The following is a 248,632-nucleotide window of genomic DNA, read 5'->3' as shown; positions in this document are numbered from 1 at the left end:
GCTTGTCTCTGGTCTGGGAGTGAGGCGTCCCCGACCGCGGCTCACCCCAGTGGGGCGCAACCGGGAGAGTGTATTAATCCTAATGAATAGTATCCCTCGTGACCCCACTGTCTCTGGTGTTATAACACCTGGGGACCCCTGAGTAGGAGCGGTCCGGGTACGAGGCTGAGTTGTGTATTGTGCTGGCTGTGGAGAACACAGCTCGTTGTTACTCTGTGATTGAGGCACTGTGTGAAATTTGAGAGCAATCTTTAGTTCTTCACGGTACTGGAATTTAGTTACAATGCACCTATGCGGTGACAGACCTATTAGCGATGAGTGAGTTAAAGAGAAAGGTTTTAGCCTGCAAAAGCTTATGCCCAAGTAAATGTATTAGTCTCTAAGGTGCTACAAGGACTCCTCCTTATTTTTGCTGATACGGACTAACACAGCTACCACTGGTTTCAGAGTAACAGCCGTGTTAGTCTGTATTCGCAAAAAGAAAAGGAGTACTTGTGGCACCTTAGAAACTAACCAATTTATTTGAGCTCAAATAAATTGGTTAGTCTCTAAGGTGCCACAAGTACTCCTTTTCTTTTTACAGCTACCACTCTGAAACCTTAAAGAGGAAACAGACTGCAGCTAGCAGTACAGGGTTTTGCTTTTATAATATAGAACTAGTGGGCAAACATAGAGACCTCAATGTGTTATTTTATTAAAAATCTGATTATTTTAAACAAATCTCATAGAAGGGGGGGGCTAGGGCGTGTGCTTGACTCATGAGTTGTGAACATTTGGAGTTGGGAGTCGTGATCTGGGTTCTGCCATCATCACAAGCCAGCAGAGCCTAGTTATTGGAAACCACTAGCCTCAAAAACAATCAAAAGTGACAGCCTCAGAGAGAGTGTGGAACCAGACTGGATGAGATATTTTGACTGAGTAACTCAAATAGTCACCACCACTGTTTCCTCTGTGGTATTCCCGCCAGTATTTAAAGCTACTTTTCTTTGGCAGAGCAGTAGTACTAAAGACTTTTTCCCTGGGCAAATCCTCCCCAGCTATGCAGCTGCCCCTATGGGTGTAAGGGAGTGCAATCTGTCAATTGGTCATCCAGTATATAATAGTCATGGGAGATGTATGACAGTAATTAAAGATACAATCCTGAATTCCTTGCACACTCAGAATTCCAACTGAGTTTTGCAAGGGAGCATTGCTATGGCAAGCAGCTGATCCCTGGCTCCGTTCCTCCCTGCTCTGGCTCCAAATACCCATGCATGGAGAATAGAGGAGCTTCCATGTAGCTCCAGGGAGGTGGAGAGCATGACCTGGAACTGGCATTTCTCCCTTCTCAGCCCGCTCCCAGTGGATTCTGATTGTCTGTATTCTACTTAGCTTGCATTAGTGGAGGGAAGAATGTGGCCCTTAAGCAGAGACTGCCCATTGTAGAGTAGTTTTGTAATGTTTACAGAGACCTTGCTAGTTACTAAACACTGCAAGTGAAAATTGGACTGTGAGCTCATTTGAAGGCTTTCAAAAACAGCTTAACATTTACTGTGTGTGGAACATTATTTATGCCTCTACTGATGGGATAGTTTATTCAAATGTGTATTGATTCATGGAGGAATGGAGCCAATACAGCAAATACAGTACAGTACTGTGTTAAACATAAACTGCTAAGACGTAAAGGGAAAGCAACTTTTTTATTCTGCACAGTAAAGTTTCAAAGCAGTATTATTAAGTCAATGGTAAATTTTGAAAACAACGTTTTGTTACAAACATTTCAGAGTTACAAACAACCTCCATTCCAGAGGTGTTCGAAACTCTGAGGTTCTACTGTAATTCACTCTGCCATATAAATCCTTTTTAATTTTGTTTCCATCTATTTTTCTTCTTGTTGCTTTTCTTCAGTAAGGATCTTGCTCTGAAAAGAATAAGACAGAAAGTGAAGGAAGCAATCCTCATTAGGGCCCAACATATTTTCTATCACTTCACAGCACATTTCTCAATCACACACAATCACAGCTTTCAGAGTAGCAGCCGTGTTAGTCTGTATTCGCAAAAAGAAAAGGAGTACTTGTGCCCCAAGTACTCCTTTTCTAATCACAGCTTTGTGCACCATGCAGACTCCATGGATTCATTCATGACATACCCTAACATCTCCAATGCCCCTAAAGCAAAATCATACACCTGTCTTAGAACTCAGAGACCGTCATAAGAATTGCCATACTGAATCAGACCAATGGTCCACCTCTCCCAGTATCCCATCTTCCCACAGTGGCCAGAGCCAAATGCCTCAGATGGAATCAACAGAACAGGGCAATTAGCAAGTGATCCTTCCGCTGTCATCCAGTCCCAGCTTCTCCCAGTCAGAGCATACGGTTGCATCCCTGACCAGCTTGACTAATAATCATTGATGAACCTATCCTCCATTAACTTATGTAATTCTTTTTTGAAACCAATTATAGTTTTAGCCTTCACAACATCCCCTGTCAACGAGCTCCATGCGCTGACTGTAGATTATGTGAAGAAGTACTTCCTTCAAATACTTCCAGTTAAATACAAAATCAGCAACATTCTTTCTTTGTTATATATCCCGCTTGCCAAAAAATATTAGTGATTTGTAGTCAAAAATGGGGCATTCCCAGTGTTTAGCTTAATGGTGCCAAAATTGGTCATCACTTGTAAAAACATGGATTAAGGAGGTAGCTACACAAATAAATTCATGGCATCCTGAAGCGGAGATCTACAGATGAATGAGTCCTAAACCTTTTCTTAAAGGTTATGATCAAACCTATATTTTCTTCCAGCTAAGGGGGAATTAAAGGCAATTCAGGAACTGAGCTTGCAAACGCTTATGCATGTGCTTAAGTATAGCCACATGAGTTAGTTGCATTTTATTATTAAAGTTAAGCATGTATGTAAGTGTTTGCAGGATTGAGGCCTACATCTTGGGATCCCATGGAAGCAGACCAGCTGCTTCAGGACCATACTAAGGCCTGGTCTACACTGGAGGTGGGGGTAGGGGGGTTCGATCTAAGTTACACAACTTCAGCTACTTGAACAACGTAGCTGAAGTTGACGTACTTAGACCTACTCATCACGGTGTCTTCATTATGGTGAGTCGACAGCTGCCGCTCCCCCGTCAACTCTGCCTGCATCTCTCATGGCGCTAGAGTACAGGAGTCAATGGGAGAGAGCTCGGGGGTTGATTTATCGCGTCTAGACTAGACACGATAAATCGACACCCTCCCCCCCGCCGCATTGATGGCTGCCTGCCGATCCGTCGGGTAGTATAGACGTACCCTGATTCTAACAAAAGATAGCAGGAGTTGATAGGAAATTTAAGCAGAGCTATTAAGGGCAATAGGGTGAGAAACCTTCACCAACTGGATTTTGAGATTAGGAAAACAATATCTTAATTCTTGTGATTTAAATTTAAAACAGCATTGAGAGGTTTCATTAGGTTTCTATAAATTAGATTAAAAAATAGTTACAGTTTATATCTATATAGGAAAATGTGTTCAATTAATTTGAAATAATTTTACTTGTATCTATTTTAGAGCTATTGGTAACTTTGGCAACTGTAAAATATCTGGTTAAACTTCCTGACAATTTGAAATCACATTTTCAGGTAAAATTATTTCAATATAAAGCTGTGGAGATGAAAGTATGATTTAAGGAAAGGTAAAATGATTCTGCAATTAATAAAACGAAAAATTAAACAGAAAATTATGTGTAATTGTAATTAAAATAGATATTGGCAAGTATTTTTATCATTTGAATTTGATTTTATGTTCATTATTTGCAATTCCTTTTAATAGCTTAAAATTGTTATAAGTTCCTATATAATAGCCTGTCATAAATATAAAGGGAAGGGTAACCACCTTTCTGTGTACAGTGCTGTAAAATCCCTCCTGACCAGAGGCAAAACCCTTTCACCTGTAAAGGATTAAGAAGCTAGTGTAACCTAGCTGGCACCTGACCCAAAATGACCAATGAGCGGACAAGATACTTTCAAATCTGGAGGGAGGGGAACAAAGGGTTGGTCTGTCTGTGTGATGCTTTTGCCGGGAACAGATCAGGAATGCAGCCTTCCAACTCCTGTTAAGTTAGCAAGTAATCTAGCTAGAAATATGTCAGATTTCCTTTTGTTTAATGGCAGGTAAAATAAGCTGTGCTGGATGGAATGTATATTCCTGTTTTTGAGTCTTTTTGTAACTTAAGGTTTTGCCTAGAGGGATTCTCTTTGTTCTGAATCTGATTACCCTGTAAGGTATTTACCATCCTGATTTTACAAAGGTGATTCTTTTACCTTTTCTTTAATTAAAGTCTTCTTTTAAGAACCTGATTGATTTTTTTCATTGTTCTTAAGATTCAAGGGTTTGGGTCTGTGTTCACCTGTACCAATTGGTGAGGATTCTTATCAAACCTTCCCCAGGAAAGGGGGTGTAGGGCTTGGGGGGATATTTTGGGGGAGGAGACGTCTCCAAATGGTCTCTTTCCGTGTTGTTTAAAACGCTTGGTGGTGGCAGCATACTGTTCAAGGACAAGGCAAAGTTTGTACCTTGGGGAAGTTTTTAACCTAAGCTGGTAAGAATAAGCTTAGGGGGTCTTTCATGCAGGTCCCCACATCTGTACCTGAGAGTTCAGAGTGGGGAAGGAACCTTGACATAGGCTCAGTGGTGAGCTGGAGCCAGTTCGCACTAGTTCGCTGGAACCGGTTTTTAAATTTAGAAGCCCGTGCCAAAAATGGTGCGTTAGGCCCCAGCTCACCTCCACTCCACCTCCGTCCCTGAACGCGCCGCCCCGCTCTGCCTCTCTGCCCCCCTGGCTTCCCGCGAATCAGCTGTTCACGTGGAAAGCCGGGGAGGGCTGAGAAGCAGGCGGCGGCTTCGCGCTGAGGCTGAAGGAGGCTAAGCAGAGGTGAGCTGGGGCAGGGGGGTCGCAAGGAGGGCCATCCGCGCCGCAGCAGATAACCCGGGAGATGCGCAGGGGAACCGCTCCCCGCCCCAGCTCGCCTCTGCCTCCCTGGGTCTGAACACGAAGCCACCACCTGCTTCTCAGCCCTCCCCAGCTTCCCGCACGAACAGCTGATTCGCGGGAAGCCGCGGGGGGTGGGCCTTCAGGGGAGGAGGCAGAGCAGAGATGAGCTGGGGCCAGGTGCAGAGTTGCCGGTGGGGGCAGCCACCAAATTTTCCCCTTGGGGGCTCCAGCCCTGGAGCACCCACGGAGTCAGTGCCTAAGGCACCACTTTTGATGTGATCAGTGGGGGGAATGGTCGCTCCCCCTGTTCCCCCCCAGCAGCCAGAGGGACCTGCCAGAAGCTTCCTGGGAGCTGCCCCAGGTAAGCACTGCTGGGACTCCCCACCTCACCCCCCAGCAGGTTCCTCTGGCTCTTAGGGGCGGGGCGGGCTGGGCACCCAGTACTGTGGCCCATGAGACCCTCCTTCCTGGTTCTGAGGGCAGTCAGGGGACAGGGTAGATGGGGCAGGGGTCCCGGGGCAGGCAGGGGGCGTCAAGGAACATGGGGGATTGGATGGGGCAGGATTCCCAGGGGTCGGGGCACGACCCCCTCATGGGATGAGGAGGGAACCGGTTGTTAAGATTTTGGCAACTCATCACTGCATAGGCTGATTTTAAAACATCTTCTAAATCCTGCCAAGTTACAAGTTTTTAAAACTTATTATGAAAAAGTACGTGCTGCCAAAACTGATCATTTTTATATTATTTGATAAAGTTATTATGTAAAAGAATAAAAACCAGAGAAAATTAGAAAGTGAAAAAAAATGTAAAGTACTTTCTTCTCTTTAAACATTACAAAAGGACTAGGCTCAGATAGCTATGCAGCTTAATTTTATTTCAAATCAATGCTGAGTAGTTAACCTCAATTTTATTAAAAGTCTTTAAATATTCTGTAGAGACACTTTCAATTCCATGTACATTGAGTTCTGCATTGATAGCTTTTGGGTCTAATGCTGCAGTTTGTAGCTTAGCCAAAACTCCCGCTGTCATCAATGGAAGTATTGTCTAAAAGATCTACAGGATTGGGTCTTTTTTTTTTTTTTAAGATATATCAAGCATCTTGAAAAACAGAGCTCTCACTGTCCAGCAGGAATCACGTTGCATTTTTTTTTGTTTGTTTGTTTATTGAGGCCCTATACAAACCAACACATTCAGAACCACACCCAGCTCCCTCCTCACCCCCTTTCCGGCTACCTCCCAACTTTCTGCAACCTCATTCCACTCCCCAAAACTGTGAGATTATGTAGGTTTTGGTGTTTGATTTTCAACTACTAGTGCCATAAAAGTTCAGCTTTCCAAATGGAAGACGGAAAGTCACTAAGGAATTCAGTCTCTTCTGTGGGTTGCTGTCACCAGAGTCTTAAAGAACCCATGGATGGGAATCAAGGATAGTGCTCTATCTAGCAGGTTGACTGGAAATCAGGAGTGGGGCCAGTGGTAGAGTAAAAATACAATGGCATACATTCCATAGGCCTAAAGCTGCCACCACCATTTTGTTTTGTTATTAAAAGTATTTGTCAACACAACAACATATAGGCTAAGCTGTAATGAATCTAACACATTTAGCTCAGTTAGTAATAATTTGTATGGCAATAGCACCTAGAGGCCTAAGTCATGAGTCAAGACAATTGTGCTAAACACTATACACATACACACACATCATAAAAACAAGTCCCTGGCCCCAAGGAGTTTGCAGTCTCAGCATATGACAACAGGGAGGAGGAGAAGGAGAGCACAAAGTAACAGTAAAATTACACTCAGGAAAAGCAGTAGTGTCAGCCCACCAAAGGTACATTTAAGTCAATGGGAATTTTTCTATTGATTTCAATGGGCTTTGGATCACATCTCGCCATTTTTGAGTGCTGTGTGGCTTTGCATGCATTGTGCAGTGTGGATTTATCAAAAACAGAGACAGCCAGCAAAAGGCTATGCATCTCTTCTAAATTAATCCTTCCACCAAGTTAGTGTTTGCACTCTTTAACATATTGTTATTATATTTTCTGTGATTATGTTAATAATACTAGCCATACAAAAAGCTTTTGATTGCCTGCAGTGGAAATTACTTTAGAAAATATTAAGAGGAAATTGTTTGATTTATGTTATATTAATTTGTTAAAACAAAATATGACATTTCTACTCTAGTGCAAACCAGGACCTTAAACCTGCAACAATTTGGGGTTAGATCCTAGCCCCATTGAAGTCCATGACCAAACTTCTGTTGACTTCAGTGGGGCCAGATTTCTCCCTTGATGTCTCATTTTATACATTGTGAGTACTGAACTAGTCCCATTGAAGTAAGGGGACTACTCACAGTGCATGTAGATTTGTGTAAAGGATCTAAAATGCAAACACAAATAGTTGCAGGTACAAAAAGTTGATACTCAGCTAAAGTCAATCTGAAGATATATCCCATAGCGTGCATTAACTCTTTTAAAAGTACGCTCAAAAAATGTGGTAAAACTGGCTGTATGCTTATACAGGAAAATTAAGAAAAATTACCACTGATGTGAAATTGCTAGAAATAACAATGACCCTAGCTGTTCCAACTCCCATGGGACCAGATTAATCTCTGTCATAACTCTTTTGCCTTCAGAGGAACTACACTAAACTAGGGAAGAATTTGGCCTACTATGCCAGCAAATAATACAAATTATAAAGCTAATTTGTGCAGTGAAAGGCACTGAGGCAGAGCACTGACATGGGGAAAGAAATTAAAAACAATGTTTTATTATGTTACATTATTTAGACCTTTAAAATGCTATTATAAATCATGAGAAACATATTTTGTTCTCTTGGCTCAACACTGTTTTACAGGGACATTCAGAAGCATACGGAGCATACAGGAAGGAGAGAGATCAGAAAAAGTTTTGGACAAATAACATTCTCATGGATGGGCACACTTTTAAATACAAAGGCAGCACAGACAATTTCACCATATAAAGAGCATGGGGCAAATACTGTGCTTTCCCACTGTGGTCAAGGGAGAGGATAGGGACTGGGAACCTTGGAGTGGGTGTTTGCAGGCTAGGCGCACAGAGAGTGAGAGAACACATCATCCCCCTCCAATCCTAGGAAGGTTATCTGGAAGAGATCATATAACAACTGGCCGTTATCTTTTCCCAGGGTCTCTGAAAGCAGCTGTGGCACTTTCTTGGTAGCATGGCTCCAATGGAATAGCACTGCCAGGAAGCAAGCGACAGAAGGGGTACCAGGAACCAGAGTTGGGGCAGAGGCATGGGAACTTGTTTTAAAGACCCTAACCCATCTTGGATGCCAGAGATCTGCACGGTTTCCTGGGGATCCTGCCAAACTCAGGGGCAGGCCCCTTAGCCTTTTCTACACTCCCCAATGAAACAGCATGTGGAGATTCTTGCCAGGGGATCTCTGTAGAGATTTTGTCCTGCAGGAAGATAATGATACAGGTCAAGGATTTATTTCCTTACTTTTGACCTTAAAGTTTCTTTAAAGAAAACCCCAAACCTCCCTTTCTTAAAAGAGAGAGATAGATAGATATTTTTGTTAATCTTTCAGGTGTCATATAAGATATGAAGTTTTAAAGGGACAATTTCATGTCTGGTATTTATTGAGAATAAGAATATCTTTTTACATAGGTCATTGTATTTCTCTGATTCGATATTCTACATAGACTTTACCTTATTTGCTTTCTGATCTTGCCTCCAACCCAGGCTTCGTGCTTCCTTACAATAAATTGGAAGAGACAGACTGGCTTGAGTGGCATTAGATTACCCAGCAACAACAACAAACAAAACAAAAATCAAGGTTTTTTTGTTTTTTTTTTTTACACACACACACACACACACACACCCCTTCCAAATAAGTCTACATATGGAAATTAACCTATTTGTGAACAGTACTAAGAGGTATTTGATGACAAGGGACACAATTTCCATTAAATTAAAAAGTTATTAACTATTTTATCAGAAAAAGGAAGCATAATAAAAATTAAAAATATCCTGTTACCTCATTCATTACACAGTGCCTAGGTTTACCTTACATGTGTACAAAGTAAAATAAGATGTGTATTAAACAGAAAACCTGGTCCCTATATGTCATTACTTTCACCTTACAAGTCTGTATGTATAAATCTAGACACCTGTTTATCTGGCTCTAAATAGAATCAATTCCTGCTTAAAACTGAAATCTCCTCTTATTTCTTGCAAATTTATATACCAACATTTAAAGGGTGCCTGTTTTAAATCGAGCTGCATCACTCCACCTAAGTAGCCAAAATTGGCCAATCAAAAATTAACCTGACAGGGTTTAGCACTCTCCTCATCTCCCCAAAAATATCATTGCTCACACAGAACCCCCTCAACTGTGTTTTCATATTTTACTGTAATGTTGATTTTTGTTATTTTATTGTACTGCGGGGTGGTTCTCCATGTGGACTGCAAACATGCACATACTTAATTTTACACATTGCAGGCCGTCCCATAGACTTCAATAGTACTACTCACAACGTTAGCACATACGTAAGTCTTTGCAGGATTGGGACCTTTATTGCTGTCAGGGTATCTATAGCTCTTATTTTGTTTGTGAGGTTGGTCTTTTAAAAAGGTTATTTTGGACTAAAGTTAGTGAGCAAGTTCCAAAACCAAACCCAAGCCCCTTACATGGAAAATAGGGGGTCTGACTGGCCCCTGGAGGAGTCAGGCACACAGCCTAACTGACAGGCTCCACTAAGGAGAATGAGCAAACCCAGTGAGACCCAAGAATCCCTTACTGTCAACTGGCAAGAGGGTTACAGTAATATCTTGATTCTAGTACCTACATTCTGGTTCACCAACAATCTCATGTGAGGTCTTAAATAAAAGCTGCAGCCACAGTGTTTGTTAATATTCTTGTGAACTGTATGTATGGGATCCTAGTGAAATATCTTTCCATATGGCAACTTGATTCATTCCCTTAAGGTAAATGTATTAAAAAAAAACACCACTGAAGGAGATTTAAGTTTTTACCTTTATTAAAGATGTTTACAATAATTACTTCTCAATAGCATACTTTATGCTGTTGTTCATCCAGAAAGGCAACTGAAAGGTTTGCTGTTAAAGTTTTACATATGTATCCATGTGTCAAAGGTTACAATGATAATAGGCTTGATGTAGCACAGCACTGGCATGGACTGTGTAAGTGCAAAGTAAAAAAGCAATTTTCAGGCAAGGACACTGCAGTCCCTGACCCTGATAGGTCTCAAAAAGTAACTGTAATAGTAATTGAGCAGATCTGTTTGCACTATGGTCCCACAGGGATCAGTTCTTGGGTCTGTGCTGTTTAACATCTGTATTAATGACCCGGAAGCAGCGCTTAATTTGTAATGAAAGAGGTGCTGGGACTCAAGCAATTAGGTGCCATGGCCAAGGACAGTGAGTTATAGGGGGCTATGGTGCCCGTGCTTCAGCACATTTAGGGCCCGGGGGCCCGGCTCCACCAATGTTCTGGGCCTCACGCCCCATGTGCCTCCCCTGGAGTGTCCCCCGACTGCCGCCCCTGGGCACGTCCCCCGGAGCGTCCCGGCCTGGGCAGCAGGTGGCTGCCCTGCCGCTCTGCGCTGCATTCCCTCGCCAGCAGTTGCCAGCCACAAAAGGGAGCCGTGCCAGAGGCAGGCTGCGGTGGCGGCGCAGCTGCCTGCAGAGGGATGAGGCGCACATGTGATGGCCGCTCCCCCCCGGCTCCCATCACCCACCACGGTTGGGACGAGGGGGCTTCCTGGACCTGAGAGGGGCCTGGCCCCTAGAGGCATGTGCAGTGACGGTGCCGGGTGAGTGTGCTGCTGGGGCCAGAGAGGAGGACTCCCCTGCCTGCACCCCAACCTTCAGCCCAATCCCTGAGCCCCATCCTGCGCTATGAACCCCGCATCCCCTGCCCCATGCTGCAGCCCTCACCCCCCATACCCAAACCCTCTGCCCTAGCCCTGAGCCCCCTCCCAAACCCCTCATCCTCAGCCCCAGCCAGAGCCCTCACCCCCCACACCCCAACCCTCTGCCCTAGCCCTTAGTCCCCTCCCAAACCCCTCATCCTCAGCCCCAGCCAGAGCCCTCACCCCCCACACCCCAACCCTCTGCCCTAGCCCTTAGTCCCCTCCCAAACCCCTCATCCTCAGCCCCAGCCAGAGCCCTCACCCCCCATACCCAAACCCTCTGCCCTAGCCCTGAGCCCCCTCCCAAACCCCTCATCCTCAGCCCCAGCCAGAGCCCTCACCCCTCATACCCAAACCCTCTGCCCTAGCCCTGAGCCCCCTCCCAAACCCCTCATCCTCAGCCCCAGCCAGAGCCCTCACCCCCCACACCCCAACCCTCTGCCCTAGCCCTTAGTCCCCTTCCACACCCCAAACCCCTCATCCCAGCCCCACCCCAGAGCCCTCACCCCAGCCAGAGCCCTCAGCTCCCCACATTGTGCAATATAGGGAAACTGTTAAATGCTTACTGTTTCCAGTCCATTTTTACATTATTTAAATATATATATCAGCTTACAAAGCAGGGGTAGGGGGGGTAGGACTTGGACCCATTCTGGGCACCACCAAAAATTATACAAACCTGCTGCCCCTGGCCATGGCTTTTACTTTCATAACTGATGCAACAAGCCCAGAGGTGCTGGGGCTATGAACTGCTAAGCCAAGGGGTGCTGAGGCTCAGCCCTGGCACATTCTAGCACAAATTAATCCCTGCCTGGAAGAAAAAAAAGTCCTCACTGATAAAGTTTGCAGATGACACAAAAATTGGGGGAGTGTTAGAAAAATGAAGAGGAGAGGTCACTGATTCAGAACAATCTAGATCAGTGGTTCTCAAAGCCGGTCTGCTGTTTGTTTAGGGAAAGCCCCTGGAGTGCCGGACCGGTTTGTTTACCTGCCGCGTTTGCAGGTTCGGCCGATTGCGGCTCCCACTGGCTGCGGTTTGCCGCTCCAGGCCAATGGGGGTTGCAGGAAGGGGGGCCAGCACACTCCTTGGCCCGCGCCACTTCCCGCAGTCCCCATTGGCCTGGAGCAGTGAACCGCAGCCAGTGGGAGCCGCGATTGGCCGAACCTGTGAACGCGGCAGGTAAACAAACTGGTCCGGCGCGCCAGGGGCTGTCCCTGAACAAGCAGCGGACCGGCTTTGGGAACCACTGGACTAGATGCTTGGTAAACTGGGTACAAACAGTGTGTTTTAATAAGGCTAAATGTAAATGTATATATCTGGGAACAAAGAATGTAGGCCCATACTTACAGGATGGGGGGATTCTATCCTGGGAGGTAGTGACGCAGAAAGATATTTGGGGGTCATTGTGGATAATCAGCTGAACATGAGCTACCAATCTGACGCTGTGGCCAAAAGAGCTAATGCAATCCTGGGATACATGATCAGGGGAATCTTGAGGTAAAACAACCTCTCTACTCCTACTCTTTATTTATGTGACCACTGCTGGAATACTGTGTCCAGTTCTGGGGCCCACAATTCAAAGAGGATGTTGATAAACTGGAGAGGGTTCAGAGAAGAGCTAAGAGAATGATTACAGGATTAGAAAATGTGACTTTTGGTGACAGATGCAAGGAGCTCAATCTACTTAGCTTAACAAAGAGAAGGTTAAGGGGTGATTTGATTATAGGTACCTACTTGGGAAAACAAACATTTAATAATGGGTTCTTCAATCTAGGTGAAAAAGGTGTAACATGATCCAATGGCTAGAAGTTGAAGCTAAACAAATTCAGACTGGAAATAAAGGTAAATTGTTTCAATCAATAATTACTCATCAAAACATTTATGCAAGGGTCCCAGCAGATTTGTCATCACTGGCAATTTTAAATCAAGACTAGCTGCTTTTCTAAAATCTTCTCTGGGAATTATTTTGTTGAAGTTTTATGGCCTGTGTTAGACAAGGGTTCAAATTAGATGACCACAATAGTCCCTTCTGGCCTTAGAATCTATGAATCCTGAAATAATGAGAGTATTGCCTTTTAGCAGGAGCATGGGCAAAGAAAGGAGCATGTATCTAATTATTTGCATTGCAGTTGCACCTGGAAGTCCCAGCCCCTTTGTACTAGGCACTGCAGGCATATGTAACAACGATATAGTTCCTGCCCAACAAGCACACATCCAGGCAGTAATTGCACGCTGAGGTTCACACCTTTTCTCTCAGACATGTCCATTCTTTGCCCATAAATTGTCCCTTTTTAATTTGCACTCTTGGAAGCGAGGAGAGGAAATACGAAGAAAGGACATGGGACTGCCATTCGATTCAGGGACCTAATTGTACCCAGTGCTTAGTGTTTGCTCCACCCTGTGTATGCTCCAGTCACACTTGCAATGGAGTGTAACTTTACTTCTAGAAGTAAATATAAAATCTCCAAATCTTAGGCCCGAAAGCAATTTCCAGGCATTGGAATTTTAAGGTCCTATTGCCCAGGTCCTTGTACAGAAGCCTTCAACCTCCACAATCTGTAAAAGGGCCAGCAACAATCACAGTTCCTTCGCTGGAGGGGGTACAAGGACTGCTCCCTCCACACTTCCCTCGCCCTCAGGGATTCAGAGCAGGCTGAGAGCAGCAGGGACACAGACTGCACTATACCAAAGAGCAGTACAGCCAGTGCACCCATGCTGCACACTGGGGACTTTGAAGGGAAGGACTCTGTTAGCTCCACTGGGGCAATGCAGCTGTGCACCACCCCCTACTTTCTCCTAAGGCACATGCTGGTCTTTACTGATCAGGTACTTCTTAGAAGATGATTTAGGGGGTGAATGCGTTATGGGCATAAGCCAGTTGCTGCTGAAGTCAATGGGAGTTTTGCCATTCATTTCAATGTAATCAGGCATTAATGTTTCTTGGGTGAAAACAGGGATGAGGATGAAATATTTATTTCGATTCCCAAGTAAGGTTTCCATCCATGAATAGCAGACTTCAAATTTCCTAATCTGTTATGCAACAGTTGTGTTTAGCTCAGGTTCATTTTCAGTTACACTCTCCTGCTTTCATGATGGAGTCACTCTCTTATTGATTTGCTTGCAGCTAAAGCACATCACCTGGGGAAATGGAAAAGATTTAGCTCTTCATTTATTTCCATCTCTCTGGTGAAAGTCCCATCTCTGCTCTGGTCCCTGTATGCAGGGTAAAAGGACATAAAGTAGAACTAAAAGCCTCATGCAAGGCTATAAGGAAGGTATTGTGGAAGCACTGTGAAAGATAGCCATAAGACTGCCTTTGGTAAATCCTCCCAAGCTCTGACCAACAGGATGTGCCTCTTATGGGCACAGCATAGAATACCCCTGGCATCTAAGGGCCTGATCCTGCAAGGTCTGCGCCTCCGGAGAGGTGCTGAACACTCCAAATTCCCAGTTAATTTAGTGGGAGTTAACAGTAGTCATCCCCTTGCATGAAGCATTCAGCAATTTGCAGGGTCATGTCCAGGTCTATCACTTGATAAGCAGGTGGGGATGTATATTTATTCTGAATGAGTACTTTTGATATTTGGTAGTTTGTTGACTGCATGTCAACATTTGTTTATAACCCACAGAACTCCTGACAGTTTAGATAACAGATTGTGAAGTTTGGAAGGTTCCATAAAGACAGTGAATGGGAAATGTTTGCTCCTGAGTTTTGGATCATTTACAAACATTTAAAATCTATAAGGCAATGTCAATGTAAACAATTAAAGCAATACATTGGGGATTTCAACGAAGTTATGTGCCCAAATCTCACTGAAAATGTCCCATCTTCCATTTTTTAAGAAAAGAAGTATTAATCAGAATCCCAGAGCCTTCCTATCGGAGGGAGTAAAGTTCAACCTACCAGTGTTCTGGGGTGCTATACTTTAGTATACATGGTAATAAAATGTTACATTCTTGTACATAATAGAGCTTAGCTCCAAAATATTGTGTCCTAGCGACACAGATTGGTGATTTGACAGCAAAAATTATATATGAGAAAATGTCTGGTAAACAGAAAAAGCAGTTTAGTATCTTATTTGAATTTAGCAAGATAAAACTAGTAAAAGATCAGGCTCAATGTCATCTAAATCACAGTAATACTGAGAGAACTGAACATATTGGGCTATAAAATAAGTTTTAGTGCCATCACCACACAGATGTTATAATACACCATGCTGACAAACAACTTGCCTTGAGCAATAGACATTTAATAGCAGAGGCTCAAAACAAAGCACTAAAGTAATCTAAATAGAACAGAAACAGCTTTTGAAATTACGTAGGCTGTGCTGAACGTGATGTCTGTCGTGGAAAACTACTGGTTTAGGTTATAACAACAACCCTTCTGAGATTACGTTCAGGTAATGAATGGATTTAGGTGAGGCAGTGATATCTTCTGTGAAGAGTTTTCTCCTGCTATGTTAGTTTTGAAGAATAAACCAAGATTTTTGCCACAGATGCTCAAAAACCTTTAAACACCCTTTCAACAAGTGATGACATGAGCAAGGGATAAGCCAGGGAGAATTTAGACAGACACTGAGATTTAAGAGTAAAGCAAAGTATCCCATTTTTCAGAATGAATTAGAAGAACTGTATATAGTATGTTGGCTTTTTTAAAATGAATTAAAAATCATTGCAAGCATATAACAATTTCCTTACATTTAGTATTCCAGAAACAGTGTATAATTTGAGGCTCAGTTTGATTTTAGATTATGACTAGAGACTTTAAGGGGCGTGATGAGACATAGAAATGAACCTATTCCAGGCTGAGGGATTGTCTAGCTCAGTAAATTTATAAATTAAAAAGAAGGTAAAGAAAATATTGAAATACTGAAGCATAAGTGATAAGCCCGGAATCCCTTAAAAAAAAAAACACCCAATAAATTTAACAAAAATCCTAGAGTCAAACATTGCTTAATAAGAAAAGTACAGAATGAATTGGAAATTAAATGATTAAGAGTTCCATGTTGGCCTATGTACAGAAGAGTGAGAACAAAGATTAAGAATGGGTTTTGGCAGGCAATTCAAAGTTCTTAGTCTTTCATACATTTGTGTGTACAATACCAGACACTTACACAGGAAAACTAGAAAGCAAAATAGCTCAGCTATTAAACAAATAGTAAAAAAAAATTAAATATATTTTATACATTTATAGAGAGATTGTCATTGAGGATCTAAGTGCCATACAATAAAGCTGGTGCAAAATATTAATCTCAAACTAAAGATCCAAGCAGCCTAAACACACAGTCAAGTTGAACCAAAGAATCTGGCACAAAGCCCTCAAGCAAGCCAGCCCAAGGATTAATTCCGAGTCAATATAGGGCCTAATCCAGAAGGTTGCTGAGGCAAAGCTTCCAATGCCGAAGAATAGGGATGTTATTGCTTTGACCGATCATTTTAAAGCATTTATTTTGAGATGCATTCTACTTGTGTTACGAATGGTAAAACAAACTGAAGAGTATTTATACAATGGGGACCTAATCACAGTTAGAGTCTCTGGGCACGACCATAATACAAATAGACAGTGCTCACGTCAAAGTTTTCATTAAATTATCATCCAGCTCTATGTTCAAAATGTTAAACTGTTCAAGATAAAAAGGTGAAAACACTTAATTCCTATACACTGCAGTCACAATCCCAAGAGACATTAAGGGCATGTCTACACTGGCAGAGTTACAGCACCGAGAGTTACAGCGCTGCTCAGAGAGCGCTGAAGGGAAACCGCTGTTGTGTGTTCACACTGTCAGCTGCCTGCGCAATAGCATGTTCACACTTGCAGCGGTATTCGGAGCAGTGCACTCTGGGCAGCGATCCCACAGAGCATCTCTTCCCCTTCTGCTGCTAAGAGTTATGAGAAAACGGGGGGGGAGGGGTCGCAGGGCATTCTGGATCCTGTCCCAAAGCCCCGTGATGCATTGCTTCATATCCCAGCAATCCCTGTGCTTCCGTCCACATTTGGCACCATCTTTCAACCGTTTGCGTACTGCCTCTTCGGTCTGCAGGAATGGATCCCGAACTGTTGACCAGTTTGCTGCTCACTCAGACTAACATGTCACAAGTGGCAGTTAAGGAGTTATTCCTTAAACTACAAAGACAAGAGGAGTGTGACATTGATCTCTCCATGGGTAGCAGCTACGACACAAGATTGCTTGTGGCATTCACGGAGGGGCTGACCACAGTGGAACGCTGCTTTTGGGCTCAGGAAACAAGCACTGAGTTGAGGGATCACATTGTGATGCACATCTGAGATGAGGAGCAGTGGCTGCAGAACTTTTGGATGAGGAAAGCCCCATTCATGGGACTGTGTGATGAGCTCGCCCCAGCCCTGTAGTGCATGGACAGGAGAATGACAGCTGCCCTGTCATTGGAGAAGAACATGGCAATTGCACTGTGGAAGCTGGTCAGTCGCTACTCAGTTTGGAGTGGGAAAGTTGACGGTTGGACTCGTGTTGACAGAAGCCTGCAGGGCCTTTAATCGCATTCTGCTCTGAAAGACCATGACTCTGGTCAATGTGCGTGACATTGTGGATGGTTTTGCACAAATAGGCTTCCCTAACTGCGGGTGGCAATAGATGGCACGCATATTCCAATTCTGGCACCAGACCACCTAGCACATTAATCGGAAGGTGTATTTCTCAATGGTTCTCCAGGCGCTTGTGGATCACCATGGGTATTTCACAGACATTAACGCAGGCTGCTCCAGAAAGGTCCATGATGCACACATCTTTCAGAACACTGGCCTGTTCAAGAAGCTGCAAGCAGGGACTTTCTTCCCAGACCAGAAGATCACCGTAGGGGAAGTCAAAATGCCCCTTGTGATCCTGGGAGACCCCGCCTATCCCTTAACGCCATGGCTTATGAAGCCATACACGGGGCAACTTGAGAGCAGCAAGAAGTGGTTAAACAGGCTGAGCAAGTGCAGAATGACTGCTGAGTATGCTTTTGGCCGCTTAAAAGCCCGCTAGCATTGCCTCTATGGGAAGCTGGACCTGGCCGATGACAATATTCCTACGCTTATAGCTGCGTGCTGTACACTCCATAATATTTGTGAAGGGTGAAAACTTCACTCAGGGCTGGACCACAGAGGCTTAGCACCTAGAGGCTGAGTTTGAACAGCCAGAGACCAAGGCTATTAGAGGAGGTGGGGTCGCCACCGAGTAGCGCATCCAGCTCTTTGTAGAGCCGGCAGCTCGTGGGCGCAGCACCGGAGCAGCAGTTTGCCTCCTGCACTTCGTGGTAGGCATTCTGCAGCTTCTTCACTTTGACCCTGCACTGCAATGTGTCATGGCCCCTTTCTGTCATGCATCGTGAAATCTGTCCATAGGTATCATAATTCCTACTAGCTGGAGTGCAGCTGGGATTGGACAGCCTCCTCTCCCAAAATGCTGATGAGGTCCAGCAGCTTGGCATTGCTCCAAGCGGGGGATCACCTGTTGTGTGGAGCAGGCATGGTCACCTGGAAAGATGCGCTGAGACCACTGCACGCATCACCCAACAAACAGGAAGGGGACTTTCAAAATTCCAAAGGAACGTACGGGGTGGCAATGACAGTTGGTCATCTGAGGTCAGGGCAGTAGAGTTTAAACCAATGACCAGAGAGGTGAGAACAGGCATTGTGGGACACCTCCCAGAGGTCAATCGCAGCGCTGTAATCGAGCACGGTGTCTACACTGGCACTGTAAACCCAGCGCAGAAAGCTCTATACCTCTTGTTGGAGTAGTTTTTTTTAAAAGCGCTGCACTGTGCAGTTTCTGCGCACTAAGTGGCTTGGCAGTGTGTACACCTCGTAAATTACCGCGCAGAAAGCTGCTTTACTGTGCAGAAATTTTCCAGTGTAGACAGGGCCTAAGATCCAATAGTAGGGTAATACATATATGTTATCATTTCTTGGGCCAGGAAGAAAGGACTATGGGCCAAATCCTGCAACTCTTACAATAGTAGTTCCATTGATGTCAATGGGTCTATTTACAAACTAGAGCATGATTGGTCATTTTTTAAACAGGGCCAAATGTCATTTAAATTAAAGGGAAAGTAGCCACTAATGGCTTGATTTCAAAGGGGCTGAGCACCTGTAATTCCCATTGGCTTCAGTACACATGTGAGTGCTTAGAAGAAAACAAAACAAAAACAGACCATAAGTATTGCACCTACAACATTTACATGTTGATTGCACCTGCAGTTGAACTTGGGTATTTACACCTCCAACTACCTTGTTGCAAGGGCAAATTTTAAGAGGTGGAAATACCCAGAATTTCACCCACAATTCAACTAAAAATACACCACTAAGTACTAATTTTTCCTTTCCTATTAAAGTAGCTATTGCTAGGAGTAGGGGGCTCAGAAACACTAGCTTAGTTTAAAACAACTTTATGCTGAAATACACTTAACAATTCATTTTGATTGAAAAGTGCTGCTTTCTATGCAATCTAGCTAGCTAGATGAAGTAGGTGCCCTATAAATGTACCATGAATGAGTGATGCCTAAATCATTTACTCTGCTGAAAGATAAACTCATTTAGTAAACCTTCCCTAAGTTACTTTACGTGAAAGATAAAAAACAAATAAAAATAGGGCAAGTTCTGGAGCCCTTATTCTTGATGTTCCTGTTAAAGTCAATGAGACTACTTATGTAAGTAAGATCAGGAGTTCATTGTGCTTAATTCCGGTGGTGTTGTTCCAATTAGGGAACTGCAATGACCATAACAAATAGGAGAAAAGGTGGGTGAGGTAATATCTTTTATTGGACCAACTTCTGTCAGTGAGAGAGACAAGCTTTTGAGCTTACACAGAGCTCTTCTTCAGGCCTGGAACAAACACAAACACTGCCTAGAAAAATGAATATGCTATTTGAAATTTCAGAAAGAACCATCCATTTGGTTTGTTTTTTTTAAGTGTTCCTAATAACAAAAAGTAATTTACTAGTTCATTCTCTATTTTTGCCTATCCTACATTGAATAAGCTGTACTTCCAACATATAATGGAATTTTTGTATTTTCCATAAGTTATAGAGAGAAACTGACTGGGTTGCTAACTCAGGGCACATGAAATTTACAGTAAATTGATTAGCTAGCTGATGGACTCTCATACATAATTGCTTTAACAAGAACAACTCCTATACTAACAAAGGTACATTTCATAATCTCTTCTATTTATTCTTTAGCATTCATTTTAAATTTTGTTTACCTTATTTTTACAACTAGGTACATTTTGAAACATTTTACATGTAAGCAGGAAGCAAAATGTGTCTTTGAAAAGTTTCAGGATATTCAGTAGATAATCAAAAAGAAAAGGAGTACTTGTAGCACCTTAGAGACTAACCAATTTATTTGAGCATAAGCTTTCGTGAGCTACAGCTCACTTCATCGGATGCATATATGTATATAATCAGTTTAGAAACTTCCAAGATTTTCTTTAATTTCTCATATCTGTATATGTAGTTATTGTGGTGGCTCCCTTTGAGAAATCAGCTCAACATAAGCGTCATTATAAAACCAGTGACATTTATTTTTGTATCGGGTGTTAGAATCCCTGGTGCCTTGGTATTGTTGCACATATAGTACACTTAGGAAAACACTCATAGTTCTGACAGTCTCTGAGCTTTGTGCTACAACAACCCTAAAAAGAACTGGACTGTTAAGGCTGATGCAATAGCCTCAACTCAGCATTTTCTTGATTGTATTGCCCCATATCTCATCTTAGAAAGACACTGTTTCATCACTTAGGACCAAAGTATCACCCATTTAAAAATAGGTTTCAGAGTAGCAGCCGTGTTAGTCTGTATCCGCAAAAAGAAAAGGAGTACCTGTGGCACCTTAGAGACTAACCAATTTATTTGAGCATGAGCTTTCGTGAGCTACAGCTCACTTCATCGGATGCACATCTAAAAATGTTTGCAAAAGGGTCCCAGAATACCTGCTTGTTTTGCAGCTAGCAGGAAGTTAGCTCCCACTTAAACTCTAAACAAAGGATGAAATCCACTCTCCCTACACAAAGCTCAAGTGTTCATGGGCTATGCGGGTGTAATGAAAAGAGACTGGAAGGAGTGAAATCATCCCAGTCTTCCCTCTTTCTGTGGCTGCTGTTTCAATCTATGAACTGAAAGGGCAACCAGAGCCTCTCCACATTTGTTGCTTGGGATGCTGTAATCCTGAATTCCACAATAAGCACCGGAAGAAAACAAAACCAAAAATTAATGTATACCAAAAGCAGAGGACAAAACCAGGAGAGAAAGAAGTGTTCTTTTCTCTTTATTTTCTCCCTGAGGCCTAGTCGACATATAAACCTGTGGTTGACCTAACTATTTCTCTCAGGGATGTCAGAGACACATAGTTAAGCCTTACCTAATCTCCAGTATAGACAGTGCTGGCGCAATGGAAGACTTCTTCCATCAGCCTAGCTACTGCCTCTCGAGGGGGTTGATTTACTACAGTAACAGAAAAACCCCTCCATCGTTGTAGCGAATGTCTACACTGAAGCTGGAGGGTAGATGTCTCCTGGGAGTCCTCTACCAGAGCCTAATGAAGCCCTGTGGGCTAGATCTCCAGTGCAATAGCAGTCCAGAGAAGGCATTCCACAGAGCCTGCTCAGATCAGTGTGGGGGGTGGGAGGCTGTCAGCCCATCCTTCTTGTGTGAAGCCTATTCTGGAGGCAAGGACCTTAATTCCCATTTTATGGGAGCACATGGACTTCTCCTTATGTTTGGCAGGGGTTATCTGGTCCTTGTCCTCGAGGGGTCTGGAACCCCCTTTGTCTGTTGAGGGATAGGTAGGTGAACCCACGTTACCTACTTCCCTGGGTTCCAGCTCAGGGCCCATAAGCCAGCCAGGTAGAATCAGTCCTCAACAATTCTGCTGCTCTACCCTGAGCTCCTTCTTACCTCCATTGGTTCTGTAGGCTTCTGCAGCCTGTCGCTTTGGTCATCCGTGCTTTGGGCTGTTGTCACTCTAGGGCAGCATCTCACCAGCTTACTGGCAGGATCATTTTTCCCTAGCTTGCTTGCTCCTCTGGCAATCATCCCACCATTCTGCTTCTGAGCTCTTTTATTCTCCCATCTGCAATGGGGTCCCAATCAGTGCTGGCCAACAATTGCTGCATTAATTCTTTGGTTGCCAGTTCTACATGGATTCTATACACCCCATGATAGGCCAATTATCCCCCACTTTACAAGCTCCCAAGCCTCTCCACTGCATGTTAGCCCAGAGGACATGGTGCAGAGCTAAAGCTGTGGTGGATTCCAATGGGAAACCAGCTCAACATAAGTGTCATTATAATATCAGTGACACACTCTAAATAATAATGAACCAAATCCCAAAAGGAGAGAGTCACTAAGAAAAAACTCACTGCAAAGTCTGATTCCCGGTGAGAGAGGAAATAGGTAGTAGGTAAGCTGAAACCCAGATTGGATAACTCCCAACAACAGCACGCAAATAAAAATAAACCAGTTTTATTTTTTGTTTACAGATTACTTCAGATATTACAGTAGAACCTCAGAGTTACAAAAGCCTTGGGAATGGAGGTTGTTTGTAACTCTTTCAAAAGTTTACAACTGAATGTTGACTTAATACGGCTTTGAAACTTTACTGTGCAGAAGAAAATGCTGCTTTTAACCATTTTAATTTAAACGAAACAAGTGCAGAAACAGTTTCCTTACTTTGTCAATTTTTTTAAACTTTCCCCCCTTTTTTTTAGTAGTTTACATTTAACACAGTACTGTATTTGCTTCTTTTATTTATTTATTTATTTTGGCCTCTGCTGCTGCCTGATTGCGTACTTCTGGTTCCAAACATGGAAGATATAGGCCCCTTAAAGTTTACATCAAAGAGAAAAAGACTCTCCACAAAACTTTGAAAAATGTGATATTTGTCAAGAAAAAGCAAAAGAATGCAAAAAAAAAAAATGGTCAAAAGTTATCAGTTCTGGACAGAATTCTATGACGCTGGCAGCAGAAGCCAGGAGAAATAAACTGTGCTGGTGGCTACTGGATGAGTTTTGTAATGTAGATGATGTGCCACCAATACTCTATCAGTGGGGTTGCTTTCAGAAATACACAAGCAAATCATATTTGGTACATATCAAATTTGTATTGAACCCAGGAAAGAAAATGAACTCTGAATCTGATCAAAGAACATCACATTCACCTGCTTCTGTAGCACCAGAGCAAGCACAACCTCTCATCCTGGTCCTGTTGCATTGCTTGCTTGAGAAAAAACACACAGGAAAGATAAGAAACTTCATATAATAGAAACGTTTGAGAAAGCAACCAATCTAATAGAGATAGCACTTCAAAGAGCAGATGATGACATGTTGCATAGACTATTAGTGGAAGACTTGATTGCTAAGGATACAGTTTATCGCTCAACATGCCTTTCTACTTGAGAAAAAACAAATCTCTTAAACCAAAACTATCTAGTTACACTGCAACAATACAGTCACCTTAGGATACTGCATTTTATCAGCTGATTGAAGAGACAGAGAATCTTATGTACAACAAGAAGGCTCTTCTGTCAAAACTGTGAAAAAGATATAAAGCCCTACTTCCCCAGACGTAGAAACTGCAAACTATTCCATTAGTAAATTACAGGCAAGATCAGAAACACTATGGTTCTGCAATTTCATTCCATGCACAGCATGGACTAAGCAAGTCTACCTTTGCTCTATGCAGTGCAATAAAAATAGTTGATGCTATCTAAGCTGCTAGTTTCTGAAGCAAGAAGTTAAGTCATCCAAATGTTTTCTGGATTTTCTTCTCACAAATGAGCCTGATGAACAGCTTTCTAATAAATAAGTGTTTTTGTATAATGCCGCTTCAATCCTTGTGTGAAATAGCTAAAACGAAAGCCTCAGAATATTATCCAAAGCCAGGTGATTGTAGTTTAAAAAGGTCAGCTATTTTTATGCCCCATTGGTGCAGGAGTTTGTCCTTTAATTGATAAAGAAGCATGTAATTCAGCCAGCAGTGAGTATCATCCTTCAGGAGACATTCAATGAAGGTGCCTCAGAGTTGCAGAGTGCATAGTATTTAACAGTTCCAAAATGATCACACTACTGCACATAAGCCTTGCTGCACACCTTTGCCATGAGTTTGGGTCTCGCAATTTAACTGACATACCACACCTTCATAGATTCTGCATCAATTATGATGAGCTAAGAGGGTTCATTACTATTGCTGCAAAAACTGAAGTAGAAAGACTCCGGGGAGGAATGTTCATTCCAGTTAGAATTGTACCACTTCAAGCTCATGGAAATCCCATCCATGAAGGAAATGATAATATAGACATCAGTGTACAGACCATTGATGGAAAAAGTACACTTCATTCAATGGCTAGAGTGGTATTTCAAGAAAAGTCTGAAGATATTTCTTTTGATGGTGGACTATTACTGAAGCATGGGAAAGAAAGGTCATTTACTCACCCCAGGCAATCAGAGTCTCTTGCTCAGTGTTCAGCATTTTAAAAACTTAGAACACATCTAGAACCAACTCACCATGAAAAAGTACTTGAGAAAATAAACATCACCACCTACATATGAACACTGTTTGATATCTCCCCTGGTGTCTTAAGACTACTACAACATGAGGTATTACCAATACCAAATGATGTCCACACACCACTTTGGTTGATTTCAACCACAAGCTTGCAACTAAGAACTCCTCCAAAGCAATTGCATATGCATCTATTGTGGATGCCAAATCAGTTGACGTGGCCACAGTCTATACTATCATCCTGAAATGCAAGGAAATGTCAGCAGCTCTAGGAACCCAGCATGCGGTTCAGACCATGGATTGACAGCTGTATAGGGTGGGATCGATGGGTGTGGGGCATGTGGAGTCACATGCCCCCCCATATTGCTCAGTCACATGGTGTGGCTTGGTCCCCTCCCTGCAAAGCAGCTGAGCCGGGGAGCTGCACCAGACACAGAGGCAGAGCTACAGGAGGGATCCCCTCTTTAACTCTTCCAGGAGAGGCAGTGGAACAGCTAGGAGCCGCATGGAAGGGCAGCTGCTTTCCAGGAGGGGAGGGGCTGAAAGGGGGGGGGCATAACTTGAGCTGTTCTGGGGTTGTGCCTCCCCACTCTCAGCAGGCATGGGTTGTCTTTGGGTCACTGTACAGAGAGCTGCACCCCCATCTGCCCAACCCTTGTGCATCCAGACCTCACCCCATATCCAGATGCCCCCACAAGCCTTAACCCCCTACACCTGGAACCCCTTCATGAACCCCTGCACCCAAACTCCCCACCCCATCAAGCCTCACCCCCTGCATCCTGAGCCCCCCTGCACCCCCCCACCAAGGTCCCCCCACATCAAGTCCCCCACCTCTATACTCAGACCATCCCCACCGAGTCCCCCGCACTCAAATCCCCACCCCCAAAGAGCCCCACACTCCCTGCACCTGGACCACCCTGACAAGCCACCCCCCCATACCCAGATCCCCATCCCACTGAGCCCCAACCAGCTTCATCTAAACTCCTACCCCACAAGCCCCACTCCCCCAGCACCCGGACCCCCTTGCCAAGTCCCATCTCCCCCCTGCTAAGTCCAAACTCCCCCGCTGAGCCCCAACCACCTTCACCTGGACCCCTCTACAGAGTCCCATTGCCCCTGCATCTGAAACACCCCAACGAGCCCCTGTGCATCCAGATCCCTCCCACACCTGGATGCCCCAGAGAGCCGCTCATACCCAAATTGCCCCACACAGAACTCTCTCACCCCACACCTGGATTCCCCCCATACTAAGCTCCTCCACAGTTGGATATTGCCAGGCTAAGCCTGCCGGCCCACACCTGGTGCATCTGGTGTGGAGGGGCAGGGCCCCGGGGTGTATCCATAGGTGCCGACTTCTGCTTGTGCCGGTGGATGCTCAACCCCCTTCTGCTCCTGGCCCTGCCCAGACTCCACCCCTGCCCAAATTCCAACCCCTTCTCCAAAGTCTCTGCCCCGTCTCTGCCCCTATTCTGACTCCTTCCCAAAATCCCCACCCCAGCCCCGCCTCTTCGCTGCCTCCTCCCCTGAGCACGCCACGTTCCAGCTCCTCCCTCCTTCCTCCCAGAGCTTGCTATACTGCCAAACAGCTGTTTGGCGGCGGCAAGTGCTGGGAGGTAGGTGGAGGAGTGGGAACGCGGCATGCTCAGGGGAGGAGCTGGAGGCAGTGGAGGAGGTGAGGTGGGGGGGCACGGGGAAGGGAGCTTGGCTGCCAGTGGGTGCAAAGCACCCACTAATTTTTCCTAGTAGGTGCTCCAGCCCGGAAGCACCCATGGAGTCGGCGCCTATGAGTGTATCTGGGGCAGGCCTGGCCCTTGCGCTGTGTCATGGTCAGATGCAGCCTCACCACCAAGTCTGTGTCCCCGGAGAAGGGAGGGGAGGCTGCGGTGTGATTGCCCACCTCCATGCAGTCTCTATTCCCCATTGCCATGTTGGAGTTTCCATGTTTATTTATTGACAAATAAAACTTGCAGAATTTTAAAATATTGTGTGCAGAATTTTTATTTTTTGGGTGCAGAATTCCGTCAGGAACAGAGCAGGGAGGAGGTACTCAGGTAGTTGCAGCATTTGTCTGACAAACATCGGCTGACACTCAAAAGGTGTTTGAGTTTGCAAACATCATTAAAGAGCTTGATGATGCTGTAACTCAGCATATGCTGCCACTACTGGAGAAATTTCAAATATGGGGGTAGGTTTCAGAGTGGTAGCCATGTTAGTCTGTATCAGTAAAAACAACAAGGAGTCCTTGTGGCACCTTAGAGACTAACACATGTATTTGGGCATAAGCTTATTTTATTGGATGCATCTGATGCAGTGGATTATATCCCACAAAAGCTTATGCCCAGATAAATTTGTTAGTCTCTAAGATGCCACAAGGACTCCAAATATGGGGTATGTCCCATCTCCTACATTCAAGTTCTAGGATCATTTTCTCCAGGTTATGTAGATACTACTTCTAAAAGTGAGAGGATGATTGGAAACTTCAGCTATACACACACATGAAGTATGGAAGGCTGGCACACTGTGTTTTACTACAAACGTGACCAACTAAGCCATGTAGATACCAATCTACATTACTGACATGTTAAATCTCCCTGAAAAAGTATACAGTGCCTTTGAATATGGGGAATTTGCAGATGATAATGATGTTGACTAAAAATGTCACCAGCACTATTACATTGCGATGACACCTATATACATTTTATTTCGTTGTACTCTTTAGATTGTTGTTGTGATGTTTTGAGGTCAGAAAAAAACCCCTATTTTATGTTTTGAAATGATACACGAGTCATTACATTAATAGAAAGGAATGCAAATAGTTGAAAGTGGTCATTTTAACATGTTGATGGTGTCATTATCTCTTTTTCTATGGTAATGGCAACACTTTACAACTCTGCATCATATCTCATCTTAAATTAGACATAAGCAGCTTTCAAATGATGTATGACGTGTGTATTTGTAGAGAGGGTACATTAAGTCAACCAAATTGGTTGTGTTTGCCACTCACCTATATGCCAGGTTTCAGAGTTGCAGCCGTGTTACTCCTTTTCTTTTTGCGGATACAGACTATGTCTGGCACCTGAGAGATTAACCAATTTATTTGAGCGTAAGCTTTCGTGAGCTACAGCTCACTTCATTGGATGCATGTAGTGGAAAATACAGTGGGGAGATTTTATATACACAGAGAACGTTCCCTCAAGCATATGCCCCTGAGCAGCACTCATTAGTGTTTGTGCTTTACCCAGGAAGAGTGCAAAGGAGACCTCTCTCAATGGATCACACAGTGGAAGACAGGAGAGCCATTCTCTTCTCCATATGGGAGAGGAGTGCCTGGGCAGCTTTCCTGCATATTGTGGATGGAAAGTGTCCTTTCTGACTGGGGTAGGGGGAATCTGGACAGCCCTCTGTATTGTGGCGTGAAGAGTGTTCTCTCAGGAGAGTCCCTGGGCAGCCCCCCTTGTGGGATGGCTAGCGCTCAGCACCCTCTCAGGTGCTCATGTATTGTGGAATGCACTCTTGGGTTGGGGTAGAAGTCTGGACTTCTGTGTTGTGGGGTGGGGAGCAACCAGCGCCCTCTGGGGATGGGGCAGGGGTCCCAGCGGGCAGCCCCCGCACTGTGGGGTGGGCAGCACCCGGCACCCTCTGGGGATGGGGCAGGGGAGTCCCAGGACAGCCTCCTGTGCTGTGGGATGGGGAGCGCCCAGCACCCTCTGGGGATGGGGGTCCCAAGACACTCCCTGTGTTGTGGGGTGGGGAGCGCCCAGCACGCTCTGGGGCGGAGTGAGGGCAGACCCTGGAGAGGACAGGAGGAGGAGGAGGAAGGCCCCTGGGGGCTGCCCTGGACTCGGCTCTGCGCCGCCTCCTCGCCAGCCTCCCTGGCCGTCTGCGGCTCCAGCTCCGGCTCCGGCTGCCATTGGCTTAGCGGCCCCATCCGGGCACTTGGCGCAGCGCTACTGCTCAGCCCGAGCGGTCCCAATATGGCGGAGGTGAGCGGGGAAAGCGGACTGGGGCGCTGGGGTCCGGCCGGCTCGCTGCGGGGCCCCGCCGCCGGGAGGCCGCTCGCGTTGGTCCCGCCGGCCCGGTAACCTCCCTCCAGAGACGGGAGGCCGGCAGCAGGGCTCCGGGGGCGGCACGGGGGCTGGCTGAGCCGTCCGCACCGGGGCAGCGGGAGCCTGCGCGACTAGGCCGCGGCCGCTCGCTCTGCGGAGCGGAGTGCCGGGTCCCAACCTCGGGGCGGCGGACAGGCCCCGGGCACGGCCGGGGCGGGCTGGTTCCGTGGCCGGGGCGCGCAGAGGGGCCCCAGCGGCTAGCGAGAGGGGCAGGGGGAATTGGCCGGTGGAAGGAGACCCGGGCTGGGGTGCGGGGAGGAGGCGGCGGCCGGTCCGGCTCCCTCCGTCACTCCCTGTCACCTCCTGGCCGGGCTGGGGTGGCTGGACGGGGCTCCTTCTCCGGGGCCTGGCAGGAGACCGGGCCGGGGAGAGAGGAGATGTGGCGGAGGAGAGACAGCAAGCGAGAGACTGGGGCAGTGGGGATTGGGATGGAGGGGCAGGATGGAGGGGACGGGAGAAAAGCGCTGAGGAGGAGAAATGAGGCGTCTACCCTAGGGGGATGGGGAGAGACAGGAGATAGCGGGGAGGAGGAAGAAGAAACCTGGGCGAAGGACAGAGAGACTCCTTCGCAGAGAGCGATGCGAGGAGACAGGGAACTTGAAATGATTGAGAAATCTACCTGTTAACCTGGCTGTAGGATTCCTTCCCCGATTCCTATTTGCAGCGCATCCCTCTAACAGCTCTGCCTCTTTCTCCTTTATATTCCAGGCTTCCTTTGGAAGTTCGAGCCCAGGTTTGTCCTGTTTATTTCCTTCTATGGTCCCAACAGCTGGGTAGCGTTTGGTAGGGGTTGGGTTACAGGTGCTTCTGTCAAAGACCCACCACAAACTTTTTCTACTTCTTTACGAAGTTCCCCCTCCCCCCAGTTAGTTCACTTTAAATGTTTTATTTCCATGTCTCCAGTTTACTGCTGAATAACAGATGGAGTGTACTTTAGAGCAATTCTTTCACCAAATCTGTAGTCTCAACTAATTACCCAATTATTTATCCTTGTGTCACCTGTTTTGTTTTGGTTTTTTTAAACGTTTGGAAGTGAACTTCTTAATAAAAATATGTAGACTTAAGAGAGTGACTACCTTACTGATATCCTTTAACTACAAGATCCTAAAATTCTGATACTTGTTATTAACAAGTTTCAAACACTTTTCAGTTATTACTTACTCTTTTGTCTTAACCTTAATACTAAGTATTATTATTTATCCCCATCTAAGGCTTCAATCCTGAAAAAAATTATACACATTTAACTTTACACATGCAGATATTCCCACTGTCTTCAGTAGGACTGTTCATGTGTAAGATTAATTTCATGCATAAGTGTTTTTAGGATTGGGACCTTATTTTGCTTTTGTTCATGAACAGTTGTCATTCTCCAGATGAGCTCAAAAAGTAATTTATCTTTGATAACAAAAATTAGTCTTTATAATTTAATTGGCTGCATTTTAATTACATTTGTTAAACTTATTAATTTAAAATAAATGTTTACATATCTGAATAAAAATACTTTGTCAGATCCATTATTGAATATTCCAAGTTAGTTAAGTAAATGGTATATTTTTGTTTAAAGACTGTAAATGGAATACACTTCCCACTTTAGTTATACAAACAAATGTAAAACAAGAGAGTGCAGCAATTGGCAAGTGTAGTTTCAGAATATATAATGTACTGCATTTTATATTTGAAATTATTATTTAACAATTATGTATCTGAATACTACTTTAGAAGCTGTGGGAGGGAGCAGTGTCTAAACAATGTAACTAAAAAATTCAACATGTAAATGTAGTTATTGTAATTAAAAGGATATTATCAACTAGTTTTAGGCTCTGTAAATTTTGAGAGTTCTACAAGAACTAATACGAATTGTCAAGTTTTAATGGATGCTTTTTTTAAAATATAAAAGGAACAACTTTTGGTTTGAAATGTTTCCCTGCAGTGTTGTGAACTCAAACAATATTGTTCTAGTGAGAACTGGAAAATGAAACTGAGTGTTTGTTTTATTTCTGGATAATGAAAATAATGTTGAAAAAGAAAGTAGATGTTTAAATCTAGAAAGTGAACAAGAAATTAAATGCTTTAAAAATCTTCAGGTTAGCAATAAAGGGAAGGATCTTTAAAAATTAGTATTATGAGACTTTGCTTTTGAACCCAGAAGTAAGGTGTATGTCTTTATGAAATCTAGGACCAATATGAATGTTTCAATGAAATTTGAAATCAGTTCCTAACAAAAATATTTCTGGGCACTTTCTGCGATCTAAAAATTGCAATATAGTGCTACTGCAAAAGAACCTGAACCTGAAAGTGAAACTGAATGGAAAAGAAAGTGTAACTAGCTAGTCTGTCTTCCCTAGCTGAACAAATGCAATAAGTAAATAGAATAGTGAACAGTTAAATTTTTAAAGTTCTTTGTTTCAGTAATCTGTGATGTGGAATGTAGTCTTGTGGTGTAGAATACTTATTTTTTAAAATGTTTTAAATCTAATGGCATCCTTTCTAATATTGTCATAAAAATGTATTTAAATTAGAAAATGCAAAGCAACAGAATTGTAAAAAGAATAAAAAAGACTGTAGGTAGTCACTTAAATAATGTAGCAATTTCTGTTGGACAAGATAGTTGCCACTTACATTATATTCCAAATAAATTAATAAATGAATGTACTCGGTTTCTTGTTCTGTATCTTTCATGTATTTTATTTGTGAATTAGAACTCCAGTGGAGTTTGTTCCTCCATTCTGAATAAACTACATAGAATGCAATGAATTTTAATGAAACATCTCATTCATGGGACTAAATTCTTCTGACATAGGTGCTCAATTCTTATTTTGCTATTAGAAGAAAGTGGATTCATCAGAACAGCTTTGAAGCTAGGCTGGCTATTCTAACAGTGAAAAGATATGCTCATCTCTGGTCAAAAACAGGCTCCACAAGCAACATTCTGCTTCTAGTTACAGCATCAAATCTAAAACCTTGTGTCAGAACTATATTTTACATTGTAATGCTCATTTTGGACATGTTTTTTAAGAATCTCGTGGTTCTTATCTTATACACAGTAAAATGTGTAGATAGGACTAGACTTTCTGCAATTGACCTAATTTGCTTCACTTTCAACATAATCTCCTTAGATCTCCAAGTGGCTCAAAATGCAGAGCAAAAAATTGTACCTACAGTTTACAGGTACAAAAATGGAGTTCCAGTTAAAGCCACTTGAAAACTTGTTACTCTCTAGATATAGAGTAAGGATTGACCTTTCATTTAAAAGAATGCACACAGTCTTATTTTGATTATAGTATGGCTTTGTATGTTGGTAAAGTGATTCATATTATTTTTCTTGTAGTTGGCTCTTTATCTTCTGAGGATCATGATTTTGACCCTACTGCTGAAATGTTAGTACATGACTATGATGATGAGAGAACTCTTGAAGAGGAGGAAATGATGGAGGAGGGCAAAAACTTCAGCTCTGAAATTGAAGATTTAGAAAAGGTAGGAGAGTGGCTTTTGACCTTCTTTTCCTAATCATACAGCTACACTGTACTTACTTTAGTAAATACAAAGGATGTTCTACCTTCTCTTTCATTTATCTTGTTTAAGGAAATTCCATTGAAACAATCGTAAATGCCTTTGCAGCCAATTTAAAATAGTCAGATTTAGCTATTGGATAAAGTGGGTGGATCTTCAGTTCGAAGTTACAACAGGACTCAGTTGATCAGTTCCAAAGATTTCAGAGCTGTGTTAATTAAAAGTACTTCCCTTCTAATTAATATGACAATAGTGCTTTTGCTTTGGAAGAGAAATTACTTACCCATGGAACAAGTTTGTCTTGTGTTTATAGTATCTGATACCACTGTCTCAGTTCTTGTTTTTATTAAGTGGGAAATGTATTAAAAGCATACACCACAAATAGTATTTAATGAGGACTAGTTTCATGTCAAATCGGAATATTGATAAAGCACGGTATAAACTATTTTATCATGGCCATGATTTCATTCTTACCATCAATTGCTTTATTCCATAGCCTTGTTTAAGTATTATGGGCCAAATAATGGTGGTTCTGAGTCAGAAAATGGGTGTAAGTGAGTTTAGCTTGCATCAATTTGCCATTCTGTAAATGGGCAAAATAATTTGGCCCCTCCTGCTTTATTTTACACTCTTCTGTTAGTAGCTTTTCCTGTTACACCCCATCTTCATCCTTGTCTGCGTGTCACCCATTTTGCAAATCCACTGAATGTCAAATTGATGATAGTTGTACTGTGGATTGCTGAGCTGCTTATAGCACCATTCACATACCTGCAGAAATCTAATCCAGAGATTTCCAAGGAGATGCACGTGGTACCACCAGATCTGAAATTGGCTGTATATGTTTAATAATGCAAGGTTGTATTTGCTGTATGTGGGACAACACTGCACATTGGTAGGCTTCCATACCACCAACTCTCTTTTAGAAATTACCAATTTTTGTTGTAGGTTTCATACATGAAGTTGTAAATCAGAAATAACATGGTTTTAAAAACTACACTGGGTAAACTATTACTCCACAAAATTACCTATTTGCTGCTATTTTGGAAGAGAGAGAGAATCAGTGCCAATAAATTAAAGGATATATTGTTTTAGGTCACAATCCTGCAAAGATTTAAGCATGTGCTTAACTGTACTCACTGTGAGAAGTCTTTGCTGGGGCCTTAGATGACTACAAGAAAAAAATCACTTAATCAGAATGTGAGTTCAACAAGAATTTTAAAACAATATTTTTATATCTCCATTGATATGAATCAGGCAACTGAATAATACCTGGGAATTGCCATTTTGTTAATTGCAATAGGAAATACAGCCTGATGACAAGTAACAAGACAAGATTATCAAAAGCTGCTGGTATGCAGTTGCCCTCCCCAGTTCTTCCTCAGCTCACCTTCTTCGTCAGTCTCCCTATTTTTTTCTCCTCCTCCTTCCTTCCCCAAAACAAAAAAACTGGGAAATCAGTATAAAAAGTATTTTTGGGGGTGGGTAGAAGCAAAAACTAACAATTCCTGTGAAAATCTGTTGCTGGCTGCTTTTTTTTCTCTCTGGCTGCAGCTGTGATTATAACATCTTGCCACATTTTCAGTCTTTAAGTTGATAATATGGTTGCTTCCTGCTTCACTATTTCATATTTTTAAATATACAGCGGACCCTCGCTAGAGCGCGCATCGCTAGAGTGTGGATTCGCATATAGTACGGTGATGGATCCCAAATTTTAAATAGGGATCCATGGTAATGCGGCCCCTGCTATAACGCGGTACCGCACATGGATCCCAAATCCCACGTTCTAGCGAGGGTCCGGTGTATCTGGTATCATAAAGAAATTTTAGTTTAGTTAATCATACTTTACACTGGATCAAGTGATTTATAAACTGTTTTTATATTCAGTTAATATTTACTTCTAAGCCTTTTCTTGTGTGTGTGTGTGTATATATATATCCAGTAAATCATTTTTGGAGAAATTTGAAACAGATTTTGAATGTGCCTCAGTATGTGATTATGAGCTAAATTCAGCCATGTGTTCAAAAAATTTGAAATACTTACCCAATTTTTTTTCTAAAAAGACAGTATTCTTCTTTTTGGAATTGGAGAGTTATAATCCTTTTCAATTCACTATTAAACTATTTCAAAATTAATCTTGTCTCTTTGTGCCTGTACAACAATATGAAGTATTTGACAATGTTAAAATGTTAAATATTTATAACTTTTCTTATATTAGGAAGGAAGCATGCCTTTAGAAGATTTACTGGCTTTCTATGGCTATGAACCTACAATTCCAGTTATAGCAGGTTCCAGTGCAGATAGCTCCCCAAGTGAACTTGCGGATGAACTGCCAGATATGACTCTGGACAAAGTAAGTCAAAAACATTTTTATCTGTATTTAAGTTTAAAACTAGGAACCTGCGTGATCTTTGTCTTTCTCTTGGTAATACAGAAGTTATTGACACCTATTCGTCTGAATGCAAAGTATCCACACTAGTCCTCTTAATGGACATTGAGAATCTGACTCTGATTTTACTTACTTACAGTACGCTTGTAAATGAGGCACAATTTCATTAAAGTTATTGATGCTAAATGAGCATAAAAGAAAGTAGAACCAGTTCTTGAGTCATTTGTAATGTTAAAGACTTATAGTTTTATTTTGTTTAATATCACTTTTTAAAAAGTTTAAATTTGGAACTTTCAGTAATGTGTGTGAAGCTGGGGAGTATTATTTATGGCTTCAAATATATATATATATATATATATATATATACAGCTTATCAAAATTTCTGTGGATACACAATTAATTTGAAAACTTGCTCCTGAATACTTTGGAGCGTTTCTTTCAACTGGATATGAAAAGTATTAGATTTGTGGCAGGTGAGAGAGAAACTTTCAGATATGCAGAGACTGGGTGTATTATGCAATTAGTACAAAACCTGAAACTTTAGTGTTTTAAATTGTGACTCTTGGAGATGGTTTTTCCAGTTCTCCTGAACTTTTAAACTGACTGCTGTGCACTTTAGAGTCCATTAGGATGCACATTTCAGTGTTACCGTATGGTTACAAAAAAACGTGGTCTGGATTGTTACCTGATGCATATCCATATGCAGTTCTTCCTCTTCCACACAGAGAAGTTGGAAAGGGAGGCTCAGATGCATCTACAATCTCTGTAGAAGTTGCTGTTCACTATTAGCAGAAGGAGACTGAGTGGGGCAGGACAACAGGATTCACATAATCCTTTGTGCAGTCCTGCAGAGAACCCTCAGAAAAAGAAATATGGGTCTGGGCTGTATTAATTCTTCCACAGAGTTCTGGGGGCGACGTGGTCAGTGATCAGTTCCTGGTAGTGCAGCTCCAGTGGAGCTGTGATGCTAGGACTAGGGGAAGCTCCAGAGGGGCCAAGTTGATGCACAGCCACAGGGTCTCCAGAGATCCCTGGGCTGCTTCAGGTTTGGGGGCAATCCCCGGTGGGTTTTTTCACTTGGGGCAACTCTCTGTCCCAACCCCCTCTCCCAACCCCACCCCCCCCTCCCCCGGGGTTTTAATGAGGTCAGGATGAAGAACCTCAGAGTCAGCTCTGGAGTGAGTGGTAAAAAACACTTTCACACTGTTTTTGGTTTCTATACTTCAAAAATCTTAGGAATATGATTCTGATTTTTTTGTGTTTAAGTTTTTGGGGAGTGTAGAAGAATAGAATAAATTTTGGTAAAAAGTTAGATAATGTGTTTGCTAATATAACCTCTAACTTGCTAGTGCAAAGGCTACCAACCTATTCTTTGATTTTCTTTCTTTAATGATACAGGAGGAAATAGCTAAAGACCTCTTGTCAGGTGATGATGAAGAAACACAGTCTTCTGCTGATGACTTGACACCATCAGTTACTTCACATGAAGCTACAGACTTCTTTCCTCGACCTTTAAGATGTAAGAAAACTAATGCTATAGTAGTGCTGAAACATTCTAAGCGCTGTATAGATGTATAGAAAGATTGTCCTAATTACAAAATTAGGGCGCAATCCTGTAAGGTGCTGACACCATTGATTTTACTGGAAGTTGAGGTACACTGGCACTTCGCAGGATGTTCTAAGGGTATCATTTTTTTGTTGAGATTACTGATGATGCAACTATAGAATCTGATACTTTTCCATTGAGTTGTGATCACAGAAAAAATATGATGGGTTAATTTCTTGACAAATACCCGGTTATTAATTTGGCTTTTATTTGGAGTGCCCTCTTGTCCTTGTTTACAGGAAAGGGTAAAGAGGAGCACACAATCAACTTTCTTTTAATCTACTATTTGTTATTTTATATCTCTACCATATCTTCTCTCATACTTCTTTCCAAATTGATACATACATGTTTAGCTCAATATTTTAAATGGCCCTGAAACAGCTGGATAACAGAATTTAAAATGGACAATGTAGAGAAAGGTTGCCTTTCAGATTACTTTGCTGTGGTTAACTCCGGGTTAAATTGTAGTACTAGTATCTTTCTGTTGCTGTTTCCCAGACCTATACTTGCAGTGCCTTTGAGACAAATTAACATAGGAAAATTATCTTATTTCCTTTGACAGTCAGCTATCCATTTCTAACACAATCAGTTGCAGTGAAAGTACCTTCTACTGTTTAACTTTTATGCTGCAGTTCCACAGAAAAGCAAATTATTAAGAGCTATTGACCATTGTCTCTAAATGAAAGCAGATGCTCTTGTTTAGTTTTAAAGTAAAGTAAAACAGATGCAGTCATGTAGTTCTATGTGCAAACTGTAAAATAATGCTAAGTAACACTTTTTTGTGTGTGTGTGTGCGTGCATATAAAGCAAACACTACGTATGACGGAGATAAGGAATCGGATGGTGAAGATGTTGAGGCAGACACTTGTAATTCATCTGAAGATTTGAGGAAGGTAACTGAAGTATTAATTACTTACGCATAATAAATCTCAGTGGAATTTTCTTACAGTTTGTTTTTATTTCAGATTCTTTTTTTATGTATCTAAGACAGTGCTTTAATCCTGGAATCAAATGCATCTTGTATTGACATTTTTAATGCTCACATGTCTGAGAGTGTAAAGTTAAAGTGTGTGCATGTGTGATTTTTGTCTGTTTGTTTTGTTTTAAACCTTCAGGAAATAATGGTTGGTTCACAGTATCAGGCTGAAATACCACCTTACCTGGGCAAGTACAGTGATGACGAAAAGGGTAAGTTCTTCTGTTTTACTTCTGCTTGTTTAAATAAAAATATTAAAGTTTACTTAAAAATCATGAGGTAAAAAATTGACTTCAGAAGTTATAACAATAATAGCCAAGACAAAATAGACAAAACAGCGCAACTAAATTATCTCATTGTAATATTTAATCCCAATGAATAACTTTGGGTATAAAATTCTCATTGAAAAGGAGAAATAAGAAAAATCAAATATTAAACCGGAAGGATAATAATACTAGATGGAACCATAAAATGGCTCCAGGAAGAGCTTGTTACCCACAGAAAATTCAAACTGCAATTGATCGTGAGATCCATTATTCAGTGACCTTCAGAAAGAGCATCTTTGCTTGTCTTTTAGAGAGGTCAGGCACTTCAGCCATAATCAAAGAATATTATTGTATTGCCTTTAGACTGGCATAGCTTTGTGGGATACAAAACTGCTGCAGGAAAACATTAAGCAACAAATTCCGTTCTAAATAATTTCCTTTTATTGGCTGAGTAGTTTTGGAAAGAGAGAAATCCTGTGATCATTCTATAAATGTGCTTTTTTTTATACCATTTGTTGCATAATTCTGTCCCTATCTAAAATTGAGGTAAAAATTAGTTTCAGTAGGAAAAAAGTGGATTTATTCAGTTTAGATGAGATTTTTATCTGATTACCATTACCATCCAGAAAGTTGGGGCAGAAACAGCTGTAGGATTCAGAAAAGGTAAGTATTAAAACTGAAACTTCCTCACTTCCAGATACATTAGGAAATCTTGGAACTGATTGTCCAGTGCATCAATAACTGGATGGTATTCATTTTTTTTCTGTATACTTTCAAAATTGTTTTGAATGACCTTTTCTACCTGTAAAATTTTATCGGAAAGCAAATCTAATCAAACACAAGCCTGTGGGTGCTTTTGTTGTTTTCAGATTCCATTATGCCATTTGTCTATAACTCTATTCCTCTGTATCCTTTCTGGAATCACTTTTAATAATTTAAAGTTAAATACAATGATCGGGAAATACGACCGCCTTAAAACAGTTGAATATAGTGCTAAGTAGTTTGGCTATTAAAGAAAAAATGACATCTGGAAAGCCTAAGGATAGGGCGTAGGAGAGAACAGCTGAGAGGTTTATACAGCTGTAATATTACACGAGTCTTGTTATGGGTTTTTTGTTTTTTAATAAAACTCCTGACGTTTCCTAAGACTTCATTTTAGAAATTAGAAGTATATGAAATGTACATCCTTGGTAACAGTGACAAAAGCAGTGGTGATTCTGGTGGCGTGGGCTTTGTGTTCCCTGGGACAGCTCTAAATTCAGTCTTGTAATGTTACTGTTTGTGAAAACATCTTCTATTCTTGGGCAGCAAAAGTATCTTATAAGGTGACGGGGTTTTTTTTGTTTGTTTTTAAATCCCTCCTCATTTTAGGAGGTGCAGATCCTCCTCACTCTCTTGGGCTGTACCAGCCTTTGATTCCTTTGACTGCCTTGAATCAGATAATTTATCTAATTTTGCATTGTTTTCAGACTGTATGAAATGTTAAATGTAATGTCAAAAATGTCTGTTCGTAACATTAAATATTTTAATAGCAGGCAAACTGGGATTTAAATTTGAATGAATGTTTGCTGCTAATGATGATTAACGTTCAAGTCATGTCTCGTTTTTTGTTATACGTAGAAGATATTTATAAAAGCCACTTACTTGCACATTAGATTTTTTCCAATGTGATTTGATATAAGATGTATAAATGCACAACCCAAACTCATTATAGAACTTGTATGTCCCTTATGCTAGTAGTTGATGACTATTTGAGCCAGAAATCCCAATATTAGCGTCAAGACAGCCCTTCTAATAATATATAGCAACAAGCTTTTTTGAAGACAGTGATTGCTTAGTCACCTGCTTTTTTACAGCATGGAAAGTGTTTGAACTGAGTGAGGAATAAATGTAGTGCTAGAATTCATATTTTTTACTGCTCATTTATTGGTTTATTCTTTTTTACTGTTTTCAATGATTGTGTGCAACTCTAAGCAAACAGAGGTGTGACTATATTCACTAGTTTGTAAAACACCCAACTTCATCATGTGTAAATATGCATAAATTTCTTGATTTGAATTCTCTAGTGGCCAGTAGATTTTTTGGTGACAGGTCCTTGTCCTTTGAATTCAGTCCCTTCCCTCCTTGTTCCAAAATAGCCTGAAGCTGTTAACTTTGTGGCACAGTGCAAGGCATATCTCTTCAGTGAAGTATATGGTATTTGTGCATGTGACAAGGTGCTGTCAATGTGTTTGATCTGATTACCTCTAGCTATTTTCTTGTTTTCTATCTTTGGGGAAGCTGCTGATTTCTTAAGTCGTAGTTCTAAAACATTTGTGCCAGAAGCTAATGTATATAAATTCAGTGGGGCCATATAAATTTACATCTGCTGATATTTGGTCTACAATATGAAAAACAGGATAGGTGTGCATGCTTGCTTACACTCACAACCCTTATTTGTATCTCAATGGATTTGCCTCTTAACAGTGTATGAAAATGAAGATCAGTTACTTTGGAGACCTGAGGTGCTTTCAGAGATTAAGGTTAAAGAATACCTTTTTGAGACCTCGTTAAGAACTGGAAATGAAAAAAATATTGGAAGAATTCCTGAAGGAATACACACACGGGACAATGAACAAGTATGTTTTATATCTCCATTTATGACACATTGCCTTCAAACTAGTGTGCGTTCTCTTTGTGCGTATGTGTAACAGGTAAGAAAATAGTCAAACATTTCTTTTTCACAGGAAGTGCAAAGTAAGACTCCGATCCTGCCAGTACTTAAGCATATGCTTAATATTAAGCACGTGAATAAGGATTGGCAGGATTGGGGTCTATAATATCAATGTTTGTGATAAAGCACGTGTATATGATTATGTTCTTAACAAACAGTTCTCGGTATAACTCACATCCAGCTTTTAGATATCCACTTATATTTTCTTGTGAAACCTTATTTTAAGTGGTATGTAACTTTTTGTTTAAATTGTTTTTGTTCATGAAATTTTCATTTTATATAGTTAAAAATTAATTGACTGTTATGTGATTTGATCACTGAAGCTAGACACAGTATCTTAAACTGCTTAGCTACAAACTTTAAATGACTTGTTTTAAACAAAAATATTTCCTTAATTTCATAGGCACTCTATGAACTACTCAAATGTAACCATAATATAAAAGAAGCAATTGAGAGGTATTGCTCAAACGGAAAGGCATCTCAAGGTAAGAGATTTCTGAAATAGTATGGAATACTTTAAGACTCTCTTCAAAGTTATAATGTACAGAAATATGGAGACCAGGTTCTCAGCCTTAGGTCATTACCCTTTTCACTACCTGAATGGGACAAAGTGGATGTAACGTGACTGTAGCTGGCCAGTTGGGAATTTCTACTGGAGGAGTTCACAGCTGGTGTAAAGGTGGCAGAGCCAGTTCCTACACCACCAGCAGTTTCACTCTTCCCTACTCTGGTGGGGTAGGGAGGAAGTGGAGCACAGCAAGATTGTGGCATTTCTCAGCAGTTTATAGTACTTCTGAGATCAGAGCCAGCTATCTTAAGTTAGAGCAGACTACAGGCTGCTCTAACTCATGTCAAGGCTGCTTGAGAATCAAGAAACCATAGCTGGCTCTGTGATGTGGCCCCACCCTTTCCTGTACCGAACCCTGAATGTATTTCATCAGCACAGGATAGCTCCACTTTATGCTTTCCTTAAAAGTTAGTAGAGCTGATCCCTACAAATAACAGAGGGATTGGTCTTTCACTCCCTGTAGTTCCCTTTCACCCTATGCACAGATGAAAGCAAAGGCACACTTGGGGCTTGGTACTGCAGAAACCTCTTCTGTATAGTGCTAATCTCCTTCAACTGCCATAGATCTAAAAAGAAACTTAGGTGCCTAAGGAACTTTAATGGTGGAAACTCTGGCACCTAAGGATTTTATGTGCCTCCGTGGTCAGGCAGCAGCTAAGCAAGGGTTTTGAGGATCTTGGTGGTGCCTAAATCATGGATTTTGCTACTTAAAGTAGCAGTTAGGTGTCCAAGCTCTTTTGTGCATCTGGACCTGGATGACTAAAAATAAATAAACTAAAAAAATTAATAAATGAAACTCTGTAACTATCCTTCATCATTCAGTGAACAAAATAGTGCATCCAGAGTTGATGATTAGCCGATTCAGTCAGTTTTCTAACAGAGTATAATTAGAGGCTTCAGTGTGTTAAGAATAAGACAAAGTCTAAAGAATTTAGCAGTTGCTCTTCAAAGTGCATGTGGATTTTCATGAATCTTACAGTACAAATGTTTGTAACTCAGTATCTGATGGAAATTATCTGAAAATAATTGCTGTTCTTATTTTGGGAATCATCTAGAAGAGATGACAGCTTGGACAGAAGAAGAATGCAGAAACTTTGAACATGCACTTCTGATTTACGGGAAAGATTTTCATCTCATACAGAAAAATAAGGTAAGTGTTATGTATTTAAATTGGATGGAGAGAGGTATTTTAGTCACTTAAAATCTATAAAAGCAACTAATTTATCAGAAGCAGTGCCTAGAGTGAAATAAGCGGCAATGTATTATAGCTGATATGTGATTTGCATGCTCACTTTACCACAAACATCATTCAACAGTCAACATTTTCAAGATCAGTCAACCTATTAGTCTCTGAAATAGTGTTGTATTCACATTGCATTCATTTATGCATTTATAATATAATTTTGTTGTGTTATCCTCTATGCTGCTCTGGCTTTGCACTGCCGTGGATTCATTCTCTGAGTCTAGATCAGGCAAAATAATAAAATATATCCTAATTAGCCTATCCATCTCATAGCCACCAGGCCATAGGGCTCAGCCACTAAGGTGCTGGCAGGAAAGTGGAGTACTGTGCAATTGTCATTCAACAGTAATTCTTTTGGCTAAGGAGTGGCGATGTAAACTGACTCAGCAAGGAGACCCATCTACCCCTCAAATGGAAGGATGGACGCTACTGTAGGGGGATGGAGGGGAAGGAATAATACATGGAATAAGAGCCTAGATAGACTTAAGGATTGGTACTCTCAGAAACTTTTTCTCCTTTGTATAAGGGAAACAAGTATATATGAAACCTCAAATTGCACAGTGCATGTAGATTCATGGATAATAGAGATAAAATGGATCTTCTGGATCATCTAGACCATCTCTGAGGACTACTTCCATTTTAATAGTCTAGTTTTGCACACACCTGGTGTCGGAGACTGGGCAGTCTCCGCTAACTAACCTTACAAAAAGGAGGGTTTCCATTATACCTTACTTATTTTCTCTTTTAGCTTATTACTCTTCATACTGCTCTTAGCTTTCCTCCCTTTTTTTCTTAACAATTTATGAAGAGTCAAAATGTGCAGTTATGAAATGAGATTGAGCCATTAGTCTGCTCAGCTACAGAAAATCCAGTCTTTTTTTAAAAAAAATAAGTTTTACATTGAGACTGAGTGAGTGTCCAGGACAGAAATTAAATTGTCTTATCAAGTGGATATAAAATAAGTACTTTTTCCAAATTTGTATTATTAGAAGACTCTCTTAATCAAAAATGTAACTTGCTCTTGCTATGGGAATAGTCTAACTAAAGAGAATGTACGAGAATGGGAAAGATGGAGAGTACTACAAACCTGCCCCCTTCACCCCTCCCCCCCCCCTTTTTTTTTTATAAACAAGCATGTTAATTCTTCCTGCCCCGTTTTAGGTGAGAACTAGAACAGTTGCTGAATGTGTAGCATTCTACTACATGTGGAAGAAATCAGAACGTTATGATTACTTTGCTCAGCAAACAAGGTTTGGAAAGAAGAGGTACAACCATCATCCAGGGGTAACGTAAGTACAGAGTGCTTGAAATATATCCTTTCTGTTGTCAGTTTTGCATCTAGAGGTTTTTCCAACTTTCATCAGGGTGGTGAAATGCTGCAGTGATGTTGGATAAAAGAAATAAAATCCATCTCCTAGTCACACACCTGTTTCTAATATAAGGATGTCTTTCTAGGGACTATATGGATCGGTTGGTAGATGAAGCAGAAGCCCTTGGTGGAGCAGTACATTCTTCAGCCTTAACTTCTAACAGCAGAACAGAGCCCATTCCTGATCAACAGCTAAGCATTCTGAACTCTATCACTGCCAATGACTTGACAGGTAAATCAAGAAAAATCAATATTGAAGGTTTAAAAGACCGTTTTCTGTTGTAACTGTACCTCAAGAAAGTCTATTTTTATTTAAATTGTGTATTCATTTTTTTTCAGCATTGACCAATAGTGTAGCTACAGTCTGCCACTCTACAGATGTGAACTGCTTGGAAGATGCCTTTTCTCCTCTGGACAGCTTACCCCGAGCACCAGTTAATCATGTGCCTGTTGTAACAGAAGAGTTGCTTACCTTGCCTAATAATGGTGAAAATGATTGTTTTAATTTATTTGAGACTGGATTTTATCACTCGGAGTTAAACCCAATGAACATGTGCAGTGAAGAGTCAGAGAGACCTGCCAAGAGATTAAAAATGGGGATTGCGGTCCCTGAATCCTTTATGAATGATGTTTCTGTAAATAACTTGGGTGTGGACTTTGAGAACCACACACATCATATTACCAGTGCCAAAATGGCTGTCTCAGTGGCTGACTTCAGCAGTCTATCTGCAAATGAGACAAACGGTTTCATTAGTGCCCACACTCTACACCAACATACTGCCCTTCACTCAGAATGATTCCAGTGGTGAACTACAAAAACAGTGGGTACTTAATGCAGCAGCAGACTTGATGAGAACTGTCAGGTTTGCTTAGTCTTTCACTGGAAGTTTGAACTTTATGACATCAGTGATGTCTTTGTATGTATAGAACTATATCTTGATTTATCAAGAATAATTTCATTTTTCAATCCATACGTGTGGAAATGTCAATGATGTTCGGCAGAGTTTGGGATTAAGAGAACTCTGGTGCAGCTTTAAGCTCTGCTTCAATTTTTTTTAAAGCCTGTAGACAGAGGTCACCATCTCAAAACCAGCACAGAAGTTGTGAACTGATTGGAGTGGCTTTTGCCGTAACAGATGCAGTGGAATAACAATGTTTACAGGTACAGATCCTGATTCCTGCTCAATGTAGCATTTTATTTTTTTTATAAGGCAGGGATGGGTTTCTTTAATTTAAACTGCACAAACAAGGATGTTTTTTAATGGAACCTTCTCTCATGTGATACTAAACTAGGGCACTTCGGTTTACAAAACAGCGAGTTCATCTTGGTGGAAGCGAGCACAAGGGACTGTATGAGCAAAGTGTGAAGACATACACTTAGATGCTGTTGCAAAAATATAGGCCATGGCTACCTTACACAGAAGTAGTTAACTGCCAGAAGGTTTCTGTGTACTTAAACTTATTGGCTAAACAAATGCATTTTAGAATATTGTATTCTGATGGGGTTTTGTCCACAACTTTGAAGAATGTAATGTAATAAATAACACCAGTTATTGTGTATCAACTTTTTTCTAAGGCAGCTGATGTATAAAGCCACAGTCTGCACAGTTTAGGATTGACCACTAAATGGTTTCTATTTGGGACACACCTTAAATTGTTTGGAGCACTGCAGTTCATTTGAGAGACTATCTAGATTTTTATATAGTGCAGTACAACCTTGAAGTATACATTTGAAAATTTTCTTTAGCATGGATTACGTTTATTTCTTTTGGCAAGTCATTTGTCTCAAAATGGCATTTCAGTACTTTTCTCAATGGGGATTGACAGAAGTACAAGTGCATCTCATACTCAAAATAATTGTTTATTCCAATCAATTTTTTGGTGAATATTCAGATGAAATTTTGGGTGACCATAAATGATTCCATTTAATACCCTTTTATTTAAGTTGTGTTACAGATTCCGACAAAACATAGTATTGGTATGTGATATGCTTCCAGAGCATACGACTTTCAGGTTTGTGCTTTTTTCATTTTTTGTTTACGAGATTCTGAAGTTTAGCCCAGTACAATTGAATTACAGTAGGCTTTCCCACACGCACCCAGACTTTTCTTTGCACTGTCTGTAATGCAGATTTAATTGCCACTAATTTGCTTGCATTTTTTTTAATGCTTAAGTTTGACTGCATTGGTAATATTTGTAGTAATTGCTTCAAGGTTATGCTGAGTAATATAGTAGTAGAGACTTTGGGTAGTATTTGAAAGGGACGAGGGTATTTATTATATATACTGTGAACTGCATTGACATCCTGAGTTTTGGATGCAGCGTACCCCCGAGTTTTCTTTACAGCATTGTAATGAAGATTGCTTTGAACTGTTTACGCAATAGCACATTTACCATAAAAATTAGTTTAGCACAGTGGACAAAAGTAGTTAGTGATAATTTGTTATCCATTCTTTAACTTAAATCTGAAATATGTAATTCTAGTAAGTACACAGTAAATAACGGGTAGCCTTGGCCCTGTGTTGTACTCTGACATTTGTAGCCAAGTTGTCAGCTTCTTGTTGCTGTGTTTTGTGCTGAACTTTGTACCTTGTTTCTTTTGTTTATGAATCAACACATTTTATGTACTTTTGTAAAATACTAGCCATATTTTTTCATTGTTATACATACAAGTTTAACTATGGGTTTACAGTGGCTGGTCTGTATAAAAATCATTACACAAAGATGACTGAATGCTTATACCAGTTGCACTTAAATGAACATGCCCATTCTCATTAGCTGATGCAGTAATATATTCAGTTTATCTATGCATTGCTGGGATCTTAATATAGACAGAGACTTGTCTAAAGTTTGGATTGTCAGCAAGTTGAATGGACACTTTAGTTATTTAATAAAGACTTTTGACCAAAATTCAGAAAATGATATGAGAGAAAAATGATTTCCAGCTAGTTTAATAGATTTTTAAATTCTAATCTTATTTAGCCTCTTGGCTAGCTAGCTGGTAACATTTACTTTTAATTCCTTGTTAAAATGAGGCAATAATTTGCAAGATTTGTAAATATGTACATTCTGCATATCTTTTTAGATATCTATTTCAGTATTTTCTGACTACTTGTGTATAGTAACATTTTTGTGCATGCTTGATGTGACATTCATAAATTTGTACCACTATGACTTTATCCTTGTAAAATAGCTATTTATTGAATTTTTCTTTTAAAAGCTGGACTTACCTATTTTTCTCTCAGTTTAAACATTTAAATGGAGAACTTGTTACTGTTTATTAAAAGAATTGCGTTTTTAAGGGTCAGCATGAAGATAACTGAATTGCAACCACATGAAGAAATTATATTGCCTTGATTCTTGGATGGTGAAGCACAATTCTTGTAACAAACTGTGATGAATTCTTTGTCCTTTGCCATGTGTTTTTTTTTCTTCATATGAACAAACCAAAAATCCATAATGGGCAATTGCAGTGTTGGTAGATGTATCTTTTCTGTACAGGGAATCTGAAGAGGATAGCTGATTCATTTAGAAGTGTAACTGGTGCTGTGATTATAGCAATACTTTTTCTTTTGTTAGTCATGTCATCTTCTCATGCTAGATTTTTAAATGTTTAGTTTTCCTCTTGTCATGGTCAAACTGCTGAATTTACTTGAAGGATGTACATTACTGTTTGCAGAATACTAAATTGTGTACAATTAGGTCAATGAATTGTGCAATTGTTTCCTGTTTTTAATTTTTAAAACTGAGGGTCAAAAATGTGTGAAAACTTCAGATCCAGTAGAACATAGTATTACTACGTAATTTAACCAAAGTCTCTAGTGAATATTTCAACTTTGAATGTAAACTAATGGATAAACTGACCAACAGGGACACACTTTGCCCAGAGTTACAAGCACATTATCTACAAAGGGGAAACTAAATACAGTAATTTATAAAATGACAAGGTTACTATTTTTTTAATGTTTTTCACTTAAAGAAGGAAATTACCGATTATTGTTTAAAATAGTATAGTTCTGATTATGGCCCATTACGCCACCAGTGATTCCAGCCTTTCCCAGTTTGAAATAAGCACCCTGTGTATAATGACCTAAACCAGTGACAATCGGAACAAGTTTTAATATCAGATGTTCAAGAGGAAGTCGCTATTGTTGCATTGGTTTTAATATTTGTACATAAACACTGATTTTTTTGAGCATTATTTTGTATTTGTTGTACTTTAATACCTGGTGTACAGTTCCAGAAATAAATGTCTGGAAACCTTTTTTTCTTTTGTAAAATTGCTTTCATGCATCTGCAACACTTTATGTATCACTTGAATATCTCCTAATGTGTGAATGTTTTTTGAGATGTGTAGGACACTCACTTTGATAGTATGGCAATATCTGATCTAGTTACTACATAGGCAAGAGAGATTCTTTGGACATCTATTGTAACAGAAAGGCACAAACAGGTTTCACTTTATCTACTCCTCTTGTAAACACCGTGGCGTCAGAACAGCACATTTTGGAGTATTCAATAGTAGTATCAATAAAATAGCACTTCTCAACTGCAGACGATTTTTAAGAAGCCTTACCCCCTCCTTGTGGGGAATGGGAATGTATCCTATCCCCCAATGTATATAGAAACTATGTCCGAGCTAAAGTGACTTGCCCAAAACCATATGAGGAGGGTTAAACCAGATTAGAATGTTTAATTCTTGGCTTCCAGTGCTCAGACCATGCCTCTCTTGAGCAAGTATATTTGAGTCATTAATTTGCAACTGAGTATTTTTAATATCCTTGATGAGATTATCAAATCTAGGAGTAATACTAATGGTGCTTGCTCAGCATTACAGCACGTAACCTCTGGGTAGCCTGCTGCCTGGTGGAATCCTCAAGCCCAAGGCAGAGAGCCAGGCTCCCCACACACTGCATGGGGAGAGCTAAGTGCCTAAGAAAAGGATCCTTAGAAAACAGCAAGCTCAGCAGGAAGCTGCCTACAGTAGCCAGGAGTGAAAAGCTGAGGAAAGGGGTGTGGAGACAACTGGGGAGAGGAGAGTGGCTTAGGCGCCTGACCTGGTGTGCCTCATTGATAGGCCAGAGGGGTGCCTCCCTCCAGTCAGGATGCCCAGGCATCCATCTTCAGCTGGAGTAAGGCACATAAGCCAGGTCACCTGCCTAGGTAGTCCGTGCCCTAGCAGCTGAATACTCCCTTCCCCTTGCTCATATTTAATAACTTTTTTTCTCTCTCCCTATTTTTCCCTGTGCTTCTGACTACCTTTTTGAGAGTGCTGTGTTCTGCTCCCCCTGCCCCAACCTCTTGGTGGCCTGCAGCAGCGTCCAACAGGTATCAGGTCCTAGATTTGCTCAGGGTAAATGTACAGGATCAGGCCTGGCTGGCAAGATAGACCCTGCTTTGTGTGAGAATGTCACTTTGGGACCTCTGGGACTCTGGCATGTGCTAAGGCTCTGAGCAGCTCATTAACTGTGAGATGGCATCAATGTTTAGGCAGCTTTGTGAATGCCAACTGGCAGAAACATGACCTATGGTGTTAGGTAGCAGCTGAGTGGCAGCTTTGAGAATGTCAGTGAGGCTAAACAGTAGATCTAGGTGCCTTAAGAGTTAGGTCACTAGAGTACCTTTGAGGATCTGAGTCTCTGCTTCCCCTCACGGGCATGCTTATAACAGTTTCTCTCAGTGGCAGCTTTCTCTGTCTAATACACACCCACAGCTTGCCAAACCAGCCCCAGTTGCTGCATTTGCAGTCGGGAAGCCATCAGCCCACACAGTTTAGCTTCTGATCAGGCCTTGCCATGCAGCTTATTACCTTAAGGGGTGACTTCTACTGTTTCCAGTTATCTCACTACAGAAAGTGATCCCTCCTTTTAGCCTGAAAGAGATCCATCAGAGGAAATGTAAATGCAGCTGCTGCCTAAACTTACCGTTGTATGGATGAAAAGAGGATCTTTTTGCTTGTTCGCCCATTTTGTCTCTTATGCTGGTCTGGTCTGAAAGAACAGAGGACTTCCTCTTTCAGTTGCTTCCATTCTTTTATGTAAGCTGAATAAATGAGTAGACACTACAAATTCTTTTGTATATTACTATATAATTTGAGACAGTAATTATGAAACTAAGCAATTAGACTACATAACTCCCTACTAAAATGAGTTCTACATTAAAGTGAATTTGAGAAACTACTATTTAGAGTATGCAAGAAAGAGACCCTTTGTTGCTACGAATCAAGCTAATATCTATTTTAACCACAAACTTAAATACTAATCAGGGTGCATACAATTAATTGTTTACAGCTATCAGAAACCAAGCAGGATACACCTAGAAATAAAGGAATTAAGAAAAAGTGAAGTGTTATAAGAAACAATGGTCAAAACTAAAATTATAGCTGCATATGATATGTCCAAAAAGCATCCTATAAGAATCAAAATGGAAGACTTGTAAAGAAATAAAATTGGTTGTAAAGTTTGCCAGTCTCTTTTGCCCTAGGTTACCACCCAATTTTTAATCTATTGCATATCAAATCTTATCACTTCTTAAATCACATCTAAGACAGCAATCACTTCATGTCTGTTTTCAACAGGAAGTACATCTATATGACAAACAATTATGGCAGAGTAGATACATTGTGCTTATTTTTGTATAAGAAATTCTGCTCAAGGTATGGAGAAGATTTGAACTAGTCAAATTAATGTTCCTAATTAAGATTTTGGAATCTCATTGTAAGGTCAATTACTCACACTGCCTTGGAAGTATTAGATCTTTGTATGGGTAATTTGAAACTAATGCTTAAAAAGAACAGGAGTACTTGTGGCACCTTAGAGACCAACAAATTTATTAGAGCATAAGCTTTCGTAGGCTACAGCTCACTTCATCGGATGCATAGAATGGAACATATAGTAAGAAGATATATATACACACACGCATACAGAGAACATGAAAAGGTGGAGTAAGAGGCTAATTAATTAAGATGAGCTATTATCAGCAGGAGAAAAAAACTTTTGTAGTGATAATCAAGATGACCCATTTAGACAGTTGACAAGAAGGTGTGAGGCTACTTAACATGGGGAAATAGACTGAATCTGTGTAATGACCCAGCCACTCCCAGTCTCTATTCAAACCCAAGTTAATGGTATCTAGTTTGCATATTAATTCAAGCTCAGCAGTTTCTCGTTGGGGTCTGTTTTTGAAGCTTTTCTGTTGCAAAATTGCCACCTTTAAGTCTGTTACTGAGTGGCCAGAGAGGTTGGAGTGTTCTCCTACCGGTTTTTGAATGTTATGATTCCTGATGTCAGATTTGTATCTATTTATTCTTTTGCATAGAGACTGTCTGGTTTGGTCAATGTACATAGCAGAGGGGTATTGCTGGTACATGATGGCATATATCACATTGGTAGATGTGCAGGTGAACAAGCCTCTGATAGCATAGCCAATGTGATTAGGTCCTATGATGATGTCACTTGAATAAATATGTGGACAGAGTTGGCATTAGGCTTTGTTGCAAGGATAGGTTCCTGGGTTAGTGTTTTTATTGTGTGGTGTGGTTGCTGGAGAGTATTTGCTTCAGGGTAGGGGGCTGTCTGTAAGTGAGGACTGGTCTGTCTCCCAAGATCTGGTCTGTCACCTTCAGCCCCCAACTAAAACCTCTCCAGCACATCATCAAAGATCTACAACCTATCCTGAAAAATGATCCCTCACTCTCACACATCTTGGGAAAAACCCTAACCCAGGAACCTGCTGATAATAGCTCATTTAAAATCTGGGAAGATGACTGGTTAATTTTAAGTGGAAGTCCCTCAAACATTGATGCATTCTTATGCTAATTAATTCTAATACATCATTTTTACATGGGTGTTAGGAGTTGACTATTAGAATTAATTAGCATAAGAATGCACCAATGTTTGAGGGACTTCCACTTAAAAATTAACCAGTCATCTTCCCAGATTTTAAATCCAACAGAGAAATTGTGTTTATTGTATTATTCATAGAGTCCAAAGCCTGAAGAGAATACTGTGATCATCTAGTCTGGCCTCCTGTGTAACACAGGCCTAAGAACATCCCCAAAATAATTCTTAGAGCAGATCTTTTAGAAAAACATCCCTTCTTTCTTTAAAAATTGTCAGTGATGGAGAATCCTTCAGTGATCCTTGGTGAATAGATTAACCATTGGACCAATCAAAAATGTATACCTTGTGTCCATTCTGAATTTGTATAGCTTCACCTTCCAGCCATTGGATTATGTTCAGTTTAGAAATCTGATTTGTCATCATGCTGGTAATTAAGTTCCTAACAATTCTACATTACCTTCTCCTCTACTCCATTACCCTTTGAACAGCAGCATTTACTGAAACCCATTAAGATTTTATAAAATAAGGTCTTGTATTTCTTTGTGTAGCTAAGTAACAGAAATCTAAAGAATGCACAAGTTTTGTTTATATATAAAACCATTTAATGTCCTCCCACTTTACTGCATTGTTCTTATATCTTTCTCCATCCCCTCATGTCTGCTTAACCTCAATACCACCACCTGCCCAGCTTCCCACCATCTTGATTTACCTCCTGGATGTGTCTGGTAGCTAATAGCTGTATCCTGCTGCTGGTTCTGCTCTCCTAAAGGTAGTTTTTGGTTCTCTCTTGCTACCAGCAGGGAGATAGTGGCTGCAACTGCCAGATCTAATCCAGGTTCTTGTGAGGACTCTTAGAATCATAGAATATCAGGGTTGGAAGGGACCCCAGAAGGTCATCTAGTCCAACCCCCTGCTCGAAGCAGGACCAATTCCCAGTTAAATCATCCCAGCCAGGGCTTTGTCAAGTCTGACCTTAAAAACCTCTAAGGAAGGAGATTCTACCACCTCCCTAGGTAACGCATTCCAGTGTTTCACCACCCTCTTAGTGAAAAAGTTTTTCCTAATATCCAATCTAAACCTCCCCCACTGCAACTTGAGACCATTACTCCTCGTTCTGTCATCTGCTACCATTGAGAACAGTCTAGAGCCATCCTCTTTGGAACCCCCTTTCAGGTAGTTGAAAGCAGCTATCAAATCCCCCCTCATTCTTCTCTTCTGCAGGCTAAACAATCCCAGCTCCCTCAGCCTCTCCTCATAACTCATGTGTTCTAGACCCCTAATCATTTTTGTTGCCCTTCGCTGGACTCTCTCCAATTTATCCACATCCTTCTTGAAGTGTGGGGCCCAAAACTGGACACAGTACTCCAGATGAGGCCTCACCAATGTCGAATAGAGGGGAACGATCACGTCCCTCGATCTGCTCGCTATGCCCCTACTTATACATCCCAAAATGCCATTGGCCTTCTTGGCAACAAGGGCACACTGCTGACTCATATCCAGCTTCTCGTCCACTGTCACCCCTAGGTCCTTTTCCACAGAACTGCTGCCTAGCCATTCGGTCCCTAGTCTGTAGCGGTGCATTGGGTTCTTCCGTCCTAAGTGCAGGACCCTGCACTTATCCTTATTGAACCTCATCAGATTTCTTTTGGCCCAATCCTCCAATTTGTCTAGGTCCTTCTGTATCCTATCCCTCCCCTCCAGCGTATCTACCACTCCTCCCAGTTTAGTATCATCCTCAAATTTGCTGAGAGTGCAATCCACACCATCCTCCAGATCATTTATGAAGATATTGAACAAAACCGGCCCCAGGACCGACCCTTGGGGCACTCCACTTGATACCGGCTGCCAACTAGACATGGAGCCATTGATCACTACCCGTTGAGCCCGACAATCTAGCCAGCTTTCTACCCACCTTATAGTGCATTCATCCAGCCCATACTTCCTTAACTTGCTGACAAGAATACTGTGGGAGACCGTGTCAAAAGCTTTGCTAAAGTCAAGAAACAATACATCCACTGCTTTCCCTTCATCCACAGAACCAGTAGTCTCATCATAAAAGGCGATTAGATTAGTCAGGCATGACCTTCCCTTGGTGAATCCATGCTGGCTGTTCCTGATCACCTTCCTCTCATGCAAGTGCTTCAGGATTGATTCTTTGAGGACCTGCTCCATGATTTTTCCAGGGACTGAGGTGAGGCTGACTGGCCTGTAGTTTCCCAGATCATCCTCCTTCCCTTTCTTAAAGATTGGCACTACATTAGCCTTTTTCCAGTCATCCGGGACTTCCCCCGTTCGCCACGAGTTTTCAAAGATAATGGCCAATGGCTCTGCAATCACAGCCGCCAATTCCTTCAGCACTCTCGGATGCAACTCGTCCGGCCCCATGGACTTGTGCACATCCAGCTTTTCTAAATAGTCCCTAACCACCTCTATCTCCACAGAGGGCTGGCCATCTCTTCCCCATTTTGTGATGCCCAGCGCAGCAGTCTGGGAGCTGACCTTGTTAGTGAAGACAGAGGCAAAAAAAGCATTGAGTACATTAGCTTTTTCCACATCCTCTGTCACTAGGTTGCCTCCCTCATTCAGTAAGGGGCCCACACTTTCCTTGGCTTTCTTCTTGTTGCCAACATACCTGAAGAAACTCTTCTTGTTACTCTTGACATCTCTTGCTAGCTGCAGCTCCAGGTGAGATTTGGCCCTCCTGATTTCATTCCTACATGCCCAAGCAATATTTTTATACTCTTCCCTGGTCATATGTCCAACCTTACACTTCTTGTAAGCTTCTTTTTTATGTTTAAGATCCGCTAGGATTTCACTATTAAGCCAAGCTGGCTTCCTCTTACATAGGAGCAGGCCCTAAGGAAGGCTGTTTAGCTGGTTTCTCATTTTCAGCAGCATTAACAAGGAGGAGCCAGCCCCCCGTGGTCTGCTCACACTCTGCCGAATGCAGCTGAAGGCCTGCAGTCCTGGATTACCTTAAAAAACATTCCAAGCTAGTAGTGCTGGAATAAGGAAGCCGTTCTGAGTAAAACGGCAGTAAACGTGACCTCCCTAGTTTTAAGATGAGTATACTTTAAATGATAATTTCTTAAAGCTATTAACATACAAGTAGGATGATGACAATTAATGGCTTTGGGTTGCATTGCTGCTTGGAGATTAAACATAGTTAACACCCGTTTCTTCTAAAATGCCAAGACTAGTAATTTCCATATGGCTGTAAACTTCACTTTGTGCCAAACACACAAGAAGATACAATAGCCCCAGAGTCTGAGTGCTGCACTGGTCTTCTTATGGGTGAGAGAGAAAGAAAAGGCACTGGTTACTGTCCTTGTCATCCAGGCTCTTCTTCAGAGGTCCACCAGCTCTGCTGCTTGCTCTGATTTCTTGATGGGGTGGCCTTGCACTTAGCAATCTTCTGCTAAGGCTAGGCCCCTCTAAAGCAATTCATGATTCAGTCTCAGATGAGGTGAGAAGATCAAATGGCAAAGAAGGGAAGTGGGTTCCCAGGTTGGCCTTTGAAGAGGACACTGGTGAGAATAGCAGACCACCCTGCTTCCTGTTTAGCATTAGCACTGTGAAAGGAAATAGCATGTACTGGAACCAGTGCTGTGTCCTGACCCTACCCTCAAAACAAAATGTGAGGTTTGCTTGCAGCTTTCGGACAAAGGCTGGGGGAATTATACTTTGCTTCACCAGACCTAAAGGCTGAAACGTTCTCTACAGTTTATGAAAATAAAATTTTCAAATAGTGCTTCAAAGAATTTGTGTTGGGGAATGATCACGTTAGCAAAAATATTAGACACTTGCTTTCAAAAAGACAACACTTCACTGGCATAAGTTCAGTTAAATTGTAGTTGAAAATAGTCTCTCAAAACACCATGTGAAATGTCACAACTCAGAAATGTATAGGGAAAGCTACTGATGTTAAAAAAAACAAAAGGGCAGAAAGAGTGGAACTTATTTTCCAAAATGTAATGCTCCATTAATATGATCTAATTGCACCAGCAATTATGAAAAATTGTGGTGTGCAGAGGATCCCATTAGAAACACAACTGTAGCAGACACACTTTACTCAAAGGAGATGTTTTGTATAAATTATCTCCATTATAGCAAGAACAGCAGAATGGGTTAGAGGTTTAAAAATGGATCACAGTGATGTGCATATAGACAAAACAGAAGATGAAATAGCATATTCAGAAGCTAGATTTTAATTTCATGAGCTATTGTGCAGTTAGCTGAAAACCAATTAAACTTGCAGTAGCATTAGCATCTGTAAACTTAATGATGTAAACAGCTGCAAACCTCCACAACTGTATCTAAATTGAAATAATATTTACATGAAAATATAGCTTTGTAGCCCATTTTTAATTGGAAAGCACAGCTCTCCATTACACAGAGATGCACAGGAGGTGCCAAGTGTACACACAGTAAATATCTTAATGGCAAAGAATTCTTTAATCCATGGTTTCATTGATTCAGTTGACAATGGTGTAGTAATTAGAAAAAAGCTCTTCTCCTTGCTTAATCTCTCTCAGAGTGACAAGAACCACACACCTCAAGGGGCTGCAAAACAAGAGAAGTAAAAAGGGGCATTTCACCAATTTATTAAACTGATCATGGTAAGATGCTAAGACTGGTTATGGCTATATTAATTCTCGTTCACCCAGAAAAACTGGAAATCCTTTGATACTGTACAAATATAGCTGAAATATACATGTCAAATTATAGGCTATACTCATGTCCAATTTCAATCTTTAACAATAGAAAAGCACAGAAAACATTTATATGTAAATATTGTTACAAAGTAGACAGGCTGTATACACAAACAAAAAAGACTTTGCTATGATGTGAGGAAAAGATACTAAAGTAGACAAGGCAGGGGCTATGGCAAGGATGTTCAAGCACAAGGACATTGTTCTACACACACCTACCACCAACTGCAGATAAACCTACACTCAGGCAAGCCACATCTGGAGAGGAGACCAGTCAGCTAAAGTCCTTGTCCTACCAGGACATATGATGAGAGTTGTAGCTTTTCCACAAGCCTTAGTTTATGGATCAAAAGCTGCTGTTGTGTTTAACATCATGTCAGCTGGACATGGTGAACCCTAAACTGAATCACAACTAGCTGGCACAATATTAAATGTAAGAGTCCTGTCTAAGCTAAGTGCCAAATAGTATTACTATCATGTAAGATATCTCAGCTCTTCAAGAGCATGTTCTAATATGATGTATGATGAGATTTTAAAAGTCACAGAAGGAATCTGGATTTAAAATTAATGGGAACAGGGCAGTCAAATCTCTGCTGTAATTTCCAACTGTAGACGAGCCCTAAGCAGGTAAATTTAAGGTAGGTTGGGTCTGTTTATGCTGAATTTCCAAACTTGTCAAGTATTTGGGTTTCTTGTATGTGTATCTTAACTTTGGGGACAAGAAGTCAAGAAATTCAATTACATTCTTTATTTACCCTTAAATTACCGATACATATTCTCAGCTTTAACTTTGCCTTAACTAAGTCTTTTGTCTGAGATTAGTGATAGTCTCTTCCGTGACATTGCCAACCACGCTCTCCACCCAAAAACTAATAGCTCCAGAACCACACGAAAAGTTTTAGCTGATCCACTACAACTTTGCATTGTAGAATATATTGAAGTCTGAAGAAGGTGATAGGTTCTCCAATCTCTAAGATCAAGAAGCACTCAAGCCACTTGGCCAGATCAGCAGTTCATTGCATTCAAAAACAGAACTGATGCTGGAATCTGTTCAAAGTTTTTCATTCTGCTGTGAATTTTCTCAGATTTCAAAAAAATGAATGTTTCCAGAGTCTTTGCAAAGAATAAATTTACAAGATCCCAGGTCATAACCAGGATTTTGTGACTATCCAGCTACAGATCAATTGCCCTTTGTATCACACAGTCTATTTTGCCAGAATTTGTAACTCTAGTAGTTTCAAATTGCATCTGCCTGAATATAAAGATACTGTGGATTTCCTCTAGCAAACTCATCCGCTTGCTCTCTTATCTAGAGAAAACTGGAAGAGAGGGATATTAAGAGGATGATGCTAATCAGTTCAGACACCAAATATCACCTACTTTAAAAGGGATATAATCTGATAAGGAATATTGCCCACATTTTAAATTTACATTTGAATTAAAGTTAAAGGCACTCCTGTGATTGGCTACAATGCAAGCAAAAATATAATACCGTTTCAGTGGAATTCACAAATTGTTCCTTGGCAGCTCTAGTAGTAGCTTAACAAAATTCATCCCCAGAGCTCTGCTGATAAGTGCAGGTATAAAACAGGTTCCCTTATAAAAGCTAACCCTTTCTTAACAGGGTTGTGTTTTTGTGTAGCTCACCTCAGCAGGGATGAACTTTGTTCACTTACTAATTTGGCTTTTTGAATGCTATAAAAACGTGTAAGCGTACTTACATAGGTATGTCATGGCTGTAGGTGATGTTTGGAAGATACTGTTTCAGTTCTATTGGAAAATATTCAGGCACATCAAACTCCTGATAACAGACGTTGGCTGCCTTGTCTTGGGGGGGGTGGAGGGACGGGAGACAAAAAGCAAAATTCTTATGCACGCCTGAGAAATTCGTAAGCAGTTTATATATGTAAATGCAAAGAATTCTTCTGAAAACAAGTACTAGCTGTGCTTATTATGAGTGAAATTCCCCCCCTGTGGTGAGAGCCAGCACAAGACCTATGCACTGCATAAGCCCCATTTAAGCCCTAGTTTGAGAGCTTAAGTGGTGCATAGGCCTTGTGTTGGCCCCCTGAGCAGGGGTCAAGTTCATCCTAATTTAACTAAATAGTAGTTCTTGTTATCCATTGGATCACCAGGGTGCCCAGCTTGCATAGCTCAGAATGGAGCTTACAGCATCAATAATACCTAGCTCTGTCTTTATGACCATTCACGCCTTAGCCTCTCTGGTCAGGATGCCTACATTGATGGCACTTGTGCAGTGGTTTATTTATGATGTGGACACCTATTCCTGGGCAATGCACTGAGATCCACACTCATTTCACAGGCAGAGTCTCTGGGGACCATGAAACACTTCGTATCTCACAACCAATCCCACGAGCCACCCACTCTCTCAGCATTTTATAGTTATATACTTTGTATTGAGGAAGGGCATGAGGGTAAGTTGCCCCACTCTCTGTATCCCACAGTGTAGTCATATTAATTAACAAAGAGGTTGCTGGACTCATCTATTGCATATAGATTTCTGAGACTTCCTTAATCAAAAAAATCCTTTTATAGTCAGTGAGTGAACTGTGATGTAAAAAAGCTTTCATTCAAAAATGTTTACCATGTATTAGGATTGCCAAATAAATTTTCAGAAGAATTACGTATTAACAACATTATGCAATATAAGAGGTTCTCCAACTATTCGTAAGAGGGACCAGTCCATGGATTTCCTTTCCCCTACAGTCCAAGTTTACTGCTTTTGTTTTCAAAATGTTGAATTCTGCAGACCAGCAGGACAGGACCACTAGGCATTAGCAGACTATACAAACGTGAGATTTTCAAAGCTGCCCTTGCAGATTTGGATACCCAATTCCCATGAATGACTGGAAATTTCAGCCTGAGAACCTCTGCTACACCATCAAGTGTGCTCAGGCCTCTTTGAAAAGGTCACTTCTGGATGGAGTGCCATTCTTTATCAATTACAGAGCTCCATCCCAACAAAAGTCATTTCCACATTTAAAGTCAGCTTGGAGACTAGGAAATCTACATTCCAACTTACTGTGTGAACAGTTGTTAACATACTGCCCTACCGCCAGAGGATTTTGCACAACAGGTGTGAGCCAAGTAATGTCGCTCATTTGAAGAGGACCAACTTGATCTCTCTTGCTGCATGATCTGAAAGGAGTTACAATATTAGCTAGAAATATAGGTTTCTTTTCTTGATGCTTGTTTTGACCATTATTTCAACTTCTGGAAATACACAAAAGTTAGCTTCAGTTACATTTCCCCAACAGCATTTGACTGATTCATTAGAGTATAAAACTGGCATTCAGGCAATAGATTATTCAAAAGACAGGCTGATCCTTTAAAAATAGAATATTAAACAGTTTAGCTGTGTTATGCAGGAGGTCAGACTAGATGATCACAGTGGTACCTTCTGGCTTTGGAATCTATGGCTTTTATCAAAACCCCAAGGACTAAATAAAACAGAATCTACAAGAGAAGCTGAAATGAGGGAATTCTTACAATAAGCAAAAACTATCCCCAAACTCACCATCTTTAAAGAAATATCATTACTTTCAATTTCCCTTTTGGGCTGTGTGGAGAAGGGTCACTACAAGGTCACCCTCAGTCTTGTTCCCAGAACCCAAACTAGATACAAGGGGGCTGTCCTTTCAGGTTGTTTCCTAGTTATTGTTAATTCTATTTTGGATGTGTGATGTTTACATTCTGCACAGGTGTTGCTATAAATTGAATTTCCCTGGAAACTAAAATTTGGTAAAGTGCATGTTAGCCCCTAGGCTACTCAAAGTACAGACCTACTCTTCTGCATTTATTCAAAGTCCTGCTTTATTAAAAGCTTTTTAAAGGCAAGTAAGGGCTAGATAATATGCCCTTTGGTACCAGAGTTCATGCTCTGTGACATGCAAAGATTTTCTTTTCTAATCCATCAACCAGATTTAATTAGAAACCCGAAAATATGCTTTAAAAACTTTATACTCAATCACCACATTTAAGCATATTTTCCTCATTAAAAATTCACAGCTATTTAAGCATCAGTTTTCAACAAATTGCATCTTGTCAAATTTACAGATTGGTACACGACGTGATATTAATATATCACGTCCATTAGCTTCCAGCCTCATTACAAGAAAATAGACTGACCACACTGCATCTTATATTACAGTACATAATATTATTTTATTTTTCCCCATATGGTAAATCGGATAAACCCAATTACTTTTGGTTTCAGATAACAGTGTGATTAGATAACCATAATACCTTTCAATACGTGAATTGATTTTTGTTCTCCTATTTCTTTTGATTGCTTACCTGTACACCGCTTTTGATATTCCTTTATCATTCCCATCAATAAGTACACCATCTATGCATCTAAAAATAAATGGATTGCCAATGGACTGGAAAAAGATGGGCTCATACTTTTGATATACTGTACCTGTTGTAAGACAGACATGGATATTTTAGAAGGCAATAGATAAAAGTGTCAAAATGGGGTTAGTAGTCATGATCCAGTCTCCCAGAGAGAGGCCAAAAGTGGCAGAGGGATAAGAAGATTATTCTTTCCTCAGTTCATGAACTGCCATTAATAATTTTGAAAGAACAGACAGAACTGCACTGATCTGATGTTTCCCCAGTCCAGCAGTTGCCCTCTCATGGTATATCTGTGCCACCATCTTAGAACTTAGAAGCTGCTCTAACTTAAGCTAACTTGCTATGGTCTCCTAGGTCAGGGCCATAAACCAACTGAGACACAGAATAGGTGTAGCCCATGCATACTCCACTCTGCCCTGCTCCCCTTCCCTGTATCTCCACTAGGGGGAGCAGTTGGCTACAGAACTGGCTATACCACTTTATACCAGATGAGAACTCCCCTACAAGCAGGGTAATTCTCAGCTACCCAGTTAAGTCCAGATTCCACCGTCAGAGAAGCACAAATGGTCACAACAACAGATGAAAATTTAGGCTGATGTTCCTAAATGCCAACTCATACTCATCCTGGGATTTGATAATCCATTTCTGCCTCTTACATCACCAATCACAATAAATATTCTGCAATAAGAATTTAACTGGTGATTGTGTTGTTCACAGCAGAACAGAATTCAGCTTGCTCTCTGACAGCTGTCCTGACTCTGAAGTGCTAACAGAACTAAAAATGTTGTTAAACAAAGTAAGCTAATGTCACTCCAAGAGACAAGGAGTTGGAGCAAAGTAAGAAGTGACATTTTTTCATATTCACTTTTTGGAGCATAGTGTCACTAGGTAGGAATTTTACTCATTGTTCCCCTATTCTGGTCTTCTACATCCTTTTCCTGTACATTCTCCTTTCATTCTTAATTTTATAAATATATCTTTGTGCTGTGAAATTTTCTATATTCTGCCCACTGATATCGAGAGAGAGATTAATAGACTCAATCCTGCAAACACTTATGCATATGAACAACTTTATGAACATGAGTTGGTTCACTGAGTTACATGGGATTGCTCACATGCATAAAATTACTCATGTGCATTAGTGTTTACAGAAATCAGGGACAAATCTTCTACCAGTTCAAACCAGATCTTGGGTACTCAGAGAACATGAAATATAATCTTTTTTCTTATCACCAAAAGATTTCCAAATCAGTTTACACATGGAAATACCTTTACAAATATTAACCTGTGATTTTAGCAAGGTATCAAAGTTAAAATGCTAAAAAAGTTAAAAATGAGATACCAATTCAGTCATGCAGTCAGTAACCGCACAGGTAGAAATCATGTTTAACTTATTTGGAAAAATGACAAAGTATTTCATTACCAGGATACATAGATACAACTGCCCCTTTTGGCACAAAACCTTTGGTAACAAAGACTCCTGTTCCAGCAGAAATCAGTGAACTCCGATCACGAGTAATACTGAACCCTAATGTATTAAACAGAACTTCTTCTGGATTAAAGATGTTTTGACTTTGATGGTTGTAACCAGTTGTTTTTGATCTCTTAAACTCAATAGTCAGTAATTCCAGATATTTGGATTTAACTTCTGGAAGTAAGGCAAAGAAGTCCATTTGTCTACCAAAGTCATTTATGAACAGAGCTTTAAAGATTTTCAGCAGTGTTTCAAGGACATCTTCATCAGAGATAATTTTGTCTTTGCACTTTTCTGGTACGTATCGGATGGTCCTGTGGCAGAAGAAAAAAAATATTCTAGCATCAAGTTTGCCTATAAGAACAAGCAGTCAGAAATGTTATTGCAACAAAAAGCACTTGATTGCTTTTATGTTACATGGCTGAAACAAGCAATACAAAAGGATAGTCTTTCATGCATATGCACCCTTGAATTTTTGAAAATGCAGGTCGATGGCCTATGCAAGCTTTGAACCTTAATGATACCTCATTAAAATACATTGCTCATGTGCTAAGTAGTGAAGAAAGTAACAATTCCTGTGTAGATTAAACAGTATGCCGATTAGTGTGGCTCTAATATATATATTTCTTAGAACAACGTTCAATTAGTTAATATCAAGTAATTTTACTATTAAAAAGAGGCCTGATATGATCTTGTTGGGTAATATTTCTTTTTAAATTCATCTGGCTACTCTTGTGCATTGGCTATAGCATTATTAAAAAGACTGGTTTAAAAATTTTTGATGCAAACGACAGGTAAAATTTTCAAAAATACCTAAATTACAAAGGAACCTAAGTCCCATTTTCTAAAGAGACGTAGGTGCTTAGGAGCCTTAATCTCATTGAAAGTCAGTGAGAGAGTTAGGTTCCTAAGGGTGATATTCAAAAGAAGGACTTAGGCTGAGCATTTGCAGTACTTAGTGGCCCCAGCTGCCAAGTGAGATTCATAGCCCTGAGCTGGGTGGCTCCCTTGGCACCTAAAAAGAATTAACAGAAACCACTGTGCTAAATGGGGAGTCACTTAAAGGAGCCAGTAAGAAAAGCTCTGGGGAGAGGTGTGGCCTACACCCAGCCCCTCAAAGGGAGTTAGATGTCTAAGGCTATGTCTACACTACACAGCTTTTTGCGACAGGGCTGTCTCACCACAGCCGTGCCACTAAAAGTCGTGTAGTGTAGCCGCTGTTTGTCGGCTCTCCTGCCGACAATGTGCCCTTCACACTGGCACTTGTTGCGGCAAAACTTTTGTCTTTCGGGGACGGAGGGGGGGTTAACACCTCTGAAAGACAAAAGTTTTGTCATTCAATTGCCAGTATCATCCAATAGCCTAACTCCAGGCTAGAGGGAAGCTCTTCTCTCCACTCAGGATTCACAGCCATGAACCCTCTCCTAGAGTTGGGTGTCTAAACCTGATAAGCCGTTTGTCGCAAAAAACCATGGAAACTTCAGTGCCTACAGGGTTAGGCCACAGCTGAGGGTGGTTGTGAGGATCTAAATTTTGGATTTAGGAGCCTAAAGTGGCAGGGGACACTAAAGTCCACCTTGTGAATCTCAGCTTAGGTGCCTAAGTCACTTTTGAAAATGGGACTTACCTGTCTAAGTCACTTGGGCACTTCTGAAAATTTTTGATGTCTCATTCTGATCTAGTCCCACCTGAACTGGCTGTTAAGAAAGAATTTTAGAGCATAAATAAAACTAAAGAACAATAATCCTAAACTTTTTCAACTATTATCCTAGGCTAGCTTGAACACTTAAAACTGATGACAGGAAAACTCTAGATGCATCCGATGAAGTGAGCTGTAGCTCACGAAAGCTTATGCTCAAATAAATTTATTAGTCTCTAAGATGCCACAAGTACTCCTTTTCTTTTTGCGAATACAGACTAACACGGCTGCTACTCTGAAACCTAAATTTCATAGTTACTTTTTGACTTTTCTTTTACAAAGGTGTCAAAACAGCAAGATTAGAGCCTACATTCTTAAGCTTCTAGTTTCCGACTTTATTCAGAATTGGATTCTGTAATATGGTAAGAACAGTAAGACATTGTTATAAAGCTACATTTTCTGCTAACTTAAGACACCCTGCATAATCATAGAATCATAGAATATCAGGATTGGAAGGGACCTCAGGAGGTCATCTAGTCCAACCCCCTGCTCAAAGCAGGACCAATCCCCAATTTATGCCACAAATCCCTAAATGGCCCCCTCAAGGCTTGAACTCACAACCCTGGGTTTAGCAGGCCAATGCTCAAACCACTGAGCTATCCCTCAGCATACAATAATATAGTGGTTTTCAAACTTTTTTCCTCAGGACCCAGCTGAAGAAAATTGTTGATGCCCGTGACCCAATGAAGCTGGGGATGAGGGGTTTGGGGTGTGTGAGGGGCTCAGGGCTGGGGCAGAGAGTTAGGGTGTGGGGGTGAGGGCTGTGGCCAGGAATGAGGGGTTCAGCGTGTGGGAGGGGGCTCTGGGCTGGGGTTGAAGGCTCTGGGGTGGGGCCAGGGATGAGGGGTTTGGGGTGCAGGAAGGGGCTCCGGGTTTGGGAGGGGGCTCAGGGCTGGGGACGGGGACATGGCACCACGGACCGTGCTGCGCCCCAGAAGCAGCCAGCAGCCGGTCCAGCTCCTAGGCAGAGGCATCCAAGCAGCTGCATGAAGCTCTCGCCCCCAAGCACCCCCCCCCCCCAGCTCCCACTGGCCAGTGTTCGGGGCGGAAGCAGCGCATGGAGCCCCATGGCCCCCCCGCCTAGGAGCCAGACCTGCTGCTGGCCACTTACGGGGCCCAGCACAGTGTCAGAACAGGTAGGGACTAGCCTGCCTTAGCCGGGCAGCACCGTGGACAGAACTTTTAACGTCCCAGTCAGTGGTGCTGAGCAGAGGCACTGCGACCCAGTGCCTTCCATTCCACAACCCACTACTGGGTCACGACCCGCAGTTTGGAAACCACTACAATAACAGACAGCCCAGGAGCGATTGTAAGGCCGTGATTCATTAGAAGAGCTCTGTTGAGATCATTAAATGACAAGAACTTGACTTGAGATACTTATTAGTTCCACCAGATAATCAATTTAATGTTGTATTCAATCCAGGGCTTCTGTTGTTTATTACAAAAATTAGAAGTAACAAAGACCTATTTGACCATCTAATCCAAACTCCCGCCAATGCAGAATTGTTCCCTACAGTACATTCTCAAATGCTTTCTTCGCTCTAGATTTAATGGCTCAAACAAAGCAGCTACCATTTCCCTTGGAAGATTATTCCAGTTTGATAATGTACCTCTTTGAAAGTATATTCCTTGATCTGTAAAATGTAAAGGGGACACAAGTGTAGGATCTCAGAGCAGCAGACTGAGGAAAATAGCATAGGGCAATATCATCAGTAAACAATGTGACCAAGCAGACAGAAGAAAGGAAAAAGAACATAACTTCTTCGTGCACTGAACGTATGAATCAGGGGACAGATAATTTAGCTCTCAGGATAATCCTGTCACGCTCACTATACAAAAAATTAAGACAAGAATCTTTTCAAAACCACCTAAGTGGCTTTGAAGGCCCAAATCTCATTTTAAAAAATGGACTTAGGCACCTAAGAACCTAAGTCACATTGGAAAGGAGACTGGAGGTCCTGAATCACTTAGATACTTCTGAAAATGGTTTCAGAGCAGCAGCCCCTGCTAGTCTGTAGCAACAAAAAAAAAAAAACCGAGTACTACTAAGGTGCCCAAAGTCAATACACGTGTTAGTCTCTAAGGGTGCCACAAGCATTCATCCTCCTTTTTACTTTTGAAAATGTTACTCTCAGCTTCCATTTAGATCGTCTGGCAGGCACCAAGACCTGGGTCTTGTATAGTCCTTAAAACGCAGCCCTACCCTAAAAAGCTAATGTGGAAAAAGAAACTTACTAGTTTAGCGTGGTGCTCGGTGTATGAAATCTTGCTCCTATTAAAATCAAAGGAAATGTTGCCAATGATTTCAATGGGGGCAGGATTTCGGCCTCTGTATTCAGCTTTATAGGTGTTAGGTACAGAGTAAAATACACCCTTCCTACGCTGGAGTCCCGCCACCACTGCAGAGCCAAGAAAGCTATGGGAGGGGGAGCTGGAAACTCCGATGCTGCCGCATGCAGCCACCTAGGAACTGAGCTCCCGTTGCCTTGTCCGCCCGCTTACTATGGGCGACGCTGCCTCGGGAGCAATGAATCCAGCTCCTGTGCAGATACCGCAGCGCGTCTGCTGGGATGACAAACCAGACGGCATCTGAAAATAGCCGAGGCATAACCTCGGAGCTGAGCCGCACGTTTAGGGCGCCGGTGTGGGGGAGGCAAGAGAGAAGCCGACCCCCAGGTTTACCTCCACACAGCCCGGGCTGGGAATGGGCTCTGATGCGTCACCCCCCCCGGCTCAGGCAGGTGGCGGTGAGCCGCAGCGGAGAGGAGCAAGGGCGCTCCAGCCCCGCCGCACGCTCCCTGCCCCGCGCCGGTTCAGGCGGGCCGCTCCGGGCAGGCGCCGGCGGCGGCTGCGTTTGGGTGGCGCGCTCTGCAGCCCGGGGGGGCGGGTCTGTTTCCACCGCGGGCGGTTTCCCGGGGACAGGCTCCCCGCCACGCCCGGGGCGCTGGGCCCGGCAGGGTGCGCCCGCGGCCCCGGCCCGCTCACCTGCGCTTGCGGCGGAGGTGGAGCGCGATCCAGGGCACGAAGCGGTACCTGTAGGACGCCCAGCGCCGCAGCAGGGCCCGCAGCATGGCGAGAGAGCCCAGGGCCGCCCCTTTCCCCCTCAGCGGGGCCGGGCCTGGGGTCCCGCGGGAGCCGCGTCGCCGGCGAGGTCTCGCGGCACTGCCCCCGCTGGCGCCCAGCCCGGCGCCCGGGCCGCACTTCTACCCCCACCCCCGCTCCGGAGTCCCCGTGGCTGGCGGCCTGGTGCGCAGGCGCAGCAGAGACATCATCGACCGTCATTGAGCTCAACGCGGACTCGCGCTGAGTCTATAGTTACTTATAGCCCCGGTCGGCTCAGGTCACTTTAGTGGAGCCCCCGTGATGACGTCAGAGGTAACGCAGCCAATCCCCCCACCATTGCTGTGCTGCTTATTTGCATGAGGGAGTTCGATTGGTTGGAATGGCTCAGGGGTCTGAGTTTGATCGGACTCATGCATGAACAGTTCCTTCCTATCCCTACCTCACTTGGTCCAACTGTTAGGGCTGCCTGCTAGTTTGTGCATGGAGCCAGCACTGCTGGGGAAACTGAGGTATGAATGCAGATGGAGTCCTTAAAACACAGGCAGTGTGATGAGAGTGACCAGATAGCAAGTGTGAAAAATCAGGACTTTTTTGAGGGGAAGGGGTATAGTTGGGTATGTAAGAGAAAGACCCTAATATCTGGACAGGGATGGATTGATTAATAGACTAAAGTAGAAAGTAATACAGAGATACAAAAATTATTATGGGAGATTAATAAAACTGGGACTTTGCTGCTTGGAAAAGAGATGACTAAGTGGTGGATACGATAGAGGTCTATAAAATCATGAGTGGTGTAGAGAAAGTAAATAAGGAAGTGTTGTTTACTCCTCATAACACAAGAACTAGGGATCACCAGATAAAATTAATAGGCAGCACGTTTAAAACAACCAAAAGGAAGTATTTTTTCACACAACACACAGTCAACCTGTGGAACTCCTTGCCAGAGGGTGTTGTGAAGGCCAAGACTACAATAGGGTTCAAAAAAGAAGAGGAGGTTACTCACCCTGTGCAGTAACTGACGTTCTTTGAGATGAGTGTCCCTGGGGGTGCTCTACTGCAGGTGTTGGTGCGTCCCTGCTCCTTCGCTCAGAGATTTTTACAGCAGTACTCATACCAGTCGTGCATGTGGAGAGCCTGCCCCCCTCGCTCTGAGTGTACCTTAATAGTATGTGTGCGTGACCAGTCTCCTCAGTTCCTTCTCTACAATGGAGGCTACCCCAACTCCGAAGTAGAGGGGAGGAGGGTGGGTAGTGGAGCACCCACAGGAACACTCATCTCGAAGAACATCAGTTACTGCACAGGGTGAGTAACTCCTCTTCTTCTTCGAGAGATGTCCCTGGGGGTGCTCCACTCCAGGTGACTGAAAAGCAGTGTATGTCAAGGAGGTAGGGACTTCGGATTTAGTAGGAATGCAGTAGATAATACAGCTCTGCCTAATCATGTATCAGAGAGAGGTCCTTCAGTAAAGGCATAGTGCTTAACAAATATGTGTTCAGAAGACCAAGTGGCTGATTTACAGATGTCAGCCAGGGGAACTTTGTGTAGAAAAGCCACGGAGGTAGCTACAGATCTAGTGGAGTGAGTTCTGATGCTGGCTGGAGGTGTCACTTTCTTTATCTGATAGCACAATCGGATACACTCAGAAATCTAATTTGAAAGTCTCTGGGTAGAAATAGGTGTTCCTTTGGAACGTTCCGCGATGGAGACAGAGTCTAGAAGGGTTCCCAAAGGGCTTGGTTCTATCCAAATATAAGGACAAAGCCCTTCATACATCAAACTTATGCATGGTGGATTCAAAAGAGTTTGCATGTGGTTTAGGAAAGAAAGTGGGTAGGTGTATCGGCTCATTGATGTGGAATGACGAATGCACCTTTAGAAGGAATTTGGGGTGTAATCGGAGGGTAACCTTGTCCTTAAAAAATAGCGTATACGGTGGGTCTGCCATGAGAGCTGATATTTCTCCTGCCCGTCTGGCAGAGGTGATTGCCACTAAGAATGCTGTTTTCATAGATGTGTAAGAGGGATCAAGTGGCTAGGGGCTCGAATGGTTGTTGAGTTAAGTAGGATAAAACTAAGTGAAGGTCCCACGGAGGGGTAGGAGGTCCCACGGAGGTGTAGGATGATTGTTTAGTTTATCTTCCATTCGTGATCCCAGGGAAAGCGTCTGCTTAATTTGTCTGCTGTGGTATTCATAGCTCCGGGAAGATAGGCGGCTGATATCTGAATGTTGTTCGCAAGGCACCAATTCCAGAGTTTCATGGCTTCTGTGCAAAGTGAGTGAGAGCAAGCCCCTCCTTGCCTATTTACATAGAACACGCAGGCAATGTTCTATGGCTCATTGTCATTGTCAGTACACGTTGGTTCTGGATTAATGGGAGGAAGTGACGGCAGGCTTTGCATATGGGTTGAAGCTCCAGGACGTTTATGTGTAGGGAGGTTTCTGTTGAAGACCGTAGCCCCTGGGCTGTGTGGTGGGACATGTGTGCACCACTCCCTGTGAGGGATGCATCATAGAATCATAGAATATCAGGGTTGGAAGGGACCTCAGGAGGTCATCTAGTCCAACCCCCTGCTCAAAGCAGGACCAATCCCCAATTAAATCATCCCAGCCAGGGCTTTGTCAAGCCTGACCTTAAAAACTTCTAAGGAAGGAGATTCTACCACCTCCCTAGGTAACGCATTCCAGTGATTCACCACCCTCCTAGTGAAAAAGTTTTTCCTAATATCCAACCTAAACCTCCCCCACTGCAACTTGAGACCATTACTCCTTGTCCTGTCCTCTTCTACCACGGAGAATAGTCTAGAACCATCCTCTCTGGAACCACCTTTCAGGTAGTTGAAAGCAGCTATCAAATCGCCCCTCATTCTTCTCTTCTGCAGACTAAACAATCCCAGTTCCCTCAGCCTCTCCTCATAAGTCATGTGTTCCAGACTCCTAATCATTTTTGTTGCCCTTCGCTGGACTCTCTCCAATTTTTCCACATCCTTCTTGTAGTGTGGGGCCCAAAACTGGGCACAGTACTCCAGATGAGGCCTCACCAATGTCGAATAGAGGGGGACGATCACGTCCCTCAATCTGCTCGCTATGCCCCTACTTATACATCCCAAAATGCCATTGGCCTTCTTGGCAACAAAGGCACACTGCTGACTCATATCCAGCTTCTCGTCCACTGTCACCCCTAGGTCCTTTTCCGCAGAACTGCTGCCTAGCCATTCAGTCCCTAGTCTGTAGCTGTGCATTGGGTTCTTCCCTGCACTTATCCTTATTGAACCTCATCAGATTTCTTTTGGCTCAATCCTCCAATTTGTCTAGGTCCCTCTGTATCCTATCCCTGCCTTCCAGCGTATCTACCACTCCTCCCAGTTTAGTATCATCCGCAAATTTGCTGAGAGTGCAATCCACACCATCCTCCAGATCATTTATGAAGATATTGAACAAAACCGGCCCCAGGACCGACCCCTGGGGCACTCCACTTGACACCGGCTGCCAACTAGACATGGAGCCATTGATCACTACCCGTTGAGCCCGACAATCTAGCCAACTTTCTACCCACCGTATAGTGCATTCATCCAGCCCATACTTCTTTAACTTGCTGACAAGAATACTGTGGGAGACCGTGTCAAAAGCTTTGCTAAAGTCAAGAAACAATACATCCACTGCTTTCCCTTCATCCACAGAACCAGTAATCTCATCATAAAAGGCGATTAGATTAGTCAGGCATGACCTTCCCTTGGTAAATCCATGCTGACTGTTCCTGATCACTTTCCTCTCATGTAAGTGCTTCAGGATTGATTCTTTGAGGACCTGCATCAGTAGTCATTACGAGGGATGGAGCATCCTGAAGAAAGGAGACTCCAGAGCAGAGGTTGGAGGGAACGGTCCACCATAGGAGAGAGTCTTTGACTCTGAAAGGTATGGATAGAGGCTTGTTTAAAGCGTGCACATTCGGTCTGTAAACTGTGGCCAACCAAGCCTGGAAGCACCTCATGTATAGTCGTGCGTTTTGGACCACGAAAGGGCACGAGGCCATGTGACCTAGTAGTTGTAGACAGTCTCGAGCGGTGACCTGAGGACTGTTGTGAAGTCTCGTTGCCAATAGTTTTGTGATGTTGAAGCGATCGGGTGGGAGAGATGCTATTCCCGTTTGGGAATCGAGGTGTGCTCCTATAAACTCCAGGTGCTGGGTAGGAGATAATGTGGATTTGTTTTTGTTTATGTAGGCCAAGGGATAGGAAACAATAGACGTAAGCTGCGTGAATCAAAGCGCTTCATCTAGCGTTGAGGCTTTGAGGAGGCAATTGTCGAGGTAAGGAAATATTATGAGCCCTTGTTCCCTGAGGTAGGCAGTGACTATGGCTAGGAGCTTGGAAAAAACACAAGGGGTGGTGGATAGGCTGAAGGGTAGCACCCTGTATTGAAAATGTGTTGAGTCAAGGGTAAAATGAAGGAAACGTCTTTGGGCCGGATGTATAGTCACGTGAAAATAGGCGTCCTGTAGATCGAGGGCTGAAAACCAATTGCCCTGCTCCAGCACTGGGATTATGTGGTGAGGGTAACCATTTTGAACTTTTGCTTTTTGATAAATTTGTTAAGCCGCCTGAAGTCGAGGTTAGGTTGCCATCCCCCAGTTTTCTTTTCTGTTAAGAAATAATGGGAATAAAACCCCTTCCCACTGTGTCGTTCGGGCACAAGTTCCACTGCTCCCAATAGAAGATGATGTTGTACCTCTTGGAGGAGCAGTTGGTCATGAGAGGGGTCCCTGAAGAGGGACAGGGAGGGTGGGTGGGTAGGAGGCAAGGCTAGGAAAGGGATCAAATACCCAATTGTGACGACCTCTATAACCCACTTGTCGGTGGTAATGTTCTGCCATTGATGGGAGAATGGTTGTAGGCGGTGTCCAAAAATAGGGACATGCAGTGTAAGCGCTGAAGTGGGAACTTTGTTTTCTAAACCCTCGACCAAGGCTTCAAATCTGCTTATTAGTTGGAGGGGATTGAGACGCTGCCGAGGAACTGGGACAGCAACGCTGGTATCTGGGTCTCTGGTGTTGCTGTTGCTCATGTGATCTATGGGATTGCTGGGTATATGTGGGGCAGCGTGGACGCTGGTAAGGTTGATATCTGTATTGTCGCCTTCTGGTTGTAGGGGTTTGAATTCCTAGAGACCGGAGAGTTGCCCTTGAGTCTTTCATTGAATGAAGTACGTCGTTCATCGTGGAGGCAAAGAGTTTGTCACTGTCGAAGGGAAGATCTTCAATGGTATTCTGGACCTCTCGAGGAAAGGAAGAGGAGGAGAGCCATGAACCTCGGCGCATGACCACTGCTGTAGCAGTGGATCTTGCTGCAATGTTGGCTGCATCGAGGACGGCTTGAAGAGCAGTACGTGAGATGATCTGTCCCTCAGAAACTAGAGCCGTGAATTGTTTTTTCTTCTGGAATGTCATCAATAAAGTCCATGAATTTGTTGTAATTTTTGTGGTCATATTTTGCCAGAATGGCAGTATAATTAGCAATGCGAAATTGTAACGTGGAAGATGCGTATACTTTATGTCCAAGCAGATCTAATTGCTTACTGTCCTTGTCAGATGGCATGGAGCAGTGAAACTGGGGTTTGGTCTTTTGGTTGACTGCCAATGAGTTTGGCCCTGGATGAGTGAAAAGGAATTCAGAACCCTTGGAAAGGATGAAGTACTTGTGATCTGCTCATTTACAGGTAGGTAGGCTTACAGAGGAAGTCTGCCAGATGGCCTTAGCAGGTTCCAAAAGGGCTGCGTTGATCGGTAATGCAATCCTAGAAGAAGAAGAGGGCTGCAGGATGTCCATTAACTCAAGCTGCTGTTCAGGAACCTCCTCCAAGTTAATTCTTAACTCGCTGGCAACTCTTTAGAAAAGATCTTGAAATTTTGAGAAACCATCCGAAGATGTGGGGGGAGGAGGAAGTAAGGCTTCATCGGGCGTAACAACTGGGTCTACTGGGTTTGAGGCAGGTCATGACTGATCCTGCAGTTGTGACGGTGCTGCCTGGTCTCCTACGTCAGTGGCAGGTTTGTCAGCTGGGGATGCCGGGCAGGTGTCGTGCCTGGTTGAGGTGGCATAGCGAGTGTGGTCTCGAGGAGAAGATGCCCATGGGGCCCAATATTGCCACTGAGGTGGGAAGGGCATAGGTGGTGCCATCCAGGGGTTTACGCACCACGGGGCAGGATCCTGAGAGTAGGACAAAGTAATTTTTCTCTGACCTCTATTGATTGGGGTCTGAGGATGGGAGATTGGATAGGGTGAAAATTCCCCCTGCAGTCCAGCTTCCTCATCACTGGAGGAAGGCTGTCCGGACCCTGACTGAGCATTTGGAGAGAGTAGGCATTGAGTAGGGGTGACTGCAGGATAGGTGACACCAGCAGGTCCCTTGACTGTGTAAATTGTGGTGCTGGAGCTCCTCTGTGAGGTGAGGGCTGTGCAAGAGGAATCTGCTTGGAAGAAAAGTTCCTCTGCACCGGTGTCCTGAGCATTGTTTCACTGCCGGCCAGCTCAGCGGGTGTCGGTGCCGGGAGAGCAATAACAGCCTGCGGGGGGTCAGGCATGTCAGCATGTGTCGGCACCGCTTCCGTCGCGGTGCCTAACGGTGCCAGATGAGAGGCAGGGAACTGGAAGCCTGAAGCCTCGGGAGTAGAGCTGCAGCTGCAGGCGGGCTTCGCGTGGCACCGGAGGAGCCCAGCGTGTCAAAAGTGCTCAGCCGGGGAAGCGCCGGGAGGGAGGCTGTAGACCTCCCCGGGGCAGTCTTCTCCTGCAAAGTTCCCTTTGCGGGTGAGAGAAGATGCTGGTTTTTTGAAGTTTTTTTGTCCTTCTTTGAGGCGTGCAGGGAAGAGAGGGGGTGCTGTGGCGTGCAGTGGAGCTGGAATCGGCGCCCGGGTCTGCAGCTGACCCTAAAGATTTTTGAAGGAGCAGCAGTTTTAGCCTCAGCTCCCTGTCCTCCCGTGCCCTAGATTTAAGCTTGCTGCAGTGGGCACATTTTTGCGGGATGTGGGACTCCCCCAAACATTTAATGCATTTTGAATGGCCATCGGACAGAGGGATGGCGTCATTGCAGGTAGAGCAGCGCTTAAAGCCTGGGGAGCCAGGCATGTCGGAAGCGGCTGCTTCCGAGGAATTTTTTTTTTTTTAAGAGAGAAAAAGATAGAAAAATGGTAACTAAGTGTTACTGGTAACAAACTAACTAACTAGAAAGGTAATTGTAACAAAGGGAGAGAAAGTGTCTAACGAGTCTGCTGAGCTCCGTCTCAGGCCGGGGACGGTAGAGAAGGAACTGAGGAGACCGGTCGCGCACGCATACTATTAAGGTACACTCAGAGCGGGAGCGGGCAGGCTCTGCGCATGCGCGACTGGCCCCAGTACTGCTGTAAAAATCTCTGAGCGAAGGTGCAGGACGCACCAACACGTGGAGTGGAGCACCCACAGGGACATCCCTTGAAGAAGAACTAGATAAATTAATGGAGGATAGGTCCATCAATGGCTATTAGCCAGGATGGGTAGGGATGGTGTCCCTAGCCTCTGTTTGCCAGAAGCTGGGAATGGGCGGCAAGGGATGAATCACTTGATGATTAGCTGTTCTGTTCATTCCCTCTGGGGCACCTGGCATTGGCCACTATTGGAAGACAGGATACTGGGCTGGATGGACCTTTGGTCTGACCCACTATGGCCATTCTTATGTTCTTATGATTTCCAATGTCCTCCTCTGCTAGAGTCACATACTTTTAAGGGCTTTGGATCTTTAAAAAATATACAACAAATAAATAAGAGGTTTAATGGCCAAGTGGTAGCATCATGCACTGCTGTGGTGAGATCTGAGTTCCTGAGCCAAGCTCAGTCACTTTACTTTGTTGTAAGTAATACTGATCGTACCTCTCAGCCACGGAGACTGAAGTACTCCATTCGTCTACTGAATGGTAAAAAGAAAAGGAGTACTTGTGGCACCTTAGAGACTAACCAATTTATTTGAGCATAAGCTTTCGTGAGCTACAGCTCACTTCATCGGATGCATTAGCTGTAGCTCACGAAAGCTTATGCTCAAATAAATTGGTTAGTCTCTAAGGTGCCACAAGTACTCCTTTTCTTTTTGCGAATACAGACGAACATGGCTGTTACTCTGAATACTGAATGGTAGGTACCCCTACCCCACAACACCAAAATGGCTCTAACCCTCAGCAGTGAGAGGAGACTGTAGTCTCCATTGCTATGAATCCATTGGCCAATCCATAAGCTTGCTAACCAAGTTCTCTGGCAGGTTTTGTGAAGTGGAGAGTCATAAACAGAGGATAGTCTGGAGGTTACCTGGTTCATTTACCATTGGCTGCCAAAGAACCATCAGATGGTGGTAGGTTACCAACCAGATCTTGGTTTCAATCAGTGATCTAGAGGGGAGAGAGACAATATCCCATTTTCATTATTTCTCCCACAAAGCCCTCTCCCACTTCCCACTTTTGTCAGATCCAAGACTGTCCATCTAACAATATGACAACAAATAATAAAACCATACATTTAATAGGCCTTTGCTGCAGGTATAGATGGAGGGTGAGACAAACATGAGTTTAGAACTACATCTCCCTTTTGGGACTGCTTGATGATACTGGCTTTTGACTTCTACTCAGATCAAAGAACTAGTGCATAGTGCTATAACACAATTCAAACTACTCTGAGAAATACCTTAAAAATCATCTTCAATTGCCATTCAAAGATGGAAAAATAATAATAGGCTGGTAGTAACACAGAACTAACAACCCTAAAAATGTGAACACCAAATAGTGCCTCAAACACACCAATGTGTGTTTCAGGTTTGTCCCAGCAGAGATCGATAGTGTCAATGTCATGAAATATGTTTCCAGGTTTTGAACACAAACAAAAACAACCTATGCTCCAAATCTGGCTGCACCAGATATAGGGCAAGAATGATCTCATCTGGAATGGGTGAAGCATGTTGACAGTTCAAGCCTCCCTGCAGAGAAGTTAGAATGTTACTGCTGGGTATTTATACGGAGTAATTTTTAGAAGTTTTAAAATAAACCTATTAAACTGTAGAAAAAATGACAGTTATGAAAGATACTCCAAGTATGAAAACATCCCTTACCTCCCTTTTTTTTCTTTAACATTCTATTCTTTATTATTCTAGCTACTAAATGTAACTTTTTTTTCCCAAGAACCGGCTGACATCCCTGTCTAAAAGTTGGGGATGATGCCATTACTTCACTCTTCTGGCTCTATCCAAACACATTTGACATCTGTTATATACTAATACAATTTTTCTCTTCAAAATGGAGTTGCGCTTGGTTTTTAAAGAGATTTACTTGTAGGGGGAATTCAGGGAAATTCCCCCCCCCCCCACTTCGAACCTCACTAAACTGTTTGCTGGCAGCCTGGCACTAACGATCCAGCACTTCAGGGGAACCAGTTACAAAGCAGCTAAAGTCTGTCATGTGGATGGGACCATCAAGAGTTTTGGAACTTGGTTGTCTCTGGTCAGGGAACAACCATATTGTAACTGGGTACCCCAAAACCCAACAAAGTTATCCTTGTAGTGTAGCCAGAGCATAAATGTTAAATAACTTTCCTGTCCCTTAAAACAGATTCTTCTGTATTTCTCTCTCGTGTATAGATTTTTCAATGGATTTGCAAAATATGTTCTTGATCCTGCACTATTAAGTGGGAGTTTTTCAATCAACTTGAGTGGGAGAAGGATCAAGCCTTGTATACTGTGACTATGACACAATTTTTGGTCCACAGCTTCAAAATCTTCATGACAGGTTTCAGAGTAACAGCCGTGTTAGTCTGTATTCGCAAAAAGAAAAGGAGTACTTGTGGCACCTTAGAGACTAACCAATTTATTTGAGCATAAGCTTTCGAAGTGAGCTGTAGCTCACGAAAGCTTAAAATCTTCATGTGGATTCTCCCATATGCTTCTCAGGAATTTTCTAAATAAATCATTGGTTTTAATTGACTATTTTTCCTTGACACAGATATTTGATTTGAGCATAATTTTATATATATTACAAATCTGCAATAGCTTCCATCCACGTACTGACCCACTCTAATGCGGCTTAACTCGTGAGGTATGGGAAGAGCACAGGACACAACAGTACAGCTGCAGACCAGGGTCCTAAAACCATATTAGCACCTTTATAGTCATTTCATATTTAACTGCAGCTCACAGTGTCACATTTTAAAGGCCAGTACTCCACATTTGGGCCTTTGCAGGTGAACTTAATGACTACAGACTCAATTCTACATTCACTCTATTTAAAAGGATCACACTTTACCAAAGGGATAGGGTGGGGGGTCCAATGATGGAAGTTGGTGTATGCATCTGTGCATATTAGTATTATGCTAGCCCTCAAAGGCCCCTCTTTGAATTAAGTGCTGTACAAACAGACAACAGGAAAACATCAAGTACTTTGGACAAATTCTGTAGTTTCTGGAATTACACCCCCAACAAAAGGGAACACCTTCGAGAATGAGATGAAATTAGATTAAGGATAAACTGGGGAAAGTTCTCATAAATGAGAAGTTAACTGATTTGCCAATGATCTCAGAAGTCTGTTCATAGTAAACTTAGATTGGTGCTGTGGACGGTAAAAAGAATGGTAGCGAACCTGAATGTGTGCTCATATTGTTGAATTTTAATATTGATTTTAACTGACTTCTAATCTTGCCTTGAAAGCATCAGAGACAGATTAGAGTGGTTTCTTAGTGTTTCCTACTAGAATATGAAAATAGTAACACGAAACTATCCCTACATTAAGATGTAACATTTTGCTTCGTGTTTACCCTTTTAGTGATTAGCTGTGCCCAGGGGGACACAATAAAGTGTAAATAAAGTGATCATAAAGCAGAATTGGCTGGTCTTATGCCTTCTGATCACACCTTTATCCTGGCTGTCCTTTGCTATTGTCTCTTCCACAGCAAATGACTACTGTTCCATTCTAATCAGGATACTGATGATTAGTGTGGCTGAAGCAAGGTGCACCCTGCAACCTCCCTTACCCAGAAATGGTGAGCGTCATACCCATGGATGTCCCTTGGCAGAGAGTCTTTTCAAGTGTAAATGTTAAAAAAATGGACACAAAGAGCTGGTGTAAGAGCGCTGGTCTTAGGATGTATAGAGGGAAAAAGTAACCTTAGAGCACAGGTGAAGGTAATAGGAATAGGTGGGCCTGAGCCACAAAGTTTCGATCTGGATCTGAATTTCCCTAAGGTCTGCATTGTTTCAATCCAGGATATTTAAAGCAATAGGACCAGGAGAAAAATTTGACTCCAGATTCAGTTCTGAATGTCCTCAAAGTGCTTATAAAATGCCTCTGCCCACCTCTATATCACACGGATGCTCTCCTCAGTCTTGCATGTCTTTCCTGAGAAAGGGGGATTAACCCAGACTGGCTGGAGGAAAGTATTATTTTGCTGCCATCTTCTGGCCTTTCTATGTAATAACACCCAATCTCCCAGTCTTTAAGCTTTCACAATTATCAAACTTAAAAGCTGAACTCCTAAGCTTTAATATACAAATAAAAGTATATTTAAGATACCAAATCAGTAACAAAATATCAGCCTGGACTTACGTCATAGGACATTAAGCCCCCATCACAGTCTGCTGGCCCTGCAGAGGAGGCCTGTGTGAGATTCCTGACTTAACTGCACCAGGAACAGAGAAACTCAGCAATGACAGAATGTAGCTGGCTTTATTAGGGAAATACTTCTACTTGGTAGGAAACTGAGCTAAGGGAAATTAACTACTCCATTGGGCTAAGCAATTAGATATGCAAGTTAAAAACAATTTGAGAGCTGTGTTCTTCCATGGAGCTCTGATACCAAGAACTGATATCCAATGAGCATAAAAAGATGTAATTAAAAATCATTGTTTGCTAAATTATAATCCATGAGGATCTTTTATCATGAGCGTCAGCCTGGCTTGACATGAATAACTGGACATTCATTTCTGGGGAGCATTAGGGAGGTAAATGGATCAGCAGGCTGGAAACACAATGTCTGGGCTAAGAAGGGTGAATTTATACTGCGCTGCTGTAGCACATCTGGTGAAGATGCTCTGTGCTGCCAGGAGACAGCTCTCCTGTTGGCATAATGAAGCCATCTCTCCGAGAGGCAGTAGCTATGTCAGCGGGAGACGCTCTACCACTGAGATAGCGCAGTGGAAACCAGTGCTTCGGTTGCTGTAACTTGTGTTGCTCAGGAAGGTAGCTTATTCTCACTCCATGGCAACAGACATTATACCAACCTTCAAGTGGTAGTGTGTACAAGCCCTAAGATAGGTAAATGGGTCAGTAGGCTTGGAGACAGGATGTCTGTATTAGCTAAGGTCAGGAGGGAACACCTAGGGAATCCATTTACAATGGACAAGATAACTGAGAGGTAAGCCCTGAATGTAAGATGAGGAAAAGAGTAAGTTGTGCATGGAGACTGCATGCGGTACAGGAATTGGTTCCTACAAAGTGAGCAAGCCAATCCCAAAACATGTGATGCAATGCATAGTAAACATAATGTAAGGGGTAAATGTATATTAAAGAGTTTGCTATGTAACTTTAGATGTGCGGTACACCCTGTACTTACCCCCCACCCCATGCTTGAATCTGACAACTCAGTACAACTTTTGTATGTTAAACAAAGGAACCTGAGTGCCAAACTGAGTTCTCGAGGACCCAAGTGGAAAAGGTCTTGGGGGAGCCCCAACAATGAGGAATACTTTAGGGCAACATCTTTTGCTTAACTAACCCATCACAAGGAAAAGTAAAACTACTGTTTGCTCATTCACATAGAGCAGAATATAGGTGAATTTTAGACGAGTATTTCTTTAGCAAATGGAGAAATTTAATCATTCATATTGTGTATTGTACATTTATACTTTAAAACAGAGCCTGCAAAATTCTCCCAGTCCTGTGGATTTTAATAGTGCATGTAATAAATCAAATGAGGGAGATAAGATCTCTTTGAATTTCACTATTTAATTCTTGTCTTGTGTAGTTTTTTTTCTATTCAGACTCCAGTCTATTTTTTCAGCTTGTTTTTCCCATTAATATTGGGGTTTTTCTGGTTGAATGGAGGATGGCTGTTGACAAGTTCTGTCAGCGAGACAAGTTCTGTCTGCCAGTGTTCCCATGACATCCCTGTGGGGAATGTAAATAAATGAATATTTGTACATTCAAAATATGGTTTAGGATATCCCCATCAAATGTATTTCAGACAGGTTTAAACTTAAATATTGTATTTGATTTTACTTTAATTTTCACTTTTAAAAGAATGAGTTGTTTCCAAGGAAGTAACTAAAACAAGCCTTAAGGATACTTTTCAGATTTTCAGATTACTTGAGTATGAAGAGAAGTTTGACATGATTACTTCTTTAATGCAGAAACAAATTTCACCGTAGCTCTAGTAAGCAGAGCTGATTAATTTTCCTTTCACCAGAGACACACCATAATAGCCCAGAACTGATTTACTAATTTCTACTCACCTGATTTGACAATGAAGAGATTTTTTGTAGTAATACAAACTCATACAAGCACTTTTTAAAGAATTGCTGCCACTCCGTTTACATGTACCAGTACAACACCTTAAATGTATCAATATGTAAAATAGTAGCTCAAATTTAGGAGAGTAATTTTATATTTAAAAAAACAAAAAACAAAGGAAAAGGGAAAGAAATAATGGAAGAACCTAAATATTTCCCAGTATAAGACCCATAATACAGGCCTCGTTTCATCAAAGCACTTAAGCCTATGTATATGATATTACCGTAAGTAACTCTGCTGAACAGAGACAGATAAACACATGGCAAGTGCTTTCATGGATCAGGGTCATGATGAGCAGAGCAGTATTTCAATGATTTTTTTTTAAATGATCGGTATAGTCATTGAATCAGATTGAAAAACTTCCTATGTTCGGATATTTTTGAAAATGTAAAGAGTTAACACAGTCATGGAAAGGTGAGATAAGTGAAAAAGATCAAAGTGATGCTGATTAGCTGGACTGTTCAATTCTTTGTCAAATAGCTGGGCAAAGTATAAGACCCTTACCTGAGGAGTCTGAAGTCTCTGTGTGCCTCAGAGCGGCAGCAAGTGCTGTGTACAAAATGCCTCTGTGTATAAACAATGAAAGTGTGCCAGAAGTGTTTGATTCAAAACAGATACATTATGATAAAGAACAACAACATTTGTTCAAAATCTTTTATTTACTATAAAGACAAAACCACCAAAATAGGTACAAATTATACTATAAAATTGGTTCAACGGGGTAAAAACTTTTAATTAAAATATTTTGTATATTTAAAATAACAAAGGATACAACGAAGCCAAATTTTCTTAACCCAGAGATTTCTGTAAAATTTGCTTGCACAGTAAGGTGCTAATAGAAGTTAGCCCTTGAGCCCTGGAAGTCTTAGGAATCAGTCACATAGCAAATATAATTTCATTGTGAAAGTGAACTTTGGTAGAAGAAAATCTATAGGACACCTGAGGTAGTAGAAATTGGAATAAACAGCAGTAGACGTTATTTACAACTTAAGTACCAAATAACATTAAGAACACAAAAATAATTACACAATACAATTTTCAGTCCAGCTTTGATCCAAAGAAAATAAGAATATTACATCACATCTGCATTTTAAAAACACCACAATTACCAGCAAGCCGAGGGAAATGCAAACAAACTCAAACAATATGCATTTGGACATCTAGAGGCAGTCTGAGTTTGAAATGTGGTAGGCATGGTGATCTACAAAGTAATACTGATTAGCTGAGGTTCATCAGTGTATACAGTTTACATTTCTGCCAGAAAAAGTACTAATCTGACAATTGATCTTCCAGTACATGAATTGGCAAGAGTGCATCCTTTAAAGCTTGCACATAAGAAAGACTTGGAAACAATCTTATTAGAATAATGAAGAATTCTAAGCGGTTAAAAAAATGACAGAAAAAGTCAAGTACAATACAGTTAGAGCTACCAAACTTCACATTTCGGTATTTTTTTTTTTTTTTAACTCTTCAAAGTTTGCCAATCTTCCAAAACAAAGGAATGTAAAATTTCAAAAAGAAATACACATTCACATCTAATGAAACTGTTTTATTAGCATGAGCACTATCATTCCTGTAAACTTATCTTAAACTTGTTTTACTTCCAATTTATGTTTTGTGTACATTTTTAATGTACTATAGCTTATTTAGTTTGTCCTGAGTCTTTGAAAATAACCAATTCGATTTAGGTCCAGCAATTCTACTGGCTTCTGAAGAGTTAAAACTTGAACAGTTATTTTAAAAAAATGGATTAAACACAATCAGTACTTGATTTAAAAAGACCCCCCCCATCCCCATTAAAAAGCAAAAGAACAGCTGCCATTTTCCTTCAGAATTACATGCATCAGAATCTAAAAACCTGTCTTTAAAACCATTAAAAGACCACTTAAAAAAACAAACAAACACACACCTGTTTAAAAAACCCAAGTTTTGTACTACAGGTGAAGCTTTACATCAAATTTTGTCTTAACTTGCTTTCAAATCCAAGTTTATTTCTTGTTAAAAAATCAAGACTTTTTATTAGGGTAAGGTCATATTTTTAACAGATTTTCAAATTACATAATCAGTTGCTATTGTAAATAGATGACGTATTGCAGAAGGAAAACAGCAGGTAAAACTTAATATCAGAGGTGAACATGAATACAGTTTTGTTACACAGTAAGAGACTTGAATCCAGAGCCTGGTCCTGGCTCACAATTAAGTCAAAGGCAAAACTCCCACAGACTTTAAAGGGAGCTACAGGCAGGGGTCTTCACATGAAACTTGTCTACACAGTTTACCAAAACAAATGGTTACATGAAAATAGGCTCAAAAACTAACATTTAACATGATCTGGGGTTACAAGTTGTTTTTCTGCACAGAAATCTTCCTTTTTTTAAAAAAAATACCTGCACTGTGAGAGCCTGAAACTATCAGTATTTTATTCCAGATTTCAAATAAACCTGTATTTCAATCAGCAAGATATCCAGTGATACCTAGTTTGCACCTGGTTCTGAAGATGGTTTGTTTTAAAGATCACCTTTCCCTGAATGTAAAATAAAATGAAAGTCTAGAACCATAACTTCAAACAGGAAATTACAGGGCCAGCAGTAAATGCACAGTGAACCACAGCTGCCTAGTTACATTTTTAAAGAAGGCAGAATATGGTTTTAAAAGTATTCATCCATGTTTGTTTTTAATACTCCACTAGGAGAACATACTTTGTGAAATAAAAGGAACATACACAGAATTTCCTTTTTAGCCAGTGATGAAAAACTGAATGGAATTGCAGAACCCTCTGCTTATGACCACAATGTGAAATGGAACAGTGACTGCAATATTAAAGTAGATCCTGAGCCCCTCAGCTGCTAAGATTGCTGAAAAAGTGCCCCAAAAGAAAAGAAAATCACTTATCTGCTAAATAATCATGCAGATTTAAAGAAAAATGTTCTCTTGTTCACCTTGAGCCAGATCTTTGAAAAGGCACAGTTCACATATTTCTTCACAAGTTATGAAAGGTTGCATACTGAGCTTAGGTAAAGATCTCGATTTGTCAATCACATACTTAGGTAAGGATCCTCCACTGGCCTTCAATCCTTGATGTATAATTAAGACCAGTAGAATAATACATGCTGCGGTGCTCAACTGCACTGCAAGATGGGCATTGTTCTATATTCAGTAGCATCTTCATAATTTTTACATAATTAGCTACCAGGAAGTACGGAAGACTGGGTGTTTCAGCAGTTCCCGTGATGGGGGTCTGTCCTGAGGTTGAAGTTCTAAACACCGAAGGGTCACGTCTCTTAAACCAGGAGACAGATGCGAGGGAATTGATGGAGCAGTAGTTGCGCTAGCAATCTACAGACAGAAGTAAAAATGTGTTTAGAAGTTATCAACAGCTTTACTTTTTCTTTTTTTACTTCACTAGATGCTGGCTGACTGGACTCCTCATTTCCAAAACCAGTTTCTCTACAGATTATGCAAGTGATTACATTATAGAAAATGACAGGTTTCAGAGTAACAGCCGTGTTAGTCTGTCTTCGCAAAAAGAAAAGGAGTACTTGTGGCACCTTAGAGACTAACCAATTTATTTGAGCATGAGCTTTCGTGAGCTACAGCTCACTTCATCTGATGCATACTGTGGAAACTGCAGAAGACATTATATACACAGAGACCATGAAACAATACCTCCTCCCACCCCACTCTCCTGCTGGTAATATCACTTTAGATAAGCTATTACCAGCAAGAGAGTGGGGTGGGAGGAGGTATTGTTTCATGGTCTCTGTGTATATAATGTCTTCTGCAGTTTCCACAGTATGCATCCGATGAAGTGAGCTGTAGCTCACGAAAGCTTATGCTCAAATAAATTGGTTAGTCTCTAAGGTGCCACAAGTCCTCCTTTTCTTATTATAGAAAATAATGCTTTGGCCCTGACCTCATTTGAGATTTTCCTGACCTCAGTTTGCTGTGATGTCAATATTCATTGCTGCTACTCTTAGTCTCAGTTCTCTCCTTGAATCCTCTTATAATTCTGTTTCTAGGACAAGACTCCTTTGTACCCATCAACTCAAATAACTGGGAAATTCTCCTGCCATGCTTATACCTTATACGCATTATTCTGGCACACCACTTATCTGTGTTTAACTGGCATAATGCAAGGAGGTATATGGATCTGGTGAGGGTTGGGTATCTATAGTATACCCTCCCTCACAGTGCCTTGCCAGTGCATTTCAACTGTAACTTTGAAGCAGAACCACTAAATCTGAAGTGTAGTTCACTCTGTTCATACAATCCATAACCTCTCTATATGAATGCCAATTAGGGTTAACGAGGATGATGGTTGTGGTGATGTAGACCCATAGCTATTATTAACTAGACTGAGACCACCAACCAATTCATGTATGCCACTGAACAAGAGAGGTAATATTTGATTACTATTTACCAGGGCTTGATTAGAATCTGTGCATGATTACTGTTGTACTGGCTCATATTTTATAGAAGTATTTTATTCTTTCATTCATTCATGTTATTTCTATTAAGATTTTTAGAGTTTTTTTTTAATTGAATAAGAATTCTGATTGCCAAAAAAACGTGGTTAATATCCTTAATCAATGCTCTGAGATTGCCAGTCCATCAAAATGATGCCTATTTTATTCTAGTCCTCTGGGGCTGGACACCTGAATGCTAAAGATCAATTTTTAGTTAAGGATATTCTTCCCCAAATTATAAAATATGAATGTACCTCAATTTTATAATTTGTACTATAGTGATATAACAAACAGTAAAATAGGAACCAATGATATATGTCAGTGACATCACTCCTGCTTTGCTCCCCCAACTTATATCTTAGTATAGTGCTCCTCTCTAGAGCAGAGGTGGGCAAACTACAGCCCACGGGCCACATCTGGCCCGCAAGACCCTCCTGCCTGGCCCCTGAGCTCCTGACCTGGGAGGCTAGCCCCCGGCCTCTCCCCCACTGTCTCCCCTCCCCCACAGCCTCAGCGCGCTGCGCCACCAGTGTAATGCTCTGGGCGGCCAGGCAGCGCCGTTGCGGAGCCATGGCCTGACCCGGTGCTCTGGGCAGCCCGGTTGTAGCACCACCAGTGCTCCAGGCAGCACGGTAAGGGGGCAGGGAGCGTTGGACAGAGGGCAGGGGAGTTGGGGGTGGTGGTTGGGTCCGGGGGTGGTCAGGGGACAGGGGTGGTTGGACGGAGCAGGAGTCGTTAGATGGGGCAAGGGTCCCAGGGGGAAGTCAGGAATGAGAGGGGGGGTTGGATGGGGCAGCAGGGGGCACTCAGGGGTGGGGATGGTGGTCAGGGGACAGGGAGCAGGGTGTGATGGATGGGGTAGGGAATCCCAGGGGGGTTCTCGGGGGGGGGGGATTGGAGGGGCAGAAGTCCTGGGGGAGCCGTCAGGGGGTGAGAAGCGGGAGAGGTTGGATAGGAGGCGGGGACTGGGCCATGCCTGGCTCTTTGGGGAGACACAGCCTCCCCTAACCAGCCCTCCACACAATTTTGGAAACCCGATGTGGCCCTCAGACCAAAACGTTTGCCCGCCCCTGCTCTAGAGGCTATTCTTGGGTGTGAATCATTTTTCAAAAAAACCCAGAGGAAATTGTAGCTAGAATGTAGCAGTTTTACATTACTGTAGCATTTGTAATAAAAAGCCTTATATAAAAAGGAAGCATTGTAATTATTCTTCACTGTATACCTTATTTCTTCCTAAAATCTACACTGTTATACATGAAATCAAGCACTGAAGTGCCAACATTTGCTTAACTTATTTACAATACAACAAGGTATCTCACCTTAAATATCAAAGCAAGGTGATTGGAGTGCTTCTCAGCATTCCAAGGTGGTTTAGCACAAGCCATTTCTATAATAGCACAGCCAACGCTCCATACATCACAGCTCCTTCCATATTGCTGGCCCCGCAGTACCTACAAAAGGAAGATATATCAGGGCTTAATCTAATTAATTCCATGCCACTAACACTACACATGCATTGTTCTATACACACAGAAGCCAAATCAAGAGCATATTAAATACAATTTTGGGTTAAGTGAGTTAACAAGGGTGTAAATATTGACAAGTTTTATCCATGTGTCAAGTACAAGAACAACAATTAAAGGGCCTGGTCAAACAAACAATTAATGTGCTGTAATTAAGAATGCTCAGTGGCCATTTGCATGAAGGAACAATGTGTCAAGATGTGGTCCATGTCAGAGTAACTGGAACAACCATCTGGGAAGGGAAAACACCAAGATAGCAACAAAACATATAATTCCAATTTTTTATGACAATGAGGTTATATGAAGCTCTGCTTCACTTATGGATACTGTTACCATTTGGCTCAATTAATTATTTGCACAAAGCTCTAACACACATCCCCCCCAAAAATTTTTCAAAGTGGCTTCTTACCTCTGGTGCCATAAATGCAATAGTTCCCAACAACTGTCCCTGAAACTCTCCAGCACCAGTTCCCTTGGACGCCAACCTGGCTGCAGCTCCAAAATCAGCAATTCTTAATCTATGACCTGTGCTGTCAATTAGCAAATTGGCACCTGTCAACAGCATAACAAAAACACTGCTAGTTGGCTTTCTGTCAAAAACACAATGAGATACTTATCTGTATTAAAAAAGTACTAAGGGTCTGACGAACCCATGAAAGCAAGGAGATGAGGAGCTAAGAACAGAATACTGCCCAGAACTGTCTAATAGTGGGTGATCTGTCTCCATTATGCTTAGATAACATTACACAGTGGCCTGAGAATATGAGAGAAAAGATTTTGAGAAGCAGTATGAAGCCTCAGAACTGGGGCAAATGTAAGAGTAGGAAGCAGAGTACAGCCCTGGAAGAGGGTGGTGACTAGAACTTAGTGAAGGTATTATACAACTACCTATATAAGATCTCCTATAAACCTTACATCCTTCTATCTGAATGCAAGTGGCTCACATCCGCTTGAAAATAACTCCAGAAAGAGGGGGCCAAAGAAAGCATTCCCTTGAAATTTGTTCTCATATCTTACGTGTGAATATAAACTGCCACAGTAAGCCTGAAATCAGAGACTTCGGTGTTCCTACTGGATCTTTACTGGATAGTTACAGCAACATTAGTTGTAAGCAAAATTCCACAGGTTTGGAGGTTTTCCTTATCATAAGAACCAAAATTTTGGATGTTCATCTGAATCCCTTACACCCACAAAATTAAGCTGAGACCAAGAGCTCAAATACTAAGATACCCCGGGGCCAAATAAATATCTAGAAAACCAACTGGTGACCAATAATGAAAAATTAAGAGAAAAGCTATCTGAACATTTCCGAACCTTCAAAAAGATTTGAGTTTGGTTTGATTTGCTTATGTTTGTTGAACCAGTTTGCTCATCCCTAAATCAACCTTTTGCATCAGCACCTGTCTCCAGTATGTAAGGAGTTATATGTCTCTAAGCACTACATGAATGTTTGGATGCAGTTTAGTAGCTTCAAGGTTCCTAAATGCAACTGGGCAAATCAAGCATAGATCTCATCTCCAATAAGAGTGAGACAGATAACAACTGCCCCCAAACAAAGAAGCTTTCTGAATTCTTATTAGACAACAATCAAGAGTTCTTACCTTTGACATCCCTGTGGATAATCTGATTCTCATGGAGGTAAGAAAGGCCACGCAGCAGTTGTTCTGTGTAATTAACAACAACTGATTCTTTGAAGGCTCCATATTTACTTAGCAAATGAGCAACTGATCCCCCTGGAAGATAAATTGTTTATATTTTTTCTCCAATATTTATACTCATGATTAGCATTAGGTAGCTTTGGCTGCCATAATTGGACTAATTTTTTCTATGATTTTATTGGACACTAGTAACTCAATTTTTCAAAAATGTGTGATGCATTATATAAGCAAAGAAATCTACCATGAGCACAACCGTGGAGTTTCCAACTGCTGCTCAGCACACATTTTAAAACTATTTGCCTTAAATATCCCTTTAAAAAGAAAAACTGAAAAGCCTTATAAAAGTTATTGAGTTCTGTTGCTGATGGAAAGTAACCTACAGATATTCATTCAATTTACTGTACCAAGTTTCTCAAGAAGAGCAACAGTTTTAAAATATTGTTATTGTAAATGGAGACGTTAGAACACAAACAAGCCTAGACCGTAACTTTCTCTTTTTCTTACCATTTATATATCTGTATTTAAATATTTAATATGCAACAATTACATTTTTTTTAATTTAACAGGAAAAAAAAACAAAAAAGCAATTTTTCTATAATTTTTGTTTTCTAAAGACAATATTTGCGTGTCTCAAGTGTTCCTCTATCTACTCTTGATAACTACTACTCCTGGGGAAATTCTGCACCACTGTGAATGTGCAGAATTTGTGTGTCCCGCAGAATTTAATTTTTTTCTGCAGAAAATATTGTGCCCCAGAAGCATTACAGTTCTACCTTTTGCCCACCAGAGGCCACTGTGGCGCCAGAGCAGACAACAGCATGATGCAACAGGCTGTTCCGGTGCCACAGCAGCCGCTGGTGGGCAAAAGGTGGAACTACAGCACTCACAGGGCAGAATGTATTTTCTGTGGGGGAAAAAATTGTATGTGTGTGCAGTGGCAAAGAATTTCCCCAGAAGTAGAAGTTCATCATAGCACCTGGCCCGTGGAGCAAGTTAGCACAGAGTGGGGCACCTGGGACTGCTTCTGACGGGTGCAGGAAATACAGTTACGTATTGTAACTTAAATGAGTTATTCAAAGTTCTGTATTAAAATATGCCTAGTAAGGAATCCATTTGCCAAAAAAATTACCAGAATCTTTTTTTGGTCTGTATTGTTACAGATATACTTGCTGACAGATTACCAAAATAATTGAAACTGGCATGATTATATTGTGTTATTTTAACAAATAAACTATGCAGAATTTTAAAATATTGTGCACAGAATTTTTAATTTTTTGGCGCAGAATTCCCCCAGGAGTATAATATTACCTGTTCATAAGTAAAATGTGAGGACCATTCCTGACATTATCTATACTGTACATTACTTTTTCATGAAAATCAGACTTTTTAAGATTTGAGAGCTCTTCTTCTCTTGCATTTTTTTCACTCTGCTGGTGTTTCAGGAAAGTGTTTTCTGCGCCATTACATTCAGTGATACCCACTTGAGGTTTGCACGTTAGATGGCTGATAATACTGAGTAGTCTACCAGGATACATAATTGTTGAAGAAGATACAATGCTCTCTTTCATGGTCTCCTTACTTGTCATTAAGATACCACTCCATAAGTGTTTGGATTTTGAATAACTACAAGACACGTTTCTACTGAACTATACTGGTAAACCCCTATTTTAGAAAACTCACTTTAATCTAAACTGTCTTTGGGGACCTCTCCAGCCTGGTAGTGGGTTACTGTATTTTTCCTAAAGGAAACATAGTTTTATAAAAATATTGAGCATCCTAAGTAGCTCTAGCAAAGATTTTTTTTTTTAAATAAGTCTCACTGAATTTGATACTATGCAGTTGAGAACAAAATATCTTAAAACTGCATCAACTGAGGTCTGCATTCCTGGAGCACAGAACTTCTCCCCAGACTGAGCAGCTGAATAACAGGTCTTTTCTTGATATAGCCATTTCATGATTTTTTTGAGATGTGATGTGCAGTGTTTAAGGATTAATACAACTTTTTTTGTATGCAATTTCCCAGTCTAATTTTTTTTGGGGGGGGGGGGGGGGAAAGCGGAGAGGGAGGAGAGAGTACATGGAGATTAAAAAAAGAAAATCTGAAACTATTCAGCCCACAGAATTTATAAATCTCTTGAACTAACAACTGTGCTCTTAAACTGTGCACACGTGTTGAAATGCTCACCTGTGAGCATCAAGACATTTTCTATTGCACATTCTTACTATGGAATTTTCAAATGTATACTTGTTAAATCAGCAGTTCTCAAACTGTGCATTGGGACCCCAAAGTGGGTCATGACCCCATTTTAATGGGGTTGCCAGGGCTGGCGTTAGATTGCTGGGGTACAGGGCTGAAGCCAAAGCACAAGGGCTTCAGCTGTGGCCCCCCTATCCAGCCCCTGGGCAGCAGGGCTCAGGTGAGCTCAGGCTTCCGTTCCCTCTCCTGGGGTTGAGTTGTAATTTTTGTTTTCAGAAGGGGGTTGCAGTGCAATAAAGTTTGAGAACCGCTCTGTTAAAATCAAACCCACTCTTTCCCTTAAATGAAAACAGAATAGTTGTCCCTCAATAAGGACTATGTCACTACTAACTTACGAACTTCATCTGCTTTAGCCCCATTCATAAAGTGTGGGTAGAATTTTTTCAAAAGAAATCCCTCCCCACTACACATAATTCAGGAGCAGGTGAAAGGATTTTTGCTTGAATTTCCCAAATAAAATTCACCTTAAGGATGGAAAACTTCAGGTAAAAAAAAAAAAAAAAGTGAGTATTTTGGAAAGATACCAGTACGATCATTTGAAGACACAAGAGTTATACTATTTTGCAACCTAAAATACTGCTGGCTACTGGTGCTTACAAGTATACTAATAAATGTGCAAAGTGCAGTCATTCATTAAAATATATTAGTGTGGAAAGTCACAAATCGTAAAGCTCAAGTAACACAGTGAAAACCCTGGAAAATTACTGTCTTCCTATAAGAGGAACAGATGTGCATTTGCTTTTTATTCCAGCAGTTTGGTTACCCCTATGCTATGTACAGAATGCTGTTTACCTGCCATCCATTCTATAAAGAGATTATAGTTGCTCTTTTCACATGTAGCACCCAACATTCGAATGATATTAGGATGGTTCAGATGACTCATCATCCTTATCTCTTCTCTCAGTGCTTCGACTACCTCTTCCTGCTCAGATGATGTGTTCCTGACATATGTCACCTATTTCACAAAAACATTTAAATTTTACCTTAGATAATAGTTTTGAATTTAATGTCATACTTTCATAGAATCAAAGAAGATTAGGGTTGGAAGAGACTGCAGGAGGTCATCTATAGTCCAACCCCCTGCTCAAAGCAGGACCCAACCCCCAACGAAATCATCTCAGCCAGGGTTTTGTCAAGCCAGGCCTTAAAAGGCTAGAGATTCCACCACCTCCCTAGGTAACCCATTCCAGTGCTTCAGCACCCTCCTAGTGAAATAGTTTTTTCTAATATCCAACCTAGACCTCCCCAACTGCAACTTGAGACCACTGCTCCTTATTCTGTCATCTGCCACCACTGAGAACAGCTGAGCTCCATCCTCTTTGGAACCTCCCTTCAGGTAGTTGAAGGCTGCTATGAAATCCCCCCTCACTCTTCTCTTCTGTAGACTAAATAAGCCCAGGTTCCCTCAGGCTCTACTCGTAGTCATGTGTCCCAGCCCCCTAATAATTTCCGTTGCCCTCTCGCTGGACTCTCTCCAATCTGTCCACATCTTTTCTGTAGTGGGGGGCGGGGGGAAAACTGGACGCAATACTCCAGATGTGGCCTCACCAGTGCCCGATAGAGGGGAATAATCACTTCCCTCGGTCTGCTGGCAATGCTCCTACTAATGCAGCCCAATATGCCATTAGCCTTCTTGGCAATAAGGGCACACTGTTGACTCATATCCAGCTTCTTGCCCACTGTAATCCCCAAATTCTTTTCTGCAGAACTGCCACTTAGCCAGTCTGACCTGAGCCTGTAGCAGTGCTCGGGATTCTTCCGTCCTAAGTGCAGGACTCTGCACTTGTTCTTGTTGAACCTCATCAGATTTCTTTTGTCCCAATCCTCCAATTTACGTAGGTCACTCTGGACGCTATCCCTACCCTCCAGCATATCTACCTCTCCCCCCAGCTTAGGGTCATCTGTGAACTTGCGGGGGGTGCAATCTGTCCCATCATCCAGATCATTAATGAAGATGTTGTACAAAACCAGCCCCAGGACTGACCCCGGGGCACTCCGCTTGATTCCGTTTGCATTTCCTTAACGGTTAATTTGGTTTTGGTCACCAGATTAATGGGGCTGCATGCCTCATTCTGTAGAGCCTCAAATATTGATGCCTTTCTGCTTCTACTCACTGTCCAAAACTGCAAGTGTCTTAAATCTTTTGAGTCCCTTTTGCTGGCAAGATCTGTAAGGATGTAACTCCCAAGGCTGCTTCCAACAATCATTCTCCTGGTATCTTTGCACATTAAACTCATTTAAACTATTCTGACTATAAATATAAGCCCAGACCATTCCAAATTCTTGGGAATCACAAAGCAACATTACAGACCTTTACCTCACTCTGCGTGGACAGAAAAAATGCTGCTATAGTAAAAAGAAAATAAAGAGAGACTGCTCAAAAGTCTCCTCTTTTTTTCTCTCTACAGTAACATGAAGAAAATTGAAAAACGGGGTTTGTGAGGGTCTGAGTCTACTTTTAGTGTGAAGATTCCTTTCAAAACAGATAAAATTAGGGTGTCATTTACGGGCAGCACTTCCCTCTCCAGCCACATTCAGGTGGGAAAAGGCCAGTAAAAGGAGTTCTCCAAAAGCAGAACCCTTGTGATAGAGTAGTCATGCAGCATGCCTTGTGAATTCTCACCAATTTGGAGCAGTAAATAATAGTTGGGGCCACATAATCTCCCTGACAACATATACTATTCTATTCAAGGTTATCAAGAAAGGAACCTTCTGATCTCTTTCAGCGAATTCTCTCTACAGAGTCCCACGATAAGGGATTCACCAATAGCGGTAATTCCTAGGAGGACTGCTCTTCAGTACCAAGAGAATAACGCTGTGTAAGAGTGTGAACTGAACACCATACTACAGCTTTATGCTTCTCCAATATAGATAAATTAGAGGTGGTTGCCATAAAGGTAGCCACAATTCTAGGAGGATGAGCCCAAGTCCTTCTTGCTCTAGAAATCTTGCTTGTTCATAGCAGGTTTGAATACCCTAACAAATTCATTTAGACAATGTCTTATAATTTTCCTCTATTAATTACTACTTTGGTTTCCCCTCACATCTTTTGCATACTGTGTCAGTTTCATGTCCTCATTGTCAAAGCTTTACATAACTCCTCTCCTAAAAAGTCTTTGTTCTACATAAGCAGTAGCAAATAGCATTTTTTGGCATTCAGTTATGTAGCATATGCCTCATGAGGCCAACCTATCATGAGACTTCAGGAAGAAGACCACAAGGATGATAGACAGATTTCTAACTCTACCAGTGTTCATTTTATTTTTTACTCCCCCCACACTCTTCCAAAAAAAGTCAAGTGACATCAAGAATAATCAAGAAAGGAACAAGTCATAAGAACATAGGTCTGCAAGTGACCTCCTGGAACACTGAGTCCAGGCAATCCCATCATATAATTCCTTTTTAATCTTGCCGAGCTCTATTTTAAAACCAGTTAGGTTTCTTGCCTCCACAACTCCAGAACCTCAGTCCCTGATGGTTAGAACTCTTCTACACATTTCTATCCTAAATTTACTCATGGCTAGTTTATACCCATTTATTCATGTGCCAACATTACCTTTCCCTCCTTTATATTTATCCCCAGAGCTATCTATATAGAGCAATCGTACCCCCACCCAGCCTTTGCTTTTCTGGTTAAACAAGCTCTCATAAGATAGGCCCTCCATTCTCCTGATCATCCTAGTAGTCATTGTCCGCACCTGTTCCAGTATGAATTCATCTTTCTTGAACATGGTTGGCCAGAATTGTGTATCGTATTCCACATGAGGTCTTACCAGTGCCTTGGACTGTACATTGGTATTAACACTTCCCTATCTCTACTGGAACACCTCCCCTAATGAATCGTAGGATCGCATCTGCCTTTTTCATGGTGACTCAGTCATCCTGAGATTCATTAATATAACCAGGTCTTTCTCCTCTCTTGTTTCAAACTGATGAGACCCCATCTTACAGCAGAGATTCCTGTTCATTAGTCCTGAAGGATCACATTTTCAAAGGCACCTAAAGATGCCGATACGTGCTTTTGAAAATCCCAGTGGTTGCCAGTCATTTATTTCAATGGGAGTTAGGCACCTAACCTACTTAGGCGCTTTCAAACATCCCATTAGGTGCCTATCTGCAGCTCTAGGTGCCTAAATACCTTTCAAAATTTGGCCCTAAGTGCATGATCTTGCACTTTGGACTATATTTCATCCCATTTCTATTACTCCAGTCCTCAAGGTCATTCAAGTCTTCCTGTATCATATTCTGCTCATCCTCTGGGTTGATGCTTTCTAACTTTATGAGCCAATGCTGAGGCACAAAGAGGGGAATCTATAAGCAGTTGGGAACATGAAACATAATTTTAAGTACAATGCTTGGAGCTGTGGTTGCTGGACACAGAGTGTCTCAAAAATTAACTGCTTTAAAGTACTTACAGGACTCAGGAGTCTCAGAATGTAAATGTTACAAAGTGAAGAACTGCAGAGACCACAGCGAATTAAGTATCTTTATAACAGAGGCATTGTAGTCTATTTGGTTGACCACTGGACTAGGATATTGGGAGAGATGGGTTTTAGCCTTGTCTCTGTCACTAACTGTGTGACCTTGTGCACGTCGCTTGTGACATGGGCTTCAGAAGTGCTGAGCATTTCAGCTCCAATTGAAGTAATCTCTGCAGATTAGCCCTAAAACTCTATTAGTCTCTCCTCCTCTGTGAAATGGTACACTTAGCTACCATCTTTCCACATCAGTCTATCGTACAGATTAATTAATGTTTGCAATGTGCCTTACAGGAAACTATTCAAATTTTCAGTATTAGTACTATTGACTATAGAAAAGGGCAAGAATCAGAGGGAATCATTTGGTTTTGATAGAATCTGGAAGTGGTCTGGATTTAGAAAGCGGGTTCTTTAAAGATATAAATCGAGAAACAAGATGAGAAAACCAGAAGAGGACTTCCTGGGTTCTCCCTGAATGGATTCTGAGTAATGAAAGGGTTACTTACCAGTAATTGTTTAAATATATTGTGTCTGCAGATCCACAATACAGGAGTCTTAGAACCCTTTCAAAGGAGTAAACTTTTGAGGACACATGTGAATGCTCCTTGAATCCACAACTCTGGAAGGGAGGGTATGAAAGCCTCCATCTCCTCATCCTCCTCTATTTTCTCCAATTCCAGAAACATCTTTTTAATCTCTGAAGAAGTAGGAGGAGGGAGGGCTTAAGGCTCTGAAGACTATGCTAGTATTTAATTCCTGACTGCTGCAGTAAAAGTAACCTGCTATTTCAGATCCATGGAGAGGCTCTATTGCCCTAGGACACTCTGGAATCAGAGTAGGCCACACGTGCTGGGACATAACTGAAACTGATCCTCGGTTCTCAATCCTTACTAGATTTGAAAGGACAGTATCTTGCAAGGAAGTCTCCCTAAGACTTTGCTTCCTCTTTGTTCTCTAAGAAGAGTGCACTTAGAGCTCTTCACAGACCTGACATCCACTCAGAAGAGACAGATCTGAGGACACTGGATCTGAAGATTTGAAAGTCCTTGAACCTGTATGTCTTATATTATTCTCTGACTGATCTCAGAACTTAAGAGTCAGAGTTTATGGCCAAAAGGGATGACCAGATCATCTTGTCTGACCTTCCGTATATCACAGACCACTAAACACCACCTAACCACCTTCATATCAAGCTCGACACCCAGACTTTGAAGTCTCGCAGACCTGAAACACCTTAAGCAGACGATCTCTGCTGAGGTCAAGCAGATCCTAAATCCTTCTCTATAAAGGAGCTCTTGCATTTGTGGCTCCTCTCTCATGCAGACTGTCATCCAAGCATTTTCCATATTGAGGATGCTGGTCCAACCCAGATAACTCTGTGGGGTACAAGAATCACCTCTTAAACAAGATCATCTTCTCCACTTTATGGGCAAAATCCTAACTGCTAGAGAAAGAATAGTTCAACAATTATACTAAACAACTATCCAGTGAATACAGCCCGGATGGGGAGTCGAGATCTGGGTTCCACTCTCAATTCTGTCACTGACTTGCTGAGTGAACTTGGTAGAGGCACAAAAGTATTTAAAGATCTACAGAAGAAAAGAGCTATATAAATTCAAACTATTAATTTTTCTTTTAAGGGTGGAAGAACCCATCTAAATGTAACACTCACACCATACAGAGAAAGGGGTGGGTTCTGTGACCACACCCAAAGATAAGGAGGATTTGGAAACGTGGGCAACTTTTAATTTTCAGGATTCTAGAACAAAGCAACAGAAGAGCAAGCAATGGCTCACAATGCAGGGCATTGTGGATCTGCAGAGAATGTCAAACGGCAAACATTATTACAAGTAAATACATCTTTATTCAATTTCTTTCCCTCTGTTTATTCAGTCATTAAACTTCTAGAAAATACTCACTGAAGTAGAGCATATACCTGTTTCACCGCCATTAATGTCCCAGTTCCTACATCTTGAGCTTGATAACAGGATGAAAATGCTCCAAGGCCTATTTGCTGACCTTTGAGCCATTCCGCATCTTCTCTGTAATGGTGTTTTGCTTTGGTATGTCCAGGCAGTGTTTCCGGTGTCTGCAAATTGAATTAAGATTCACTATCTAAAAACTTCAAGTGCCTATATGAAAACTACGACTTTTAAAGTTAATTAGGGACAACAGTCTGATCCTTTGTCAGTCGATGCATTTTCCTAAAATCAGCCTTAAGCTTGAGATCACTAAACCATGGGATTACTAATGCTAAACATGGGAATGGCCCTTGTTTAGGAATAGAATCTCTCAACAGCAAATAGAAAAAACACATTCTTAAGTATTCAGAAAACTAGTTAGCTTATACAAAGATGGTAGCTGACTATAACACTACAAACTGCAAGAACCAATTCCAGTATATTCCAGTAAGAGTCTTTTTGAAAAGCAACTTAAATTATGTATTTTTAAATATTAATTTGTTTTCAAACCAATTCGGTGTTTAATAAAATGCATCTTAAATCTAGACACAAGCTGAGAGAAAGGGCCTGAAATGCTCAAATTCATACACTACTCTTCTCTCATTATTATTACATAGCACTTAGAAGCACCATTTGAGATTGTTGGTATGGAACCTGGCATAATGGCATCCACAGAGTAAGAGTTCCTGCCACAAAGACCTTACAATCTAAATATACAAGACAGAGTAGGAGGGAAAACAGGGGCACAGAAAGTGGAAGTGATCTTTCCCTCTATATTTTAATCTTTATCTGACCTCACCTGCTCTCAAAGTTTCAATTAACTTGAGGAGACCTAAATCTACCTCTCTACCCTAACCTCTGCTTATTTTGTATTTCTGACATCTTATACTGGATTTCTGGCATACGTATATCTCTGACATCTTATACTGGATGTGTCACCAATTCCCATTCAACCCCTCACCCCTTTGTCACCTCCAACAATTCAATTATCCCTGCCGCTAAGGCTTCAGAACCGTGTTAAACTCCTCTTTTCCTTTCCATATATAGGCTCTCATCAAATCATGTCAGCTCTTCCTTTAAAATATCTATTAAAATATGCTTTTCCCCTCCATTCCTATTTCTAAAGCTCTTATCTATTGCTTGAGTAATTGCGTGAGTATTCTTCTCAACTCTGCCCTCCGTATATCTCACCTAGCTCCTCTCCCCACATATACTGCTGTTAAAATTCTTTTTCACTCCTGCTGCCTGCTTGTGTCACTGAATTCCCCCCTCAACTTCTGCATCAAGTTCAATCTCATTGTCAAATACCTGGCACAACTCTGTTCCTCCTTAAATCTCTGTTCTCACTTCTGCTTACTCTACCTTTCTTTCCCTTTGTTCTCCTCTAATTGCTTTGTACCCTTCTCCCACTCTTGTCTTCAAACTTTCTTCTGTCACATTATGCCTGGAAATCTCCTTGGTGCAGCAGATTATGTCTTTCCTCCAAAAAACCTTATTAAAACATTTGAACAATGACCTCCACAAGATTCTATCAGTACTTCAAACTCACACTGGCAGCTGCTTGTCTGTATCTGTATTTGATTTGAATTCCTAGGAACTGTGTCCTCCTTATGTCTGTGCACTGTTGAGAACACACTAGATGTTCATTAAATAATGGCAGTGAACTGAAACAACCCCTCCCCCACACCCAACCACAGTATACTCACATCCTGCTGAATAATTATTATATCTTCCCCATTTTCAACCTGTAGTTGGGGAACTATTGGTAGGGCATCTTGAGACGCTGACATTGCCATGGCAATAGCTAAAGCCTCCTCTTCTTCGGCTTCCATCTTTTCCTTGCATTTTTGATTATGATTTACATCATCTTTGTAAGTGTCATCGTTTTCCACCCGTTCAGGAGAAAGAACCGCAACTTCCGACTTGAATGTAACCGTGCCATCGCTTGTAGGCATAGAGGCCTCAAGTAAGTCCTCAATACTGGAATTGAGCTCTGCATTGACATCCAGTTGACTAGTCTTCTCCTCTACTGGTGTGAACACGGTCTCTTCACTTGGTATAACTGCATTACTACAACTGCTACTGCTGTCACACTGTAAAATATCATTCAGATCAAGTGTCATATTGGTTTTTGAGGCTTCTCCTTGCCTGCTCACATCACCTGGAGTAGGTCGAGATGGCTTTGGCCTGTGTATATGACTGGATGGCATAGCCCTGGCCTGGGTAAAAACTGGGGAAAGTTTCTCTGGTTCTTTATTTTCAAAACAGTTTCTTTCAATGTGTAGAGAAAGTTTCCGTTGTGTTTGAGGAGAAGCTGAGGGTATTTTGCAGGGAATGAATCCCTGAGGTCTGACTTTAGACATATCTATTACAGGGCCAACTGGTACAGATGGGGTTGAGGGAGAAGGCAGTATTGGGAATAATGACTGGGAATGACTGGATGAGGGAGAAAAGTTCAAACACTGACTATGGGGTCTGCCTTTTGTTTGAATGGCTGGCTTTGGTTGCTCAGTGGTTACTAATGAAACAGGAAGTCCTAAAGAAATGCCAGCCAGTGTCTCAGAAATGTCCTCTGGACCAGCACTCAATTTTTTATCACCCAATCCTCTTCCATTTTTCCCTGATAACTGGACAGTATTGTTAGGAGAATTACTTTGTGTTGTTTCTGGAGAATTATCTGGGGCAGATAGCTGCATAAAGTCATCACATCTGCATTCCACAGAATGCACCCCTTCCATGCCTAGCTGGATGGCTTCTGCAATCTCCATTTCATCTGCTATTGCCAACAATCGTCGACGCATCCTTGTGTAATGAGTTGAGCTGGTCACACTCAACATTTCTAATAGTTTTAGGAACACATGGGGTACTCTTGCAACCATTCTTGCAGCACTCAAAAATACCCTCCGGGACAATTTACCCACCATTGAGTGGGAATTATCAATTGACTGCAAGGCAAAATTCAAGAGGGACAGCAGCTTCTTATACCTAAAAATAAATACATAAATTATATTATATATGTGTGTGTATTTTTTATATATATTATAAAATATAAATAATACTGTTAAAGCTCATATGTACTAATTACTATTATAGAAGCAATCTACACAATACATATCAACAATAGATCAGTACATTGACAGCTAAAATATTAATTACCTATGAGTGTTTCAGTATATGTTTTTAGTAGGAAAGGCAAATTTTCAAAGCTGGCAATTAGCTGTCTAAATTGTGCATGAAGAACTTCTGTAGTCATTTGTGTATGCTAAAGTCAACCTTTACCTTGGATAACTTAGGCAGCCATTTTTGAAGACCTGGCCAACAATTCAGTTACAGAGAAGAAGAAATGAAATAATTAAGAAGTACCTGTCTACTACAGTGTCAGCCTGTAAAACCTCCCCACTGACAATGTGAGGATAAAATTCATCAGGGAATTCCAATAAAAGTCTGTCTATAAGACAAAGACGTCCAAGTAGGGCTTGCCAGTTGTTCGATTCAGTCTGGGTTCCAAGAATACAATTTAAGATGTAATCAACACCACCAATACCAATGGACCCTATGAAAAAATAATTTGTAAGATCAGAGTTAAACCTATGCCCAACCGAGATTCTATGAAATTCTGGCAGATCAAAACCTAGCTTATTGAAAGGTAAAGACAGCATGGTTATAAAGTACATAGAAACAGAACCAATTTGTCAGAAAATTGAATAAAAAGTAGAAAGTTCTCAAAGCAACACAGTTCCCTTTGCAATACTGGCTTTTGATACGTTCTTCAATATAGTTAAAATGATTCATGATGTTTGCTTACAGACAAAACATGATGATAATTGCTTATGTATAATAAAGCTGTTATTACCAGATTTAAGTATTTCTCTACCAACTGCCAGCTCTCCTGCTTGGCCTTTACACATCTCCAACAGCGTTGAAACTGAAAGTTGACTTGTGCGGCTATGTGAAATGAAAACCAAAAGTAAATCCCACATCTTATATTTTTAATGAACAACATTTTCATCATTAACATTTCTGGAACTGATATATCAATAGACTGGAAATTATTTGATATTCTTTATTAATGAGTTATGATACACTCCAATTATTCTGACTGATTTCACATCATTTTCTTCCTCTATATCTTAAAAATGTTTTGGCATTGTTCACCTAGAATCATGCATTGCCTAAAAAATCTACTGTAAAATCTAATACCAGCCATTCTCTTGCCTTCATCATTAAAATCTAACAGTTTCTGCACTTTTATGTCTTCTTGAGAGAATCCTTTTAGTGTAGAAAAAACAATCTTATACAACCTCACCCACCTACATGAGTGGCCAAATCTAGGAAGTGTACAGTGCTCACTTTATATTATTTTTGATCATTTCTACAGTGTAAATATTTGTAATCAAGAGAACAGTATTTTTCAATTCACCTCATAAAAGTACTGTAGTAAAATCTCTATCGTGAAAGTGTAACTTATAAATGTAGATTTTTTTGTTACATAATTGCACTAAAAAAATAAAACAATATAAAACTTTAGAGCCTACACGTCCACTCAGTCCTATTTCTTGTTCAGCCAATTGCTAAGGCTAACAAGTTTGTTTACATTTATGGGAGATACTGCTGCCTGCTTCTTATTTACAATATCACCTGAAAGTGAGAACAGGCATTCACATGGCACTTTTGTAGCCCGCGTTGCAAGATATTTACGTGCCAGATATGCTACACATTCGTATGCCCCTTCATGCTTCAGCCACCATTCTGGAGGACATGCTTCCATGCTGATGATGTTCATTAAAAAAAAACAGCGCGTTCATTAAATTTGTGACTGAACTCCTTGTGGGAGAACTGTATGTCCCCTGCTCTGTTTTACCCACATTCTGCCATATATTTCATGTTATAGCAGTCCCGGATGATGACCCAGCACATATTGTTTGATTTACGAACACTGTCACTGTAAATTTGACAAAATGCAAAGAAGGTACCAATGTGAGATTTCTAACAACAGCTACAGCAATCGACCCAAGATTTAAGAATCTGAAGTGCCATCCAAAATCTGAGAGGGACTACATGTGGAGCATGCGTTCAGAAATCTTAAAAGATCAACACTCAGAGGCAGAAACTACAGAACCCGAACCACCAAAAAAGAAAATCAACCTTCTGCTGGTGGCATCTGACTCAGATAGATGAAAATGAACATGCATTGGTCCACTCTGCTTTGGATTGTTATCGAGCAGAGCCCGACATCAGCATGGATGCATATCCTCTGGAATGGTGGTTGAAGCATGAAGGGACATATGAATATTTAGCGCATCTGGCACGTAAATATCTTGTGACGCCAGTTACAACAGTACCATGCGAACACCTGTTCTCACTTTCCGGTGACATTGTAAACAAAAAGTGGGCAGCATTATCTCCTGCAAATGTAACCAAACTTGTTTATCTGAGCGATTGGCTGAAGTAGGACTGAGTCAACTTGTAGGCCCTAAGTTTTACATTGTTTTATTTTTGAATGCAATTATTTTTTCGTACATAATTTGACATTTGTAAGTTTAACTTTCAGGATAAAGAGACTGCATTACAGTACTTATATTACGTGAACTGAAAATACCATTTATTTTGTTTTTTACAGTGCAAATATTTGTAATTAAAAATAAATATAAAGTAAGCACTGTACACTTTGTATTCTGTGTTGTAACTGAAATCCATATATTTGAAAATGTAAAAAATATCCAAAAATAAATGGTAATCTATTATTATTTAACAGCGCGATTAATGGCACAATTAATTTTTTTAATCGCTTGACAGCCCTAGTTATTTTGTATTACAGCAATGCCTGGAGGTCCCAATCAAGAACCAGTTCCCAACTTTACTATACACTGTACAAACAGATAAAACAGTCCATGCTCCTGAGGCCAAAATCTAGAATTATTACAATACTGAGTCCTGAAAGAATGGTGCATAATACTACAGAGGAGTAAATAGAGAGGAATAATACTGGAAGAATATTAAGAACCAGACTGATAAAAGAGACTCAATGGGAATCCCAAGCACTAGGTCAGGGCAATACAAGATAACCAACAGGATAAAGGAGGATGGTGATAACGTACATAGCATTTCAAGTCAACATTTGTTGAGAAAGAAAAGATAGGCCCCATAAAGTCAATAAAAAAAGAACGCTGCATTAGTTAACTATTGCACATACTGAAAAAATATTATGAGGTGCCTCCAAAACACACCTAGAGCTCTGTCAAGGTAATTTGATTACTACAAAATAATCTCTCCAAAGACTTCCATGATGTATAACAACATATATTTATAGCCCTACTTGTGATCCACACATCTTAATCTATAGCCACCAAGAGTCTGCATACTCTCTACATTCAGAACTTCCATTTCACGTAGAAGCAGTTTTAAGAGATTATTGAAGACCTCTTGAATCAACCACCATACCTGTTGGCATCTGCACATTTAACTAATATAGTCTCTACAACTGGCTTGAGAAGTCGCTGTAGTTTTGTCCTTTCTGCCAAAGTATGACAAGGAGTATAAACCAGCATGGCTCTTAATGTTTTCTAAGAAAGGGAAAAAAAATATGAAGTCAGGTCAACTACACTTCAGCTCATTATAAAAATGTTTTTAAATAGGTTTATATAATGGACATGAAACTGAGTGCTTATCAGTTTGACAAAGGGTTAATACCTTACTATTGTATACACTTAGTGTTAGAATTCCTCAATCTGAAATCTGTTTGCATGAACATTGTAAGCATGATCAATACCCTAACTCACTGTACCAGGCATCTGAAAATATTTGGCCAGAGCCTCAGCTGGTGAAGTCAGGGAAGCCATGCCAATTTACGTCTGCTAAAGATCTCATCTATTCCCTTCTCAGACAATGCTTAAGAGCTAAATAGGGTCTGACTTTCAGCTGTGATGAGCTCCCACAATTCCCACTGACTTTTCTGGGAGTTGAGTGCGCCTAGTCATTCTAAAAATCATTCTCCAAGCTACTTCACAAAAATGTCAAAATATGGTAAGTAAACAACTACTTACTAAAGCAGCAACATATACTTTGTAGACAGGGTCAGCACAGACCATGGACAGCACACTGCAGCAGGATTCCACGACAACGTCTCCTGAGATACCGGTCTGAGATGATCCACTAGCTGCTCCCAGAGCTCCAGCACTTGTATTGTTTCCACTGCTGCTTCCAGAATTTCCAGTGCTTTCACCATTAGCCAGTAACAGAGCACCACTAACATCATGGGAAAGACGTCTAAGTGCCATCTCCCGTATATTCCAGTTTCGAGAAAACAAGCAGCCAACTAACTCCATTCCAAATACCTAATAAAATTGAACATATTCCATTTGACTTGGTTGCAAAACACAACATTTCAAGCTTAAGTATTTAAGTACTGTATTTCAGGAAATGTCAAAAAAGGTTTAAAGGGAAAATCTTGTCTTAATCTTTTATGACAGAAAATATACCAGCAGTATCAGTTTTAAATATGCAGCCTGTCATATAAAATGAAATACTATGAATGGTAATGCATAGATCCTTCAAAGACTTAGCTATATTTTTGAAAATTATCATCTTCCCCAAAACATTTTTTTAAAAATTCATTACAATTCTGAAGCCAATTACAAACTGCTAGTGAGCTTTACAGGGACTAGTTCCCTTGGCTTCCTTCCTGTGTTCAGTAGGAAAATCCTTTTGGCATGAAAAGTCAGACTGGTAGCTCTGCTGACAAAAACCATCTGTCCACAGAATAGGTACAGACAGGGGCACTGGAACACAGACGCTGACTCCGTGGATGCTCCAGGGCTGGAGCACCCACGGGGAAAAATTGGTGGGTGCTTTGCACTCACTGGCTGCTCCCCGCCCCGCCTCCCGCCCTCCCAGGTCACCTCCGCTCCACCTCTCCCCTGAGAGTGCTGCTGTGTCCTGCTTCTCCCACATCCCTCACAGCGCTTGCAACACGAAACAGCTGTTTTGTGCGGCAAGTGCTGGGAGGGAGGGGGAAAGGAGGAATGCAGCACACTCAGGGAAGAGGCAGGGCTGGGATTTGGGAAGGGGTCCAATGGGGCGGGGGGGGGGCCCGAGCACCCACCAGCGCCAAGGAAAGTTGGTGCCTGTGCACTGGAAGTTCCCACACACAGCCTTCCTAAAGTGCCCTATCCAGGTTCAGACGGTCCCCTCTTTAGCGGTAAGGGAGTAGTTCATCTTCCATGGCATTCAGTACTTGGCATCTCAGTTATTGTTACCAACAAGAGTGTCTATTAGCGCTCATCATGTTTGTGATGTGACACGGGTCCACTAGGAATTAGGACCAAAAACACCAACTCTTTCACTGAACAGGGTGATCTACTCCAACCTGAAAAATCCCAAAGGAAAATCAAGACTGGGGATGGAAAAAGTTTCCTGATTTTTATTTATTTTTTAAACACAATCAACCAACTATGAAGCCAATGTGGTTCAGAATAATGTTTTGGAGTACCACAATGTGCTTTAGGATTGTGTCAAGAACTCCAAACACCCATATATTTCAAGTTTATAATGAGTGCACTTCAGAATTTTTTCATCTTTTTCACATTATTTTCATTGCATGAGCATAAGACCTCTGTCATACTTTTCTTAGTATTCTTGGGTAGCCTGTGGTATTTTTTCAGATAGACTCAACAGAATTATGCAGGAACTCACTTTTTGCTGTATGGATGCTTGTAGCCATTATCAGGTGATTTCTCATATTATATTTAAAAAATGAGCAAGCAGGAGGTGCATAACAAAATGGAGCTTTGAAAGAATTTGGAACAGGAAAAACAGAGCTCCGTTGTTGAGCTTGCATTAAAATCAAACGAGGGGTAATACATTTCCAAAGCATCTGCTTGCTGGCCAATATGCACAATAACAGTGGCTTCTTTGGAGGAAGAAACAAGACCTGGCACAAGTAGTTTTACACAGGCAGCTACTGGGATGACCTTACCTTAAAAAAACAGGGAAAATCCCACCTCAAAGTGACAAATTGTTTTAATTTGAAATTCACTTTATAAGTTAAACCGTTACCTGAATCCATGGCTCAGCTAAATCTTTATAGGTGGAAGGGATCTGCTGAACCCCATAATGAGTAAGGTTAAAATTATTATCTTGTGTTCTCCTTTGCGATCCACCTGTAGGCTGCTGCTGATTCTGCTGTTGAACCACTCTGAGAACTGAAGGAGAATCCACAGGGCTTGGCAATTCATGACTACAAGTAAACAAATATTTAATGTGGATGAAAATTAAACATTTACACACTTTAAAGCTCGATACTTTAACTACAGATCCAGAAATGAGAGATTCAATCTGTTCAGAAAACCGAATGCTTACCTATAGAAATCATGAGATCGCCACTTAGATCTACAAAGAGGGCATATAAGTGGCTCTCTGTTTCTTCTACATTCTTCTGCCCCTGAAATGCAGTAATCACAAAACAACATGATGCCTAAAGTATATTATAGACTTATGGGAATGTAGAAACAAATGTATGGTTATAAAAATCAACAATATTTAAATAGTAAATTTTACTTTAAATTAGAATATATCCTTTTCCTGATAAGGATAAATGTAGTTCCGAATTCAGCTGTCTGAATATTGGACCAACTTCTGTTGGTGAAAGAGACAAGCTTTCAAGGGCACGGCTACACCTGCAGATGTACAGCGCTGTGAGTTAAACCCACCTTTGTAAAGCGCAGTAGGGAAAGCGCTGCAGTCTGTCCACACTGACAGCTGCAAGCGCAGTGGCGTGGCCACATTTGCGGCACTTGCAGCGGCATTGGGAGCGGTGCATTATGGGCAGCTATCCCAAAGAGCACCTCTTCCCATTCTGGCACTGTGGCTTATAGGAAGGGGGCGGGGAGTGCGGGGAATTCTAGGTCCTGTCCCAACGCCCTGTGATGCATCGGTTCGAATCCCAGCATTCCCTTTGCTTCTGTCCACATTTGGCGCCATCTTTCAACGTTTTTTGTACTGTGCGCTCTGTCTTCCCTTTTGGTCTGTGGGAATGGAGCCTGAACTGCTGAGGAGTATGCTGATGACTGCCAAACGTGACGTGCTGGCAAGACTCAAGTTATTCCTTATGATCCAAAGTGACAGTGAGGGCTCCGACGACGATATCGACTCAAGTAACCCATATGACACAAGTTCGCTTGAGGCATTCACGGACATGCTCGCCACCATGGAATGCCGCTTTTGGGCTTGGGAAACAAGCACAGAGTGGTGGGATCACATCGTCATGCAAGTCTGGGATGACGAGCAGTGGCTGCAGAACTTTCAGATGAGAAAAGCCACTTTCATGGGACTGTAAGAGGAGCTCACCCCCACCCTGCAATGCAAGGACATGAGATTGAGAGCTGCCCTGACGGTGGAGAAGCAGGTGGCTATTGCAGTCTGGAAGCTGGCAACTCCAGACAGCTACCGATCAGTTGCTAACCAGTTTGGAGTGGGGAAGTCAACCGTTGGAATCGTGTTGATGCAAGTTTGCAGGCCATTAATCGCATCCTGCTCAGAAGAACCATGATTCTGGGTAACGTGCATGACTTTGTGGCTGGCTTTGCACAAATGGGTTTCCCTAACTGCAGAAGGGCAATAGATGGGATGCATATTCCAATTCTGGCACCAACCCACCCAGCCTCCGAGTACATTAATTGGAAGGGTATTTCTCTATGGTTCTCCAGGTGCTTGTGGATCACTGTGGGCGTTTCACTGACATTAACGCAGGCTGGCCTGGAAAGGTGCATGACGCACACATCTTTCGGAACACTGGCCTGTTGAGGGAGCTGCAAGCCGGGACTTTTTTCCCAGACCAGAAGATCACTGTAGGGGAAGTCGAAATGCCCATTGTGATCCTTGGAGATCCCGCTTACCCTTTAATGCCGTGGCTCATGAAACCCTATAGAGGGAGCCTTCACAGCAGCAAGGAGCGGTTCAACAACAGGCTGAGCCGGTGCAGAATGACTGTGGAGTGTGTTTTTGGTCGTTTAAAGGGCAGCTGGCACTCTCTGTATAGGAAGCTGGACCTGGCCCATGACAGCATCCCCGTGGTTATATCCATGTGCTGTACCCTCCATAACATTTGTGAAAGGAAGGGTGAAAGATTCACGCAGGCATGGAACTCGGAGGTTCAACACCTGGAGGCTGAATCTGAACAGCCAGAGAGCAGAGCTACTAGCGGGGCCCAGCATGGGGCTGCAAGGATTAGGGATGCCTTGAGGGAGCAATTTGAGGCTGAAAGCCACCAGTAATGTCTGGTGCCCTGCACGGGAGTGAAGTGCAATGGTTCCAATGTTAGTAGGAATCTGTGTTTGCTACACTGACTTGCAGTGCCTGTTTCTTTCCTAAGCTATCTTTTACTTTATGCAATAATAAAGAACGTTTCCAAAGCCAAAAAAAAATCATTTATTGAAAAGAGACAACTGTTTGAGAAACAGAAAGGGCAAGGGGGTGGGGAATGGTACAATCACAGATTTGCATATGTCCTGTCTGGAGTGCTGTGTAATGAGTGCTGCACTTCAGGATGGCTATACTGCATGGTGATGGGAGTTGAGTGCAGTGGGTAAGGGTTGTAGTTTTCAGGGCTGGGTGGTGAAGCTACAGGTGTTGGAGGCAGCTGGTGGCGGTAAGAACCCAGATGTTGGGGAAAGTGGGTTGGTGGTGATATGTGGGCACAAGGGAAAGAGTTTTGGGACAAGGGCTGCAGGGGCGGGCAGGCGGGCATGGTAGTGCTCCACTTGCATTGCTACGAGAGCCTGTATCGAGTCCACTTGGCGCTCCATGATGCTTATCAGCCGCTCTGTACTTTGGTGCCGGCGATCCGCGTTCTGCTGGCGGACCCTCCTTTCACTCTCCCACCACTCCTGCACTTTTTGATTTTCATTACTTGAATGCTGCATTACTTCATGCAACATGTCTTCCTTGCTTCTATGTGGCCTCTGATTTTTTGGAGTCCTTCGGCCGGTGATAACATGGACGGCTGAGATCTCAAGGTTGCATCTGTAAAGGCAAAATGCAACACTTAACAGAGGCAGCATTGTTCATACCAAACACAGCAATGATTCCCCCGTACCTAAGGACAAGCAGTCTACACAATAGCATAATTTGCCCATCCCAAAGCAAGCGCACATAACCCATGGGAGCCCCAAAATGGTGAGTAAGCACAGGGTCAAGGGGGACCGATTGTTTCATGGCTGTATTGTACTCTGGGTTTCTATGCCTTGGGGAGAGCCAACAGCGGTAGGGGGCCCCTATACTGAACACTCTCCCCACATTTTCCCACAGGAGTTCGTCCTGGAAGATATCTCGCTGCTGAGGGTGTCCTGGGAAACAAGGGAGGGTCTTCTACTGCAATGCGGCTTCCGCCCTGGCCCATATGCAGCTTGTCTGTGGGCAGCAATGGTCCCCCCGCCCCTCACGGCACAGTGGTGCGGATAAGTTAGCCTGACTGGGAAAAGGACCATAGTGGCTCTCCCGAGAAACCTGAGCAAGCGCATTGCCCAACTTCTGGATGAGACCTTTGAAGAGCTCACTGAGGCCGATTACCATGATGTGAGAGAGCACATCAATGCCCTATTCCACATCTAGGCATGCATGCAGCCCTAACTCTCCTCACCCCAAGAGCTTGCACGAATAACTTCCTTCCCAAAATAAAAGCTGCTTACCAGGAGCCTCCTCTGGTGTTTGTCCTTCCCCAAGCACAGGCTGCCGCGACTGGTTTGAGAACAGCTCCTGGCTGCATGCATCTAGGGATTCCAGGGTGACTTCCTCCTCCTCAGCACCCTTGCTCCCGCTTTGCTGCTCCTCCTTCTCCTGCCTTGTTGCACTGGGCTCTGAAGTGTCCATGGTGGTCCCTGGAGTGGAGGTAGGATCACCCCCAAGTATCGCGTCCAGCTCTTTATAGAAACAGCAGGTAGCAGGGCAGCACCGGAGCAGCGGTTTGCCTTGCAGGCTTTGCGGTAGGTATTCCGCAGCTCCTTCACTTTAATCCTGCACTGCAGTGCGTCCCGGTCATGGCCCCTTTCCATCATGTCCCTTGAAATCTGCCCAAAAGGTATCTAATTCCTACAGCTGGAGCGCAGCTGGGACTGGACAGCTTCATCTCCCCAAATACTGATGAGGTCCAGGAACTCACTATTGCTCCATACTGGGGCTCGCCTGGCGTGTGGAGACATGGTCACCTGGAAAGATTTGCTGACAGCATGCCTGGCTGAGCAAACAGGAAGGGATTTTTCAAAATTCCCAGAGAATTTAAAGGGTGGGTCTGATTGTTGGTCACCTGAGGGCAGGGTAGTAGAGTTCAAAGTGATGACGACCAGAGTGGATAGCAGAGGCATTGTTGGACACTTCTGGAGGCCGATCAGACCACTCTATAGGACCAGGGTGTGCACACTGGCGCCACGGCACTCCAGTGGGGGTGCAGCAAACATTATTCCACTTGCCGAGGTGGAGTACCAGCAGCGCTGTAGCTGCGGAGTCAGAGCACTCTACGTGCCTTGCCAGTGTGGACGCATCGTGAGCTAGTGCGCTTGGGGTTCCTTTATTGCGCTGTAACTCGCAAGTGTAGCCAAGGCCCAAGCTTACACAGAGCTCTTCCTCAGGTCTGGGAATGGTACTCAAATTGTCACAGCTAAATACAACGTGGAACAGATTGTTAAGCATAAGGAGTTAACATATGTTGCAAAAGACCATTCAAGGTGAAGTGGGCAGTTAACATGACCGCAGTCATAGGACAAATGAGTGTTAAGTGGCTTACAGATTGTTGTAATAAGCCAAACCCACACAGTGTATCATTAGACAATCACAACCCATACTCGATGAGGATCACATCCTGAAGGAAATCTTTCCAGAGCCCCCTCTTCTGCCTTCAAACACCCCCCACCCACCTTGCCAAAGTCATAATCAGAAGCAAGCTCCCCATATACCAGAACACACCAACTCAAAGCAATACCTGATCCAGCCATAACAGATGCAAAACCTGCAGCCATATCTACCCTGGTCCAATGAGCAATTACTCCACCCCCAACACACCTACATATGCTTATCACAACATATGGTTACCTCATCCTGTGCACGAAATGCTCCAACCACCACTATATGTGGGTAAAACCAGACAATCACCATGCTCCTAAATGAACTCGCACAGAAAAGTGATAAAAGACAAAAACACCCTATCAGTCATGGGCAAACACTTTTCACAAAACAATCACCCTGTATCTGACCTCTCAGTCCTTGTCCTCAAGAAAACTCCTTCAAAAGACAAGCCTCGGGGCTAAAATTCATAACTTTTCTGAACACTAAAAATCATGGACTCAAAGATACTGGATTTATGGCTCATTATAACAATCTGTAACCCGCTAAGTCTCCTTTGTCCTACCACTGTATAGGTGTTAACTGCCCACTTCACCTTAAACGGTCTCTTGCAACTTGTCAACTCCTTATGCTTAACAAATTTGTTCCACCTTATATTTAGCGGTGACACTTTGAGTACCATTCCCAGACCTGAAAAAGTGTTCTATGTAAGCTTGAAAGCTTGTCTCTTTCACCAACAGAAGTTGGTCCAATAAAAGATATTATCTCACCCACCTTGTCTTTTTAATATCCTGGGACCAATACGGCTACAACTACACTGTAAATTTTAACCACACTTTAATTGCGCTGCTTCTCCTCAGGCAACATTCTTCATTTACATTAACCACAATATTCCACATTAATATCCACTAGTTGATAGACTTTCAGTAAGTTCTCCACAAGCAACACAATGAAATACAGAGCTTCACATTCATCTTTCAGGTCTGTACACTTTTAATATAAAGTCTGTTAAGCTTCAATGCATTCTTGTTTCATTAACTTGCATTTCAAAGAATGGGTATCATTCTACACTACAGTTTATGTATTTAAAGTCACCAGCAATAAATGTAAATAAAAAATGACATACAAATTGACATGCAGTGATGATGTAACTTATTCCTGCAGCCATCTTCACACACAGTCAGGCTCTCTTCATCCAGCATGCCTAACAAACAAATGGGGCACATCTGTTCTTCTTCATCCTTCATACTATAAAAAACAGATATTAGCAATATGAAAAATTGCATAGATCAGATTCTAATATAGGTATTAAGTCAAATATTGATTAATGATCAATGCTAGTTGTCATAATACTCTATAACCACCATATCACATCTAAAACCAAGAGGTAGGAGCCTCAGTGAGTGGCGTGATTTTCAGAAGTGCTGAGCATTCAGCAGCTTCTGTTGCAATCAATGGGATCCGCATGGCATTTGACACTCAGTGCTCAAGAAAATCAGGCCAGGCAGCTAAAAATTGACTTTGGAGCATAACTTTAGGGAAAGACACAATTTTGAAAATCTTGTCCTAAAGAAATCTACTTTGCTGTTTACTCAATATTTATGATCGGAACGATTAAGGAATTGTTAGTAACTTATACATTGAAACAAAACATCTTTCTTCTTTGTCACACTTCATCTACAACTCGTGTTCAAAAGTTGCTTTTTAGACCATCACAGCAGTTCTTGAATACTATTTTATAAACATGTGTAAAATTCAAAAAGCAAATGTAAAATAAATACAGTTGCTTTATATCTTTGCTGCAAGCAGGTGTAAATATTTATAGCATTCTCATATGCAACATACTAATCAGAACTATTTTATTCAGATCAAAACACCAAATTTTTATCAGCTAAATTTTAGATGTACTTTCCTTTTGTTTTCTACCATTAAGAATTATCTTAATTTCAAACTAATAATCTGAGACTACAGAGAGTTTATGACTGTATTTAAAATTACACTGACAATGTATAATGAAAACAGCAGAAATTTACCCATCCATAGCACAATTTTGCAAATGGACACAAAGATACATTTTAATTATAACCATTAAACGACAGAACTGGAAAGTACGTGCTTGCAACAAAATGGAATGGTGTGGTGTCGATTTGCATTCGTGGAGGGACGGACGAGGACAAGCCGGACAAAGGTGATTAAAAGACAGCTTATCAATTATGCCATTGTATACACATACATAACTTGAAAAAAAAAAAAACAACCCCTACATTTGTCTGGAAGCAGTGAATTAAGTTATGACTGTAGAATTGTATATATTTATGTTTTATTTGTACATTCATTGTGCCTTACACAATCATCTTTATTTTCTAAAAAGTTTTTAAATAATTGAGATTTTTTGCAGATCTGGAAAATCCATAGAAGTAAATTTACAGTGAAAATGTTCAGTTCTACAGTATCCTAAAAATACAAATTTCAGTGTGGTCATAACTGTATTATACTTTTTACTTTCAAGAATTAGTAGTAAACCATAAATTTAAATGAAGTACAACAGAAACATCAAGACTGTGTAAGCTTATCTCTAATGAAATGAAATACAGTAATACAGTGACTGTTATATATATTATACCATGCCAGAATGGCTTCACTGTAAAACGATTGCAATATATTTTGCTACATCAACAGCTGCGTGGGTTTTCTTCAGGTGTACCCTAATAATCAGTAATGAAAAATAATGCAACAATATAATGTAATAAATCAGAAAGTTATCTAATTAAGTTATTCCTATAACAAGTCTTCCCAAACATATATCTAACTAAAGGAATTAATCTGTCAGAAGAATAATTTCAGGGAAACAATTGTAGGCATTTAACAGGTCTGTGTGTGTTTATACATAAATATGTATTTACAATGAAATAGTCTGACAGTTAGAAAAATGCATAAACACAAGGCAACAGGAAACCATGTTCATGATCTAGAATCCCAAACTGAAAACATGCCTAAATATATTAATTTTGCCAGATGGAGACTGTCGTCTAAAGTAATGTACCAAGATTATTTGTTAACATAAGATTCCATTTTATGTTAAGGTAAGAAAGTGTCATTTTTTGTTTTCTTCTAAGCATCCTCTGGGGAGCATCCACCTTACTTTATTCAACCAAAGTATATAAATTCACAGAAAACATTTTAAAAAAATTAAGAACATGAGACTAATAAAATGAATGTTATTCATTTTAGCCCCTAACAAATTTACAAGACCCATTAAGCAAAAACACTGAAGTAAAAATAAAAATTTGAAACAGCTTTTCAAAGAATCATTAACTTTACTAAGCTTAAGTATTGGAAAAATCATAAATATGCTTCTAATATGGTATGTGCCAGAATGAGCCAGATTGAAGAAGAATACAAAAATCCCTACATACATACATACATACACACACACACACGTGGAGTATACTTACCTGGAACTTGCAAGCATATGTTCATAAGCATATGACTGTTGCTTCTAAGTGATACAGCTTGCTTTCAAAAATTATTTGCACAGGAAAAAATGAGATATTTCTACATTTGTGAACATTTTCCTGCATGCTGCATATGAACACATGCACACACACAAACACGTCAGTTTTGGGAGCTAAATGTGTACTCCAGTCTTAAAAATAACTGCACACTTTTTAAAAAAAAAATTTAACTTTGAACAAGGAACAAAGGAATAGATTCTCTGCAAAACATCAATATCTAACACATTTTTCAAATAGGTCTTGTAAATTCAATATGTCCGTGTTGGTATCAAGATGACTGATGTAAACTTGATTGATTTTTTTTTGCATACACAAAATTATTTTATTTGACTTAAAATGGAAGTAGCTTTAATTAGATTAAAATAAAATGTAAGTGTATCTAAACCTCCAAAATTGGGGGGGGAGGGAAGGCTACAGAACAAAGCTTTTTAATTCCTTTAGAAAAATACTAACCTGTTTTCTGAACTAGATGTAGAAGTACTAGATGATGACAATGTATGAGAATTTGACATGCGTGAGACAAACTTCTGGATGGTGTTACGAGATGGAGCTTTGATCCTTGAGCTACGCCTACTGTGATATTTCTGGAACAAACTCTCAACCTAACATTGGGAAAAGATAGCAACAGTAGTATTTATGATATAAATACCTCACACAAAGAGATGTTCTTGAGATTTCAATATTGACAATGAAATATATTTGTCTATGTTTATAACACATTATTATTATTAAATTGTAATTGCAGCTGCAACAGCAGGAATTTCACTATTGTCTTGAGAATAAAATGGCTTGCAAGGAACAAACTACTTTACATAAAAATCATCAGCTCCATTTTTCTTTACTTTGTACAAAGATTGTGTGGCAGAAACTTGCTCAGCTTAATAATTTACTATTGAGACAACAGATAAATGATACACTACAGATGCTGATGAAAATACAAATTTAAAGTAAGTGGAAAAGAAAGTTTTATAGCATATTCACTGAACCAAAGATTTCTACTTTTCAGTTGCTCCTTTTATTGCAAAGGATATTTTTCTAATATTTACATAGTTTTTGAAACCAATACTCAAACACTGGCTAAATTAAAAACTTGTAACTCTATTCCTTCAAAACTTGGTACAGTCTTCAGTTGTTTTAAAAACATGCTCTAAAAATGCTGTAACTTTGTGTGTGTACTCACATCTGCTATTAAATACATCTGGAATTCATTACCTCAAAGTTCTTCAAGGTCTTTCTCCAAAGCATTGGGTCTGAGGGTTCTAACTGGAACACTCGAAGCATGACAAACAGCAAATGAATACAAAATGTTCCACGCCCGCAACTGCATGTCTACAAAGAAACGTACAGCAGGTTAGGGCCCTACTGCGGCTTGATACTTACACATGTGCACATTTTTCATTAAGCACCTACACTGTCTAGTGCTTTGCCCAGACAGTGAAAATACAAGACCATGAATGGCTGTAGAGTGAATTTAAACTTCTGAAATGTGATTTATGTTTCTGTTCTTCATCGAGAAAGAGAGAAAGAAAGAAAGAAATGGGAAACAGCAAATTATGCTACTTTTCTCCTGATATTTTTCCTCTCAGAGGTTGTAGTTACCATTCATATCAAAGGATCTTATGCACCTGATCCTCATATCACCCAGTATGAAGGCAATCAAGAAATTTTCTTCTGCCAATTATAGGCCTCTGCACCCTGTTCCAAGAACACAAGTCTAGTTGTTCCCTATTGAATAGTCACACCATCATTAGGAGGGTCTATTTGGAGAAGTTCCCATAGCAGGTATTAATACTACAGTACTATGAGACTGTTCAGAAAGATTTCATATGCATTTGTTCTACATTTACCAGTATAGAACCAAGTTTTATATTTATATATCCAGGAAGTGTAGACCATAAGACACAGATATAAGAAATTAAAAGTGCCTCTTCTAGTGGAAGGTGGGGCAAAACAGAAAGTGGCAAAATTTCAGTCAAAATACTAGTTAGAAATTAATATCACATCCATGGAGGGAGTGTAAAATGGGTGAAAAATAAATGTGAAACACTAAATTTGCACATTATCAATGATTCCTCAGCTAAATTAAATGGATTTTAAAAGAAAAGTGTTTGCTACAGACAACCTAATGTTTGAAGTATAGTTGGCACAAAATCATAATATGTACACAAGACACCTTTTAAATGCTATTTCATAGGATAGCTAAATATCTAACTTTGGTTTATGAATTTATAACTTCATCTGACATGGTTCTATACAATTTCCAAATCCTGTAAGTAAAAAATATTGTAGGCATGCTAGGTGATTCCTACCTGAGGCCCAATGAACACCCTATACTTGTTATCAGGGCTGTCTCCTCCGATTAAGAAAGAATTAGGTCCTATCTGCTGCAACAGGTACAATCTGGCTCGCATAACTTTGTTGACACGACGATTTGTTTCCTCGGGGCTATATGGTGAGAAGCCATCTGGAGATGGAGCTCTACGAGGTGGTGTTATTCTCCCACTTTGAAACTGCAACAAAATTGTTTCCAATATCAACCATTTCTCTCTTCACTAAGAAATTCTTACACAAGACAATTATTTGTTTGTTAAGAGACAACAATAAGCTCAACAATGCTCTCAGCACTGATGAGAATTCAAAATGAGAAAAAGTCCCTATCTTAAAGGGACTACAAGGATTATCAAGGTACATTTATTTTCTTCCATGCTCAAATCCAGCAGACATCAGATGCAGCCAACATGAAGTTTTAAACAAGTTTGTTGAAATATTAACATAGGAAGTAAAAATCCAGTAGCTGGCTTTTATTTTTCTTGAAATTTTTGTTCATTGATTTTATTGCACTACTTTACCCAAGTAATTAGAATTGAGAGACTATTGTGGACTTGTGAAGGGCAACACTGAATACTGGTGCTGTGAGATGAAATTTCTTCATTTATAAAGTATATTAGCACCTTTAAATTCTAGCCATTGAGGAATAAGAGTTTATAGGACATTTTTCAAAGGAAGATATCAGATAAAAAATGAAATTCCTTCCTCTTGTCTTAACTATGAAAACAGATTTCTCACTTAGGCCTCTATATTTTTTATTCTAAAAGAAATGACCCAAATCTAGTATCAAAGTATCTAGTCTTCAGTTAATTTCTCTAACATGTTAAGATTTTTTAAAATATTTTTTTCTGATATTAAACTTAATATTGCCACTGAATGGTTGGAATCCAATTGGAATTTCAAATAGTGAAGTAGAAGATTGTAAGTGAACCATTCTTGTCAGTTATTAATTTGAACATGGACTAAACCAGGGGTTCTCAATCTTTTTCTTGCTGAGGCCTCCCTTCAACATGCTACAAAAATGACAGGGCCCAGTGGGGGCAGAAGACAGGAAGTCAGGGCTCCAGGCCGGGGGGACACACCCTTGGGCATAGGCATAGTTTGACTTCTATTTGGGGGAGCAAGGGCTGGCAGGGCTCGAGCCAGCTCCGCACAGCGAGGTCCAGGGAGGGAGCACCACCTCCACCCCAACTCACTCACGAGGCCACTAAGCATGTCTGGGCGGTGGGGGGAAACAACCAAAAAATATAAACTAAGTGGAGGACTCAGTTCAAAAAGTTTGAAAACTGCTCAGGGTGCAGGGAGGAGATAGCTAGGGGCTGTGTGAAGTGAGGGGTGTAGCTAAGGGTCAGCAGGATGAAGCTAGGGGCTGTGTGCAGGAAGGGGAGTAGCTCAGCCTCAGGGTGCAAGCAGGGGGTAGCTAGGGGCTGTGTATGGGCGCAGTGGGAGGGGGCTCCCAGTGTGGCTCCCAGCTTCAGTGGGGCAGTGGCTGGGGCTCCTGGCTTCAGTGCTGGGGCTCGGGTTACCAGGTTTCAGCTGCAGGGCTCCGCAGCCCCCCCTGAAAGGGCTCATGGACCCCCAGGGGGCTGCAGACCCCCAGTTGAGAACCACTGTACTAAACTTTACTTTTAAATTAACTTTATTTTCAGTGACAAGAAATTACAAAAATTCATTCAATGGAAAGAAGTCCATTAGCGACAAATGGAGGAAAGGCAAAATTGAGTTTCTTAATTGTAATCTTGGTCTCTCCTAGCATGGTGCCACTGTTCTCAACGGAAGTTACAACTCATGGTATTTCTGACCAATCAGTAGAAAGGAAGCAGAGCGCTCCTCTTGGAAACTGAAAGTCTACAACAGTAGAGCTATCACAGGAGAAAGAAAAGTAAACTGCCTGCACTCTACCCTGTGCTAAGATATATTGCTGTTTTCTGCAGCAAAGCCATGTGCTTCGGCCAAGATTTTCAGAAGTGGAAACCTACAGTCAGATTTTTTAATAAGTCAGGCCTCTTATTTAGGAGCCTAAATTGGGATCCACGAGCTTAACTTAGGTACAATTGCTCTTTTTGCCAAGTGGTAGCAGATGTCCAGGGGCCTGTGCAGGTTGGCTTTCCAGTGAAGGAGAAATCAGTGAAATGGAGTCTAAGTATTCTATACTTATTCTAAGTAAAGCTTGTTTTATTTGTACATGTACACCAGTTCTGGAACAGAGGTGCTCACAAACAACATGGAGGTAATTGCTTCTTTTAGAAATCTCAACCCAAAAACCAAGACCTGGTTCCCAGGGAGCATCTCTGCTTCAAGAATGGACTCCACTCAAAGATCCATGAAGAGAGCAAACTCTGCCACCAGAACTTTACATAAGCAAACTAACACAAAGCATGTGTCTTTCCAACACTGGACATTTTCTCATGTGCTAAGAAAAAGAACTTGGAAGACTGTGGGTAACAGCACCATCTGGTGACACCTGCCATAACAGATTCTATTTTTGAAAATCTTGATCCAGGTTTATTTGCTACAAAAACAACAGATCAAATCAAGCATGGAGTTGCATCCTTCACATTTAATTTCCTAACAACTACGAATGTAATATTTATGAGGCATACCACACGTTTCATTATCCTAAGTAAAATCACAAGTGGGAAACCCCTTTGACCATGCATCTTCTCTCCAAAACCAGTAGTTAGAGATAGCTTCTGTTGACAGTTCAGAAGTACCAAATTTTGATACGTGTATAGCAATACCCCCTCTTCCATAAATGGTGACATCTCAAAATAAAGTCAAAACCATAATTACATTACATTCTCCAACTTACAGGTACTGGAGATACCCTTTTTCTTCTAACACCTGGTGATTCTGATTTAACAGTTCTAGAGGATGAGGAGCTACTAGGAGAAGGGCTACGTCTTCCTTTCTGAGTTGCAGACGCATTGCTTTGCCCTTCAACTTGAGGTTCTATTGATAGTTTGTTGATTTCAGAGCCATCACCTTTCACTGGGATTGGTTTTACCACCTTGTAGGAAATAAGTCACAGAGTTTGTGGTTAGTAAAATGATCATCTTCTAAATAAAGCAACAGAACACACTAACTTGAAGTCTGTTTTGGAAACATATGTACAGTGTTTATATTTCTTCGTTTCGCAGCTGATATATTCCCTTTATACTGAGATATCAGCTATTCCCCAATTATGTTAGTGATCAGTGTTTGAGAGTCACATTGGCATTTCAAATGTGTGTGTTATTAGATTATAAGATTAATTCCCATTCTGTTTTTCTCAGCAATCATATGTCCAAAATTAACATTCATTCATGTCTATAATGTTAACAGTTTCTGCACAAATTATTTGCCACCTTTGGTTCTTCTAGGTTATAGCTGAAACTGCTTCTTGACTTCAGATTGCTAAATAAAAAGTGGCCAAGTTCTTTATTGTAAATAATTATGCTTTTGATCTTGCTCTTTTGCATACATCTTTCAATGTTACTCGGACAAAACCGATCACAAGCCATCTTGCAGAAGAGGAGCAACATGAACTCGCATTTTGATTTATGTCAAGAAACATGGAAAATGTTTTTTCTGATGGTAATCACTTGTGCTAGACAAATGGGGGATTAATACATACGTTTTAAGAAGGTAAATTTTTTAAAATTTAGAAACAAAATTTTGGGGGGGGGGGGGGTTTGACTGAGAAAATGGTTTAAAGTTCTATTCTGTAAACACAGCTACTTTGGATGTCAACAGAGGGCAGTGTTGTCACAATAATATTTTTAAGCAAAACAATATCAGTTGAGCTATTTGACTTTCTAAGCACCAAACACACTACAGATCTGTAAGGCATACAGAATTAGCAACAATTCTTCAAACAGCCAATAAAAGTGAACAAAGGGATCATAACTAAGTGTCAGCAATCATAACTAAGATACAGGGTAGCGGGGTTCTAAGAACAAATATTTATTAAGCCATCTTGGCACTTTTCACAATTGTAAATAATTAGTAAAAAAAATTCAAATTATTATAACCGTTTTTTGAACACTACTTACCACAGGGCCTCTCCTGCTTCTCCTTTCCAGCCATTCATGCTTCCAGGCTGGCATACATGTTGCCTTGAGTTTCTCCCTGATCATGCGCTCTTCTGGGCGGTCATCCATTTTCTGCAACCCCCTGAGGGTTTCTTTAGTCTCCATGTCACGACTAAAATAAAGAAAAAAAGAAAAAAAATCATAAATATGATTGTCTTTAATTAAAATTAAAGACATAACACTGTGGTATTCTTAAACCTTGTACCATCATAAATTTCTCTCTCTCTCTCTCTCCTTACAATATAATTACCAAAACATTAATTCCAACTGGCTGGAGCAAGCCACTTAAGCTTTACTGTGAACAATTTGCTATCCTGCTATTTGGAGCATAACTGCTTTGAGGCATATTTATTTGAAATGTGTACTAGTCTGGGTATTAGACATCCAATAAGAAAAGTTTCTTTATGAAATACTAATTTGAACCAAAACAAAACCCCCCACAACAACCAATCCCCCGCCTCCACAACCTCCCATAAAAAGCTCAGAAGTTTAAGGTTGCTCATATACCTATAGACACATGAAGGCTTGCAGTGTCTCATGTATTTTAAGACAATTTATAACGAATAGTGTAGAAGATTTAGAAAGAGGAAGGTATAGTATAAAAATATGTCACGCCACAAGTCATTTGTGTAAAAAAAAAGCTTAGTGAAAGCAATTAACACTTAATTTGTTTAAATTAGAAAGGGAAGTCATAAAAGCAAGGATTACGTAGTTAAGAGCTGCTTTCTGGACTACTTTTGAGTCAAAAGGATTCCCAGTCAGCTACCATAACAAAATATCTAGTCCGCTAATATCACTAAAATGAATGTGTAACCCATCTGGCTTATATGATTTTGACCTACAGTAAAGTAGTTGCTGTGTTTACAGGCAACAACAAAAATACTCAAATACTTAAGTACACACGAGAACAGTCCGAAGGATTACCTGATTCTATTGAGCTATCTGCTAAATCACCAAGAAAACTACATTCCTAGCCACAACACATGATCCCTTGCCATGTTCTAGAAGTTAGTTCATTTAAAAGAAAATAAATTGTATTTTTTCAAAAATCAAATCTATCACCTAAACCCAATTAGACTGTCAATCTGAATGGATGCCTATATATTTAAAATAAATAAATCACAAATGTGGAAAAAATAGGGCTTTTAATAATTTGTCTACACAGAACAAATAATTTGTATATTTGCCACTTTTTCATATATATATACATAATCCCATCTTAACCTTCTGAAATGTTTATCTTAGTTATGCAGATAGAACTTCACTACTATACATTGTCTTACATGAGTTTTTTGTAAGTAGTATTACTATTAGACAATCTGCAATACATACATTATCTTTCCTGTGATAAAAATAAATTAAAAATGTCTCTTCTGTGCAACAATCCATATCTAATGGTGAAAAAGTGATTGTAAAGAATGAAAAAAAAATACTTTGATCAAACGTTTTTGTTGGCCAAAACAGCATTGATCAATGTTACAAGACAATTTTTCTCTCATTGTAGAGACTAGGGAAACAAACTATCTAGAGACAGGAAATATCTTTTTCCTGTTCAGTGCAGAAGTGTCATACACAGATGGACACCAGAAAACAAAATATTTTCTTTTTTTTCAAGCAACATCCTCTAAACATACTGCTAATATGAGTTTGATTTTAGGTGTTTTATTGAAAGTGGCCGATTAATCCTAAATTTCTAAATACAATAAAAATTCCATCCAAATAAGCAAACCATTTTAACCTCTGAAAAAGTCAGGCCCATTCTGAGTCATCAAGGAGATTAAATTTATATTTAAACAAACTCCAAATTGGGATATTCGTATCCCTGCTGCATGAAAAAAAGTGTCTGAATCCTAATATAAATGACAAATTCTTCGATATAGTGAAAGACAGAATTTTACTTGTGTTTCTGTAGTAGTCAGAGTTCCAATCAAGAATGGGGCTCCACTGGGCTGAGGGCTACACAAGAATATACAAAATCACTCCCTAGATTATATAGGGCCATACTTATATTCCTTCCTTATTCAGCCAAAACACCCCAGATGACTATGGGAGCTTTACCTGAATAAGAACTGGGCCTATATAATGGTACAGCCACAAAAATCTAGGTGAGAATTTACCTCAGATATTTTAAATTACTTAAACATCTAAAATATACTGTTGCTGTAATTTCATGATACTAGCCATTTCAAATGCGTGAATACTTTGTATACAAGACAAAAAAAACTATGCAAGCAATAAGAGAATGAAGCATACTATTTCATCTGTTCACATAACCATGATTAACTTCCCAACTGATATACAAAAGTCTTAGGGACCCTTGAATTTGAATTAATGAACAATGTAATACAACAGTCTTACAATCTATACTTGTTCTCTGAAAAGCAGAAGCAACTATCTTGTTCTCTCATGTGACAGTACAACAAATATACTCTTACTTACAAAGAACTGTTGTTTTTAAATATTGGTGGGATAGACTAGCTGAGTCTGAAAGTGTTCTCTCTAGTAATCGAAGATAAGTTCTGCAATTAAGTATCATACATTACCACAGAACGCTGTTTTGGGAAAAAAAAAAGATTTTATGTCACTGAACTCAAAGTATAGTTTTAAGTGAAGTACATTATTAAGATTTCTTGTACTGAGCATTTAAGAAAATTCCCACCCCCTCATCTCCCATCTGTGCATGGAATATCCTTGTGTCTTACATCCTTGTGTCTTGGAATATCCTTGTGTTTTATAAACTGAGTTTATCCACAGTTGGGCCTGATCTTCATAACTAAGGCAAGACTCCTACTGACTAAGATGGGCAATGGTAATTTTGAGTCATGTTAGCAGGACTGGTTCCTATATTACTCCACTTTAAAATCCTCAGAACAATAAAAATAGCTTTTGATGGATGTTGTGGACTGCACCACTCCAACAAATCACCAAGCGCCCGATCTTGCAAGGTGCTGAAGACTAACACTGATCCAGAAAAGTTTTTAGGCACGAACTCAACTTAAGCATGGGAGTACTCCCAATTGAAGATTAACACTAAGCATGTGCTTAAGTGCTTTGCTAGAGCAAATGGAGAGCACTTTGCTGAATTTTAACATTAGATCTCTGCAAATAAAACTACTGCAAAATTGCTAGCTGAATATAATAATCAGTAATATTGTGTGTACACACACACACACACACACACTTCAGTTCACTTTTAACCAAATATTCTTATAAAAGCCACACTTTTGCCACGGGTCATTTTGAGGACTATTACATAAGAGTATTCATATAATGAAAGATACAAATACAAGCTTAGGCAGTTTCTTAATATTTGGAAGCTCACAGATAATTGGGAAGAATTATTTCTGATGCACATATTATGACCAACCGCTACAAAGACATGAACTACTATTGGATCTACTTCTCATATTAAATGTTCGAGATTCAAATACCAGAATATATAAATCTTTTATATTCTAAAATTAATTAGCAAATCTTCAAAAACAAAATGGAAATTAGTTTCCAGTTGCTGTTCCTGAATAACTTCACTACCGCCACCTGAAGAATGTCATATTATTAAACTATGCATCTATTCAATACACATTTTATAATCTGTCATTATAGCTCATTCTTTCACTGCATCAGGTGGCCATGTATTCAAGTCACAAACTAGATTCAGATTTATACTTAATGCAGATGGCAGGACTCAGAGAAAAAAAGATTACATTCCGTTGTCTGATGGGTTAAACTGATGTTCCCTATCCGCACATGCAGTTAGAAATTAGATAACATCTCAGCACTATAAAAGTACAGTGCTATGTAAGTAAATTACATACAAAAGTCTATGTTAAAATAACATTAATTTAGGTTGCAAAGTCAAGCACTGGAAAAACATGAAATATCAGAATTAAGGTTGCCATTGCAACTGTATCATCTGAGCATCTCACAAACGCAGATTGCATTTCAAACCAGAGAGTATTATCCTCATTTTACAGATGGGCTAATGGAGACAAAAACTTTCCTGAGGCCTCACAGTGAATTATTGGCAGAACCTCATGACTTTCCACATTGAGCTCATTCCTTCAGATCAAACTGCTTTACTGTGAGAAGTGTTGCGCATCCACAGCTCCTACTCACTTCAGTTGTAGTTGTGAGTGCTTAGTACTTCTGCAAATCAGACCCCAGGGACTCAAGCTGGGCACACAGAACTGAAGGACAGACAATTAGTGGTCACCTGCCAAAATTTGTGTTTAAGTGACTTGCTCAGCATCACACAGGAAGTCTGAGGCAGATGCATGAATAGTACTGAGTTTTGCTGCCTTAAACACCAGAGTATTTTCTCTTCCTGAAACACACTGCCTATCTCATTCTCTACACCCTGTAACTTCTACAGCAAGAAAGGAACGATTCCTAAAAACAACAGCCACATTTAGTACACTGCCCCGATTCATTCCTTGAGCCCCATCCATCCGGTGCAATGAATGTGGCCGGAGTCTTTTGGAAAAATGGTATGTGATCACAATTACATATGCTAGCACAATGCATATACACAAGAGGGAAGAATTAGGGTCGCATGAGCAGGCAACACAGCTTTCAAGAGCCATGACCTACAAACTAAATGACTTGCTTTTAACATTTTTTACATATAATTTCCTAAATTTATTTTCAAAGGTAAAAATAAATTATATTATGCAATTGTAACAACCCCCACATAATGCACCATCAGGCACTGAGAGACTAAGGGTAGGTCTATGCTGCAATTAAACTCCTGTGGCTGGCCCACATCAGCTGACCTGGCTCACAGGGCTCACGCTGCAGGGCTGTAAAATTTCAGCATAGACATTCAGGCTTGGGCTTGAGCCTGAGCTCTGGGACGCTGTGAGGGCAGAGTGTCCCAGAGCCTGGACTCCAGCCCAAGTCCAAAACAATTTTACAGCTCCGCAGATCCCTGCGAGCCCTAGTCAGCTGGGTGTTTAACGGCAGTGTAGACATACCCTAAGTGACTTGTACTGGGTGTGTGGGCTGCACAGAACAAGCCCGACACTTCCCCCATCCAACGAAAGGTGCTCTGGCAGGAGCTGGTATGCCTCCAAAAACACCCAGGCAGCAGTGTGCCTCTGTTACACTGACAGCAAGAGACTTGGCTCTTCAGAATATTGGCTTGCTGCCAAAATCATTATGAGAAATGCAAACCAAAAATGAGAAGTGTTGATTTTCACCTTCCTATAGCTCAGCGAAACCTGAGTGGAATTTCATGGAGCAAGCCAAAGGCACTTTCTTAGCCCCAAGGCTTTCTCCCTGATGAATTTCAAAAGTCTTCTCCAAACAATGCAGGTAGTAGAACTTCTCAAAAAGTTTACACGAATCTTGTATTATAGGAAATTTTAGGCAACCTAAATACAGAGGATGTTGCCAGCTCCTCATATAATAATGAAGTGAAAGATTCCATAGAAGTGTCCTAAAAAGTAGGGTTCTGAATTGGTGTTCATAACAGTGCAACAGAGAGAATGTCCACAGTTTTGTGAAAACTATTACTTTTCACATGACTGTCTCACTCACCTAGTAGGAGCATTGTATTACCAATTTGGATCGGGTTTGTGAATAACTATTTTACCTCAAATATATAAAAGTTCAATAGGACCAATGCATTATATTAATAGTCTACGCTCAAGACAAGTTTTATATAACATTGTGGAATGCACATGCTTTTTTAAAATATTTTTCAAAAAATTCTTTTTTAAATTTGAAGGTTTGTTATGTATCTATTTTGTACTGCTTTGTAAGGCCGGGTTTTCTAAGACACAGCATTACCCTTCAATGACAATTTTAACATAAGCACAGGGTACATAAACTACATTATTTCTATTTAACAAAATAACATTGCCTATTTTAAATGGCATGTAAGCAGTCCAAAGCAAATTTTATTTTTTGAAAGTTCAATGTACTTAATCCTGATTTTCTAGTAGTAAAGTACTGTTTTTCATTAGACCAAGTGTAGCTCTAATCCATTTGTCTGGCTCTCTCAATTGCAAACTATTAAGAAAGAAAACAAGGCAAAACTAGCTTCTTCAGATAAGTAGTTTTACTTAGTATACAGGTAAACTGACTTTTCCTATTAGTAGTAGAAAAACTACGGGGAAAAAGACTGAAAACAGGTAAGAGCAAATTCACTAGTAGAAGAAAAGCTCTGACTGCCATACCCATAAATACATAGTTGTAAGGAAACAAAAATCTAATTAGTAACTGTCCTAGTAACTTCTGTTTACATTTATGTGTCCACCTCAAGAAAGTTAGCATGTTTGACACGTGGGATCCTTAAAAGCAAACAATCTATTCTTTAGATCCTATCTTCTGGTCGCTAACATTTCAATAATACTTTCAATGCTTTTTCTCTTTTGTGTCTAAAATATTATTCTTTATTACCACCAGGATTTTTTTAAAAAGGAAAATAGCTTACTCAGAGTATGAAAATATGGAAGAAAGGAGGATTGCCCAGGATTTGTCCCTAAATCCTTAACCTAGATCTACTGTCTTCTCTACATTGGTAATGCTTATGCTGCATCTGGAAAGCATTTTATCCTGTGAGAGAACCTTAAAGGTTTATACGTATCACAGTAAGCAAATTTTATGAAGCAGATACAAGTGTTTTTAAAAAAGAAGTAAAACTATCAATTCTTTCAGAATATGAGACTCTCTGGGCACAGATTCAAAGGGCTATAGATAGGTGAAGTCTGGGGAAAACCCAGTATTCTCTGTCTATACAGCCCAACTTTTAGGCAAGAACTTCTTCCTTTATTAAGGAGAGTGCTGAAATCCTAGACAACAGTAGTGTCATGGAAAGTATACACCAGAGTCCCCCGAACTATGGGGTGCACGGAGGAACATTCGGGGGGAGAAAGCTGGGGCCCAGGCCAGCCCCCATGTGGCATTAGCCACTGACTGAAGACAGGATACTGGGCTAGATGGACCATTGGTCTGACCCAGTGTGGCCATTCTTATGTTCTTATCTATATATGTACACATCTAGATATAATAATTATTCTAAAATATTGGCAACAAGAAGTTTATCAAACAATTCACACAAAAATTCAATATGTTTATTACTGGAAGGTAACCTTCACATAATCTAGGATGTACACAACTAAATCTATGTCTGATCTAAGAAACTGGAACCTACTTTTTCATCTCAATTCAATGAAGGCCTTTGACTGGGCTGAGAGGTTATTGTTGGTTACTAACTTTTAAAAACAGTATCAATGGTATAACTTATTTTCTTACACAGGTATCAAGAGAGAAAGGTAATTACAAATTTAAACACCAAGTGCATGTCTTATAAGAGCAGAGTTCAGGTAAATGACTCCCTCCCAGAAATAATGCCACTAAAAAGGGGAATGAGATAAGGATGCGTTATTCTATTTGTTTGAACAGAACTGAACTGTTTGGGGGGGGGTGGGGAGGAGGGAGAAGAGAACTAATGCGAATGTTACAAGACCCAAAACTGAAACCACAGAAAAAAAATACCCCTTTGTGTAGATAACATAAGAACAGCAATACTGGATCAGACCAATGGTCCATCTAGCCCAGTATCCTGTCCTCTGACAGTGGCCAATGCCAAATGCTTCAGACGGAATGAACAGACCAGGCAATCATTGAGTGATCCATCCAACCTTCTGGCTAACAGAGGGTAGACACACTCAGAGCATGGGGTTGCATCCCGAACCATCTTGGCTAATTGCTATTGACACCCCTATTCTCTAGGAACTTATCTAGTTCTTTTTGAATCCTGTTCTAGTTTTTGGCCTTCACAACATCTCCTGGCAACGACTTCCACAGGTTGACTATGCACTGCGTGAAGTACTTCCTCCTTTTGTTTTAATCCTGTTGCCTATTAATTTCATTGGGTGATCCCTGATTCTTGCGTTATGTGAAAAATAAATAACACTTCCTTACTGACTGCTGAGGAGAAAGTGCAGATTTTAGAGACCTCTATCATATCCCCACCATTAGTTTTCACTTTTCCAAGCTGAAGAGTCCCCGTCTTTTTAATCTTTCTCATGTGGAAGTTGTTCCATACCCCTAATAATTTTTATTGTCCTTCTCTGTACCTTTTCCAATTCTAATACATCTGTTCTGGGTGACCAGAAACGCATGCAGTATTCAAGGCATTGGCATACCCTGGATTTATATGTAGGGGCATTATGACATATTATTGCATCTTATTCAATCCTCATCTTTTGTGCCTGCCGTTCTCCAAAAGCTAAATAGCTTTAGCCAAGTCTTGGGCTAGAAAGTAAATATTTTAAAAAGTTGGTGTATACACTAATGAAACAAGAAAATATAGTAAAGCCCAAAATTTCATGTTTTCTCTAATGGGTCTCTTAACTAAAAAAAAAAAATAAATCTTGAACATATATGCAACAATCTCATTTTATAAAACTAACTTCCCTCATCTTCTGCAAAAATTACAAAGGAAGCCAAAGCCTGAAATAAACTATACAAGTAGATTAGGTAGATCAGGGGTTCTCAAACTTCATTGCACCATGACCCCCTTCTGACAAAAAAAATTACTTCACGACCCCAGGAGGAGGGACCGAAGCCTGAGCCTGCCCAAGCTCCACTTCCCTGGGGGCGGAGGGGGAGTTTGCGCCAAAGCCCGAGCCTCACCACTCTGGGAGAGGAGGGGCCAAACCTGAAGCTCAAGTGCTTCAGCCCTAGGCAGGGGGCTTGTAACCTGAACCTGCCGCCCAGGGCTGAAGTCACTTAACCTTTCCATACTCTCTCCTTATAAAACAGAAGTTACTTTTCTTTTTTACTACCAATTATAAAGGGGCACCGAGGCCTTAATTAGTAGTTGTAAAGTTCTTTGCAATCTTTGGATAGAATCCAGTGAAAAGTTTGTGGTTCTTTTTAGGATTCCCAATCAGGTATAAATTACAACTGCTTTCAAGAAAAAATCCAATGAACAAGAAGTAGCCATGTCATTAAGGGGGACTGCTCAAAGACGGGAGTCTTCTTTTTAATATCCAAAGGGTTTTTTATTCAAATCATTAAACCATGAAATGTTTTTTGCAATATTTCTGCAAAATTTCTTCAGACATTGCTTTTCCTGTAATCTGTATTGAACTCTCTGGAAAGAATTTGTAGGTAAAGATGCCTTTATTGAGTATTACTGCTTCTTTAGCAACTATTTAGAGTATGTCTATGCATACAGTGCTGCAGTGCATCTGGTGAAGACACTATGCTGGTGGGGAGAGAGAGCTCTCCCGTGGACATAAAAAAAACCTACCTCCATGAGTGGCATAAGCTATGTCGGCAGGTGCACACAAACACTTGTGTCAGTGTAACTTATGTTGTTCAGGGTGTGTGCAATAATTCACACCCCTGGATGACATAAGTTTTGCTGACATAAGCTGTAGCGTAGACTTAGATGTCACACTTTTGTGTTTCACAGGTACCCTGACTTTTCCAGGAGCCTGAATTTGGTAGAGCATGCTGTGCCTCAAAAGATAAGAAAGGAAAATGATTCTGCCTATTTATTTCTCTAAACTATTTTGAAAGGAAAAGCTGCTATCCGTATGACCCTTGGCTTTAATTGTTCACAATCTACCCTCAAATACTGTAGAAATTAGTCTGTTTAATACACTTTGCATTTCAGCTGCCTCTGAGCAATATGCTTTGATGGTAACTAAATATAATCAAGCTATTTTTTTGTGTGTAAGATTGGTGTGTGTTTCATATATGCTAAATTGGCATAGTTTGCCAGATAAATGTAGTTTTATTTGAACCTTTTATGGGTAGATGGCTATTGTTGGTAAACTGTCACATTTCCTGGTTACTCGTTAAAGATAAATGAGACTAGACAGGGTCTAAGATGTCAGGATCCCTGGAGGGAATGAATACTGAAACTGACTGCAAGGCCTTTTGTTATCAAATTCTATTTACATGGAATTTGCTGTCTGCAACTCCTAAACATTGGAGTTGCAAAGTCAGAACTTTCGTAGAGTGGGATTTCCTTGGTATTCTGCTCACATATTTCTCTTGTATTAATTTGTGGTTTTGCAATTTATTTTAGATTAATGTTTCTGAAAATACTGATTATGTCCCTCTCTTCTCTCCCACCAGAGCCTCCTTTTAAAAGAGGTAGAAAGTTAGTGGGTTTTCACAAACTATAAAAATAATGAATTAGGTTAATCAAGTCACCATATCCCAAAGTACATTGCATTTGAGGATTATACTGCAGGGACAGTACACATATTGACAGGTTTCAGAGTAACAGCCGTGTTAGTCTGTATTCGCAAAAAGAAAAGAAATACTTGTGGCACCTTAGAGACTCACCAATTTATTTGAGCATAAGCTTTCGTGAGCTACAGCTCACTTCATCGGATGCATACTGTGGAAAGTATAGAAGATCTTTTTATACACACAAAGCATGAAAAAATGAGTGTTTACCACTACAAAAGGTTTTCTCTCCCCCCCCCACCCCACTCTCCTGCTGGTAATAGCTTATCTAAAGTGATCACTCTCCTTACAATGTGTATGATGATCAAGTTGGGCCATTTCCAGCACAAATCCAGGTTTTCTCCCCCCCCCCGACCCACAGGAGAGTGGATTTGTGCTGGAAATGGCCCAACTTGATCATCATACACATTGTAAGGAAAGTGATCACTTTAGATAAGCTATTACCAGCAGGAGAGTGGGGTGGGGGGGGGAGAGAAAACCTTTTGTAGTGGTAAACACTCATTTTTTCATGCTTTGTGTGTATAAAAAGATCTTCTATACTTTCCACAGTATGCATCCGATGAAGTGAGCTGTAGCTCACGAAAGCTTATGCTCAAATAAATTGGTTAGTCTCTAAGGTGCCACAAGTACTCCTTTTCTTTTTAGTACACATATTGTATACTGGAAGTTGTAAAGTACATAGAAGTATAAGCAGGATAGGAGTACAACAAAGTGTATTTTTATTTCAGGGCCAGGAACACATGTAGGAGGCACAGGAGAATTAACACCCTGAATCATTAGTAATCTATATGCTCAACAGACTAATTCATCTGCATACTCTGTTTTGGTTGCTTGGGCTTTTTAGAACTATTTTGATTTTAGGTTGCCTCACTAAAGAGTCAGTCTTTATCAGGCAGTATTTTGGGGCCATTCACCTTCTCAACACACTCTGGATAAAATTAGCTCTCCGACTTAGGAGTCAGCTGATCAACTGAAACAATAATTATCATTTTTAGCCATGCACTCTTGAAATTCTTGATGGCATTCACTTTTTTTCTGACCTCTCTCTTCAGAGAGTGTATGTTCTCCTCCCTGCCCCCCAACCGCCACCCCTAGTCCCCCCTGCAAACAAATCAGCTCTATTAGCCCAGAAATTGAGCTATATTTACCTTGCCTCCAACATGTATCTAGATTAAATTTACTCAGCAGCAACTTGCTTTGTTGGAGTATAGCTTTTGCAAAATAAGATTCTTCTTTGTTTCACTGGGTATCTTTTGTGTTTTGTACAGCACTGAGTACACTGTGTTTAGCAAATAATGGAAGTCTGTATTCTTGGAAATGAAGATCCTCGATTCTATTCTTAATGGAGGTGTGTGGGGTTTACCTGGCAGCAGTTGCTTGTGCCTATGCTTCATTTTGATAGTGTACTGTAGATAGGGTGCATGCTCCATTCATAGTAGAGTATGCACTATCAATGAAACATCTACCATCCTTTTGTCCTGGCCCCACCACAAGTGTGTGGCCACAATTAGTGGCTCTAGGGGGCTGTCTCTGCCCTCCCGAATTAGATGTTTGCTCAGTAAAGGTTTGGTTTATTTTTATATCCATGCCCTGGAAGCTTTGAGCTCACTAAGGCACTGATCCCGTATAGTCTTACGCACATGCTTAACTTTATGGCTGTGGGTATTCCCATTGACCCATAGTGCATAAAATTAAGAATGTGCCTGTCTGCACAGGCAATGGTAAAGCACCGCCTTAATGGGCCTTGTGTGCTCACGGCGCAGTGCAGCACTCCCAGCGCTCTATAGAAAACCACCTCCATGAGGGGCATAGCTCCCATTGGCGCTTCGCAGCACTGCCCCTTGCTGTCAGGGGGTGTTCTTTCACACCCCCGAGCGAGAAAGCTGCAGCACTGTAAATTGCCAGTGTAGACAAGCCCTAAGTCTTTAAGGAATAGGGCTGAACATAGCCGGTCTCTGCAGCTCTAAATTTAGAAACGATTTGGTCTTGAAGGCAAGGTATATAAAAGTGTGCATGTACACAAGCAACTTGCTTATTTAATGTAACTTAATTAAATTCATATCCATAAAGCTCTACAAATCAGACTGATACCCATTCCCAATGTACATTCAACTTGTGCACAAATCAGACTGATACCCATTCCCAATGTACATTCAACTTGTGCACTAATCTTGAGCTTCTTGTTTTCCTCGTCATAATAACCCGACTCTATCCTTGTCAAATGGAGCATCAATTAAAAAAAACTGCATATCAGATAATGAAACACCCGAGATAAAATATGTAAAGTAACAAATCCTATTGTTTGTACAATGCCTAGTATAATGAAGAAAAATCTCCACTTGATTCTGTGAACACTTGCCACTGAGAAATTAATTATCTTTTTAAAATATTAAAATAAAATTTGTTCTATTTGTCTACTGTCCTGTGGGGCCTGTGATTGGTGTTTTGCATAACTTAAGAAAGCAGTCCACACAGATTTAAAGATTTCCAATTTGTTTTGAAAAGAGTAAGTCCAGAACTCCATTTCCACTAGATGCCATTTATTGCATAATCAATTGACTTCCATGCTTTTTTACCATTCCAAGTTTCCTTTTTAGAAATAACATTTTACAAGCCTTTGTGGTTTTGCATGTGCTATTTGTGTATGGTTTGTTTCAAAGACTCTCTCATGTGGAGAGGACTTAAAATTCTCATTCCATTGGTGTTTTGGGTATGTTTATTTTCTGCCAATAATTCTTTATTTAACAACTCCAAACGGTGTTCTAAATTGCTTTCCCCCTTGTGATTTCTCCAGCACTGCTTGTTGCAGTAATTTAATGGGCCACAATATTGCATGGGAACTTCTAGTTTAAAAGATATTCCCTATATATAATATGGGAATACCTTCAGAACTGGTAAAACTATGAGAAGTGTAGTTCATCTATTGTTTTAATCAGAATTTGAAAACACCCTAGTCACTTATCATGGAAATACCAAGACATGTGGATGGGGCAGACAAGCCCCATGGTAGCCTGGAATGGATTACTAAGATGCAGTGATCCCAACCAGTCTCTCCCTTCTACACCTGTGCTAGGTGTCAGATCTGGAAGGAGATAAAAAGGTGGGAGCGCGTCTTAGCTGGGGGATGATAGAGAAGGAGAGCAGATTAGAAACTTCCACGTTGTACGCGAAGCTTGGCTGAGGCCAAGAATTAACTGAACACTACAGTCTGCCAGAGCCTCCCTGAGGGAGGATAGCCCTGACACAAACAGTGAACTTGATTGATAACCAGACTCCATTGCCCATGTGCTAAAATTTCAAACAAACACCTTCATGCTATCTCCCCTGCTGCACTATGTCCCTGGGAGTCTCATTATAAGTTACCTCATCATCCACCCTCAAACTCCTCCTCAAAACTCTCCTTTGCTGCTACATCTACATAAAACTCCACAGCAAGACTGTTCGTGTGCTAAGACCACTGCCTATCACACTGACCAATACTGTCTCATTGTTTCCTTGTACTCCCCCATCGGTCTGTATCCATCTGTTGTATTATACTTACACTGTAAGCCACTTGAGCTAGGGAGTCATCAATATTTCAATTTAAACTCACACAGCATCATTCCACCACACAATGGATTATTGAAAAGGCATCTTTGAGACCTCAAATTTTAATTATAAAATACTAATTGTGAATATTAGAAGTTACTAATTCAAGTGAGAACCTCAACCATGACTGTTGGTGAAGTCACACAGGTCAATTTTCCACTGTTCATTGTTATACCATTATTGCCATCCTCTCCATTCTTAACTTCTCATATCCAGCTATTACTTCCTTCTGTCTTCTTTGAACTCCAACCTAACATTCTTCTTCCCCAACGGTCTCCATCTCTTTTGTAGATAGTCAAAATATTCCAGCTGCCTCTTCTTGATTTTCCCATCTTGTCTCTTCATAGAATGTCACACTGTTCATGGTAGTGACATGAGACTTCCAAAGAATATCTACTTGTCTTCATACTCAGATAATCAGACCAAAGACAGATAATCAGACAAGTCTGAATTACATTGTCACTACTCTTCTTCCCTCTCCAAATGTTTTCAATTTCAGATCACACAGTAGTAGAAAGTGGAGATATTCATAAGCACTTCATGTTGGTGGTTCTAGTCCACTGGGGCAAAGGAGTTAGGAAGTCAAATACTAAATCAGTCATTGCCCCTTACTTAGTTTCACCCAATGGAAACACCTGGGATTTTGTAATAGGACAATAAACCCTGACTGATAGAGTAAAGGGTAAAAATTCTGTTTGGTTAGCCAGTGTTTTTCAAATCACTGTGTGTACCGTTTTAACTTATTTCCAAAGTATAAATCCTTTCTCCGGAGTACAATGCTTCTTGACTTTGCAATACCAAGTCTGACATTTATTGGGTTCATTATGCCCTAGACATTATACCAAATCCTTGTAGTTCATTAGCTCCCTCCTAGGATATGCACTCTTTAAACATTTAATTGAAACAAAGATCTATTAATAGAGATGTATTCTTGATCCATATTCAACTTGATGGTAATTAGAAGTGTTTTACTTGATCATTTGCATTTTGAGATTTGGATTTTCAACATCCATATTGAGGGTTCCTGACATCCCTGTGTGCAGCTAATCAGGCAGAGACATCAGACACAATTTAAGAATTCTGGTGCCAATTTTTATTTCAATCATACCTGACCCACTCATTCTCAATTCTGAAGCTCCAAGAGCACATTTAAAAGACTTTGAAAACAGAAGCATTCCCACAATCCCTTCATACTGTACATAATCATGGGCGGGTCTTTGAAATAGCAGCTCAAAATCAGACAGCCTGAATTACCAGGTAAAGTTTACTTCCAAGAAATGGAATGCAGCCAATCCAGACTATTAGAGCCCATACATTTAGAGATAGGAAACGAAATCATTAACTACTCCTGTAATGTCCCTGAAGACTAAGCTTAGTTCAGGTGGATGCATCTACTGAGGTCTGCAGATCCAAAGAGAATAGTGGAAAATCTAGATATGTTTTCAGGTCATTGCTTCAGAGTTTTAGAAATTTGACCCTTTTTAGTCCAAGAGGTAGTGCTGTATGCTTGCTTCTGCTGACTAACTACATAATCTCATTTTCCAACCTCCCTCTGTCCACTCTTTTGTTGCCCACTCTATACATCAAGTCTGAAATTTAATTGGAAGCTCCGAGGGGTTGGGACATTATCATCTTATTTGAACTGAGAGGTGCCTCACACACTTTTCAGTGTTGTGAAATAAAATAAAACAAACAAACAACACTCCCTCTCTACTTGAATATTCTCTTACCTCCAAGAAGAATATGAGCTATTCCAATCTTCGGGCTCCCTAACACACAAGCATTCAGATACAAAATACATCAAGAGGCATCCTAGCTTCTGAGGTTTCTTTAAAAAAAAGTGAATTACATTTTCTTAAGGCTCACATCCAATCAAAATATTTATGTACTCTGCACATTCAAGTCATACCTGGCCAATCTAAGGGAGAGGAAAAACTAGACAAAGAAAATCTAACACCACTTTAAGCCCCAAACTGTTCTAATTTATCTTTGAAAACTCTGAGTTGCCTTTTACAGAATTTTATAAAAACAAAATGAAAGTACTGTGCATTATACCAAAAAAGTGTTCAAATATTGAAACATTAAGTCCACTAACAAGATCAAGTTATATGTTAAGATTAATTCTATCTAAAGTCAGAGTGGTCAAATAGGACAAAAACTGAAATCCATTCAAAACAAAAATTGTGTCTCAAGTCATCATTCATACAGTTTTGTGCATATGCAAGGTGGAAACAAGAGGATCACACAAATAATTATTCACAAAACAGATTTAAGAGATAAGATATTTATATAAACTATTACATACTTTAAAAGAATATAAATTTGCCCACCCTCAGGATAACATTGTTCTACAGTTCTATGCAAAGGGTAATTCTGCTTTTTCAGTGCATTGAAATAAGTTACTCAAAGCTACCTACATTTTTAAAAGGTTTCTTTTTTCCCATTGATATAGAGTAATAAGATAATTAGTATTCAAATATCAGTATCTACCTTTCTGTTTATGATGCTTTCTAGCACAGTTCGTTCTTTAGAAATGAACTAGCTGACTGGCTACTGTGGCTGCATTTTGTTCATATCTACTTAAGCATTTTTAAACCTCATTGAACAGGAAAAGGTCTATTGCCAAAAGATCCAACTGACAGTACTCTGGTTGTACAGACTTTCTTTTCTCCACAGTTTCAACTGTGAACATATATGCCCAACTGCCATTGTCCTGAACACAAGAGATGTTCCCATATTAGAGCTATTCCTCCACTGTGGCAAGAAATACACAATACCTCCACCTCAGCTGTGCCTCTTAATACTTCTCAATTTTGACTCATTTCCCTGAAGTGAAAAAATGAAATAAAAAAAATGGCTAAAAATGTATGATGAAAAGCAAAGAAATGGGCTGAGCAATATTGGGAAGCTAGCACCTAGACTGATCTAAATAGGCAAAGCTATAATGATAGATTAACAGGCCACAGATTGAGAACACATTAGTCTACACTGGTGACAGTCTGAATTAGAGGAAAGATAGATTTAAGAGTAAATGTTATCAATTTAAACACGTAACATGCCTGACAGAATTTTTGGAGGTGGGAGGGGGAGGTGTCTTGAAAAGTATCAATTTTACCTCTGATTATTCCTGTACTTTAAAAAATACATACAAAATTAAATAAAAATCCTGTTGCTTTGAATCAGAGTTTCATATTTGTTACCTTGGTTTATTAAATGAAATGTATACCGAAATTATCTTAACTCGCAAAGGGAAAATTAATATGAACCACAAAAAGTCCAGTTTGTCCTCAGAGGTCATGGTAAAGAAAAAGTATATATAAGCATTCTTTCATCATCAATACATTAAATTTCAGATACTTCACAACATTTAAAAAACAATTATACTGCATCTTTCTGCCCATGTATGTGGTATCGTCTTCTTACTTCTACCAAGTTCCACAAGCCAGATGGGCAAGCCTGAGATCCTGCCTTTGGCTGAAAGGTACTGGATGTTATACCATGTCCATAGTCAGAATGGATGCTGCTTAATGTATATATTTGACTATTAAGCCTTCCCTGGATACACACAGGTCAACCAATGTCAATCTTACCAAATTTAAATCATCATTTGAAAGGAAGAAAGATTTCTCAAATCTCAAATTACATCCAAATACGTTACTTATTCATGATCAATATTGTCATTCATGTTGTGTGTATAGCTGGACTAAAGATAGGTAGGCATATTCTGTTCTACAATGTCACCTTTCTACTTTAAGGCTTGTATGGAAATTGTTCAATTTGCTGTGCGTGAGGAAAACAAGGAAAAAGAAAAAGTAATGGATCATTTACTCCTAAGTGTGTATCCAACAGCCACTTCTTGTTAAACACAATTTTCTTTCCATCTGGACCCTTAATTTATTTAACAGTGCATTAAAGATTGCCCACTATGAGTAGTTCAGCCTAAAGTAAACATATTTTGCATTAACACTTCTGAAGAGAATGTTCAAATTAAACAAACAATGAAATAAGTCTGCATGGATATTAACTAAAAGGCCCTGCATATACTTCTGAAAAAATTCTTAATATAAAAACATTGTTAGCCTGATTTATGCCCAAGATACAGAATTTTACCTTTTTAGTTTATTTTTTAAAAAGAAAACCCTACATTCAATTGAATTTCCATTTGTCTTTTCAATTCCAAAAAAAGTGAAACTGAAAAGTCTGTTTTCAATGCTCAAGCTAATGGAAGTGGAAACAGCATAAAAAAAGGTGAAGTAAATTAGATAATTAACTTATTGTTTTAATAAGGTATGGTGTTAAAAAAAGCCTTACTTAGGTTAAGTATGATTTTTTTTAAATTGGATCAATCTGTCTTCTATGTATCACAGTTAGGTTCACTCATCCAACAAATTCGCATTTGAATTTTATCAATACAGTCAATAGGAAATAATAGTATTAGACTTTTGCAATGGTTAGCATAAGGAAAACTAAAACCAGGCCTCTCTTTAAAAAAAACACAACTACGTTCAGATCTAACTTCATCAAATTTATCTGATATCTATGCAGATAAGAAAAACATCAATACAGATAGCCCCCATCATGGGGGCTGAATTCACCAGGGGCCAGCTTCAGTCCTGGAGTAAAAAGGTACAACTCCTATATACACCAATAGTAACGCACCTGTTTACACCTAATTTGATTCTAAAGCAACGAATCAGAAAAGCAGTCTTCCTTTGCACACAAGTTAGCTCACAGATTACTACAGGCTGCAAGAAAGTTCTAAAAGTTTTCAAACTACTTGCAGTATGTGACAGAGGTGTCCAATTACTGTAACACTATAATGTGGTCTTTAAAATAAGCTGAATTGAATCCCAGGGTGAAATTCCTTGCAGAGTTTGGAGTTTCTCTTACTAAAATAGGTTTTTACAAGATGCTGTCAAACTGAAGGTTGTATACTGCACTGGCAAACATGGAAGTCCAATTCAAAGATCATCTCTAAAAAGTAGCTATGGGAATGATACAAAAATTAAACTTTAAAATTAAATTGCAAGTTTATTTTTAGTTTGCTAGATTGATTTTTGTAGTTTATGTGATAAAGTGAAATTAAGGACTAACCCCATAAGGCTAAGAAGAAACCCTGAAGCCATCTTTCCAAGGTTGTGAATTAAATGCAAGTAACTATATTAAATGTTATGGTGGAGATTTTACATATAAGCCAGCCATTCAAAGCCATAGGTCTCACAGCTGTTATAATTTGGTCCCTGGCATATTTAAATTTTGAAATATTCCATATACTGTCAAGGCATTAAAGTTAACACCATATTTAGTAATATAAATAGTGCCAAATTGTGGCTGCTGTGGGAACTTTAAATTTCCTGCCTTGTTCACGTGTGGACAATCTCCATTATAAACACTGCATTAACAACTTTAAGCATTTAAGTTTTGTGATTAAAAGAAAAAATGCGATACAAGTACTGTGTGTTTATATGAATGTTTTCAAATATAAATGGAATGACTCACTGGGTGATTTTAGTTCAGTGAGTAGATATCATGAATGCAATGCGTATATGCAATATCTGTTTTAGTGTGTGAATGTCCACCTATAAACTCTGATCACCTGAGTCAGCTACAACATGGCAATGAATGTTTAAATTCTGTCAGTCCTCAAGTCTTTGCTCTCCTAGCAGCAGAATTTACTCTACCTAAAGGTAGAAAAAAAATATGAAGGCATTGCTTTTTAAGGTGTGGAGGTACAGGGGTGTTTACGAAGTGTACAGCCAATTCACACCTCACCTAGCCACTCCTGATGGGCTAATTTCTTGTTGGTATGCCAGAAGTGAGCCTTAAGAAGCTATATGAATGAGCAGAGGGTAGTAGCTTTGCAAATCAGTATTTTAACATTTTTATTTTATTTTTTCTTCCTATAATTTATATGAACTAAATGAAGGTAGTTTATCACTAACTTTATATTTAAATTATTTATTCCAAGCTACATAGTCTAGAGGGGCCTGGGACAAGCCCAACCCTCCCAGCAGAAGGCTCTGTATGTGTTTGGGAATCCCTGCCAGTCTCTGATACAGTGGCAGGAAAACATGCCTTACCCTCACACAGAGTCCACTTGTTGGTGGAGTGGAGTTGAGTTGGTGTAGGCCTCACATACAAGAGCCATCCACTGGGGAGGCAGGCAGGGAGACTGCCACCACTGGTGGTCTTTTATATAATCAGAGCCTTCCCTGCTCCTCAAGCCACAGTCTGGTTTACGATGAAGGAAATCTCAGCTGCCCCACCCTCCCTGCAGAGGACTGTGCACATGCCAACAGAGTGATTTATTGTGGGGACAGCAGGCATATTCTTTCGTTTTTGTGTTACACAGAAGGAAACATTGACACATTTGTTGAGTGTGTGGAGGGAGCAGTATTAATTGGGATGCAGAGAGCAGGTAGTCAGAGACAGGGTGACAGCATGCAGGTTGAGACACTGGCCAATTTCAGTCTAGTAAGCAGGCTTAGTCACTGAGTTAGTAGATTTTGGGAAGGTCCTGCAGGTCCATATAGAATGTAATGGTACCCATGGTAAAGAATTTAAAACACAGTCCAGGTTAAGTTTTGCAAGTCAGAAAATAAGTATTTGTTTCACAGAAGAAAGAATTTTACCACAAATTAATTATTTCATGTATTTCAGAAATGCATGACCACGGAAGACTGAAATTCTTTAAATCATTAGTTTACTTTGCAAAATCATATATGAATATAATGCAAAAGCTGTTTAAAAACAGGTCACTGTGCAAATGGAACATACAGCTCTGCAGAGGTATATAACACGGTTTGTATTTTAAGACCACCAATATACAAAATCCTTCTCAAATGAAGAGTTACATAGTGAATTATTCCTAGCCAGGTATTTTATAGACAGTCTCACAAGCAACAAGAGTCATATTCCAATTCCATTTGCACCAACGAAAATAATAGAAGTTGAAAGGTAAAAAGTGTCTCAAACAGAACATGTTCACTGTATGCTCTATTAACGGTTTTGGAAGAGACTGTGATTTTTTGGTACACACAAGGAGTCCTTAGTTTTCCCCTTCCCCATACTGAAGGGTGCAGGGACATCACTTGCTTCTGTTGGACTGGAGGATTGGGTATGTGGCGGGCAGGCTAGCCCACGGGGGCAATTAATATTGCTTTCTCATTGCTCTCTCCAGCAGAGATCCTCTCAGAAATGAATTACATTTCCACTACTTCCCACCCCTGGTGGGAAAACACCCTTCTTTAAGCCAAAGGCTCCTTTGGGGACAGCTGTGGCCAAAAATTCCAACAGCGTGGCTCCACTGAAACCCTGCCAGGAGGGAGCAGTCGGAGCAGAGTCAGAGCAGCAGGGAACTTCAGCTCCTGTGGATTCACAGAGCTTCCACATGGATGGTTCTATGACCCTGCAGGATCTTGGGGTATCTGCTGGGTTTGTGTGCAGACCCCACACCTGACCACAGAATATACAGGAAACTCCACAGGACAGGAAACTCCACTGGGTGCCTCAGTGTGCCATTTAGCCCTTAGCTACATGAAAGGCTTCAAAATATAAAGTTAGAAAATAATCCATGCTGCTCTCGTGATGGAAATATGTCAGTTATCTTGTATATCGCATTGCTGAACAAAGACAGAGCTAAACAAACAGAAGATTTTATAAAAAAAGAGGATTTTTAAAGTCAGAGCTGAGATTATTAATTTATTTTGCACCCCAAAAATATGCTAAACACTTCATAGAAACAAGTAAATGAACAGTCCTTTCCTTGAAACAGTTTATGATCTAAGTTCATACAGGGCAACAAATGAGATCAGGGACACAAAAATAAACAAATAAAATCAAAAACAGGAGGGGAGAGAAGAGGAAAGGCAAAGGATACAATAAGATCAAAATGTTATTCAGCAATGCACAGACATGTCTTGATGGTTCCATTACAATTTTTAATAAAATTGCAGTGAGCTGTAGCTCACGAAAGCTTATGCTCAAATAAATTGGTTAGTCTCTAAGGTGCCACAAGTACTCCTTTTCTTTTTGCGAATACAGACTAACACGGCTGTTACTCTGAAACCCGTTTTTTTTCCATTGTAATTATTAACACTGCTAATAAAAGACATGGCAGAAATGAGTTTTTAGGAGGATGCCTGGTGAAAAAGTACATTTCTTGGACTGTTTATGCCTTATAGCTGCTATTCTTCAAGTACACCTGAGTACAGAAAGATTTTTGAACTGTACATTTTATATATTTCAATAGTACTACAGAGAAATTTGTGGCAGCCATTAAGTAGAGAGCTTCAATTGCTCTGCCTTCCTAGTCAAATGCTATACATAATTTTGGTATAAAAATCATTGTCAATGTCACATCAAATAAATCACGTCCTTCTTGATTACATGCTAACACTGCCATGCTGGGAGACTGCTACAACAGTTAAATAGAGTAATGGTTTAATAAGAAAACCAAGTATCAATTTTGTACACTCAGATAATCTTGGGCTAAAGAGTCCAACAAAACTGTACTCAAACTACATAAGGAGAACATCCTTCCCACATCCACACATTGAAAACTCCAGTTAAGATTACTAGGAGTGCTGCATATCTAGTGATCTAAAAACAGATCCCTTAAATTTGTAAACTTTTAAATGTAATGATAGGATATTTTTTAAAGCTGTAGAAGAGCCATTTAGCCACGAAAGCCTCATTCCCTGAATGATACTTTATTGTCACATAACATTTTATTTTTGACTATTATCTTCATATTATAGTGTATCTTTAGCAATGCTATGTTTTGGATGGAGATGATCTTTTGAGGAGTCATGTTTTGAGACATAACATTCTGAAAAAGTTGCCAACTGAACTGAAGTTTTTCTGGCTTTATTTTTATCCCAAAGATTAGTGTGTGAGGGAGAGTAAGATATGGTACAGTTGCATTTGATCATTTTTTATATGAGAGTAAGAAACATCAGACTTTTCCACAATGGTAACTCATTAGTCATTAATGTGAACAGGTCCCTTTATCACATTTGAAGAAGCTTGGGTTTAGAAATGGTTAAGTGTTGTGAAAACTGAGTACTATGCATGTATAATACTTTATTTTCCTTAACACACTTTCAGCCACCAACAGGGCAAAGCATACTCCTGGGGCAATTATGCACCAAAAAAAAAAAAAAAAAAATTCTGCACACAATATTTTAAAACTCTGCAAAAATTCAAATATTTTATTTGTTAAAATAACATAATATAATCATGCCAGTTTCAATTATTTTGGTAAATTTCAAAATATCTGTCAGCAAGTATATCTGTAACAATACAGACCAAAAAAAGATTCTGGTAATTTTTTTTTTTTTAAAAACAAATAGATTCCTTACTAGGCATATTAATACAGAACTCTGAATAGTTCATTTAAATTACAATACACAACTGTATTTCCTGCACCCATCAGAAGCTGTGCAAAGGCTTGGGAGTGTCAGGGATAACGGAGGAGCTGAAGGAGAGGGAAGGAGACAGGAGTGAACCTGGAAGGTTTTAGGGCATGGGTGGGAGAAGTATGGAACAGGGGGTTTATTTTGGGCGGGGGGGGGATTGTTAGGGAGTTGGGGAGCCTCCCCAATGCAGACCCTGGATGATCCCAAGCCTCTCCCATTCAGTCAGGCACTTCTACCCCTGCACTCCCCCATCCCAATGGGTCCCTGCAGCCTCCGCCCTCGTCTCCATGTAGCCATGCACCCACACTCTCATTCAGTCTCTGGCTCAATACTGTCCCCCAACTAACTCCTGAGCCCATGCCCCAGCCTTTTCCCTCCACTAACCATTCTAAACCCCAGTCTGTGACCCCCCTCCCCCCAGCAGCCCGATGTTCCCCACTCTGTCCTAACTTGGCTCCACAGGCCAGGTGTTGTGATGAACTTCCACTCCTGAGGGAATTCTGTACTACTGTGCACACAGAATTTTTCCCCCCATTGAAAATACATTCTGCCCCAGAAGTGCTGCAGTTCGGTCTTTTGCCCACCAGAGGCTGCTGTGGCACCAGAACAGCCTGTTGCATTCATGCTGTTGTATGTTCTGGCGCCACAGTGGCCCCTGGTGGGTAAAGGAGGAACTGCAGCACTTCTGGGCAGAATGTATTTTCTGCGGAAAAATATAAAATTCTGCATGACACATGAATTCTGAACATGCACAATGGTGCAGATTTACCCCAGGAGTAAAAGCATACGGCATATGCATTCCAGTGAATATACACTGATAACACATTCAAATGCAGTGCTCAAATTATGGGTGTGATTGTGAGCCGCCTTACTACTTTGGCATCTTCAGTGCAAATTCTGTTGCACTTTCTTATAAGAGGAAAATAAAATCAACTCAATCAGAAAACAAGTTTTAAATTCTCAACTGTAACACTGCATTCATTTTGGGGGGCTGAATTCTATATTTTTGGTTTGCCTTAAAAATTCCAACCTAAAGTGCATTCAAATTGGATATTCAACTGTAGTGCAGACTTGCGCAAGTCTCACCACTTACACAAATACACCTGCCAGGTCACAAGTGGCAAAGACCTAAGTCTTTTCTACACCAAAGTTTTTTCACTTGTGTAGCTACACTAGCGTAGCTGCACTGATGCAAAGCCCTGCTGTAAGTGAACTGCACTGATAAGAAACATGTCTTGCACTTGTGTGGCTTATAAATGATACAACTCTGGTGTAAATGGAATTAAGTGTGGCACAAACACTTGTGTGAACAATTGAACTAACGTGGTTTAAAATCACAGTTTTAATTAAACCCATGGAACTTTGAATACTGGCAAGGCTTTTGACATTGCTGCTCCTGTCCAAAAGGTGTTTTCACCATGAGTTTGTAGCTATCTTTCATTTTGCCAGGATCACACCAGTTTCTGTCTACTGTTGCTCATATGTTGCAACTATTCCATTAGGACAAATTCCTCTCCATTTTCCCATCATAGTTCAGTCAGTATTCTGTTACACTACTACAGCAACTTTTCTTGTTCAGTTCAGAACACACGGTAATCTAGCACAACCACAGGGAGTTAAAGGAAAAGTAAGGGAATACTAAGAGAATCAAATAGGTCAAAAAGCAACAAGGCTGCAAATATTAAAAGAATTGGATAGCACAGTTGATCTCATCAAAAATTCCCTAGAGGCCTGGCTTAATAGAGGAAACAAAAGGAAAACCTCTTACTGACCTAAATACATTACTTAAAAACAGAAGGAAGAATGGAAAGAGTGAACTGCTTGAAATGGATAAAGGTCTAGTCAAGTCTACTACTGTACAGGAGAGATTATGGAAGAGTCATGTTATAATATGCTACACGGGCTATAAACTGCCAAATTCTTTGAAGATCAATAAAATAGTTTCTTCACAAAGAACAGAACCTAAAACAGAAGCTAAAAATAATAATAATGAGATACTGTTTTGGAATACATTATTAGGAATCTTAACAATTCTTCCTGCTTTAAGCATCACATTTTCTGACTCAGCCCAAGCAAGAGAGCCTGCAATTTACTGACTTGCAAGGTCACCAAAAAGAGTCTTAAATTAGTGAACATTTGGACACTGAACAGGTGGACTGAAATGGATGAAAGTATCAGTATGTTTGAGTACCAAGATGAAAATGGTGCTTCATCCACATCTGAAGGGAAACTCACGCCTTGTCAAAATTAGTGGAAGATACTAAAATCTCCTCAACCTATTAAGAACAATAAAAGATTCTTTCCCCCTAGGCCTCAACAGAACACAGCCAGCTATTCATTAAGAAGCCTCACAGTTCTTTCCCAACAATCATAACACAGGAATAGCAAATAATATGAGAGTTGTAACAATTTATTTTAAGAGTAATACAATTACAATGAAGCTACAAACATTTACTACTAGAGGTTAAAGACAGCTTCATGGCTCAGGAGTGGAATCCTTTCCATACTCAAGATACTGAAAACAGAAAGTCACTCTGCAAAGAGACGCAGCTGCCATTTTCAAAGACAACGTAACAGTACAGTATTCATACAGCCATCCTAAACTGGCTAAGAGAAGTAAAACCTCTCCTTCCCATGGAACAAATAGATAAAATTACCTCTTGAAAATAATTTTACAAGCAGCCAGTAAAATTGTAATGTTTTTGTGTTATTTTAACCATGTACTATTCTGATGGTTACATATACTTTTTTTTATTTAAGTGAAGTGATGACTTTCATATTGACCATTACTTTTTAAAATTATGTTAGGGCAATAAAGAGGGTAACTGCAGTTTGTTACGTGAACGGTATACATTATTTTTATAAAGGAAAAGAAGTAAACTCTATTAGAGCCCATTCTATGCTCTGAATACTCATTATGTAGATTACCATGCAACAATTATATAATCTAGTAAAATAAAAAGGATTGCTCTTCCCACAGCATATATATGGTATGTTTAATTTATTTTATGCATCCATGTGCCATGGTGATAGACACAGATATGCAGCACTCTAATATGCCTATACATAATAAACTGCTCGCACTACTCCATGCAGCACTCCAGTTGCTCTTTAGAGGATTCATCTAAATATTAAACCATCTTAGTTTGACACAGGTCTCAAGATGACAGCTTGAGGTGCCATGGTTGAAGATCAACACCTCTTCTCTCTGTACCATATAAATTCGTAGAGTGAAAGAAATTTTTGTAACAAGCACTATAAAACCAGGATGAGAGAGACAGTGAACACACAATACCTGGGGTTAACCAAAGATTCCTTCTTACTGCCAGAAGTAACTTCTCAAGTTTGAGACTACTCATGTATTGCCTGTAGTATGTCAACAGCATGGCATTTGATTGGGTGATACAGTTTGGGTGCACAGTAATTTTTGAAGAAATCAGTATTCCAGTTTTGCAAGCTGTACAATATTTTTCTCTGAAAAGCTAATTCAATGGAAGAGAATTTAGGTGTCATTCTGTTGTGATATGCAATGTATAGCTGGAGTGGAAAATGATATGAAGGTAATAGGAAAGAGCATTACATATATAGTAAAAACCTACTAACTTATACAGCAACAGGCTGATTGAAGTTGCACAACAAATGCTATTTGAGTTCCCATACAGTAATTTATTAAATATTTATGTTTGTGTATATAGCAGCATGCATTCTGCCTCAACATGCAATAACCTGGTAACTCAGAATAGAAGTGTCCTCATATGAATTTACTGTAAACTTAAAAACATTCTGACTAAAAAGAAAGCACAGCACGTAACCTATCTCATGCATGAAGGATCTGCCAACAAAAATTAAATCATGATGCTAGTTAGTTATCTAGAAATCTTATTAGAACTTCTCAAACAAAAATATTTGTAGTCTGTTTCTTCGTTTTAAAGGACAATACAGTATAATTGTATGTGGTGGTTATTAAGACATCCAAAGGTATGTATTGTGTGTATGAATATATATATACAACAATGAGGGCAACTGAAAAATCTTCAGACACAATCCTTTTTTCTTTGATGGATATTTTGATCATTATAGTAACAGCAGAGAGGGTTATACTTCATTATACACATTTGCCCAGGTTCACAAATTGTGGTCAAAGCACTTCATGTTTCTAGCATAAAAACAGCAGCGCTAACTTTATGCCCAAAATTTGGAAGTGTCACAAGAGAGTCCAATGCTATATTGGGTATTAACAGTAATCTCACAAGTGAGATGAGTAAATTAATTCTGTTTGAACGCAGAACTGTTTAGGCCTAAACTGAAGCAGTGTATTTATTACTGGACACCACTACCGAAAATGCAGAGAAAGGCAACAAAAATAAGGTTTGGAAAATAATACATATGAAGAAACATCAAAGGGAGACTGGCCATTTATAAATCAGGGTTTTCCCAAAAGACAAAAGGCTGCAGATACCTCCATGCATTTTCTGTCCTGAAATCACTCACTCTCTCAACCTAAAGTAATATAAAAAACAATTTAAACTGCTTGTTAAAAGTATTCAAACCTCATAAATGTCACTTGTACTATATAAGTATATGCCTGCGTTTGACTGTAAACTCCCTGACTACTAAGAAGCAATGGAACAAGTTGCCATAAGAGACTACAGCACTGCCTTCACGTGAGCTATGCAAGGCTAGACATGACAACCATCTGTCCGTATTGTTCAGGATAATGCTGAACTAGAAGTCTCAATGCAAGTATACGATACAATTTCTGATACATAATGATAGTTTGTTTTACAATTCCCTGCACTCCCATTAGTTGTGGATGTCTGATTTACATAATTACTGTTAGTTCTTTTTGACCTATACTGTGAGTATGCAAAGTTTCCCTACTTTGATTGGTTACAAGATTCTCTCTACTGTGACTGGCTCATGTACTAAGAATTCTCAAGCTGTTTGCAAGACAAAAAATGACTGTCTCAGCTTTTTTCTCCCTTCAGTTGAAGCAGAAAATTTCAAAAATACATTAAAACAAAAAACAAAAACAAACAAACAAAAAAAGAAAATGAGGCTGCCAAACTGTTGTAAAGTATGTAAGATAAACCTCCCTGACTTGTTTCCCACATTTCTTTATCTCTTTCTCCTTTGAGGCCAGCAAAGCTCTTATCCCCAGAATAACCAGTGTGTTTGTGTTTACATTGATAATTCCAGGACATCCTCCCAATTCAATTTGGGAAGACAATGTAAACAATTAAAGCTATTCTGTGGAAAACTGATTTGGGCTGTAACTCGTGCAATCTCAAGCTTCAGGTGCTTGAATTCAGTTTTTGTTGTTTTATCCTTTTTAATACTAATAATCTCTCAGATACACTATCAGTTTTTGAACAGTAAGCACCCTCGAGTTAAAATGAAATCACTCTTCCCTTTACGAATAATCAAATCCTCTGTCTATTGGTTGATTTCATTATCCATTTGAGGTCCACTCCAGTTCCTTCAATTCTATGGTTTTAAGAAAATATTCCAGAAAAATCACAGAACAGTACTTGGCAGTGCCTCCTCTTTAGCAATCATCGTTAAAAAAATTCTATTCATCAATTTTTTTTTAAGTTTGTGTTTGGCTTAAACAAAAAACAACTTCAGAGTTAAAGCTGAAATCTTGTACGTAATATACCCAAATGTGCATCTATCTACACTTGACATCCATCTGTACATTTTTAGGTCTATTAATCTCAAGTCACTGATTCCAGTAGAAATTATTTTCACTGCTTTGAATTACATTTAAGTACGAAGAAAATAATTTTAGTTAATCATTAGTCTTGCAAAAGTTGATTACGTAACTGTCTTTCATAGGCTGGTTCTTAGACTGTAAGCTCTTTTGGGTAGGGACTGTGTCTTAGTGTTTTTTTTACCACACCTTGCACTGATCCTGACTGGAGGCCTTTGGGTGCACCAATAATCTAAATATTAAATAATGTTTCTGGGCACCTCATTCTTAACTGCAATACCAGGTCTGATGATGGATCTAGCCGAGAACAATTAGAAAAAGCCAGCAAATATGTTTAATCAATTACAACCTAAAGAAGCTGAGTTTATAAATGACAAGCTTGACTCAGTTCAGAAGTTCAATGGAACCCAGACCACTTGTTTTGCTCTTCGCAATCTCAATCTTCGCAAATCGCAATGCAATTTGACATCGCAATCTCAGATGCATCCTTAAGAGTCCGTTAAATCTTGAATATGAGTATCCACTCTGTTCCTTTAAAACAAACAAGGAAATTAAATGGTCCTGTGCTTTCAAAAATGTTGGGTTCAATGTCTGAAAACAAAAACATTTTAATTCACCAGTTTATGGGATTTTAATGAGGTATTAAACCCACTAGTATTGGTTGAATTGTACTTCTATTCAAAATCATGTCATGCTTGCTTAATGCAATAATAAACACAGGTTTTTGTAAGACGTACTGCTATGCAAAGTTAGAGGGGCAGGTCACAAGCCCTCTGTTGGTACCTGAAAGGTCTAATGCCCTGTGTACTAACAAAACTAACATTTACATGCTTTATTAGGAAACAGACCAAATGTTTGAAAAGTTTTGGGAACCACAGAAGGTTCGTAGCTACCACATGTTGATATCACACAGAAACGTCATGTCATGCACAGTAATCCATTCAAAGAACAGTGCAAGCTGCACCCTGATAGAGCACTGACTGATAATCACCGTCCCTCCCACTGCAAAAACACAGGAGAAGTACAACAAGCTTGATGCAGACAGCAGCAAAATGAGGGCAGACACATGGATAGATTTGAAGTGACAGGCCACAACTTTTATTTAAATGTAAACACAGGAGGCGCACTCTCCATCCATCACCATACACTCCTATAGTAGGCATGTATGTGGTTCTGGTGTGTGTGCACACGGAGGGGTGGGCTAAAGGGCTCCTACCACATACCCTGGAAGATAGGTTAGGCTCCCTTCAGCCTATCCCCAGGACCCCAGCTTGCTCTGAACTCTCCCACCCCCATCAAGGAGGGGCACAGTGGGTGCAGAAAAGTGTAAACCTTGGTCCATGAGCGTCACAAAGTCTGACCCTATCCCATGAGCCCAAGACCCATCAACAAAATCCTAGGTCTTTTTCCTCTGGGAACCGTTCATATTATCCTTTTAACTGCACTAGAAAACGTAGGTGCCTAAAAATAGACTTAGGAGCCAAACTCTAGGTACCTCTGTTTGAAATCTGGTCTTAAGCTTTTTGATTTATTGAAAATAGTAATTTAAAAAAAATAAGCAGGAAAAGAATGATAAGTTCTCACATCTTCAGGAAACCTTCAACGACTACAGTTAAGTATTACTAGAAGGAAAATGTGCCAACTATCAATTTAAATTATTTAAAAAGCAGGTTTAAGCATTTTCCACTTTATTATGTGCTTTATAAAAGTTTGAAAGTTTGGCCACAATGATCTATTTCTTTGTTTTCTATGATCTGGTGTCTAAGAACTGTGGTTTTCTTTTAAACTCCAATATTCTAAATATTGTACAAGACAGATAACCAAAGAATTAAGTTAAAAAACAGGAACACTAAAAAGTGAAATACAGTGAATGTGAATCAAAATGAAAATTAAATATTGTATGCAGGAGCCACCTGGTTCATCAAAAAAATGCAGCAAAACAAGCTATTAAGAGTTAGAATGCCTGTATGATACAAAAATGTTCAGTTCTTAATGGTTGCACCCTGTGTGAGGTGGAGAGGAAAGATTACCACCAGTCTGCAGTGATAGGAAAAACATCACAGAAAGGAAGTTTACCTTCTGATACTAGTGCTGAGGAGAGGCATTGTCTGGTGCTTATAACAAAGGCCTTGGAGTCAGGATTTCAAGATCTAATCCTGGTTCTGATGCTTACATGCTCAGTGGCCTCAGCCATGTCACCGCCTCTGCCTCAGTTTCCCATTCTGTAAGACAAAGCTCATTCACTCTTCAATGGGGTGTTCATGCAGTTAAAGTTGGCAAAGCACTCTGAAGATGAAGAGGATTATTAGTCTCCATATTGGTTATTTTAAATTATTTTCCATTGATTAAATTCTCTCCTCCCTCTGAAGTTGCTGCATCAATTTTGTAGAAAACAGAGTATTTGGCTCACCACAAGGTTCTCTTCGGTATGGTTTCTGTTGCTATATACATATTGGCATATTGATAACATTTGGGTGAGGCCTGTATCGCTTATTCCCTTTTATCTACATGTTATGGATTTGATGATTCCCAATTTATTTGCTTATGCTATCAATGATGCCTTTGCTTTTGTATGCACTCCAATTATGCAATAGCAACTTCAGCAAGTTGCAAATCTAATCTTGCACAACATGATATGAACCTACTGTTTTGGAGTCCCATCCCCCTTACCAAACCTTCCGCCCCCAAGTTACTGCTTCTAAGCCTTATGAAAGTGGCCATTTTAAAAGCACAAATGTTTTGTTAGACATCTTACTCCATAAAACCAAAATCAACAGCCAATCTTGAATCAGCTTTCAGTAGTTTAAAAATGTAGAGTTAATGACTTCTGTCTTCACATGAAAAGCTCGTTCCTATTTGGAAAGAATCTGAAATACAGGACCAAAATTTTCAGTCCGGCCTTAACTAAACCTCCGTCTTTGGGCTCAAAAATTTCACTGCTACCTTAGCATACAATTTCTTCTGCATACGAGATATATCAATGACTAAGATATATAGACAGATATATTGTCCATATTTTGAGGGTGCAAAAATGGAAGCCAGCTGAAAAAATCTGTCCCACTCAAAACTAAACAATCACAAACTCAGCATGAAGGAAATTGTGAAGGGAAGAAATGTGTAGCAATAACAAGCAAGAGTTGTGGACATATATACATGTAGACAATATGGAAGAGGGTTGCTGACAAGTCTCTTTATGCTCTAAAACTTGGATTTCTAAAACTTCCATCAACATTAAGAGAAAACAGGATGATGAAAAAATTGTTGAAATAAAAACTATTCAACCACTACACTTGAATATAGTACTATATAACAAAACTACATTAACAGTATTCAATTAGAGCATGGAGCAGAGAAGAGCAAATGTTGGCTACTGTTCATCTTTCCATAAGCAGCGAATTGAGCTGTAGTTTAAGAATAAACTTCCTTTACAGAAAAACAGAGATATTCAAACATCTTATTTTTGATTAGACAATTACTATATCTAAATTTTTTAAAATGCCTAAAAGCCCAGACATTGACTTGCTTAAAATAAAACCAATGAAGCACAGCAGGAAGGATTCAATACCATGTCATGCCTTTTGGAAAATAAAGGGAAGGAACAAGATATTTCACTTTTTTCTACCTTAAAGATAACATAAAAACAACACTAAATCAGATTTCTGCTACAAAAAACAACTGGAAAGAGAGGCAAACAAGACACCTGACAACAGCAACCCCAAAGTAGAAAAGACCACAAGACCGACACTAGGATAGGTGAGAACTGCATAGTACCAAAAAAGAATTGTATTTAAATACCATTCATGCACTCAGTCTACCACAGGAACTTATAGATCATTACCTTTTTATGGACAAATGACTTCCTAAGAAAACTCTTACAAAATGCATTTTTATTTTTTTTCCTGTGCAAAGTTAAGATCTGCTATCAAGGCCATTCTTTCTTGTCTGGAGGATGCAGACACATTTTTGAAGGCAGATATCCGACAGCAGACTCAAGGTTAAGTGGAACAACTACAGTTTGTTTGTAACAGTGGGACCCACGCAGATTGTCTTAACATCTTGATTTTCCATTAGGGTAGAAAACAAAAGAAGTGTTGGGATCCCCCAAACTATTTTTTATTCAAAACTTACATTGACACGTGCCTAGTTAACATGCTAAATCAGCAAATCATATGGTTCTCACACCGTTTTTGGGGCTGTGATGGTTTGTAGGCTTTCCTTGTGGGCACCTTGAACAGCTGCGATTCTCCTGTAGATGGACTTTTCAACCTCAGCATAAATCCAGCCCCCTGGCTTTTGTGTTAATGTCTGTTGCAACAAGAAATACCTCACATATTTTCTAAGATTTCCCCTAACTGTTATAAATTCATTCTCTGATTTCTTCTTGCCTCTGTTTCAAGATCTGATGAAAATTGAATATAAAATAGAAAAAGAATAGGTCTCTTGTAAGTTTATGGAATTTAAGCATTTTCCATTTACTTAACACACTGCAGCAGCTCCTTTTGCACTCTCTCCATATGCCCTAGCAAGGTATGTTTAGAAGCTTTCTAAACCATTTTTCCCCCAGGTGAGTTTAGAGCCCCTGAAAAGAGCCAAACAGCCAGCCTCAAGGGTTCAGAGACTTCCAGACATGTACTTGTTATCCACCAGATTGTACAAAAACAGTACTTTGTAACCTTCAGGTTTTGGAAACAATAGTATGATATAACCCCTTCCAAAAATAATTTTTTTTTTTTAAAAGGAACTCGAGGTCTAGACTGTCAGTGGTAAGAACTCTAAAAAAGATATTTATTGTAACTTCTGCAGATGGACAACTCATCTTGCTCAACTTTTTTGTGTAACATTCTAAAAAATGTACTGAGCAAACGTTTCTAAGCAAAAGATGAACTGATTTTTCCATCTTTTTCTCAAAAAAAAAACCAACCAACCAAACAAACAAAAAACCACACAAAGTCTGACATTTTCAAACTGTATTTCAAACATCTGCCTTCCTGTTTGACAGTTGCAGTTGCTTCCCAATAATAAGGATGTCCAAAGTGATTTTGCCAGAAGAGACTAGAGACCCTTCCATTGTGACATTAAGGGCATGTTTCAAAAACACAGACCTGATAGAGGACTTTGTGAAACCTTGAGGAGTGTTCTGGTACAAATCTAAAGCAAGATGATGGTTTTGATTGATTTGGTAATTTTAAGTGACAAGGAGAACTTAAGTTAAAAATGTTGACCTCACCCTAAGCAAATTTGTATTGTGGACCACCTCTTCCCAATTCATGATTGTGCAGACCACCTCCGCACCCATTCACAATCACATATCCCTTCCTCTTTCCATTCACTATCACAACATCTCTAGTAATTGCTTACATGGGAAAGGAACAGTAGGGAAGTATTTAATGTATTCCTAGCCGTTTTTAGGACACTTGACTGCAAGAGATAATGAAGAAAGTCAACAGAATGTGACCAACCAACTCTCTATGGATCACCAGCAGTCCATGGAAAACAGTTTTAAAACCTCTGTACAGCATTTGCAAACTTCCAGTAAGCAACAGTCTTTCACAGACAACTTATTTCATCTACAGTGCTCACTACTGTATCATTTAAGTGTCCAAGATTAAAGCTGCATCATTTATCTATACAAAGCAGAAAAAGGTTATTTACCGGTAACTGTAGTTTAAGCAATAAACTGGGATGCTCAGGTACAAGTCCCAACCTGCTGAGAATTTTATAACAGGGTTGTTTAGGAAAATGCTTGTTTGAACAGGTGCAGCTTGTAGCATGCAGGGTGGATAAAAATCTATTATTTTTTTAAAAAATCTGATCTTTTATTTAAATGGGATTTTTTTTGATAAAATGCTTTTTGAGAAAAAAAATCTACATTATAGCTCAAAGATATCTCATCATGGAATAGGGATTATAAAGTCTAATTCTATAGTATGAGACAATATATTCATGTAATGCTTAAGAAAAGTTTTGTAAATGAGTTCCAATAGTTCATGGATTAGGGACCCAATTTTATGGGGTTCTAAGGGCTTCCGTATAGATTATTTAGGTTAATCTTTCTATTTACCCAACGGGACTCAGTGCTCAGTCTAGAAGACACCATCAGAGATGCTTAGTTTTGCAGTTTTCAAACTGTGCATTTGTGTCTCTGGAGATAACATCCTTGTTAACAGCAAAAATGTTTTTAAATAAATAAATAAGTAAATAAACAAACAAATAAATAGAGAGAGAGGTGAGAAATAACAGATCTCAAACTTATTATCCCTCTGCAAATTTGTGTACACAGAGTCAATCCCTTACCTCTCTCTAAAAGCTCAAAGTTTCAAAAAGTTCAATTAATAGAAGATAGTTGTGGGTGGAATAGATCTGACAAGGAGAAGAAGTCTGGAGATAAATGTGAAAAGGGAGGGACAGGCAGTAGAAACTAAAGTGAAACTGTTTGAGCAGCATATTCCACAAGTCTTGAGGTCTTTCTGAGTGTAGCCTTCATTGATTGGAGATCTACTATACCATTCTCTCACTAGAAGGGAAAACCTATAATGGCAGCAGGCCATAAAAGAGACCATGTCTGGGTCTCATCTATCTCTGAGTTGTGAAGAATATGTATTAAGGTCACAACAACCAACAAGAATGCACTTTTATGTAGAAATCCATGATTAAATTGAGTCTTCCTGACTAGTGATTTAAATCAAATCCACCCTGGCAGCATGCCCTAATCAGTAGCTGAAAACTGACCATCAATAGAATCACCATCTCCCTGAGCTTAGAGGCAGCAGGGAGCAAAGACTGTTACTGTGGTAATTGGGCCCTACGCATATCCAGAGATAGGAACATGAGGACCTTGACATGGACCCTGAGTAGGATTGACAGCTGATGCAGAGTCCAGTCTGAAGGTGGCAAACGCATAGAACTCTGTCACGAAATCTGCACTAGAAAGCAAAGGACAGTTATTGTGCCAGGTGAAGATGACAGAAAACGGAGGTACCTACAAATACCATCCAGATGCTGAGGAGCAGACTGAGACAGTGTATCACTTTAATCAACAAAGAAAGGACAAGCACCTTCAATGAGTGGTAGCCTTTTCAGCTACTTCCTCACCAGCTTAAATATTAACTAGTTCATCTACTACATAACTAGAGGAAATTGGAGTCTGCATTTGTTGAAATGGTGATATAAAGATACTGTAAAACTGGAATGGCACAGTCCTCCAATATTAATACAGTGACTGCTGGTTTGGGACAGCTGTAGTACTAAATGCTGGCTAAACAACAGGATTATTCATAAAGGCCATGCACTAAAATCATCTAAAATGAAGTATAAAATAACCTAATAGGTCCCTGCATTCACTCACCAGAAGTGGTTATGGTGTTGCTGTGCCGAAAGGGAGACAAGAGCCATGCTGGATGCTTCCTCTATGCATAACCACCTTTTCTCTTTCTTAAAAAAAAACATGCCTTATAACTGAACATGGGAAGGGAGTAACAAGGTTATGACCCATATTGTGTCATTCCCCATTTCCTTTTAGGTAACAAAATATAAACCAGCCTGTGCAAGGCTCAGGAAGGTAGTGAAGCAGACACAGGGTCTTCAAAGGAAAATCTCTGAGCTGCTGAATCCCCAGAAAGTGCTTGGGAATGCAGAGGAAACCAGTATGAGTCTGGCTGTGGAGCAGCCTGAGAAAAAATTGCTGGCTGCAGCCCTGTAGTGGCTGGTCAGGGACACGTTGAGTGAGTTAAGGGGAAGACTCTCACAGGCAAAGAGGTTACTGAACTGAGGACCTGACTCCTGCAGGCTCCAGAAGCAGCCTGGACTAATAGCTATCATGGCTGTACTCAAAATACTGGTTCTGCGTCTTTTCTTGCTGCATTATTAAATTCTTTGTGGTTGTAAACAAAAGATCTTGACTTCAAGATCCATGAACCTGTTACATACCTCCACAAAATAATATCCATGTATGTCACCACATAAGCTGCAAAGAAAAACGAACAAATAAACTGGCCATCAACAAGTTTAGGCTTGATATTAGACAATGGTGTCTAACCATCAGAGGAGTGACATTTTGGGACAGCCTCCTAAGGGGAGCAGTGGGGGTGAAAACTGCTTTAATGACTGAGCTAGATAAGTTTATGGAGGGGACGGTATGAAGAGACTGCCTACAATAAGAGCAGGTGTCCCATCTGCAACCACTAGTAGCAAATATTCCCAAAGGTAGGAGATGGGGCACTAGATGAGGAAGGCTCCAAGTTACTACAGCAAATTCTTTCCCAGGTATCTAGCTGACAGATCCTGAGCAGGTTGGTGAGACCTAACAGATCGCAATGTTTGGAGCTGGGAAGGAATTTTCCCCCAGGTTCCCCTGGGGGTTCTCTGCCTTCCTTTGCAGCATGGGGGATGGGTCACTTTTTGGTTTGAACTAGAGTAAATGGTGGATTCCCTGTAACTTGAAGTCTTTAAATAATGATCTGAGAACTTCATTAGCTCAGGCCATTCTTTCTGTATAGGCTCCTCTGTTCCCTAGTTCCTAAATAACCTAAATCCCTCCTCCCAATGCCATCATTTCATCCACACATTGAGACTCTCCAATTCTGCCTAACTGGCCTGTGCATGGAACCAGAAGAATTTCAGAGAACGCTACCCTAGAGGTCCTGGACTTCAATGTGCAGACAACCTGGATCAAAGATAAAAGTTTGATTTAACTCGGTTTTGGATGGATTTAACTCCACATATATTTCGGAACAGAAGGAATTTGTTAACTAGTCTCAAGGTTATGAACAAACACTGAAATAAATTTGAATAGATTTCACAAATAAGTTAAAAGGAAAAGTGAAAACTTGTTATTAATCAGAATCCTACAGCCAAGATTTTTTTAAACTTTGTTTTACTAGTGTAAGAGGTCTTAAACACACTATTGGATGAGAAGAGTAGATATAGGTTTACACTTCGAATTTAATTTTTGACATTTCCCATGATTCAGCTAGATCACAGGGTGTTAGTACATTAAATCCTTTCACATTCTGAAACTAGGGTTTTAATCCAGATGAATCACTAATGAAAATCTAAAATTCTGTCCATTTCACAAATCACCATATAACTCAGCACAACTAGCAATCTCTGTACAAGAGAAGCCCAGGAATGTTAAAGATCAGGATCAACATGCACTGGCATACACATGGAGAATCTTTACAGAGACTGTTAGTACTAGGGAGTCAGACACTTTGCAGCTTCTGTAGGCAGAGAATATTGCACCCACAAGGCGCTTCTTGCATTCTTCCCTTCCCTCCACAAACTCCCTGTGTTACTTCAGGGGCTCCCTGAAACTCACTCTCATCCACCCCCCGCTATATTTAGGGTCCCACATTTGCACCCGCATGGTACGGTCTCTTTGTGTGCCCTGTCATTATCCCTTATTCCCCACACCACTCTGTGGTCTCCATTTCCTGCTCCCCTACCCAAGTCCCACTCATCTAGTTTCCCCCTCCCCTCTCCACTACTGGTCCTCAGCCCCATTCCCTTGCGAGTCCCCACGTGGCCTTCCACCCATTCCCTTCCCCCAGGTCCCTGCTTATCCTCCATTGTGAAGCCCACTCTCTGCCTGGATCCCAGTTTTCCTCACCACCAGCCCCACCTCCCTCCTCCCCAGGTCCCTGTTTTCTACCCTTCCAAAGTTCCTGCTTCTCCCACCACCGCTGCCCCACCCCTCCATTCCCTGCTGCTTTCCCTCCTACAAATCCCCCCTGTAAGGCTCTCTTATTTCTATTAGAGTCCATGCTACTGACAATGTCCACACATAGCTTTAAGCTGTTGCCTCCGATATGTGTAGGCAGCAACAGAGAGTTCCTCTACTTGTAGCACCAAGCAATCTTGGGGTCCTGATTTTCCTGTGAACCAGGCTTTTCCAGTATAGTGATTTGCACCAAAATCAATAGATCAGACAAATGCCATCAAGCTGTTAGGCCTCCGATTCACTCGGGCAACTATTGCCCCAGTCCTGCAATCAGATCCTCACTTGCACCCACAAAGTCCCATGGAAGTCAATTCACACAGAGGTCTGCCCACAGAAATTTAATAGCAAGATTGGAAGCTATGTCTTTATTTAGGCCCCAATCCTACAAATACTTGCGCATAAACTTAAATAAGCATGTGAGTAGTCTTATTAAAAAGACTGTGCTTGAAAATAAGCAAGTGCATACATGTTTTCTAACAAAGTCTAGTTGAGATGAACAGTTGTTTACTTCCATGAGTGCCAAATTTACCCAGAAATTAAAACTAGAGCTAGATTAGAAATTTTTTTTCCAATCAGACTTTGCCAATTTACCAACAATCAAAAAGCTACCTGGAGACAGTCTGATTTTGACAAAGTTTCTTCAGTGCCTTGACTGGCTCCTCAGCAACCCTCCTACTCTTTCTCCATCTAGCTCTACTGAAGATCTTTGCCAATAGTAGAACTGTGAAACATTGCCACGTACCCTGGTTCAACACAGCAAGTTAGAACATATTAACAATACAGCATTCTAATTTTTTTTTGGCTGATGTACAGTATTAAGGGAAAACATATGCTTCAGCATATTTACCTGGCTAATAAGATGCTATACTATTGCATCTGAACATGCTGAAGCTGAACTGTACTTTAGGAAGAAAGCCTGAAGATATCACAGTAGTCTTTATCTTACCACATATATGTAACTATGTTTTAAGAGGTATACTAGACTAATGTGATTTAAAGACCAAACAGGGAACTATTCATAGGACCTAACATCATAGACAGAATTTTATTCCATCAAACCAAACTATTTTAGAAGCATGACCTTTAAAACACTTGGAAAATAGGTTGGAAATAAAATTCTAACACTACATTTGATAGTCTGTTCTGTAGAAACCTTTTCAAATCTTAACAGAACTCTTATTTCTGATAAAGTGAGGATTCAACTTGTTTTAAACTTACATTTTTTCTTTAAATTGTACCTCCATATTTTTAATGTACATGTTTATTGTGGATTTAGAATTTAACCACAAAAATCTTACATAATTCTGAAGATTTAGAACTAGCAGTGTAAAGTAAGCAAACAGCACAACAGAGTGACCTGAGATGTGAATATATTTCATGGTAGGAGAATAAAGCAAAAGAAGAGCCATCCAATTACTTGGAAAAATACACATATGACAAACTGACCATATTATAGAACTACTTTTCATCAGAAACCAGCTTTTTTTGTAAAATAAAAAGTAGTTAGTTTTGAAATATATTTAAGAAGGTTAAGTAAGGCTACTTCTGTCTGCCCAAACCAGAACGAAAATATTAGAAGTTATTAAGAAAATCAGCATAGGTGCCAGTAGCATCAGAAAAAAAAAAATGGGCTGAAAAGGAGTTTCCCCGTTTAAATATTTGGTCCCACGAGTCTGAAATATGAGAACACACCAACACCTGACAATGGCTAGGTAAATGGAAAGCTAAAACATCCGCTTATCATGGTAAACTTCATTTGTTCTAATGTTACTTCAACCTCCCAAAAACCACCTCCTTGCCTCCCCCATTTTGTCAACTGAATGCATCATGTCATATTTTTAGACTGTAATCTCTCTGACGCAGAGTGTCTTTGTGACTAGCACCATGAGGTCCCTGATCTGGGACTGAGGTTCCTCCCTAGATATGACTGCCATACAAATGATCAATCTTCTCTTTTTAAAAAAAAAAAAAAAAAAAAAGCAATTTCTAGGTTTCTAATTCCTACTGAGTAGAGGAAACATGAGCCATGTGGTTGATTAGTTGGAAAGATGGTTTTTAATCAGTATAGGAAGTGAGAGATGAAAGTCGCTATTACTGTCCTTGGAGTATCGAACACAATCTTTCATTTTCAGGGAAATAAAAAAAGTAACAGGTTCCCCTTAGTAAAAATATGTTCGTAAAGAACATGCTCTATTTCCATTTCTAAATACAACAGAATGCAATGAAGTCACTGGAAAGACTGGATCAGACCCTTAGTCATCATTCTGCCCATTTGAGAGACTGGAGACTGAAGTGAGGTGATTAGACATCAGGGATATTTGCAAATGGAGAGGAGACTTTGTGGCCTATTTATTAGTTGTGCGAGAGGAATTAAGACAGAGCTGCCTAACTCAATGATGGCGGAGAGAGAAGAAGAATCAGTAGGCTCTGGGACAGACTGGATGGGAAGAATGAAACTATGAAATGAGAGAGAAGCTAGTGAAAAGGAGTGAACACTGTGCCCATGGGGAAACGTGGGGGAAACGTGAAGCTGAGGAAAGGGCACTTATAGTGGATTAAAAAAAACACAAAATTATGCATACTAATTTCTATTATATATTTACAAAAAAGCTCATTATTGGAAATTCAAAGGGAAAGGAAAGTGTTATGGCAATTTCTGTTTTTAAAATTAGTAATGTTTATTTATCCAACGGAATATACTTTCTAAAAGGAGTAAGTCTCTCACCCAACCACAATTAAATACTTGTTTTTAAATTTTTCATTTTAAAGTTTGCTGAAATTTCCTGAGAAGTTGCTTATTTCTGTTCTCAAAAGCGTTTCAGGTCTAAAGGTCGTGGAATATTCACAATTTAGGACCCCATCCTTTCCAAATAAAATCGCTCAAATAAGATAGTTTATTCCTAATTATGCTGTGTGTTTTTGGAAAAAACATTAAGAGCTATTTCAGTGAGCTTATTCACTAATTTCAACAGTAATAACACTTTGCATACATTAAGCAAACAGATATAGTCTAGGATTAGAGCGGTCACCACTGTTACATGTAGGGATTTTTTTTTATTATACATTATTTAAATTACTGAAAGAACAAATGAAATTAAAAACTATGGGATATTCTAGATGTGGTTTATTGGAATATTCAGTATATTGATTCAATAAATTACAACAATCTAGTCAATTTAAAAAAACAAGTTAAAAAAAAAGAGTACTGGGTATTACACTTGGCCCCACCATCCTATTTCAGTTTTTGAGGTTTTACAATCACTTTTTCTGATTCTTTTAAAATGACTTTCTCTCCCCTTGCTGCTGTGTGAAATACTGACAGAGGGAAGACAAAATGACAACACATAAAACTGTAATTCTTCCAAGTCTATTGATCAATAAATGTCAGTAAACATTGATTTCACAACACACACACAAATGGACAAACATTTCCATCTTTAATAACTGAAATTTATAAATAGGCAAAGAAAGAAAAATGCTGCTTGAGAACTAGAGTTTGATTTAAGGATATTTACTTTGTATGTTTTGACACGTGATGTCCAAAATTTGTGTTTTAAAACTAACTTTTGAACATCTACTGTGAGTAAAATAAATTGTCTGACATCCTCTCCCTTGTTTGCCCCCCAAAATATATCATAACTGTGGACATTTAAATCAGTAATAGAAAAATATATGTCAAAAGTTGTAAAAAAATAAAAATCAAATTCTGCTAAGTCTGCACATAAAGTGCTGTCAAACTACAAAGTAAGCAAACTGAAAGAAAATTAATCTCTCTGTAATTGCCTTGAGTTATGGGCTTCTACCTTAGTTGTAGCATCAGCAGAAAAAACTCTGACAGATGTCTGACTGTATCACTAACCTATAAAATGAACCTTGGTGGAGATCACAAAATACATTTTCATAAACCAAGCATTTCATTAAAAGTTTCAGATACTAGTAATTGTGTGTGCCTCCATATACATAGCTGGTGAATAGCACCTGAGTAAGGGGAAGCAGCATAATTCACAATGTGATTTATAGTTTTTTGGTTAGAAAAAATAGAACGCCATTGTAACACTGACAGACCCTGGTTGTCTGTGGGTGGGACTGAACCTGGGGTCTCTGAAGCTTAAAGCATAAGCCTTTACTGCATGAGCTAAAAGCCAACTAGCTGTTAGCTAAGGCTGTAGAGCAGACTCATTTTATCTCTCTTTCTAAATGGTCTCGATGCTACTAGATGGGACAGAACACCACACACAGGAGGTGTATGGGTTACACCAGGTTTCAGAAAGCAGACTGCAGACACACTTCATTACTACTAGGATTAGAGATTGTAATTTGTGCAAAAAAAAATCCAATTTTCAAAGTAATGTCTCTGTGAACCAGATTTATTTCTCTATGATGATGAAAGTATACCCACACAAGCCCTATCCCAACATTCTAAAAACACAAAGAGCAGAATTCAGGCCAAAGGCAATTCTGAAGATATAGACATGATGGCCATATAGAAAAGATTCACAACAAGCCTCAGGGCAGTCACAATAAGTCTGAGGGAAATAAGTGAAAAGTAATTCATGGGGAGGGGGTGGGGAGAGGAGGAATTAACTGCTCATACTCCTCATAGGGTTCTGTTTTAACTATCAGCTCAGGGAAGGGACTTGTGCCTCATTGTGGAAAGCTGAAAAGACCTCCGTTTAATATGTAATGGAAACAAACCAACCACTTTAGGATGCATTAGAATAGCATGAGAAATGGTAAAGAAAATAGAATGCCATTATGAAAATCAATGATATGCCCTCATTAGAGCACTGTATGCAGTATTGGTCATCTCACCATAATAAGGATACTGCAGAATTAGAGAGGATTAGGACAAGAATAAGAACATTAAAGGGCATAGAAAAACCCTCATACGAGGTGCGACTGAGAAGACTGGGATTGTTTACTTTAGACAGAGGCAAATAAGAGGGTCAAAGTAACAATGTATAAAACAATAAATGATATAAAACAAGTAACTCAGTTTCCGTTCTTCCTACGTCATAGCACAAGAACAAGGAAACTTCAATGAAAAGTGGCAAATACAAAACATACAAAAAGGAAATAATTTTTCACACAATATATAATCAGACGTGAAACTCATTCCCACAGAATGTTGAGTCCAAGATCTTAGCAAGGTTCTAAGAAGGACAGGATGATTATACAGATCAGAAGAATTTCCAGAGTTATAAGAGTTAATGCTGAAAGAAGAGTTTTAGAAGAAGTATGAAACCTTTTCAGGGTTAAGGTGATCTTTGACTATTAGGGATGAGGATGAGACTTTCACAGCAAGTAGATTATCCCAAATTTACCTACTGTCTTGCATCTTCCACCAAAGCATCTGGTGCTGGCCAGAGACAAGCTATTGAACTAGGTGGAATGGTTCTAATCTAGTATGACATCCTATGTTTCTATGTTTTTAAGAAACATTGTCATAGCCGATAACACAATATTGCCACCTCTTGAGATTTTATCCTAATAATTTTTCTTAACTTGTTTCATGAAAATATGAAAGGTTGTCAACTCACACATTTTCTGATATTCAAAATGGTCACCATCTGCTATTACTGTCAATGAGACTGAAGCCAGCAAGATGGCCACCATTTTCCTTTGGTCTACCTGTAAGTGGAAGTGAGACTGCCTTTGATAAAGTTGGCTGCAACCTCCCATCCTTAAAAAGTAATATAACTTCTATGTGTGAGGATGAATCATGATGCATTCAGTCAGTGGTTCTCAAACTATTTACTATCCAGTCCTCCTTTTGTCAAAGAAAGGAAAGTAGGAGGGGAGACAGTTAAGATAGTAATTCCCCTATTTCATAGGTGAGGAGAGAGTAAGTAGAGACTCCATCTGAGTAGTCAGGGAGAACCCCCTCAGCAAGTTTGCAGATGACACTACTTTGGGGGGCAAGGTAGATACGCCTGAGGGTAGGGATATGGTCCAGAGTGACCTAGACAAATTGGGGGATTGGGCCAAAAGAAATCTGGTGAGCTTCAACAAGGACAAGTGCAGAGTCCAGCACTTAGAACGGAAGAATCCCATGAACTGCTACAGGCTGGGGACTGACTGGCTAAGTGGCAGTTCTGCAGAAAAGGACCTGGGGAATACAGTGGACAAGAAGCTGGATATGAGTCAACAGTGTACCCTTGTTGCCAAGAAGGCTAACGGCATATTGGGCTGCATTAGTAGGAGCATTGCCAGCAGATAGGGAAGTGATTATTTCCTTCTATATGGCACCGGTGGGGCCACATCTGGAGTACTGCATCCAGTTTTGCCTTTGTCCCCCTACCCCCTCAAAAGGATATGGACAAATTGGAGAGAGTCCAGTGGAGGGCAACGAAAATGATTAGTGGATTGGGACACATGACTTATGAGAAGCTGAGGAAACTGGGCTTATTTAGTCTGGAGGAGGGGGAGGAATTCGATAGCAGCCTTCAGCTACCTAAAGAGGGGTTCCAAAGAGGATGGAGCTCGGTTGTTCTCAGTGGTGGCAGATGACAGAACAAAGAGCAATGAATGGTCTCAAGTTGCAATCGGGGAGGTCTAGGTTGGACATTAGGAAAAACTATTTCACTAGGAGTGTGGTGAAGCACTGGAATGGGTTACCTGCGTGGGGTGGGGATGCACTAAAGCAGGGGTTCTCAACCTTTTTCTTTCTGAGCCCCCCACCTCCCCAACATGCTGTAAAAAACTCCATGGCCTACTTGTGCCACAACAACAGTTTTTCTGCATATGAAAGCCAGGGCCAGCGTTAGGGGATAGCAAGCCGGACAATTGCCAGGGGCCCCATGCCACAGGGAGCCCTGCAAAGCTAAGTTGCTCAGACTTCGGCTTCAGCCCTGGGTGGCGGGGGCTGGGGTCTCTGGGCTTCAGCCCCAGGCAGTGAGGCTTACGTTTTCTGCCCTGGGCCCCAGTAAGTCTAATGCCAGCCCTGTATGACAGACCCCCTGAAACCTGCTCACAGCCCCCGCAGTGGGCCTCAGATCTCTGGTTGAGAACCACTGCACTAAAGGTTTACCTTTCAACCTGAAGTTATCACATACACATAGGCAGAGGAGTAGTGGGAGTTTAAAAAAAAGTTAAGACTAAAAAATGTGATTTGATGGTTTTTTGAAACCTCAAATTTTGGGGGACTGACTTTTTTTAATATCAAAGTTAGCAATACTGATAACATTTTTTGCTGGATCTTTTACCAATTTTGCCTACTGGAAAAGGATTTCATTCAATGTAGGGGTATGGCTTATATTACAGCAGCACAACACCACTGCTGCAGCTGTAGCACCATAGCGTAGATGTTTCCTACATTGATGGAAGGGCTTTTTCTAGTTGTGTAAACAGATAACACTGTACATAAAAACTACCTATCTAAATAGATAGGAAACAAGCTGAACTTAAAATATAAATCAATAACTAAATCTTATTAAAATATGTAGAATCTATTTGACCCACATAAGGTAGTGCTTAGGCTTATTACACAGGAGGGCCATATGAGGGGACCACTGCTGTAGGTAATCCACCTCTCTGAGAAGCAATAGCTCGGTAAATGGAAGATTCATGCTGTCAACCTAAATGCATCCACATCAGGGGTTAGGTCAGGGGGGTCTCAAACTTGAATCACCAGGAGGGTCACGTGAGGACTCATACGTTGGCCTGAGGGCTGCTGCCTCTGCCCCTGCCCGCGGGGTGCAGCACGGGGCTCAGGGCAGGGGGTTGGGGTGCAGGAGGGAGTGCAGGGTATGGCAGGGGGTTGGGGAGCAGGCAGGGGGCTTAGGGCAGGGAGTTGGGGTACAGGAGGGGTTCAGGTTCCGGCCCAGCACCGCTTATCTTGAGCGGCTTCGGGGTGGCAGGGTCACGCACCAGGGCCAGGGTAGGCTCCCTGGCCCTGGCCCGGCCCGGCCCCAGCCCTGTGCCGCTCCGCTCCGGGAAGTGGTGGGTATCCTGTCCATGCTGCCCCGGGCGGGAGGGGGAACAGAGAACTCTGTGAGCTGTTTTTGCCTGTGATTACCTCCTCCGAAGCTTCCAATGGCCGCGCTTCCCCATTCCCGGCCAATGGGAGCTTCAGGGGAGGTAACCACAGGCAAAAACAGCTCAGAGTTCTCTGCTTCCCTTCCCCCTCCCCCTCCCCCCGGGGCCACAGGGAAGCGGTGCGGGGCCCTCAGCACCACGGGGTTGGCAAATGCGCGGGCAGGATCCAAAGCCCTGAGCAGCCGTAGTTTGCCCACCCCTGGCCTGGAGGTAGGCTGGGGCCACGGCGCGCTGGGGAGGAGACAGGGGGGCTGCGGGGAGCTTGGCGGGCCGCGTGTTTGTGACCCCTGGATTAGGTCAACCTAACTACAGTGCTCAGGGTGAAAAATTATTCACAGCCCTGAGTGACACAGCTAAATTAAGCTAAATTTCAGGTTTAGAGCAGGCCTTAGACTGACAGGGTTCAGAGAAGAGCCATGAGAAAGACTAATGGATTAGAAAACAGATCTTACAGTGACAAACTCAAAGAGCTCAATTTATTTAGCTGAACAAAGAGAAAGTTATGGGGTGGTGATAGCCATCTAGAAGTACCTACATGGGGAGCAAATAATTGATAATGGATTCTTCAATCAAGCAGCCAAATGTATAAAAATTCCAGTGAAGGGAAGTTTTAACTAGACAAATTCTGACTGGCAAAAAGGTGTAAATTTTTAACAGTGAATGTACTTAACCACTAGAACGATTTACCCAAGGTCGTGGTGGATTTGCCATCATTGGTAATTTTTAAATAAAGACTGGATTTTTTTTTAAAGAGATTTGCTCTAGTTCAAAAGGAATTATTTTGGGGAAGTTCTACGACCTGTGTTTCATATGAGGTCATACGATCACATTGATGCCTTCTGGCTGTGGAATCTATGAACGAACAAGAGCAATTACTAAAAATTAGAGACTGGGGAAGTTTAAATGCAATGAAAACTGTGTCATTTCAACTTTCAGGGGAAAGTAAACCATGTCTAGTTTTAAATTGTTCTTGAACATCAAGTTTTAGAATAAAATGTTGTGTTGCCATTATCTCAGATATGACTTTCAGCTCTTTTGAGCAGCCAGCAATTTTCCTCAACTGTTTGGCTAGTGTTAAGATTCCCCAAAACTGCAAGTCTTTCAAAGACTTAAGCAAAAGAAAAAACCCACAATGACTTAATTAAAAGTCCTATTAAGAGACAGCAACATTCTAGCAAGCATGGTAGTACCATGCAGGATATTCATGTTAGATTCCAGGGCCGGCCGAAGGGAAAATGATGCCCTGGGCGAACTTATATTTTGGTGCCCTTACCCCCATGGGCGTGGCATTCCCCCCCTGCCCATGGATGTCCCCCATACCCCAACCCCACAAGGCTCCCCACACTCCCTCACCCCTGAACTGTGCCCCTGCACTCCCCTCCTGCACCCCAACCCCTGCACTGTGCCTCCTTCACCCCAACCCCCAATCCCCTGCACTGTGCCCCTTTCAACCCTCATCTCCCCCTCCTGCACCGTTAACTCCAGGACTGTGCTCCCTTTGCCCCTAACCTCTGTACCTCCCTCCTGCACCCCTAGCCCCTGCATCCCCCACCTGCACCCACGTGGGGAAACTGACCTGGATGCACAGAATAGTTGGCATTGCTGCTCACCGCCCCCCTGCTCTTCTACACATCCCTAAGAGGCTGTGCGGGAGGGAGCAAGGAGCAACAACAGGGCTCCCTGCATCCAGGTCACTTCCCCCCCCCCCCCCCCCCCGGGATGCATAAGGGGATGACAGGAAAGCACTAGCCCAGGGAGAGAAAGTGACCCGGCTGCACAGACCACTTGGCGTTGCTCCTCACATGCCCCCTCAGAGGGCACAAAGGAACATCTGGGAAGGTGGGGGGACGGGCAGTATCTGTGCATCACTGCTCACCTCCTCTTCCCTCGCACCCAACCATGTTCCTCTGCCAGGAGGAAGCACGGAGAAATCTGGGTGCCCCTACATGCAGCGCCACCCTGCCAGCCGGGAGCAGCTTCTGACTCTACACTGGCAGTGCACGCCTCTGTGCTGCCACATGGTAACCCCTTGACCATGGCACCCCCGGACAGTTGCCTGGGTGGCCCATCCCTAAAGCCAGCCCTGTTAGATTCCCAATTCTGATCTTGCAGGAAATGGAAGGTGTTCTGGAGGCAACATGCTCGGCCTCTGGATGAAGAGAGGAAGGGAGGGAAGAACAAGTGAGTTAAGAATCTGGTCTACACCTAACTCCCATTGAAATATATGGGTTATGTTACTTAACAGCAAGCCCCACAGCAAACAGGAAAGCTATAGTGACCACCTCTTAAGAGACTCCCGTTCAATTTGCCTTGATAAAAACAACAGAGGCTACAATCATAGAACTTTAAGTAGTATAAGTTGAGACGGGACAAAAGTAAGATGAACCATAGGCTCTGACAGAGGATTGAGGACTCTCTGAAAAGACAAACGTTTGTGTTCTGAACTCCAGAAATTCAAACCATACCAACTCCTCACCACCACTGCTGCTACAAACACAACCCCTTGTTTTAGTTCTTAGAACAATTTCAGTGCAGTGTGGCACTTCTCACTTTGAACTTTATTTTTTTAAAATTACATACGAAACACAATATTTAAACAAACTTAGTCATAGCCCAACTTTGCTATGTATGTAACAAAGACATTACAACACTAAAAGTTACAGGAAAGATGTAACTTTTTTCACTCCTCCTATAAATCTTAAAAATGATGATTAAAGGTGATTTGAATTTACCTTCAAAACATTTTGCATTCTCACTGTTGGGATTTGCACTGCCTAGGCAAGTTTTATTTTAGCCAAACAGCTTAATGGATAACACCCCTGTCAGTAGAAGTGAAGATTTAATCTACAATTCCAGTAACTCCCCTGAAAGAGCTCCAGATAAATTAAAGTTACAATCTGTATACTTTGCATAAGATCAAAGGAACTCCCATACCAGATCAAACCCTCTACAACATCGTGCCAGAGCAACAAATGCATACCTGATGCTTTAGAGAGAGACCAACACAGCCAACCCATACATAAAAATCCTTGTAGGTCACAGAGGATGGGGGGAAACCAGCAGACAAGGTAGGAGAAATTCCTTCCTCAATCCCATGCAGTTTAAATCTTGAAGCACAAGACTTAATTTTTACTGTGCACTGGAACCTTAAATTCATAGCTGCAAATTCTAATGTGGTAATGAAGTTATTATCATGTCCTATTTTAAATTCAGATGTAGAGACTTAAATTTGCCTTGTATTCCTTTCTCCTTACATCCTCTTCACTCCATTTTAAAACCAGTGTCTGAGATGACCCATCATGAGAGTCTGGCATCTGTTATGTTGGACTTGCATAGTGCTCTCTCAGCAGTAATAGCAGGATGAAATTTACCAGTACTGCATTCATCACTGTCATGCTGCTTCTGCTCACTCTTCCACCTGAAAAAAGCTAGTGTTAAGATAATGGGAGGAGAAGTGATTTTCTATTTATGAGCTCTTAGGGATATAATTAAAATAGCCACTATCAGTGAAAGATAGTCTACATGATTGACCTGATTGGAATAGTCAAAATGTTATTTTAACTATACTTTCTTTACACTCACCAACTCAGGCAGCTCCTTCCATGCCAAATACATTTTAACTTCAATTGCAGGGCTGAATCAGATTAGCAGGTGCCATATATATGAAAACTTAACATACGGCAAAGATGAAACATAACTACCTTTCATTATCGCTTATTTAGGAAGACAGGAACAGTTGGCCAAACTACGTTTTAACAATGAAAACCACTCAACACACCCCAGCCTTTCTTTACTATAAAGTATTCTGTAGCATAATATATTTCTGTCCTGCTTTGGAATTCACAAAACAAGGCAGGTGTCATGGATCGAGGAGCAGATCTAGAATTGGCAAGCTGCTGCTAGAGCTGCTCTACTAGATGGCCATGACAGCAATCTTCCCAGTGCGTTTTAGGTGTCTTTATCATGCTATAATATAAGCACCAACACAAGAAAACCAACAAACGACATCAGTAATTTATCTACATAGTAGTGAGAGACCAGGAGCAGGCCATGCCTTCTTTACATTTGAGAAATCTGATATCAACTATAAATGGCAGATTTGTTATAATATTAAAATGAGTGTGTTTTTAGAACAAATTTTGTTTGTGCTAGATGGAAGACACTTCTATGCGAAAAAAATGATTGCTTGTGGATACTGGATGAAGAGGAGAGCTGTGAAGAAAGCTGAACTGCAGCACTTCCTGCTTTTTGTTTTTATAAAAAATGGGGTTGACAGTGTTAGAAGTCTTGTATTGAAGAAAGCTGGTTAACCAGTCATCCATGCCAACATAAGAAAATAGTTGGTAATTATTTGATCTGAACACTGTAAAAGAGTTATATTAAATCTATAGGAAAGCATTAACTTTTTTGGCCCAATATTTATTTTAACTGCCTTGGAATGGAAGCTACAAGAATTTATCAATTGACTAGAAAAACTGTCTAGTTTCATTACTTCTGTATCTTTTTTAAATGCTTTTTTAAAATTTCTGCAGCAATACTCTTCAGTTAATCATAATAAAGATTCCCTACAGTTCTTAAAGCAACAATATACTTTCCCCGCCTCTTCTAACAGGAGAACCATACCAGTGTCACAAAAGGTTGTATTACCTCAGGAATGCAGCACTCTGACAAAGATAATGGAAGGTTTTGTTAGATTTTTGAAGGTAGGATGTGAAGCATTTAATTTTGATAAAAAATTTGAAATGTTAAAAAGTTCTATCTTGTTCTTTCATGGATTCCTGCCCCAAACAGATTGTATAGCTCTCCAAATTCCAAGAAAGCCTTATAATTAATAATCTATTAAATTCATAAAAGTTTGTTCAGTATTAAATATAAACAGTATAAATAAGTTGATATCAAGAGACATGGAAAATAACTTCATTGTTGTGTGTTCAGGTTGCATTTCACATTAACATTAGAGAATGAATCAAAAACCACACAAAAAAAATCAATTTTTCTGAAATTTTACCTACTATTTGACAAAAACCAAAGACAATATAACTGAGAGATTAATGAAACAACAACATTTTTATTTTGTGTACTTGATAGCACACTGCAGAGTCAGTTTCACTCTTTCCCCAGTTTATCCTGCTGCTTTATGTGGGTCTTTCACACAGAAATAGAACAGGAAAAATCTATTTATAAAAAAGAAATGTGATTGTAATACCAAAAATGCTGGTAGGGGGACTTAAGAGCAAGTCTAGTATCTGCTAACTACTAATGGATGGGTAGAGGGGAAGCAGAGTATAACTAATGTATTTATTAAAAAAAACCCTATATACTATACATGCAAAATATTGTATCTTGATGGACTTCACTCCATCCATCATATGTTTGCTTTCTTAGATTTTAAGCTTTTCTGGGCAATCAGTATGTGTACACATTCCCATTTATATAGTGCACAGAACATTGTGGGCATTTCTAGTACACAAAAGAATTTTTTAATTATTTTGTATTTGACTAGATTTCAAGTTTACTATATTCCTTTATTACTATAGTAGGTGTAAAAACTGTTTTAAATTATTGAAATACTCTGACAAAGGAGGGTCCCCACACCTGTTTACAGGCAAGACTGCACCTAATATACTGAAGTCTTTAACGTGAAGTTTACACAATATTGCTGAATTTATAGTATAATTAATCCTTCAGTTAGGTCTCTCATAATTAATTATCAGAGACTGAAACTAACATTTCAGAACTATGGTGTAATCTCATTGCACTAGTAAACAGAATAATGCACTTGACATTTAATATTCTCTCAGATGAAATAATTGTTACATCTCTATTATTAGAGCTATGGAGACGGTGCTATAAGCCACTAAAGTTCTTGAAACCTTTCTTCCTTCAAATTGCATATATATTCATACTTCAACACGTGCAAACGTAGGTGCTTAAATACAAGAAAAGCTGTCAAAAGAGAGTGTTTGAAAGAGAGAACAGGAATTACCTGAAAGAAATTCTTGTATCTGTGGAATTGGCTAGCAAGGATGGAGTCAATATTTCAGTATAAATGTGATCTCCTGATGCGACAAATGTTTACCTTCTTGAACCCATAACAACTAGCAGTAAGTCCCACTGAAAATTGTGAGAATCTTTCACTGTTTTTAAAAGGCATGTTTTGATGCTGTTTACACTAGTTATTTTTCCTCTGATGTGGTATGGAATTGTTTATATTTGCTACAGTGGTGATACCTACATACGAGGGAATAACATGAAGTAAAGTACATTTTAGTTTCATACCTTGACAAAATCCTAGAGAGAATGCTACAAAAATCAAATTAATTCAAGTCACTTACCAAAGTGAATATATCATCTTTCCTATTAATCTTTCTATCGCTAGATTGGTGGTTCATCTGCTAGTGCCATATTACTGTCAAGTAATGTACACTGCCTTAAATATAGACCAAAGTCTACAAACAGTACAGAGTAGGTCTAGATACCTAAACAATTGTTGATTTTTAGATTGCCATATCAGTAAACCATTCTCTAGAATGGAAATCTTTTATTTAATATCTTTCTACCACAAATGGGAAAGACAGATTTCTTGAAGCTTAAGTGGCTAACTAAAAGCTCCTTTTCTCTGTAACATAATTGTAAAAGTAAACCTATCAACAGTCAGTCTTCACCACCAAGTACGGCAATTCACTATTTACCCATGAAGCCTCACATAACAATCCTTCTGAAACTAATTGTTAAATTTATGTCAAGATTACAAGATCCATCATCACCATTACCCTTACCTATGCACACTCTAAAAACTAGCAAGTGTACATTAAAAGTAGTAAGTACAATGTATTCTGAAGCACATAAGGAGGCATCTTAAAATATGCACATGGTAGCTTTAATTCTGAATGCCTTTGTGTAAGTGATATATATTATATCAAATGCACTGCAGCCATTGAACTTGCGCCTCTGTTCGCATCACAATACCTGTTAATTGGAAAGCTCTGTAAAATCGCAACTCTTACCAAATAGGATACAGAATAGGACAAACATTGCAAGGGCACAATGTATCATCTCACACAACGTGCAACCATTCAAACATGAAAAGGAGTACTTGTGGCACCTTAGAGACTAACAAATTTATTTGAGCATAAGCATTGGTGAGCTACAGCTCACTTCATCGGATGCATTCAAACATGTTTTCTCTAGTATAAACCCCTGAAACACATAGAAACACACATACTTTCTACATTTTTGCAGTGCAGATATTCACGGGGTTTTTTTACTAAGCAAAAACAAAACAGTTCCGCAATTTCAAGTGAAACAAGTCAAAGGAGAAAGGACTCATTTTTATTAATATTTAACTTTAAATATATTTGCCTTTACTTTCCCAGTAGTTTAAATGTAAAAATCTAAGACTTTAGAGAGATTATTATCTAGATTACACAAAGCAGAAGCACTTTTAGGCGGGGGGTCAGTACGGAGGGGGTAATTTAGAAGAAAAGATTCAAATGCACTCGGCTATCGTTCTCGCACCCAAAGCGAAAGACTGCTGGAAGGAAGGGTTAAAGGTTTAACTGCACTGAAATTGAATGGCTGACACATCCGGTCCTGAGTCCTCAACCACCAGGGCAAATTCAAACTTCAAAGCCTCTCAGAGCTCAGGCAGAAATAAATCACCCCCCCCCCCCCCAGCAGCTGTGACTCCCATTTAACTAAGACCCAGGACTCCCAGAGCCGAGCACACACAAACGGGGTGGCAGGGCAAAGGCAACACAAATGCAAGAATTGGTGCCAAGGCTACAGTGCTGGGAAACACAAGCTCAGCTCCATTAACCTGCAGCTCCTGCTGCATAAGCCAACTAGGCACTGAACACAGCCACATTAAACTACTGGCCACTCACCACCCACGCGCCCGGCTTCTCTTACAGCCTGACAGCTCCCCTACAAACACGGGGGGCTGACGGGGGTACGACCCCGCCCCAATCACCCGGTAACACCGTCCCCCGACGCAGATCCCACCGCCTCTACGAGCAGGCTCGGCCCCGGGCGGCAGCCAGCAGCACGTCCCCGCTACCTGCCCGTTGGGTGGTGCACCAGGCTCCCGGGGCTCGGGCTCCGCGCAGCCGGGGGGGGGCGAAAGCTCGAGCGGCGGCAGCGGGCAAGGCTCCGGGCGAGCTCCGTCCCCGGCTCCGCCAGCAGTGCCCGGCCTCACCGCCACTCCCGCCCGCAGCAGCCTCCCCCGCCTCCGCTCCGCTCCGCTCCGCTCCCCTCCCAGGGGCCTTCTGCCCCAACATCTGCCCGTGTGAGGCGCTGGGGTCCGCACCGCCGCCCGCTCGCAGCCCGGCGCCCCTCACCCGGCAGGGGGAGACGGCTCCATCCTCCTCTCGGCGGCGGCGGCAGCGGCGTCGGCTCCCGCGGGGCTCCGGTCCGGCAGCGGCTGGTGGGGCGCGGCGCAGCGGCCAGGGGAGGACGCGGGGCTGGCGGGGCCGGAGCCGCCGGCGAGGCAGCGGGGCGGCGAGAGGTCGGGGGGCTCCGGCGAGCCGGCCAGGAAGAGCGGCGCCTCAGGCAGCCGGTCCAGCTCCACGCTCCGCACTTTGCGCAGCTGCTTCCGCCGCCAGTCGGAGCGCTGCTCCCGGCAGCCGCCGCCCGCCGCCCGCAGCAGCCCCCCGCCGCTGCCGGGCACGCTCCCCGCGCCGCTCTGCAGGCTCCCGGAGGCGGAGGCGGCGGCGGCGGCGTCCGCGCTGCTGCCCGAGGATAATCCCGACGACGAGGTGCGATTCCCCGCCGCCGCCGCCATTTTCTCTGGCGGGTCACATCGGGCTCCGGAGCGGCGGGGGAGGGAGGCGGGGGATGAGCCGCGCTCCGGCCGCTGCGCCAGCGGCGTGGGCTGCGCAGAAGGCGTACGGGGGGCCCGTGGGGGCGCCGCTGGGAAGGTGAGGCTGGGAGCGGCCGCTCGATGCCGCCCGCGGGCAGGTGGTGGCAGGACTCGGCTGTGCCCAAGCTGGGCGGTGCCGCGGCTCGGAAGAGGGGGCCGGGCCGGAGGAGCCCGCACCTGTCAGGCGGGAGCGCGGGTCCCGCCGCCTCTGGGTCCCATGCGAGGATGGAGCCCGGGCTGGTGGGTCCGGGACCGGCCCCTGCCTCCCCCACTCCTCGCAGACCGAGGGGCTGATCTCTGCCCCTGGAGGAGGGTGTGGGGGACTCACCCCGAAAGTCTGGACATTGTGTCACAAACTAGCCTTGCCCCGCTCCCCCAGACCGGCTGAAGAGCTCCGTGCAGCTGCGAAACTTCCCTCTCACCGGCAGACGTGAGTCCAATAAGAGCCATTTCCTCACCCACCTTGTCTCTCTCTGATGCTGGGAGCGACGCGACTACAAATACACTGCAAACAACATTTTCAGCCCAGCTCGTGCAGTGAACCACAAAGATCCCCCCCCCCAAAAAAAAACATATTCCAAACATAGACAAACGTGGGTTTGTATCAAAAATGGCGGGGGCGGGAGGGAAATAGAAGCTCATGATCTTGGTGCAATGCCCCTCTAACAAGACCATTTCGGATAGTTAAAATAGGGTGGGGGTAGGAGAGAAGATTCGGACACACATGGAATGGAAAACAAAATCATCCCACAACATACAAACTACATGTAGCAAGTTGGCACATCTGTCTAAACGCCAGTGCAGGTGGCGTATTTTGAAGGTTATAAAATAAGGTGGATAAAGTATCAAGCACTGAGGGCCAAATGTTGAGAAAAGGGAGGCTGGAAGCTTTCAGGGAAAAGTGCACAGGTGCAACTGCCCATATATTTGAATGCTTGTTTGATTTTTGCATACAGTTCAGGTGCCTAACTGGCCATTTACACATGTGGATATTGGGTCACAATCAGATTTTCATTTTTGCTTGCAGGCCTCCCACTTTCAATATTTGGCCCTAATCATCTATTGCCCCTTTTCATTTTATACTATTTCCCCCTCTCCCTATATGCTTAGAAACTAACTCCCCAGAATGCTCTAATCCCAATTTATATTTTTTTGTAGTTTGCATTATAATATGCTAAACATATTAGACCATTCACTACACCTCAGACTACAGCTTCAAGATTGGTATGTGGCTCCACTCATCTATCCCAACACAGAAATTTCACAAATTGCCTAAAAGTTATTGTACATATAGGGTATTACCTACTTTCCAATGGTATTTTAATAAGAGCTGATGAACATAATTACATAACGGATCTTACACATTTAAGTGTCCAATATACATTTTAACATAGGCAATACAGATAATCACACCTGGAGCTGAGGTTGCTTAACTCTTGCCACTGTTTTTAATTGTTTATAACTTTGACAAACTAACCATTTGAGATGAAATTTTCCATGCCGGTTGCCTACCTATCACTGAATTTTTGGGAATTTTTTTGGCAAAAACAATTCACCTATTTTTCAGAATGAGGTTTGGGAAAAATACATTGTTTTGGCAATTTTAAGAAGTAATAACAGCCAGTTTTCTTTGAGAAGCTCTAGCCCAGTGGTTTTCAACCTGTGGTCGGTGGACCACTAGGGTCTACAGACTATGTCTAAGGGGTCCATGAAAGGTTATCATTACCATAGAACAGAGGTTTTCACCTGGGGTCCACAGATTATGTCTAAGATTTCCAAAGGGGTCTGCACCACCATTTGAAATTTTTCAGGGGTCCACAAATGAAGAAAGGTTGAAAACCACTGCTCTAGCCCCTCCAAGCTTTAGAGCAGGAACTTAAAATTAGACTAGAATCAGGGTGAGGGAGGGGCGCGCCTTTGTGTCAGGGACGTGCATTTTGTCATCCCTAAGAAAAGCTGCCAAAATGTGACCACTTTATAAACCTCTGACTATCTCAGTTCACAAACACTCAGTAGAGACTTATAGTTTGGCGACCAAATTCTCTGAAGATTTCATCTATGCTGAGTATGCTGCAGCCAAGAACTGCAGGGACTGTGCAGAACTTTCCATGCAATTGCTCCTGCTGGCTGCCAGGGCCCACTGTGGTGCCAGGAACAGAACTGAGAGCACAGGAGAGTTTTATACCCTTAATGTCCCTGCTGGCACCCAGGCCTAAGCAGTAAGCAGCCACACTGGATAGCAGAGGGTGAGGGTGGTCTGAGCCTGGGAGGGTAGGGACTCTTAACGCTCGTTTAGTATAGATTTTTTGGTATGTAATATATTTTACTCTCAAATAACATTAGAATAACATTAAGGTTGTAAAGTCCTGTTGAGTCCTGGGATGGAGCATGCCCAGTTCAAACAGAATCTTCAGGGAATTTAGCTGCAAAGATCTATCAAGTCTCTACTGAGTAGGTGCTAACTGCAATTTTTCAATGGCTTAAAACTTGGCCAGATTTGGGCGGACTTTCATGGAGACAACAAAAGGCACATCCCTGTCACAAAGGCCACTCCCCTACCAAATATCAAGTCACTGCTCCAAAGTCTGGGCATGCTAGAGCTTTTCACAGAAAAGGTCACAAGAATATTTTTACGTGGCCAAAACAATTTATTTTTCCTTAGCCTTGTTTTCAAAAACAGTGGAACCGCTTTGGTTTGTTGACATTTTTTGAAAAATATCAGCTCAAGGCAGACACCTGGCATAGAAAATTTAAGCCCAAATTGGTAAAATTTGGCAAAATTATAAGGTATTGAATACAGGGTCTTAAAACGGGAAGTGTCAGGCAACCTTAATAATAGGTGGTGCCACCATATCTGCCTATAATACACAAAGTTTTATATATATATAATGTCTAGATATGGATGCATCATGCAGGTAAACATCAATGCATTACATACAAGTATCTCAACTAGAACGGAAAACCACTTTAGTCTTATGAGACTAGGAACAGACATGTCGATCTTTTGCAGCCTTGTTTTGTAATCTCAGTAATTGTCTTGCACTGAAGTTGTAAATAATCTAAGAAAATGGGGCATGATTTGAGAATGATTTACATTTCCTTGCTCTTGTTGTTATTGTAGACTTTTATAGTTCTGCAAGAAAAACTTGTTAAAGCTTAATTATGTCTAGCTCAGTTTATCGGATATTGTGCAAATACCTGCTCTTGGAGCTCACTTCAAAAATTTGTTACATTCATGGTTACAAATCTGAACATATAGGGATTTTGTGGAATGAAGTTTATATTTTTGCCTGTAGTATTTAATACCAAATAAATATTCAGAAGGGGAGAAACATTTGAAACTCAATGGCACACTCTCTTGCAGTTTCAGGTCTATATTTGGACTAGAATTATTTAGTTCTTCTAGTGGCATGTCAAATGCAACATCCAGGCCACATACTGGGCATTTCCTATGTCTCCCTGCTTTCATCAAAGTATGCAGTACAGTATGTATGTACTATGGTCCAAATTAATCTCTGATGTAACTGCTGAAGTCAACAACGTTTTGGATTTATTTGGAAATATATAAGAAGCCTAAGGTAAGAGAAGGCCTATTCCACCAACATACAACTGATGTCCCCAGGAAGCTTTGAGAGGTACAGACATTCATCTTAATTTTCATAGAATCATAGAATATAAGGGTTGGAAGGGACCCCAGAAGGTCATCTAGTCCAACCCCCTGCTCGAAGCAGGACCAATTCCCAGTTAAATCATCCCAGCCAGGGCTTTGTCAAGCCTGACCTTAAAAACCTCTAAGGAAGGAGATTCTACCACCTCCCTAGGTAACGCATTCCAGTGTTTCACCACCCTCTTAGTGAAAAAGTTTTTCCTAATATCCAATCTAAACCTCCCCCACTGCAGCTTGAGACCATTACTCCTCGTTCTGTCATCTGATACCATTGAGAACAGTCTAGAGCCATTTTATGTTATTACAAATTATACTCTGAAAATAAATAACAGTAGGTTAAAAGTTGATTTACTAAAATATGTGAAAAGAAAAGGAGTACTTGTGGCACCTTAGAGACTAACCAATTTATTTGAGCATGAGCTTTCGTGAGCTACAGCTCACTTCATCGGATGCATACTGTGGAAACTGCAGAAGACATTATATACACAGAGACCATGAAACAATACCTCCTCCCACCCCACTCTCCTGCTGGTAATAGCTTATCTAAAGTGATAATCAAGTTGGGCCATTTCCAGCACAAATCCAGGTTTTCTCACCCTCCGCCCGCCCCCCCCCCCCCACACAAACTCACTCTCCTGCTGGTAATAGCCCATCCAAAGTGACCACTCTCTTTAAAATGTGTATGATAATCAAGGTGGGCCATTTCCAGCACAAATCCAGGTTTTCTAACCCCCCCACCCCCCTCCAAAAACCACACACACAAACTCACTCTCCTGCTGGTAATAGCTTATCCAAAGTGACCACTCTCCTCACAATGTGTATGAAAATCAAGGTGGGCCATTTCCAGCACAAATCCAGGTTTTCTCACCCCCATACCCACATACACACACAAACTCACTCTCCTGCTGGTAATAGCTCATCCAAAGTGACCACTCTCCCTACAATGTGCATGATAATCAAGGTGGGCCATTTCCAGCACAAATCCAGGTTTTCTCACTCCCCCCCCCCCCCACAAACTCACTCTCCTGCTGGTAATAGCTCATCCAAAGTGACCACTCTCCCTACAATGTGCATGATAATCAAGGTGGGCCATTTCCAGCACAAATCCAGGTTTTCTCACTCCCCCCCCGCCCCAAACTCACTCTCCTGCTGGCAATAGCTCATCCAAACTGACCACTCTCCTTACAATGTGCATGATAACCAAGGTGGGCCATTTCCAGCATAAATCCAAGTTTAACCAGAACGTCGGGGGGGGGGGGGGGAGGTAGAAAAAAACAAGGGGAAATAGGCTACCTTGCATAATGACTTAGCCACTCCCAGTCTCTATTTAAGCCTAAATTAATAGTATCCAATTTGCAAATGAATTCCAATTCAGCAGTTTCTCACTGGAGTCTGGATTTGAAGTTTTTTTGTTGTAAGATAGCGACCTTCATGTCTGTGATTGCGTGACCAGAGAGATTGAAGTGTTCTCCGACTGGTTTATGAATATTATAATTCTTGACATCTGATTTGTGAATAATATAATATAATATGTGAATAATCATTAGTTTTGGAATTATATCAGGCCTCAGCCTCAAGTACTTCAAATGGAAGTCAGATTAATATGCCACCACTCCCTCTAATAATGGAATCTGAATTTCTATTGTGACAATTATAGTGTCACATATTTTCTTCATGCCAGTAGCTCCTCTAGGCCTTCTCATGATAACAGCCAGCTTTCCATTATTATTTACTCAGGCTATGCGCAAGCTATATAGGGGACCTGGTCAGGGTAAGAGCATGTTTCCCTATTTGCAGTGTATAAAAACAAGATCTTTATTGCTCTTATATTTACCTGTGTTACACTAGATAGTCTGTTCTTTATGGAATAGCATGTACTGTAGTTACCATTTTTGTTCCACTTTACTGTACTTACATTAGGAAGGCAAATAGCATTTCAGGTTGCCATCACAGTTTTCTTGTTTAAAGGTTTTTAAGAAAGAATCCATTGTTGTCTTTAGAGTAGGAAAATGATGTCTTTAGAAGCTTCTGCAAAGGAAAAGAAGAAACCCTTTTAAGAATATTTGCACCACACACCTCATTCATTCTGTCAGAGTTTCAAATGAATGAACTCAAGAAGAATTACGTATCAAGTATCACTGATAAACCACTTATTAATTAATAATTGTTATTTTAGTCTGTGGATGGATGTAACTACTTTGTCCTTCCAATCCAGCTTCTGAAGTGTAAATGTAAAATACTTCACCTCAGGAGAAACTGTTTTGAATATAGCAACTTCTGCCATGTCCAAAATTAAATCAACATGAAACCTACTTTTGCTATACTGAAGATTAGCTTTGCTCTCCTGGCCATTTTAAGAGTGATTTAAATATATAAACAAAAATATTGATTTGAACCATCAGCATGAAACTAATAACTTAGAAAGAGAAGTATTTTAAACCTTTATTTAAAATTTTTATGCAACGAGATGGTAAAAGCAAGTTGTTTTAAAAGCTAAGCATATGGACATGTATAGGAAATCAATGAAGAGAAACTGTGAAAATGAATTACTCAAGATATTAGATTAGATGAGTGAGGTTTTGTTCTTTTAGGGTATGTCTATACTACCCACCGGATCGGCGGGCAGCGATCAATCCATCGGGGGTAGATTTATCCCGTCTAATCTAGACGCGATAAATCGACCCCCGAGCGCTTTCCCATCAACTTCTGTACTCCACCGCCGTGAGAGGTGCAGGCAGAGTCGATGGGGGAGCAGCAGCCGTCGAATCACTGCAGTGAAGACACCGCGGTGAGTAGGTCTAAGTACGTCGACTTTGGCAATGTTATTCACGTAGCTGGAGTTGCGTAACTTAGATCAATCCCCCCCTCTAGTGTAGACCAGGCCTCAGAGGAAACGCTGAAACATTAACAGACTTCTCCAAATTCGTAAGAAATATATTCTGTACCATGAGAACATCAATATTTGTCTACTTGTTTTATTTTGGTTTTCAAATAATTGTTTAAGGCTCCCATCTTGTACTTATGTACGTGCTTAATTTTACTGCTGTGAGTAGTCTCATTGACTTCATTGGGAATACTCATGGTAGTAAAGTTAAGTACATGTGTAAATTTTTGCAGGATTAGGGCTAAGTCTGCTAAACATGTTGGATTAATCTAAGTTTATTGCATGACAAGAGCACACCAATTATTGCACAAGAAAATTTCCTGATATACAGTCTGAATTTTATATTTCTCAATTTTATTTTATCTGGATGTACAAAGTCATCTCCAATAGCAACATAGACCAGAGGACTAGAGAGACAAAGACTGAGAATCACTCCAAAATTAATAGAAAGATGTTAGTCATCTAAATAAAGGGACTATTACAAGGACAGGTGTGTTACAGTGGTCTGAGCATTGGACATCAGATCCCAAGTTCTAAACACCTCTCACAAAAACTATTTATCTTGCCTTGGGCAAGTCACTTAATCTTTGTGTCAGTTTTCCCATATGTAAAATGGAGATTTCTATTTGTCTGCCTTGCAGATTGTGAAGATTAAATAGCTAAAGTTTGTAAGCCACTTTGAACATGAAATGTGCTCTGTGTAAGTACAAAACTGTACTATAGATGGTCAAGTAAATATGCACCCAGGAACATACATTTAAAGAGTAACTCTCCATGATACTCTAATTTTAAGAGTGTTAGGGCCTGATTCTGTCACTGGTTCCTAGGCTCCAGTGTTTGACAACAAGAGTAACTTGTATCTGTTCTCTGTCCATGAGACATGCAGAAATTTAATCTTGTCAAAGTAGAAGTGAGGGTGTGACCAAATGCAGGAGGAAAGTACATAGTCTGACTGGAAATGGGGGAGGAGACTTCTTGCATTCTAATTCTGAAGTAGATGAGTGAAAAGAGCTCAAATTATTGCCAGTTGGCAATGCAACTTGCATATACATAGGGCCCTCTAGTATTCAATGAGAAAAAACTGCATAGTGAGCCAGTCTTCAGACTATTCCATGCCGCCAGAGGAACAAGACCTAAGTGCAAAGAAGGGACCTGTTTTTTAGTGGTGTTCGCAACAGACAAGCAACTTCACAACCTGGAAGCACTGGAATAAACTGCCCAGGGAGATTGTGGAACCTCCATCATTGGAGATTTTTAAGAGATGGTTTGACAAACACCTGTCAGGGATGGTGTGATAATACGTAGTCCTGCCATGTGTGCAGGGGACTGGACTTGATGACCTCACCCTTTCAGTCCTACAGTTCTATGATTCTAAACTACAAAATATTCTTATGCCTAAAGCACCACATGGCGCTTGAGCAGAGATTTGAATAGTACCTGTCTAATCTCAATTCAGGTGGGATTAATGGGAGCAGAGGAGGAATGCTCTGATGAAACTTGATTCAGGGGGTCAGAGCACACACAAACCTTTCCCTAGTCTAACAGACCAAATCCTAAGGGGAAGTTCTCCCAAGGTTCCAGCATGGAAGTGAAAGGGGCAGAGATCTGGGGAGCTGAAGACAAAATGCCAAAATGAGAGGGGTGCGGTGAGGAAGGATACTGCCCGCTGCACAGGAGAGGAGTTGCTGACCAAGCTCCAGCTTTCTGTGATGCAATCTGGAAGAAGAGTGAGGCAAAATGTATAGGCCTCCTGAGGTCTCTTCCAACCCTAATCTTCTATGATTCTATGTGGCAGGCAGCAATGTTAGAAGGAGCTGAATGTAGAAGAGGGAGCTGCTGCTGCCATCCATCTCAGGTTACTAGTTCTGCCACTTTTGTGAAGCCATGGAAAGGGCTCTACTGTGAAATACAAATTTCTGACCCTACATCTTTTGCATATGATGGAAAACTAAAAACCTATGTAATCATTAAAGCATCTATGGCATGCATTAGTAAGGGAGCATTAGTCCCCATTAACTGGTGAAAGTCAAAGTGTCATAAATTACATTCTGCCTGCCATATCTACATTTATCCTGCAATTTCCAATGGAAGAGTATTTCTTTACCCCCTGCCTAGAACAATTGGATAACATGGCAATGCATGGTTAAACAGTTGCAACATTTCCTTCCAGAGGTGGCTACGTTTGAGTGGTAGATGAATTGATCCCTGTGTGTAGTTTAGGTTTATAAAGAATATGGGATCCCAAAGGTACTATATAAAGTAATATAAGATTGTGAATATCCTGTCTTCTGTGTTTGTCAAATCTTTCCTACTACTGGTTTGCATTTAATGAGTATCATTAAGCATGAATGTACAAAGCATGAAACATATTGAAGAAATAAGATGGACATTACATCATATCCTGCAAATATTCAGTCTGCAGAACACCCCTTTGGATGTGTTAAAGAAGCATAGAACTGCAGTCAAGGAGCTCTCAAACTGCTGAGCTGCAATGGGTTAATTTAATTTAAAATCCACAGTACCTTAGAGTAATATGAAGCTTTAATAGTGTTCTATGTTCCCTAACTTGTAAGTGGCAACATCCAAGGCTGGTTGTGAAACTGAAGCCTTTGGCCTAGAACCTCAAGTTACTGTCTTGCAACAATTGGAACACTGTGTCTGTTGTTCACAAAGAAAGTTCTATTTGGGAATATGGTAAATTTTGGCAAGCTGAAGACTCTTCTTTTTTCACAATACCTATAATAATGTCATGAATATCCAGCGTAATTTTCAACACAGTTAACCTCAAACACAGTTAAGTATAGAAGCAAATAACATGAAGTTAAGAATCTTCTATGCCTCTGTATGCATAAAGTAGGCAACACTGTCTACACAGAATAAAGATGAGAGATAAGATGATTATGTAACATGATAACTTTTCGTCATGCCTATACAAGCAAAGTGTGTTGTAACACTGCATGATAACTGGGATTGTTTAGCCTGCAGAAGAGAAGAATGAGGGGGGATTTGATAGCTGCTTTCAACTACCTGAAAGGGGGTTCCAAAGAGGATGGCTCTAGACTGTTCTCAATGGTAGCAGATGACAGAACGAGGAGTAATGGTCTCAAGCTGCAGTGGGGGAGGTTTAGATTGGATATTAGGAAAAACTTTTTCACTAAGAGGGTGGTGAAACACTGGAATGCGTTACCTAGGGAGATGGTAGAATCTCCTTCCTTAGAGGTTTTTAAGGTCAGGCTTGACAAAGCCCTGGCTGGGATGATTTAACTGGGAATTGGTCCTGCTTCGAGCAGGGGGTTGGACTAGATGACCTTCTGGGGTCCCTTCCAACCCTTATATTCTATGATTCTATATTCTAACTGGATCCCCTGACATGGCAGATTTGGCTGTGGAGCTAGGCTCATACACATCTTGGCCCTCCATTCATTCTGGGCTTATTTAGTCTGCAGAAGAGAAGAGGGAGGGGGGGATTTGATAGCAGCCTTCAACTACCTGAAGTGGGGGGTTCCAAGAGGGTGGAGCTAGGCTGTTCTCAGTGGTGGCAGATGACAGAACAAAGAGCAATGGTCTCAAGTTGTAGTGGGGGCGGTCTAGGTTGGATATTAGGAAAAAACTATTTCACTAGGAGGGTGGTGAAGCACTGGAATGGGTTACCCGGGTGTGGGGAGACAGGTGGAATCTCCATCCTTAGAGGTTTTTAAGGCCTGGCTTGACAAAGCCCTGGCTGGGATGATTTAGTTGGTGTTGGTCCTGTTTGAGCAGGGGGTTGGACTAGATTACCTCCTGAAGTCTCTTCCAACCCTAATCTTCTATGGGTATGTCTACACTACGAAATTAGGTTGAATTTATAGAAGTCGGTTTTTTAGAAATTGTTTTTATATAGGCGATTGTGTGTGTCCCCACACAAAATGCTCTAAGTGCATTAAGTGCATTAACTCAGCAGAGTGCTTCCACTGTGGGTAGCTATCCCACAATTCCCACAGTCTCCGCCACCCATTGGAATTCTGGGTTGCGATCCCAATGCCTGATGGGGCAAAAAACATTGTCGCAGGTGGTTCTGGGTACATGTTGTCAGGCCCTCCCTCCCTTTGTGAAAGCAACGGCGGACAATCGTTTCGTGGTAAGGTCGGTCAGGAGCGCCTGGGCAGACATGGGCGCAGGAACTAAATTAGGAGTGACTCGACCAGGTCATTCTCTTTAGTCCTGCCAGCGGTCCTATTGTACCATCTTCTGCCGAGCAGCCAGGAGATGTGGATGGCTAGCAGTCCTACTGCACCGTCTGCTGCCAGCCAAAGATGTAAAAGGTAGATGGAGTGGATCAAAACAAGAAATACACCAGATTTGTTTTGTATACATTTACTCCCCCCTCCCTCCCTCCGTGAAATCAACGGCTGACAATCGTTTTGGTGAGGTCTGTCAGGGGCACTGTCATAAATATAAAGGGAAGGGTAAACACCTTTAAATCCTTCCTGGCCAGAGGAAAAACCCTTTCACATGTAAAGGGTTAAGAATCTAAGATAACCTGGCTGGCACCTGACCAAAATGACCTCTGAGGAGACAAGATACTTTCAAAGCTGGGGTTGGGGGAGAAACAAAGGTTCTCTCTGTCTGTGTGATGCTTTTGCTGGGACCAGAGCAGGAATGCAGGTCAGAACTCCTGTAAAGAGTTAGTAAGCAATCTAGTTAGATATGTGTTAGATTTTCTTTTGTTTAAATGGCTGATAAAATAAGTTGTTCTGAATGGACTGTATATTCCTGTTTTTGTGTCTTTTTCTAACTTAAGCTTTTGCCTAGAGGGAATCTCTGTGTTTTGAATCTGACTACTCTGTAAGGTATTTCCCTTCCTGATTTTACAGAGGTTTTTCTTTTACTTTTTCTTTAATTAAAATTCTCTTTTAAGAACCTGATTGCTTTTCATTGTTCTTAAGGTCCAAGGGTTTGGGTCTGTGTTCACCTGTGCAAATTGGTGAGGATTTTTATCAAGCCTTCCCCAGGAAAGGGGGTGTAGGGCTTGGGGGGCTATTTTGGGGGGGAGACGTTTCCAAGTGGGCACTTCCCCTGTTCGTTGTGTAACACTTTGGTGGTGGCAGCTTTTAACCTAAGCTGGTAAGAATAAGCTTAGGGGGTCTTTCATGCAGGTCCCCACATCTGTACCCTAGAATTCAGAGTGGGGAAGGAACCTTGACAGGCACCTTGAAAAGTTTAATGGAGATTCAGTCCTGGCTGAAATACCAGGGGGAGGGATAGCTCAGTGGGTTGAGCATTGGCCTGCTAAACCCAGGGTTTTGAGTTCAATCCTTGAGGTGGCCATTCGGTGTGATAGTTGTTTTTCTTTCTCCTTGATGTAAAGCCACCCCATTTGTTGATTTTAATTCCCTGTAAGCCAACCCAGTAAGCCATGTCATCAGTCGCCCCTCCCTCCATTAGAGCAACAGCAGACCGTGGTTCCGCGCCCTTTTTTTGTGCAGACACCATACCACAGCAAGCATGGAGCCCGCTCAGATCACTTCAGCAATTAGGAGCACATTAAACACCATGCACATTATCCAGCAGTATGTGCAGCGCCAGAACCTGGCAAAGTGAAACTGGGGGAGTAGGCAACGTCAGCGCGGTGACGAGAGTGATGAGGACATGGACACAGACTTCTCTCAAAGCACGGGCCCTGGCAATGTGGGAATCATGGTGTTTATGGGGCAGGTTCATGTGCTGGAACGCAGATTCTGGGCCTGGGAAACAAGCACAGACTGGTGGGATCACATAGTGTTGCAGGTCTGGGACGATTCCCAGTGGCTGCGAAACTTTCGCATGTGTAAGGGCACTTTCATGGAACTTTGTGACTTGCTTTCCCCTGCCCTGAGGTGCAAGAATACCAAGGTGAGAGCATCCCTCACAGTTGAGAAGTGAGTGGCAATAGCCCTGTGGAAGCTTGCAACACCAGACAGCTACCAGTCAGTCAGGAATCAAATTGGAGTGGGCAAATCTACTGTGCGGGCTACTGTGATGCAAGTAGCCCATGCAATCAAAGATCTGCTGATATCAAGGGTAGTGACCCTGGGAAATGTGCAGGTCATAGTGGATGGCTTTGCTGCAATGGGATTCCCTAACTGTGGTGGGGCCATAGACGGAACCCATATCCCTATCTTGGCACCGGAGCACCAAGCCGGCAAGTATATAAACTGCAAGGGGTACTTTTCAATAGTGCTGCACGCACTGGTGGATCACAAGGTACATTTCACCAGCCATCAGCGTGGGATGACCGGGAAAGGTGCATGACACTCGCTTCTTCAGGAACTCTGGTCTGTTTCAAAAGCTGCAGGAAGGGACTTTATTCCTAGACCAGAAAATAACAGTTGGGGATGTTGAAATGCCTATACTTATCGTTGGGGACCCAGCCTACCCCTTAATGCCATGGCTCATGAAGCCATACACAGGCAGCCTGGACAGTAGTCAGGAGCTGTTCAACTACAGGCTGAGCAAGTGCAGAATGAAGGTAGAATGTGCATTTGGACATTTAAAAGTGCGCTGGCGCACTTTACTGCCTCGGTTAGATCTCAACGAAGCCAGTATTCCCACTGTTATTACTGCTTGCTGTGTGCTCCACAATATCTGTGAGAGTAAGGGGGAGACATTTATGGTGGGGTGGGAGGTTGAGGCAAATTGCCTGGCTGCTGGTTACGTGCAGCCAGACACCAGGGTGGTTAGAAGAGCACAGGAGGGCGCGGTACGCATCAGAGAAGCTTTGAAAACCAGTTTCATGACTGGCCAGGCTACGGTGTGAAAGTTCTGTTTGTTTCTCCTTGATGAAACCCCCCGCCCCTTGGTTCACTCTACTTCCCTGTAAGCTAACCACCCTCACCTCCTCCCTTCGATCACCACTTGCAGAGGCAAAAAAGTCATTGTTGCTTCACATTCATGCATTCTTTATTCATTCATCACACAAATGGGGGATAACTGCCAAGGTAGCCCGGGAGGGGTGGTGGAGGAGGGAAGGACAAGGCCACACAGCACTTTAAAAGTTTAAAACTTTAAAACTTATTGAATGCCAGCCTTCTGTTGCTTGGGCAATCCTCTGGGGTGGAGTGGCTGGGTGGCCAGAGGCCCCCCCACCGCGTTCTTGGGCATCTGGGTGAGGAGGCTATGTAATTTGGGGAGGAGGGTGGTTGGTTACACAGGGGCTGTAGCGGCGGTCTGTGCTCCTGCTGCCTTTCCTACAGCTCAGCCATATGCTGGAACATATTAGTTTGATCATCCAGCAGCCTCAGCATTGAATCTTGCCTCCTCTCATTACGCTGCCACCACCTTTCAGCTTCAGCCCTCTCTTCAGCCCACCACCTCTCCTCCCAATCATTTTGTGCTTTCCTGCACTCTGACATTGTCTGCCTCCATGCATTCGTCTGTGCTTTGTCAGTGTGGGAGGACAGCATGAGCTCAGAGAACATTTCATCGTGAGTGTGTTTTTTTCGCCTTCTAATCTTTACTAGCCTCTGGGAAGGAGAAGATCCTGTGGTGGAAACAAATGCAGCTGGTGGAGAAAAAAAAAGGGACAGCGATATTTAAAAAGACACATTTTATACAACAATGGGTACACTCTTTCACGGTAAACCTTGCTGTTAACATTACATACATAGCACATGTGCTTTTGTTACAAGGTCGCATTTTGCCTCCTCCCACCTCATGGCTAACCCCTCACCCCTCCCACCTCCCGGTGGCTAACAGCGGGGAACATTTCTGTTCAGACACAGGCAAACAGCCCAGCAGGAACAGGTACCTCTGAATGTCCCCTTAAGAAAAGCACCCTATTTCAACCAGGTGACCATGAATGATATCACTCTCCTGAGGATAAAACAGAGAGATAAAGAACAGATGTTGTTTGAACGCCAGCAAACATACACTGCAATGTTTTGTTCTACAATGATTCCCGACTACATGCTACTGGCCTGGAGTGGTAAAGTGTCCTACCATGGTGGACGGAATAAGGCTGCCCTCCCCAGAAACCTTTTGGAAAGGCTTTGGGAGTACATCCAGGAGAGCCGCGAAAGTCAGGCCAAATTAATCATTAAACACGCTTGCTTTTAAACCATGGATACTATTTAAAAAGGTACACTCACCAGAGGTCCCTTCTCCGCCTGGCGGGTCTGGGAGGCAGTCTGGGTAGGTTCTGGGAGGCGGGTCTGGGTAGGTTCGGGGGGTACTGGCTCCAGGCCTAGAGTGAGAAACAGTTCCTGGCTGCCAGGAAAACCGGTTTCTCCACTTGCTTGCTGTGAGCTATTTACAACCTCATCATCATCATCTTCCTTGTCCCCAAAACCTGCTTCCATGTTGCCTCCATCTCCTTTGAAGGAGTCAAACAACACAGTTGGGGTAGTGGGGCTGAACCCCCTAAAATGGCATGCAGCTCATCATAGAAGCAGTATGTTTGGGGCTCTGGCCGTTTGCGTCTCTGGTTTTCTGGTAGTCTTGCCTCAGCTCCTTAAGTTTCACGTAGCAGTGCTTCAGGTCCCTGTTATGGCCTCTGTCCTTCATGCCCTGGGAAATTTTGACAAATGTTTTGGCATTTCGAAAACTGGAACATAGTTCCGATAGCACGGATTCCTTTCCCCATACAGCGATCAGATCCCGTACTTCCCGTTCGGTCCATGCTGGAGCTCTTTTGCGATTCTGGGACTCTATCATGGTCACCTCTGCTGATGAGCTCTGCACTCACTTGCAGCTTGCCACGCTGGCCAAACAGGAAATGAGATTCAAAAGTTCGCGGGCCTTTTCCTGTCTATCTGGCCAGTGCATCTGAGTTGAGAGTGCTGTCCAGAGCAGTCACAATGGAGCACTCTGGGATAGCTCCCGGAGGCCAATACCGTCTAATTGCATCCACAGTACCCCAAATTTGACCCGGCAAGGCCGATTTCAGCGCTAATCCCCTTGTCGGGGGTAGAGTAAGGAAATCAATTTTAAGAGCCCTTTAAGTCGAAAAAAAGGGCTTCGTCATGCGCACGGGTGCAGGGTTAAATCGATTTAACACTGCTAAATTCGACTTCAACTCCTAGTGTAGATCAGGGCTATGAGTCTATTAATGCTTAGATGGTCTGTGACTGAAGAGAAAGCAAATATGCTGCATAGCCATCTCCCTTTCCTGCTTGCACCACCACATGATAGAGAACTCAGACAACTCAGTAGTAACTCATCTGGAGATTGATGGTGCCCTCTTGGTCTTGCTTTACCCTTGCTCTGCTAACACTTCACTCCAGTAAGATCTCCTTTATTTTAAAAACATTTTTTTTCCTTTCTTGCTTGAAGCTCTCACTGGGTGACAAGTTTCTCTTCAAAAAGGAGTTTTCCCTTATTTTAAAAAAAATAGTAGGACAAACAACTTCTCATATCAAAGAGAGCAGGTAAGAACAGTATCTGCTAGAAATAAGTGTAAATTTTTGGATCAAATGTAGGTGTTAGAATGAAGAGGTTCCCTATATAAAGAGGCTTTGCTCCTTCTGACCATGACTAATAAAGCCCACTTACAATTTCCATGGGAGAATGCATTCAAACATGAACAGAAATCCTTTTAAAAATAAGTACATCTGTTTCAAGTCTTCAACACTTGAGTATATGTAGATTTCAAAATTACAAATATATTTTGTAACCAGAGAGTTGAAGACAAGCCCCTCCTTCATTTAGCTGTTAAGACATTTGTTCATGGTTCTGTGTTTCCCTTGCAAGGGTTGATAACATAGTTAAATCTCGTGGCAGTGTGAGCCTTGAGACTTCCTGCATGTAACAGGAACATTAGTAATATTATTAATATTACCACAGTGCTTAGGTGCCCTCGTCATGGACCAGGACCCCATTGTGCTAGGTTCTGTACAAACACAAAATATAAAGACAGTCCCTGCCCCACAGACCTTACACTCTCTTTATAAGATGATAAGCCACAGATCATAGAAGTGTAGGGCTGGAAGGAGTCCAGCCCCCTGCACTGAGGCAGCACCAAGTAAACCTAGACCATCCCTGACACAGGTTTGTCCAACCTGTTCTTAAAGCCTCTAGTGATGGGGATTCCACAGCCTCCCTTGGAAGCTTATTCCAGAGCTTAAATACCCTTATAGTTAGAAAGTTTTTCCTAATATCTAACCTAAATCTCCCTTGCAGCAGATTAAGCCCATTACTTGTCCTACCTTCAGTGGATGTGGAGAACAATTGATCACAGTCCTCTTTATAACATATTTGAGGACTTATCAGGTCTCCCCCTCCCCCAGTCTTCTTTTCACAAGATTAAACATGCCCAATTTTTTAAAAAAACTTTTCCTCATAGGTCAGGTTTTCTAAACCTGAAACAGATGAATACAGACAGATGTAGTATAAGGAAACAATGAGACTACTGGTCAGTATGAGAGGCAGTGGTCTCAGCACCCCAGCAGATTAGCTGTTGTCAAGTTTTTTGTCATCAACTATTACAACTTGCATTAATTGATAAGTTGACGTATTTTAATTATTTGGCATCTCAAATAGTAAAATGAAATAAAACCACATCAATGTACCTTGTCATCTAGCTGGTGACAATGTTTATCTACCTTGTGGGATGATGAATTAATACTGTAGAGTTCTTTGAGATCCTTGGATCAAAGGAATTATGTGCATAAAATAGTGTTAATCTTATTCTGTTACATAGTTTGCCTCGCATGTCTAAATACTGTAAAGAAATCTCTCGCCATGATTATTGTGATCTTGAGTGATGCAGATCAGAGACTCCTTTATCTCCAATTCCTCCTTAGCAAGAGGAATTTAGTTCCCAGGAGATTCGAAGAGCAGAGGCATGTTAGTAGAGCCATCTAACTGGGTTTGATTATGATGGTAATAAAAAGTTATAGCATTGGTACATTTTTAAATTTATTTTGGCCTTTTAGTTATGTGCATATTTTTGTATATAATCTATTTTTCTGAGCATTTTTTTAAACCCATACTCATGTTTTTCTGAGTTTCTCTAACTGCAAATAGAGTTATTCTAAATACTCTTTTGAACATCTGAGGTGACAATATACTCTCTAAAACCCTATACTCTCTAAAATTCAACTATTTTCATCATTGTGTCTCATCCTCTGAAGGAAAGCAGCAGTAGCATCTCAGCCTCAGAAGACCAGCAATAGACTAGTTCTCCTGTCATTCTTTACCCCAGCACTTCCATCCCTCATTGCATCTTCTGCCATTGGCACTGATATTACTGGGGTCTATGGGTATGTCTACACTGCAGTTAAAAACCCATCTGACTCCTGCTCGCAGGGCTGTTTAATTGCAGTGTAGATGTTCAGACTCTGGCTGGAGCCCGGGCTGTAGGACACTGCAAGGTGGAAGGGTCCCAGAGCTCAGGGTGCAGCCCAAGCCTGAACTTCTACACTGCAATTAAACAACACAAGCTCCATGAGCCCAAGTCAGCTGGCATAGGCCAACCGCAGGTGTCTAATTGCAGTGTAGATATATGCCACGGGTATGTCTACACAGCCAGTGGCAGCAAGTCTCAGAGCTCAAGTCAACAGACTCAGGTTTGCAGGGCTTGGGCTACCATACTAAAAGGGTGGGGGAAGAAGGTGGGCTTCAGAGCCTGAGCTGCAGCGTCTCTACGTAGCTATTTTTCGTGCAGTAGTCTGAGCCCTGTGAATTTGAGTCTGTCAGCCCAGGCTTGGAGACTCACTGCCACTCACTGTACAGATGTACTGTAAGAGGCATGAGAGAAAGGCATGGAGAAGAAGTATAACTAATAGCATGACGTTTCTCCAGTGAAGATGATGGAACACCACAATATGAAGGACAAATATAAACAGAGAAGCATTGCTCTTATGATATTGAGGAGAAGACACCAATCTACAGAAAGGGCAGTGAGGAATATGAAAAATGAAAGGGGGAGAAAAAAGAAGAAGGACCAACCTCCCTTCCTCAAACAGTCACCAAAAAACAACTACTGTTCTTCTTCTTCTCTGGCTGCTGTTCTTTCACCTTGTTGCTGCCATTGACAACAGCAGGACCACGTAGGACAAACAACCAGCAACATCAGCTGCAGCTGCTACAGGGCAACAAGGCAGGGAAGGCACAAACACTGAAGCATTAGTAAACACAAAAACTAGGCCAAATCTCAGTGGTGTGCCACAGCATGGTTGTGGGCTAAGAAACAGCAGGACAATGTGGCAGAGTTGGAGATTTATTTGGTTTATGCCACAAAAACTGTCTGAGCAGTCTGCAGAAGTTGTTCTTAGTCAGACTAGAAGGAGATACAACCTAACAGCCATATCTTTGTGTGATCACCTCCTTGAAAGTTACCCCTATTTATAGCCCAATTAGCTTTACCCAGAGTAGCCAAAGAAACAGCTGGTACATCCTGCTTGTAATACTCCATTCACAATGACCACTGCCATCACATATTCTGAATCTGCATCCCTGGATGAGGAATGCAGTGGTGGTGGCATGCTGCCTAACAATTTCTCCCCCTTTTTTCTTCTCTGTGTCATCTGACTCTACCCCTCTTAGTAGTTCTGCCCTTATGCTTTCATTCATAAGAGCTAGCACTCTTTCTCTTCTGCCAGGGCCCTCACAGTTGTCAGGAAGAATAAGCAAACCCAGCAACAACATTAGTGCCTAGTCCATCATGCAATCCTTCCATGCCGAGACTGTGTCAGTTTCCTCTTGCACCACTGCACAAACAAATGAACTAGCTACTGGGGGAGATGGCGGTGCTGAATATATAGCCTTTTTAAATAGTCAAAGACACTGGCTTCAGGGAATTGATGGGTCTTTTGCACCCTAGCTGTGAGAACCCCTTTACAATCACCTTTGCTAGAACAATGCTGCTTGGCTCCCAAGGATGTTACTACAATGATATTTGGTCCAACATGAATTCAGCGCATGCCTCTCTTTGTCAGCCCATTGGTGTGATTACCCTTAAAGTGCTGCTCAAACACAGTGTTTCCACATATCACCTGAATTGTAGGTCCTCCAAATCTGAATATGATCTAGATACAAATATTGTAACCTATGCTTAGGTAATACAACTTTGGCAATATTGTAATCTAATAGTTTTCTCAGTACATGTGCATAATTCCATGTAGAAACAGCCTATAGTGTGTCCAGGAATCTCAGGACAAGCTCTTTCCAAAATAATATTTCTAGTACAGAAAGTCCTATACTGAGAAATTCTGGGAAACATAACTTCAGTTTTGTAGGTTTTTAAAACAAACAACCACTTACCTTTAAACTGGAGGAGTTCCCATCTAGCTCCAAATTATAATGGTGTGACAGCACCACTATAGTTAAAGTTGCATCACAACTTCTATTTAAAGGTCAACCTTTCTAAGTCCTCTAAAATTGACGTCCTTAGTTGGATTCCTTTAAAATTTGGTGGACATCAGGAGGATATAGACTAGGGTTAGTGACCCAAAGCTGTGGAAATTCGCGCTAGGAGTTGTGGAGATTTAAGACCCCTCACCCCACAGCCATTTTTCAAAAAGATTCTAGGTAGTTTTTTTGGTTTTTTTGCCAGAGTTAGAGGTCAAACTATTGATGTGATGTGGGTCAAAATGGTCTCAATCTGTTGAGTGTACTCAGTGTAGTGCATGGTACCCACAACATTTTGTGGGATTGAGAAACTTAATTGAGAATTGTATTGTAAAGCATACATTCTTTGCAGTGTGCATGCACCACTATAGAAAACTGGCTAGAGGGCTTCCAGTCCCATGTTTTTATATGCTTTAAACCTTAACTTTTGTAAGTGCTCTAAAATCCAAATGCTTACTAAGGTTGCTTTGAAATTTGGAGTAACGGGGGAACATTAGCAATCAAAATTTAGGGTTCCTGAACAGGCCCTCCTAAAAATTTCTTCTGCTGCCTTGTACTAATGACTGGATAAATCACAGTCCTCATTAAGACTGATGGCTGTGAATTATCCTTCAATGAACGTAACTAAGGATAGGCCCCCAACCTGAGACAAAAGGAGTTTTGCACTGTGTCTGGAGGTTGCTACAATTTGTGAGTCATGGGTGGCAGAATATAATCAAAGTCTTTGGAGGAAATTAGACATGTGCATGACTCCTGAAAGGGGAGGTGTTTCAGGGGTCAGAGGAGAGGAGGAATTGGTGAAGAGGGGTTTGGGACTGCAGTGAGGGGAGAAGGGCTATGAGGAGGGGGATAAACGGGGAGGAAAGAAAGGTAAGGGGGCTCACATGAGGGAGGCAAGGGGGTTAGTGCGAGTGGAGAGGTGGGACACTGGGAAGGAGGATATGAGGATGGATAGCAGGGAGACTGGGGGAAAATAGATGCACGAGCTTCTGTCAGCACCACATTCTCGCTTCTTATGTGTGCCCAGATCTGGGGAGCTCTTACCCCTCTAAGAGGGTCTGAGATCTTCTCCCCACTTATATGAGTTGGAATATGAGAGATTTGCCCCTCTGGGGGTGTCTGAGTCCCTCTTGCTACTCCTGTGTGTGTGCCATAATCTGGCGATCCTGTGCCCATGACCATCTACAGGGGTTGGATCCCTTTCCCTACTCTCCCTTAGTAAATGCACAGTTAAGGTTAAGGTTGTCCATGCAACCTTATCTCTGTCCTCTTTCAGCAATTCCTCAGTATGCCGTTAACACACATACACAGAACACAAGGACTAAAAGGAGTGGAGGACGGGAAAAGGTTGTCCATGCCACCTTCCCTCTACCCTCTTCAAGCAATGCCTCAATATCCACAGAGTACACTGGCCCTTGGCACTGTCAGATTCAGTAGGTTCCAGCTCCTAGTGTACACACATACACTTAGCCAGCTCCCCAAAAATAATACCACGTGTACAATTTAAGAACCACTTCACAGCCTTTTACGCATACCCTTACATACTCACAGGATATCATCTCAACCAAACCGTTTGCATTAACTATTATTAAAGCATTAGAATTTTCTTACATTCCACCTTTCTGCTGAATTCTACAATATCCTTTGTAATGAAAAGCCCTAAGTCCTGCTGCTGACATAACTTACATAATTCTGCATAGAAATGATGCATACTGCACCCTGAAGGGATGCAAAACATAGATCACCTCATGTCATAGTCACAGCTCTGCAATACATCTCAAATGACAGGTTTCAGAGGAACAGCCGTGTTAGTCTGTATTCGCAAAAAGAAAAGGAGATCTTGTGGCACCTTAGAGACTAACCAATTTATTTGAGCATGAGCTTTCGTGAGCTACAGCTCACTTCATCAGATCTGATGAAGTGAGCTGTAGCTCACGAAAGCTCATGCTCAAATAAATTGGTTAGTCTCTAAGGTGCCACAAGAACTCCTTTTCTTTTTGCGAATACATCTCAAAGTAATCCACAGATCTTGCAAACACACCTCTACCATGCAGAGATAACTACTGCCTCCACCATTCACTACAGCTGCCCCTGACATTGATCTCTCGCACTTTACCTGGAATTCATGTTGCTGATAAATGTTTTGACTGCTCTCATATCCTAGCTCACTACTGACAATGAGTATCCTTTGTAATAAAAGGTATACCATGATCCTAAGGCTGGAAATTGAAGCTAGACAAATTCAGACTGGAAATAAGGTGGACATTTTTAACAATGAGGGTGATTAACCATTGGAACAATTTACCAAGGGTCACAGTTGATTTTCCATCACTGGTAATTTTTCAATCAAGATTGAATGTTTTTCTAAAAGATCTGCTCTTGGAATTATTTTGGGAAAGAATGTGTGTTATACAGGAGGTCAGACTGGATGATCACAAAGATCTCTTCTGGCCTTAGAGTCTACGAAACTATGAAAATCCCTGTGCCTGTTAATTATATCATGTACCCCAGTGATTCTCAACCACGGGTACATGTACCCCTGGTGGTACGCAGAGGTCTTACAGCAGGTACATCAACTCATGTAGATATTTGCCTAGTTTTACAATAGGCTACATAAATAGCACTAGCAAAGTTAGTACAAACTAAAATTTCATACAGACAACGACTTGTTTATACTGCTCTATATACTATACACTGAAATGTAAGTACAATATTTATATTTCAATTGATTTATTTTATAATTATATGGTAAAAATGAGAACGTAAGCAATTTGTCAGTAATAGTGTATGGTGACACTTTTGTATTTTTATGTCTGATTGTGTAAGCAAGTAGTTTTTAAGTGAGGTGAAACTTGGGGGTACGCAAGACAAATTAGACTCCTGAAAGGGGTACAGTAATCTGGAAAGGTTAAGAGCCACTGATGTATCCAATTCATCACTGAAATAACGCATACTGGATCCTGAAGGTACACATGCAGATTTTCCCTTTGTCCTCACACATTGGAGGGTGCAATGCATAGATCTCGTATCAAAATCACAGCTCTGTCACACATCTCGAAGTAATCCAAACATGTCCTCATATCAAAAAGACACCTTTATCAAGCAGGTCCAGCTACTGCTTCCACTGTTTAGGGTAGTACACCAGAAACATTGACTGTACCTGAAGTGTGTGCAAACAGTTCCCACTGACTACTGCCAACTCCAGTAGAACAGAGGGAATGTGGTGTGGGCACTTTTTTTTCCCCTTTCCCTCCTTTTTATCCTTTTATACTGTTAGATGGACTCCTGTGGGTGGGAGTGAATGGGATGTAAAAGGAGGTGAAGAGCTTGTACATTTGTGAGGTTGGCAGAATAAAGCTATGTGTGTTAACGGGGCATAGCTGACAGAGGGCAGAATTAAGTTTGCATGAACCATGAATTTCCTCGTTCTCAGACATTTGAGTTTTGCTCAATTCTGCAGAGGATGAGATACCACCAAGCAATCTTAACTCTGTGTTAATGTAATTTTTTTTTCATTGAATAAAGACTACATCTTTGTACAGCAAAAGTCACCCCTTTTGGAATCTGGTTTATTAACAAAAACATAATTCCAAAGTAATCCAACATACAAGCCTAAGACAACTGCTTAGATGTGAATGTTGTTCCTAAGGTTTTTTCATGCCAGGACCAATGTTTTGGTCCTAAACCTTTGCTCCATTTGCTAGAGGACTACTCCCACTTTCTTTATTTTCAGAGAGGAATTTAATGAGCCTCACCTGTCCTAATGAGTCATCAGTAATTGTTCTACAGCTCCCTGCATGTTTCCAACATCTAACAGGGTGGGTTTAAAGGGGAATCATGATATTGCTACATTACTGTTCACTGTTCTTGGCATCTGCAAATATAGTTTTACATATAAGCAATATAAAAATAAAGTTTGGTTTTGTACCATTTTGTTTCCAATTTGCGACACATCCTGATTATAGAACCTGAAAGGCTGGTAGGTAAAGGCTGTCTGTAAAAGCTTAGCTAGCCTCACACACTCTCAAGTTGTTTCCTGTGGAAGAGGCCTTCAGAAACACAGAACAACCCTGTTAAATATTGCAAATGTGGATTTTTTGCACTTATTTAATGCTTAACTAGTGTACATAGTTTGTCTTAACACTCTCTAGCCTTCTTGTCACAGGAAATACTCCTTGTATTTTGTGCTAAAACTTATTGGACTCTTGAAAATGACTTTGAAGTCTTCTATCAGAGTCTCACTGACCCCATCTATGTGATACTCACAATGCAAATAATTTTCTGCAATTGACATAATTGCTTTTTAAAAACTTATAATATAAAAACCACTTTTAACCAGTTTTAAGGTGCATTTTATTAATGATGTGAATCTGATCATTTATCTTAATATCACTTTCTCTTGAACTCTGGTAACAATTGAATTCTTGTGATCTGTTATTGTTAATTTTTTGATGATTAAGAGGCAAGATTTTGGTGTGAACTTTTGCAAACAGTATTAATTCTAAACTCAGCCTTATATCTTGCTCTCTTCTTGTGTACTTTCTAACGTCTTAGGCATACAGCTTTAAGAACTCTCCAGGTTATGTCAGGAATTACAGTAACCACAGTTTGTTTTAATTTTTATCTGACAGGATATAATTTCTATTTGCATGTTTATACACAGGGCACAATTACTTAGTTTTTGAGATCAAAACCATTTATATGCTCTATTTAATCGGAAAAAAGATAATAGCATACCTGTTCAATCCACTACGTGAACTGATGGAGGAACATTTTACTATCTTTTCCTTGTGCCCTGTGGATCGTAACTGTTCTTACTCAAACGTTGATGTTTCAGATACAAAGAAATACCAGCTATCAAGTTAAAATGTCAGATGAGGAAACTAGATAAGGAAAATTGCTTTTTTTTAATCCCATCTCTTTTTTTCTACCCCCTGAAACTCAAACATTCCTCTGTCTGGGTGCCCAAATTCCCATATGTATGACAAGTCCCTGTGACATCCTGTAACTAGCTAACTCAGTATATTTTCCTTCCCCCACTTTGACAGAGAGCTGTGCTAGTTGAGTTAGAGTGTTCACATGTAAGCGCTACTATATCATGCATCAGTGAAGTATCATGAAAGCAGAGGTCTCAGGGTCAATGTAAAATACAGGTAGACTTTAAAGTGCCCAAAACTTCAAGTCTAGGTGCTTCCACTCTACATTACCCAGAAAGGCCTGCTACTTCAGCTGATTCCTTTATTCTCGTATCGCATTGATTTAGTTTTAATATTTCCTTTCCCTGTATCTTCAGTCAAGATGTAGCTCTCTCTTCGGCCCATCTGATCACATCCTTGCTCCTTTCCACAATCTCAAGAATACTTCAAACTCTTGGCTCTCAGCTTTCTTCCTGGGAATTTTCAGTCTTTCAGATTTCAGAGTAGCAGCCGTGTTAGTCTGTATTCGCAAAAAGAAAAGGAGTACTTCTGGCACCTTAGAGACTAACCAATTTATTTGAGCATAAGCTTTCGTGAGCTACAGCTCACTTCATCGGATGCATAAAGTGGAAAATACAGTGAGGATGTTTTTATACACATGAAAAAATGGGTGTTTATCACTACAAAAGGTTTTCTCTCCCCCCCACCCCACTCTCTTGCTGGTAATAGCTTATCTAAAGTGATCACTCTCCTTACAATGTGTATGATAACCAAGGTGGGCCATTTCCAGCACATTTCCAGGAGTTAACAAGAACGTCTGAGGAACAGTGCGCGAGGGGGGGAGGGGGGAGAGAAAACTTTCATTATACCAAAGTTTCACTTGGTATAATGACTCAACCACTCCCAGTCTCTATTCAAGCCTAAGTTAATTGTATCCAATTTGCAAATTAATTCCAATTCAGCAGTCTCTCCCTGGAGTCTGGTTTTGAAGTTTTTCTGTTGTAATACCGCAACTTTCATGTCTGTAATCGGGTGACCAGAGAGATTGAAGTGTTCTCCGACTGGTTTATGAATGTTATAATTCTTGATATTTGATTTGTGTCCATTTATTCTTTTACGTAGAGACTGTCCAGTTTGACCAATGTACATGGCAGAGGGGCATTGCTTGCACATGATGGCATATATCACATTGGTGGATGTGCAGGTGAACGAGCCTCTGATAGTGTGGCTGATGTTATTAGGCCCTGTGATGGTGTCCCCTGAATAGATATGTGGGCACAGTTGGCAACGGGCTTTGTTGCAAGGATAGGTTCCTGGAGTAGTGGTTCTGTTGTGTAGTATGTAGTTGCTGGTGAGTATTTGCTTCAGGTTGGGGGGCTGTCTGTAGGCAAGGACTGGCCTGTCTCCCAAGATTTGTGAGAGTGATGGGTCGTCCTTCAGGATAGGTTGTAGATCCTTGATAATGCTTTGGAGAGGTTTCAGTTGGGGGCTGAAGGTGACGGCTAGTGGCGTTCTGTTATTTTCTTTGTTAGGCCTGTCCTGTAGTAGGTGACTTCTGGGAACTCTTCTGGCTCTGTCAATCTGTTTCTTCACTTCAGCAGGTGGGTATTGTAGTTGTAAGAATGCTTGATAGAGATCTTGTAGGTGTTTGTCTCTGTCTGAGGGGTTGGAGCAAATGCGGTTGTATCATAAAGCTTGGCTGTAGACAATGGACCGTGTGGTGTGGTCTGGGTGAAAGCTGGAGGGATGTAGGTAGGAATAGCGGTCAGTAGGTTTCCGGTATAGGGTGGTGTTTATGTGACCATTGCTTATTAGCACCGTAGTGTCCAGGAAGTGGATCTCTTGTGTGGACTGGTCTAGGCTGAGGTTGATGGTGGGATGGAAATTGTTGAAATCATGGTGGAATTCCTCAAGGGCTTCTTTTCCATGGGTCCAGATGATGCAGATGTCATCAATATAGCGCAAGTAGAGTAGGGGCATTAGGGGACGAGAGCTGAGGAAGCGTTGTTCTAAGTCCGCCATAAAAATGTTGGCATACTGTACGGCCATGCGGGTACCCATAGCAGTGCCACTGATTTGAAGGTATACATTGTCCCCAAATGTGAAATAGTTATGGTTGAGGACAAAGTCACAAAGTTCAGCCATCAGGTTTGCTGTGACATTATCGGGGATACTGTTCCTGACGGCTTGTAGTCCATCTTTGAGTGGAATGTTGGTGTAGAGGGCTTCTACATCCATAGTGGCCAGGATGGTATTTTCAGGAAGATCACCGATGGATTGTAGTTTCCTTAGGAAGTCAGTGGTGTCTCAAAGACAGCTGGGAGTGCTGGTAGCTCAGGGCCTGAGGAGGGAGTCTATATAACCAGACAATCCTGCTGTCAGGGTTCCAATGCCTGAGATGATGGGGCGCCCAGGATTTCCAGGCTTATGAATATCCTAGGTCGGGGTTCCAGGGGTGTGTCTGTGCGGATTTGATCTTGTGCTTTTTCAGGGTGTTTCTTGAGCAAATTCTGTAGTTTCTTTTGGTAACCCTCAGTGGGATCAGAGGGTAATGGCTTATACAAAGTGATGTTGGAGAGCTGCCGAGCAGCCTCTTGTTCATATTCCAACCTATTCATGATGACAACAGCACCTCCTTTGTCAGCCTTTTTGATTATGATATCAGAGTTGTTTCTGAGGCTGTGGATGGCATTGTGTTCTGCACGGCTGAGGTTGTGGGGCAAGTTATGCTGCTTTTCCAGTCTTTCAGAGATAATCGGATCTTAATACGTATGTCTTTACTGCTCCAAACACATCCACTAAAAGCCAATGTTTTTCTTTTAGGCTTGCAAAGTGTTCTTACTTTGCATATATACAGTACTGTAACCTGAAGAGAATCTAGTTAGCAATAGACAGTTTTTCATCTCTCTTAACCTAAATTATTAGACGTTTGAAAGAAGCTGTGAAGCACGATAAAAGCATCATCTTAGAAAGTGATGAAGAGAGAATGTGGTCTAGTGACATGCGCACAGGTCTGCAGTCAGGAACTCCTGTTTTGTAATCCCAGCATTACCTTTTACTTGAGTGGCCTGAGGCAGGTCATATAACCTCTGTCTCAGATTCCACATCACTAAACTGAACAGTACTTACCTACCTACCTCACACGGGTAAGGGTATTAATCAGTTAATGATTGTACCTTGAACACTTAAAGATCTATGTAAATAGTTATTTAGGTTAAACAATTAAGACAGATACAAAATTACTAATTAAGATATATTAGTAAAGTGTGTGGGGTCAACCCTTCTGCATTTTTTTAAAAAGGTACTGAAAGAAGAAAAGCTAAATTCCAATACCTTGTGATGTTGGGAAGGCAGAAGCTGTAACTATGAAAACAGAAGTCATTCTTTCTCCAAAACATGAGATGAAATGGTACTATTTGCAAGGATCACATTTAACCCTTGAATAGCCTAATTGGCCTTGTGAGTTAATTTGTTTAAAACGACAAGAATGAGCTAAAGTAGATGTCATATACACGACAGGTGACTAAATGAGCCAATTTCTAGGTCTACATGTGCTGCAAGATCAGAGTGGTGGATAAGAAGGCATTCCAACAATCTTATTTTAGTAATTGCACCATACCAAACATAACAAAAGCAGTCCTGAGGCTGAAGCGTATGCCTCTTTCAAAGTGGGTTCATCGTGCATATTCAGAAGGTCATAGGTCTGAATTCCACTGATGTCTGACATTCTAGTCTTGTTGCAGAGGATGGGAAAGTGTGAATGAAAATGTTGCTTGTAGGGTGAAGCTTACAGTACGATTTAGTGAGTATTTTGGCACTAATTGTTTCAGAGTGGAATGTGAGACGCACTGAAACTACAAAAAAGAAATAGTTTCCCTATTCCTAAGGTACAAATCTTGCCCAGTTCTCTGCAGCCATGAAGGGCCTTGTTTGATCTATATTGGGGTTCTGTATAATGCCTATCACAGCTGAATTGGTGCAGTTCTTTTGCATAGGGACAGGGTGCTGTTGTTGCCTTTTCTGAGTAAAGTTCCTGGGGGTTGAGGGAGCAATGTTTTCGACCAGCCCATCCAGAGAGCACTCTGGACCCTTTGCAGAGGCCCCTCTGCAGGGTCTAATGGACCCTGCTTCTGTGTGAAGAGTAGGGATCTACACCCAGAGTTTCCTCTAAGTACATGGAAGATGTTCTGGCCAAATGTAATTAATATAAGTTTCAAGATGCCACACGTGTATCTAAGACTGTTGAAAATATGATTTTCTGTTTTAAGAAATACTAATATGATCATGTAATTAAAGACTATTGTAATCCATACACACAAGGGGCAGAGCTAAGGTTGCACATGCAACCCTATAATTGGCATTTCTTGACTTTCCAGAATCTAATTGTGCAATATTAGCATTCCCCAAGTTTAATTTTTCTAACAGCCTTTCATATCTGTTGAAAAAAATGGCAAATATATATCACACTTTCCTAATAAGATGATGAATAAAATGCATTTGTTAACTAATATACTCAATGTGTACACATCAGGCAGTTTCAGTCTGGGTTTTTCTGCTATACTGATTCCCAGAAAATGTGATTCATCTTGCTCATGTGGGGACCAGAACAGGGGAGATTAATGGACGGGACAAGTGCAGTTGAAGTAAAAACCGTGATTATACTTTGCTCATTCTACCAGAGAATCTCAAAAATCTGCATATGCATTGATGCATAAAGGATTTGATCCTGAACAACTGAAGTCAATCAGAGCTTTGCAGTTGACTTCAGTAGGAGTAGGATCAAGCTCTAAGCTTCACAGTATCTTAGTGAAGTAGGTAAGTTATTACCGTCATTTGCAAATAGATAAACTGTACTTATGGACAAGTCCTACTGAATGAAATTGTGATAAAACCAGGAGGTTCATAGGTGTCACCCTACAAACCTGTAGATTGTAATACAGAATGCAATCATAGAATCATAGAATCATAGAATATAAGGGTTGGAAGGGACCCCAGAAGGTCATCTAGTCCAACCCCCTGCTCAAAGCAGGACCAATTCCCAGTTAAATCATCCCAGCCAGGGCTTTGTCAAGCCTGACCTTAAAAACCTCTAAGGAAGGAGATTCTACTACCTCCCTAGGTAATCCTTTCTCTAGGTTTTTTGAATCACCCCCATAGAATTGTATAGCAGGGATATACTTTTCTATTAATTCTATAGGACTTTTGTAAAAGGGTGAAGCAAGGAAGCTAAGTGACTTGCCCAAGATTATGCAGAAAATCTTCAGCAGAACCTGGAAATGAAGTCAGATTATCCGACTCCTTATCGTGTGTTCTAGTCTCAAATCCTTCCTTCCCCTCATCAATGATTGTTTTCGTGAAGGACAACAAGTGCCTTATTCAGCACTCTTTACTCATGCTAAACTCCTGTTGATTTCAGTTAGGGCTCCGGGTTGGGCCTATGCTGCTCCTATTGACTTCAAATGTCATACACCCTCACATGCTCACCCCAAGCAGAGTTCATCCAGCTCTCCTGGCTGCAAATACATGCACTTTTTTCACACTGTGTACAAAGGCATTTGAATTAAGAACAGCTAAACAGTAGCTTAGCTCATTGCATTCTAGTTGACCTACTCCTTGCATTTGATGCAGATAGAAAAAATAGAAATATCTTTTAAACATCTGATCAGTTGTTCATGTAAGTTAAAGGGCAGTCCTGAGAGGAAAGGTCAAGGTGAGGCATACATTTCTCTTTTTGTGAGCAATCAAGCTCGGGACAGGCTCTATGACTAGGATTTCAGTCTCAGTATATAGGGATAGATTCAACCTAGGTTTAAATGGGCGCCCGCTGGTGCAAAGCTTAACAAATGTGCCCAGGGGACAAAAATCTGCCATAGCCTCCCCTTTGCTGGGAGAGGGATATACAGGGAGCGTACAGTGCTGGCCAGAGATATGTTCTAATCCAGAGGTTCTCAAACTGTAGTCTGTGGACCACCAGTGGTCCGTGAGCTCCATTCAGGTGGTCCGCGGATAGTTCCCTCTAAAGTGCGTACCTGGGCGGCCACACACAAGGGAATGAAGGGCCACCCACGTAATTAGTGGAGCCGTGCAGGCGTGGCTCCACTAATTAGGTGCCTAGACCCTGGAGAAGACGCACATGCAAGGTGAGGTGGTGGCCTTGGGAGGAAAATGGAGTAGGTGGGAAGGGGCAGTGGGGTGAGAACAGGGGACGGGGGGGAATTTGGGACGCGCAGGGCTGTGGCGGGCAGAGACAGACGACTTTCCCCAGCTCGGGGTTTCTGCGGCAGGGGAGAGCAGGTACATCCATTGCATTAGAAAGGATTAGGTTGGCAGTGACCTCGGGAATTTTTCACGTACCTCTGCAGCATATGGGCATGAGTCACTTGCCAGGATTAGCTGGGTGTATCTCACGTAATCATTTCCCTGCCATTGTGGGGCCCTCGGGCACTGGTGCACCTCGGTTCCTCCTATTCTCTGTATGTGATATATAATAATCTAGCCTCTTGTGGGCTGCAATACTTTGATCTAATTTTGGTTCTTGGGTGGTGTTGGTGGCCTGTAGAATAGAGCAGATCACTCTAGGTAGTCTGGTAGTCCCTTCTGGCCTTAAAGTCTATGACTCTGTAAACTAACATTTTTGTTTTTGGGTATTTCTCCTTCCTTAGCTTTTGATGCCCCAGAGCATATCTTTTCCCTCAGGCTAGACAAAAGAATGTTGGGAACATGAACCCCAGAGTACGGACAGGTTTTAGAGTAGCAGCCGTGTTAGTCTGTATCCGCAAAAAGAAAAGGAGGACTTGTGGCACCTTAGAGACTAACAAATTTATTTGAGCATAAGCTTTCGTGAGCTACAGCTCACTTCATCGGATGCTGTCATAAATGTAAAGGGAAGGGTAAACCCTTTAAAATCCCTCCTGGCCAGAGGAAAAATCCTCTCACCTGTAAAGGGTTAAGAAGCTAAAGGTAACCTCGCTGGCACCTGACCAAAATGACCAATGAGGAGACAAGATACTTTCAAAAGCTGGGAGGAGGGAGAGAAACAGAGGGTGTGTGTCTGTTGGTATGCTGCTTTGCCGGGGATAGAACAGGAATGGAGTCTTAGAACTTTTAGTAAGTAATCTAGCTAGGTATGCGTTAGATTATGATTTCTTTAAATGGCTGAGAAAAGAATTGTGCTGAATAGAATGACTATTTCTGTCTGTGTGTCCTTTTTGTAACTTAAGATTTTGCCTAGAGGGATTCTCTATGTTTTGAATCTAATTACCCTGTAAGGTACCTATCATCCTGATTTTACAGGGGTGATTCCTTTACTCCTATTTACTTCTATTTCTATTAAAAGTCTTCTTGTAAGAAAACTGAATGCTTTTTTCATTGTTCTCAGATCCAAGGGTTTGGGTCTGTGGTCACCTATGCAAATTGGTGAGGATTTTTACCAAACCTTTCCCAGGAAGTGGGGTGCAAGGTTGGGAGGATTTTGGGGGGAAAGACGTGTCCAAACTATGTTTCCCAGTAAACCCAGTTAGAGTTTGGTGGTGGCAGTGGTTATTCCAAGGATAAAGGATAAAATTAATTTGTACCTTGGGGAAATTTTAACCTAAGCTGGTAAAAGTAAGCTTAGGAGGTTTTCATGCAGGTCCCCACATCTGTACCCTAGAGTTCAGAGTGGGGGAGGAACCTTGACAGATGCATTCAGTGGAAAATACAGTGGGGAGATTTACGTATTATATAAACTATTATATAAATCTCCCCACTGTATTTTCCACTGCATACATCCAATGAAGTGAGCTGTAGCTCACAAAAGCTTATGCTCAAATAAATTTGTTAGTCTCTAAGGTGCCACAAGTCCTCCTTTTCTTTTTCCCAGAGTACTGGTTCTTGTCCTTATCTGGGTATTCACCTCTTGTAACTTCCTGAGTCAGGAATGACATCAGACTGAATTTTACTACCCTGTCTCATGATTTTTTCAAGAATTCTATTAGTTCTCGAGCAAAATTGGAGACAGTGGAATTACCCTGGACTTAGATTGGTGGCACAACAGCATTTGGCCCACTTATTTCAAATATACCTATTTACTTATTTTTTTCTCCATACGTCTATGCCTCTAACTTCAGTACGTATATAATATTCTATCTCAGAAAGGCTCAGTAGCAACTTTGGGCCTAATACTAGAAGTGACTCCACACAGCCAGCCAGCCCCCTATTCCCAGACAGAGCCCCATTAAAGACAATGGGGCTCCCCATGAGAACAGGGATGGCCTGCATGGAGTCAGTAAAGCACTCACTTGTCAGTGTGGTCCAGAAGCCAGGGCATTGGACTGAGACTCTGAAGACCTGGGTTTTATTCCCAGCTCTGCCACTTTCTTTGTGACCTTGGGTAAGTGTCTTCACACCTCTGCTTCTATTTCCTCATTCCTCTGCACCCCTTATTTAGATTGTAAACTCTTCAAGACAGGGACTATCATGTACTATACATCTGTACAGTGCCTACCACTGATCTTGGATGTAGCCTTTACGCACAACCATCAACATTAATCATAATAAATAGGAGAAAAACCTTATACAGAAAATGTTTGGGAACTTTACTCGCATGTCATTTTCAATTACCTCTATTTAAACCAATTATATAATAAACATATGTAAAGTACTTCAATACTCATCCCAGTGGATGGCTTTTCAAAAACAAATGTTTTTTCTTACCCTCCATCTGGACTACCAAAATAGCAGCTACATTGATGTGCATTTAGATTTGGTTTAAAATCTTATGGAGTTCAGGACTGAATTTAAAGGGAAGAGAATTTAATTTTGCAAGGATTAGTACATCAGAGCTCTTGAAGAAGGTAATAAATATGCCTATAGCACTGCAGATATTTGTTGTTTTTCATACTGTATTAGTTGGTAAATGAAAAAAATAAAACAATTTGTTTAACGATGGTGACAGTGACTGCAAACAAAGAGAATATTCTATTTGAATATATTACACAGAGAGAAACAAATATATAGCAAGAGAGAAAAAGAAACTCCGAACTATGGAAGTAACAGGATGATAGAACCATACAACAAAACCCACTAAGGATGAAGGAAGAACAAAGGCCAGACAAGTCCCTTTTATAATGGTGCCATTTCACTATCTTGTAGAGTTAATATCTAACTTGTTTCTGGTAGCTTTTGTATGAAAGCAGAATACATTCTGCCCCCGCCCCTTCCCAACCTATTCAGTAATAAAAGAACAAGTCTGCAAATAATATTTAAATGTGACTATATCAAGATGAAAACTGATGGCAATAATGCCTGTTGCAAGATGGACTAGTTTGTGTTTTGCTTCAGTGTTATGAAACTAATATGGTGAAATGAACAAGTGAAAGAAACCTAACCCACGAGAAAGGGTTCATGTTACTGACTGAGGAAAGAAAATTGTCCAGACATTTAAAAAAAAAAAACATGCTGGGATCTTTTAATTTATATCTGTAGTTATTACTAACTGCATACTGATTTAAAATCTAAATACTGTACAAAACTGCCAGCTGTGAAACTTGGAAACTAGCCGCTGATGAAGAGTGGGAAGATTAATTACGATATAAATACAATAGTTCACATGTACTACATACACATATTGCTAGTAGATGTACATTTTGCAGACAATGAACAAGCACACAGGGCATTACTAATCTGATTCCAATTACTTGAAATTCACTTACTTGTAGTCTAAATAACCCAGCTGTGTAACACAATGATAATCAACATTCTGAGCTTCTTGGAGACCTAATGTCACATTCAGAGGTGAACTGTAAGGGTATGTCTACACTACGAAATTAGGTCAAATTTATAGAAGTTGTTTTTTTAGAAATCGGTTTTATATATTCGAGTGTGTGTGTCCCCACAGAAAATGCTCTAAGTGCATTAAGTGCATTAACTCGGCGGAGTGCTTCCACAGTACCGAGACTAGAGTCGACTTCCAGAGCATTGCACTGTAGGTAGCTATCCCACAGTTCCCACAGTCTCCTCTGCCCATTGGAATTCTGGGTTGAGATCCCAATGCCTGATGGGGCTAAAACATTGTCGCGGGTGGTTCTGGGTACATATCGTCAGGCCCCCCTTCCCTCCCTCCCTCCGTGAAAGCAAGGGCAGACAATCGTTTTGCGCCCTTTTTCCTGAGTTACCTGTGCAGACGCCATACCACAGCAAGCATGGAGCCCTCTCAGCTCACTGTCACCGTATGTCTTCTGGGTGCTGGCAGACGCGGTACGGCATTGCTACACAGCAACAGCAACCCATTGCCTTGTGGCAGCAGACGGTGCAATAGGACTGGTAGCCCTCATCGTCATGTCCGAGGTGCCCCTGGTCGCCTGTGTGAGGTCGATCAGGAGCGCCTGGGCAGACAGGGGCGCAGGGACTAAATTTGGAGTGACTTGATCAGGTCATTCTCTTTAGTCCTGCAGTCAGTCCTATTGAACCATCTTATGGTGAGCAGGCAGGTGATACGGATTGCCAGCAGTCCTATTGCATCATCTTCTGCCGGGCAGGCAAGAGATGAGGTTGGCTAGCAGTCCTATTGTACCATCTTCTGCCGAGCAGCCATGAGATGTGGATGGCATGCAGTCCTTCTGCACCGTCTGCTGCCAGCCAAAGATGTAAAAGATAGATGGAGTGTATCAAAACAAGAAATAGACCAGATCTGTTTTGTACTCATTTGCAACCGCCCCCGCCCCCCGTCTAGGGGACTCATTCCTCTAGGTCACACTGCAGTCACTCACAGAGAAGGTGCAGTGAGGTAAATCTAGCCATGTATCAATCAGAGGCCAGACTAACCTCCTTGTTCCATACTTAGGTGAACCATTTCTTATTGGAACCCTCTGTGAAGTCCTGCCTGAAATGCTCCTTGATGTAAAGCCACCTGCTTTGTTGATTTTAGCACCCTGTAAGCCAACCCTGTAAGCCGTGTCGTCAATCACCCCTCCCTGCGTCAGAGCAACGGCAAACAATCATGCATCTGAGTTGAGAGTGCTGTCCAGAGCAGTCACAATGGAGCACTCTGGGATAGCTCCTGGAGGCCAATACCGTCGAATTGTGTCCACAGTACCCCAAATTCGACCCGGCAAGGCCAATTTAAGCGCTAATCCACTTGTCAGGGGTGGAGTAAGGAAATCGATTTTAAGAGCCCTTTAAGTCAAAATAAAGGGCTTCATCGTGTGGACAGGTGCAGGTTTACATCGATTTAAAGCTGCTAAATTCGACCTAAAGTCCTAGTGTAGACCAGGGCTTGGGTGATATAATTAGATTTCCTTAGACCAACTTATATCCACTGAACCCTTTTTTGTGGGATAGGTTTCTTTCACTTGTTCATTTCACAATATTAGTTTCATAACATTGAAGCAAAACACAAACTAGTCTATCTTGCAACAGGCATTATTGCCATCAGTTTTCATCTTGATATAGTCACATTTAAATATTATTTGCAGACTTGTTCTTTTATTACTGAATAGGTTGGGAAGGGAGGGGAGGGGTGGAATGTATTCTGCTTTCATACAAAAGCTACCAGAATCAAGTTAGATATTAGCTCTACAAGATAGTGAAATGGCACCTTTATAAAAGGGACCATTAGATTCCCTTAGACCAACTTATAGCCACTGAAATGTGAATGAGTGCAAACAAATGTAAATTAGCATAATATACCAAGGCAAGATAAACTGATTTAAACAATTTAGGGATCTGAGGCAAAAATTGGGGATTGGTCCTGCTTTGAGCAGGGGTTTGGACTAGATGATCTCCTGAGGTCTCTTCCAACCCTGATATTCTGTGATGGAGTATTAAAAAAAAAAAGTTGTTATAAAATGGGAGTTTTTCCCTAAGCGATCAGTAATTTAGATAACTAATCTTCCTTTGTACTATTATCCTGTTCCTATGATCTATTTGAAGTGGGGCATTTCTGAGTGCTCGTTTACACAAAGTCAAGTCCTGGTTAGCAAGAATAATCTGTTACAGAGCAAAGTTTATTGACCATTTTTGTGGTTCAAAGTTGCTGTATTTTGAGCCTCCCCAGGCTCTTCAGGGAGTACAGGGAGAAATGCCATCTAACCTTCGGCTTGCTTTAGCTAGCAGAAGGAAAAAAAGAGATTGTTATTTATAAGTTAAATGCATAAATAAACAGTTGTTAAATCAACCACATTTTCCTTTCTTTTGTTGCTTCATAATTAATCATTTTAATAGAACTTGTTATTTAGACAAAAGCCACAGGTGTGATTGGCCACAGCTAAAATTTAGAAGAAAAAGCTATTGAACATTACACACTGGACCCAACTGAAATCAGGCCAATAGTTTTGATAATTTCTAGGTTCCTGGTTCAACTCTGGGCTAGATCACAATAGCAATAGGCCATCTATCATCCTATTTCTGGTTGGTGGCCCACTAAATGAGCTGGCGTCTTGGCTCATTTCCTAGCAGACAGATGTCTGCATCTCAAGAGTTACATAGTTAACATCAGAGGGCAGTGTATGGGTACATCTACACTGCATATGAAGATATGATTGCAGTATGGGTAGGCATGTCTATGCTAGCTTTAATCCACCTACTGCAGGTAACCAGTGAAGACGTGGCAGCATAGACCCCAGTGTGGGCCAGTAACCTGAGTCCATACCAAGAGTTCCCAGTGGGCTTTTACTGAGGTGGCTAGCCTAAGCTGCCATGTTCTCACTACTGTTGGTACCTGTGCCATCTAAATTAAAACCAGCACAGATATGCCTATGGGCACTGCAATCACACCTTCACTTGCAGTACAACTGTACCCTGTGAAAGCCAGGACTGATCATGGGGATATCCCTCTGAAGGATCCTTCCAGGTCAGGATGGAGACATGTTGGCAGGACAGTATACAGAAATCTGTACAAAAGCTACTTAACCTCTGAGTCATATAACTTACTGGTTATGTGAATAAACCTAATATTTCCTTCTCCAGTGCCAGCAATCTGGCATCTTTAACAAAGCCTAAAATCACTTTCTGAAGAAAAGTGGTAGATCTTGGTAGATATATTCATTGTATGGATTTGTGTGTGAAGCACACAGAACATTTTTTATGGAGGGTTTATTTTTTAATCCTTCCCATCTGCACCAATCGCTCGAGAGCAGAACACAATCTTCATTCCTACAAAGAAAAACAATCTAAGGGAAGGGTTTGGTTTTTTTTAAAGTTTTACATAAATTATGATTTACGTTACCTGAGCATAAGATCACATGGTTGCGAGAATTTTATTCTGCAATACATTATAGGCAGTGCATCCTTGATTGAATGTGCAGAACTCCCTCTGCAGTCAATGGGAGTTGTGTGTGCCTATCAGAAGGTGGAGTTGAGTACTTAAGGTTAATTTTCCTTTAAAAAGTAATATGTAAAAAGTTAACCATCACTGAGGGCAGAGATGTTTTTATCTAAATGGAAGTAATATTTACAAGAGACCATCCAAGGTGATTAAGAAAATACTCTTTTATGGACTGAAAATGGAAAATTTGAGGGCAGTTTGGCCAAGCCGCACTTTGCCAAAGACTGGAGAGGGTGAGGCCAGATTCATGGCTTTTTCATGGTGCTGACGAGGCATAAAACAGCTGGGGTATAATATGGGGAGATCTTCTCCTAATTGTTTCCCAGGGATCCATTATCTATAGGTCATTGACATAGCATGAAATAACATAATGATGCTTATCATACTGCTGTGTATTTAGAGAGTCCCTATTGGCTAGGCAGATGTACGGTTTAACACTGTACTATGAACCTTTAGGAAATGTTGATAAAACAGTTACTATGCATGAATGGTTAATTATCATGCACTGAAGAATTACAAAATATTGCCTGGATTTCCTTAACTTTAAACACAAAGATTTCCAGTTCACAAGACATCAAGACAGCAGTCTAGCAACTTTGCAGAAAGCTCAGACACCAGAACTATTCTCAGCAGTTTCAACCTACTCTACAGAAAGTGCTGTTTAGAATTTTAGCTGTCATAATGCCTCATATCTGAGAATGTTCCAGAAAACCATGTATCCAATAGGAATAGAATAGCTCCTGTGGACTAGGGTGACCAGATGTCCCGTTTTTAAGCCTACCTGCAGGTGTCCCAACTTTTCCTTAAAAACGGGCAAATTGTCCTGTATTTTCTGTCTTTCTCCCACTAACCCCCAGAATACTGGTGGGTCCTGCTGCTGGCCAGATCCTTGATCACCAGCCACCCGCCTGCCCATCAGTGGTGAATGGGGGGTGGTCTAGTCGCCAATGATGTGCAAGGCTGGTGGCAGGGCAAAGATGCAGCACGGGGGGACAGGATGTGGCTGGGTTATGTCGGTGCTGGTGGCCAGAGCAGCTTAGAGGTGTTAACTGCCTTTCCACACTGTGTGGGCAGGAAGGGACAAGCTGCTTCCAGTCACAGATGGGCGGGGGGAAGAGTTGAGCTCTGCAAAGACACAGACCAGATAATCCCCTGTGGCTGGAAGCAGCTCCTGTCCTTTCCGCCCTGCACACTGCCGAAAGGCTGCTACTGGCCACATTCAGATGTGAACCCTGGCAGAAATCTGGGGAGGGGAGGGGATGTGACCCTGCATGCCCCTCCATGTGTTGCCTCGGGAAGATGTGGAGCCAGGTACCGGGAGAGGTGATTCGGTTCAGTCCCAGGGGCCCAGCCAGGCATAGAGGACAGCACCAGGCAGGGAGGGTGGGGTCGGTCGGTCACACACACACACCCTGTGTGTGAGAAAATTATATGGGAGTGGAGGAGGGGGGGAGAGTAGGGGTGTGTGTCACCCCTCCCTGTGTGAACCTTAAAGCCTTAAAGATAAGAAGGTAAATAAAAATAATCCAGTTATGCAGACTTTTTTTTAACAGGAGCTCAGTCAGCTTGATGTTAGTTTGAATGTTTGTACTGCATAGTTCTGACTGATTGCCATTGAACTCGCTTGAATATGAGTAATTTTACCAGGTGTCCCATATTCAGTATAGGGAAATATGGTCACCCTAGAGAGGGAGGAGAGGGAAGCAATTTCCAGCCTGTTCATGCCTGAACCTGCAGACTCCACAGCAACCCCCAAAACAGGAACGTAGCACCCTCTTCACCACTGAGCCCCCCACCCTAGGTCCTGCCCCCAGGGAGCGTGGGGCTGCTCACTCCCCTAGGCACAGTGACCTGCCGGGTTAGCTGAAGCCCCTGCAATCAGGTTCCCTGGGCCTTGGTGCACAATGCATCCTTAGGGCTTAACCCCTTCCTGCCCGTGCTGTAGCCAGCGGACAGGAGGCTGCTGGGTTACGTTGGTAGCCAGCAGCAGCCTGGAGGTGTTAGCTGCCTTTGACACTGCAGGCACGAAGGAACAGGCTGCTTCCAGCCATGGGAAGGGGCGCGGGAGGGAGGGGAGAGAAGAGATGAGCTCTGCAAAGACACGGGCCAGATCATCTTCACGGCTGAGGATATAAGGGAGATTCCCAAACCTGAGCTATTCTTTTCAGGTGACAAATCTGAGGAACTGTCCCAGATTGAGGTGTCATTAGAGGAGATTTTGGAACAAATTGATAAACTAAACAGTAATAAGTCACCAGGACCAGATAGTATTTACCCAAGAGTTCTGAAGGAACTCAAATGTGAAATTGCAGAACTGCTAACTGTAGTCTGTAACCTATTGTTTAAATCAGCCTCTGTTCCAAATGAGTGGAGGATAGCTAATGTGATGTCAATTTTTAAAAGGGCTGCAGAGGTGATCCTGGCAATTACAGGCTGGTAAACCTGACTTCAGTAGTGGGGAAACTAGTTGAAACTATAGTAAAGAACAAAATTGTCAGACACATAGATGAACATAATTTGTTGGGGAAGAGTCAACATGGTTTTAGTAAAGGGAAATCATGCCTCACCAATCTGCTAGAATTCTTTGAGAGAGTCAACAAGCATGTGGACAAGGGGGATCCAGTGGATATAATGTACTTAGATTTTCAGAAAGCCTTTGACAAGGTCCCTCACCAAAGGCTCTTAAGCAAAGGAAGCTGTCATGGGATAAGAGAGAAGGTCCTCTCATGGATTGGTAACTGGTTAAAAGATAGGAAACAAAGGGTAGGAATAAATGGTCAGTTTTCAGACTGGAGAGAGGGTCTGTATTGGGACCACTCCTATTCAATATATTCACAAATGATCTGAAAAATGGGGTAAACAGTGAGGTGGCAAAATTTGCAGATGATACAAAATTACTTAAGATAAATCCCAGGCAGACTACGAAGGGTTACAAAAGAGCTCTGAAAACTGGGTGACTGGGCAAGAAAATGGCGGATGAAATTCAGTGTTGATAAATGCAAAGTAATGCACATTGGAAAACATCATCCCAACTATACCTATAAAATGATAGGATCTGAATTAACTATTACCACTCAAGAAAGAGATCTTGGAGTCAGTGTGGATAGTTCTCTGAAAACATCCACTCTATGTGCAGCAGCAGTCAAAAAAGCAAACAGAATGTTTGTAATCATTGAGACAGGGATAGATAATAAAACAGAAAATATCATATTGCCTCTATATAAATCCATGGTACACCCACATCTTGAATACAGCATGCAGATGTGTTTGCCCCATCTCAAAAAAGATATATTGAAATTGGAAAAGGGCAACAAAAATGATTAGGGATATGGAATGGCTTCCGTATGAGGAGAGATTAATAAGATTGGGACTTTTCATCTTGGAAAAGAGACAACTAAGGGAGGGATATGATGGAGGTCTATAAAATCATGACAAGTGTGGTGAAAGTAAATAAGGAAGTGTTATTTACTCCTTCTCATAACACAAGAACTAGGGATCACCAAATGAAATTAATAGGCAGCCAGTTTAAAACAAATAAAAGGAAGTATTTCTTGACAGAACCCACAGTCAACCTGTGGAACTCTTTGCCAGAGGATGTTGTGAAGGCCAAGACTATAAAAGGGTTCAAAAAAGAACTAGATAAATTCACCGAGGACAGGTCTATCAATGACTATTAGCCAGGATGAGCAGAGATGGTGTCCCTATCCTCTGTTTGCCAGAAGCTGGGAATGAGCGACAGAGAATGAATCGCTTGATGATTACCCTGTTCTGTTCAGTCCCCCTGGGGCACCTTGCATTGGACACTGTCAGAAGACAGAATACTAGGCTAGATGGACCTTTGGTCTGACCCAGTATGGTCGTTCTTATGTTCTTATCCCTTCCCCCCTTCTCCTCCCCTGTGGCTGGAAGCAGCTCCCATACCTTCCCTCCCTCATGGTGCTGAAAGGCTGCTGCTGGCCACATTCTGGTGTGAACCCTGGCAGAAATCTTGCATGCCACCCTGCCCACGTGTTGCCTCAGGAAGACACGGCGCAAGGTACCAGGAGAGGCAAATCCATCCAGGGTCCCAGCCAGGCATGGAGGGCGGAGCACACCAAACAGGGAGGGTCAGGTTGGTTGATTAGTTTCCCCCCCCACCCCTGTGAGAGGGGTGTACAGGAGTGTGTATTTGTCACCTCTCCCTGTGTGTAGGGTGGGGGGTGGGTAGGGGTGTGTATGTCACCCCTCCCTGTGTGAACCCTAAAGCTTAAAGAAAAGAAGGTAAATAAAAAGAATCCAACTACACAGTATTTGTTTTTAGCGGGGGCTCAGTCAACTTGATGTTAATTTGAATGTTTGTACTGCATAGTTCTGATTGATTGCCATTGGACTCGCTTGAGTACGAGTAATTTTACCAGGTGTCCTGTATTCAGCATAGGGAGATATGGACACCCTATCATGGACTCTAGCTTAGTTGATACGCATGTATTTTAAGAACTCAGTAACCATTTAGTTGGGTTAAAATAGAACATTATGCAAAGCATATACCCGACACTAGTTTTCAGTTAAATGTGTATAATGAACATTTATTTAGTACCCAGAATAATGATTCTGATCAAATTAAAAGCTTGTTTTTAAAAGGTCTATTCTAAAGTTGCGCAGGAAAATAAAATTGCATTTTCTGCTTCTATCTAATATTTGGGGGTGGGGGAGGGAGATGCAGCCACTGATAAATGAGGTTAAAATGTGCATATTTATGTTGCAGTGGTGCCCTAGGCTACAATCAAGATCAGGGCCCACTGTAGTAGGCAATGAACACAGTTATTGCTACATTATTGTTTGTTTACAGATTGCAAAGAAGATGGGACACAGCCCTATGGTCCGCATCAAACTGTAGGATCATGTGACTGTACTGTGGCCTGCATTATATCTTACCCAATCAGATCTTCAGATAATAACTTGCCTCAGGGGCCCCATCTGGACTAAGCCGTTAAGAATCCAGCCAGTACATTTGAGAAGAAAAAAGAAACAGAAGAGAGGGAACAGAGATAAAGGAGACAAGAAGGAGATAAAAATAACAAGAGAGGAAATCAAAGAGAGATTGGAGATAGAAAGCAGGTAGACCAAAGGCCCAGTTCTGATCTTTGATAAGAAAGTGCATATTATTGCTGCATGTCTTATCTGCTGTGGTCACAAGCAAAGTACTTTACAAGATTCCTGGTGGTGTATGCCTGCATTCTGGAAATCGGAATCAAACACTAATAAAAGATAGGAGGAATGTGATTGATAAAGTCAATTGATAAAGTCAAGTTTATCTTGTTAAAATTGTTTGTGGACATTACCTTCCTTTGCTTTATTTACTAGTCAAATACAGTTAAAAATTGTTAAACTGATTTTTCCTTCCAGAATTTAACACTAAGATTATCATGATAAGATTATTATTTTACAGCTGAGGTATAAGCCCACAAAAATAGTTTCAAAATGGAAATGCAGGCAGAAACGTTCACTGTAAAGCAGCTAGAGTCATAAAAAGTTATAAAACACAATGAACAATCCTTAATGATTAATTTTAAATTGTTTACTATATAGAGAAATAATACAGTCTGCTGAAGATGCCAAAACACAGGAGTTAATACACTGTATGTGTTTCCACTAATTTTAGCTTAAATTGCTTCGAGCAGGGGTTGGACTAGATGACCTTCTGGGGTCCCTTCCAACCCTTATATTCTATGATTCTATGAAGGAATGGCCCATATTACTCTTAAATACAGAATCTGTGCAGTATCATTTATTGTAGGCAGTTCAAACACATTGATTCCCCTGCTACGATCAACTGTTCAGGGGCTGTGTGCTGATTTTTGCTTCCTCAGAATCATGCTGGAAAAACCACTTAGACTTTATAATAACCTGTAGATAACTGATCGATTTATCTGTCATAATAGCAATTTTACATTGATGGGTCAATTAGAACTTTCAGTCTTCTTTAAGGACACCTAAGCTTCCAGTCACACAGAAAATGGAGACCCTATTGTATTTCCATTCTCTGAGGACTTCTGTTTATTAGAATATATGAAACCGATTTCAGACCCATCTTTAACTGTCAGTACTTAAATCAGTGGCCTCAACAGCAAACAGAATAAAATAATAATTCTCTGTGACCAGTAATAGAAGCTGCATACTTTTAAAATGTCACCATATGTGCTGTTTTGTACACTTCAAAAAGCAACATTCCCTCCCTTAATGCATACGCATGAATAATAGAGACGTTTGTTTATCTTTTAAAATGTCACTTTCAATTCCTCTCTCTGGAGGTTCCAAATCAGTTTGAAAGAAAATAATGTGCGTGTTTAAGTGAACAATACTTTGTCAGACTAGAGCAGGGGTCAGCAACCTTTCAGAAGTGGTGTGCCGAGTCTTCATTTATTCACTTTAATTTAAGGTTTCGCATGCCAGTACTACATTTTAACGTTTTTTAGAAGGTCTCTCTCTATAAGTCTCTATATTATTTAACTAAACTATTGTTGTATGTAAACAAGGTTTTCAAAATGTTTAAGAAGCTTCATTTAAAATTAAATTAAAATGGTGATCTTACAGCGCCGGCCCGTTCAGACCACTGCCGACCTGGGGTTCCGTTCACCTAGGCCGGCAGTGGGCTGAGCGGGGCCTGAGGCCGGGACCCCAGCTGGCAAGGGGCCGGCAGCCAGAACTGCAAACCGGCAGTGGGCTGAGCGGCTCAGCCCTCTGCCACTCAACCCGCTCCGGTCTGGGGTTCCGTCCGCCAGCTCCTGCCAGCCAGGGTCCCGGCTGCCGACCCTGCTCAGCCCGCTGCTGGTCTGGGGTCCTGGCCCTATCCAAATAGAGTAGGTACCTACTTTCTCCCTGGTTCTGGCCCATTCTCTTCCTCTCTCTGCACTGAGCTGAGGGTGGGAGTGCACTGAGAACAGGGCTGGGGGTGAAGGAGCAGGCAGGGGGTTGGGATGCAGGGTCTGGCCAGGAGCTACAATGAGGGAGGGACTCAGAGTTGGGGCAGGAGGTTTGGGTGTGGAGTGCTTACCTGGGCAGCTCCCTTTTGGTGTGAGGGGTGCAGGTGGGAATGTGTGTGTGTGTGCAGGAGCTCCTGTTTGTTGCTCAGTTTGGGGGTGGGGATGTGGATGTGGGGGTGCAAGAGTCAGGGCATGGAGTGGGGGGGCTAGGTATGTGGGAGGGTGCAGGAGTCAGCGCAGGGAGCTGTGGGGTGTGCCAAAGTCAGGGCAGGGGTTGTGGAGGGGTGCAGGGGTCAGGGCACGGGGCTGGGTGTGAGGGGGGTGCAGGGGTCAGGGCAGAGGGCTGGGGGTGTGAGAGGCTCATGGCAGGGGGCTGGAGGGGATATGCCGATTCCACCCCCTTTCCCAAGGTCCCCGGAGCAGAGAGTGCGAGAGCGCTGCGGCTCTGCTTTTCCCTCTCCCCTCCGTAGCAAGGGCCGTCAGCTGATCGGCCACAGGGCGGAAGAGGCGGAGGGGCAAGAACCCAGCACGCTGGGGGAAGAGGTGTGGGGAGGGGGGAGCTTGCCCGCCCTGCAAGGAGAGAGCGGTGGGCGGGGGCGGAGAAGAGTGGGCCGAGCCAGGCAGGATTTTTAATTGCACGCTGCTGTCACTGGCAGACAGCAGCATGCCATTAAAAATTGGCTCGCGTGCCGTGTTTGAGATTTCTGTAAGAAACATCATGAATTGGCAGTGAGATGAATCAAATGGCCTGATAGCTCTTTTTCCATCTCTAACATTTATGATTCTAAAAAGCCCTTGATTGCAACTCTCTGCATTTTAAAAGCATTATTGACTGTATGATTGCTAGTGCACTCAACTCCAGCTAGAATATATGGGTTGAACCAAAAAGTAAACCATCTTGCCATGCTGGACTGTTTGGGTTTTGCCATCAGTCCCAGGTATAGCAAACTGCAGTAGCCCTCCCTGAAGATAACTAAGGCATGTTACCACCATGACCACAACTTGGTCTGCATCTAAAAGGCTAAGATTTTCAAATGGATGCTTACATTTAGGCATCTAAATCCATATTAGGCACTTAAGTAAATGGCTTGATTTTCAGAAGTGAATTCATTTGACCTTTACAGTGCTTATGGTCAGTATTCCTTAAACTGCATATTTTGTAGGAAAAAACCCTTATCCCTGGATTAACTATATTACAAAAGACTGAACAGATGACCAATAAGCAAAATATTTATACATTAATGAACTACACAGGATTATGCATAACATGAAGTTCAGCATCAACCTTGGATTAGATTTAAACCTATAATTCCACTTTGAGGCAGATCTCTTAAAAACATTAATAAGAGATAGTTTTCTCAGTTTCAGTCCTCGTTCAGGCATTCACAATAAGATCATCATTCATGTTTGACTGTCCCAGAAACACAGCGTGCAAGGCTGTGCTATTTATAAGCTTCTCCTTTTGGCCATGTACATTTAAAACAGTTAAAGCTGCAGCCAGAAGTAGCCAATTCATTCCTAATAAAATTCCAATCTAATATTTACCAGCATGAACAAAAATAAACTCAAGCTTTCGATGCATCAGTTGAAGTACAGTTTGCTTCAATTGACTGGAAATGAACCTAAAAAAAGGAGGGCAAAAAACAACAAACGTAAGAGCTTAGTTTCTAAACTGATAATCCATATAGTCATTAAGGAATAAGGAGCCAATCCTGTCCTCAGTGAAGCTAATGGCAATATTATCTTTATGTTCATTAACTGTGTTCTAGCAGATTTACACAGAAATCTTTCAGGCTTATTCTTATTTGTATTAAAGCACTTAGAGGTTCCATCTGAGATCAGGGAACCATTGTGCTAGGTGCGGTACATAGTAAGAGACATAAAGAGTTCACAGTCTAAACTAACAAGACAGAGAAAGGATGGGGAAGGTGTATTGGAAGGGGGGAGATGCAGAGGCACACAGAAGTACCTTGCACAAGATCACAGAGCAAGTCTGTGTCCAAGCATGTAGTAGAATCCATTCTCTCTGAACCTTCGTTCGGTGCCCCGTCACTAGACCAGACTACCTTTAGTAATTCATATTATATTTTAATGCTCCTATCAACCATTTGGTTTTTACCATGCAAGACAGTGTCCTGGAGTTATATTTCTGCCTTTACGGAACAATGCCTTTGGTTGTGAACCTATGGAATCTGACTTGAATGAGTATCGGGACATTAATCTTTTGTAACAGCTTATTGAGAAAACAAATAAGCAAAAACACTGTGTCCAGAGTGAGAAAAATGGATGGAATGAAACAAAGAGTCACGGTGACCACAAATATCACTCAAAGACATGACATTAGCAGATCTTGAAAACTAATGTTAAAATCCCTGGAATATGTAAAAAAGATCCAGTCAGAGTTTTGTTGTTGCTTTATTATGACTGTTTGCGTGTAGGTGCCTTTCCCAATCTATTAAAACACAGTCTACACAGAATGTGGTTTGGTTTTATTAACAGAGAAATTAACAAGGTAAATTTGGTTCACGCCTTCTTCCCAGGCTTGGCTTGCTAGGATCCCTACCTCAGGACTGCTCAGCTACTGTATCTCAACCTTTCCAGACTACTGTACCCCTTTCAGGAGTCTGATTTGTCTTGTGTACCCCCAAGTTTCACCTCACTTAAAAACTAGTTGCTTACACAATTAGACATAAAAATACAAAAGTGTCACTGCACACTATTACTGACAAATTGCTTACGTTCTCATTTTTACCATATAATTATAAAATAAATCAATTGGAATATAAATATTGTACTTACATTTCAGTGTATAGTATATAGAGCAGTAAAAACAAGTCATTGTCTGTATGAAATTTTAGTTTGTAGTGTGGAAGTGGAAAAAGGGATAAAGGGAATTTGGACGCAGACATCTTAATTTTCTTAGGAATAGAGCAAGAGTCAGGCTAACTCTTAATCTAATAACGCAAGATTTTAAGGCAGGGCCTGGGCGAGTGGGAAGCGAGTGGGAAAACTGTAGGAGATGCTGTCTTGACCTTGTGTTAGATCAGAATGGAAAGCAGACTGTAGCAGGAACTGCTTTCAAAGTAAGATATCAGGAAGGAATATGTATGCAACAAAAGGTATAAATGCTTGCCCTAATTGTTTATCTGGCAGAGACCTGCCTAGGAAGGGGGAATCCCTGTCGGTGCGCACTCTCCCCCTTGCAATTGCTTGAGAATAAACTGTCTCTGACTTGTTGCAAACAATCTAAGAGTGAAGACTGCATTTTCTTCCACAGTAGTGACAGTTAGGGATGTAAATATCTGTTTACAAAGTTAACTGTTTAAACGATTAAAATTATGTCATTTAAATGGTTAACCTATTAAAGGGAGAGGGGCTGGGGCCTCTGCAGCTGGGACTGCTCCGGCCAGCCAGCCCAGGAGGCTGGGGGCTAATGGTTAGGGTCGATGAACCAGTAAGACTAATGCTTACCGGTTAACCATTTAGTATTTTACAACCTTACTGATTTCGCTTGTTCTTTTTCTGTAGCCTGTTGTAAAACTAGGCAAATATCTAGATGAGTCGATGTACCTGCTGGATGACCTCTGCGTACTCTGGTTAAGAAACGCTGCCTTAAGGCTTAGGTCTTTTCACGCTCTAGCCCAACTCCTGTACATATGTCTGGGGTAATGAAGCACCTGTGCCAGTGAATTAGTAAGTCCCACTTAACATTTCTCATCAGAATGAAAACCACCTGCTAATAGGGTGGGTTCACAAGAAGACTTTGCCACTTTGTTACACAGCTACATCTAAACTTGTAATGGGGGGGTGGGTGGAGGTTCCCAGCTTTAGTAGACAGTCACACTAGCTCCTTTTTTGAGCTAGCATGCTACAAATAGTAGTGCAATCACAGTAGCACAGACAGCGGAAAGTGGTTGCACGGGCTAGCGACCCGGAGTATAAACCTGCCCAGACCCTGCAGATTTGTACTCAGGCAGCTAACCCATGCCCTGCTTGCTCCTGCCCCTGCTCTTGTGGCTACACTACTCATTTTAGTGCACTAGCTTGATGAGAGCTAGTGTGAGTGTGTTTACTCGAGCTGGGAATCATACCCCTAGCTCCGAGTCTAGATGTAGCCTAGAGTTACGTCTACACTGCAGGCAGGGGTGTGATCTGCAACTCTTGAAGGTGTACCTGCGCTAGCTGTAATCTATCAAGCTCACTAAAAATAGCGAGGGCTGGAGCATGGGTTCCACAAGCCTGGCGGATTCCCCTCTGGGCGCATACGCACTTGTGCAGCCTACACTGAAGCCTGGATCATTTTAAATGATTTTTAGCGAGATAGCTATCTTAAAGCTAGCATGGAGCTGAAAGTCACACCCAGCTTCATTGTAGATATACCCTAAATCTAGCCAGTTCCCCACAGCCATATAGCCGTTCATCACACATTATCACCCTACTCAATTTACTCCTCTAATCCAAATCTAGCAGGGAAAGTCATTACACAGTCCAGTGACTAGAAATTGAAGCTAGACAAATTCAAACCAGAAATAAGGTGTAAGGTTTTAAACAGACTAATTAACCATTGGAGCAATTTACCAAGGCTTGTGGGGGATTCGCCATCACTGACAATTTTTTAATCAAGATTGAATGTTTTTTCTAAAAGACAGGAGCTGGGAATTATTTTGGGGAAGTTCTATGGCCTGTGTTATAGAGGAGGTCAGACTAGATCGGGGTGGGCAAACTATGTCCTGCGTGCCACATCTGGCCCACCAGACCATTTAATCCAGCCCTCAGCTCCTGCTGGGGAGCAGGGTAGGGGGGTTGCCCCGCTCTGGCGCTCCAGCCAGGGAGCTTGGTCAGGGGCTTGCCAGAAAGCAACTGGCATGACCCCGCCTCTGGCTCGACCCCCTCCGGCTCCTACATAGTATGTGTATGTGGCCAGGCAGCTCTGCGCACTGCCCCGTCCGCTGGTGCCACCCTGTCCACTGCTCCCATTGGCCACTTTCCTGGCCAATGGAAGCTGCAGGGCTGGCACCTGCAGATGGGGCATCGCGCAGAGCCACCTGGGCACGCCTCGGAGCTGGAGGGGGGACATGCTTCCAGAAGCTGCTTGTCATAAGTGCCGCCCTAAGCCCCACCCAAATCCCCTGCCAAAGCCCTGATCCCCCTCCCACCCTATGAACCCCTCAATCCCAGCCCAGAGTCCCCTCTTGTACCCCAAGGTCTCAGCCCCACCCCAGAGCCCACACCCCCAGCCAGAACCCTCACTCCCCCGTGCCCCAAGAGCCTGCCCCATCCCTGATCCCCCTCCCGCCCTCCAAACCCATTGGTCCCAGCCCAGAGCACCATCCTGCACCCCAAACCCCTCATCCCCAGCCCTAACCCAGAGCCCTCGCCCCCCTGAACCCAGAGCCCCCTCCCACACCCTATGTGTGAGGACAAAGGGAAAATGTTTTGCACCCTCCGATGTGTGAGGACAAAGGGAAAATCTACATGTGTACCTTCAGGATCCAGTATGCATTATTTCAGTGATGAATTGGGTACATCAGTGGCTCTCAACCTTTCCAGATTACTGTACCCCTTTCAGGAGTCTGATTTGTCTTGCGTACCCGCAAGTTTCACCTCACTTAAAAACTACTTGCCCCACTTCAGAGCCCGCACCCCCTCCCGCACCCCTACTCCCAATTTCGTGAGCATTCATGGCCCACCATACAATTTCCATACCCCGATGTGGCCCTCAGGTCAAAAAGTTTGCCCACCCCTGGACTAGATGATCACAATGGTCCCTTGTTGACTTTGAATCTACTATTTAAAACTCAACATTGCCTGCAAACAAAATGTGTCATACCATAATGCATCTGTAGACATGTGTTGGTGGAAAAATCTGCAAAATGATTTGTGAACATTTCCTATAGCCCTTTAGGGAAATATTCTATGTCATTTTAGAAAGCTTTCTTTTCACTGCCATCTTGTTTCCATTCCAAAACCAAGTATTTCAAAATATATAGGGGATTTGTTATTAAACTACAAATCTTTTTATTTTGTAACATTTCTTTAAACATGGCCTTCTAATTTGTGATGCAATTTTATTTTCCCCTCACATTTCTTCACGGAGGTCAGTGTTTTAAATATGTTAAGATTCCACTACAAAAAAGAAAAAAAGATCATTTTATTATTCATTTTCTTTTAAACCCATTGTGTAATGGCCAGATAGACTTCCGTGGCATTACTCAATCCAGTGGCCAGATAGACTTCAGTGGCATTACTCAGCTTCTGAGTCAGCACTGAACCAATATTCCAGCGTGGTGCTGGGGCACAGTGTTCTTGGAGAGGCCATCTTTTGGACGAGGCTTATAATTGACGTCCCAACTATATGAGATCACTGAGAGCCGCTGGCATTTCCCCAACTCTCAAAGAGTAGAGCTGTTAGCAGCAATATCCTAACCAAACTCCCACTGGATAACAACATCCTTACTTTAATTGTCCCTCAGTTTTCATGATGTTCCTCACTTTCTGCTCTAAACAATATGTTATACTGTGTAGTGTATAATGTTGCTGTTAGATATAGTTTGTTGAACACTTTGATTAAAGAGGCTATATAAAATAGTTATCATTACTACTTGTGTTGAGAAGCAAACAACATAGCATCACAGAGCCATAGAGTTTAAGGCCAGAAGGCCTATCAGACCATCTTGGATGACCTTCAGTATACCACGAGCCACCAACACCACCCGTTACCTACACACTAAATTCAACAACTGAACTTAGACCAAAGTATTATAGCCTACAGCCCACACCTGGAGGAGATACTAAGTTTTTAAAGGAAATTGCAATTATAGTAATATTCTATATAGATTAAAAGGTCTGAAAGCCTGTAGGATAAGTAATACCTTACCAGAATCCATCTGATTCTAATGTGTGTAAACTAATTCTTGTGTAATATGCATCTCCTCACCTGACTGACAAAAAAAACTTACTTGTGTAAAATTAATTTTAAAGCTGAATATCTCAAACATAGTTCAAGAAGGAAAATCAGGATAGCAACCACACAGAAGCATATATCTTGCAAAAAAGATAACCCTCATATAGATCAGAGACGGATCTAACAGAAACAGCTAAAATATAATGAAACTAAACCTATATCTACAATGCAACTTGTCACAACCCATTCATTCTTCCATATTTTAGTTTATCCTCAACTAAATAAATAATTTTAAGGCCTGATCTTGCAGCCCTTGCTCATGACATTAATTTTAACGTTTGCGGCAGACCTCAGGACTACTTGCATTAACAATGGGACTAACTCCCAGAAGTAAGGGTTGTATGATCAGACTCAACAAATGACAACTCCGTATTCCATGCAAGTATAACTGAGTCAGTTAAAAAATACGAGAAAGCATGATTTATCTCAGCTTCATGAAGATATAAGGAGATCCAGTGCCAAATCCTGCTTGCTTTACCTCGGTCATGCGATTAATTACATTGTATCAGTGGAACTACTCTCAGGAGTAAGTTGAGCAAGGATTTGGTTTCGGAGCCTACACAATGCTTAATACCCTCCATGCAAGTTGAGGATTCTCTGCATTTCACAGGATTGGGCCCTTGGGATTTAAATTTCTGAAGGAATTTCTGTAACTATTCTTAGCCTTTTGTATCTATCCATACATTTTTACAATTGCTTCAATATTCTGTCTGTCTGAGATACTTGTATGGCCCTAATTATCTTAGTCTCTGAGCACCTCACACTCTTAAATGGATTTATTCTCAGAATCCCCCTGTGAGCTAAGTAATATTATTATAGGTCTCTAACCAACAGTCTTTTACATCTCCAGTTCTTCTGTGGGTAGTGCCAGCTTTAGGATTGCCACCTTTGCATACATGAATATGTTCCCCTGGTTCCAGGAAAGATGCATGGCATTTTGAGGCTGGGCAGTAATTGTGTACAAGCCGTAGGAAGCCCCTTTCCCTCAGGCTTTCCACTGGAATTCTGACTACATTAACTCTGACAGTGATTGGGGACTATTTTTGGAAGCATTATTTTAAGAAATCTGGGAATCCATTTTATTTTTAGTCAAGTACAGTAATTACTTTCATTAATGAAATAAGAAATGGTTCTGTTTTGTTTTAACTGGCTTGTATAGGAAAAGCTAAATAGCAGAGCTATTCAAAAAACTGGCCAGGTGACAACAACATTAGCTAGCTGAGTTGGATTTCAATGGGCTAACAAGCAATCATCCTGTCTCCATATAATTAAGGCCTTTCTCCTTCAAACCTTGCCAGGCCATACTCAGTTCTTCCCTTTTTTGTTGTGACCTCAACTTCAAAGACTTGAAACAATATCTTTGGCCCTAGTAGTTCAGTGCACATGATGTGCTGTTTATAAACAAAATGTAGAGAAGTAAAATAATGGCCCTGAGGTATCTGTTTCTTCTGGTTTTAGATTCAGGGTAGAATAGGCTGAAGCTCTATCATGGCTTCTGTCTTCCATAATTGGAAACTGGAGTTCACCCTCAACAAAGACAAAGCAACTTCTAGAATTTAGAGGTGCTTGCTATACAGGTTGGTTCTATTATGCCAGGAGTACACAAGGATCTACAGAGTAACTTCCAGTGATTAAGGCTATAGACTTGTCAGGAGACCTTGGTTCTATTCCTAGCCAAATTAAGTTGGGTAGTATTTTAGCACAACAGGTGATTTTGGGCAAGTAACTTAACCCTTTGAGATTCAGTTTCCTGTTTGTCAAACGGTGCTTGTACTAGAGAGCCTGTCTGGTCTACTTACGTCCCTTGAAACTGTGGGAAACAGCACCCTGTAATTTATACTGTGCTGTGTTTAATTTTGCTTGAGGGTTTATTTACCCTGACAGTGTTAGAACAGTTTGTTGGAGGGTGTGTTTGCTTTAAGGAGACTTACTACTAAATCGTTAATTGGGATTAAGAGCAGGCAAGAGAGTTTTCTCATGTTTTGTGCAGTTGTTTAACACTTTCTTTACCTGATGCTATCTGTATGTGGCTATGAAGCATGTCCAAATAACTTCTTCAAACATATACTCACCTTGTACTGTCCCTGGAAGAAGATTAAAACCTTATAGAAGGTACAGATAAAAAGGGGTTAATGCTTACAGCAAGCACTAGCTAGCTACAAAACATTAGTATTACAGCTGTTTGACTTCACCAAATTTAAGTCAGCCCCAGAAAGGCATGCTGGGAAAAATTCTTATACAAAGGCAACCCTCCACCAAAAAGCATTAGTAGGACCTAGGATTTGGGTATGGTTTGTATTATTCCTTTACATTTTATAGTTTTTTGATTTCCTAGGATTTATTCTTTACTTGTTTATTATATCATGAAATGTTTTTGCTTGAGGTATTGTTGCTATTATGTGAAACAGACTATGTTTTCCGTGAAAGAATAGCTATTAAAACAACTTTACATACATTAAGAGCCTGTATGTAACTATAACATTCCCAGTCCTAGAAGATCTAATTTTACTACACTTATTCTCGTGAGTAGGCCTATTAATTACATACATGGATAATGGCCACTCATACGAGTAAAGACTTCAGGATTATGCCCACAATCTGAAAACACTAAATGCCAGTGATACAATCTTCCTCATTTCTGCAGTATTAAGGTTAGTTTGCTTTGATTCACTGGGTTATTTAAGTAGCTACGTTAATTTTAGTGGGAATATTTTAAAATGGTAAACTAGATCTTTCATTTCCTCATAAATGTCTAAGAGATAGAAGTCTACATCAGAATTTTTTTTCTTTACTCCCTGTTAAAAGTGCGTGAGAACTCCCATCCTGAACCATTCAGATTTGGAAGCAAAGTGGCTGTTACTTAACTGCTATGTGGGACTAATTCAGACAAAACTTACAAATTATTTAGTTGTTTCTAAGTAAACAAAAGACTTGGAGTCAAAACCATCCAACTGTGCACATAGCCGGTCTGTGTAGTCATGCTTCAGGGCACAAATGAATCTCTAACTAATGGGTGTCAGGAAGTAAACTTTCTGGAGGCAGGTTAGGCAATTACTACTGGAGGGTTCTCATACCTTTCCTTGAAGCACCCCGTACTGACTGCTGTTGGACACAAGACACTGGATTAGTTGGACTGGCGTGACCCAGTAAGGTAATTCCTATTATAACCCACTAGTCAGTATGTGTTATGGGAAGATCGCCATCTTGGCTGACACACAACATTCCTATTGTTGTTACTTATTTTCTGTCTTTCCTCTTCCATTTCTTCTATTTGATTGATTGTATCTTTTCTTAATTTATCTCCCTTCTCCAATAATTGCTGTTCCACACAAGCAGACCCTTACACCCATGTGGATTGAAGTCAATAGGGTTCTTCATGGGCATGATGGTCTTCCTGCATGTATCCCATTGGAGGTTTGGGTCTTCCAAATGTAAATTCTTTGGGGGCAGGGACTGTCTGGGTGGGATCCAAGAAAGTACTTAGGTGCTTGAGTCAATGTTTTAGGCACCTAGGTCTCAGTTTTGGCTCTACTGTAATCCACAAAACTCCCACCGAGCCCTCCAGGCACCTCAACTCACTCAGCGCCTCTGTTTTTCAGAGTAAAAGTTCCCTGTATTCCTGTCTCTGGGCATGCACGCTGCTGCCTCACTCGAGGTGTCCAGACGTCTATCTCTTGCCTAAACCCCAGAGGAATTCACAAACCAGGGTAGACTGGCATTTGGCTGCTTAACTCACATGCAGGACCTGACACTGTAGCCACGCTCCGAGAGCACCTACCAGACCAGGTTCCATTCAAATCTGGCCAGAAGAGGAGGAAGTGGTGGTGGTACCCACCTTATAACTTCTAGCCCAGCGATTAGAGAACTCTCTTGAGAGGTGAGATATTCCTTCCTTTGAGGTTTTTAAGGTCAGGCTTGACAAAGCCCTGGCTGGGATGATTTAGTTGGGGACTGGTCCTGCTTTGAGCAGGGGGTTGGACTAGATGACCTCCTGAGGTCCCTTCCAACCCTGATATTCTATGATTCTATGATTTTCACAATGTTCATTTTACTTCAAAATCTATCTTTTTTGAAATTCAGTTCAACCCCCAATAGGCTTCAGTGTCCATGCCCAGCTTCTGCAGAATGAAAGCAGCCCTCTTTTAAAACTGAGCTAGGGCTCTTGGAAACAATGTGAACCTTACAAAACCAGACTGATTTCTTTTAAACTGGCTTTTGATGGTGCATTCAGATACATTTTAAACAAGCAAACAAACTTCTCATCCTCTATATGCTATATAGGTCTGATCCTGGTCCAATGTAGGAGTTATCCCAGGACTTTCAACAGCAGCAGGATTGGGCTCTGAAACCATGAATGTTTTACAGACTTTGGTACAGTTATTCTCATACAGGAAGACAGGGAAAATAACATACTTTAATCCATCCTCATAGTGTAAATGGAAACCCTGAAATCTATAAGTGGTGGAAATGAAGATATTCTTGCACATAAAAATGTTTTGGACAAAATGCAATTAGTGTTAGTTGCACACTAATTTCAAATCCTGCTCTGTACATACATGACAGGTTTCAGAGTAACAGCTGTGTTAGTCTGTATTCGCAAAAAGAAAAGGAGAACTTGTGGCACCTTAGAGACTAACCAATTTATTTGAGCACAAGCTCATGAAAGCTTATGCTCAAATAAATTGGTTAGTCTCTAAGGTGCCACAAGTACTCCTTTTCTTTGTACATACATGCTGTATTGTGCTGACCTTGTGAGTTGTTTGCATGTGCATAATTCTACCAATTCCAGACACACCTCCACCACTGAGTGCAGTTGTTCATGCCACTGGCCACTTATCATTGATATTAAACAAATTTGAGTGGTCAGTAAGAAACACTACACATTAACACAGTTCATATAATGCATGGTACCATCCAGTGAAATTTGCAATGATACACTGAGAGCTTCTAAAATAATGGTGAGAAAATCCTGTGTTTGGTGTTGTAGGAAAACATTTCCAATGTCATGTGGACTCAGTGATCCTGAGATGTTAGGCTTATGGCCAATACTGTAGGCAAAAGGTATGTGTCAAAATGAACACACTATCAATTGGAGCCATAGTGTGTAGCCTCCTTAAAGGACTACATGTCTGTACAAGCTGCCTGGCCTAAGCATAGACATCTGCCTTGTCAACAAAATGTGGCAAGTACCTCCCAGGTACCCACCCATACAGTGAAAGATTAACCCTGTAAACTACAGTGTCCTGAAATCTACTGACATTTTTGTTGCCTGTCATGGGATCCCCATGTGATTTATTCTATCTATGTATGGGTCTAGTGACGGCCTCAACACCTAATGAATATTTATCATGGTTCACATGATGATCTATTGCTGGATCCTGAGTTGCTGACACCCCTTTGACCATCATAATATCCTCTGTTCTCATTACCCTGTAGCCTAAATTTTCAAAAAAATTGCAAGATCAGATTTTCAAGGGCTCAACACCCTTGCAGCAAGATTTTAGAAAGAGCTCACTCGGGACCTAGCTGCTCCCATTCTGGTACGTGGCCACATTTTCAGAAAAGCTGAGCAACCCAGTGTGCTGAGCTCTGATGAAAATCTTGCCATATGTTTGAATACCTAATTGGAAGTTGAACCCATTTTAAAAGCTGGCCCTGATTGTGGATCCTGAGCTCTTTTGAGTATTCTGGGCTGTATCACTCAACTTTGCAATGGAAATTTTCTGACTCACTCCACTAATGACTAAGATTTAATAACATTATATTACCAAGCCTGTTATTAAGTCAGTCATAAGGAAAATAGATTTTAATTAAGAGTGTTAAAACCAGACAATAGAAGCAGGTCCTCCGAAAATGCTTTTGAAATCAGTAAGCATTGAAATGTTTCAAGTACGGTAATAAACCTACATTTTGCTGATGGAGTAAAAAGTGTTGCTGGCTTTTTTTAATCTGCTTGACTGTAAACTGGTATGGGGTGGGGTGGGGTTGAGAGGAAATAGTAGCCTGAAGCTGCAACTTGAGCACTGCTTCCTACCCATGTGACTCCCCTTCTTGACTAACCATTATTCTTAGCTGTTCTTTGGCTTCAAAGGCTTCCTTTTTCCTATATTTGGTATCAGAATATGAATTTACATTTACATAATCTATCTTGACTACTAATCCACACTGAAAACAGTAATGTATTTTTTAGAGATTAAGCCTGCTTTTAAGTGCTTAGAAATTATTTTTGATGTTTGGAAGGCAGATTTATAGTGTGGAAGATTGGTTTGCCAAATTTGCTGGTTACACTATACTTCTGTCTGAAACTGTAGCAGGACAAGCAAGCAACATTAAAACTAGAGCCAATGAATAATTCATAGTTACTAAGGGTTAGTGAAGGAAATTAAACGAGGCAATTTAGAACAACAAAGATCTAAAGTTTCAGAGTGGTAGCTGTGTATGCAGAGTGTAGCACTGCATGCATCTGATGAAGTGGGTTTTAGCCCACAAAAGCTTTGTTAGTCTCTAAGGTGCCACAAGTACTCCAAAGATCTAAAGTGTTACCTTTTTGGCTTCTGATTTATTTATAGATTTCTCCTCCATGGTAAATACAAAGGAAAGAAGAGTACATTCAAACTAAATTGTCAAGCTATTTATCATCATTTTAAAAGGTTTAACTATTTAAAATTACTGCAGGGAAACCAGACTAATGAAACTAATTTCTTTACCATACTTTTCCCCCTTTCTTATATATACATATCAGTTGTTGCTGGGGTTTGCTCATGATATTTATACATTACATTCATATGGATTTCAAAGCATTTTACAAATATTAATGAAGGAAGACTCACAACACCCCTATGAGATAGGTAGGTATTTCTACCACACAGGCAATGTGGTTCAAGGTACTGATCACAAATACTGAATTGCAAACCTAGCTCTGTTACAGTCTCCCAGGAACCAATTCCTACTCTGCATTCCCTTTGCACTGGCTATGCTATGCAAATAGGCTAGAAAGCAGCTACAGGGGCCTCTCATGGGCTGACACCTGTTAGAGTCTATAGTACACTGGTTATGTCAGTGCGTTGCATCCTCACAGGCATTGACTGCATTGAGCTTCATTCAGCTGAGACTTTATTCTTCCAAATTTTAGGGGTAAGCTGCACTTATTGCTGCTTCCCATTACAACTAATTGAATCACATTTATGTGTGGACACAAGATGCTTTTCAATAAACTGAGAAGGAACCATCATAAATTTCTCCAGATTAGACAAGACCTAAAATCTGCTCCTACAAACCTTTACAAATGGGAGTGTTCTTGTATTCCAATATGAAATCCCATGAACTCAGTGGGGCTACTCCTGAGAAAAAGGAGTAATTGCACAAGTAATGTTTTGCAAGATTAGGCCCAATAGCACCAGCAAAGTTTAGAACTCGCTCCTTCACTTCAGCAGGTGTGAATGCTACCCCTGCTTCCATTAAAAATGGATGCAGGAATATGTAGGAATTTAGGAATTGAAATAACGAATCCACTGAGTGGGCCATCTAGCCCAGCATTTTTTCCTTCCCAGTGACCAGGACCACATGTTTCAAAAGAAGGTCCAAGAAAACCTTTGAAGGACAATCATAGAATGATATGCCCATAGTTTCTCCCTAACTCCAGGCCTGAGTCTAAGCTGTGAAATATGGATTTATACAGTATTCCTTGTAAATGTGTATGTCCTTTCAAATATAACTGGAAGTTCTCCCTACCCACACAAATGACTAATCCTTTTTAAAATCCTCCTAAGATCTTGACCTCATTGGTACCTTGGAGCAATGGGTCCCATGGACTAATTAAATATTTAAAGAGTCCTTTTATCAGTTTTAAGTTTGCTGCCTTTCAGTTTCATTGGGCGTCCCCTTATTATTGCATTACGAGAGAGGACCAATGGGAGCATCCTGTTCATCATAGGTAAAATGTTACTTCCTCTGGTCCATTTGGGAAGGAGAGGCAATATACTGCTTTGAGGCACTGGGCCAGATTCCCTGCTGCCCCTCCATGTTGAGGCATCAGTTTGCACCCTGGCAAGTGGTTGTAAAATGCTACCATTCTTGTGAGTGGAGAATTCTGAGCTGGTAGTATGGTTACACTCGTTTTTGAGGTGTAAGGCAGTGCGAATAAGGCCCATTCTACTGTACTTTCAAAAGCAGAATTTAGTTCATTTTTATATTATTTATTCAAACTTGCCGACATTAAGAGTGCTGTACTAGGAGCACTGACTTACTAAATCCACAATCCATAAGATAACACAAGGCATAACAAATGCAGGAGCAAATCTTTAATCCAAATGAAAAGCAACCAGCCAGAAAAGTAATTCCCTCAAAGTCCAGTCTCCTTCCATACATCTTAGCCTTCCCCAGAAGCCCAAACAAATAGATGGGCTCATTACAGTGAGCCCTGAAGGTCAACATCTTTGGGCTATTTCTGCCCCGAAGGGGAGGGGATTGAATTCCAAAGGTGAGGCACCTTCACATAAAACGGCCAGCCAGTAGCCCTCTTTTAGGCTGCAGCCTGAGGTCCTTTGCTGATTGTAGCTGGCTCTGAGGTGCAAAGCCTTTGGAAAGATGTCAGTAGTGCATTCCTCAGAGCAGCTTTCCTTTTGTTCAGCACGGACAGGCTCATGCTCCCTGCCCACACAGACATAGCCGTTTCTTTGGCTGCTGGTGTTGCCCGCTGGGCTAGCTGGCCAGTGCACCAACTTGAACTCCCCAGTATCCTGTAGCCAAATTATTACCGTGGGTACTCCTCAGACAGAGGACAGGGTGGGGTAAAGGAAGGGTGGCATTAAAGGCACCTTGCAGCCTCTCCTCCTTAGTGAGCCTGCACAAAGCCATCCACCCGGTATTTACACCAGAGTCAGACTTTAATACATTAATATAGAAACAACAAATTAGTCAGTAAAAATAACAGGTTGTGAAATTTCTTCAGGACACCCCTCTTGATCAATTTTCAAGTGGTATTTAGATGGTACCTGATGGTCTAACTCAGTAAGGAAGAAAAGGCTGGGTAGTCCTGTCAAATAGTCACCTCTCAGGTGAATTAAATTCTAGGTTTACTTGGTCTAGCCTCAGTGCAGGGGATGGACCAGCTCTACATTTTTCGGATTAATGTGAAAAGCACCCTCCTTCAAAGGAGGACAACGCTTTCAGGAGCCAACAGAATTTGCTATTCTGTTTTGTCAAAAAAGAAAGCCAGCTTCTAACGGACTGCCTGACTTTTTCAGTGCAGAATGAGTTTACTCCTCAGACATGTTTTAATCCCAGAGCTGGTAAAAGATTAACCATAACTGAAAATGTGCGTAGTAGTTCTCTTGGAGATACAGTCAAGCCCTTGGCAGATGAGGTGTTCATAGCAGGTGCTGGATTTGCTATAAATGGACAATTTATAAACAGAGCTGACAACTGGGAAAACAGAGCAGTGGGAATGCTGTCATTCCAGAGACCAGTAGTTGATTTCCTATCAGATGGTCCCCAGCATGGGATTATTGATAGCTACTGTTCTGAAAGAGAGCCAGTTGACTTATGCATGAAAGGGTTTTACCTCAATTCATGTGAGAGCTACTGCTAGATATTTTCAGTAGGCCAGTGCAAATTGGCTCCTTAAGTTTGTGCTTCCTTAATTAACAATTTACATTGTTTTTCCTACTTAATTTCTCTACTGATTGCACTGTATATATTTTCTGGGGAGTGAAATCCAAAAGCAGTTTTATTTAAAAAAAGAGAAGTCTAAGTATAGTATAATGTTTTGCCTTTCATTTGGTTGTCTGTGAGAACTGCTTGACTAGCCATGCATATTTGCACCTCGTAAGTTTTAGGTACTAACCTTCAGTGAAGATACCTTAAATTGGACTTAATTCCACAATGATTTAATCATTTAAAGCATCCAGAATAAAAACCAGCTGATACTATAAATGAGACACTTCTGACACTGAGAAGCAGTCAGCCTGGGAGCCAGGCCCATCAGACCATTAAACTTCATGCTCCTTGGTTTTATGTGATTATCACTTTCACTTAGCATTCTGATTCAAAGAATATAAAGGAGGAGTACAGACTTCCTCACAGTGGTTTATGCCCAAGCACTGATCTGTTTTCTTTGTCAGAAGCATGCCAAGGAACTAAATAGAAATGTAGAAAAGTTGAATGATGTCATTAGAACATTTCTCTTTTCTTGCTTTGAACTCTGCTTCTTCTCTACTTCTTCCAAATTTGTAAATGTAAATACATACAGGTGGCAGAATGGGGTAAAAAGAAAAGGAGTACTTGTGGCACCTTAGAGACTAATGCATCCGATGAAGTGAGCTGTAGCTCACGAAAGCTTATGCTCAAATAAATTGGTTAGTCTCTAAGGTGCCACAAGTTCTCCTTTTCTTTTTGCAAATACAGACTAACACGGCTGTTACTCTGAAACCTGTCTTTATTTGGGGTGGCATTATAATCTGGGCCCCATGCATGACGCAATTATGGAGTACCACAAATGGCTACGGAATCTCTTTGCCTTGGAATGATCTCTGTCTTCTTGCATCCTATTTTAGCTTACTGCTTTTTCATTTTGGAAGAGTTTAAATTATGCAGGAAACAAGCCTTTGTATAATCTGGCAAGTGATTCCCACTTAGGAACGAAGCAGCAGCATATGACAGTGATGGTAAGTGATTCTGACGCCCTGGAGAAAGTACAGGGGAGTTTCAAATTCATATGACTGGGTCATAAATAATTAAAATGAAAGAAATCTGTTGCCTTTTCTTGAAGTGGAGCTAGTGCCAAGTGGCAATGGGAACTGAATGCAGAGTGTGAGTTGAGCAGAGATAACTGTAGTTCTTACATGTCTTTTAGATGTCTCTCCAGCCAAATTGCTTCAGTGACAGCAAAATATCAAGGTTTTTCAACTTGAAATAATACGTGCTTGTTGCAAGTCAAAAACTGTATCCTGAATTCGAGTCGGAGATGAACAACTACCTTACAAGAATAACAAATTTATCTGCTGAAACCATTCTGCAGATTTAAGATGTAGCAAATACATGTATCTTCATCTCTGTGGCATCAATTAGTTTCTTATCTTGCTTTCAAGATAACTGTCTGCATAGCCATAGCTCAATGAATAATATTTCTCTGTGGCTAACAAGAGAAACTGCAGTTCATGAAGAGCACGAGGCTTCAATTCAAGCTCAGAGAGAGGGCTCAAGGTCCTGCTGGATCATGCAGAATCTCTGGGTTTGGATTAGTATAAACCTGATGACATTACAACAGATGATGCTTCTACCAATACTAAAGAATGATCTGGTATCACTTTAATAAAAGCCATCTGAGTGATAAAGAAGAAAATTTAATTTAGAACTGCTGCATCACTCCCCAGCAAAACCCATGTGGAAATTATTTAGATTTCAGTGACATTATAATGATTCTGCTCATCACAGAAATTCATTAGATCACTCAGCCTAAGTCACCAATGAAAGACTTGATATATTCAATCAATCAATCAAATTGAATTGTTCAGCAAAGTGAAGATTTTGGGGAGCTTTGTTCCATTTCTCCAAGAGACCCTGCCATTTTTAATTGAGAAGCGTTGCTCTGTTGACATCCTTAAAGATCACAAGTGGCTCCTTTCTTGTATTTCTCATGGATATTATATCATATCTAAGTGAGTTGAATCTCCAACTTCAAGGTAGTTAATCAATTAGTTTCTTATCTTGCTTGCAAGATAACAGCCTTCCAAATGGTCACATTCTTTGCAGGCCCATTTTCAGATGAACCACAAGAAGCTAAGACCCATGGTCAGCTAGACTGATTGAATTATGATGCGTGGAACCAACTTTGGTCAAGAAAACTTGCTGAATTTCTATAAATGTGATATATGCCATCATATACGCCATCATGTGCCAGCAATGCCCCTCTGCCATGTACATTGGTCAAACTGGACAGTCTCTATGTAAAAGAATAAATGGACACAAATCAGATGTCAAGAATTATAACATTCAAAAACCAGTTGAAGAACACTTCAATCTCTTTGGTCACTCGATTACAGACCTAAAAATTGCAATTCTTCAACAAAAAACTTCAAAAACAGACTCCAACGAGAGACTGCTGAATTGGAATTAATTTGCAAACTGGATACAATTAACTTAGGCTTGAATAGAGACTGGGAGTGGATGGGTCATTACACAAAGTAAAATTATTTCCCCACGTTTATTCCTCCCCACCCCCCCACTGTTCCTCAGATGTTCTTGTCAACTGCTGGAAATGGCCCATCTTGATTATCACTGCAAAAGGTCCCCCCCTCTCCCACCCTGCTCTCCTGCTAGTAATAGCTCACCTTAAGTGATCACTCCGGTTACAGTGTGTATGGTAACACCCATTGTTTCATGTTCTCTATGTATATAAATCTCCCCACTGTATTTTCCACTGAATGCATCCAATGAAGTGAGCTGTAGCTCATGAAAGCTTATGCTCAAATAAATTTGTTAGTCTCTAAGGTGCCACAAGTCCTCCTTTTCTTTTTATAAATGTATGTAAGTGATAGATATCCACAGTGATACAAGAGGCTTACTGTTTGTGCAAGCCTCTCTGGAAATACTTCTACGTTTGTGAAGACACATTTCCTAGCACAAATCTGAACAAATCATCTTTGCAGTAATGCCTTCAAAACACATGACAATGGATAAGTTGCTGGTGTGTTGAGACCACTGCCTCTCACACAGACCAAAATTGTCTTACTGTTTCCTTGTACTCCCCCATCTGTTTGTATCCATTTGTTGTTTCTTGCCTTATACTTAGGGCTTGTCTACACTGTGATGTTGTCAACAAAACTTTTGTCTTTCACGGATACTTAAAAAAGCCCCTCCCCCCGCGAAAGACAAAAGTTTTGCCGACGCAAGTGGCAGTATGAACGAGGCTTTGTTGGCAGGAGTGCTCTCCTGCCGACAAAGCTACTGCTGCTCGCAGGGCTGGAAGTATTTTGTAGGCAAAAATGCCAACAAAATACCAATAGAGAGCGTTCACATGCACTGACTTTTAGCGACAAGGCAGTGTCAACACAGCCTTGTTGCTAAAAGCTGCGTAGTGTAGACAAACCCTTAGATTGTAAACTCTTCGAGGCAAGGAGTGTCTTTTTGTACAGCACCTAACACAGTAGGATCCTGGTTTATGAGTGGGGCTCCTAGGCTTTACAATTATACAAAGAATAAATAACAATTGTAATTGACAAATCAAAGTAATACAATTGGCTAACAGCCTGGATCCAAGATGTGTTACTCAAAGATAAAGCCAGGCATCAAAAATATAGTTTCAGAGAAGCAATGGCAGGCTTCCCTTTGATACACCTTGCCCTGCAGCCCTCAAAGCATATTTTCTCTTTCTATGTGTTTTGTGAAGTGCTTTGTTTGCCTGCAGTGCATAGCTGTGTACATTTAACTCTCACAAAAACTCTACTTTGTACATGCAAATTAGGTGCAGCTGTCAGGCTCTTGGCAAATCACCAGTGTGGTCCTCACAAGCAAAGTTTGTGCACCTCTGTTTTAGAGTGTGTTATGTATGGGTGGGCCACCAGTATTTTAAGGATATGCATTGTGTTAGGTTTGTATCATGTATACTAATTTCTGTAGTGGTTTCACAGTCACTTTGAAATGAAGAGACACCTAACAACATGAAGGGTTAATGTCTCCAATCAGTCCGGTGACCTCTGGTAGCACAGATAACCTCCTCACCAGTCAAGCAGGGACTAAAGGACTTCTGCGTTTACAGTCAGACCCAACTTGCCGCACCTGTGCAGCTTGTCAGGCCTGGAAGCTGGTCCTTAAAAAGGAGGAACTCAGCCCATTTTGGGTGGCACTCTATATCAAGCAGAGCTAGAGCCCTCAGATGTCAGCACTGGGTTCCTTACTGAGGAACAGCCTGAGTATACAGCCAGCCTGAGCCCTCTGAGAAACGAAAATGAGCTGGTTTGTTTCTTTAGTTAAAATCCTCGGACTAACTCTTAGTCTTTAGGCACACAGAATGGGGAGAGAACTGAGACTATCTGTGGGATCTGTAAGAGGGAGTCTGGCTCCTTGTAGGGTGTGGAACTATTTTCCTTTTCATTTGCACTGTTTTACACTCTTTCTCTGCCCCATGCTGCCCTCTTAGAAGGTTGTGGATTTGCTAAAAGGTACAGCTGGAGGGCTATCCCCCAAACTCAAGGATCGGACCACAAGACTGCTGTTGACTGGGGAATGAGGTACAAAGTAAGGGAGGTGCCTGCCTTCACCCCAAGGAGTTGATCTTGAGACACAACCTTTAACACTTTCGGAATGTCAGACCATTACAAGAAAGATCAATAAGTGCCTCTAACATATCTTTTGAAACCTATTCATTGTTTGTATAATTTGATCATGTGTCTTCTCTAAATTAAACAGCCATAAGCTATCAGTCACTCCTATGGAAATATTTCCTCATCTTTCATAACTTTCCTGCCTTGAAGGTTCTCTTGGGTTCTTCTTTTGATAGTCTATGGTCCTTTTTTCCATGCATAAAAATTAAGTTAATCAGGGATCTTGTCGATCTGTGCTCTTCTACCATATACACAACCAAGGGTGACATCAGCCCATCCAAAAAGACTAAATATTCAATCCTTTATCACTGATTAAGTGGGGTTGTTTTCTCTTGCTTATTGATCTCCAATTTCCTTTACCATCACTCTTGAAAACATTAAATTTATATTAATACAGAAAATACACTTTATAAAAAACTGTTTCTTTCTCTTTTATGTGAATCTCTAGATACACCCCAAACAAAGGAGATTTTCCCAGTGAGGTTTGACTTGGGGCCTTACATCTCCAGCATATGGAGCAAGAAATAAATATGCAGTGTCCATTATATTTCATGGGAATTGCATATTTAATTCCTGAAAATGTACTGCTGAAACGGATTTTAACCAGTGCCCTAGTTTACTGAAGAGAGAATAGAATGCTTCTGTGCAGATTCATAAGGAAGTTTCTGTGAAGGCAGGAACCACCCTTCCTTCAACGGATACTATTACAACTCATTAAACTTTCAAAGGAGGATGTGCACAATGGTACTTATTATGAAGAAACTTCTAGGAGCTCCTCCTCCATAGTTCAAGGAGGGAGCTGTGACTGCTTCTATGCTATCTCCACCGCATAGTTAGAAGAGGGTGCTAACAAGCCTGATTCTCTTCCAAATCACAGAGTACTTTTAACTCAGTGTCACTTCATTGACCGCTGTTACTCCTGATTCATGAATGGTGCAACAGAGTGGAGAATAAAGCTCTAATTGCATTGGTAATCTGTTGTGTGAAAGGCTTTAAACATTGCATAAATTCGCAAAACCTTAAAAAATAAGGTTGCATTTGAAATGTGGCTTGTTCAAAAGAAATGATAAACCTCTTTCTAAGCCTTAGTATCAAGAGAAAGACTTCCTATATCTTCACTTTCCCTGTCTCTCATCTGTGTATCAGTCAGTTTGTTACCGAGACATGCAACAGAATTTGCCTTCTCTCTGTTTTCAGGAACTTTATTGGCACAGTAAGGAATACAAGTTTTCTAGGGTACACTGAATACTTTGGACTGGGGAGGCTTCACAGCAGTAATGGGGTTTCATATTGTGTATCCATTTTTCATTACAGTTCAGTCCTGAGAAGCAGCCAGGTTCTCCTACATTGCAAGGCTGTTTCTGAAGCATCTTGTTTTTCACCCACAATTATTCTCTCTCTCTCCGACCCCTCTAAGTGCCAGGGTTCTTTACTCCTACCATTTAGCCTATAAAATATTGATTTCCTTCTGAGAACTCTGTAGCCTTGATCCTGCCTGATTGTGCAATAAATCATGCAAGGAAAGGGCTATGCAGAAATCAGTGTGCAAAAGAGAGGATCACTTTACAATCCCTGGGAAATGCACTCAGGTCATCATGTCTGAAGGGCTCAGGAAGTGTGATGAATGTGCTCCTTCCTGAGTATTACTGCTCTTCAAGTAAAGAATGTAACAGCTTGTAGCAGTGTGTTATTTAGAGCCAGTCATACCTCAGCTGACCTGAGCTAACAATTAAATTGGTGTGACCAAATTAGAATGCCTAACAGATTTTCCTATGGCCTGGAATGGAGATTTGGTTGATAAGCATGTCTGACTTGGGAGACTGACTGGCATGTAGTGATAAACTGATTATCACAATGTCATGGCGCAGGGAGTGAATGAAAGAGGATTGTCTACATTAACCCTCAGAACTGAATGTCACGATAATCTACACTGTGATGTGTCAGTAAAACAAAGAAGATCATAAACCAGCCTCAGAGCTGTTCTATTACGAGCCCCGTGACTACACCCTCCAAAGCACTGGCTATCAGTAGAGAATATATGTAAATCTATACATATTCAGGGATAGAAACGCTCATGCTTCAAGAAATAAGCCACCACTAACACAGAGTGACAGGGAGTCTGGCAGGTTATTCAATAATTGCTCAGTTCAGGATTTCTCTGAAGTATTTTTTACTACCCACTGTCAGAAATGGGATGCTGGACTAGCTTGTCCACTGGACAGATCTGGTATAGCAGTCCCTATGTTCCTGAAATACTGTCCTATGCTATACCTCCCTTAAAGAGTTTACAATCTAAGGCCCCACCCTGCAAATCCACATTATGTGAGTAGTCCCAGTGATTTACATTATTTACAACTCCCCCACACCCTTATTTGAAGAGAGCAGTGATTTTCTTGATTTTCTTGAAAATATGTATTTTCAAGTCTGTTTATTTCAACTGTTTCGTCAAACAGATCTGTGCTACCTGGACCTGATGGTTCAAGGTCAGGTGCATTTGGGAGGTACTAATCATGAGTGGAGGGGGCTCAGCACTTTGCAGGATCAGGTCCATATAACACCCCCCACTTGGTAAGGCAACTCCCATCTTTTCAAGTGCTGTATATTTATACCTGCTTACTGTATTTTCCATTCCATGCATCTGATGAAGTGGGTTATATCCCACGAAAGCTTATGCCCAAATACATTTGTTAGTCTCTAAAGTGCCACAAGGACTCCTTGTTGTTTTTATAGATCTGTTTGACTCTCTGGAAGACAAATATATGAGCTAATCACAATACTGTTCACATATGCTTCCAGCAATGCAGTCCAAACGGCATTATGTTTATGAAAGATGTTTGTTTAAGGATTGCTGACTTTCCTAACAGTTCTATTTAGCAAATTTTGATCTCAGGCTCAGAGACTTTCCCTGTTTCACTGCTGAATGTAATCAGAAGTAGAAACTACCATTGCACTGTGCCCATAGCTATTGTACCTGAGGCACAGGCAGCCCCACCTCTTGGGCTGATGTTGAGCAGACACATTCCCAAGTCCATATATGCTGGCCCATGTTAATTTTGTGCAACTTACTCAACTGGTCTTGAGTCAAGAAATCAAAGATACTGGCACATGAAGAGGGCTGTCTGAGCTCAAGTGATACCACCCGACTCATGTATACACACACGAGTGCGCACACACACACGTGGGGGTGTTGTCCCCATACTCTGTTGGGTTGGTCATGAGCAGACTACCTCCTTGGTTACTACCTAACTCTGCTGTCTTTTACACATTTGGTCACTTTGCTCCTCTCACTGTCTTTCTTTGCCCATCAATCACCGGCCTTGCCTCTCTCTTCATCCTCCTACTCTAACTTTTGCTAAGCTGTGAACTTGCAACTTGCCTTCATTGTAAGTTTTGCTTGCTCTTCTGCCTTCTTTCCTCGACTTGGTCCTACTTCTCCTCTCTTATCCACTCTCTGGACTTGCATCCTTGGTAGCTCTTTCCCACCTCAAACTCTCTCCCATCCTCTCTTTCTGCTCATCTTCTTAAATAAAGACAGCACTAACTTGGTGTGTGCCTGCCAGACCCTGTTCATCTTACAAGTATGTTTGATCCCTTTCGCCCATTCTTTGTCTGTTCTTTGCCTCTATAGACCAGGAGTGTAAACTTTCTTTAGCAAGGGCCAAATGATCTTTTCTCTCTGAATCCATGGGTCAGAGGTAAAAATGTCACTGGCAAGAGGCAAATTTCACATCCACGCTGTACCCCTACCTCCCACTTTTTTCAAATTTTCCCTCTCTCAGTCTCCACCTACTTTTAGACACTCACCTTCATCCCTCTCTCTCATCCTCTTCAGGGGCGTGCTTCCCCTCACCAGTCCTATCACACACTCTTATTGATCCCATTTGGGCACCCCCTTTCCAGGGGCACCGTGCTCCACCGTCAACTTTTTGGGCACATTGCTCCCTATCTGGGGGCCTTAATCCCCCTTTGGGCTCTGGTGTTGCAGGGCTAAGTCATGTCAGTAGATGCGGGGGGAGACTTTATTTTGAGGCTACCCTGCAGAGCAGCAGGAAACAGTGAGAGGGAAGAGACGCACCTGCTTTTGCATACGGCTGTTGCTATGGGGCTCAGAAGCCAGGCAGGGGAGAGATGCTGAGAAAAAGTGTCCTTTCCAAGACTAGGTTTTGAGTCCTGGTGATTGCAGCTGCTGCTCAGGAAGAGCCAGGAGAAAGCTCAGTTGCTTTTGCCCCCTCAGGCATGAGTGTCACCCCTCAGTTTCTTCCACTCAGACCTCTACCCTTTTCGAAGTGCAGAGCTGTGGCCAATGACTTTGAAGTGTGGGGAAAGACTTGAGGGCTGGAAGAAAGTGTTCTGGGACCTGGGCCTGGCCCGTAGGCTATATTTGACACTCTGGCTTTAGGTTTGAAAGCTCTTTGGAGCAGGGACTGTATTTTCCTATACAGCAGCAAGCACAATGGGGACCCCATACTGTCTGTGGCCTTTGGATGCCACTGTGCATAAATGACGAAATACTAAATAAAAGCAATGGAATCTGCCAGGAACTCATCACTCTGTGCTTCCCTCCTTCACCTTTCTCCTCTCTTTCAATCCTGTACCCTACTTTGAAATCTCAAAGCTACTTCAGACATCAGACACCTTGATTTGTCAACTTCCTCATACCTCCTCACCTCCCTCCCAAATTCCTCCCCTCTCTGAACATCAGTTACTCTCTCCTCTGACTTCTTCCCTTCTTCATTCAAGTACATGGGGATTTCCCATATACAAAAGTGATACACACACACCCTCCTCCCTCTAGCTGTCAGCTCATCTCCATCCTCCCCTTTATTTCTAATCATCAATATTTTATGTGAGCAGGCTGCCTTGCTGCCAGGCTGAGTTCCAATGGCTGGCTTCTTGTCCTCTAGCTTCCTCCCCAATCACTTCCATTCTGGCAGATCACCCTCTCTCAGATCATCAAATCAGGTGGCTGAGGGTAGGAGTCACAGCCTGGAACTGCCAAATCTCTACTGAGCCCTGGTCTACACTAGGACTTTAGGTCGAATTTAGCAGCGTTAAATCGATGTAAACCTGCACCCGTCCACACAATGAAGCCCTTTATTTTGACTTAAAGGGCTCTTAAAATCGATTTCCTTACTCCACCCCTGACAAGTGGTTTAGTGCTTAAATCGGCCTTGCCGGGTCAAATTTGGGGTACTGTGGACACAATTCGATGGTATTGGCCTCTGAGAGCTATCCCAGAGTGCTCCATTGTGACTGCTCTGGACAGCACTCTCAACTCAGATGCACGATTGTTTGCCGTTGCTCTGACGCAGGGAGGGGTGACTGACGACACGGCTTACAGGGTTGGCTTACAGGGAGCTAAAATCAACAAAGGGGGTGGCTTTACTTCAAGGAGTATTTCAGGCAGGACTTCACGGAGGGTTCCAATAAGAAATGGTGCACCTAAGTTATTGTTCTTATTGGAACAAGGAGGTTAGTCTGGCCTCTGATTGATACATGGCTAGATTTACCTCGCTGCACCTTCTCTGTGAGTGACTGCAGTGTGACCTAGAGGAATGAGTCCCCTAAACGGGGGGCGGGGGAGGGGGGGTTTGCAAATGAGTACAAAACAAATCTGGTCTATTTCTTGTTTTGATACACTCCATCTATCTTTTACATCTTTGGCTGGCAGCAGACGGTGCAGAAGGACTGCATGCCGTCCACATCTCATGGCTGCTCAGCAGAAGATGGTATAATAGGACTGCTAGCCATCCTCATCTCTTGCCTGCCCGGCAGAAGATGATGCAATAGGACTGCTAGCAATCCGTATCATCTGCCTGCTCACCATAAGATGGTTCAATAGGACTGACTGCAGGACTAAAGAGAATGACCTGGTCAAGTCACTCCAAATATAGTCCCTGCGCCCCTGTCTGCCCAGGCGCTCCTGATTGACCTCACACAGGCGACCAGGGGCACCTCGGACATGACGATGAGGGCTACCAGTCCTATTGCACCGTCTGCTGCCACAAGGCAATGGGTTGCTGCTGCTGTGTAGCAATGCAGTACTGCGTCTGCCAGCACCCAGGAGACATACGGTGACAGTGAGCTGAGAGGGCTCCATGCTTGCTGTGGTATGGCGTCTGCACAGGTAACTCAGGAAAAAAGGCGCGAAATGATTATCTGCCCTTGCTTTCACGGAGGGAGGGAGGGAACGGGGGCCTATGTACGATATGTACCCAGAACCACCCGTGACAATGTTTTAGCCCCATCAGGCATTGGGATCTCAACCCAGAATTCCAATGGGCAGCGGAGACTGCGGGAACTGTGGGATAGCTACCCACAGTGCAACGCTCTGGAAGTCGACACTTGCCTCGGTACTGTGGAAGCACTCCGCCGAGTTAATGCACTTAATGCACTTAGAGCATTTTCTGTGGGGATACACACACTCGAATATATAAAACCGATTTCTAAAAAACCGACTTCTATAAATTCGACCTAATTTCGTAGTGTAGACATACCCTGAGGCTATCCTTTAATAGAGCTGTTTATTAGAATTGTAGAATCATATAGTTAGAAGGGAACGGAAGGGTCATCTAGTCTACCCCTCTGCTAAGATGCAGTATTGAAGTAACTCAGAAAAGTATCGAAAGGCATAATTATAGGGTGTGGCCGTACACAATGAGATGTGAAACAGTGGCACAAAAGAGGCACTGTGGTGGTGTTCCAAGCTCTCCTGAAACTTTCAAGTAACTGGAATCCATAGTATAAGTTCCTTTTAGCTAGACAGGCCTCAGAAACATTCATAGGCCTTCCCAGGTGAAGC

General features: G+C 41.3%; 3 protein-coding genes across 10 annotated transcripts; 1 reads left to right on the top strand and 2 right to left on the bottom strand.

Moving 5' to 3' along the window:
- The first annotated feature begins 28,278 nt into the window (after positions 1 to 28,278).
- MIER3 (MIER family member 3) lies at positions 28,279 to 47,403 on the top strand. Of its 3 annotated transcripts, XR_007356636.2 has the most exons (14): positions 28,279 to 28,378; positions 29,210 to 29,234; positions 31,830 to 31,975; positions 34,227 to 34,361; positions 35,796 to 35,916; positions 36,811 to 36,896; positions 37,119 to 37,191; positions 39,712 to 39,863; positions 40,362 to 40,443; positions 41,582 to 41,676; positions 42,931 to 43,058; positions 43,225 to 43,370; positions 43,478 to 44,300; positions 45,084 to 47,403. XR_007356636.2 is itself a non-coding variant. In XM_048849799.2 (13 exons), the coding sequence occupies exons 1-13, from the start codon at positions 28,370 to 28,372 to the stop codon at positions 43,933 to 43,935; spliced, it is 1,653 nt and encodes a 550-aa protein (XP_048705756.1). In that variant the 5' UTR covers positions 28,279 to 28,369; the 3' UTR covers positions 43,936 to 47,403. The 3 variants fall into 3 exon arrangements, 2 of the variants coding, with proteins under 2 accessions (XP_048705756.1, XP_048705755.1); XM_048849799.2 differs by having other exon boundaries at positions 41,585 to 41,676; positions 43,478 to 47,403; XM_048849798.2 differs by having other exon boundaries at positions 43,478 to 47,403.
- Positions 47,404 to 55,325: 7,922 nt separating this feature from the next.
- Positions 55,326 to 66,439, bottom strand: SETD9 (SET domain containing 9). 3 transcript variants are annotated; one of them, XM_048849803.2, is made up of 7 exons: positions 66,275 to 66,426; positions 63,170 to 63,239; positions 61,492 to 61,856; positions 60,009 to 60,132; positions 58,735 to 58,850; positions 57,413 to 57,518; positions 55,326 to 55,542 (listed from the first exon to the last, which is right to left on the bottom strand). In XM_048849803.2, the coding sequence occupies exons 3-7, from the start codon at positions 61,739 to 61,741 to the stop codon at positions 55,455 to 55,457; spliced, it is 684 nt and encodes a 227-aa protein (XP_048705760.1). In that variant the 5' UTR covers positions 61,742 to 61,856; positions 63,170 to 63,239; positions 66,275 to 66,426; the 3' UTR covers positions 55,326 to 55,454. The 3 variants fall into 3 exon arrangements, with proteins under 3 accessions (XP_048705760.1, XP_048705757.1, XP_048705758.1); XM_048849800.2 differs by lacking the exon at positions 63,170 to 63,239 and having other exon boundaries at positions 66,227 to 66,439; XM_048849801.2 differs by lacking the exon at positions 63,170 to 63,239 and having other exon boundaries at positions 66,275 to 66,436.
- Positions 66,440 to 80,506: 14,067 nt separating this feature from the next.
- Positions 80,507 to 175,868, bottom strand: MAP3K1 (mitogen-activated protein kinase kinase kinase 1). 4 transcript variants are annotated; one of them, XM_075128481.1, is made up of 21 exons: positions 175,837 to 175,868; positions 119,917 to 120,067; positions 118,695 to 118,892; positions 115,864 to 116,064; positions 114,767 to 114,883; positions 114,008 to 114,156; positions 111,166 to 111,287; positions 105,567 to 105,648; positions 105,264 to 105,444; positions 103,253 to 103,543; positions 102,651 to 102,772; positions 100,063 to 100,154; positions 99,573 to 99,762; positions 97,916 to 99,194; positions 97,759 to 97,830; positions 96,185 to 96,337; positions 90,563 to 90,725; positions 87,457 to 87,588; positions 86,265 to 86,407; positions 85,652 to 85,783; positions 80,507 to 83,202 (listed from the first exon to the last, which is right to left on the bottom strand). In XM_075128481.1, exons 1-21 carry the CDS (start codon positions 175,851 to 175,853, stop codon positions 83,053 to 83,055), a joined length of 4,137 nt encoding a protein of 1,378 aa, XP_074984582.1. In that variant the 5' UTR covers positions 175,854 to 175,868; the 3' UTR covers positions 80,507 to 83,052. The 4 variants fall into 4 exon arrangements, with proteins under 4 accessions (XP_074984582.1, XP_074984579.1, XP_074984580.1 ...); XM_075128478.1 differs by lacking the exon at positions 175,837 to 175,868 and adding an exon at positions 174,988 to 175,745; XM_075128479.1 differs by lacking the exon at positions 175,837 to 175,868 and adding an exon at positions 153,022 to 153,059.
- Positions 175,869 to 248,632: the final 72,764 nt, after the last annotated feature.

This window comes from Caretta caretta, chromosome 5 (assembly GCF_965140235.1).
Source record: "Caretta caretta isolate rCarCar2 chromosome 5, rCarCar1.hap1, whole genome shotgun sequence".
In the NCBI taxonomy this organism is placed as follows: Eukaryota; Metazoa; Chordata; order Testudines; family Cheloniidae; genus Caretta; species Caretta caretta.
The sequence above is the reverse complement of the archived record's forward strand: the minus strand, read 5'-3'. Positions and strand labels throughout refer to the sequence as shown.

Bases quoted from the DNA above. Each gene is read 5' to 3' on its own strand.
- MIER3 (XM_048849798.2), top strand. The intron at 43,059-43,224 runs GTAAGTACAGAG...ATGTCTTTCTAG, and splicing joins AACCATCATCCAGGGGTAAC to GGACTATATGGATCGGTTGG. The intron at 43,371-43,477 runs GTAAATCAAGAA...ATTTTTTTTCAG, and splicing joins CACTGCCAATGACTTGACAG to CATTGACCAATAGTGTAGCT.
- MAP3K1 (XM_075128478.1), bottom strand. From the start codon at position 175,430: ATGGCGGCGGCGGCGGGGAATCGCACCTCGTCGTCGGGATTATCCTCG. The intron at 102,773-103,252 runs GTAAGTAGTTGT...TCCCTTTCTTAG, and splicing joins AAGTATATGTTGCTGCTTTA to AAAACATTAAGAGCCATGCT. The intron at 97,831-97,915 runs GTGAGTATACTG...TGTTCTCAACAG, and splicing joins TAATAATTATTCAGCAGGAT to TGCACAGACATAAGGAGGAC.
- SETD9 (XM_048849800.2), bottom strand. From the start codon at position 66,312: ATGCTGCGGGCCCTGCTGCGGCGCTGGGCGTCCTACAGGTACCGCTTC. The intron at 60,133-61,491 runs GTAATGAAATAC...GTCTTACAACAG, and splicing joins AGTTGTATCTATGTATCCTG to GTACAGTATATCAAAAGTAT. The intron at 58,851-60,008 runs GTAAGCAATCAA...AACTCCTTTCAG, and splicing joins ATATCAAAAGCGGTGTACAG to ATCATGCAGCAAGAGAGATC.